The 268,265-nt window shown below is 43.3% G+C and overlaps 1 protein-coding gene across 1 annotated transcript; it reads right to left on the bottom strand.

Moving 5' to 3' along the window:
- Positions 1-48,301: 48,301 nt before the first annotated feature.
- NFASC (neurofascin) lies at positions 48,302-203,144 on the bottom strand. Its single transcript, XM_044288412.1, is given in 32 exon segments — positions 48,302-50,662; positions 60,324-60,393; positions 61,566-61,697; positions 68,412-68,567; positions 77,336-77,443; positions 86,746-86,760; positions 87,752-87,925; positions 90,187-90,309; positions 90,591-90,795; positions 91,096-91,211; positions 97,089-97,311; positions 104,930-105,000; positions 105,159-105,356; positions 106,747-106,795; positions 106,797-106,849; positions 110,580-110,624; positions 114,051-114,175; positions 115,994-116,141; positions 118,831-118,997; positions 119,082-119,193; positions 121,276-121,419; positions 123,267-123,398; positions 126,235-126,419; positions 126,889-127,000; positions 132,468-132,638; positions 132,770-132,892; positions 134,646-134,842; positions 135,464-135,569; positions 137,507-137,524; positions 139,596-139,732; positions 143,752-143,793; positions 202,816-203,144. Coding segments are annotated over 30 exon segments (3,792 nt in total). The 5' UTR covers positions 139,678-139,732; positions 143,752-143,793; positions 202,816-203,144; the 3' UTR covers positions 48,302-50,430.
- Positions 203,145-268,265: the final 65,121 nt, after the last annotated feature.

The following is a 268,265-nucleotide window of genomic DNA, read 5'->3' as shown; positions in this document are numbered from 1 at the left end:
TTAAGGATTTTATTAGTATTGAGCAGGTAATATAATTAGTGTCCATGCATCAGGACTTACCACAGGTACTCATTCTGTGGGATATTCTCAAATCCTGACCGGTAGGTGGGTCCCGAGGACCGGAGTTGAGAAACCCTGGTGTAGAGACAGTGTTGGACTGCGGTACCTAGGGCACACCAGTAAGATTAATTTCGGGGCCCACTGTAGGGCTACATGCATATACTACCTGCCCAGACTACTTAGTTTTTTATGTGGACATAGGCATTGTACTCTATAGCATCTGAGCCAGCCTATCTATATGTCAGTCATGTTCCATTTGAGCATAGGGTAAGGGACTAGGGGCCAACCTTGCTCAGGGGCCCACCGGGGAATTCACCTGTTCCCCTTTGGGCCAGTCCGAGCCTGTGTAGAGACATCTCAAAGATGATCAAAAGAAATTGAAGGCCCCCAGAGCTTAATTTCAAGTTTCATAGCAAAGGGTCTTAATACTTATATCCACGCAAACTTTTGGTTTTTCCTTTTTAATAAATTTGCCAAAATGTTAAAAATTTTCACTTTCTCATTATGGGATATTGAGTTTTGTTTATGTTAGCACAATATGAAAAAAGTAAAAGGGTCTGCAGACATTCTGAATGCATTGTATGCACATGGCAAAGACATGTGTATAGAGCCTGGGAACTGTAAAAGACCCTTTGCAGTTCCTTATTATGGAACTGCAAACCATCCCAGTGCCAAAGTATTGTGCCTCTGTGAGGCAAGGTGCTTATATCCAGAAGCAATACTTCTTTAGAAGATACCTCCTTGATAAGGCATGCATTGAAACACGCTACAGAAATAAAGCATGAGACTATAGCAATATATACTGTAGGTGCCGGATTGCAGATCCATACCACAAGGATCCATAATGGGCCCGTATGCATGGGTACTTAGTTTTACTGTGAGAAAATGAGGACACTGTTGGAAAAGCAGACTCCGAAAAAAAGCAGACACAAAAAAAGTTGTCAAGTAGATAGATTTATATCATTATATATGCATATATACAGTTCTAACATCACAATAAGGGCATGTTCACATTTGCTTTGAGGGCTTCGTTCAGGGTCTCCGTGGCAGAATCAGTCAAAAAGACACATGCAGGACTTTTTTGTCTGGTAAAAAAAAAAAAAAAAAGGATTTCAAACAGAAACTGAATTCACTCCATTTTAGTCAATGGAGTGTGTTTAGCTCAGTTTGGGTCAGTTATGTGCCCTATCCAGCACTTCCAGTATTTTCGTTGTTCTGCTTCTGTAATGGAGCAGAATAATGGAAATATAAAACGGTGGGGCCTCAAACTGTGTTTCTGAATATGCATTGTAAAGTAAGAAGATTCCTGATTATATGACTGAATATTCATGAAGTAATGTAGCAGTGTCTTGAATCTAGCTGTAGAATCGGCCCCTAGCTATGCAGCCTTACTTCACAATGCGATCTGTTACTTCCCTGCTTTAAATATATCCTCAGAACATGAGGTTAACCCTTCAGGGTGTAAGACTACCAGACCCAGACAGAAGGTGTCAACAGTCAGAAGTACAATGGAAACATGGTAGGGGGTCACATGGACGCACGCTGCATCCCATCTGCTCTGCTCCCACTACCATTAATAATGCAGGTGGATTAATGGAATATGCAGGGTGAGAGTGAGGGGTTTAATGGATAATCAGAAGACAAAGCTCGTTATTGAAAGATCTTCTCCAAGGACCCCTCAACCTCACATACATGATCCATATATATAACTAAAGAGGCTTCCTGTCCATTGATTGATACAGTTTATCTGGGAACCTATGTGACTGCAAGAAAAAGGAAGATATAAGCATCTAGGGTAGTGCAGGCAGTCCTTGAGGATATTGTTACTTTACATGACTAACATATAGTATAGTATATTATATTATTAATTGTATGGTTATTACACATCTGCTTGCTTGTTCTAATCTGTCGATAAATCTATTTCATCTTTTTTATTTGGTAATTTACTATAGAATTGTCTTTCTACAGTGAAAAGTGAAGTAGCTGGCTGACAAATCATGCCCCCATAACACTTTGAAAAGCAAAATCATATCCCTCATGACCGCTGAAGTTTACGTATTTGTAACCTCAATGTAGAATGCGTACAGTATTTAAATAGTACACTGAGAACCAGTACTTCAAAATAATTGTGATTTAGGAGGCCTACAGCGCACCACTAGCAAAGCTGAATCTCAGGCCCCATAACATTACATTGTGGGTTCTTGTCTTGGATAGTCAGTCTCCTTCTGTAGTTATGCAGAATGTGTCTGTGTCATAATTTTGAACCTGTAACATACAGTATAAAACAATATCATAATTTGCTGAGCAAAACGTAGCAAAAGCACGTAGTATCTGTATTTCTCTGTATTACAGCACACAGTAGAGGATTTACATGAGTCACATCGATGGCTGACTGCCCTAATATTGTCATCATTGAGCTTCCTCTATGTATTGCATTGACCGGAAATGAGCTCATCTCACTCACTGACTGAATACTTTATAGTGTTAGAGGAGCAATATGAGAACTTATCTATAGATAGATATTAATTAATAAAATTACTATATAACAGAATATATTATTAAACTATCTTCCATAATACCTATTCAGGCATCAATCCCTACTAGCAGGCGACATTAAGGGGGGTGTAGAGGTAGCAGCTGAACCTCAACCATCCCCTCTGCCACATGACAAGGCACGATTTTATATAATGGCACATGATAGGTGAGGGTCCTGGTACGGATTATGCATTGGGTCTTAGGAGTGCTAGTGGTAAATAAATAAAAAATAGATATAATCAGAGATGACCTAGTAAATGTGATGTCAGTATAGGCTAGGAGACCACAAACCACTGCAGAACCTGTTCTCCAACTGTGGTGGTCATACAATTCATGGCAACATTATGGGACCACCGTGATCAGGCAACTCAGTACTGAGTCAAAAATCCTGGGCGTACCAAAAGTTTTTTTTTTTACAGAAATGTGCTCCACTCCTTTGGCCACATATCTCAAAACCTCCCTAATGCCCGAATAGTGCACATGACCCATTCATCAGATTCTGGTTCCCATTCTGTAAATTTTAGATGGTTTCACATTCTGTAGTGGCACATCACTGTTATGTCCAATGCCTCTTGGGGACATGTTACCACTGAGGTCAGTCATTAGCTGCAGCGGCACACACACCCATCCAGAAGTTTACCGGACAGGAACTAGAAGATGGCAGAAGACAGAAAGTCGGAACACAGCGGCTGTCAGCAGGTCAGTATGTTTTTTTGCACAATGCTGGAAAAGTCCATTATTCCATTTATCTAATGCTGAGGGTTTTTACTGTCAAATACTCAATGGCCCACTTGTTGTCAAATACTCAATGGCCCACATTTATTATGCAGTTTATACCTCATTTGGACAGAAGGATTGAAATGTCTTATATCTCCAAAAACAAAGCAAGTGTGGCATAGCCAAGCTGTAAATGTACTGTTATGCTAATTTATCAAAGGCAATTGTTCAAATGCACAAAATTAATGGTAGAAATGTAAAATAATTTTTAAAATGAAAAATAATTTCAAGTGTAACAGGTCTATTATTAGAACCTGTCACCACAACATGCAGTGCAATCTCCAGCATGTTATAGAGCAGGAGGAACTGATCAAATTAATATATAGTTTGAGGGCAAAGATTCAGTAAAACTTGTCATTTATACATTTAGACTCCCACATGTCAGGTGACCCAGTGACAAAACGGATGATGACATATGGAGAATGGACTGACCCCACGGTGGGGAGCAGGTGGGTCTGCTTGTACAGCCATGTGGGGGGGGGGGGGGGGGGGGTCTGGCAGAAAGGTAAACAACTCATTGAAGACAGACTCTGTGCACAACTAACCATAACTGACAGCTATCTATGTATACACAAACTTACTCGAGGAATGCTATACTCTGAAAAGACAACCCCCATGTACAACTGAAGTCAGAAAATGCAGAGAATTTAAAGGAATTAATTAATGTGGCCCAATTGATAATTTATGAATCTTCCATAGGCACTGCATTACATAAATTAGTGACTGAGAACGATGAACTACTCTCTTTAAGTTGCTTTGATCACATTAACTTCATCCAAGCTTGCTTGACCCATATTCGCATTCAGCCAATGTAGTGAATTTGTAGTTTTTGTGACATTGTCCTACGTATATGCTGGCAGAGATGACAGTGACAGCACTCAGCTCCATTTATTTGCTACTCAAACTACCCAACTGTCAAATGCATCAGTAAAATAGTATAGCCCAGTGGCAAGGGCGGTTTTCCTATTTCTCATAGTGAACAAATTCTTGTCTAGTCTAGCTTTAAATGGGTTCTTTGAAACGAGAGACTCTCTTTTCAAATGGGAAGGCAGGGTGCAGGGTTTTAACAAAAAGACTTACCTGTCATCAGCACTCTGGTTAACGCGTCAAGCTCCATTCTCTTCTGCTTTTGGTTCCCCGTGGACCGTTAGTGTGACCACTGCCACCACTGGGGCCATTGACTGGCTACCAGTGGTCACATGCAAGTAGACAGCATGCCACACTTATGTAACACAGCATTACTTTTTGTTACACATCATTGTAGTTTGTGTAATTAAATTTGCATAAATAATATGAACACACATAAAAGTTTTTGTCTGCCAAATCTGTCCATATTTTAAATATTTCCCTGATTCATATCGATGTTCTTTTCATCTTGTGTACTGGATGAAACAAGCACCATCTGTTCATGCTATCTTGGCTTTTACATGACTATATATGGGATGATAATATTAATATAACAAGATAATAACTATTAACCGAACGCACACTCTATAGGCCATGATGGTGGATTGGATATCACTCATTCTAAGACCATCCAAATCTTCAACTGTAATAAAGTGACCAATTATGAATGACAATTGCTACTCTACTTCTTCATAAACTATGTCCATCATCAGGTTTAGCAAGAAGGTGCTCTTCCCACACTTCTAAATTATTATTTGTTGACGCCAAGCTACAAGCTCCAGTGCCAGACCAAGCACTAAATGCATGATACAAACCCACTGGACCGCCACCCAAGTCAGAAAGGGGAAAGCAGAAATGGTGGCAATCCTGCTGTTTAAACAGCGTTTTTCAAATTTCCCCCATGCAAGCTCTAACTTGCTTTTAGAAGACAATAATCTACCTTCTTTCCTGCTCCAGAATAAATGTCTTCAACAGCTGATCTTGAATTTTTTGTGCATTTTTCATGCCAAGCATCGAGCCAAGTTTCTGACCAGCTAACATCTAGCAGAAGCTAATTATATACATCATTCAAAACTGTGAGTAGGAGGCAGAAGAGCCAAAGATGGAAGAGTAGGACACAGGCGAGGCATCATACTGCCCATGTGCAGCAGCATACCTTTCACAGGCAGGTTGTGAAATCCAGCCCAGGAGGAGCAGAAATGAAAGAAATGCAAGAGCTTTAGATCACCTCCTAGAGCCTAGACCAGATTCATTGACAACAGCAGGATGCACAGGGCTATACAGTTGTCACCTAGTACATCCTATATTGTTGTCATGTAATTGACATAAAGCAGATTACGTTTTTCTAATACTGATTAAACACTTAAAGTATCTATACACTTTTGTTTGGCGACTGCTATCTCTCTTAACTTCCTCCATACACATCTATGTGTATCTTTGGGAAGAGTGGAGAAAGCTTCAGATAGTTCTGCTTATCACCCAGGTGGACAAAAGGATCAGGTGAAAATATCCATCACCACAGATAATGTAGAGGCAGAGTTGAAAGCTTTTCACACACATTATAGTACAGGCCGAACCCGCCATTCTTGGTGTGTTCAGCTGACGAAATAATAATGTGCGCGGCCAGCTTTATACAGTCTAAAGGGGGTAAGGTAAGAAAGGCTTTGTGCTAGAAAAGTGGACAGTAGCTGTTTTGTCTGTAGAGTAGGAAGTGCAAGAATGTAATGTGTTTGGTACTTCCATCTACGGAGGTGTTTAAGGGCTCCTTTATTTTGCAGGGTCATTTGTAGTTTTTAGTGATACCATTTTGGAGTACTGTATGTTTGACTTTTTGATCACTTGTTCTTTCGGAGGTGAAGCAACAAAAAAACATAGATGAATAATTTTATATGTTAATTGTTTGAGTTGTGATACCAATGTTTTTGTTTATTGTAATATATAAGCCTGCTTTCACACCTGTTTTGTGCTGTCCAATTTTGAGATCCAGCCAGGCTCTCGAAAACGCAGCACACGGATTCAGTTTTGTCCCCATTAATTGGCAATAGGGACAAAACTTAACAAGGGAAACTGATAGAAGCCGGATCCAGCACCAAAAACCATGTAAGTCAATTGACCTACAATGGTCTGGCATCATTGACCTACAATGGTTTTAGTGCCGGCTCTGGTTTCTTAATTTTCGATATAATACAACTAGATCCATTCAGAACAGATGCAGCCGGTTGTATCATTATAACGGAAGTGTTTTGCTGTGGTTTTGAGATCCCCTGTTGGATCTCAAAACCGGACAGCAAAAACGCAAATGAGAAAGGAGGCTGATTTGAATTGTTAATTTGTTTTTGATTTTTATATTTAAAAAAACTAAGCTTGATCTCGTATGCATGAGTTTACAACTGTATCAGATTTTGTAGCCTCATTTAGTAAAACGAATATGGTGCAAATTGCGCCAAATTAATCAGCTGTCGGGAAACTGTACAAAATCAGCGCAGCGACAGCACAGGCACCTGTTTCCCTGAGCACCAAAATTAGGAACTGCCATGCAACATTTGTTATATTTTTCACAAAGAAATTACAAAATTACTTCACAAATTACCCTCATAATAAATTACCCCCTGCTGTTCCTTTAAGTTGTCTAGACAAAGGGGGGGAATTTACTTTGAGGACAAGCAGGTTTAAGTCAGTTTTTGATTGAATTTGTATTGTCATACTTTGCACCACATTTACCAAATGTTGCATGATGTTTGATAAATTGGCTGAATGGGGTGACTTTGGCCCAGATTTTATAATGTGTCTGCACCAAAAATCTGTCTAAAAGAGTGAAGCAAAATGGTACATATTGACATATCTAGGGTTTCTACACTTTTTCTGACAAGGGGGTGGGTAAAAATCTGTCTCAAAGTAAGCCAACCAATAGTTGGTATAGAGTCATCCAGCCTGAGCCACTTTGATTAACATAATGCAGGTCTTTTCAGCCTGTCTTAGCATAGACCATCTTTACGATTAGTAAATCTATGCTGTGAAAATCAATAACGTTCCTCATCATGACTGCTTTCCCACCCACTTTTCAAAAGTGTTAGGGTTGTGTAAAACTCCAAAAAATCATGGATTTTGGCTCAAAGCTGCACTTGTAGCAGAAAACAAGTGTAGAATTTTGATACAATACCCTCAAAGTTTATGACCTGTTAGTTGTCTTACTTTACAGCACAATTTAGTCACATTTATGCTGCTCATTGTCACATTGTAAGCCATGCCCATTACAGCAGGCCACATCCCTATCTCAATAAGACACATTTAAAAATGTCTAAAGCACTTTAGAAATATGTTGGAAAGCATGAATGCCAGTTTTTTGGGCAATTACTGTGCCAAATTTCTGGTGCATTTTGATTAGTAAATTTCACCTACTAGAGGTGGCATCAGACATAATCTTGGGTCAGAAGTCACATGGAAAATTATGTTTTTTTACTGGAGTTTAGGGGCAGAACCAGATGTAGTGGGCAGTGGAGACGTGGTCGCGGTGCACCTGGAATCTGTGAAACCATTCGAGCAGCAGCTGCTTTCTACAGTTTGTTTGCTAAAATGGTTGCATGTTTTTTCACCTGCAATATGGTCCCATCTCCACTGCCCACTGGCCACCTCGTCTGGTTCTCTCTTTAAGAAACACGATGTTCTTATTTGCAGTATGTGAATTTGTAAGATTTCAGTAGAAATGTTCTTTAATGTTTTAAAATGAGGTAAACCTGAAGGATAATGTGACATTTTATTTGCCCTTATCTTGTGTCACTGCAGGAATGCTGCGGGGACCTTGTATTATCTAAGGAATTGATAGTAAATACAGATATTGCTTATAATAAAACCCAAGGGACTCTAAATGCTCCAAAACTTATTGTCAACCAACACTAAATCTGAAGATCAATTACATTAGCCATTACCCAAATGGAAAGCTGGGTATTTAATGGCTCTAGTGGGGTTAATTGGACTGATCTGAAGACCGGTTTCATTAATGCAATTGATACAATGGATGAGGAGAGTGGTAATTAATCTTAGACCCCCACAGACAGATAATTCTCTGAGAACAGATGGAAACTTTTCATAAGATGCTATCTTATGAATGAAACTTTCGTTTGTCTTTTCGGGAACTGGCAGAGGCTAATAAACTGATGCTAGCATGACAAGGAGAGACTGATGGTTGCTATATCTAGAAATACATTTATTCTGTTGATTAAGATTTGAGCACTGAAAGAAGATGTTCACTAATTAATAGGACTGTAAGGATGCCCGCAAACATCTTGATTTATTTTATTCAGTTTTTTAAAACAGGGCCCCTTCACATATATCCGGTGATCTGGTTTCCCTATGGCATTGTACAGATACACCAGAGGGAAACATGCCAGAACTAATCCCATAGTTTTCTATGGAATTGTTCATATAATCTGGCTCATCAGTTTTGATGCCGCATGTGAGATAGCGCTGTACAGAAAAGCGCTACATGCTACAGTGCTTTTCATCTATCTCTGAGTGCCGGACTGCTGAACAAAGTGCACATTCATATATACACTCACCTAAAGAATTATTAGGAACACCTGTTCTATTTCTCATTAATGCGATTATCTAGTCAACCAATCACATGGCAGTTGCTTCAATGCATGTAGGGTTGTGGTCCTGGTCAAGACAATCTCCTGAACTCCAAACTGAATGTCAGAATGGGAAAGAAAGGTGATTTAAGCAATTTTGAGCGTGGCATGGTTGTTGGTGCCAGACGGGCCGGTCTGAGTATTTCACAATCTGCTCAGTTACTGGAATTTTCACGCACAACCATTTCTAGGGTTTACAAAGAATGGTGTGAAAAGGGAAAAACATCCAGTATGCGGCAGTCCTGTGGGCAAAAATGCCTTGTTGATGCTAAAGGTCAGAGGAGAATGGGCCGACTGATTCAAGCTGATAGAAGAGCAACGTTGACTGAAATAACCACTAGTTACAACCGAGGTATGCAGCAAAGCATTTGTGAAGCCACAACACGCACAACCTTGAGGCGGATGGGCTACAACAGCAGAAGACCCCACCGGGTACCACTCATCTCCACTACAAATAGGAAAAAGAGGCTACAATTTGCACGAGCTCACCAAAATTGGACTGTTGAAGACTGGAAAAATGTTGCCTGGTCTGATGAGTCTCGATTTCTGTTGAGACATTCAAATGGTAGAGTCCGAATTTGGCGTAAACAGAATGAGAACATGTATCCATCATGCCTTGTTATCACTGTGCAGGCTGGTGGTGGTGGTGGTGTAATGGTGTGGGGGATGTTTTCTGGGCACACTTTAGGCCTCTTAGTGCCAATTGGCCATCGTTTAAATGCCACAGGCTACCTGAGCAGTTCTGAAGGCAAAAGGGGGTCCAAAACCGTATTAGCATGGTGTTCCTAATAATTCTTTAGGTGAGTGTATATAGTGATATATATATATATATATATATCAGTTATGTCTGGCTCCAGGTGCTTTCACGCATAGGTTGTGTTCTTCTACACTTTTCCATTTTTTGCAGTGTTTTTTTTTGCACCAGTTTTTGCCTCCCTTTTTGCGGTAAAATCGTCAGCTCCAGATGTTAGCAGACATTTGGGAAATTTGAAAGGCAGGCCACAAAAGTGCTTTATTAGTTCTGGAATTTTTTATAATTAGGTGGCATTTTTTTCCTTCTGGCTTCTTATCAAAGACACATCATGTTGTAGCTCTTGGCATTTTTTCAAGGGTATTCACATTCTCTATAGGGAAAAGATGCTATGAAGAATATGCTGGTAGTAAGACTCACTGGGGGATATTTAGCAACCTCAGTGTTTTTTATGCTGATTTTGATCTCCTGTGAAACAAAGAAGGAAGTGCTTAATTAATGACAAGACACCCCCCATCATAAATTAAGCTCACCCCTCAGCAGTCTGTGCATCTAGCATGAAATCTACAACAGCTCATATCCCCCTCCCCGCCCCAGTTACCCAGCACACATGCATCACACACTCTCTGGCAAGAAGAAACGCTGAGTGCAACTCCCCAGATTTCTTACTAATATAATTTTTTAATTAATTGAAAAAAATAATTTATATTGCGTGAACTGGCAATTGGTACTAGGGGAGCTCAGTGCATAGAAATTCATACAGTTACTATTTATATCAATGGAAGCTGTAAATAGTCTATTTGCATTGAGCTATCCCTAGTGGTGACTGCTGGGAAATGCAGTGAGTTTATATTGGGAATCGGAGAAGAAATTCAGCGCCAGACCCAATAGCAGTTGTGTAGTCTGCCTCCGAGGTTTGTCTCCATGGTGGATACAACATTTGCTTAGTCATACTGTTAGGGTGAGTCAGACAACCCTGTCAAACACTAAATTAATCTGAGTATGGTCAGTTTCTGAGAAGTTGTCCAGATTTGTAAACAACATTCCATATAAATTTACACTGACGAGTAAAAGGGTAACAATATTTTGAACTTTTGACTTTCAGGCTCCATATCTCACCATCCACTACAGCTTCAAACATGAGACTACCATCATTTTATAGACCATCATCTTGGCTATCCCATAAATAAATCAGACTTACAACTATTTAGCATATGATTACTTATGCAGATTCTTATCATGTAACTGCATTGTTACTGTTTTGCTCCTAATATTCTAAATTTCTTTTTTTATTATTTTGTTAGTATTTTGTAAATCCACCTTTGTCTTTCAACACTGCCTGAAACCTTCTGGGCATGCTCTAGATGAGATTCAAGCATGTCTCGACCAAAATCTGTTCCCAAGTCTCTTCTACATGTTCCCAATGTTGGTGCATACTGGGTGAATCACTTGGGTGTGAATACAGCTTTTTCTTTAAAGGGGTTATCCGAGTTATGGGGGGGGGAAAAAAAAAAAACTTATAAAACTCATCAGGACATACATATACATTAGTTAAAGGGTTTCTACCACTTAGGTGTCACATATTTAGCTGTCAGACACTAGCGATCCGCTAGTGTCTGCTCTGCCCAACCATCCTAATATAATTGCTTTTGGGGCGGTGGTTTGGCTAAAAAAACTACTTTTATTAATATGCTAATGAGCCTCTAGGTGCTATGGGGGCGTCATTAGCACCTAGAGGCTCCGTCTACCTTCAGAAACTGCCGCCGCCGAGCGCGTCCCTCCAGCCCGCCCATCTCCTCCTGAATGCGATCCTCCTTGTGAGCGCCTGTATTCGGCGCATGCGCAGTAAATGTCTGACAGCTTCCCTGCTCAGACATCTCCACTGCGCCTGTTCCTCGGAGCACTATGGCGTCATCGCGCAGGCGCAGTGGAGATGTCTGAGCAAGGAAGTGGTCAGACATTCACTGCGCATGCGCAGAATACATACGCTCACAAGGAGGATCGCATTCAGGAGGAGATGGGCGGGCTGGAGGGACGCGCTCGGCGGCGGCAGTTTCTGAAGGTAGACGGAGCCTCTAGGTGCTAATGACGCCCCCATAGCACCTAGAGGCTCATTAGCATATTAATAAAAGTAGTTTTTTTTAGCCAAACCACCGCCCCAAAAGCAATTATATTAGGATGGTTGGGCAGAGCAGACACTAGCGGATCGCTAGTGTCTGACAGCTAAATATGTGACACCTAAGTGGTAGAAACCCTTTAAGCTTGATTTCTTAAGAGAAAAGCCCATACTTACACCTTTGCATGGTTCTATTATTATTGCTTTGTTAACATGCTGCAGCAAAGCTGTGGGGGCGTGTAACAACAATGACTGAGCTCTCCCTCATGAATATTTGTGGGTGTAAAAATTCTGACCTTCCCCTCCCCCTGCTCTGCACATCCTAACTTTGCATAAAAAAACTGTCACATGATCATTTCTTAGCTCACATAGGCAGAAGATCTTCCTGTCACATTCTACTCTCTCTCTCTCTCTATATATGTATATAGAGATATCGATCGGTAAATATATATCACCATATACATATATATAGATTGTGTGTATATATATATTTACTAAGCTATATCTCTATATACATATATTGATTAAGTATATAGATATATATATGTATTGTGGGGCTTTGCTCTGGTAGACAGGCTAGCGGACGCAGTATAATGGGTCCGCATCCGTTCCGCAATATCGGGAATGGGTGCGGACCCATTCATTCTCAATGGGACAGAACAGGATGCGAAGAGCACACTATGTGATCTCCGTATCCGCATTTCCGGAGCGCGGCCCCGAAGTTCCGTGCTTCGGCCCCGAACTTCAGGCCGTGGCTCCGCAAAAAAATAGAACATTGCGGACAAGATGAGGCAGTTCTATAGGGGGTGCCGACCAGGTGTATTGTGGATCTGCAATACACCACGGACGTGTGAATGGACCCTAAACAGTTCAGTGTTTATTCACACATAAGGAAACACAAAATGACCATTCACAGTCTTGGTGTTTGTTCACACCATGCAATGTCCATAGAACAAAATCTTCACCTGGTTAGCAGTCTTTCCCCCAGCCGTCCACAGCAGGCTTTAGGTGCCTGTTTTCCAGCATGCAGCTTCCAAGCCTTCAGCACACCAATTCACAGATCCCAAAACAGAGTCTCCACAGCTTCCCTGTCAGATGGAGTATCAACCACACCCAGCTGAGACTGCTGGCTGGGGTTTATATAGGCCAATAAAGACCCGGCCTGGAGCGTGGGGAGAAGCCACCCACCCAGCACTTTGGCTACTCCCAGTAAGCGCCGGCCTGAATTGGCTTTATAGCCATACTAACAAATAATAGTGTCAATCAGCACTAGCTGCCGCTGACATGTAAAACTACCGTCTCTTACCTCACCGAGGCCAGGAACCTTGGTGACACATACCTTCCGTCAATGACGGCCCCTTGCACCTTCCTACATACCTCCCCCTTTGTTAAACCCTGAGGGGGTGAACACCTGCCAGTGTGCAGTGTACCCGGGACAGGGTATCTGCGTTTCCCTGTAACCTGCCTGCCCTATGTTCCATGGAAATTTTAAAGTAATGTAATGACAAGAACCACCTGGTGACCCGAGCATTCCTCTCTTTGGCCTGGCTCATCCACTTGAGAAGGGGAGTGGTCGGTCACCAGACGGAACTTTCTCCCCAACAGATAATAGCGGAGGGACTCGAGTGCGCATTTGATGGCCAGGCACTCTCTCTCCACTATACTGTACCAAGTCTCAGCTGGGGTAAGTTTTTGGCTCAGGAAAGCAACAGGATGTTCCTCCCCATTGATGTCCTGAGAGAGTACAGCTCCGAGGCCTACTTCAGGGGCATCAGTTTGTACCACAAACTCCCTCTTGAAGTCGGGAGTCACCCGGGGACCCACACAGGGCAGACTTCAAAATGGAGAAAACCTTTTCCGCCTGCTCATTCCACTGAACCGTCACTGACTTGCGTCCCTTCAAAAGGCCTGTCAATGGTGCGGCGACTGTATCAAAATTGGGGACAAACCTCACATAGTACCCCACCATACCCAGGAACGACTTTACTTGCCGAGTATTGACAAGTTGGGGCCAATTCCTAATTGCCACAATTTTTTTTCACCTGAGGTTTGATAATTCTGTGCTCAATTACATACCCCAGGTACTTGGTCTCTTCTAACCCTATCACGCACTTTTTTGGATTAGTGGTTAAGCCAGCCTTCCTAAGGGAGTCCACTACAGCTTGTAGGTGACTTTCCCAGTCGGTGCTGGATAACGACATCGTCCAGGTACGCCGAAGCGTACTGACGATGTGGACGGAGTGCAATGTCCATTAGTAGAGTTGAGCGGACACCTGGATGTTCGGGTTCGACGGGTTCGGCCGAACTTCACAAAAAAGTTTGAGTTTGGGACCTGAATTTAACTCCAAACCCCATTGAAGTCAATGGGGACCCGAACTTTGGAGCACTAAAATGGCTGTAAAAAAGTCATGGAAAGGGCTAGAGGGCTGCAAATGGCAGCGAAATGTGGTTAAGAGCATGGCAAGTGGCATTTGCAAACAAATGTGGATAGGGAAATGACTTAAAATAACATAAAATACATAAAAATAAAAAATAATCTTGATCTTGGAGGATGGGGTCCATATTGAGTAGGAGGTTGAGGAGGCAGTGGATGTGGCGGTGTAGGTGGAAGCGGCAGTGGAGGATAAGGAGATAGCCTACACTGCTTTTTGGTTTTATTTATTTTTGTTTAAATTAGGGTACACCCCAAAACATTGGGAACTATAACCTGTTATAACCCCCTCCAGCTGTGCTAAACAAACGTTCAGACAATACACTGGCTGCAGAGCAGGGCAGCACCTCCAAGGCGTAAAGGGAAAGCTCAGGCCATATGCCAATTTGTAGACCCAGAAGTTGAAGGGGGCAGACCCATCAGTCAGTACGTGTAGGTGTGTGCACACATACTGCTCCACCATGTCGCATGTCCCCGTGATGTCCACGATCCAATTGGATCAACTTTCGATGTTCTTTTCTGCGCCTACCATGGTGATCACGGGTAGCGGGGAATCAGGGTTCCAGGCCGGAGAGGGAGCCTGAGAAAGGGATACCACATCCAAGGGAGGTCAATGGATGAAATTAAATGTAATCGAGCGGAAATGTGGGACAAAGTATTGAAGCAGAAGCTTCCAAGTAAAGGAGGGGGCGCGCAGCAATTACCCACTCCCGACTCAGGGAGGTAGTGACGATAAATAATGATACAGGACTCTTAAGATGCCCTGCTATTGGAATGATTAATAAAAAATTATAGGGAATGTCACTGGGGTATTTTGGATTTGGAAACGTTAGCCAGGAGACGCCCTGCTGCCGCTTTGTTATCTCTAGATAACTTCTGCCTGATCGCACGTCCCTGTGACGTCCACGATCCAATTGGATATCTTCTCTATCAACTTTCAATGTTATTTTCTGCGCCTACCATGTTGATCACAGTTAGCAGCGAATCAGGGTTCCACGCCGGAGAGGGAGCATGAGAAAGGGATACCACCTCCAAGGGAGGTCAATGGCTGCAATGTGATCGAGTGGAAATGTGGGACAAGTTATTAAAGCAGAAGGATCGAATGAAAGGGCCAATTAAAGACAATTTTTTAGAAATTTAAGTCTCTGTCACCTATGCAGAGCAGAGGTTTTTCATCGCCAGAAATGGGTTAATGTCACCCACCAATGGAACAGATGATTTTTGAAAATTTCGGTCCCTGTCACATATGCAGAGCAGGGGTTTATTCTTGGCAAAAATGGTAAAATGTCACCCAAGAATGTAACAGAAAAATTTGTGAAATGTATTAACCTGTCTACTAGGTAGAGCAGGGGTATATAACAGCCAACAATTGGTGAATTTCACCTGAAAATGTAACGGACAAATAAGTGAAATTTGTTTACCTGTCTACTAGGTAGAGCAGGGGTATATCACAGCCAAAAATTGGTGAATGTCACCCAACTATGTAACAGAAAAATGTGTGAAATTTATTAACCTGTCTACTAGGTAGAGCAGGGGTATATCACAGCCAAAAATTGGTGAATTTCAACCGAAAATGTAACAGACAAATTAGTGAAATGACATAAAATACGTACAAATAAAAAAATATAATCTTGATGTATGAGGTGGAGGATTATATGAAGTAGGAGTTCGAGGAGGCGGTGTAGGTGGAAGCGGCAGTGGAGGAGGATGAGGTAGCCAACACTGGTTTTTGGTTTTAATTTTATTTATTTTTAAATTAGAGTACACCCCAAAAGAGTGGGAAATATCAAAAATACAACAATGAGCAATTGCGATGTAGTATAACAATGGCTGGGTAAGGCCGGTATACATGTCTATTCTGCACCATGCCTGGTTCATTTTAATGAACGTGAACTTGTCCACATTGGCTGTTGACAGGCGGCTGCACTAGTCTGTGATAACGCCCTCTGCCATGCTAAACACGCGTTCAGATAATACACTGGCTGCAGGGCAGGCCAACACCTCCAAGGTGTAAAGGGAAAGCTCAGGCCATGTGCCCAATTTGGAGACTCAGAAGTTGAAGGGGGCAGACCCGTCATTCAGTACGTGTAGGTGTGTGCACACATACTGCTCCACCATGTTGCTGAAATGCTGCCTCCTGCTAAGACATTTATATCAGCTGGTAGTGCTGGTTGTTGTGGCGTGCTGACAAAGCTTTTCCACATTTTGGCCATGCCTGCCTTCTGAGGTGCTGGTGGTGCCCCAGCTGCGTTGGCGACCTCTTCCTCTGCCTTCTCAATGTGCTTCCACTGTGCCCCCGCTGTCAGGTGGGAATGCCAACAGCAGCACGTCTACCAGCATGCGCTTGTACTCACGCATCTTACGATCACTCTCCAGTGATGGAATTAAGGACGGTACGTTATCCTTGTAACAGGGATCCAGCAGCGTGGCCACCCAGTAATCAGCACAAGTTAGAATGTGGGCAACTCAACGGTCGTTGCGGAGAAACTGCAGCATGTAATCGTTCATATGTGCCAGGCTGCCCAGAGGCAACGACAAGCTGTCCTCTGTGGGAGGTGTATCATCTGTGTCCTCTGTATCCCCCCCAGCCACGCACCAGTGATGGCCATGAGATGGTTTGGGTGCCACCCTGCTGTGAACACGGTTCCTCTTCCTCCATCTCCTCCTCCACCTCATCATCCTCTAGAACTGTTCCCTGGCTGGACAATTATGTACCTGGCGTTTGTGGGTGCAGGAACCCACCCTCGGAGCCACTTGTGAATGACTGGCCGGAAACCCTATGAAATGATCCCTCTTCCTCCTCCTCCTTTGCCACATCCTCTTCCATCATCTCCAGAAGGTTTTTTTCAAGGAGGCATTGAAATGGGATAGTAATGTTGGAGTACTCGAAACAGCGCAACAAGGAACATAGGTCTTGCATGGAGGCCCAGTCATTGGTGGTGAAGTGGTGCTGTTCTGCAGAGCGAATCACCAGTGCGTGCTGCAGCTGAAACTCCACTATCGCCTGCTTCTGCTCGCACAGTCTGGCCAGCATGTGCAAGGTGGAGTTCCACCTTGTGGGCATGTCGCATATGAGGCGGTGAGCGGGAAGGCCAAAGTTACGCTGCAGCTCTGACAGGCGAGCAGCAGCAGGGCGAGAACGCCGAAAGCGTGCACAGACGGCCCGCACTTTCTGCAGCAGCTCTGACATATCGGGGGAATTTTTAAGAAAACTCTGCACCATCAAATTCAGCACATGCGCCAGGCAAGGGATGTGCATAAAACCGGTTAGTCCCAGAGCTGCTATGATATTTCGCTCATTATCGCACACCACCAGGCCGGGCTTGAGGCTCACTGGCACCAACCACTCATCGGTCTGTTGTTCCATGCCCGTCCACAGCTCCTGTGTGGGGTTTGTCCCCCAAACAGAAACGTTTTAAAACTGTCTGCTGTCGTTTACCCCTGGCTGTGCTGAAGTTGGTGGTGAAGGTGTTACGCTGACCGGATGAGGAAGCGGAGTAGGAGGAGGAAGCAACAGGAGGCAAACTGAAGCGCCCTGCAATCTTCGATGGTGGAAGGACATACGCCAAACTGCTATCCGCCTCAGGCCCAGCCGCCACTGCATTTACCCAGTGTGCTGGTATGGAGATATAACGGCCCTGACTGTGCTTACTGGTCCACGTATCCGTAGTTAGGTGGACCTTGCCACAGATGGCGTTGCGCAGTGCACACCTGATTTTGTCCCCCACTTGGTTGTGCAGGGAAGGGATGGCTCGCCTGGAAAAGTAGTGGCGGCTGGGCACGACATACTGTGGGACAGCCACCGCCATAAGGCTTTTAAAACTCTCCATCTCCACCAGACGGAATGACAGAATTTCAAAAGCCAGTAATTTTGAAATGCTGGCATTCAGGGCCAGGGATCGCGGGTGGATAGGGGAGTACTTCCTCTTCTACTCCAGTGTTTGGGAGATGGAGAGCTGAACGCTTCCGTGGGACATTGTTGAGATGCTTGGTGACCCAGGTGGTAGTGTTGCTGGCATATCCTCTGTTTGCGGGGTGGCAGGTGCCACTGTCACTCCAGAGGTGGATGAAGAGGCCGAGACTGCAGCAGAAGAGGAAGCATGAGGAGTCAGAGACCTTTCTTGGTTTTTGAGGTGTCTACTCTACTGCAACTCGTGCTTTGCACTTAAATGCCTGGTCATGCAGGTTGTGCTCAGGTTGAGAACGTTTATGCCCCACTTCAGGCTCTGATTGCACATCATGCAAACCACTCGTGTCTTGTCGTCAGCACATTGTCTGAAGAACTGCCACGCCAGGGAACTTCTTGGAGCTAGCTTTGGTGTACTCGGTCCCTTGCTGCGTTGGGCAGTAGCAGGCGTACTGTCTAGGGGACGGCCGCTCCACTTTTGCACCCTGCTCCCTCTTCTGCTGTGTTGGTGGCTCTGTGTGACCACTCGCATGACCTTGATTCCGTGTGGGGTCGAGGACCTCATCATCCTCCACATGCTCTTCCACCCAGTCTTCACCCCTGCCCTCCTTGTCCGTCTGCACATTTTTGAAAGCCACAGCAGTTGGCACCTATGTTTCGTCATCATCCGAGACGTGCTGCGGTGGTCTTCCCATGTACTCATCTTGAAACATAAGTGGTTGGGCATCGGTGCTCTTCCACTTCTGGTGCAGGGCTATGTGGATGGCCCTGGGAAACCCTGCTAGCAGAGTCATCAAAAAGCAGAAGAGACTGCTGCATGATTTGGGGTTCAGACTGCTTGGCTAATTTGCAAGGGGGTGAGGGGAAAGACTGATGGACATTGGCTACAGGTGCTAACTCTGATCTTTCAGCAGGAGACTGGGTGGGAGACAATGTGACGGAACTGGAGGCACTGTCAGAAACCCAATCTACTATCGGCCCGACCAAATAACTCTGAAGGTTCTGTCGCCTACTCATACCTGAGGAAGGTGTTTCACTTGTGCGTGTAGCTGGCACAGATCGACTACGTCCTCTCCCTGCAACAGGAGCTTCATCAGCAGCACCACGACCGGGGCCACGTTCCTTATTCAACGCTCTCCTCATTCTCTGCAAATTTAGTATTTTCCCAAAATGGGTGTTTTTTTTTTATAACAGAAGATAACAGCAGTATCTAACGCATATATTTTACACTGACAGATGCAGCAAAAGCTGCAAATTTAGTATTTTTCAAAAAATGGGTGTTTTTTTTAAATAACAGAATATGACAGCAGTATATATTGTGTGTATTTCACACTGACAGATGCAGCAACGGCTGCAAATTTAGTATTTTTCCCAAAATGGATGTTTTTTTAATAAAATATGAGAGCAGTATCTAACGCTTGTATTTCACACTGACAGATGCAGCCAAGGCTGCAAATTTAGTATTTTTCCCAAAATGGGTGTTGTTTTTAATAACAGAAGATAACAACAGTATCTAAGGCTACTTTCACACTTGCGCTTGATCGGATCCGTTCTGAACGGATCCGATCATATTAATGCAGACGGAGGCTCCGTTCAGTACGGATCCGTCTGCATTAATAACTTAGAAAAAATTCTAAGTGTGAAAGCAGCCTGAGCGGATCCGTTCAGACTTTCAATGTAAAGTCAATGGAGGACAGATCCGCTTGAAGATTGAGCCATAGGGTGACATCTTCAAGCGGATCCGTTCCCATTGACTTACATTGTAAGTCTAAACGGATCCGCTCGCCTCCGCATGGCCAGGCGGACAGCTGAACGCTGCAAGCAGCGTTCAGCTGTCCGCCTGTCCGTGCGGAGGCGAGCGGAGCGGAGGCTGAACGCCGCCAGACTGATGCAGTCTGAGCGGATCCGCTCCATTCAGACTGCATCAGGGCTGGACGGAGGCGTTTGGGTCCGCTCGTGAGCTCCTTCAAACGGAGCTCACGAACGGACCCATGAACGCTAGTGTGAAAGTAGCCTCACGTGTGTATTTCACATTGACAGATGCAGCAAAGGCTGCAAATTTTGTATTTTTGCCAAAAAGGGTTTTCTTTTAAATAACAGAATATGACAGCAGTATATAACGCGTGTATTTTAAACTGACAGATGCAGCAAAGGCTGCAAATTTTTTATTTTTCCCAAAATTTGTGTTTTTTTTTAAAAACAGAATATGACAGCAGTATCTAACGCGTGTATTTCACACTGACAGATGCAGCCAAGGCTGCAAATTTAGTATTTTTTCCCAAAATGGGTGTTGTTTTTAATAACAGAAGATAACAACCGTATCTAACGTGTGTATTTCACATTGACAGATGCAGCAAAGGCTGCAAATTTTGTATTTTTGCCAAAAAGGGTTTTCTTTTAAATAACAGAATATGACAGCAGTATCTAACGCGTGTATTTCACACTGACAGATGCAGCAAAGGCTGCAAATTTAGTATTTTTCCTAAAATGGGTGTTTTTTTATAACAGAATATGACAGCAGTATCTAACGCGTGTATTTCACACTGACAGATGCAGCAAAGGCTGCAAATTTAGTATTTTTCCCAAAATGGGTGTTTTTTTTATATAACAGAATATGACAGCAGTATATAACGCTTGTTTTTCACACTGACAGATGCAGCCAAGGCTGCAAAGTTAGTATTTTTTCCCAAAATGTTTTTTTTTTTTTTATAACAGAAGATAACAGCAGTATCTAACGGGTGTATTTCACACTGACAGATGCAGCAAAGGCTGCAAATTTAGTATTTTTCCCAAAATAGGTATTTTTTTTAAATAACAGAATATGACATCAGTATATAATGCTTGTGGTTCACACTGACAGATGCAGCAAAGGCTGCAAATTTAGTATTTTTCCCCAAATGGGTGTTTTTTTTATAAGAGAAGATAACAGCAGTATCTAACGCGTGTATTTCACACTGACAGATGCAGTAAGGACTGTAAAATTTTGTATTGTGCTCCAAAAGGGTGTTTTTTAAAACCCAGAAAATTATTGTAGTATTTCAAGCTTAAATTGCACACTGACAAATGCTGCATAGGCCCCAGATGGAGGGTATTGGCAAAAATGGGTGCTTTTTTAAACCCAGAAAATTATTGCTGTATTTCAAGCTTGTATTTAACAATGACAGATGCAGCAAACGCCGCAAAATTAGAATTTTGCCTAAAATGGGTGTTTTTTTAAATAACAACTGAATATGACAGCAGTATATAACGCTTGTATTTCACACTGACAGATGCAGCAAGGGCTGTAAAATTTTGTATTTTGCCCAAAACGGGTGTCCTCCCTGTTTTCAAAAAGCGCCATTAAATCGATAAACAACGAACCCGAACTTTTACTGAAAAGTTTGGGTTCAGGTCTGGGGTCTAAAAATCCTAAAATTTGGTACGAACCCGAACTTTACAGTTCGGTTCGCTCAACCCTATGCATTAGCCTTTGAAACGTGGCGGGAGCACAATGTAGACCAAAGGGTAATACCTTGTACTGATACAGCCCCTCTAGTGTGATGAAAGCCGTTTTTTCCTTGGCAGCCTCCATCAAGGGTACCTGCCAGTACCCTTTGGTGAGGTCCAACACAGAAAAATACTGGGCTTGGCCCAACCTCTCAATAAGCTCATCCACTCGGGGCATGGGATACACGTCAAACTTGGACACCTCATTCAGTTTGCGGAAGTCGTTACAGAACCACAATGTCCTGTCCGGCTTGGGTATTAAGACTATAGGACTGGCCTATTCACTTTTTGACTTCTCGATGACACCTAGCTGGAGCATTAGCTGTACTGTACCCATACCGGGTACCCGGGAGCCTTGGGTACCCGGTATGGTTTTAACCAGACTTTTGCCTGAGGCTGAGTGATAATGTCATGTCAGACTATTGAAGTGCGTCCAGGAAGGTCCAAGAACACATCCGTGTTCCGACTAATGAACTAGCTGAGCACCACCAACTGTTCAATGGATTCACCTTGCAGCTGGCTTACTCGATACAACATCTCTTGATGAACCACAAAACGGGGAAACCCAGACTCTGCCTCCGTTTGTTGTGGTTCCCTATCTATTATTAATACATTTTCCCAGGCTCGGGATAGGGTTGGGTCCCAATGTTGTGCAGTACCAAAATTATCTCCGGAGACATTGAGGTCGGCTAGCTTCGGACCTGGCAGCAAGTCCTCTCTGTCTCCCACCATTACACTAAGCGGGGTTGTCTCCCCCTCTTTCACCAAAGTGGCGGTCACCCCTACCGCTGGCCCTTCGGACTCAGGTTCCCAGGGTTCTGGTCAACCCCCTGGAGCCGGGCCACTCTGCTAGGGTTACATCTGTCTCATGGGTATCAGTAACTTTCGTATCCGGCAACACAGTGTCAGGAAACTGGGAAAGTCTCTCCCAAGTATTAGTTCATACGGTAACTTTGTGGCGACGGCCATCTCATGAGACCACGTGCCGGCCACCGTTGATAGAGAGAAAAGGGCGGTGGGATAGTCTTTTAAGTCCCCATGAATGCACACAACGCCGACCTCTTGGCCAGTATACTCGACGGGCCGCACCAGGTCAGCTCTTACCAGGGACACCAGGCTCCCTGAATCAAGCAGTGCCACCGCCAGAGTGTCCCCCACTTCCACCTGGCACAGGTGGCTGTTGTCTACAGTCTAGGAGGTACCTGTAGCACACAGCTTCCTTGCATACAATGAGTGGCAGTACCCATATTTAGGATCCATGGGTTTACCCTGATGGGGACAGTCGGCCTTTATGTGTCCAGGCTTGTGACACCGCCAGCAAACCACTAGGGCTGTGTCTGCAGGGGATATGTCCCGGGCGGATTTGGCTGGCAGATCTGGGGTGGAGATTTCCAGAGTTTGACTGGCCCCCTGCCACAAGAACCCCCCTGCAGATTTCTGGTAGCCTCGTAGCGCTCCACCAGGTCGACCATCTCTAAGGCATTACCAGGAGACACCTGGACGATCCAGTGCTGGAGAGGGAACGGTAAAGCCCTCCAAAACAGATCCGCCAACAGACATTGCCCTCCAAAACAGATCCGCCAACAGACAGTCCAGCATAGCAGTGGAAGTCAATATGTCAGACTGCAGCCATTTCTGCAACCGGTGTAGCAGGTCATAATATTGTGGTCCGGCGGGTTCAGCCGAGTTAAATTCCCACTGGTGCACCCGCTGAATTCGGACCAATACATTCACTCCCTGTCTCACCAGAATCTCACCTTTTACGGTCGGATAATCGGTCGCTTGATCATCGGGAAGATCAAAAAACACTTGCAGCCCACTGGTCTCAGGGTAACTTCTCCCTCATGGCCACCTTTTCGAACATCGCCAGATAGGTCTCGACGTCATCAGAGGGGGACATCTTAGGGATTGCCACATGGACAGCTTTCCGGGCATCGTGGACATTCTGGGACGTTCTGGTCGCTTGCAACGCCATAACATGTTGTAATAGCAGCTGGTTAGTTTCCTGCTGCTGCTAGTTAGCCTCCCGCTGCGGCAAATTAGCCTCCACGAGGGCTTTCATGACCGCCTCCATTTTGTCAGGGGACACAGGTCGTAACCTAGCCGGCTTAATATAGGACATGCACTTGTGCGCGGGAAAAAAAAAAAACGTTTCGGCCTTTAGGCCTACCTCACTGCGTTTGCCCGCATCCGACACCAATTGTGGGGTTTTGCTCTGGTAGACAGGCTAGTGGACACAGTATAGAGGCAATCAAAAAGTCTTTAACTTAAACAGTTTGGTGTTTATTCACACATAAGGAAACACAAAATGACCATTTACAGTCTTGGTGTTTGTTCACACCATGCAATGTCCATAGAACAAAATCTTCACCTGGTTAGCAGTCTTACCCCAGCCGTCCACAGCAGGCTTTAGGTGCCTGTTTTCCAGCATGCAGTTTCCAAGCCTTCAGCACACCAATTCACAGAGTCTCCACAGCTTCCCTGTCAGATGGGGTATCAACCACACCCAGCTGAGACTGCTGGCTGGGTTTTATATTGGTCAATAAAGACCCGGCCTGGAGCGTGGGGAGAAGCCACCCACCCAGCACTTTGGCTACTCCCAGTAAGAGCCAGCCCGGATTTGCTTTACAGCCATACTAACAAATAATAGTGTCATTCAGCACTATCTGCTGCTGACACTTAAAACTACCGGTTCTTACCTCACCGAGGCCAGGAACCTCGGTGACACATACCTTCCGTCAATGACGGCCCCTTACGCCTTCCTACAGTATATAGAGATGTAGCTCACTATATATATTCCCACATATATATATATATATATATATATATATATATACAGGTCCTTCTAAAAAAATTAGCATATTGTGATAAAGTTCATTATTTTCTGTAATGTACTGATAAACATTAGACTTTCATATATTTTAGTTTCATTACACACCAACTGAAGTAGTTCAAGCCTTTTATTGTTTTAATATTGATGATTTTGGCATACAGCTCATGAAAACCCCAAATTCCTATCTAAAAAAATTAGCATATCATGAAAAGGTTCTCTAAACGAGCTATTAACCTAATCATCTGAATCAACTAATTAACTCTAAACACCTGCAAAAGATTCCTGAGGCTTTTAAAAACTCCCAGCCTGGTTCATTACTCAAAACCGCAATCATGGGTAAGACTGCCGACCTGACTGCTGTCCAGAAGGCCATCATTGACACCCTCAAGCAAGAGGGTAAGACACAGAAAGACATGTCTGAACGAATAGGCTGTTCCCAGAGTGCTGTATCAAGGCACCTCAGTGGGAAGTCTGTGGGAAGGAAAAAGTGTGGCAGAAAACACTGCACAACGAGAAGAGGTGACCGGACCCTGAGGAAGATTGTGAAGAAGGACCGATTCCAGACCTTGGGGGACCTGCTGAAGCAGTGGACTGAGTCTGGAGTAGAAACATCCAGAGCCACCGTGTACAGGCGTGTGCAGGAAATGGGCTACAGGTGCGGCATTCCCCAGGTCAAGCCACTTTTGAACCAGAAACAGCGGCAGAAGCGCCTGACCTGGGCTACAGAGAAGCAGCACTGGACTGTTGTATGTCATTCGGAAATCAAGGTGCCAGAGTCTGGAGGAAGACTGGGGAGAGGGAAATGCCAAAATGCCTGAAGTCCAGTGTCAAGTACCCACAGTCAGTGATGGTCTGGGGTGCCATGTCAGCTGCTGGTGTTGGTCCACTGTGTTTTATCAAGGACAGGGTCAATGTAGCTAGCTATCAGGAGATTTTGGAGCACTTCATGCTTCCATCTGCTGAAAAGCTTTATGGAGATGAAGATTTCATTTTTCAGCACGACCTGGCACCTGCTCACAGTGCCAAAACCACTGGTAAATGGTTTACTGACCATGGTATTACTGTGCTCAATTGGCCTGCCAACTCTCCTGACCTGAACCCCATAGAGAATCTGTGTGATATTGGGAAGAGAAAGTTGAGAGACGCAAGACCCAACACTCTGGATGAGCTTAAGGCCGCTATCGAAGCATCCTGGGCCTCCATAACACCTCAGCAGTGCCACAGGCTGATTGCCTCCATGCCACGCCGCATTGAAGCAGTAATTTCTGCAAAAGGATTCCCGACCAAGGATTGAGTGCATAACTGAACATAATTATTTGAAGGTTGACTTTTTTTGTATTAAAAACACTTCTTTTATTGGTCGGATGAAATATGCAAATTTTTTGAGATAGGAAATTTGGGTTTTCATGAGCTGTATGCCAAAATCATCAATATTAAAACAATAAAAGGCTTGAACTACTTCAGTTGGGGTGTAATGAATCTAAAATATATGAAAGTCTAATGTTTATCAGTACATTACAGAAAATAATAAACTTTATCACAATATGCTAATTTTTTTAGAAGGACCTGTATATATATATATACAGTTGCAAGAAAAAGTATGTGACCCCTTTGGAATGATATCGATTTCTGCACAAATTGGTCATAAAATGTGATCTGATCTTCATCTAAGTCACAACAATGGACAATCACAGTCTGCTTAAACTGATAACACACAAAGAATTAAATGTTACCATGTTTTTATTGAATACACCATGTAAACATTCACAGTGCAGGTGGAAAAAGTATGTGAACCCTTGGATTTAATAACTGGTTGAACCTCTTTTGGCAGCAATAACTTCAACCAAACGTTTCCTCTAGTTGCAGATCAGACGTGCACAACGGTCAGGAGTAATTCTTGACCATTCCTCTTTACAGAACTGTTTCAGTTCAGCAATATTTTTTGGATGTCTGGTGTAAATCGCTTTCTTGAGGTCATGCTACAGCATCTCAATCGAGTTGAGGTCAGGACTCTGACTGGGCCACTCCAGAAGGGGTATTTTCTTCTGTTTTAAGCCATTCTATTGTTGATTTACTTCTATGCTTTGGGTCGTTGTCCTGTTGCAACACCCATCTTCTGTTGAGCTTCCCCTGCAAAATGTCTGGATAAGCCTGGGAATTCATTTTTACTTCGATGATAGCAATCCGTCCAGGCCCTGACGCAACAAAGCAGCCCCAAACCATGATGCCCCCACCACTATACTTCACAGTTGGGATGATGTTTTGATGTTGGTGTGCTGTGCCTCTTTTTCTCCACACATAGTGTTGTGTGTTTCTTCCAAACAACTCAACGTTGGTTTCATCTGTCCATAGAATATTTTGCAAGTACTGCTGTGGAACAGTGACCCAATCTGAGTGTGTACCATTAATAACCACCCTCTGTTTTCTATCACTCAGCCAGTTACTTACTCACATACAGATGTTTTCTCCCAGTCCGAGCAGTCTCATTTTATATACTAACTTTTTATGTGGTACAGTGTCAAATGCTTTGGAGAAGTCCAGATATACGACATCCATTGATCCATTACTTAGTTTGACATGACTGATCCCTCATGAAGCCATGCTGATATGATGTTATTTGCTTGTTTTCATTAAGATCCTCCAATATAGCATCTCTTAGAAAACCTTCAAACAGTTTACCCACAACAGATGTTAAACTTACCGGGGTCTGTTTTTGCACCCTTTTTGAATATTGGCACCACATTTGCGATGCGCCAATCCTGTAGAACACACCCTGTCAGTATAAAGTCTGTAAATATCAGAAATAAGGGTCTGGCTATGACATTACTTAATTCTCTTAGGATACGGGGGTGTATGCCATCTGGTCCTGGCGATTTGTCTATTTTAATCTTTTTAGGTCACTGTTGTAACTTCTTCCTGGGTCAGACAGGTCACTTTTAATAGGGAATTTACTTTTACATTCTGCATTTCATCTGACAGTTTATTTTCCTCAGTGAATACAGTGGAGAAAAAAATATTTAAAAGCTTTGCTTTCTCCTCGTCGCTCTCTGCAACTCCCCCCTCATTGCTCTGTAGGGGGCCGACACCTTCAGATTTATACTTTTTACCATTTATATAATTGAAAAACATTTTAGGGTTAGTTTTGCTCTCTTTGGCAATTAATCTCTTGGTCTCTAGTTTGGCGGCTTTTATTTGTTTTTTACATATTCATTTTTTTTCCTTATAGTTTTTCAGTGCTTCCTCGCTACCCTCCTGTTTTAGTGATTTAAATGCTTTCTTTTTGTCATTTATTGCTTTCTTTACAGTTCTATTTATCCACATTTGTTTCTTCTTGCTCCTTAACCCTTTATTCCTATAAGGTATATACCTCTCACAATTAGATTTCAGGATGCTTTTAAAAATATCCAATTTTGTGGTGGTATCTTTATTTTCGAGGACTTTGTCCCAGTTAATTAGGCCTATGGCCTCTCTTAGTTGGCAAAATTTAGCTTTTTTGAAGTTTGGTATTTTTCCTGTAGAAACGCTTGTTTGAAGGATAATTGGAAGGTTATTACTTTATGGTCACTATTTCCCAGGTGTCCCCTGCACATCTGTTGTTCTGTCAGGTCTATTGGTTAATACTAAATACAGTATGGCCGTCCCTGTAGTCGGGTCCTGAACCAGTTGGGTAAGGTAATTGTCTTTGGTTATTGCCAAGAACCTGTTTCCTTTATGAGATGTACAGCTTTCAGTTTCCCAGTCTATATCTGGTGGTCAGTGATGCATCCGTGAAGCTGTCCGTGAAGGATCCGTGTTGGGTCAGTGTGTCAGTTTTTTGCTGTCCGTGTTGCATCCGTGTTTCCCTGACACTGAACAGCTGAAAAATGATTTTCAAATCATTTCTTCTTAATGATCTGTGAAACACGGATGCATCCGTGGTTTTCACGGACCCATAGACTATAATGGACGTGATGGATTCTTGAACACGGACAAAATAGAGCATGCATCCGTGCTAAAAACACTGACCCACGGACCGTGCTAAAACACTGATGTCTGAATACACACATTAAAATGAATGGGGACGTGTGCTGTCCGTGGAGAAAATGTACAGCACACATCCGTGAAACACTGACGTCTGCATGAGGCTTAATACAGTACCAGCAAAAATTTATGAGCTAAGACAAATCTCATGTACACTTAGCTTTTTTATTCCGTCAGTTTATGCTGTGGATTTTCATTGCAGATTTTACCCTTTCTAATGCAGAGTGAAATCTGTGTCAAGTCAGCAGCATTTCTGCAATGAATCTCACAACAAGAACAGCACCATTTGGTGCAATTATTTCTACTGTGGAATTTCAGCAGGAACTGATTTTCAGTCTCACAGGTTTCTGCAACAATATATGCTGCATGTGGAGGCAGTTGTCCTGTAGAACTTCATTCCAACTGCGTTTAAATAAAAAAATTAAAAAAAGACCGGCACCTCTTACAATAGCCCTCTGTTCCACCACCATGGCTCCTGATGGTTTCCTGATTGGGAGTGATGAGGACCTATTCTTGGTCAAGAGACCAATAATTCCAATAACCAATAATTCTGTTTTACTACAAACTTTTATCATGTTATTTTTCAAGTGACAGAAAAACTGAAACAAGAAAATAATTGACTACTGACATTGAGAAGGTGTTGTTCACAGTAATGGTGCCATGAACCTCCCACTCAGCCAAGTGCGAGCTCCTCCAGGGAATATTAGCCATATGTAGCAGCTGCCGCTGTATTGACTGAACTGGACAGGATGAGTTACAGTATACTTGGATCCAACATTTATTCCACCTCCAGCTATACCAGAAGGATTCTGAAAACTCATGTATAGATCACATAAAATGGGATATCACGGGGGAAGCAGCTTGTCAGATTTCAACACGAAAAGGAGTTTCTCACTGTCATTTACATTTGACAGATCGCAAACTTTGCTTTATCAACAATAATTATTTTAGCATTAAAGAAATTATAACATGAATTAATGTAAAAGTCTGTTATTCTGCAGATCACGTGGTGTCTTTTCTAATATTACTGAGGCAATGGTGCACAGCAGTGCCATGTGCAGGGAGCCTGTACAGCAGTGTGCAGAGGCGTCCACATGCCATCATCCAGGCTGCTCTATGTATGGAGGTAATGGGAAACATTTATAGAGGTGGGTAGCGTATTTACAAGGTTAATATTTGAAGTTACTTTTTACATGTTTATCAAATTTTGCACACAATTTGTTAAATTTGCCACATTAATTACCAACATTTTTTTTTTTACTATTGTTTATTAATATTTATTATAGTATTTTTTATTTATTGTATTTAATTTTCTGTTAAAGCCTTACAGTATATTATTTGTTATAGAGGTGCCATCAGTTTGTACGCCACCAGGGAAATAGAGTACACTTGTCACTTTTTTTTGCATCTTTTTTAAGTCACAAGTGATAAATCTGGCTAAAAGCTCCGCCTGCAAAACATCTGTTCTCTCCTATTTTTCTGGTGCAAAGTCATATGTTACCCCCTTGAAGCCACATTTATTAAGCGTATGGTGCATCTTGAACTCTCTTTAAAGGGAACCTGTCATCAACTTTATGCTAACCTCACTGAACGCAGCATAAAATAGTGACAGAAATGCCGATGTCAGCGGTGTGCCACTGATGAGCTAAAAGTAAGTGGTTGCTGAGAACCAGCATCATAATCATTGCCGCCCAGGCCTTGAGAAGAGTCCAATCTACCTGAGAAGAGTCCTGGTTATTCATCATCTCCTGCTCTCCCCATCTGCTAATGATTGGCAGTTCTCTCCTAGATAGAAAGGGAGAAAACTCGGTAGGAGACTGTCAGTCATCAGCAGGTGGGCAGGAGAGCAGGAAGTCATGAATAACCAGGACTCTTCTCAGGTGGCCGGGACTCTTTGCCTGGCCCAGTCTGCAATGTTTGTGATGTTGGTTCTCAGCAACCATTTACTCTTAACTTATAAAGTTTTTTTCCTTTTTACTTGTTGGTCCTGCCCAGTATTGGTAAGTCCCACCCCATTTTCTCACCACAAAAAAAAGGCATAATGGAAAAAGTTACAATGGAAAAAGAAATATGGTGTGCAAAAATATGTAACTTTTTCCAGCAGAAAACTATTGCAATGCCAATAATAACTTTCCCCCCACTATCTGCTAGAAGCAATCCTTCTAGGGTACAATGCCTTGGTACATATAGAATCCAATGAAACATGCCATAATTTTCCAGATTATGACAGATTTGTGGCATGGTTGCTCAGTGGTTAGCACTGTTCCGTGGCAGCACAGGGATCCTGGGATGAAATCTGACAAAGTACTACATCCGCATGGGGTTTGTATGTTCTCCCCATGTTTGTATGGTACTCTGGATCTAGGGTGGACTATCTTGGCACATATGGAACATGTCACAATTTTCTTTATGCCAGATGTGTGGTATGGAGGTTTGGTGGTTAGCACTGTTGCCTTTCAATGTTGGAATTCTGGGTTTAAATCTCACCAAGGGCAACATCTGCCTGGAGTTTGTTTGCTCTCCCCATATTTGCATGGGTTTCCTCCAGGTAGTCACGTTTCTTTTGGACACTCCAAAAACATACTTTAGAATGTGAGCCCCTATGGGTAGAAGTAAAAATGTGAATTTAATCTCTGTACACTGCAGTACAATATGCTGGGGCTCTATAAAAAAAATGAAATAATCATTTTTATGGAATGTGGCAGAAAAAAACCCTCCATATGAAATCACAGCTATACAGTTACCACAGAGGCCCCTCACATGAATTGGGTCCTAGTATAAAACCTATAGTGCCACTCATAGAGCTCCTTATCACCTATTGCTGGTCCTGTGGCTCCCTTGGCAAAGGGGCCCAAGATAGTTCTATAAAAATACACAACTCATACCGTGTGCATCTAGTTGGCTTATGTAGTCTTCCAGGATTAACCCCTCACTCTTCAAGCGTGATACATGTCAAACAGTTTATAATTCTTGTATGGCTCTATCTCTGATGCGCTTAGTGTCTCAGTGTGGTGGCTGCAGGAAAGCACTAATGGAAATTGTAGGAAGGCTGAAAGCTAAGTGGAAAGGAGGTGCTTTACTTCCATCAAAAGATAATTCCACCTTATGCTTATGAAATTGTATAAAGAAAAAGTGCAGTTGTGCAGCTCACCTGCTGTAAGCACTATAGGATGCATAGAAGCGTAGGGGTACTATGTAATACTGGAACACAATTAGCTTGTGTTCCAGTAATTGTAATTGTAGGTTTTAAAAATATTACGTGATAAAATACTACTTTCACATTTTCTAGCATTGTTCTTAGTCCAGCATGTAGACAACAGATTCGTCATGGGTATCTATATCTGTCCTCAGCTGTGTAATATAAACGTTATGCTAGTAAAGGAGTTAACTCTTCCAGTTGATGCGATAGGAGTTACACACCATTCTTCACTGACAGTAGATTCGATTTCAACATGCCCAATCCTTTGTTCCCAAGGAAGATAAGCCACTGCCAGCAGGTTACTCCCCTCTCCCTACTGAGAACATACACACATACAGTATGTATAGAGAGAGGAGAATGGGAGGAATAGCTGTGGGCCAAAAAGGCACTTGGTTACAGCTATCTAATGTGTAAGGCCATCTTAACACCTTCACAATATCCACTGTACATGTACAGATAAAATTCTATAGTTGCGGCCTGTCTCTACACATCATACGTAGAGGGGAAGGCCTGTCCTGGCTGCACTACCTGCTTCACATCATACAATAGACAACAGGGCTACAGCCAGGAAGCTCTTCCGCTCTCCTCCATCCCCAGATTCTGCTCAAGGCCTGTAGTTCCCCCCACCATCTGCCACCTGCCCTTTTCTGCCACCCCCAATACTATACTGCAGAAACAGTCCCCCTGGAAATACTACTACCACACAGATAGTGTCCCCTTCAACAATTATTGGCACACAGTGCTCTAAAGAATAACTGCGCCCAGACACTAATAGTATAAAGATAATGTCCCCCAAAAATAATTGTGCTAAACTGATACTGTGCCAGGGTGCCCCCCAAAAGTAACAGTCCTCCCCAAAATCCTACCAATAGAAATAATTCTCTGCCAGAGCACACTTAGTAGTAATAATGCCCCTATAGTAATCTAGTAATCATGTTCCTCATAGCCCCCCAGTAGTAGTAAAGCTCTGCATAATAACCCCTAGTAGTAATAATTCTCGCTATAATATGACAGTACATGAAATACCCCCGCTTAGTGCCCGCAGTTGATCTAATGTTCCCATAATGTATGCCAGTATAAAATACCCCTATATGGTGCCCAGTAAATGCCCTCATAGTGCTCCTCTCCCCCTTCCCCATAGTGTCCCCCATAATATGCCAGTAAAAAAATGCCCCTTCTTAGTGCCCGCAGCAGATGCCCCTATAGTGCTCCTCTTCCCCATAATGTGCCAGTAAAAAATGCCCCCTTAGTTCCACCAGATGCCATAATGCCCCCTATAATGTGCCAATAAAAAATGGCCCCCACTTCCCCATAGTGCCCCCCAAATAATGCCCCTATAGCTCTCCCCTATAGTGCCCCCCATAGTGTGCCAATAAAAAAAAAGCCCCTTTAGAGCCCCCATAGCGCTCCTCTTACCTTGGTGCCCCCTATAATGTGCCAGTAACAAATGCCCCCATAGTGCCTCCCCCAAAATGGGCAAGAAATAAATGCCCCCAGAGTGCCACCCTAAAAAAATGGGTCTGTAAGAAATGCCAGCTTCCCCCGCAAAGATAAAAAAAAAAAAAAACACTAATACTTACCTCCATCAGCAGTGATGCGATGCAGGCCTCTTCCGGCCTGTGTCCCTGCTGTGTGCTGCCCGGCTCAGGCAGCGCGATGATAATGACGTCATCGCACCGGCTGAGCCGACCTCTGATAGGCCGCAGGCATTAGTGCCTGCAGCCTATCAGAAGAATAGGGAAGGGAGACGCCTCTCCCTCCCCTGCCGCAGCACAGGCATCTATATTGCTGTCCTGAGGACTTTTTCATTTTAAAAAGGGGTAACAGAAGAAAAAGCACCCCAAATTTTATTTTCTCCTGAACATGGAGACACCTCATGTGTAGTCGTAAACTCATGTTTGGGCACATGGCAGGGATCAGAAGGGAAGCCGCGCCATATGGTTTTTGAATGGCAGATCTTGGTGGAATGGCTTTCGAGTGCCATGTCACATTCGAAGAGACCCTGGGTACCCATAGAGTGGAAAAAGTGACTCCATTTTGGAAACTACACCCCTCAAGAAATTTATTAAAGGGTGTAGTAAATGCTTTGACGACACAGGCATTTAATAGAATTTAGAAACACTTGGCTGCTAAAATGCAAAATTTCATTTTTTCCAATAAATCCTTGCTTTAACCCCAGATTTTTTCATTTTCACAATGGGTAACATGAGAAAAAGGACCAATTTGCTACGCGATCTCTAATGAATACGGCAACACTCCATATGTGCTTGTAAACTGCTGTATGGGCACACTGCTTTTGGAGGGCAGATTTTGCTGGAATGGTTTTTGGGTGCCATGTCACATTTGAAGAGACCCTGAGGTACTCCTACAGTAGAAACCCCCAAAAAGTTACCCCATTTTGGAAATGCCAACCCCCAATTAATTTTTCAAGGGGTGTAGGGAGAACTTTGACTCCACATACCTTTCATAGAATTTAGGAACACTTGTAATGTAACGTTTCTTTTTTACAAGACAATGTAAATTTAGGCTGAGATTTTCAATTTTTAAGGGGGTTACAGAAGAAAAAGGACCAAAATGTATTACTCATTTCCTCCTGAATACAGCAACACCCCATATGTAGAGGCTCTAAGGTGAAATATAAAAAAGACACCCCCAAGAAGTGACCCCCATTTTAAAAACTAAATCCCACCTACAGGTGATTTGCAAAAATGAATTCACAGCAGAATGAAAATTGCTATTTCCATGCTCAATATAGTGTGCCCATTGTATGCCATTATGAAAAGTGAGCCCTCTTAATATTATGCCTTGCTTCCTGGCTTCTTGAACACCCTACATGTGGCCCTAATCTTTTGCTTGGACATACCACAGGCCTCAGGAGTAAAACAGCACCATACACATTTGAGGTGCGTTGTGGAGATCTTGTGCATCTTGTGCTGACCGCTGTAAAGGCTTTGGGGTGAAATAATGAATGGAAATCCCATTTTTTAAACTGCACCCCTCCAGGTATTTATTGAGGAGTGGAGTGAGCATTTTGATGTTTCACAGAAATTAATGCACTGCGGACCGTGTAAATTGAAAATTGCAATTTCTCCACAGATATGGCATTTCAGTGCCCAATATGCTGTGCCCAGCTTATGCCTTATCTAATTCTCACAACACACCCTTTAATTATTAGATAGGTACTGCTAGGTATTGAAAAGCCATAAATGTGGACGTAAACCACTGTTTGGTAACGCTCTGGGTTCTAAAGGGAAAGGCCAACTTTTGCAGCACAGATTTTAATGGATTGGTTTACGGTCACATCATTGCTTTTGAACAGCCTCTGGGGTACCAGTGCAGCCATTCTCAGACAACCATACGTTTTCTTAATTGATGGAGCTATGTGAGGACCTATATATTTAACTTGTTGAGAAGCAGGATAAAGAAAAAGCTTCAAGTTTGCCATTGCTTTTTGGGTTTTGTTACTGTGGAGTAGATAGGGTGGCCAGATGTCCGGTTTTAGGCCGGACAGTCTGGTTTTCTGGCTCCCTGTCCTTCGTTCGGCACAGTGCCTGGACGGAGCAAGGGTTGTCTGCCCTTTCAGCAGCTCAGGCTTACACAGCAACATATTAACTAACTGAGGTTTCTCTAACCACCCAGCCAGTCCCTAGAGCTGGCAGACATGGCTGTCTTTGGCTGACTGAGGGGGAGAGAAGCACTCCCGGCCCCAGTGCAGCTCACCTCACCATCTTTCAGGTCTATTTTTTTTCCTTCCCAACTGGGGGCATGGATTGTGGTCTCAGGGGCGTAGCTAGAGTTCAGGTTTTGAGAGTGAAGCAAATGGCCACCCTAGATGTACACTGTATGGTAAAAATGACACGTTTGGGGTCATTTATGAAAATGGTGCAAAGTAGAACTGGCTTAGGTGCCCATAGCAACCAATCAGATTCTACCTTTAATTTTCCAAAGGAGCTGTCAAAAATGAAAGTTGGAATCTCATTGGTTGCTAAGGGCAACTAAGCCAGTTATACTTTACAACAGTTTCATAAATGACGCCCATAGTACTTTTTGATCATTTGCTATTACGCTTTTTGTAAGGCAAGGTGACAAAAAATGGCTGTTTTGACACTTAAAAAAAAACAAAACTTTTTTTTACAGTGTTCACCTAACGGGGTCGATCATATGATGTTTTTATAGAATATGTTGTTACAGACGCGGTGATACCTAATATGTCGATTTTTTTGCAATATTACACATTAAAATCCTGTTTTTATGTTGCCGTTTTCTGAGAGCCAAATTTTTTTGCAGGATGAGTTGACGTTTTCACTGGTACATTTTGGGATACATACTGTAGTACTTTTGATCTCTCGTTATTGCGCTTTTTGTAAGGCAATGTGACCAAAAAATGGTTTACTGCATTCAGCTGGTGCGGTAGATTATGTGATAACTTATAGAGCCATGTATCATCCAAATTGGTAGGCACTGTGTATAAGGAATCAGGGTGCTCGGTCAAGGGATCGGATTCCCCAGTAAACGAAGAAAGTAGAGGACCGGCACTCCCAAGTTGCTGGTAGATTGAACTTTATTAGTCACTTTTTGGCACCTATAGTGCCTGTCTCAAACTGTGAAAAGTGACCAATAAAGTTCAATCCACCAGCAACTTGGGAGTGCCGTTCCTCTACTTTCTTAACTTATAGAGCCAGTCATTACAGACACGGAGATAACTAATATGTCTGTTTTATATACAGTACAGACCAAAAGTTTGGACACACCTTCTCTTTCAAAGGGCCAGATTTATCATTAGCTCAGAATGGAGTGAAAAAGTCCCAAAAAAAGTCCCAAACGCTAAAACTGCGCACTATGCTCGCCAGTTTTCTGAAAGTGGGTGTGTTTTCTTATGTAAATGAATCTCTAGACAGATTTACCATTGGGACTATATAAAAAGTCGCAATTTCACTCCAGTGAGGACCATGCTTATCCTTTGAGACTTTTTAATAGAACATGCGACTTTTTCATAAAAACGTGCGACTTTTTTGCAAAGATGTGCGACTTTTGTAAAGCTTCTTACTGACGGATTAACTGCTACAGTCAAACCACATTTATTACAGTCTTAAAGGGCCGATCATAAATCTGACTTGGCTAAAACTGACTTTAGCCATATGTGAAAGTGGAGTGAGCTGTCAGAGTCATGATAAATCTGGCCCAAAGAGTTTTCTTTATTTTCATGACTATGAAAATTGTAGATTCACACTGAAGGCATCAAAACTATGAATTAACACATGTGGAATTATATACATAACAAAAAGTGTGAAACAACTGAAAATATGTCATATTCTAGGTTCTTCAAAGTAGCCACTTTTTGCTTTGATTACTGCTTTGCACACTCTTGGCATTCTCTTGATGAGCTTCAAGAGGTAGTCACCTGAAATGGTCTTCCAACAGTCTTGAAGGAGTTCCCAGAGATGCTTAGCACTTGTTGGCCCTCTTGCCTTCACTCTTCGGTCCAGCTCACCCCAAACCATCTCAATTGGGTTCAGGTCCGGTGACTGTGGAGGCCAGGTCCCCTGGCGCAGCACCCCATCACTCTCCTTCATGGTCAAATAGCCCTTACACAGCCTGGAGGTGTGTTTGGGGTCATTGTCCTGTTGAAAAATAAATGATGGTCCAACTAAACGCAAACCGGATGGAATAGCATGCCGCTGCAAGATGCTGTGGTAGCCATGCTGGTTCAGTATGCCTTCAATTTTGAATAAATCCCCAACAGTGTCACCAACAAAGCACCCCCACACCATCACACCTCCTCCTCCATGCTTCACGGTGGGAACCAGGCATGTAGAGTCCATCCGTTCACCTTTTCTGCGTCGCACAAAGACACGGTGGTTGGAACTAAAGATCTCAAGTTTGGACTCATCAGACCAAAGCACAGATTTCCACTGTCTAATGTCCATTCCTTGTGTTCTTTAGCCCAAACAAGTCTCTTCTGCTTGTTGCCTGTCCTTAGCAGTGGTTTCCTAGCAGATATTCTACCATGAAGCCCTGATTCACACAGTCTCCTCTTAACAGTTGTTCTAGAGATGTGTCTGCTGCTAGAACTCTGTGTGGCATTGACCTGGTCTCTAATCTGAGCTGCTGTTAACCTGCGATTTCTGAGGCTGGTGACTCGGATGAACTTATCCTCCGCAGCAGAGGTGACTCTTGGTCTTCCTTTCATGGGGCGGTCTGCATGTGAAAAGCAGTAATCAAAGCAAAAGGTGGCTACTTTGAAGAACCTAGAATATGACATATTTTCAGTTGTTTCACACTTTTTTGTTATGTATATAATTCCACATGTGTTAATTCATAGTTTTGATGCCTTCAGTGTGAATCTACAATTTTCATAGTCATGAAAATAAAGAAATGAGAAGGTGTGTCCAAATTTTAATGAGAAGGTGTGTCCAAACTTTTGGTCTGTACTGTATATATATATTTTTTATTGTATATGGCTCGAAGAGGAGAAAGGGCGCTTTTTTTATTGAAAGTTTTCATTTTTGATTAAAAAAAAATATTTTTTTTTTTTCACTGTGGGACTTCAACTTGTGTGGTTCTGATCCCCTCTACAATGGATTACAATACATGGTCTTGTGACTTTTAAAAAAAGGAAATTTTTCTTTGCATCGCCATTTTCTGTACAGAGCTATAGGAGAGCTTGTTTTTTGCAGGACGAACTGTAGTTTTTACTAGTACAATTTTTGGGGTACGTACAACTTTTTGATCACTTTTATTCAATTTTTTGGGTGGACAAGGTGACTAAAAATAATCATGTGTTTTTTTCTGTTAGCATTCACCACGCAGGAAAAATATTTTAATAGTTCAAACATTTTCGGACATGACAATATCTGTTATGTTTAATTTTTTTTTATTGTTTATATATTTTTATATGTAAAATTGGGAAAGGGGGGTTATTTGAATTTGTAATATTTTACTTTTTACTCAGGAACTTAAAACCTGCAATCTTCTGACTACTTGTCCCATAGACCATAACAAAGAACCATAATAGAGAGAGCTGTACATGTATGCCATTATACGTTAAGGAGTTAACCAGCTTGGCTACCACGGCATCAGGGGCGGACTGGGATCTTAAAGTGGCCATGGAAAAAATACTAAAAGTGGCCTCATTTTGTAGCTGGGTCCAAACTGATGGAAGGCAGGGCTGACAATATCATATTGTGGCACATTATACCACCCCAACAGAGCCAAATACCACAGTCCATCACAAAATACATCCCCAAAAACTTCCACTGGGCATCGGCCCACCGTGAAATTTCTCTGTAAGGTCTATGGCCAATCCGGCCCTGCACGGCATTCTGCAGTGACATGCTATTCCATCTGGTCTGCGCTTAGTGAGACCATCATTTGTTTTTCAACAGGACAATGACCCCAGGCTATGTAACCAGGCTTATTTAACCAAGAGCGAGAGTGATGTGTCTAAAGACGTGTCCTCCACAGTAACTCAACTTTTACCAGTGAAAAAAAAGCAGCCAACAAATGCTCAGCACCTCTGGTAACTCATTCTAGGCTCTTGGAAAACCATTCTAGGAGACTACCACATGAAACTGACTGAGAGAATACCAAGAGTGTGCAAAGTTGTCATCAAAGCAAAGGGGTTGCATTAAAGGGTTTCTACCACCAGAAATACTGTTATGTAGCTGACATTAGCGATTTGCTAATGTCAGCACTACATAACAGTATGTTTCTAACAGTAGTTCCTGCAGCCGTTTTTGTTAAAAACGTACTTTTATAGATATGCTAATGTGCCTCTAGGTGCTATGTGGGCGTCATTAGCACCTAGAGGGCTCCGTTCACTAACCATTTCAGCCGCCCATCGCGTCCCTCCAGCCCGCCCCGCTCCTGTTGATTGACGTGAAACTTCTCAGTATCGAGTACCAATTCCCACGCCTCCGCCGTGCGCTTCTGTATTCGGCGCAGGCTAAAATGGTTAGTGGACGGAGCCCTCTAGGTGCTAATGACGCCCACATAGCACCTAGAGGCTTATTAGCATATCTATAAAAGTACGTTTTTAACAAAAACGGCTGCAGGAACTACTGTTAGAAACATACTGTTATGTAGTGCTGACATTAGCAAATCGCTAATGTCAGTCAGCTACATAACAGTATTTCTGGTGGTAGAAACCCTTTAAAGGGTTTCTACCACTTGCAGATCACATATTTGGTGATCAGACACTAGCGATCCGCTAGTGTCTGATGTAGCTTACAAGCTAATTATTACCTTAATCCGTTCGGCCCATACCTCAAAAAAAGCACTTATATCTTTATGCAAATGAGCCTCTAGGTGCTATGCAGGCGTTTTTCCAGCACCTAGAGGCTCCGTCTACCTTGCAGTTTGCCGCCCAGCGCCTCGCTCCAGCACGCCCATCTCTTACCGTATTCGATCCTCCCCCTGCTTCAGCCTTCAGAAATCCCGCGCCTGCGCCGTTCGTCGCGGCATTCGGAGGCATTCGGCGCAGGCGCAGTCAATGTCTGACCGCTCCGTGCTCAGACATTTCCACTGCGCCTGCGCCGATGTCATCGGCGCAGGCGCAGTGGAAATGTCTGAGCACGGAGCGGTCAGACATTGACTGCGCCTGCGCCGAATGCCGCGACGAACGGCGCAGGCGCGAGATTTCGGAAGGCAGAAGCAGGGGGAGGATCGAATAGAGTTGAAGATGGGCGTGCTGGAGCGAGGCGCTGGGCGGCAAACTGCAAGGTAGACGGAGCCTCTAGGTGCTGGAAAAACGCCTGCATAGCACCTAGAGGCTCATTTGCATAAAGATATAAGTGCTTTTTTTGAGGTATGGGCCGAACGGATTAAGGTAATAATTAGCTTGTAAGCTACATCAGACACTAGCGGATCGCTAGTGTCTGATCACCAAATATGTGATCTGCAAGTGGTAGAAACCCTTTAAAGAAACTTAAAGGGGCTATCCAAAGCTATAACCCCCTCCCCAGAATTCCTAGACCACTCATACAGAAAATACTTACCTGGTCCCCGATACCTGTGTCCTCCTGGATCCCTCCACGGCCGCCGCTGCATCTACCCGTCGTTTAAATCACAACATCTGGGGGTGCAGCCAATAGCAGGCCGCAATAGTGACCTGCCTCCTTGCGCCACATGTGACATCACTTGTGACACAAGGGGAGTGGGTCTCTGTTGTGGCCTGCTATTGGCTGCACCCACATGTTGTGTTTTGCGGGGGACAGCTTTGGATAACCCCTTTAAATATAAAGCATATTGTGTCTTGTGTAACAATTTTTTGTTTACTACTTAATTCCATATGTGTTCCTTTATCGTTTTCATGTCTTCAATATAAATCCACAATGGAGAAAAAAAATTAGAAAACATAGAATGAAAAGGTGCTCCAAACTTTTGACTGGCATTATATGTATCACAATGTATGTTCGATATAAGACAAAACTATATACAGTATATGTGATCATGCAATTTATAGTGGTTTAGATTGCAAGATATTACTGTGTGAACTGGTGTTTTGAGATCACAAGTGTGTAGCGCTATCACTTTATGAGCTTCTGTATGGACAGAGAAGTATGATTCATCTTGACTAACCTCAACTACTGTATATTTTATAACCTTGGTCGTGTCATCTTAAATGAAAGGCTTTTTTCCTATATTTAGCCTATGAAGTTTGACAAACGTTCTTGCTTACAAAGCTGGTTCACAAGATAACCTGAGAGTCTCCATCTTCTCTGGTAGGTCTGTCTTTGGTTGAAGGATGTCTCTAGAAGTATCTCTTCACCAAACTATCTATGGAATGCATAAGATGTTCAGCTGTACCACTTCTAGGAGGAGAATGAAAGTATGTTCACATGGCTAAATCCACAGAAGACATATCAGTAGCAGAATTAGTAGCTGAAAACAGTCTGCTTTTGGCAGATTTGTCATTTGGTGGCATTTTTAGAGGATATTTTACAAGCGTTTTAGAATAGTTTTTGGTTACATTTTTCTGCTTCCCCATTGAATATTATGGAACACACAGTCAAATGTGCTTCTAAAAAGTTACATGTCACTTCTCAAGCATTTTTCAAATCAGCTGCTGAACAAGTTGTGAACATGTTCAAGGTTTTTACACTAAAGTCCATGAGAAACTGTCAGAGTTCTGAATGTGGATTAGCTGTGTGAACACACCCTAAGGCCTCATGCACACGACCGTTGTGTGCATCCGTGGCCGTTGTGCCGTTTTCCGTTTTTTTTCACGGACCCATTGACTTTCAATGGGTCCGTGGAAAAATCGGAAAATGCACCGTTTGGCAGCCGCATCCGTGAGCCGTGTTTCCTGGCCGTGAAAAAAATATGACCTGTCCTATTTTTTTCACGGCCAACGGTTCACGGGCCCATTCAAGTCAATGGGTCCGTGAAAGAACACGGATGCACACAAGATTGGCATCCGTGTCCGTGATCCGTGGCCGTAGGTTGCTTTCATACAGACGGATCCGAAGATCCGTCTGCATAAAAGCTTTTTCTGATCTAAGTTTTCACTTCGTGAAAACTCATTTCCGACAGTATATTCTAACACAGAAGCGTTCCCATGGTGATGGGGACGCTTCTAGTTAGAATACACTGCAAACTTTGTACAAGACTGCCCCCTGCTGCCTGGCAGCACCCGATCTCTTACAGGGGGATATGATAGTACAATTAACCCCATCATATCCCCCTGTAAGAGATCAGGGCTGCCAGGCAGCAGGGGGCAGACACCCCCCCCCCTCCCCAGTTTGAATATCATTGTGCGGCCCCCCCCCCCCCCTGTTGTTAACTCGTTGGTGGCCAGTGTGCGCACCCCCCTCCCTCCCTCCCTCTATTGTTTTAATACATTGGGGCCAGTGTGCGCGCGCCCACCCAACCCCCCCTCCCTCCCTCTATTGTTTTAATACATTGGGGCCAGTGTGCGCACCCCCCCCAACCCCCCCCCCCCTCCCTCCCTCTATTGTAATCATCATCGGTGGCAGCGGAGTAGAAGATTTTCATACTTACCTGGCTGCTGGCTGCTGCGATGTCTGCGTCCGGCCGGGAGCTCCTCCTACTGGTAAGTGACAGCAATGCGCCGCACAGACCTGTCACTTACCAGTAGGAGGAGCTCCCGGCCGGACACAGAGATCGCAGCAGCCAGCAGCCAGGTAAGTATGAAAATCTTCTACTCCGCTGCCACCGATGATGATTACAATAGAGGGAGGGAGGGGGGGGGGGGGGTTGGGGTTGGGGGGGTGCGCACACTGGCCCCAATGTATTAAAACAATAGAGGGAGGGAGGGGGGGTTGGGGGGGCCCGCGCACACTGGCCCCAATGTATTAAAACAATAGAGGGAGGGAGGGGGGGTTGGGGGGGGCGCGCGCACACTGGCCCCAATGTATTAAAACAATAGAGGGAGGGAGGGAGGGGGGTGCGCACACTGGCCACCAACGAGTTAACAACAGGGGAGGGGGGGCCCACTGGCCACCAATGAGTTAAAAACAGGGGGGGGGGGGGGTCTGCCCCCTGCTGCCTGGCAGCACCTGCCAGGCAGCAGGGGACAGTCATGTACACAGTTTTTTTGTATATTCTAACCTGAAGCGTCTCCATCACCATGGGAACGCCTCTGTGTTAGAATATACTGTCGGAAATGAGTTTCACGATGTAGCTCATATCCGACAGTATATTCTAACATAGACGCGTTCCCATGGTGATGGGGACGCTACAAGTTAAAATATACCATCGGATTGGAGAAAACTCCAATCCGATGGTATAACAGAACTCCAGACTTTACATTGAAAGTCAATGGGGACGGATCCGTTTGAAATGGCACCATATTGTGTCAACATCAAACGGATCCGTCCCCATTGACTTGCATTGTAATTCAGGACGGATCCGTTTGGCTCCGCACGGCCAGGCGGACACCAAAATGACTTTTTTTTCATGTCCGTGGATCCTCCAAAAATCAAGGAAGACCCACGGACGGAAAAACGGTCACGGATCACGGACCAACGGAACCCCGTTTTGCGGACCGTGAAAAAAAACGTCCGTGTGCATGAGGCCTAAGTGTATCACCACATGTTTAGGCTTTCTGGAGTGCATCATAAAAGGAGAGAAAGTATAAAGGACAGATACAAATTCTCTTTTTTGAAGTCACTCCCAGTTTTGGCTTCCATAGCTGCATCAGACACCTGAATGTGTGGCTGTACCCTAAGGGCTCATTCAGAGGAACGTAAGGGCTCTGTGCACGGGCACTGGTCGTGTGCACTCTGTGGTGCGGATGCAGACCCAATGACTTGAATGGGTCAGCGATCCGCAAGATATGGCAAAAGATAGGACATGTCCTATCTTTTGCGGAAAGTAGGCACGGACTCAAAAGCACCATGCCCTATTTTTGGCCATATCTTGCGGATTATGGACCCAGGGATTGCACATGGCCAGTGCCTGTACCTGCTGTTTGCAGTCCACAATACGGGCACGGGGCCCTTACAGTCGTGTGAATGGGGCCTTAGATATAGTACATGCCACCAGAGTATAATACATAATAGTGATCAGGAAGTTTTGGTTGAATCAAGTGGAAGGGAGGTGTAAAAGTCAATGCACAGCTATTAAACTTGATTAGTCTACTAGAAGTATGATATTTTCATACAGATTATCCTGTACTAGTATATACACAAACTGCTACTATATATCCTTTAGTCTGAGAGTCACCACATATAACACAAGTGATCCTCGATAATCCAATCACCTTTCTATTACACAGTTTTAGGAAGCTGAACTGGAGGTTCTGCCAATCCTATGGGGCACTTGTGTACCCAGACACATCATTTTAGGTGGACTTGGATGACGTTTTTACGAACAAAGAGTTGTCCCACCAGTTAAAGACTGTCCTATTTATAGCCTGAAATGGGTTTTCAAGATTTTACAAGTGATGGTCTATCATCAGGATAGGCCATCACTACCTGATCAGCACCTGTCTGACACCCTGCACCTTTGCCTATCAGCTGGCTAGGAGCTGGTCACTGCAGGGCTGATCTTATTCATTTCAATGGGAGCAGCACTGCAGTTACCAGCTCCATCACCTACATAGTGGACAGAGCTGTCTAGTTCTGGTGCTGACTTCTGGAGCTACTGCACAGCAGCTAAACGGTGGAGGTTGCGGGACCCCCTGCCAGATAGTGATGGCTATCCTGAGGTAGTCCACCAGTTGTAAAATCCTAGACAAGTGACTGTTATATATATATATATATATATATATATATATATATATAAAAATATATAAAGGGAACACTTAAACAACACAATGTAACTCCAAGTCAATCACACTTCTGTGAAATCAAACTGTCCACTTAGGAAGCAACACTGAGTGACAATCAATTTCACATGCTGTTGGTTGTGCAAACGGGATAGACAACAGGTGGAAATTATAGGCAATTAGCAAGACACCCCCAATAAAGTAGTGGTTCTGCAGGTGGTGACCACAGACCACTTCTCAGTTCCTATGCTTCCTGGCTGATGTTTTGGTCACTTTTGAATGCTGGCGGTGCTTTCACTCTAGTGGTAGCATGAGACGGAGTCTAGAACCCACACAAGTGGCTCAGGTAGTGCAGCTTATCCAGGATGGCACATCAATGCGAGTTGTGGCAAGGTTTGCTGTGTCTGTCATCCGTAGTGTCCAGAGCATGGAGGCGCTACCAAGAGAAAGGCCAGTACATCAGGAGACGTGGAGGAGGCCGTAGGAGGGCAACAACCCAGCATCAGGACCGCTACCTCCGCCTTTGTGCAAGGAGGAACAGGAAGAGCACTGCCAGAGCCCTGCAAAATGACCTCCAGCAGGCCACAAATGTGCATGTGTCTGCTCAAACAGTCAGAAACAGACTCCATGAGGGTGATATGAGGGCCCGACATCCACAGGTGGGGGTTGTGCTCACAGCCCAACACCGTGCAGGACGTTTGGCATTTGAGCCCACTAGCGCCCTGTGCTCTTCACAGATGAAAGCAAGTTCACACTGAGCACATGACAGACGTGACAGAGTCTGGAGATGCCGTGGAGAACGTTCTGCTGCCTGCAACATCCTCCAGCATGACCGGTTTGGCATTGGGTCAGTAATGGTGTGGGGTGTCATTTCTTTGGAGGACCGCACAGCCCTCCATGTGTTCGCCAGAGGTAGCCTGACTGCCATTAGGTACCGAGATGAGATCCTGCGACCCCTTGTGAGACCATATGCTGGTGCGGTTGGCCCTGGGTTCCTCCTAATGCAAGACCTCACGTGACTGGAGTGTGTCAGCAGTTCCTGCAAATCGAAGGCATTGATGCTATGGACTGGCCCGCCCGTTCCCCAAACCTGAATCCAATTAAGCACATCTGGGACATCATGTCTCGCTCTATCCACCAACGTCACATTGCACCACAGACTGTCCAGGAGTTGGCAGATGCTTCAGTCCAGGTCTAGGAGGAGATCCCTCAGGAGACCGTCCGCCACCTCATCAGGAGCATGCACAGGTGTTGTAGGGAGGTCATACAGGCACGTGGAGGCCACACACACTACTGAGCATCATTTTGACTTGTTTTAAGGACATTACATCAAAGTTGGATCAGCCTGTAGTGTGTTTTTCCACTTTAATTTTGAGTGTGACTCCAAATCCAGACCTCCATGAATGAAAAATTTAATTTCCATTTTTTTTTTGTGTGATTTTGTTGTCAGCACATTTAACTATGTAAAGAACAAAGTATTTCAGAAGAATATTTAATTAATTCAGATCTAGGATGTGTTGTTTTTGTGTTCCCTTAATTTTTTTGAGCAGTGTGTATATATATATATATATGTATATATACACATAAATATATGTTTTTTTTAATTATTTAGCTGTGTGACAGCTTGTTTTTGGGGTTATATATAATTATTACTTATTTTGTTATACATTTTCTTTGGAGGGAATGGCAAGAACAGCAAATCCTTCATTTTTTTTAAATGTCAGAGGCTGTGTGGTACAAATAATAAGTTAGCTTTAATCTAAGTATTTCACAATTAGGCCTGTACCAAATACATATTTATATGTTGGCTTTTTTATTTATTCTTTATTTGTTTACTACCGTAAATTTTTTTCACGTTTTTTTCAATGTTGGCTTATTTGAGAAGACAAAATTGTATTGAAAAGTGGTTATCTAGGCAGGTGATCTCAATAGTGACTAATGTGAGTAGTATATGATGGAAATGAAAATCTGTCACAGGAAATATGGTCTGGATAATAGGTAGTCTTTTGCAGTTTTCAACATATGTATTTTTTGGGGGGAGACCTCATTTTTTTTTTTAAACCTTATAAAACATTATTTTACTCTTTTTGGTCTTACTAGGGGACCTGAAGCATCAACTGCTTGTACAGTGCTTTGGAATACTTAATATGCCAAAGCATTGTTGCTTGTCAGGGTTTTACTGACAGCAATCTATTAGGCTATGTCGAATGTCATGGCTTAATAGACAGATGCCTCTAGCAGTCCGGGAGCACTTTGTTAGGCCCTTAGATACCATGATAACCCATCAGCACCCTCTTTTATCATTGCAAAAGTGAGCACCCTGCTTTCAATCACCCCCAGACTTCCGTTGTTGCCCATGTAATCACTATAACAGACATGTATATGTATGCCATGGTTTGCCTTAATACAAGTCATTCCATAATGTGCATATATTTCATCATGGTGCATTAAGAGGTCTGCGAGATATTCATGCTGTTATAGCGCCCCTTACTGCTCTTTTGATTCCCTCTCAGAATGCCATCTAATCTCTCAAGTGCAGGAGGCCACACAAGTTCAGTAGATCAGCCCGACTGCCTGAATCCTCCTGTACAGAGCAGCAGAAGGATCCCTGCTATTGTACAGGACAATCAATAAGAATCAATGAAAAAAAGACACATTAGGTGGACGTTCTGAGACGGAGTCAAAATAACACCAGGGGGAGCCAAAACAAGCATGTAACTGCAAAGAATGACTCTTGTTTATCGGGGTCTACGACATGTCCGACATTTATTCCAGCAGCCTCTTGTCGTGCCTCGCCAGAACTCCTCCTCCGCCCCCATTATAGTCAATGGGGATGGAGCGGCAGTCCGGAGCCACAAGTCACTAGCGGCAGGACGAATCAGACAGGCTGTTCACCCGACGGAACAGCCTGCTGGAGGTCCGTGCCACTAGTGTGAAAGTAGCCTTAGACTGGCGTTTTAGACGCAGGTTTTAATAACCCTGTGCTGGTGCTTGATGCGCCTAAGTTATGTAGAGGAGGCGTCCTCTACACAACTTAGACGCATCCACCGCCAGCCTAAATCTACGCCAGTTCTATTGCTGGCGTAGATTTTCATCATTTTCTACACCTAAAACAGGCATAGGAAATGATAAATGTTTTTTTTAGAACTGGCGTACATGGGGAAGAAGTCACAGATTCGGACGCAAATTCCCTTTGCGAATGAATCTGTAACAGATATACGCCAAAAATTGGACTATATCTATTCATAAATTACCCCCAATGTTTTCCATGATCTAACAGAGAAGATGTAGAATTCAATGGTCGGACATTCCTTTTAGGGAATCCCTCAAGTCCACTTTAAAAAAGTTCTAAAGTGGTGACAAGAGTACATTTAGCTGGAACTGAACAGATCATTACAGGGAGAAAAAAAGAAAAGAGAAAAAAAGAAAAAAAAGGAATTTATTTCTTTGTTTTACAGTGATTAAAAAAGACAAAACAAGGAACAGACGACAGACGGATATAAACGTATTAGTGGCGCTCATGCAGTTCTCTGCTCGCTCCAAACAAAAAACTATAGAAATGAAGATTCAACAGGAGAAAACACTGACATCTCAATTTTTAAGAGGGGCAGGACTCTCCAGCATGAAGGAGTTAACCAATTCTCCTATGAGAGTGTTCATTTCTCAAAAAATACGACTGGCAAAGAATAGCACAAAAGAAAAAGTCAAGTCTCCATATGACGCACTGTGGGTTTCCTCTTGGCATACAATTAACCCTTTCAGTGCCACAGACCAATATGGGCTACCCAATCCTTATAATAGTCCAGTATTATGCTTGCGGTTAATGTACAGTGATATAAATATATTAGTGTTTCTTTGAGTGGTAATTAAATATGGATATAAGTTAATATTTACAAGTCAAACAAAAGATATGAGGGAATCTTTAGTGCAAAAGGAGAGACAAGGCAGAGTGTGTGTTATAGAAATGGAGAGGTCGGGGCACCTATGTGTGATATCATTTCTTTCCGGTGATTTTTAAGGCCAGATTTGGCAAAGCTTCAGGATATAGCTTGAGATATACTAAGGCGGTGCCAGCTCTCCTTAATAGGTACACACTCTGCCAAACCCGATATGTAATCACAGGTACAGCAGTGGAAGTTCCAGCCTCCTCCTTGCACATCAAAGGCATTGTTAGCTCAGGTTCAGCAGGGATAGCACATCTGTAAGTCCTATTTTACTTGCACCTCTGCAGTGACATTGACACACATACAACAGATGCACAGCAAGGGTGCCATACTCTCCTGGAAAACACACACTCATGCAGCAATGTCAACATCACACACATTGACTTGGTGTACTTACTGTCACAATCAGCACCAGTGCCACCTCCAATGTCTCAAACATTCGTTATATTCACAATCATTTAGACATGTTCTAGGTGCTGCAAGGAGCAGGTACCCATTATCAGTGATGGCTCCCTCCCACCCATTCTGGTGCCAACAACTATTATTTCCCAAAACAAGAATAGGCAAAAACAGGGTGATCTGGAAAAAGCAGAGGACATGGATGGACATCATTTCTGCATAGATTGTTAGTGGCACAAAGAATTAAGGATGGATGTATATAATGGGGACAATTATGTTGTTAGTACCAGTGCCTGTGTTGCTTAGTATCCTCTGTGGCTCCACTCATATCCTTCTGGCAGCAAATGGCAGGAGCTGGCCTTGGAAAATCAGACAATGGGATATGTAAAAGTAGCAGCTACAATCAATGGACAACAGCTCCATGATGCTGGGGCATGTCCAATGGCATTGCCAGGCTCCCACAAGCAGTTATAGCGTTGAATGCTGTCCTGAGGGGAATGATAATGAAGCACATATCCAGAGTGCCTTATTGCCCTATATGGTCTATATTACAGAAAACCCTGGAGCACAACAAACATTCACATTAAAACAGGAGGTGGGGAAATTAATAGTTACATGACCTCTTTGCTAGATGGGAACAGTTAAAAGGAGTTTTAGATCACTTATCCCATTGCCTTCCCACATTGCAAGGTGAAAAAATAATACGTTCCTTTTATTCCAATCAGAAGTTGTCTCCTACTGGGGTAAAACTCTCTGATCTTTAAGTGAAACATGGTAATTGTTCCCAGAGTGAAAATGAGTGGACTTCAATCTGAATGGATTTCAATCTTCCTAGATTGAAATTTAGTGGACATCAGACAGCAGTGAATATTAGGTCATTGTCTTCCTCCTGTGGAACTGAATGGAACTATAGTCAACAGACTGCAAGGCATGGCTGAGATAATGTCCCAGCAAGTAATACTGTGCATGTGGTTTGGGCAGACACTGTAGCAGCTGTAGAAGAAGAAAGCTGTCCATGATTCCACGTCTTGTGGCGTTTTTCTGAACTGCAGATGAGGTTCTTCTAATAGTAGGAATCTCCATAGGTACATGTTTCCTATTGTTAACTAGCCGGGTGAAAAGGGTATCTGGTGTTCCTAGGAGAGCTCAGAGAGGCAAAGACATGGATGTGGTAGAATTTGAGATAAGATGGGATGTGGGAATTGTCCTATGCCAGGGAATATATGGCATTGACTGGTGAGGTGGCTTCTGAACTTTCATTACCCTCTGTCTCATCCTTGTCCTTTTTAACTGTATACTGCCCTATAAAGGAGCCGTCTTCATTAAACTGTCCTTCTCCTCCTTCACCATAATCCACAAGGCTGTCATCGCTCTCTTGTTGCTTTATAGTTCCATCTATTGAAGTCTGACTGCCCTGAAGTGGCTTGTTGTCTTCATCACTAAAGAAGAACAAGAAACAAGTATATTTATAGTGGACCACATATTAGTTGAAGGGTGCTAGTCTCCATGAGATTGGGGAATGTGACGCTAAGGACACTTGTTTAGTTGGAAAATGTTAAAAAAGCATTAATCAGCAAGAAAATCACATTGTGTGGTATAAAATACAGGACATTACAAAATCATATGGGGTAACAGAAGAACAACCTTTGCTTTGGTGATAGAACCAGGAGCAGAATATAGTGATGGAGGTCATCTAAGCTTCACAGTCTACTGTAGAACCCTAACCATAAAGTAATATGGTCCGTTCCGGTGGTTGCCTTTGAAGCACCGATCATTTAAGCAATAGGATGCAGAGGAAAACTTCTGCTGAGTTTCTTACCAGGTAGAAAGTACAATGCCCAACACTTGTGCATGGCATTAATTGCAGATGGCCTACAGTGCTGACAAGGCAAATGGAATATAAATGCACATAATTTGCTGAGGTCTGCTGTTTATGTGTTGGCATGTAGATAAATTAGACAATGCAGTGGTTTGCAGACACCGTAATTAGGAATTGAACTGCTGGACATTTGCTGAAACCTGGCGAGCCTGGTACAATGTGTGACTTTTTACTGTGTATGAGAGTGTATGCCAATGTAAGATATTTTTCTCCAACGTTAATATACTACAACCGCATCTCTTGGTCTTCATAATCTTCTTGTTAATTTAGTAACATACTGTACTTACCTAAAGGGGTATTCCAGTTTTATGTAAATAAAGATCAATCACTGTATATTAAAATCAACTTTCTAACGTAGTCTGTATTTTAACTGCTTGGCATCTTGCTGTCAGAAGTCTACAGACCTTATTTCTGAAAGGTAAGAGTTTGCTACAACTGTTTCTCTAATTAAATGGGTTTCCAGGAGTAAATCAGCGATTAACTATCCACAGTATAGGTGATCAATATCAGACTGGTGGAGGTAGGACAACTAATGCCGATCAGCTGTTTGAAGAGGCCACGGTGCTCCGGTGAACGCTGTGATCTCTTCCTAGGCCAGTGGCATCGCGGTCATTGGTCACATGACCTATGTACCCATCAGTCCTATTTAAGTGAACGGGCTTGTGCTACAATGCCATACAGTGTACAGTGCTGTTATTGAAAAGCTGTGCGGAGGCCTCTTCAAACAGCTGAGTGCCAGGAGTTGGATCCCCATCGAACAGATATTGATGACCTATCCTGAGAATAGGTCATAAATATTGCACTCCCGGAAAACCCCATTAAATATATGAAACTGGAGTCTAAACTATATAGCTATTAGGAACTAGCCCTGGACTGCAGGTTGTGCAACCTGTCTACAGATTTTAGTGAGCAGATGAGACTTTTGGCAACGATACTTCAGAATCCTGCAGACCCAGCTGTGCTGAAAAGCGGAGTCCACTGCACTTTCAATACTGAATAGAAAAAGTATACCACACTGTACATTTCAGTTTTATGCCAAACTATAGCAGACGTATTTAACTGTATAGGCACACAGCATACGTCTACCTATATATTCTGTGGGACTGTTTGGAACGTACTGACCATACAGGGTGTGATTTGAGCTTTTAGGTAGGTGCTCTTACATGTGCAGGCTTTGTGATGCAGTTTGTAAAGTCAAATCGAGGAGTGGATCAGTATACGAGAGAAAGTATTAAAGGGGTTCGTTGAAATCAAATCACTGTGTCCCAGATTTACTAATGTGTCTGCCCCAAAAATATGTTAAAAAAGTGATGCAAATTGCAAAGGGCTTCTACACTTTTTTTCTGCCAAAAGGGGCAGCTGCCCCGGGCCCAGTTGCTCCTCGGGGGCCTAAGGCAGCTGCCTCTTGAGCCCTGCTGGCCACTGCCCCGGGTGTCAGGCTGTCAGCTACACAGGGGGGTGCTGCCATGCCATTGGCACTCCAGGCAGCGAACTATGAGAGCTGTGATTCTCTTAAGGACCTTAGATGACATCATCACCATGTGACCAGTAACCTAGCAATATTACTGGTCACATGGTTATGAGGTGATCAAAGGTCCTGTCTACCAGGAGTGTTGCTGCAGGAGAAGTTTGCCAGACTTGTGGAGCTTGTTTTGTGAAGATTACATCAGGAAAAGGTGTCAGGGGCTGTTATACTAATACACTGTAAGCTACTGTATACTGTGGTGTGCTATACTGCTCTACTGTATACTGTGGGGGGCTCTACTGCTCTACTGTATACTGTGGGGGGCTCTACTGTATACTGTGGGGGGCTATACTGCTCTACTGTATACTGTGGGGGGCTGTATACTGTGGTGTGCTATACTGCTCTACTGTATACTGTGGTGTGCTATACTGCTCTACTGTATACTGTGGGGGGCTGTATACTGTCGTGTGCTATACTGCTCTACTGTATACTGTGGGGGGCTATACTGCTCTACTGTATACTGTGGTGTGCTATACTGTTCTACTGTATACTGTGGGGGGCTATACAGCTCTACTGTATACTGGGAGGGGCTGTATACCATTGGGTTGCTGTATACTGTGGGGTTCTGTATACCGTTAGGTTGCTGTATACTGTGGGGTGCTATACTGCTTTACTGTATACTGTGGGGAGCTGTATATTGTGAAGTGATATACTGCTCTACTGCCTACTGTGGGGTGCTGTATACTATACGGTGCTATACTGCATACTTCGGGGTGCTGTATACTATAGGGTGCTATACTGCATACTGTGGGGTGCTGTATACTATAGGGTGCTATACTGCATACTGTGGGGTGCTGGGGTGCACTGTAACGCTAGGGTAAGCCGAGCCCCGGTATCCTTCCTGCAGAGCAGTTCCCACTTCCAGCTCTGAGCCCAGCTGCCCAGAGCACTGATCCTGAGCTACTGGAGTCTTCAGAACTGGAAGTATTTACAGTCATTCACTGTACTCTACCAGGTGTGTGGATTTTTTTTTGTGTGTGTTGTGGTGGAGGGCGTGATTGCATGCTAGGGTGTGAGAAGGCGGGATCCAGGGGGCCCAAGTAAATTTTTGCCAAGGGTCCAATCAATATTAAAGACGGCCCTGGGGGTATCACGGGAAAGGGGCACGTCTAAGATGTGCTATTTTGCGCCAAAATTTTCTAGCGTAAAATCTGTTTCACAGTAAGCCAACCAATAGTTGGTAAAGAGTCAGAGAAAAGTGTCTATCCTTGCACCACATTTATCCTCCTCCCTGAGCCCCTGTGATAAATCTGGTGCAGGGATAGACAGCCTGTCTAAGCTTACACCATCTTTTTTTCGATTGGTAAATCTGGGCCTCTATTCTTCACTAATACTCGCCTACAGTAACACACACCAAACTAGTTTGTAACATTACTGGTGCTCACCCAACTTTTCTGTTAACACCTGTTATGCTCAGGGGTTGTTTCCCTGACATCTTCTGCAGACTGTTCTGCTGAATCAGCAACCACACTTAGGCCCCTTGCAGGTCACATAGCATTATATTGATTGATGATGCTTTGTAATCCTTAGGCCCCTTTCACACGGGTGAGTATTCCGCACGGATGCGATGCGTGATCCTTAGGCCCCTTTCACTTGGGTGAGTATTCCGCGCGGATGCGTGAGTTGAACGCATTGCACCTGCACTGAATACCGACCCATTCATTTCTATGGGGCTGTTCACATGAGCGGTGATTTTCGCACATCACTTGTGCGTTGCGTGAAAATCGCAGCATGCTCCTCTTTTCACGCAACGCAGGCCCCATAGAAGTGAATGGGGTTGCGTGAAAATCGCAAGCATCCGCAAGCAAGTGCGGATGCGGTGCGATTTTCACGCACGGTTTGTAGGAGACGATCGGGATGGAGACCCGATCATTATTATTTTCCCTTATAACATGGTTATAAGGGAAAATAATAGCATTCTGAATATAGAATGCATAGTAAAATAGCGCTGGAGGGGTTAAAAAAATAATAATAAGAATTTAACTCACCTTAGTCCACTTGATCGCGCTGCCCGGCATCTCTTCCGTCTCCTTTGCTGAACAGGACCTGTGGTGACGTCACTCCGGTCATCCGATGTTCCATCACATGATCTTTTACCATGGTGATGGATCATGTGATGGATCATGTGATGACCGGAGTGACGTCACCACAGGTCCTGTTCCTGCAATGAATGCTCACCACAGGTCCTGTTCAGCAGAGGAGACAGAAGGAGATTCCGGGCTGCACGATCAAGTGGACTAAGGTGAGTTACATTTTTGTAAAAAAAAAATTAACCCCTCCAGCGCTATTTTACTATGCATTCTGTATTCAGAATGTTATTATTTTCCCCTATAACCATGTTATAAGGGAAAATAATACAATCTACAGAACACCGATCCCAGACCCGATCTTCTGTGAAGAAGTTCGGGTTTGGGTACCAAACACGGGCGATTTTTCTCACGTGAGTGCAAAACGCATTACAATGTTTTGCACTTACGCGGAAAAATCGCAACGCCCGTGTGAAAGAGGCCTTAAGCCTCATTAAGGGCTTAAGGGTTACAAAGCATCATAAATCAATATAATGCTATGTGACCCGGTCAGTGCTGGGAGGTCAGGCCAGGAGCTGCGCTCGTCTGCAAGGGGCCTTAGACTGAAGCCAGAACTGATATATTGCTCAATCGACTACCCGAAAGAAAAGACTGGGGAGCTTGAATGGATCGTCTACCACCCAGGTGCATAATATCAGAGCTACTGTCCCCTGCTGCTACTGCTGATCTGGGGCCAGCTCCTCAAAGATAAGTCACAACTGATGTGTTGTTAAAGCACTGGCCAGAAGAAAGGCCGCCGAAATCAAACAGAACATCACAGAAAAATCCTGTGCAAAGGGGTCGTGACATTCTTTTGGAATTCGGATAAAGCTTATCACTGGTAAATAGTGTACTTTAGAAATGTACTCCTTAAGAGGGTTTTCCAAGATTTTTTTTTACTGATGATCTATCCTTTGGATAGGTCATCAGTATCTGATCAGTGGGGGTCTGACAGCTGGGATCCTCGCCTATCAGCTGTTTTGAGAAGGCAGCGGTGCTCCTCCTGTGCACAGTGCTATACATTGTATAGGGGCTGTTCTTGGTATCGCGCTCAGCCCTATTAACGTGAATGGAGCTGAGCTACACCTAGGCTGCGTGACACATGAACATGTCATCACTTGGCCTAGGAAAAGCAGAGAGGCTGCGGCTTTCAAAAGCTGATCAGTGAGGGTCACCCCTTTAAGGGCAGATTAAAAGCAATAGGGAACTACATCTGAGCCTGGAGAATCCCTTGAGGGACTCATGTCTCTCTTTTTTTAATCCACTCCTGGTTTTGGCATCAAAAACTTGATTAAAAAATCGGAACAAAACGTGAATGTGTGAAGGCACCTTAAGGCTGCTTTCACACAGTCAGTATTTAGTTAGTCACATCCATCAGTGATTATTAGCCAAAAACCAGGAGCGGAGGGTACACAGAGATAAAGCATAATGGAAAGATTTGCATCTGATTTGAGTTTGACCTCCACCTTATTTTGACTCACAATCACTGAAGGGAAATCACTGATCAAACACCGACTGTGTTAAAGTGACCTAACTATTAGGGCTCATGCACACGACTGTAGTCTGTTTTGCGGTCCGCAAATTGCAGATCCGCAAAACACAAATACCGGTCGTGTGTGCTCCACATTTTGTGGAACGAAATGTCCTGTCTATATTAGAACAGTTCTATCCTTGTCCGTAATGCGGACAATAATAGGACAAGTTCTATATTTTTGTGAATGGCACGGAAAAAATACGTTCGTGTGCATGAGCCCTTAAGATAACACATCTCTTTGCAATGACTCAACCTCTTTCTTGCCAAAATTGCCAGCGGAGCATACAAGGATCCCATCAGTTCTTTACCTTTCCATATGAAGTCATTCAATCCTTTTGCTGAGTTTTTTTTATACAGATAACCAGAAAACACACTCATTCCTCTGTACGGTGGGTGTCGTCTACAACTAGTAAGTACAATACGACTAAATACTTAACTATTCACTCTTGTAACTATGACACAACTAAATTATTACTGCTTTAAGCAAACGACCATATTATGGACACCGATGTATTGATCCCTAATATGTCTCCCATAGAATGCTATGGGCTTATACTGTACCTTTATGCGCCTCCAATTTTATACAGATTCCGTATGAATCTGTGCCGGAATAATGGCATGGCATGCTCCATCGCATGCCATACTCTGGTGGTATTCTCCTGTAGAAGCATTGCAGTAATGGCTGTGGTATAAATACATCTGTAACTGAAAGCTTCGCTTTCTGATGAACAACACAGAGAAAATAAAAGACGACTCCAAACAAATCTGACAAGGTTACTGGAAAGTGCTGCTCGGGGGATGGATAAATGAAAAGGTTATCGAGTTTCCTTCACAGTATAGTTAGGCTATGCTCACATGTTCAGGATCTGATAAGGATTTAGGTGCGGACTTAGATCCTCATCAAATCCATGGACACTGCATCCAAATAGATAGGATATCTCATCCCCATTCACATGTAGTGGAAGAAATCATCATGGAATAGGCAGCATGCTCTATATGCAAAGAATATGCTCTGTATTCCACATGGAAAATATGTAAATCAGCAATAGCGCTAATCCTTGTGTGGATACGCGACAGCAATTCGGGTATCTTTCTTGGCCTTCTGTCATGAATTATTTGTCAAAGGCAAATACAGACAATGTGAACATAGCCTTAGTTAAAGTAGTTGTCTCATTTTGGCATTTGATGGCCCAAATGGGAATAACCTCCATTAAGCGTCAGCCTGGGGTGGCCAGAGTTACCTAAATGGTGAGCGTCTGGCACTCCGCTGTTTCTGAAACTCCCACAGCAGTGAATGGGAACTGCACAGCTAAATATCCTGGGCAGCTTACGGAGACAGCATAGCTTACTGTTTGCGTAGCTCCCATTTTCCATAACTCTACCTCCCTGGGCCGGCACTTACTGTGCGTTTTTTTCCATCTTGGCAATAAAAGGCCTCGATGGGACAACCCCTTTAAGGGAATGATTAAAAATGGAAAAAGTCCAGTACAGCTGTAAATCTGCCAATGACAGACTGGTAAAATGAGAGACTGCTGGTTGGCCCCAGTGTCAAGGTTGGGGAATGTCCCTCTGTTGTAAGCTCTAGAAAAGCTGGTAAAAGTATACATTTCATTGCATGTTGTAAATGACATGGAAATATGGGAACATCCCACTGCTTTCCGTCAACGAAACCCCAAACACAAAGTAAAAATGTATAAAAAAGCAGCCTCTACGGATTTGGAGGGGGTTAATGGTTAAGTATGTAGTTTATATATAACCCTCAGGAAACACATGAAATGTATTCAGCCGTCTGTTGCAGTCAGTACCTGTGACAAGGTATGACACAAGAGACTTTTAACTGTGCTACCGATCCATGCAACCTGTCAATTCTATAAGAGTCCATAGGTTGCTTCTTGCATCCTCTAGAGCAGTTCTTCTCAAACTGTGAGGTGGGCCTCACCGGTGAGAGGCAGCTAGGGAAGACGTTCTGAGAGAACCTTCTGTATGCTTCACAAGTCTTTCTCTGGTTGCAACAATCTCTGGTTTAGGCTACTTTAACACTACCGTTTTACTTTTCCAGGTATTGAGATCCGTCATAGGGGCTCAATACCGGGAAACAAACGCTTCAGTTTTTTCCCCATTTATTGTCAATGGGGACAAAACTGAACGGAATGCTCCAAAATGCATTCCGTTCCGTTTAGTTGTGTTCCCAGACCGGAGAGAAAACCGCAACATGTTGTATTTTGCTTTCCGTACTCGGATGTGGAGCAATAGAAAACGGATCGTCCTTTTAATGGATTTCATGAGGGATCCGTCTTGGCAATGTTAAATATAATACAACCGGATCCGTTCATAAAGGATGCAGATGGTTGTATTATCAGTAATGGAAGCGTTTTTGCTGAACCCTGCCGGATCCAGCAAAAACACTAGTGTGAAAAGTAGCCTTAACACCATAACTTCTTTGTGCATATTGTAATGTTCTATTGTGTCCAGAAGACACATTTCCAGATAAATGGAGGCAATCTTTAAAATGATTGGCAAGGGCTAGGACTGTTGGTGAGGCCCCAGTAAAAAAGAATCTGAAAAGGCATGCTCTTCTAGGGTCTAGATGCTACTGTCATCTATAGCCCTTTTCAGTTAACACCAGTTCAGCAGGCAGCGGAAGAAGAAAATAAAAGATTGTGCTCCACTATGTTTGGTATTCTAAAAACGGTAGCTACCGTATGTTAAGATAACAAACTGTATTCTGCCGGCTACATTAGTAAATTTTAAATTAAAGAGATTAATGTGGATTACCATGTTATGATGTAATCGGTTGAGTTTATGGGATTAATGATGATTACATTAGATTAATAACAGTAGTTTAAGGCCTAGAAGGCCAAAAAGGATTTATCCTACCTTCCGAAAAACCTTCATGGAACAAATGGACACATGAGCATGTTTTATGAAGAGAAGAGACAGGCCCATATGTGATAGAATAGAAAGAGATGGGAGACATGTGAAGGAGGGAGAGAGAAGCAGACACTATAATAACGGTAAGAGACACCATGTCGCTATCACATGGACATAGATACAGACACTCATCAATTCAGAGAATCTGATGCAGGGTTGCACATAACACCGTGGCTTATGAAAAATGTATGTCCTGTGACATCATGTTACAGTGAACACAGTTTAGGTGGTTAGGTCTGGCGTTTTATCCAGCTTTGCTCTTTAGCTCTTTGCATCCTTGGACCAAGGATTTGGATGAGGAGGCACTTATGTGTCTCAGCTGTTCTCAGAGCTTGTCCATACATTTAATTGATTATTTGAGGATTTTATTGTAGGATTTCAGGGAGATGTCTGTCACACACAAAGCACAGAGGGTGACACATAGGCAGTGACGTCCCTCACCTGTGCTCCTTCCTGGGTAGCGAGTAGGAGACAAAGGCACAGATGTTACATGCACAGGCCGGTCTGGGACAGCGGTGGAGGACTGTCCTGTGTGTGACGCTGTGAACCGTTGTGTTCGGCACTGAACAAGTGTGACATTGAAATACTAAGGAATGGTGGCATATTAATTAAACATTTTGTTTATGTGGTCTATAATCAGAAATATTTAATGTGTATGCATAACTTAAAGGTCACTGTAAATAACGATGTACTACAAATGCAACACTGTCCATGTATGTATTTATGTATCTATACATATGTTCAGGGGCGGACTGGGAATAAATAAATAAATGTGGCCCCAAGTTGTAGGTCGGTCCAAATTAACAGAAGGCAGGGCCAGCATAAAATACTGCCGCCACAGCTGCAGTATTCAACAGTATCACATTCCTGAGGATCGCAATACAGTTGAATGCAGGAGGGCACTTCCCGACGCTGACTAGGTGCATAATTACCTGATGTACCTAGCACTAAACAATCCTGAGAGCATCAGATTGCTACATACCCGGCCAGCAGAAGTGAGGTGGGCGGCCCACTGGGCATCAGCCCACTAGAAGATTTCCCTGTGGGGTCTATGGCCAGTCCGTCCCTGTATATGTTTTTTTTCCCTTTAATTATCTGTTTCACTTTTTTAAAAATTTGGATGTATTAGTGTATTGACATAGCACCCTACATATTCTTCTTTTACCTGTAGTCAAATGAACCATCTTCATCTTTCTGATCTTCAGGACCTAGTGCCACTTCTTTCTTTTCTCTCACTGAAGGGTATAAACAAAAAGTTATGTTTGTGGCACTCATTACTCATTATTACCCAATCCTTTCAAATATTGTGGAACAACTCTGCTCCTACAGACTTAGCTTGCTTACTATCTGTATACATATAACGAGCTAACTTTAATGACTTTTGAAACTTCATTACTCTAAAAAACTACCATATGACACAACTTACTTAAAGGGGGTTTCTGGTGATATAAAGTTATCCCCTATCCGGTAGGACCCCACCGATCTAATGGTTCTATAACTGGAATACCCCTTTGCATTTTTTTTTTTTTTTTACTTTTAAAAGTCTTCTGACCATGATCATAGGGTATCCTGATGATAATAGAGTATCCTGATACTGGGACCCCAACAGACCCTGGAAAAAAAAGAGTTCCATTCTGCTGCAGCATCTCCACAGGGGAAATAAAGCATTACACAGTTCCCACTGAAATCAATTGGTTGTCTTTGTAATATGCATAGACTAGATGGGTCCTACTGCATAAGAGAGAATACTCTTAGTCACTCTCTGCTTTTAACACCGAACTATGAAATCCTATTATGGAATTTAAAAATGAGTTTTCTAAACCAGATGTAATACATGGGGCCAATACTGGTAACATAGTAACATAGTACATAAGGCCGAAAAAAGACATTTGTCCATCCAGTTCGGCCTGGTCCGAAGAGTATGACAAATTGTACAGCATATTGAAGGAAAAGTCTACACTTGGCTCCAATTCTGCCAGCTAAGAAGTGGAAACTGAAGCTAAACGGTAAACAGGTTCACAAAAAAATAAAAATAATTTCCTTTAGCATGGAGATCTGATAAGATCAGCTTTATGAATCTACTGATCCATCTTGCCAAGTGTTGATTGAGTCTGGTGGTATGGTGTGGGAATCTTTTTCTGGTACACAATAGGCTCCTACATACAAATTGAGCATTGTTTAAATGCTGCAGTTAAAAATATTGTTGTTTTTTAATTGCAGTATGCTCGGTGTGTGGCACTTTACTGAAGCTTTCCTCTAGACTAAAAACACTTCATGGGGTTTTTAATTTCAAGTTTTTTTTTTACAAGCAAAAAAGAGTCCAAGAAAAAGACGGTGGGAATGTTTTAGACGTATTATTTTGTAGAAACCATCAAATCAATTTTGTTTTGAGGTATGTGTCCCTCACCTGGGTATTTTCCTCCTCGACTCCTCTTGATGAAGCAAACTATCAATAAGATGAGCACCAGGAGAGCGACTGCACACATGAGTCCAATGAACCAGCCCTGGGTAGCAATGTCCACCTGGTTCTTTGTGTAAGCTGTCAGTGATAAGCAGAAGACTGGTTATAATAGAGCTCTGTATATCACACGAATAGAAGTAACACTGATGACATGTACAACAAAGAAGACAGAATCAACACATAGAGAAAGAAAATAATTTAGGTAGTAGCATAAAAAAATGATGAAACATCTGTAAATCACAGATCTTGTAATACTGATCCCCAACCTTGTCTTTCAAGCAACCCAGACAGTGCAGTCTGTTTAGGATCTCTTTACAGCAGAGAAGTTGGCTACGTATGAGTCAATCAGGCAGATTCTCTGGAGCTCATGTGAAGAGACCATGAAATTCAGTATTTTGGGGGGGCTGTTGAGGACCAGAGATGGGAAATCCTCTAATTAAATATTCAAGAGCAAGAGGAAATCAGAAGAGAACAATTCTTACAGTTCTTAACCAATGACTGAAGAATGGAATATAGTAACGTCTATGACCACATACTGTACAGTTTATAACATCATTACTATTACATCATACATACAACAAGGAGAATGGTGGTGATTTGTGGGCAAACCCATGAAGGCACAAATAATCTTATCACACAGAGAAACAAAGGAATATTTACACCAATTTCTTCTAATGACTTCAGTCACTTAATTCATATTGATTAGAGGTAGATTCCAAGTAAAGGCACATTTATACGTGCCGAGGAGAAGCCAGCTGTCGGGACGGAGCATTCCTTCCCGACAGTCGGCTGCTTGGTCAGTGGGGGTGAAGTAATGCATTTACATGTAGCGATCATCTCCACAGTATGAGGACGAGGGATCATTATTGCGATCGCTCGTCCTCATACAGCTGCATTGTTTCTGGGCATCAAATCGCTGTTTACAAAGCACAATCTGCTGCCCAGAGATTCTAATTTAGGTGCCTGAACAAACGACAGGATCACCCGATAAACGAGTGTTTCGCTCGTTCATTAAATGATTGGCTGCACCTTTACACGGGCAGATTATCGGGAATGAGTGTTCACAGGAACAGTAGTTCCTGATAATCTGCCTGTCTAAATCCACTTTAAGACTGGCCATGCGCAGTAGAAATTTTACATAAGATTGTTAGAAGATTCAACAAAGACTCAACATTGTTTGCATGTATCTCCTGACCCCATGATAAACATGAAGAATCAGGCATAACATGGTTCTTCTTTCCCCCAACATATCCTCTTGGGGACAGCTAAAAAACCACATTACTGTTTATTTAGTATTCAATATATGTGAATATTCAGAATTTTCTGCTACCTTTTATGAAAATTCTCTGGGTATGGCCCCTGCTTTTATAGGCACAGTTCATAAAGTTTGGATTTACAGTGGCTCGCCCGTCCCGGAGCTACAGATTAGGTGCACTCTCCACGGCACACCCACTGCCGATAATTAGCAATAATGAATTAGAAATAGTTTGGAGGGCACTCAAATATCTGATGTTGCAAGGAACCGTCTTACAGACTAAATGCATATACTCTATTTACAAACCGGATTCCCAAAAAGTTGGGACACTAAACAAATTGTGAATAAATACTGAATGCAATGTTGTGGAGATGGCAAATGTCAATATTTTATTTGTAATAGAACGTAGATGACAGATCAAACGTTTAATCCGAGTAAATGTATCATTTTAAAGGAAAAATACGTTGATAAAAATTTTCACGGTGTCAACAAATCCCCAAAAAGTTGGGACAAGTAGCAATAAAGGGGCTGGAAAAAGTAAATTTGAGCATAACGAAGAGCTGGAAGACCAATTAACACTAATTAGGTCAATTGGCAACATGATTGGGTATAAAAAGAGCTTCTCAGAGTGGCAGTGTCTCTCAGAAGCCAAGATGCGCAGAAAGATAGTGGAGCAATATCAGAAAGGTGTTACCCAGCGAAAAATTGCAAAGACTTTGCATCTATCATTATCAACTGTGCATAACATCATCCGAAGATTCAGAGAATCTGGAACAATCTCTGTGCGTAAGGGTCAAGGCCGTAAAACCATACTAGATGCCCGTGATCTCTGGGCCCTTAAACGACACTGCACCACAAACAGGAATGCTACTGTAAAGGAAATCACAGAATGGGCTCAGGAATACTTCCAGAAACCATTGTCAGTGAACACAATCCACCGTGCCATCCGCCGTTGCCAGCTGAAACTCTACAGTGCAAAGAAGAAGCCATTTCTTAGCAAGATCCACAAGCGCAAGCGTTTTCACTGGCCAGGGATCATTTAAAATGGAGTGTGGCAAAATGGAAGACTGTTCTGTGGTCAGACGAGTCACGATTCAAAGTTATTTTTGGAAATCTGGGACGCCATGTCATCCGGACCAAAGAGGACAAGGACAACCCAAGTTGTTATCAACGCTCAGTTCAGAAGCCTGCATCTCTGACGGTATGGGGTTGCATGAGTGAGTGTGGCATGGGCAGCTTGCATATCTGGAAAGGCACCATCAATGCAGAAAAATATATTCAGGTACTAGAACAACATATGCTCGCATCCAGACGTCATCTCTTTCAGGGAAGACCCTGCATTTTTCAACAAGATAATGCCAGACCACATTCTGCATCAATCTCAACATCATGGTTGCGTAGGAGAAGGATCCGGGTACTGAAATGGCCAGTCTGCAGTCCAGATCTTTCACCTATAGAGAACATATGGCGCATCATAAAGAGGAAGGTGCAACAAAGAAGGCCCAAGACGATTGAACAGTTAGAGGCCTGTATTAGACAAGAATGGGAGAGAGCATTCCTATTTCTAAACCTGAGAAACTGGTCTCCTCGGTCCCCAGACGTCTGTTGAGTGTTGTAAGAAGAAGGGAAGATGCCACACAGTGGTGAAAATGGCCTTGTCCCAACTTTTTGGGGATTTGTTGACACCATGAAATTCTGATTCAACATATTTTTTCTTTAAAATGGTACATTTTCTCAGTTTGAACTTTTGTTCCGTGATTTATGTTCTATTCAGAATAAAATATTAGAAGTTGGCACCTCCACATCATTGCATTCAGTTTTTATTCACGATTTGTATAGTGTCCCAACTTTTTGGGAATCCGGTTTGTATTAATTGTAATATATACATAATATACACAGATCAAAAAAAGGTTAAACATATGGGATAAAAGTATACCAATAATCCTATAGATGAGAAAATAAAAATAAAAACTAGAATATATAATCACAAATGATGATGGTATCAATTAGGTAATAGATTTGATATATACTTGGATACAGAAGTTCGTATATTAGTTCGTATATATATATATTTAAAATGTTATATTTATATATTATACCAATTTGATACCATCACATGATTGTACACACAAATATATCCATGATCAACTTCAATATGAATTAAAAATCAAATAGATATATACAATATCCCAAACATAAACCACTGATGGATGTTTTTAGGTTTAGTCAGTTAATATTGGCATATAATATATATCTTGAGACTCCAAATTATCTTACCACAATTACTTCAATGTAGTTCTCCATTCTACTGACATTAATACACTTATATTGAATTGGATGTCTTTAGTCTACTTTTTATGGAAACAGTTTTTTTTGTTCTTTTTTGTAATTTTTAGTAAGCTGTTAAATGTTTATCCTTTGAGGAAAACATGGATAAATGTTTGTGATTAATATGCCAAGCTTACTATTCTGTTATTAATATATTATTTGCTACAAGGATATTCAGTGTCCTGATTGTTGCTGTAATGTATTGAAATGTAACCCACTGAGGAAGGAGCATGAGGCTCCGAAACGCGTCTGTGACTAATTGTAAAGTTAGTGAACATCGGAGTGGCCACAATACATGGACAGCTTTGACATTAAGGAAGCAGAGCTTTTTTGCCTTTAAAAATTGGATCCATTCAAAAGTGAACCGTACGTGGTATGAGGTGCGATCCCTGTTATCCACTTATCTGCAGGTGATCAGTGGCCGGTCAACCCAAATAGAGTCCTAAACACGTGGGATGCCACGTGGTACACAGTAAGCAGCGAGCCGACATAGCTTAGCGCCCATATCACCACATCCACGTGGGACGCCGAAAGCAGTGAGCCGGCACAGCCCAGCGCCCGCACTACTATAGCCACGTGGGACTATGGATAACCATTTAACAGCTTACAAAAACTTAAAAACAAAAAACTGTTTCCATAAAAAGGAGACTAAAAACATCCAATTCAATATAAATGTATTAATGTCAGTAGAATTGAGAACTTCATTGAAGTAATTGAGATAAGATAATTTGGAGTCTGAACATATACTGTATATTATATATATATATATATATGTTTGTATGTACTAATGCTACAACCATGTTTATGTATCCAAGTATATATCAAATCAAATCTATTAGCTAACCAATACCATCATCATCAGTTTTTATTTTGATTTTATTTTATATCATTTTATTTGCTCATCTATAGGATTGCTAGTATACTTTTATCCCATATTTTAAACCCTTTTTTGATCTGTTTGTGTATATTATGTATATATTACAATTAATAAATAGAGTATATGCATTTATCTGTAAGACGGTTCCTTGCAACATCAGATATTTGAGTGCCCTCCAAACTATTTCTAGTTCATAAAGTTGCTAATGACAGACCTAATGAATGCATACTGTATATCATAGGGTTTAATCAGCCAACACATGTCTGATGTCACCCAAGAAAAAAAACAATATTCTTCTGTTTTATATTTAAACTAAAAAACAATCTTAAAAAACACATTACTGTTTCTTTAGTATTCAATATATATGAATATTCAGAATTTTCTGCTCCTATTAAAATTCCCTGCTTTTATAGGCACAGTTCATAAATGATCTTTATGAAGACAATAACATCTAATCTTTTATTGAAAGACGTATACATATTTAGAAGAAGATGCTCTAACTATAAGGGCTGTTTCACACGAGCGAGTCCATTGCGGGAATCACGCTCCGTGTGTGAGTGTGATCCTCCGCTCTGGACTTGCAGGAGCACACGGCATTAGCATGATTTATAATGCTATGTGTCTCTGCTTGAGCTTATTTCTACAGAATCATACTGACAGCTTTATGTCACTATGATTCTGTGGAAAAAAGGCCATGCAGAGGCACATAGCATTATAAATCATGATAATGCTGTGCGCTCCTGCATGTCCAGAGCGGAGGATCACACTCACACACGGAGCGCGATTCCCGCAATGGACTCGCTCGTGTGAAAAAGCCCTAACAGTTTTTTAATATAAAAAAAATTACAGCACTCTAAACAGCTCGCCAAAAAAGTGTACATACATTAGGGCTCTTTCACACCTGCGTTATAGTCTTCCGGCATAGAGTTCCGTCGTCGGGGCTCTATGCCGGAAGAATACTGATCAGGATTTTCCTAATGCATTCTGAATGGACAGTCCGTCCTTCAGGATGCATCAGGATGTCTTCCGTTCCGGAACGGAACGTTTTTTGGCCGCAGCAAATAGCGCAGCATGCTGCGCTTTTTGCTCCGGCCAAAAATCCGGAATACTTGCCGCAAGGCCGGATCCGGAATGAATGCCCATTGAAAGGCATTGATCCGGATCCGGCCTTAAGCTAAACGTCGTTTCGGCGCATTGCCGGATGCGACGTTTAGCTTTTTCTCAATGGTTACCATGGCTGCCGGGACGCTAAAGTCCAGGCAGCCATGGTAAAGTGTAGCGGGGAGCGGGGAGCAGCATACTTACCATCCGTGCGGCTCCCGGGGCGCTCCAGAGTGACGTCAGGGCGCCCCAAGCGCATGGATCACGTGATCGCATGGACACGTCATCCATGCGCATGGGGCGCTCTGACGTCATTCTGGAGCGCCCCGGGAGCCGCACGGATGGTAAGTATGCTGCTCCCCCGCTCCCCACTACTACTATGGCAACCAGGACTTTAATAGCGTCCTGGGTGCCATAGTAACACTGAAAGCATTTTGAAGACGGATCCGTCTTCAAATGCTTTCAGTACACTTGCGTTTTTCCGGATCCGGCGTGTAATTCCGGCAAGTGGAGTACACGCCGGATCCGGACAACGCAAGTGTGAAAGAGGCCTTAGAACGAAACCTTTCCAGAAAACAATATAGATCGTTATTACTAATAGGAGAAACATAAAAAAGAAGGAAAAAAACTAAAGGATCATGAGAATTAAAAAGCAAAAGCAACAAACAATAATGGGTTAGGCCTCATGCACACGCACGTGGACTCATTCATTTCTATGGGTCCTCAAAAAATGCGGACAGCATATGGATTTCATCCATGTGCTGTCCACATCCGTGTGGTCATTCTCCAAATTACAGAGAACGTCCTATTTTTATCCATTTTGTAGACTAGAACAGCCAGTTCCACCACAAAAATGAATGCAGAATGCACATGGCTGGTATCCATATTTTGTGGATCAGCAGTTTGAAGACAACAACATGGATATGGTTGTGTGCATGAGGCCTAAAGCTCAAGAAGGATAAACCATGCTGCAACATTGAGCTTTTATGGAAGAATCCATTTTCTTCCTTATTACTTTCCATTCCATGTGAATCGGCACCAGGGGCCTTATTAGGTAACCTCTTTTTGTAAATTCATAGCATAAGAACAACCTTTCTTTCACATTTCAATATTAAATGAACTATATCAATGTAATGGCATTGCTGGCAGGAGGCATCTTCCACACAAACTGGATGACAAAGGTTAAAAAAACCATGTGTCTGTGCTGTCACCGAAAAGATAGATCCCTCACCTGAGTTGGTCTCGAAAGTCACAAATGGGCTTGTGACCGCGTGGTGCTCCTGGGAATAAACCCGTACTCTGTAGGTCATCCCAGGGACCAGATCAGACAGCTGAATTGATGCAGGGGGATGACCCCTAACGGGAACAGTTCTGCTCATGTTATTACCTGATAGGAAAGAGCTGAGGATGAATGTCGTCTGACTTGACAGTAAGGGAAAGGGAGGCCAAGGCAAAATGTTTCATGCAAATGAATCGAGCACCAGCATTCATATACATGGTGATCCTAATAATCACAGAACATTCTGCATAAATAAAGTTCTTTCTCTATAGCAATATAGCACACGCTGTATAAAATATAATGCAATGGGTACAAAATCCACCACAACATATAAGCACATCAATGCTCTTGTTCCTTTCCAAATACTCTACTTTTGCAATAAATGGTAACGTTAAAGGGAATGTGTCACCTACATTTTTTTTTTACTAAGTAGAATGGGCTACTGATGCATAATCTGTTTTCTGATCTGTTTTTATTTTTCTGAGATTTTTTTTTCTATTTTCTATAGATGAGTAAGGAGTCGGCATATTGCCTGAGCTGCTACTTTAAAGGGGTAAAACCACCTTAGAGATATCCACCATATCCTCCCCTGGAAGCTGAACCTATGAGGAGATAGGGAGTCTACCAAGCACTTTGATTGAGTGGCTGCCACATCCAGGTGGACTTATGTATAGAAAGAGGACCTCTCAATCCCCTGCTATAGGAGTTGCAGAAACAGCTAAGCAAGCGAATGTGCACAGACACCTTCTCATTCATTCTCTGCCTGAAGGTAGCAGCCAGCTTATAGGTGGGTTAGGGGACCCCCGTACTGCACATACAGATGTCTCCATACTGTTCCTTTTGGTTTAAGATATCCTGAGATGAGTAACATGAGATGGTCAGCTTTTTTTTTTTTTACGTATTCCCACCAGAGTAACGCAAAAAATATTTTTTTCTAAGCTGGGCATCTTGTGCCACTCATTTGGGCATACCTTAAACTAGGAGGAAAATGTTTGAATGTGCAGACCCCAGAGATAGGACATGCATCTATCAGACATTAATAGCATAACCTGTAGATATGCCATAAATGTTTAAGCTGGGAATACTTAAGAGTTTTGCTTTACAGCAGCCACATGGTTCATAAGAACCTGTAGTATGGAGATGGCTCATTGACTTCTAGGCATGCTCTGTGACCTGCGCACAGGAAGTTTTCAGTGTTAAAAAACTGATGGATAGCGAATATGGATAGCGAAAAACACAAAAACGTCAAAAATTCTTGCAAAAAAATGTTTAACATAAAAATCTGATTTGAACAATGCATCATCTGACTGATGATATTTTTGTTGCACCCTACTCCATTTTAACGTTACAATACCGCAAAATCAGCGCTGTTTTTAATGAACACTGCACCTGTTTTATATAAACTGGTAAACCAACATGCCTCAAACACTTTTTTGAGAGAACTATGCATGGTTAACCAGATTAAATTGTTACCTTTCAGTATCATTAAAGATAACCTTGCAGGTTCCAAAGAGCCTCAATAATTCCTACTTTAGCTGGTCAAACAGCTGAAAATCTCTACTATTATTACAGGACTATACACTCAATGTAAATGTATATAATCCAGTGGCGTACCGGCAATAGAAGCAGACCACGTGACTGCTATGGGCCCGGGGGGAGGAGGGGGCCTGGGAGTGCCCGACACTGAACTTGTTTTTTACCACTAGGAGGAGCTCAGTGCAAAGAGATCATTACAGCTTCCATAGTAGTTGTATTAAAGGGGTTTTCCAATATTTTCATACTGATGATGCGTTGAGCGATTTGAAGTGAGACGAACTGACTTTGATCTGAATTTCAGGAAAAATTTGATTTGCCACAAAGCTGAATTTCCTTGTGTTTTTTTCCCCTAAAATGGCCAGCTACACGTGTTACAAAGTGAGAGTAAGAAGCCTAGGAACGTAATATGACCCATAATGCAATGCAGCCAGCCAATAAGCAGACATTCCCTGTGATGTCATAGCCCTATAAAAGCCTCATCCCGAGCGGTCGACACCATTTCACTGTGAACTGAGTATAGGGGAAGGTCGTGGCAAGCGCTAGGAACAGTGTTTTAGAAAACTTTTACTTGTAGAATACTGGAAAGTAAGAGTGCAGGGAGATTGTAGGGAGAGTTTTCAGACACTGTAGGGAGAGATAAGGGAGACTGCAGGGACAATGCAGTCTTGGTGTAATCGCCCTGTGCATCTTGTTCAACTGCTGCCATTCATTCTTAATCTGCTCTGTTATAAATAGACTTACTGTGCATCAGACTCAGCGTCAACAGGTGGTCAAGTATGTAGGCATGTTTATCTAGTTCACCTGCTGAGTCATCCATACTTAGTTATATTACTGATTCAGTTACTGTGCACTATGGCCAACAGACAGTTGCCCGGCCCTCAAAAAGGAACAGGTAGTGGCAAAAATGTAGCTGTAGCCGACATAACTAGCAGCAGAAGAGGGGGAAGTGGTAGCAGCAGCTGCAGTAACAGGCTGCTAGCGGCCGTGATTTGACCAACAATCCAGGTGTACTGGAATAGTTGACTCGCTCTTCAACATCTTCTCAGGTGACAACAGATAAACACAGCCAGGAATAGGTGGGTTCCTCAGCACATTTAGGCTACTTTCACACTAGCGTTCATAGGTCCGTTCGTGAGCTCCGTTTGAAGGAGCTCACGAGCGGACCCGAACGCCTCCGTCCAGCCCTGATGCAGTCTGAATGGAGCGGATCCGCTCAGACTGCATCAGTCTGGTGGCGTTCAGCCTCCGCTCCGCTCGCCTCCGCACGGACAGGCGGACAGCTGAACGCTGCTTGCAGCGTTCAGCTGTCCGCATGGCCGTGCGGAGGCGAGCGGATCCGTTCAGACTTACAATGTAAGTCAATGGGAACGGATCCGCTTGAAGATGTCACCATATGGCTCAATCTTCAAGCGGATCCGTCCCCCATTGACTTTACATTGAAAGTCTGAACGGATCCGCTCAGGCTACTTTCACACTTAGAATTTTTTCTAAGTTATTAATGCAGACGGATCCGTACTGAACGGAGCCTCCGTCTGCATTAATATGATCGGATCCGTTCAGAACGGATCTGATCGAACGCTAGTGTGAAAGTAGCCTTAGTTGGCATGGCCCATAAACAACCTGCGGACTCCTCTAGGCATGCAACTAGCGATGATGACAATAGGGTGGGAGCACATGTTGAGAACAGTCAGGGACATGGCCATGAAACTGGTGAGGGTGACATAAGTGACGAACAGGCAGTGGATGATGATGTAGCAGATCGCACGCGTGAGCTGGGTGAAGAGGAGGCATCATCATCATCAGGGGGTGAGGGTGGCAGCAGGCCTGTGAGACAGCAGCAGGGTGGCAGCATGCCGATGAGCCAGCAGGGTGGAAGCAGTGGGAGATCTGGAGCCAAATGCAGCCGGGGTACACAGTCTGCTACTCAGGAGCCTACCTGTCAGGAAACAACTAGGGGTGCACGGGCTCATAAAGGCAGTGACATGCAGTCTGCACAGAGTGGTGGGGGTAAAATGCCATACTCGGCTATGTGTGAATGCAGGATATGTGGGCAGAAGGTGAAGCATGGTCAGGGTGCTAATGTTGGCACCACGGCCCCTAGTCAACACTCATCCAACAACACAGAAGCTGAACGTGCAGCTGGCCAAGTTGCTGGTACTACAGTTCCCCCCTTTTCATATCGCTGACTCAGAACATTTCAGAGAACTGATAGCTTGTGACCACCCAAGGTGGAGAGTCCCAAGCCTTCACAACTTCTCTAAAAAGCTGTACCAGCCCTGCACATGTTTGTTGATCAGAAGGTGGGCCAGCACTTGAGCCTGTCGGCGTCTAATACAGTTCATGTCAGTGATGACCTGTTGAGCTGTAACTATAGTCAAGGACAATATATGTCCTTTACAGTCCACTGGGTAAATGTGATTCCCAGCAGCGGACCCCAGCTCTTAGATCTGGGGAATGAGGGATTGATATAGCAGTAGCGCTCAAGTCATTTTGTATCTATTTAGCTATAAATGTGATTCCAGCCCAGGCAAACCAGCAACTTGCCCAGGTGATGACAACGCCGTGTTGTAATCATGGGATTTCTATGCCAATGTCCTCCTCTGCTTCCTCATCCTCAGACTCAACTGTAGGCACAGTTCAGAATGGTCCTCCAGGATACTACCTATGCAAAGCACAGTGTTGTTACGCGGTTCTACACCTGGTTAGCTTGGGCGTACGGAGTCACACCGGGGAGGAACTGCTCTGCATCATCAACCAAGAAATCAAATCCTGGCTGTCTCCTCACCCACTGGAGGTCATGGAAAATGGGAAGAACATTCTGTCTGCGATGCATCAGGGAGGGCTGACCCATGCGCCTTGCATGGCACACATATTTAATCTGGTTCTCACCCGGCTCCTGAAGTCTTCCACCCAACTGCAAGACATCTTGAAAATATCAAACTGTGAATGCACTTTAGGCACTCCTTGACCTGTAAAGCCAAAATGGTGTTCCCCTAGATTGCCTTATATGCAACGTTTTCACACGTTCGAACTTCACGCTCCACATGTTGGACTGAATGTATGAGTAGAGGAAACCCGTGACCGATTTCTTGATGATGCAGATGGACAGGCACGATGTTAGACATTGGCAGATCATGCGTGACACCTTCTGTTTGCTCAGGCCCTTTGAGGAGGCCACTTTATTTGTGAGTCACCAGGACGATGGGATCAATGATGTCATTCCACTCCTTCACGTCCTGGAAGGGACGCTGATAAATCTGACTGGTGAGGAAATAGAAGACGTGGAGCCTACATCTCACACCCACCTGAGCCCTGTGAAGGCTGAACTGGCACAGGAGGAAGACGAGGAGGAGGACATATTCTATACAGAACTAGGTGGATTATCTTTCCAAGCGATAGCAGAGGAGCAGGAGGACTAGGAGGAGCTAGAGGGCGACAACAAAGACGACGCAGATGACCCCGACACACCGTAGCAGTATGCAGTAGAGAAGGAGGCAGGGAGTCTTTCCGAGTCCCTTTCACAAATGGCCAGATGCATGCTGAGTAGTGATAGCCGCATCATCACCATTCGGCTGAGGGATGATTACTGGCTTTCCACAATGTTAGACCCTCACTACCAGTCCAAAATGGGGTCCTTTTTACACCTGAGAGGGATGAACTCAACACTCAACTACTATTGAGGCATCCTTTGTAGTTGGTTGGTCGCTGCCTACATGCGCCATCGCCTATCCTCACGAAGGTCCAACTGGGGGGACCCTCTGAGTGCACGGTCCACTGCCATGACTGCTGGGGGGGGGGGGGGGGGCAGGAGCTCCATCAGCAGCAACTTAAGTCTTGAGTCTCTGATGAGAAGTTTTGTTCAGCCGCTTACTGAAGAAACCACCCAGCAGCAGGATATGGAGCAGAACCTAAACCAGCAGGTGGTGACATATATTGACTACACCCTGTCACCCCAGATCCGAGATCCCCTGGACTACTGGCCAGTCAAACTTGAATTGTGGCTGCAACTGTCCAAGTTTTCCCTAGGCAAGCTTTGCTGCCCGACCTGTAGTGTGACATCAGAGTGGATGTTTAGTGTGGCAGGTGGCATAGTTACCCCAAACAGAACTCTCCTTTCAACACAAAATGTTGAGAGACTAACCCTTATAAAGATGAATCAGGCGTGAATCAAACAGGATTTCCAGACACCGGCACCTGATGCAAGAAACTAGATCATTCTGGTATGATATGACTGTAGTGTGCTGCTACACCAGAACATTGAGACAATTGGCCCGTTACTTGTGCCCACGTGCTGCTGCCACTATTCTGATACTGCTACCCACCTGATGCCTGCTGCCTTTACTGCCATTTGCTCCTACTATGACCTGCCTCCATCTTGTGCTGTTACTGCCACTGCTCTTGCCCCCCTTCCCCCCGATTCTGTTCTGGGGCCAGTTTTGTGACTCTTCATGCTGTTGCCACCCTCCTCACTCTGTTACTGGGCCACTATTGTGACTCTTCATGCTGTTTCCACCCTCACCACTCTGTTCCGCTGCAACTATTGTGACTGTTCATGCTGTTGCCACCCTTACCACTCTATTACAGGACCACTATTGTGTCTCTACATTTTGTTGCCACCCTCACTAGTCTTTTACATGGCCATGTTGACATTTATTTTTCCGTTCTACTGATCTTTTAAAAAAAATGGGTCCTGTCGTTTGAGCGTCCATAAGGCCTATATCACACAGTATTTTTGCATCAGGATTTGATAATGATTTGGAAGCCAAAAGCAGAAGTGGGTCCAAAACACAGAAGACATGCAAACATTTCCATCATATGTTATCTCTGTTTAGACCCACTCCTGTTTTTGCCTTACCAATACTATTCAAATACTGAAGCAAAAAAACAAATACTGACCGTGTGATAGAAGCCATTAAAGTCCTGCATGCAGGACTTATTTCCATCTGAATACAACTGATTTCAGATGCAAATGACCAAAACTCATGCAAATTGAGCATGAGGCGTCTATCACACACATCTATTTTACATCCGGATTTGATCATGATTTGGAAGCCAAAAGCAGGAGTGGGTCCAAAACACAGAACAGATGCAAATACTTCCATTACATTTTATCTCTGTTTTGGACCCACTCCTGTTTTTGCCTTACAAATACTGATCAAATGCTGACCAAATACTGACGGTGTGAAGGTGGATGCTCAAAATACAGGATCCGCAGTTTTGAGCTGTTCTTCTGACTAATAAGAAGAACAGAAAAATAAACAGTGATGTGAATCCAGCCTTACAGCTGACATCCTCCCCATTGTCATGGGGCCACTACTTGAATCTTGGGCCACTGCACGGTAAGTCAACGCTGATAAATTAGACCTGATGCTAATATTGACCTGTAAGGCTGAGTTCACACTTAAGTTATTTGGTCAGTCATTTCCAACTCTCATTGTAAGCCAAATTCAGGAGCTAAGCCTACTCTCAGATTAGGTATATAGATCTGCACCTGTTCTGTGGCTTTGACCCGCACCTGTTTTGGGCTGGCAATAACTGATGAGAATAACTAACCAAATAATTGAAGTGTGAACTAAGCCTAATAGATACACACAGTCATTCTACAGCTAAGAGAAGGGATTCTAAAGTATCTGTTTGCACTGCCATAACATGGATTAAAATAACTTTTTTTTTCTTCACTACTTTATTGGCGCTGCCTCCATGTCCTTATTTTGTTCCACTAAAGAGTAATTGGGACACTGCTCCTGCAGGGGCGCACATTTTTTTTTTCTTTACTGAAGGCTACTGTATTCTTTTCCTTTGGTTTAGCTAAGGGTTAGCTAGGACTGTTAGTGGCCTGCACAATGATGCGCACGTCCATATATGTGACCTGACGGTCATTCTGACGCACAGTAACTGTGAATGGAGCTGAGCGCGATACCAAGCACAGCTGCCATACAATGTACTGCACTGTGCTTGGTAAGCTTCATGAAGGCTGTGGCGCTCGCATGAGCCCCGCTGCCTTCTCAAACAGCTGATCGGCAGAGGTCCCGGGTGTCGGACCCCAATCAATCAGATACTATGACCTATTTAGAGGATACATCATCAGTATGAAAATCTTGGAAAACTACTTTAATTCCTATTCACTGAGCTCCCTCTAGTGGTGGCTGCAGGCAGCCTGCTAGCTTTGTAATAGAAGAGAAGCAGGCGATTTATCAATATATTTTTGCCATACATTCGAAGCACCTCTTCTACTTTTTCTGACATAAAAGTTGGATAAACTGGTTAAGGCCAAAGGCAACCTTTTTAATTATAATTTTGTATGCAATAAAAAATTATGTAAATCTGTCAAAAATCTGGAGAGTTGTGCATGTCCTGCAATGCCTGGGAGTGATTGACACACATACACTGGAAAATTAGGTCCAGGGGGGCCATACTAAGTTTTGCTATGGGGTCCTATTAAATCTGTGTACGCACCTGATATAATCCAGTAACAATCCACATTTTATTAAATCTATGACCCAAGCGTACAACATATAGTACTTTCTATCACAACATAATACAAAGTGCAGCTTGTAGAGGATACATTGTCCACTAATTCTACTCATAGGTCTAAAACACAAATCCAGTCGTATTCTCAAACACTTAATTTGTACTTTTTGAAACATGCCTCCTGTTCTTATACACATTCCAACAGCAGTCAGTCAGGATGGCAGGTAGCACACAACGTGATAAGCTGACCCAGTCAAATGACTATAGAACAAGCAGACAAAGCATGTGTAATGCACGGCATGCCAATCATATGTGTAATATGAGGTGACAAGATCTTCCATTCAAAAAAGAAACAATAGAAATGCAGTGCTTCTGAGCATGGGCAATTTCTGTCCGCACCTAGCCACATGCTCATGTAATGTCTGTATACATAGTCATATATGGGACTTTCAGAATGTAGATATTATCTGTATACCATATTTCTACTACGCCTGTATAAACAGAGGAAAGCCATTTTGGAAGTCATGTTAAAGTTTTGTTGGGGATTACCACAAATTTTTCAAAAAGTTCCCAGAAATGTCTATGTAAAATACATGACTGCGCGGTTCTTGATCTTTTTACTTTACAAGCTGAATAAATGCAATGCTGACACTCCAGGAGTGGTGGTATATCACTGTAAAATGGGCCAATTGTCAGTCTATATTCGTAACTATACCAACAGAAAAGTATGTAAGTTCTGCTTATGTGCTCATTGACAACCACCTCCTGAAGTGCCATCCTATGCACACACTGCAGCCGAGGTCTGTCGTGGGTGGTGGCTAGTCGCTCCATTCCAGCTACACACACTCCACATGCAAAATGATGCTTACTGTCAATATACTCAACCATAACCTCAGTGCCCATCTGTACATTATATACCCAGGTGATGTTTGCCCAGTGGCTGTTGGGGGAAATTTTGATGTCCCAGTGTTCAGGCGCTGTTGGAGAGGCGATTTACAAAAAGTTAGATAAAACAGCATTCTATACAAAAAAACATCCTCTTATTTGTGTGCTTATTTCCATCACATATACATATATCACATGAAATCAATAACCTGAAACCAACTGTTCTTTCTAATAATATCCATTTATGTATATTTATGTATTCCTTTTTATTGCACATTGTTCCTCCCTGTACATTGTGAGAGTTCTAGTGACAGACTCCTACCAATGTGCAATATAGTAATATGCAAATGATTCAATGCACAATAGAAAAGTGTACAACTCTCAGATATACTTTGTTTTAGGTCTACCCTGTCAGGATCTCTGCGTACTGTCAGTAAATACACTTCACATTTAAAGGCTGATACGTATTTTTCTCTTGTCCTGGCCTCCAACCTAATGGTACTTTTACACGGACCGATGCTACAGTTAATTATTGGGAGCAAATAATTTGTTCAAGATAATTGCCTGATCATCAAAGGAGGTAAGAGCTACATTTACATGCAGCAATCATCTCGTCAGTATGGGGACTACTGATCGCTACTGTGAATGTTCATCTCCATACCGAATCATTGTTTCCTTGAGGCATATCCCTGTTTACACAGAGAAATGTGTTGCACAGAAACAACGTTTTTTCGTGCCGTCTGAAAGACGCGATCACCTGATGAACAAACGTTTGCTCATTCATCTGAAGATTGCTGGCGTCTTTACATGGGCCAATTATTGTGGACAAGAATTTGTACAAAGACTCATCCCATATAATTGGCCAGATTACTGGTCCATGTAAAAAGACCTTGAAGGCTATGTACACCTTTGGGGGCAATTTTTTATTATTATTGCATTGTAATTATCTTGAGCTAAAAATAATTTTTTCAATTGTCTTTATTAAAAATATGGAGTCCTTTTTTGTGTATAGATCTGAGATGCTGTGGTAGCAGCCTGTGGATTTTCTATCTTTTCCATCATCTAGGGAACAGACAGACTTCTTATCTTTGCTCATAAACATTATAGCTCAGTTCTTATATTACTGATAAGAATGTGGCTTAAATAAGTGTTTATGACCTCTCAGTAGAGAGAGGGTTTATTAGATGACACAAAGTGAAAGTACCAGTCACACAGTTAGAAAAACAGATAACCCTTGGTGACAGAATGGGTCAATATTTTTAATAGGCCAATTGAAAATAAGATTTTTTGCCAGAAATGAGTAAAATGCAATAATAAACAAAAATTGCCTCCAAAGGTGTACATAGCATTAAAATACATTTTACCTAGCTGTGGACTAGCATGGGTTTTCAGGCAATACATATGAACAAGGAATGTTTCCAGCCACTGACTATAAGCAAAGATTTTATAAACAGTTAAAGGGGTTGTCTCATCATAGACAATGGGGGCATATCGCTAGGATAATATGCCCCCATTGTCTTATAGATGCGGGTCCCACCACTGGGACCCATACCTATATAGGGAACGGAGCCCCGAACGTGAAGGAGGGCACACTGTGCATGTGCAGCCACCCTCCATTCATTTTCTATGGGGCCGGTGAAAATAGTCGAGCGATGGGTCTGATATTTCCGTTGTGCCCATAGAAGTGAATAGGAGCGGTGGCCGGTCATGCGCGGTGCGCTCCCATTCACATGTATGGGGAGCTGGCTTGGTGGTGGTCGGATCGGAGTCCTCCAGCCACCACCTTGCAGGGCTCTGTTCCAGATATAGGTGCGGGTCCCAGCAGTGGGACCCACACCTATAAGACAATGGGGGCATATCCTACCAATATGCCCTCATTGTCTATGATGAGACAACCCCTTAATGGAAACATAAAGTGGAAATTTTACTAGCATATTTTGACGTTTCCTCTAATAGACTCTAAGGCTACTTTCACACTAGCGTTAATATTTTCCGGTATTGAGATCCATCATAGGATCTAAATACCCGAAAAAAAAAAAACTGCTTCCATTTTGTCCCCATTCATTGTCAATAGGGACAAAACCTAACTAAACAGAACATAATGCTCCAAAATGCATTCAGTTCTCATACCGGAGAGCAAACCGCAGCATGCTGCGTTTTGCTTTCCGTCCTGGGATGCGGAGCAAGACAGATCCGTCATGATCCACAATGCAAATCAGTGGGGACGAATCAGTTTTCTCTGATACAATAGAAAACGGATCCGTCCCTCATTGACTTTCAATGGAGTTCATGACGGATCCGTCTTGGCTATGTTAAAGATAATACAACTGGATCCGTTCATAACGGACTCAGATGGTTGTATTATCAGTAACGGAGGCGTTTTTGCTGAGCCCTCCTGGATCCAGCAAAAAACGCTAGTGTGAAAGTAGCCTAAGTCATCACTATTTAATAAATGAGAGCAACTATCATCTCTTTTTTTGATGTGTGGAAAAGTCATAGAAGAGGTTATAGCCATAAAGCTGATCTATCCTTTAATAAAACCTCAATATCAAGTACGGGGCACACTTAGTATGCTGGTTTCAGCTTATATCCCTTGAATGCGCTGCATAGAAGGCAATACAACATTTTTCTACTGTTCCTTAAAGGAACACTTCCATCAGAAAGAGGAATCTTTTTAAACTCAATATCCACGGGAAACATTTTTTTTTTAGAATGTCTGATGTTTTTTATTTACTGTGACATAAAAAATGAGATACAAAATACTGTCTTTCAGTAGTAGTCGGCACCGAGAGATAAACATTCTAAACGTAATCTTAGTTTACAACACTGCTGCACAAAAAAGGATTTATCTGCAAAGTAATCCTAATTAGAATTGTAGTTGGAGGACCAGAACGACAGCTCTGTTGTTCAATGGAAAGGCCTAGTAAACATACAAACAGGGGAGCAGAGCATTGATAGGTATAATGTGAGAAGCACTGACCAGCCACACTACTGGGATAACATATGGGAGGTGTGGTGGTCTAATTGAGTCCCTCACTCCATTCTGTCCGCTTGATTGTCTGACAAAGCGTGTGAAGTGAGCCTGTCTGCTGCGATAAAAGTCCAGACAGAGAGGGAGTTACAGACTCCGGAGAGGAATTAGCGTAGGTTAGTATGTGATATTTCCGATGGAAGTGTCTCTTTAACATTGATATGGGTAACACATATACAGCTTAAAGCCCTATTACACAGGCAGGTTATTGTTAAGATGATCGCTAACGAGCGTTCGTATGAATGCTTGTTAGCAATCATCTGGCAGCGTAATAATGCCGCTGATTACCCGATTAACGAGCAAACGCTTGTTCATCAGGTAATCGAGATCTTTAGCATGTTAAACAATCCTGATTTGCCGGTGGCAGATTGTGCCATGTAAAAGGCGCTCTGCTGCTGGCAAACAATAAGACAGTATAGGGAAGACCGATTAGCATTAGCGATCGCTCGTCCATATACTGAGGAGAAGATCGTTGCATGTAATAGCAGCAGTCTTCTCCTCTAGCGAGCAGGCGATTGGTGGGAGGGAACGCTTCCCTCCCGACAATCGCCTGCTTTATCTGCCCCTGTAATAGGGCCCTAAAAATCACTAAAAATAAACAGTAATAAGGTACTTTTCATTTTCAATGCTTTACACCAAATATTTTATCCGGTTTCTTCTGAAGTGCAGTACCTATTCCATGGACGCTAGCCACAGTTGTTGGAGGGCCCTCAGTAGCAGTGGTGATAAGGACAGTTGTAGTAGTAGGTCTAGCAGTAGTAATAGTTGTGGTGAGGACAGGAGTGGTAGCACTGGGAGTGGTGGGGGAAACAGTTGGGATTTCTGTGGGAGCATCTGTAACAGGTGCTGGAGACGTGGGAGGAACTGAGAACAGGGTGAAAAACAGACTGAAAAAAGAGCAGAGAAATGCATGTCTTCCAGAATTTAATGGAATGGCACATGAGAAAGCACCCTTATGCTGGAATTAAACTTCAAGATTTTTGAGCCAAAGTTAGAAGTGGATTCGGCACGAAGGAGAAGTATAATTATTTCCTTTACATTTCCTTCTTTTTGAATCCACTCCTGGCATCCACAACTGCATGTGTGATTCCTGCCTAATAGAAACCAATCAGATAACATATTTAGTTTTTTAACCTGTTTTACACAAATTGATCTTGCTGTGAACTGTTTGGCTGCATAGGTAAATGCCCTACTTTTTCTTTGAAACAGTCTTATGTGTGTGCACCTAGACCCTGTTGTAAATGGCGGTGGAAAGTGAGTGTGGGCCAAGACATGATGTTTAAAATTGTGTCACAAGGTAAAGCAACCAGTAGTTGGTATATTAGTAATCAAAAGTGTCTACCCATGCACCAGCCTGAGCCACTGCGATAAACCTGGTGCATATTTGTGGTCTACACTGTCTATTGTATTAGTAAATTTGCCCCGATGTCTTCCATTTATCTAAATGTTTCTATCCATCCAAACAATTGTAAGTTTCATTGGATACTGTTTCTAATTCCATCAGGACAATTAATATATAAGGACTCTGCTGAAAAAATGTAACATCCTGTATGTTAATATATAAAACTGTAATGAAAGCTGAAAAACAGAAAATGTCATACTCCGGTCATTTCGAAATACAATACAACAAAGTTGACACATGACATCAAGATGCACTGTAAATGCAGCGCTGAAAACATGGCTGACAATACTCCACTGGTAAGCAAGCTGAATGAATAGCAAGTATTTACAAGTATAATACTTTATCACAGCCAAGCCGCCTGATCATGGGAGAGATGCTGTCCTACTGCTCTATGTACAACAGACAAGATGGAAGATGATGTAACGCATGGAGCCGGCATGCATAAATGCAATTAGCTGACAAAGCACTCATAATGCATTGGTTTCTATATTAACCCATATCCATTTGTATTATATCAAATGTACTCTTATCCAGGGTAAACATATTATAGTTTAAAGGGTTTTGTTGGGATAAAAAAATAAATTAAAAGAAAATAACACTCATTCCATCCTTTTTAAATTCAACCTCAGTGCTGCCGATCTAGTGGTCCTCCGCCAGTGTGTGTTTACTATGTTGAAGAGACGAAGCTCCACACTGAAATGGGGTGACTAGCTGGGACAATCACATATCGGTACAGTACATCATCGCCTTACCATGACTGGAGGGGGACCACTGGATTAGCGCCACTGGAGCAGCAAGGAATATAAAAGCTGAATATGTGCTTTTTTACTTATATTAAAGTCCAGAAAACCACCATCAAGGGGTTTTCTGGGATTTTAATGTTGAGAAGATAGGTCATCAATATGTCATCAATATCAGATCAGAGGGGTCCGACATCTTGCACCCCTGCCAATCAGGTGGTTGAAGAGAAGGCTGCGCTCCCCTGCGATCGCTGCCTTCTCGTCATTGTTTACCTGATTACTGTCGACATCGCTTCTATAGGACAGCTTCTTCCTATCGGCTTGTAAATACACCTGCTCACCGTCAACATCACAGCCGTGAGCAGGTGTAATTACAAGCCATCCCATTAAACAACAAAGAGAAGGCTGCGCTTGCACGGAGCACGGACTACACGTCAACCAGCTGGGCCTCGGACCCCCGTCGATCTGAAATTGATGACCTATCCTGAGGATAGGTCATCAATATTAAAATCCTGGAAACCCTGTTTAATGCAAAGCAACAAACATTCTCTCTTATTCATATACGGACATGCACTATGCATTTTAACCGGATTGCAAGCAGCTCTTATACAGCCATTCACACAATCCGCAGTATACATTGCATCTGCCACTGATAACTGGCATTACCAATGTTGGCAGCCACACATGCATGCAGTAGAGGTCTATTTCTGCAGATGTGTACAGTATATATGTGAAAGAGTAACTAGATATCACCTGATCTTTAAAGCAGGGGCGTAACTACCATAGCAGCAGACCATGCGACTGCTATGGGGCCCCGAGCAAGAGGGCCACAGTCTTAGTTGGGATTATCTCCTCTTCTACTGAAGGTGAAAACTTGGTCAGGACTCTCTAAAGGAACAACTTTTAGGAAGTGAGGCAGTGGAAAAATGGCCCACGGGTCATTGAAAAGGGTTTAGGCAGAAACCCTTCTGTCCTGTGTGGGGGGCTTAGTTTGATCCTTGCTATGGGGCCCTTATTTCTCTATGTACGCCACTGTTTTAAAGCATACCTAAACGGTCAACAAACATTACATTAATCAATAGTACAGCGTGTGTATATGAGGAATAACACCATCTCTGGCCACTATCACTTGTATCTGCAAATTTTAGCAGTTTTACCCTATGCAGAATGTCTAATTTGCTGTTCTCCGAGTTATGGTGGATACAGACTAGCTGTCATTCACTGCACACTGAAGGTAGAGGAGAATCTGTTTCCTAAACTTCTCTTACTCACTCCAAGGTAGGCCCAGGGTAATGGAGGAAATTACAGATAAGTACTGCCCTGCATCGTTGTGAATAAAGCACTTTTGCTGAGAGAAAACTTCCTGTTAGCAGCGCAGTCCCTTTAGCTGTACGTGTCTCACTAAAATCATTATCATTTCTCTTCTACCCCTCTCCATAGACTTGTATTGACATGTGTAATATGATACTTCAGCAGATCTGATTCAGCAGATCTGGTTTAAGACATTTCAGGGTGAAAAGCAATAAATGGGGGAAGGGGTAAAGAGCTGATAACATGAGAGACTTTTCTCTCTAATAAGGTATATTACAAAGTTTCTTATTGTAGTTTGTACTATTGATATATGCATAGTTATGTGAAAGTTTAATGATCATTTAAGTTTTAACTTCTATTTTCCATGTTTATTAAGTACATAAATCAGTGGACTCCATTACAGAGAAAGGCCCAGGACTCCTGTAGGAAAGTTTTACATTTCCTTCCTGCAGAGATCTGTTTTACTTTATTTTTAAGGAGAGGCAAACAAAACAGGAAAATGCCATACAAATGATGCCTAAGGGTACTTTCACACTTGCGTTAAACTTTTCCGCTATTGAGTTCCGTCCTAAGATTCAATACCGGAAAAAAATGAACAGGTTTATCCTAATGCATTCTGAATGGAGAGCATTCCGTTCAGTATGCATCAGGATGTCTTCAGTTTAGTCATTATTCGGTTTTTGGACGAAGAGAATACTGCAGCATGCTGCGGTATTTTCTCCGGCCAAAATTCCAGAACACTTGCCTGAATGCTGGATCTGGCATTAATTTCCATTGAAATGTATTAATGCCGGACCCGGTATCGAGTGTTCCGGTAAAACGGATCTGGTTTCCAGGTCAGACCTTTAAAAATGTGAAAAATAATAAATACTGGATCCGTTTTTCTGGATGACACCAGAAAAACGGATCCGGTATTGCAATGCATTTGTCTGACATGCGTTTGCATACAGTTTTCCTGATCAGGCAGGCAGTTCAGGCAACTGAACTGCCTGCCGGAATCAAACAACGCAAGTGTTAAGTACCCTAATATACGGTTAGGCATATTTTATCCATTCAATCTAATTAGGAACCATGTGACGTCTCATGTACTTATAACTTCAACAACAACTTTGGTAACTTATGAGGGATTTATTAATGCAGGTTACAAGCAGTGTTAACTGCCCAGACCAGGTTAAAGGGCAAACACACATTCAAGATGAAGAAAATGTGCCCTAAGGTACTATCAAGTTATCTAGTATATGAACTTGATATTAAATAAATAATAATACTACATTTGGGAATCAAAAAATATTGGGGGATGCCAGTATAAGACTGGTTTTACACACAGCCCTTTTTTGCTGTTTTTTTAAGGCCAGATATAACTTTAAAGTCTACAGTTAAATACAAAATATTCCACGTAAGGCCTCATGCACATGATCGTTCCATTTTTTTAGGTCCGCAAAAAACAGAACCCGCCTGTGTGCCTTCCGCAATTTGTGGAACGGAACAGGCAGCCCATTCCGCAAAACGGACAAGAATAGGACACGTTATATATTTTTTTTGCGGGGCTACGGAACGGAAGTGAATGGGTCCGCATCCAAGCCGCAAGACCAAAGCAACGGTCGTGTGCATGAAGCCCAAGAAACACTGTGTACATGCCTTTTAACCCACAAGTTTCTCTATTCGACCAGAAAAACATGTTTAAAATGTTACTATACAAAAAAAAGTTATGATTTCACTGTTGATCTCTTGAAGTGTATTCTGAATCCAGCAAGTAAAGCTCATTCATTGCGTCATGAAAAGTTTTGCAATTCTCTAACTGTGTAATGATTTGTGATCACACAGCGAACTAAGTTACGTTTAGCGTGTAGGTCTGAAATGCTCTGAAGGAACCAGTTAAGCATGTACTGTACATAGGATGGGAATCTGCAACCTCCAGCTCTACAACTCCTAGTAATTCTTTGGAATTTCTAAGAACAGCCCAAGCACGTGCGTATGCTGGGTTTTGCTCATCCTGCCATAGGGTTATATTAGGCCTTTTGGCATCCTTCTGGCTGGTATATGTCAGTATACCCTAAAAAATGATGCAAAAGCAGTAGATTACTCTACTCCATTCAGCAGTAATTAGTTTTAAAAAAATGTATACGTTAAATGTACACTTTTTTTTTTTTTTAAATGGGACACTATGGGTGATGGACACGACTGTACGTCATCCCTTTATCCTATACGTTCAAACATATAAGTTAAATGGAGGAAATACATGTGATGTGAACAGAGCCTAACCCTGCACCTGTGTGATCAGAACAGATGTTCATCCTCTGGAATTAAACAGTTTTGGTTTCTATTCAAGGACTACAAGCAGAGATTTCGAAAACCACAAATAATTGATATAGACACTACGTAGTGTATAAAATATCCAATGAAAGAGCTTTCATTGCTTAAACCGGAAAACCATTGAGAGAGAGAGGCCTAGAAATTGCTGTAAGGTGATACTTTATATGAGGGATCTTTGCTTTCTAGCTTTATGCACATACAGCGCGAATACCAATCTACACTATGTCTGGTAATGAGCATACAATGAATGGTCCTTTGTGGAAGGATATGCTAACTAATATGCAATAACCTTGTATCTTTTCTGCATTTTTAAACACAGAATTTCCCTGTCTCTCCCTAGCTTGGGAAGCATGGATCCCTCTGCTCATCAGCAAAAGGCACAGAAAAATAGCTGATGGTCATCAATTTATCAATGACGATCATCCCAGTCGAGAATAAATGCTTTTAGCGTAATACAGCTGAGGAAGAAGGCCATTACCACAAGCAATCTACTGTATTTTGCAGGCACGTTGGGTGCTTTGAAAGACAGAATACCATGCCACAAGCTTAGCATGCTTGAAGCCCCATGCATGTTACCTTGATATCTTATTACTTTACCTGAAGTAGGGGGAACTGCAGACCTCACAGAAGGCCAAGAGTAAGGAAAGGCAAAGGGAAAAGAAAGAGAAAAAAAGAGTGGAACACATAAACACAAAGAAAACACAATGAGACTGGTCCCTGCAGAGTCACTTGAGATAGCTTTACTGTGTCAGTTATAGAATAATGTCACTCAGACGGATGCCACCATAGCAGAGCCAAATAAATTGAGGATAAGTGGAAAATCTTGCTTTAGTAGAAAATACTTCATTATTTTTTAATTTGCTGATCTCCATTTGCCGATAAATGATTTATATAAAAATGTAGACCTTTAAAGGGTTTTTCCCACTAAAATAAGTGATGTTATATCACTAGGATATGTTATCAATTGATCATCGGTGGGGGAAGACAACCAGAAGCTCACGATTGGAAAAAATCTGATAAACAGTGATGTTCATGGCCACCCACAGTGCAGACAACCAAACACAATACACTTCACTTGAATGGAACTATGTTGAAGTTCCTTGTACAGCGGATGTCCAGGAGCGCCGTTGTGAAAGAGAACCGCCACAATAAGCCTAAAGATGGATTTAGACTTCCTGATTTTTGGGCAGATTATCGGGAAGAACCGTTCATGCCCATCTTAATGTGTCTCTGACCACCTGTGTCACTCGTTGATTGGGTGATCCTGTCGTTCGGGCACTTCAATCATTGTTTCTGGACAGGAGATCGTGCGGTTTAACAGAGATCTGCTGCCCAGAAACAACGATTCTGTATGGGAACAAACAATCGCTGTATTTAAATGCAGCAGTGTCCTTCACTGAACGAGCAGCCAAATGTCGGGAAGAAATGCTTCCTTCCCAAGAATCAGCTGTAACGTTGTGCGGTGTAAACCCGCCTTAAGATTCTTAGTCAGACTCTCACTGAGCAGAATGCTATGACATTCTAAAACCATAAATACCCCTTTAAAACTGTTATTTCAATGTATGTAAGTTTGGAAGAATCGTATCAGATTGCGTTTTTTTACCTTCATCCTGCCTGAGAGGCGTATCAACCGTGACTGCTTCCCCAGCTCCAACCTGGGTCCTTGCACTTAAGGTGAGGCGATAACGAGATATCGGATCCGTCCTTGTTATAGTGTATTTTGTTTGGTTTGGTGACAATACATCAACCATGGGTCTTGCAAATCTGGAACCATTGACTGTTTGGAGAATGTGAAGATTGTTATTAAGATGTTTGAGTATTAAAAGTGTAAAAACTGCAACAAAGTTCACAATTGACAATTCAAAATTTTATTGTTTTACTTCATTCAAGAAAGTAGTACATTTGCTGGTATCCATCTCCTTGTGAGGCGGTGATGCATTGGAAAGTAAAGCAGATCTATGTAGTGAGGGCTGTTTTGCTTCTATGGTGCAGAGGTAGAAGCTGGTGTTCCAGGGCCCTCTGACATATACCGTTAGGTCCATATATATTTGGACTGAAACATTTTTCTCATTTTTGTTCTGTACATAACCTGTCACCACCAGATCTTTGAGAAGTTCTGATAGACTTTCTTCAGTACTTCCTGCAGGATCTTCTTTTGCTTTGCTTTCGTTTTGACATCTCTCCTTCCTCTCCCAGCTGTCATCTATTAGCAGTGATTGCCTCCCTATATATCTCCTCCCCATACTGCCTCACCTTGTGGTTTATACAACTTCCTGGACTGTGCTGATGCTAGAAGCTGCTACTGCTGCATCCACAAGATAAGTCTGTTCCTTTATTTCTGTTTTCCTGTGGTCTTGATCCTAGGTGACCCTGACTCCCTCCGTATTTAGTGTAGGGAGCCGGTGGTCGTGTCCCCTCACTATTATAGGGTGTTCAGGTGTCATACAGTTGAGGAACGAGGGTATGCAATTATCTACCATAGAGATTTTTGCATAGGCTGGGCATTAAGGGAGAGTGCTAGGGCTGTTACAGGGCCTACCCTCGAGGCAGGTCAGTGATGAAATCCATGGACAGATGTGTCCAAGGACGTGAAGGAATGGGTAACGGAAGGAGAGGACCCGATGGCCGTGAATGAGGGACTTTGGCACGAGCGCAGATCTCGCAGGCTGCCACAAAACCCTCAACCGACTTACGAAGAGCCGGCCACCAGAATCTCCGAGCGATGAGATCCACTGTGGCTCTACCCCCCGGGTGCCCAGCAAGGACAGTATCGTGGTGCTCCTTAAAAACCTTGTGTCGCAAAGCGAGAGGCACAAACAACCTCCCAGGAGGACAAAGATCAGAAGCCTCTGCCTGGGCAGCCAGAACCTCTGCCTCCAATTCAGGATAAAGAGCAGACACAACCACCCCTTCAGCCAAAATGGGACCCGGGTCGTCAAAGTTCCCCCCTCCCAGAAAACAACGTGACAAGGCATCCGCCTTCACATTCTTAACCCCAGGGTGGAACGTGACAACAAAATTAAACCTTGAAAAGAACAAAGACCATCTGGCCTGTCTGGGGTTCAGACGCTTGGCTGACTCCAAGTAGGCCAGATTCTTATGGTCGGTAAACACGGTAATAGGGTGTCTGGCTCCCTCTAGCCAATGGCGCCATTCCTCAAAAGCTAACTTGATGGCCAACAACTCCCTATCTCCCACATCGTAATTTCTCTCTGCGGAGGAGAGTTTCTTCGAGAAAAAGGCACACGGTCGCCATTTGGCAGGAGAGGGACCCTGAGACAAGACCACACCCACACCCACCTCAGAAGCGTCAACCTCAACTATGAAGGGTAGAGAGGCATCAAGTTGTACCAAGATGGGAGCGGAAGCAAAACTCTCCTTGATCCCAGAGGATAGGTCATCAGTATTAAAATCTCAGAAAACAGTTCTAAGGTGGCCATACACCATAGACAGCTGTTGGCAGAACAGCAATCTATCTCAACTCCTCCTCCTGTACACATGACTGCTCAATGGAAAGAGAGGAACAAGCTACTGCCACACACCTCTAGCAGTGGTTTGTCTCTGGTGAGAAGACGATCGGGCATATTGAAACCTAATATGCCTGATCCCCCCTCCCCAACAACTGTTGAGGGAATCAGGACACCACCATATATATTACATGTGGATATTCATGTAAGACTGGGTTCACATCACGTTTTCCCCATCTGTTTAACGTATATCAAAAATGTAAACGTTAAACAGATGGCTCAGACTGATGCCATATATTGACATCCGTTCACCATAGAGTTCCACAAAAAAAATAGACTGTAAAAAAAGTATATGTTTTTTTTTTACAGGACTGTGCAGGATACAAGAATGTGGTCTGTGGTGTTTTTGTATCCTTCATTTTTTCCTAACGTATACGTCAAACGGAGGCATAAAACGTGATGTGAACCCACCCTCATGTGTATCGCCACCTTTCCAGTTAAGAGTTGATATACCGGTCACATAAAAACTGCAAATAATATGGGAAAATTATTTTGAATGGTGATCACTCACATGCTTGGTAGCGAATGCTGTATCCTGTCAAATTTCCATTGGGGTGTTCTGGAGGATTCCATTCTAAGATAATCAATTCATTGTTCGGTTCATGGAATCTAAAATTTTTGGGCTGACTGGGCACTGGAATAATAAGAAGGAAATATATGAAAATCAAACAAAAGCAACACACGCCGGCAAGTAAAAGCTGAATGTGTGCACGTGTAAGGCTAAATGGTACTGTGATGCCAGAGTTTACAGTATATATATAGTTATAATGTATATATATATATATATATGCAGTACACCAGGTTAGACATTCCCACTGCAGTTAGCTACTGACTAGCATAGAGGCTTGTCACATATGCTGTTGTCTTCAACGATATATTAGAGTCCTGTTATTTGCTCTGCTCCTGAGCACCTACCTCCTTCTGGTGTAGTGAAATCTTTAATGTCACTCTTCGGGCCATCCCCTCTGCCGTTCACTGCTACCATGTATAATTTGTAGTTGCTGTAAGGTATCAGGAAGGACACGATCCCGCGTACACGGTCCCCAATAAAACTCTGCTGCAGCTTCTTTCGGGAGACCCAAAGTCCCTTGAGCAAACTACTTTCCCTCCAGTAATATGCCTTTTGAAATACACAGCCCAATCATTTATCAGAGCGCCTTGATATATTAGTGGTGGGGGGGGGGGGGGGGGTGAATTTTGGCAGCCTGTCAGTCTGTGTTATTATTTATTTTAACAACTTAACCAGCAGTTCAATAATTAGTTTCCCTGGGTTGTAAGTATTCACATGCTTGGGGGTTCACACTGGTTAATAGATCCACAGAGATAAGTCAAAGGAAAGTTACATTATTCCTCCTCCCCAGTTTAAATATTATTGAATTAGACATAAGTGGGCCGTTAACCAGGAGCTGGATTTGCTCACTCTGTATTCCACGAGACTTCCTTGGACAGAAGCAGGGGCCACACGTGTCCACTGGAGGGCGATAGCAGTGCTGTTCATGACCCTCAGTTTAATGTCAGTTGGTGCTGCTTTAGGATCTGAGGGTAAAGACAGCTTTAAGCAGACCAACACAATAGATTTCTATGCAGCACGATTTAATAGAATCATACGGTAATGTAGTCCTGCTCAGATCCTGCAGGATTTTCCTGTGGTTTCTTCCTAAACTATTCCAAATGCTAAAAATGGAAAATTGAGTAACTTTTTTTAAAATACAGGGCTCCAAATAACTTAAACTTGTATGGACTATGGGATACTGGGGTGCACTTCCAGATAAGGGGGTTATCCAAGATCTATAATGCCATCCCCCCCATTACCCCAGCCCCTCACAGAGGTTGTACTTACCTTGCTCCCCGACATCCGCGTCAATTCTTATACCGGCACAACCACCGCTGCATCTACCCGTTGTGCGGATGAAAACATCCGGTATCAAGGATGGCGGTAGGGGCAGCCAAAAGCAGGCCAGGACAGGGACGAGCCACGCTAGTGAGGCTCGTCCCCATCACGGCTTGCTATTGGCTCCCCTCCTTCACACCACATGTTTTCATCTACACAATGGGGAGAAGCAGTGGCGGCTGTACCGATATGAGAAGCGACACGGGTGTCGGGGAGCGAGGTAAGTGTGAGGGGAGGGGCTGGGAGCATAATAAATCTTGCATAACCCCTTTAAGTAAAGAGACAAATAAAAATTGCCTTCTTTTATGCAAAAGTAAGAATGTTTCATTTTTAAAGTGCAATTACCGATCATGAGTCAATGATGGGTTATAACATACTAGAACTGCGCCATCTTGTGGTCATCAAAAGGTTGGCATAGCACCACAAGAGCAGTTCTAAAATCTTATAAAAATAGGCAGTCTGAAATGCGCAAAATGTATAGTAAACATGACAGTCAACAGTATTTGAAGAGAACATGCACGTTTAACATGGTGTTTGAGCTGCAGGCAGCCTGTTATAGAGCAGGAGGAGCTGAGCAGACTGATATGTAGGTCTAGGGGACAAGATTCAGTAAAACTTGTAATGTATTCATTTAAAGTCCTGCTCCTTCTGGGCTTTGAAGTCAGGGAGCCGGTCCTATCAGTGTCTGACAGCCTTATCTCTGACTGTGTATACAGAGATAGATGTATAGGCCCGTTCTCCGAATGCTTGAATGAATAATTCTTATTACTTGTGGTTGTGCACTGCCATTATATTGATGGCCTATCCTCAGGACACCAAAATTGCTAAATTACATTTCATTTTTACACAATGATATCTTTTGAAGTATGAAGTATGATAGCCTTCCATTCTAAAGGCATTTTAAGAGATCTTTGTAATGATGACCTATCCTCTGGATATGTCAGCAGTATCTGATCGTTGTGAGTCCAACACCCGGGACCCCTGCCAATCAGCTGTTTGAGAAGGCACCGATGCTCCTGTTAGCGCAGCAGCCTTCTCCCGCTTTTCCTATCAACGACATGTTCATCGGTCATGTGGCCTAGGAGCCACTTAGCGCGATAACAAGCACAGCCGCTATACAATGTACGGCGCTGGGCTTGGTAAGCACATATAGGGCAGCAGTGCTCACAGATGTGCCGATTCCTTCTCAAACAGCTGATCGGCGGGGGTCCCGGGGTCAGACCTCCACTGATCAGATGCTGATGACCTATCCAGAGAATAGATCATCAGTTATAAAATCTCAGAACACCCTTTTAAAGCTGAATAAACCCATCTACTTCTATCAGAATACCCCATTATGTGGCTCTGACTATCCACGGTGCACAGCAGCACAGGAAATTGTGCACGATCATCTTTAACCCTTAAAATAACACAATGTTCTCCAATACTGAAAAATGCCACTACTAAACTTTTAGGCTTCTCTAACATATGTAACTCAACCAGCATTGATTATTTAACTGCTGTAACCCTGCACCCGTACCCAAAAACAGCTAAAGGGGGGCATAGTAGTGAAGAAGAGCAGCACAATCCCCTTAATTAGCAAAAAATTCACACAGTGCAGTTTTAATGTATTTTGTGCAATCCAATTATGCAACTGATATGCGGCTCTGAGCAAGGACGGCCCAGTGCCAGAGCAAATCTCCAGGCAGCTAGCACTAGGGAGTAGTGATGGCCTTGCGGTTCGCCCGGTGGTCGGTTCGCTGCGAACTTTGCTCGTTCGCTATTCGCCGAACATGCAAACATATGGGGATATATTCGCGCCCGCAATATTCTTTCACATTGTGAAGAATTTTGACCCATGAAACATCCATCAGGTGGGACAGGACAGCCAATTGAGACATTTCAGCACATGGACATACCCCAACCTTATAAATAGACCCGATCTGGCCGCCATTTTACATTCAGTCTTTTGCCAGCGTAGGGAGAGGTTGCTGTGTGGAGCAGGGACAGGTTGTTAGGGACACCAATCGCTAGCTAATAGGTCCACAAAAGTCCGTTTAAGGACTGGTATAGGTGTACTATCGATAGGTGTGACTTACTGAGGGGTGTGATATACTTATAATATACTTTCTAACATAGAAAGCATATTATAGTGGATTTGTATTGTGCAGCAGTGGTGAGCGCTTCTGCAACTATACAGAGGGACAAACGCAATTAGAAAAAATAATTATAACTGGTGTGATATACTAGTCTCCCCCCCAAAAAACTGATAGAAGCGGGGTGTTATATACCAATAATATACATTTGGGTACTGCAGCATTTGTTTGCGGTTTTGCTGCGTTCCCTTTGCTACACACAGTGACAAATGGTATTGGAAAAAGTAAGGAAAAAGTAATTATAACTGGTGTGCGCATGCGCGTACGTGAAAATGATATTATAAATGATAAAATTATGAATGGAGATCGCAAATTCGAATAATATATCTGGTATGTCACTGTCCATGTTGTGGGACTATTTGTGCACGTCTAGTAATTATTTATTGGCTGCAAATATGAGCTGAAGGTTTTTCAGGTTCACCTGCCATTAAAATAAATGGGACCCGCCACGAACTTACTGTTCGTGAACATTTGATCGCGTTCGCGAACCGTCCCGGCAGATGTTCGTCCATCACTACTAGAGAGTGCTCAGTGCAAACAGATTTGATGACTTCCATTAAGTTGAATTCCTATACACTGAGCTCACCCTAAAGGTCAGCCAGCTTTATCATGTACAGGAAGAAGGAGATTTAATGAGTGACATATACTGTATCAATGCATTTATGTCAGCAGCCTGGTGTAAATACATTGGAAAATATGAATGAGCTCTATATTTAACAAGTACCTGTTAATTTTTTTCAGACATAAAAGTTGGAGAAACTAGGTGAAAGGGTGACATTTTTATTAAAAGATTCTTACACTTAAAAAAAAAAATACTCAATTTGTTCAAAATCACAGTGGGAGGCCAGTACTACATTTTTCTGTGGGTCTCTATAATATCACCCCAACAAGGTTCCTTTTGGCAGCAGCCTAATTTTGCAAATCTGACATGTGTCACTTTATGTGGTAATAACTTTAAAACGCTTTTACTTATCCAGGCCATTCTGATATTGTTTTCTCGTCACATATTGTACTGAATGACAGTGGCAAAATATTTCATTTTTATGTATAAAAAATGCCAAATTAGCAAATTTCAATTTCTAAATTTCAAAATAGTTATTACTTTATATTGCCCATAAATCAGCTTCATGTTTGGTTCATTTTGAAAATGACATTTAATTTTTTGGGGACGTTAGAAGGCTTAGAAGTTTAAGTTCATATGTAAAAATTTTAAGAACATTTCCAAAACCCAATTTTTTCAGGACCAGTTTAGTTATGAAGTCACTTTCTGGGGCTTACATATTAGAAACCACCCATAAATCACCCCATTTTAGAAACTACACCCCCTCAAGGTATTCAAAACTGATTTTACAAACTTTGTTAACCCTTTAGGTGTTCCGCAAGAATTAAAGGAAAATGTAGATGAAATTTCACTTTTTGGGCAGATTTTCCATTTTAATAAAATATTTCCAGTAGCAAAGCAAGGGTTAACAGCCAAACAAAACTCAATATTTACGGACGGGCTAATTTTTTTCAGTATGAGATGGTGGTTTGATTGGTACTATTTTAGGGTGCATATGACTTTTTGATTGCTTGGTATTACACTTTTTGTGATGTGATATTTTTATAGAGCTGGTCGATACAGACATGGCGATACCTAATATGTCTACTTTTCTTATTTTCCCTATTTTTTTTAACTTTATTTTGGGAAAAGGAGGCTTTTTTTTTTGGTCGAAACTTAATTTTTTTTATTATAAAAAAACACTTTTTTTTTTACTTTTTATATTTGTTCCACTGTGGGACTTCACGTATTCAGGGTTTGATCCCTGTTTTAATTCAGTACAATACACTCTGTATTGAATTGAATTGTCAGCATCTTACTGTCGGCTAGATCTCCTGGGCTTCTGTAGCTGGCAGGCTCTGATGCCTGTGTAAGGCATCGGGGCTGCCATGGCAACCATCGGCCCCCTGCCCAGCGCAGGGGGGGCAATCGAATCAGAGGGAGACCCCTCCTTCTGTAAACCCCACAAACGCAGTGGTCAGTGCTGAACGCGGCATGTGAAAGGGTTAATCTGCCAGCATCACTGCATACAGCGATGCCGGCAGGATGCAGCGGGGGCCCGGCTATCAGTAACAGCCGGGTCTGTGCTGCGGATCGGGCGGGTGCAGCTACTCATCGGGTATTTGGAGGCATCTTTAGACTGGCAGATTATCGCTAACGAGCGGGGGTACGGATAGATCATCAGCATCTGATCGGCGGGGACAGACACCCGGGACCCCGCCTATCAGCTGTTTGAGAAAGCAGCAGCGCCGCGGCCTTGTCACTGTTTACCGCAGGCCCAGTGACGTCACGACTAGTATCACTAGCCTGGGCGCGGCTAAGCTTCGTTCTCTTGAATGGAGCTTAGCCCAGGCCAGTTGATACAAGTCGTGACGTCACTTGGCCAGCGGTAAACAGTGAGAAGGAGCACCGCTGCCTTCTCAAACAGCTGATCGGCAGGGGTCCCGTGTGTCCAGAGGATAGATCATCAGTTTAAACAAACTGCAGAACCCCTTTAAGTCAGTATCTAAAGTGGATGCTCACCTGCTATTTACTTATTTACTTTTTCACAGATCTTGCCGTTTGGACACTTTTTTAGTTCAGTTTTATTAGAACACAGCTGTGATCTGTGACTACTACAGTGCCTACAGCGAATCTGAAAAGTGTCTAATAAACGCAGGCCTTATGTCTAGGACCAGTCACACTTGCTCAGCAGTTTCCATAATTTTGCACATCGTTGTAGCAACCTCTCCAATCCTTCTCCACCTGGATGTGGCAGCCAATGGTCGCCTGACCAGGTTTGTTGAAAGTCAGGAGGTTAAGGTTCTTATCATGGATGTGTCCAGGAGAATTTTACATTCCTGTGAATATGCCTTAAATGTTGGACATCGAAAAATACACCATCTGTGGCAGAAATCCGTCCTGTCAACTCATACTAATGCCGCAGAATTAATGACCCAATCTCACAGTGTCATTGGGATCTATGATGCTGTGAGTTTTGATCATTAAACTTATGGTCGGGCCATGACGCACCTCTAGAATTTGGAGCCTGGAATCCATATGTAAGAGTCCAGCGTAAAGCACATAATTGCTGAATTTATTATAGAAAATTGGTTGAATTCACATGTAGATAAGCACTTTACATATACAACATTAATTTAGTGTTACTATGAGTTTTCTGTCCACATTTTCTGGCATTTGATGGACATTTTAATGTATTTTTGTGGTTACTGTGGCCATTAATTCTTTGTGTATGTCAATAAGATTGAAGTACAGCACATAAAATACACAAAACTATAAAAACTGTCATGAAAAAATTGTATCATTAAAGGAAGAAAAATGAATAAGATGCTGTTTCTACTACTCACAATCTTCTCCTGAGTATCCAATCACAGTGCTTGGTTCTGGTGACCTGCCAAACTCGTTTTCTGCCTGCACCCTTATTTCATAAGGGGTGTATACAGGAGTGTTCCACACTACGTGCTTATTTGTCCAGACTGTGATATTGCTCCATGGCTCTCCTGTGTGACGCTGCCGCCACTTTACAATGTAGCGTAGATTGGGACCATATGCCTGTGTGGAGTTCAGTGGCTGTGGGTAGTAAAGACAAAGAGTATAAAATGGCATGCCAATGTATACATACTTACAATGTAATGTACATATAATGCTTTGAATAATTTAAAGGATAACTGTCCTATTTTCATGAAAAAATTCATTTTAGCATACAATAATTAATTAATAGTCACAAAGAAGCGCAAGGCAGCTCTCACCTTCCCCTCCACTAGCTGAGCTCGAATGAAGCACCTGGATGCGGTAATTTGTATAGTAGGAAAAGTGGAAATATCCAGCTCCAGAATAGTGGAAAATCGTAGCTTTATTTGCGGTATTAAAATCTTCAACATACAGGACAAGTTCAGTTACGTGTTTCAGACCATGAACAATGTGCGGTCCTTCCTCATGACACACTGAACTTCTAAAAGAATGCACCATATATGCCATTCACACACCTGGCCATGCAATCAAGCGATCACATGGTCAAAAAACAGCACACATGGTGCAATCAATACATTTAACCATCTTTGAACCAAAAATCATTTAACTATAACAAAAATTTAATAAATACCATACACAAATGTGCAACACATACAAATGCGCTAAAAACAATAGCAAAAAATATGCACACTTTCAAAAAAGTCTATACATACACATACAATAACTCTCCCAATAATGTAAGGTCATGTCTTAAGACCTGTTGGCTGTCTCAAATTGAGCTGAAAAATCCAATAAGCTTCCCTGTTTAAAAGTTTTCTTCTGTGATCACCCCCTCTGACCGGAAAACTCACTCTTTCAATTCCTTGTGCAATCAGTCCAGCGGTGTCGCCCCCATGCATGACCGCAAAATGTGCAGACACATTGCGGTTTTTAAAGTGTGGAACATCAGAAAAATGTTTCCGTATTCTTGTTTTTATTTCATTAATAGTACAGCCCATTGTAATCTACTGTACACAGTTCAAATGTTATCAGGTATACTGCAAACTTGGTATTGCAATTCATATATGATTGTATAACATACTCTTTATTATTTGCAGTAGACCTGAAGTGTCTGTCTATTCTTGTATGGTCACAACAAATGCACTTCCCATGGCCACATTTATAGCTTTCTTTGTTTACAAGCCAGGGCGGATTCCTTTCTATATGTGGTGGTAGTCCCCTGAGAAGTGGTGGGGTCCCCCTCCAAACACAAATCCACAAAACAAATCTGTGAACTGTGATGTTGGAGACTAAGGGTACTTTCACACTAGCGGCAGGACGGATCCGATCCGTCCTGCCGCTAGTGTGAAAGTACCCTTAAAGAAATAGACTCCACACAAGAATTTAAGTAGTCAGAGAACAGTGATATGGCCGCCACATCACCAGACCATCCTAACAGCAGGTCATCGATGTAGTGACCATACCACTGCACCAGACCACCAAAAGGATGGGTGTCGATGAGGAGAAAACAACCTTCCTACCATGCCATAAAAATATTGGCTATGGAGGGAGAGAATTTGGACCCCATCGACACCCCTGCAACCTGCAAATAAAAAGTTGACTCAAACATAAAAAAATTGTGTTGGAGAAGGAACTCCACCACTAAACCCATATATTCCTGTAATTCCTCCGAGTAGTCACTATATTTTTTAAGGAACCAATGAAGTGATATCAAAGCTAAATTGTGTGGAATGCTGGTGTATAAAGCAGTGACATCTGCCGTCATCCAGGTATAGTCCGCCTTCTATTCAAAGGTCGAAAATGCCTGTAATACATACCTAGTGTCCTTAAAAAAACCTGGAATCTGTGAAATAAGGGGCTGAAGTAATGTCAATCCATTCAGATAGCCTTTCTGAGAATGAATCGATCCTGGCCACAATTGGTCGTAAGACTCGTTCTCTACCTAGCTTACGCCAGCAAACCCGACTAAAGATGGTAAAAATAGGAAACCCCAAACCAGGGGACACCACCCGCCACCAAAAGAACCCGACTGGTGAAGGAGAAATTGATAAATTCATCAGGAAAGCCGCAGCAGTATGCGCTGCCAAAGACTCCAAGATGGCGCCCGCACCACAAATCGGGGCTTCCATGAGCGAACATGAGGACTCGGAAGGTGAGAGTGATACGGAGGAGACAAGGGGATCACAGAGCCTCCCGATCTCAAGGAAATTCCTTAAAAAGGCTTTATCCAAAGCACTAGAGCCTGTGGCTCACAAATTAGCCTCCCTCTGCCAAGATGTGAGACATATTGGGGGCAGAGTGGAGACGCTGGAAAACACACAAGCCGCCATGCAAGACTGGCAAGCAGTGGCATCCCTCAGCCTGCAGAAATGCCAAGATCACCTAAACGCGGTCCATAAAGCTTTGGAGGACCAGGAGAATCGCGAAAGGAGAAACAACCTCAGAATCCGTGGAGTTCCACAATCCATATGTGCAGACCTATTAGGTCCAGAATACCCTCAGCCAAATCCATCAGACCCCCCCTAGGGACATAATATGTTGCTTCCTCAATTTCAAAGATAAAGAAGCTGTTCTTTCCAAGTCCCGCAACTCCTCTGCAGTTATGTACCAATGTGCAACTATCAACATCTATCAAGATCTAGCACCCATGACTCTAAAGAAGCACAAGGTCCTCATTCCTCTGAGGGACTGGCTCAGAAACAAAAAAATACCTTACCACTGGACCTTTTCATTCTGTCTCACCTTTGCCTTTAACGGTCACAGACACAATGTCCATTCCCATGCCGACCTAGCCTAGCTGTTCGACCACCGAAAGATACAGCCTATCAAGATCGAGAACTGGGACTTGATACAAGATCTAACTTTTCTCCCTGAGATCCCGAAAACAGTCCCGTTTGAGATGAGATGAACTCCTAAAGCTCAACGCCAGAAGAGGAAGAACTCACCTCTAACACCAAGAAGAATCAACTCGGATTACTTCTGACTCTTGCCCTCCGAATTCCTCTGGCTTTATGTGTTTGTTCATTTCCCCCAGCTCCAGAACACAGGAAATTCTGCAATGCCCTCAGTTCATTGTATGTTAAATTCCTGTCCCTGAGGAGTTGTGTACCATGTCCCATACCCCTAATGGAATCATGCAATGAACAGAGATCCTTCTCCACCAACTCCTGATAGCGGTCTAAGGCAAGAGATCTTGAATGTATAGGATAAAAGTCTCTATTTGAGACTTTGAATGAAGACATTCTAATAATATTACAGTCATCTTGCCTTACCCGTAAATCCTGTAAAAAGTTGATATGGATAAGTTCCTGGAAAGTCATACTACTTTGTGGTAGAGCAGAATCAGAGAAACAAGCATTCACACAAGGAACATCACATGTATCAACATTAACCCTATCAGCTGGATCAGGTACAGGAGTCACAGAAATGTCTTTTAAAGAGGACCTTTCACCGATTATGACACTGTGAAGTAAGAATACAGACATGGAGAGCGGCGCCCGGGGATCTCACTGCACTTACTATTATCCTTGGGCGCCGCTCCGTTCTCCTGCTATGCCCTCTGGTATCTCCGGCCACTAAGTTATAGTAGGCGGAGTCTGCCCTTGTTCTGCTGTAGCGCTGGCCAATCGCATTGCAGAGCTCACAGCCTGGGAGAAAATAAACTCCCAGGCTGTGAGCTCTGCGCTGCGATTGGCCAGCGCTAGAGCAGAACAAGGGCAGACTCCGCCTACCATAACTTAGTGACTGAAATCTCCGCCTACTATAACTTAGTGGCCGGAGATTCCGGAGGGCATAGCGGGAGAACGGAGCAGCGCCCAGGGATAATAGTAAGTGCAGTGAGATCCCCGGGCGCCGCTCTCTATGTCTGTATACTTAGTTCACAGTGTCATAATCGGTGAAAGGTCCTCTTTAAGTGTAAGACTTCAGGCAAATCTGTTGACATCGAGAATAGTTTGGTACAAATCTAAGTGGTGTGTTGGGGAAAAAGATAACCCCTTTTGAAAGCACACCAACCTGATCCTCCGTAATAATCGATGCCGACAGATTTATAACTTGGATATCAGTTATTCCTTCTTGCTGCGGGACGGGTGTCGACGGGCTCCAGCAAAAAATGGAGGGCAGGCAGGCGGCACAGACCTGCAGCTAATTAACGTGACCGGCAATAATACCGATCGTGGTAATTAAAGGCTTTAGATATCATGATCAATTGAGATCACAACATCTAAATGCGCAAAAACCCAGAAGCTTGCGCTTTCAGGCTTCCTACCGACACTCCCTGCAGCCAATGGGGGCATCAGTAGTAGGGCTGAACACTATCAGCCTCACTGACGAGGCTGGTAGTGTTCATGCTGCAATTATTATTTTGGCCACCAATATGGCAGGCAAGGATAAGAAATGAGCAATTTTCAGTACCGAAACCCATTTTAAAAATACCTGATAGTAAAAATTAAAAAAAGTAGACATATTAGTTATCGCCGCTTCCGTAACAACTAAATACCTCATGACCTAAGCCCTCAGGTGAACACCGTAAAAAGTTACCTTACATCACAAAAAGTGTAATAACAAGAGATAAAAAAGTCATAGGCACCCCAAAATCATACAAATTAAACATCTCATCTCATCCTTCAAAAAATGAGACCCTACCTGTGGCTCTCAGAATATGGAGACACAAAAACATTTTTTTTTTTAGACAAAATTTATAGGCTTATATAGAGCTTCAAAATCATCACAAAAAAATAAAAAAAACTTTAAAAATATATAAAAGTTTAAATCACCCCCCTTTTTGTAAAATTAAAAAAGAAATACTTAAATAACAATAAATATAAACATCATGGGTATCACCGACCGAAAACGTCCATACTATTAAAATATTTTTTAAAAATTCCAATATGGTGAATGGCGTAAAAATAGGATAGGACTGTTCTATTATGGGCCAGACGCTCCATAAAATGCAGAATGCACACGGCTTTTTTAGTGTTTTTTTTTTTTTTCGCAGGGTATCGAATGGTATCAAGTATCGCAATACTTTTTCATGGTAACGAAATCAATAAAAAATGTGGGTATCGTGACAACCCTACATTGAGACCATATGCATGTTCTCAGCTTGCTTGTGTATAAGGTAGCTGAGAGAATGTTATCCACTGAACAAGCTGTCTATTGTGTAATGCCAGCCTAAATTAAATGGATAGTAGCACATACTCAGTTGGCTCGCATGCATACGGCAGGTGGTGTAAAATTCAGGATATATTGATCTGTGATCTGTTGATTCAGTATTCATAGAATAGATCTACTCTGAAAACACAGGAACTAGACATTTACTCCTGCCTTAACCCTTAGGATACCTGAGGTGTTTTAGTTTTTGTGTTCTCATTTTTCATTTTACTTCCCTATCTTCACATAACGTTTTTATATTTCCGTTCACATAGCTGTATGAGGGCTTATTCTTTGCGGGACAAGTTGTACTTTTTAATGCCACCATTAATTATGGCATAAAATGTAGTGGGAAGCAGTAAAAACATTCCAAATGGAGTGGAACTGAAAAAAAAAACGCAATTCCACCATCATTTTACGGGTTTTATTCCCACGGCGTTTCGTTTGCGGCAAAATTGACGCATGCCCTTCATTCTCTGGGTTGGTACAACAATACCGTATAGGTTTTTATGTCTAATTAGTGTAAATATAAATTTAAACTTTGATTAAAAATTTTTTTTTTTACATTACCATATTCTGACCCCCATAACTTTTTTATACTTATGTCTACTAAGGCTACTTTCACACCAGCGTTTCAGTGTCCGCCTGCGAGATCCGTTTCAAGGCTCTCACAAGCGGCCCCAAACGGATCAGTTCAGCCCCAATGCATTCTGAAAGAATGCAGATCCGTTCAGAATGCATCAGTTTGGCTCCGTTCCGCCTCCATTCCGCTCTGGAGGCGGACATCAAAACGCTGCTTGCAGCGTCTTGGTGTCCTCCTGGCGGCACGGAGCCAAACGGATCAGTCCTAACTTACAATGTAGGTCAATGGGGACGGATCCGTTTGACGTTGACACAATATGGTGCAATTGCAAACGGATCTGTCCCCTATTGACTTTCAATGTAAAGTCAGGACGGATCCGTCTGACTAACAATTAGACTTAGACTTTTTTTTTACATAGAATGCAGACGGATCCGTTCTGAACGGATACTATCGTTTGCATTTATAGGTGCGGATCCGTCTGTGCAGGTGTGAAAGTAGCCTAAGATGTTTAGAGCCTCATTTTTTGCAGGACAATCTGTAGTTTTTATTGATACCATTTTGGAGTGTGCTTGACTTTTTGATCACATTTTATTACATTTTTTGGGGTAAGAGAAGCAATGAAAACATAGCAAATTGGCTATTTCGAGACTTTTTTCAAGGTGACCAAAAAAATGGTGAATCGCGTGTTTTTTTATTTTTTATGTTATGGTGTTCACCGCATAGGAGATACTTTTTTATATTTTAATAGTTCGGACTTTTCGGACATGGCGATATGTAATATGTTAATTTATTTATTGTTTATATATTTTATATGTAAAATTGGGAAAGGGGGTGATTTAAACTTAATATTTTGGTGTTTGTTATTTTTTACACTTTTTATTTAATAATTATTAGCCCCTTTAGAGGCTAGAACCTGGGATCTTTTAATCCCTTGTCCTATTCACCCTTATAGAGCTCTATTAGGGTGAATAGGATTTTACACTCTCCCTGCTGCTGCACTGCGCCACCAATGTTTATAATATCGGGGATTGGGGGGGCGCACTGCGCCACCAATTAAGCTAACTAAGCTTTTAATACAAATAAAAGCGGCGGGTGCCAGTGGCTGAATCACATACCCGACACCCAACCTCTGTGACACCCGAGGAGTTAATTGCAGCGCCCTGTCATAGAGATCGGGTGCTGGGTATGTGATTCTGCCGCCGGTACCCGCTGCCTCTTTTTGAATTAATTAGTTAGTTATCTTTATTGATGGTGCAGTGGCCACAGCCCCTCCTCCTCCCCTTTCTCCTCTCATTGGTGCCAGCGGCAGCAGCGCACAGTTATGAGGGAGAGACTCTCTCCTTCTCCACCTTAATGCTTAACAGAACACGGCGCATGCTGAGAGCAGCACTCGCCATGTACTCTGATACTAGGCTGCGCAGTAGTGTGCAGCCTAGTATTGGTAAATGGCAAATCCTGGTATCGAATCGATCCGGGTACAAAAGTATTAATTTAGTATCGATAATTCGATACCCGGTGCAACCCTATCTCAATGTGGAGGGTGGTGTAGGCTGACTTGCTGGAGAACAAAAGGATCGGGAATGTTGAAATCCAACATCCTGATCCTTCTCTCCTCCAACATAGGCCATTCTAATTACATTACCACATAATATCTTCAATCAGAATAACTGTCATTTAGATTTATATTATGCGTTAGGTAGGTCCTATTATTCCTCTGTTAGTTTGACTCTTAGGTAGCCCTGAAGTCTGATTCCCTTAAAGTGATATTAGTGTTTTTTAAATGGTTTGATGTGTTTTTAAAATGGTTTGATCTTCCATCGTCTCCTGACCCATCATATAAAATGACTTCCACGCTGTGACTTCTGAAGTCACTGTAGGAGCTATAAGCAGCATTGTTGCAAAGACAGATGGAACACAACCATGCATTCAACAGAGGGCTAATTAAAAACCCTCGGAACCCATATCTTTTACAGTATTACTTACTGTCCATGTGATCTCCATATTGTCTTTACGAGTTCCCGCTCCACGAACATCACTTGGATTAACTTCTGGGGCTAAAAAATGCAAACAAAATGTGAGCACGCTACAATACAACAGCATAATAAAGAGAGGCAGCTCATTGGTGGGAAAACAAAAGATCAATTTTAGGATAGGATTAAGACCAAAAACTTGACTAGATGTTATATTATAAAACCAAGAAGTCATCACTCACGTGACCCATTAGTTTGGTATCTCTCCGATGATGGGCTGGGCATACTGCTTCCCAGATCATTTATTGCCAAAACGCGAAACTGATAGTTGACATATGGAGAAAGACGAAGCAAAGCAGTGTTCACATTACCAGGAACTGAGGCAAGGTTGTGCCAGGTACCTGGTTGGTAACGGTTCTCCTCAAACTGTATAATAAAACCTGATGAGTGAGAAAAACAGTTGAGCATGTCTGACAGTTAATAATTTACTAAGAATGCACAGAGAAATACAGGCTCCTGCTCAATGGAATATTATGCATACGCAAACTTATGATATATATGAAGGAAACTGCAGGACAGACTGTAGTGCAGAGTGGAAGTCCTTAAAAGGTACCACATGTAGTAAAAATCACAGAAATAAAATAACTTTGCCACTCTCTATGGTGGCTAACATTTTTAAATATGACTTATGTTAACCCTAGAACTAAGCTGAAAAAATCCCTCAGTTCCTGCCACATTAAACGGACACACTGTCAGCTTTTAATGGCCATTTTTCAACAATTTTGCTGCCATTTTCTGGCTGTTTTTAATGGCCATTTTGCATTTATATTTAACTGCCATTAAAAACAAATGAATCCCAACCCCTGTTGCCCTCTGTATACATAATGTCCCCCATGATGTCCCCTGGACATCTAATCCCCCCCATTGTGCTACCAATATGATTAATACCCAATTAGTTACATAGTTAATATGGTTGAAACAAAAAAAGACATAAGTCCATCAAGTTCAACCAAAAGATAGGAGGTGGCGACGCAAATCCCAAAAGGAAGCGAGACTGAGATTTCTACACATTTTCATAAGCATTAATGTAATTTACCTTTAAGAATTCATCTAAACCCTTTTTAAAACTGTCCACTGTTCCTGCTGTGACCACGTCCTGGGGAAGTCTATTCCACAGATTCACAGTTCTTACAGTAAGGGTCCATTCACACGTCCGCATCTGTTCCGCAATTTTGCAGAATGGGTGCGGACCTATTAATTTTCAATGGGGCCGCAAAAGATGCGGACAACACACAGTCTCCTGTCCGCATCCACACTTCCGTTCCGGAACATGTCCTTTTCTTGTCTGCAGACACGGACAAGAAAGACATTTCTATTATGGTGACGGCCATGTGCGGTCCGCAAAATGCAGAACGCACATGGCCGGTGTCCGTTTTTTGCGGATCTGAAATTTGCGGACTGCAAAACACTTGCGGACGTGTGAATGGACCCTAAAGAAGTTTTGATGCTTCTGGAGACTGAACTTTTTATTCTCCAGTCTGAGCCATTGATTTCAATGGGGTCCATCTGGCCGTGAAAACAGATAAAAATAGGACATGTCCTATTTTTTGACGGTCACTATGCACTCTCATGTGAATGTGGCATTAGTACACAAATACACATTCTTCTGCTCTATAAATGCGCATAGAGTACATCATTTTAATAGGTGTCTCAAAAATCACTAAAGTACACAAATGATGCTTTGTAGGTCTAAAGTCTTGAAACGTGCTTCTAGGGTTGTACACACCATGTGTCCCAACCATCTATAAGAATATGCATTCTCAAGCTCACCTGTTATAGGGCTGTTGTTATCACTGCCTACTGTCCACGTGAGCTGGGCAGCTTCTTTCTGCAAGTTCGGTTAACTCCAAGTCCATGGGGGGATCTGGTTTATCTACAGAGGATACATACATTATGATAGACACAGCCTTCAGGTGGGATCCAGACTGTATAATCCCATAAGAAATAGCTTTAGGTTAGATCCAGGTGTAAGATCCTTAAAGAGCATCTGTCACCAGTTTTCACAATACAAACTGCATGCATTATTAAAGGGGTTTTGCAAGACCTTTTTACTGACTACCTGTCCTCTGGATAGGTCATCGATATTTGATCAGTAGAGGTCCAACACCTGGAACCCCGCCGATCTGCTCTTTGAGAAGGCATCGGCGCTCACAGAAGCACCACGGCCTTCTCTCAGCTCACTAAGCAAGCACTGTACACTGTATAGCGGCTGTGCTTGGTATCGCAACTCAGCTTCATTCACGTCAATGGGGCTGGGCTGCGCTTAGGCCACGTGACTGATGATCGTGGTGTCACATGACCTAGGCAAACCTGCAAGAATGCTGCGGTGCTACTGTGAGTGGCAGTGCCTTCTCAAACAGCTGATCGGCAGGGGTCCCAGTTGTCGGACCCCCACCGATCAGATACTGATAGCCTATCCAGAGGATAGGTCATCAGTTAAAAAAACCTCAGAATATCCCTTCAACCCCTCAATTGTCACACTAAAATTTGAAACAACTCTCCCGAAAATGTACATTTTGAATTTATGTCTAAAGTATATCTAGTTGGCGCACAACTCAGGGGGCACAAGTACGTTCTTTTTTAACTAATTAGTGACAAGACGAATTTTAGCCTTAATATTTTTCCCCTCTGTGTTCCAGTGGTCATAACTTTTATTTTTTCTTCAATTTAGCTGTATGAAACCTTGAGTTGTGTTTTTTTTTTTTTAGGAACCATTTTCTTATTTAATTTTTAGGGGAAAGGTAAAAAAAAGCCATTTTAACATGTTGGTTTTATTTTTATGATGTTCACGCAGTAGTGGAAATAACATGATGGGAGAGTTTTATCAAAAGTGGTGTAAAGGAAAACTAGTTGCTTATAGCAACCAATCAGATTTTTTAGAGTTCCTTTCGAAAATGAAAGGTGGTTGATTGGTTGCTATGGACAAGTAAGCCAGTTTTCATTTACACCACTTTTGATAAATCTCCCCCGATAACTTTATTGTGCGGGTTGAGAACGATTATGATGTTTCCAAATTTATATATTTTTTCTTTCCTCCTTGCAACCTGCCAGCTATCCCACTGTTCTCTCTCCTTCTCCAAGCTGAAGTGGGAGGACTGATTTCACTTTTCATATCTCAGGCTTGGTAACCTATCTTCCTTGAGCCATAACTTTTTTATATTTCCGTTCACATAGCTGTATAAGGGCTTATTTTTGGCGGGACAAGTTGTACTTCCTAATGCCACCATAAATTATAGCATACAATGTAGCGGGAAACGGTAAAAAAAAATCAAAATAGGGTGGAATTGGAAAAAAACACAATTCCTCCACTGTTTTACGGGTTTTGTTCCCACGACATTCCGTTTGCGGCAAAACTGACCTTTGCCCTTCATTCTCTGATTCAGTATGATTATAAAGATACCCCATATGTATAGGTTTTATATGTCTAAATAGTGTTAAAAAAATGTACTTTTTTTTTTTTACATCACAATATTCTGACCTCATAACTTGTTTATAGTTATATCTACTGTTTGAGGCTCATTTTTTACGGGACAATCTGTAGTTTTTATTGATACCATTTTGGAGTGTGTGTGACTTTTTGAACACATTTTATTACATTTTTTGGGGGAAGAAAAGCAATAAAAAATTGCAAATGGACTATTTTGACCCTTTTTTCTGTTACGCCATTCACATATTGGATTTTTTTTCAAATATTTTAATAGTATGGACGTTTTTCGATCGCAGTGATACCCATCATGTTTATATTTTTTGTTATTTAGGCATACATTTTTTTATTATACGGAAAGGGGGGTGATTTAAAGAGTAACTAAACTTTTATACTAACTTTTAATATGTTGTCCCCCTCCTCCATGGAAGTCACCTCCAGCATGGTCCTGAGGCACCTTCCACTTTTAATATGTTGTCCCTAACCCCCTAAAAAATATTTTTTGAATATACTTTATTTATACATTTTCTATTCTTACTATAAATTTTCATCCCTGGAGCGCTAAAACTCAGTTCTCCCTACACAACTTTTTTTTATTTTTTTATTTATGTATGTTTTAACTGTTTTTTTTGTAATGATTTTGAAGCCTATTACGAACCTACAAAATCTATTTTAATTTTGAATAATCATGTATTGAATTGAACAATTGCAGTTTGAATGTTCTCAGCCTCTTCAGCCAGGCTGAGCCCATTTAAACCAATTACCGGCATCCCTATTGTCTGCTGGGGATGTCGGTAGGATGCCCGGAAGCCTCTGGGTTTTTAAGAATTTAGATGCCACTTGATCACGGCATCTAAAGCCTTTAATTGCCGCGATCAGCATTATTGCCGGTCGCAGTAATTAGCCGCAGGTCTCTGCTGTTTGAAACCGGCCATGAAGCCTGCAGCACGTGCGAGCAGACGCCTTGTTTGCCTATAGCTTCAGCGCCGTACATGTACGGCACTTGTAGCGGAAAGGTTAAAGACCAGAATGGCAATATTATTTACTGTACATCGGGTCAGAATTGAAAGCAGCTGAAACGTGCTTTCACTTTCAAATGTTATTACTCCCAACCGAATACTAACACATCTTCTAATGTAGAGGAGATCATGCTGCCATTCTCCTAGACTGTCAGCTTTCAAACAAGATCAGTCCCATATCTCTAAGTGTTACCAGGCGCGTGATATGAGAGGTTATAGCAGGTATCCCCTGTTCCCCTGCTGCCTGAGCTCTACCTGGGCTGAACTGTTAGAGGGAGATTTATCAAAACTGGTGTAAAGGAAAACTGGCTTAGTTGCCCATGGCAGATTCCAACCTTCAGTTTCTATAGGATCTGTGAAAAATGAAAGGTAGAATCAGATTTTTTTGATAAATCTCCCCCTTAGTGTCTTTTCTCAAAGTTCGAGCAGAGCTTGTGCAAAACTGTTGAGGTTAAGCATATGTCTAAGGCCTAGTTCACACAAACGTTTATTTTGCGAGTGTATGGGCCGTTTTTTTGTGTTCCGTATACGGTTCGTGTACGGAACCATTCATTTCAATGGTTCCGCAAAAAAAACTGAATGTGTTCCGTATGCATTCCGTTTCCGCATTTCCGTTTTTCCTTTCCGTTGAAAGATAGAACATGTCCTATATTTGGCCACAAATCATGTTCCGTGGCTCCATTAAAGTCAATGGGTCCGCAAAAAAACGGAACACATACGGAAATGCATCCGTATGTCTTCCGTATCTGTTCCGTTTTTGCTGAACCATCTATTGAAAATGTTATGCCCAGCCCAATTTATGTAATTACTGTATACTGTATATGCCATACAGAAAAACGGAACAGAAACGGAAACACAACGGAACTCAAAAACGGAACAACGGATCTGTGTCAACTAGGCCTAATCCTTTTTAAATGTTTTCCCACCTGCTATTAAAATGAAGAAGTATGCAGAATGTATTGTGAAGTCTGGCGGTAGATCTTCTTTAACTAAAATGCACTGGATGTTAAGTATATATTATAAAGTAATAAAAAGAAAATAAGACAAAGAAAGCACTGCTTATCTCTGAGAAGTATATCCTGATATAGCAACAACCTTTATTATTTCTGACAACATTCGGAGTGGCCTGCAGGGTGAGGAGATTAGTAGGGAGAGGTTACCTCTTTGTAGTGTTGTCAGTCGGCTAGTAGGTGAGGTGGAGGTTTCTGCAAACGAACAAGGAAATGTTACTGATAAGAATGTTAATGTTATATTAGGGACCAAAAACCAAACGCCAGCAACTGCACAGTGGCCTCGGATATTGTAACATAGAAACATATGTTTAAAGGGGTTGTCCAAGTTATTTTTATTGATGAAATCCTCAGGATAGGTCATCAATATCAGATCAGTGGGGGTCCGACACCCGCCCCCCCATCAGCTGTTGAAGAGAAGGCCAGCGCTGCCTCCTCTTCATTGTTTACCTGCTCGCCTTCGCATCCGCAGAGGTAAGCAGGTGTAATTACACCCTAGCCGTCCAATTCATTTCAATGGGACGACTCGTTCCTATACACTTCTATAGGAGCGATTCATCCTATTGAAATGAATGGGACGGCTTGGGTGTAATTACACCTGCTCACCTCTGCGGATGCGAAGGCGAGCAGGTAAACAATGAAGAGGAGGCAGCGCTTGCATGGCGCGCGCCTTCTCTTCAAACAGCTGATTAGTGGGGGTGCCGGGTGTCGGACCCCTCCGATCTCATATTGATGACCTCTCTTGAGGATTGGTCATTAATATGAACAGCTCGGAGAACCCCTTTAAGGAGAAATTAAGCTCCTGCTAACTGGTAATCTTTCTCTTTAAATAAATAAACAAACCTAAACACATTCAAGGAGATTTATCAACCTTTATGTAAAGGAGAACTGGCTTAGTTACCCATAGCAACCAGATTCCACCTTTCCTTTCCAAAGGAGCTCTAAAAATGAAAGGTGGAATCTGATTCGTTGCTGTGGGCAACTAAACCAGCTTTCCTATACACCAGTTTTGATAAATGTACTCCATTGATTGACTTAACGCCCTCATACTCACTATTGTATTGCTGACTGAGCCTGCTACATTTAGGAGGTTCAGCCAACTTTCTAATGTGTATGTGGAGCTCCTAACTCTCCCCTTGGGGTAAAGAAGCAGTGGCCAAAGTTAATTTTTTCACCGATCTTTTTGTTCTCCCTGGAGAGTTACTGGAGGTACTCTACGGTATGGAGACGCGCTTTCTACACTCATGCAACAAAATCGTGCAGGTGCCACACAAAAACGTGCACTAGGTCGCATTCTATCGCAGGCCCTCTCCATAAGAGAAAGGCCCTCCCATAAACCAGTCCCAGTCCCTCTGGACAAGAAGGCTTCTGTAAGAGACCAGGACTAGCAGCTATACCTCAGCCAAAGCTGGAGAAGGGCCAATTGATACTCTTTCTTCCACCTGGCTGAGACCCCAGGTGTTGGCCAAGAGCCAAAATCGAGGTCTGGCCTCTCACCCCCTTGGACCTCAGGGGGTAGCCCGTTAGGGTGCTGCACCCCTGAAAACTACTAGTGACAAACAAACATGTAAAGGGAACACACAGTGAACATAAAAAGAAATAAGTGAATGTGAGCCAGCTACGGCCTGTAAATTTAGTCAGAATCATAAAAATTCCTCATATTATGCCAGGCTCGAAGCCGACCAAAGAGAGGTTAGTGCGATCAAAATATTAGAAAGGCAAGTGCGTGCAAATGTGCCACCACCAGTTAGTTCAGGCACCCCAGGGTCATCATTCCTAAGACATTTCTGCACCTTGGGCTTTCAAACACCTCAGCCCATGGCTTCGATCCGGAGGCCCTTGGTCACTTACCATGTGGCTATAATGGTCAAAGGCGAACACCCTAGGCTTCTCTGCTCAATATCCCAATGTTCCGGTTCACCAGGACTGATAAGAACAGATACTACACTTGATCTTAGCCAAAAGGCCGACTTATTGGCGATGCTTCATGGGAAAACAATATGCAAAGATGCTGAGTGCAATGCCTTGGATTCAGTTTAGGTAGGGCACTGGCTCTCTTTAAAGAGACCAGACCTGTCAGTATCCTATCTAAGATTCATCCAAGGCATCGCATTCACCCAGCCAGCGTCATACTCCATACTAATGCGGGGCAAGCACACTGAAACAGCTGTCTATGGATGGATATTTGGTTAGGCTATTTTCTCTTGTCATGTCCCAAGGCATGTTGAAAAGTCTGATTTTGACTCATTGGGAGCCACTTCCACAAAATGGTGCTAGCAAGATGGTTCTCTTTCCTTGGGAGATACCTTGTTGCATAATGTTCTCCCAGGAGACAAAGCTCTCTCCCCATCAACAGTACATACACACTTGACCAGACAACCATGTATATGTAATGCTCGTTCATTGGGTAATAGATCATTTGTGCATAAACAAAAATCATTGTTTGCCGTTGGCAGATCATGCTGACAATCGCCTGTTGTATTGTCCCAGCTAATTAAGAGACCATGTACAGCACTTTCCAATCTTTATGAAGAAGAACGACTTTCTATGTGGGCATTCTAGTGAGTAAAGCTAAACTTTTATGTAGTGATATACTGTATTTGTGCAGTGATATATGTGAGCATCTTGCATATAAAAGTGACAATATATAAAAGTTGCATATAAGCACGTTAGGTAAACATGGTAAGTGTTCAAAAAAGTTCTCAGATCGTCGAATAAAGAAGAAGAATAAACTTTTCAATCCAATTATGTTCTTTCAATTGTTCTTTATTTTACGACCACAACTCTCCCTCTGCTGATTTACTATTTGCTAAAGGGAATGCATTGTCAATTATAAACTTGGTGGCTTGGAATGCAGGATTTTAGGATTTAAAAAAAATAATAAATAGCGACATAGAAAATAAAAAAAAATCACAAAAAACTTTTACTGCCACAAACCAATAGATAGCATAAACTTAGGCATTGTAAAATGTGCCAGATTTATCATACAACCTCAGTCACTGTGATAAATCTAGCACATTTTTGGTCTGCTTGGCCCCAATTTACCCTGTCTAACGAATAGTAAATCTAGGTCTATGTGTTTAACATAAAAACTGGATTTAATTCAGTAGGTGATTTTCTGGTGCCAAATTCCTTATTACTAAGTTGTGTAATGACTGCTAATTGCCAATCTTTGCGGTGATGATCCACAGTAACATCACCATGCCAAGCAGCCACTGCCTGATGTGCGCATGTAAACACAGACTATGCCACAGGGGTCCATACAAGAATATGCTGGTGTGGAAACAAAGAAAAATTGTAAAGGTAAATAATGTGAAAAATTTATTGGGATAAAGGAAAACTGGCTTTTGTTACCTATTGCAACCAATCATATTCCACCTTTCATTTTTCAGAGATCCATTGGAAAAATGAAAGGTGGAATCTGATTGGTTGCTATAGACAAGTAAGCCAGTTTTCCTTTACACCAGTTTGATAAATCTCCCTCATTGTTTCTCTAATTTAGTTAATTTTATAGCTCTTATAAACATGCCTTTACTCAAGACGCCAGTATCTTCTGTTTGGTATCAATCCTATTAATGTACGAATGCAATAACCAAAACCAGTTGTAAGAAATGTAAGTACCTTGAATGGTGAGATAGGCTTTAGCAAAGTCCTGATCCAACTCAGTTTTGGCCACACAGGTGTATGCGCCTTGGTCCCTCTCTGCTACCCCAAAAATAACGAGAGCATCATCCTCTTTCTTCATTCTAGAATTAAAAAGAGCCATAAACAGAGCTGTGTGTGAGGGTGGTATACAAGACGCACAGCAGTGCTGTTCACTTACAGGGGTCAGTCAGAGTGTAGACATCAATAAAGCTGGCCATACACATTAGACAGATGTTGGTTGATGGTTGAACAGCAGTTGAACAAACAAACATACTGTACATCTGGTGAATGTTCCTTTCACTGACACGGCCATGCACACGTTCAATTTAACTGGGCGATGGACAAAAGATCTTTCGGGGAACATTCTTTCAAAGAATAATCTTTCATCCAACTTATGGATGAAAATATTAAACGAGGCCGACTTCTTTTCAGACGATAATGACCTATCATTGGTCAGCTAAAATAATCGTTTGTTGTTAGATTTCAGCCGACGAACGTCAGTTTCAGTTGAAATTGTCTGTTTTGATCAACTTTAGACTTCAAAACTAAATACTCATTTACATAAGTGCTGGGAAAAGGCGACATCAACCGGAGTAAACACAATGGGAATAGTTTGTATCCATCCACAAAATGATATTTACAAAATAAAGTGCGAGTGCTACATATAACAAAATAGTGTATGACCAGGGCAAGAATCAATTACCCATAATGTCTCGCCTCCGGGATGGCACCAGCAACACATTATGGGTAATTGATTCTTGTCCTGGTCATACACTATTTTGTTATATGTAGCACTCGCACTTTATTTTGTAAATATCATTTTCTGGATGGATATGAACTATTCCCATTGTGTTTCCTTCTGTTGATGTTGCTTTTTCCCTGCACGTATACCTGTTTTAAATCATGTAATTATTTATTTGTATTGAATTAATAAACAATGATACTGTTTTCAAGCTGTCTGGCAATTTCAATGTAGGTTTTACATTTATGTGACTGCCATAGGCTTGTATGCATTTGTGCAAATGGGTGATAAAGTAATATGAAATTTATACATTAAGCTGAGCCTCTTAACTTTTTTTTTTGTTTTGTATATGAACCTGTGTAAATGGGCCCTAACTCAAACTGGCTTTCAGTAGTTAAAAGAATGGACACTGTGAGATAAGATGGTTACTAGAAGCAGACATAGCTGGTGTTAGATTTTCATAAAGTTCTTGGTAGTATATGGCTTAAGTAAAGCAGACAATTGTATAAATGATAATTGTCTAAAAAAATAAAATATTTATTACATTTACTCTCTGTTCTATTTACACACTCCTCTAACATGGCTGCAAGATTAGAGACGTGGCAATCTGTTGTAGTCTGTGCAAGTTTCTTTATAACTGGAGAACCTTCCTAAGACCACATTCACATTTGTGTATTTTGGTCAGTTTTGTGCATCAGCCAATACTCAACCAAAATACTGACCAGGATACTGAAGCATGGAAGTGGCCCTAAGAGGACCCTTGACCATTCGTAACAAGTCTGTTTTAGTGAATAATTGTATTCCACTTAACATAATAATTCTGGAGCATTTTTCCTTATAAACATGGCTTGCATCATTCCTGTTACGATTGATAACTGGGATTTATCAGCTGGGAGTGTTTCCCTACACAAACTGACATAGCCCAGCCAGTGGTAACAGTGATTATCAGACTGTGTACGGTCCAATAACCCCTTAACAGGGAACCCGACACCACGATCTTTGACCGTTATCTGCAGTAATACATGAGTAGTGTTGCATACAAGGAGTCCAGATCCCTTTTTTTTTCTCCTACTGCCTCTTATGTGCAGTACTACTAATACATTACTCCAGATAATAGTCCAAGATCATGGTGACAGATTCCCTTTAAGGCAATTCAGTGTTTTATAATCCTACTCACCTGCTGCTGATGTACAGCTGTGTATCATCCTTCATCCATATTACTGTTAATCTCAGGGATAAATCACTCCTTACTCTACAGTCCAAGCGCACTGTGGTGCCTCGTCTAGCTATCTGATCTTCTGGCCCCTTAATTATACGGGTAGCCTCTGCAGATGGAAACGTGGAAACATGAGAACTTTTGAAATTACTTTTAACTTCATTAACATATTTTTGGTCTGCATCTGATTCACATTTTTTGCGGGTCGGATGCAGACCCATTCATTTCAATGGGGCTGCAAAAGATGCGGAAAGCACACCGGTATGTCCCTTCCGTGCCCCCTCCCAAAAAATGCGGAACAAACACGGCTGCTATTCGCGTTTTGGTGGTCACACAGCTTCTCAAGAACAAATATACGAAGAAATAGATTTAAAAAACTTGACAGGAGACAGCAAACTGTATCTACTGATGAATTTAATTTGAGAGGGAAAAGTGTTAAGCTGAATATTTTTGTGGATTTGGTCATACTTTTTATCATTCTTATAGTATTATGATACGTGTATTTATAACAGTCTAAGGCTACTTTCACACTTGCGTTCGGTGCGGATCCGTCTGGTATCTGAACAGACGGATCCGCACCTATAATGCAAACGCTTGCATCCGTTCAGAATGGATCCGTCTGCATTAGACAGCTTTTTCAGATCTGAGTTTTCACATCGTGAAAACTCAGATCCGACAGTATATTCTAACACAGAGGCGTTCCCATGGTGATGGGGACTCTTCAAGTTAGAATATACTAAGAACTGTGTACATAACTGCCCCCTGCTGCCTGGCAGCACCCGATCTCTTACAGGGGGCTGTGATCCGCACAATTAACCCTCAGGTGCCGCACCTGAGGGGTTAATTGTGCGTATCATAACCCCCTGTAAGAGATCAGGTGCTGCCAGGCAGCAGGGGGCAGACCCCCTTCCCTCCCCAGTTTTAAATTCATTGGTGGCCAGTGCGGCCCCCCTCCCTCCCTCCCCAGTATTAAATTCATTGGTGGCCAGTGCGCCCCGCCCTCCCTCCTCAGTATTAAATTCATTGGTGGCCAGTGCGGCCCCCCCTCTCGCCCCCCATCATTGGTGGCAGCGGAGAGTTCTGATCGGAGTCCCAGTTTAATCGCTGGGGCTCCGATCGGTTACCATGGCAGCCAGAATGCTACTGCAGTTCTTGCTGCCATGGTTACTTAGCAATTTTAGAAGCATTATACTTACCTGCGCTGTCTGTGGCCGGCCGGTCGCTCCTCTTACTGGTAAGTGAAAGGTCTGTGCGGCGCATTGCTTATAGCACAGACCTGTCACGGAGCGGAACGGAGGCAAAACGGTGCCATACTGATGCATTCTGAGCGGATCCACAGCCACTCAGAATGCATTGGGGCTGTACGGATCCGTTCGGGGCCGCTTGTGAGAGCCTTCAAACGGAACTCACAAGCGGAACCCCGAACGCAAGTGTGAAAGTAGCCTAAAGTGATTTTAGATGTTTCCGTGTCCTGATGTACTCATATGTATGTGTACACATCAGCTCCAAGAAAGCCATCATGGAGGACAGACCATCATGAAATAAAAAATTTTAAGGTCCAAAAAAATCACCCTACGTTTACATAGATATACATCAAGGGTTAAAAAAAATTTAAGGGGGTTATCCAAAGCTGTAACCCCCTCCCCGCCACAATGCCCAGGCCCCTCATACAGATAATACTTACCTGGCCTCCATGGCCGTTGTTGCATCTCTCAGTTGTGTAGATCACAACATCCGGCAATGTGGGGTGCAGCCAATAGCGGGCTGTGACGGTGACTCGCTCCATTTGCGTCACACGTGACACAAGGGGGCAGGTCACTGTGCAGCCTGCTATTGGTTGCACCCCCTAAGTTTACAGCTTTGGATAACCCCTTTAACACAGGACTAGGTAGACAAAGAGGGCCACCAGGTGGAAGAAAAGCCGCAGACATAATAGAAGCCAGCAGAATATTTTTTTTATCAAACTGAGTTATAAAAACCCAGTAAAAATCCTAAGGACATATATAGAAACACATATTAAACAGCCAGCAGCCGTAATCATGAAGCATAGCCACAGTGGACAAACAGATCAAGTTCAAACCACATGATAAATATAAGAACAGCAATGAGCCTTATATGCTGACCACCAGGGGATCCACTGTGCCCGATGTACATCGCTTGGAAGCTTCCTCTGGAGAATTTGAACGTCATTCGTTTTGTCTATGGTGGCTGCTGGCTGTTTAATATATGTTTCTATATTCACCCTGGGAAACATGATCCGTGTGTCGGTTGCATCTCCCGGGCCAACTTTGGCATCCCTGACCAGAACTGACTGTATCATAGTGATTTGTGATACAGTCAGTTTGTATCTTATCACGAGGCTACTGCAGGGTACTCACACGATGATGCCCTGTATTCTACTGGTTCTGCATACCTCAGTTTGATTCCATTAAGGCTGCTGGCAGTTTGCCGTTACACTTTTTTCCACCAGATGCCCCCCTTGCTGTGGACTCTTAGGCCCGAATTTATTAAGGCCCAGCATGTGCTACACAGATCTTGATATCCCATGCACCACCGGAGGCTGCATTTACTTTATGAGAAGGCGCAGGTCAAATGGCATTAAAAAAAATAATAATCACAAAACCAGGCTCTACAAATTTTTTATGCCAAAAACAAAGCATAGGGGAATGATAAACCTCCCTCTCTAGGGTTTATCTATGTATACTGGTAAGAATACAGTATAAAAAAAGACAGGGTACACAAGTACAGAAACGATTTTGAGTTCAATAGCATTTCATTTTATTTTTGCATTTATCTACCTTTGACCTCCAGCCGCACAGTATTTTCAGCATTTCCAAGGATGTTGGTGGCAACGCAGGTGTATTTGCCCTGATCTTCTTTCCTTACAACACTAATCTCTAGGGTACCATTTTCATGTACCCGGTAATTTCCTCCATCCAGGTTACTGCCCTGTCCATTCTTAAACCTACACACATAAGGGCACAGAAATGTAATGTTAATTCACCCTGTAACCGCAATGCTATACAAATCTAACAGAAGCCGTTCTTACCACCGAAGTGTGGGAATAGGAGAGCCAAAGAACGGACAGTCTAGTTGAGTCCTGTTGTACTCAATTACTCTTATAAGTTGATTCCGAGGGCCCAGAACTCGTGAGGGAACATCTTAAGTGGGAATATAGAAGGCAAACATCAGAATCATCAATGCAGAAACAAAGCTTGGGTCAGGCAGCACTTTCTCAATTTCTTGTCGCACTTCTCGGGTGCCAAAACCTAAGTGGTGTACCTCCGATACACCATAGACTATTCACATACGAGGAGAGAATGGGTCAGCACACCAAATTATAGTGTTCCCAACCAAAAGTTTACTGTAATACTGCCTGACAAAGGGTTTATAAAAGAAATGTTACTATATCACATGGCTGTTACACAGTGGTGCTGATGGTAACATGGATTCATACAATGGTGATATTAATTTAATACATGAAACACAGCTCATAATAATACACTGACATTTACGGTAAACCAGAAGGTAGACAAGTGAAGAATAAATATGTTAAAGGGGTTCATCTTGCTGAACGCTGCTTGCGTCCGCCTGGCCGTGCGGAGGCGAGCGGATCCGTTCAGACTTACAATGTAAGTCAATGGGAACGGATCCGCTTGAAGAGGTCACCATATGGCTCAATCTTCAAGCGGATCCGTCCCCCATTGACTTTACATTGAAAGTCTGAACGGATCCGCTCAGGCATCTTGCGCACTTAGAAATTTTTCTAAGTTATTAATGCAGACGGATCCGTACTGAACGGAGCCTCCGTCTGCATTAATATGATCGGATCCGTTCAGAACGGATCCGATCAAGCGCTAGTGTGAAAGTAGCCTTAGGTAACATTCACTGGCCCCAACACAGTCCAGGCTTCATGAGCTGTGAGATGCAATACAGTAATATATATATATATATATATATATATATATATAAAGAAAGACGTATGTATGTATGTATGTATATATGTATGTGTGTATTGATGTATAAATGTGTGTATGTATGTATGTTCCGCGATCACTCAAAAACGCAACCATCGATTTCAACGAAACTTGGTATACACATTCCTTGCTACCTGGAAAGAAATCTTGTGGGGGTCTCAGCTCTCTAGGACGTACTGTTTCTGAGATATTCCACAAAAATTACCTGCATTAGCCAATACAAGCCTGCAAATATTTCTATTCATATCCGAACTGCCATACACACGGTCACATGTCTCTTATCAGCCAATAGAAGCTCGCAGGCCCTTAGCCTCTACATACACACAGTTTTACTCCAGGTTTCCATAACAACCCAGCCATTTTTCTTCACTGCTGTAGGTCAGCTTTAGGTTAGGACCAGTGATGGCTAGTTCACATTGTTCGCCCGCGAACACATGCAGGCTGCCATCTTTTCTCACAAGTTCGGCAATGCACAGGTAAGTCCTTACTTGTTCCTGTGCGCAAGCCGGTCTGAAATCAAATGCGGTCACCAGGAGCAGGCAGTTCCACCGGGGGCCTTCATCGGGCTGTTCTCGGAACTGCCTGCTCCCGGTGACCGCATTTGATTTTAGACCGGCTCGCGCACAGGCACAGGTAAGGACTTATCTGCGCCTCGCCGGACTTGTGAGAAAAGATGGCAGCCCCCATGTGTTCGCGGGCGAACAATGCGAACTGGCCATCACTGGTTAGGGCTACACAATGACACTAAGTCGCACGACACATAGAGCACAGCTACACTGCTACATGTGTCCAATGTAGAGCGACAATTTTTATGATGATAGTCTATGGTGTTGCACTGCGACATGTGACATGCTGCAACTGCGACGCGACTGTCCAAATTGATTTTTTTGCAACTTTCGTGTCAAAGTCGCAGCATGTCAAATGTCGCAGTGCGACACTATACGCCCCTTGAAAAAGCGGAGCGAAACGTGTGTCGGGGTGCGCTCTTTGCCGGTCCAGGGTCCGATCCTTTTTGTGGTCCTACTAACTTTAGGTAATATGTTTTAGTTATTTCTACTTTACTCATTACTATTACTGTTGTCTAACATTATTTTTTCTTTATGTTTTTTTTGTAATGTCAATTACTCAATAAAATTTGTGATTATTTTATATGTGTCCCTTCAGTTCATTTGGTGTAGAGTGTAGAGACACCATAGCCCGTTTAAGACAGATTTGTCAACCACAAGCCATAACACAAATGAAAATATTGTATCCAAGTCATTTTACCCAGGATGTTGATAAAGGAATTAGCCAACAGATAGCCATGGGCATTGGATGCGTTGCACTGAAACACTGCGCTGTTTCCGCTCTGCACTTCACGGAAGATGATGGTGTCACCAGCAACTTCAAAATTAGGGTTTGGATCTGTTACTACAGGATAGATGAAGGAAATTAAATGAACAATGTGTTGCCAAATTACAAATAAAAATAATATATATATTAAGCCTACTAATACAATGTAATATGTGGATGGCCGGATCAGGTATTAGGAACTTATTCCACAGCTCAACATTGAAGAATACAACATTTTTGAAACTGTTCACGGGTGTTTGTGAAAAAAAATTACTTTGAGTGATTACATTTTGCTATTTGCTTTAAAGGTATTCTGTCACCTCTTTTTACCCTATAGAGATGCGGACATGCACAGCTAGATCGCCGCTAGCATGTCCGCAAAATACCTGTCCTATATCTCTGAGTGGTTTTATTTCTATTTAAAAAAAATGATTTTATATATATATATATATATATATATATATACAAATGTAAATCAGCCCAGGGGCTATACTAACTGTTCTGGAGCCCAGCCAGCGCCAGGCTGATTTACATATATATAAAATCTTTTTTTTTACAGAAATAAAATCACTTAGAGATATGGGACAGGTATATTGCGGACATGCTAGCGGCGATCTAGCTGTGCATGTCTGCATCTCTATAGGGTAAAAAGAGGTGACAGAATCCCTTTAAGTACCCTGGACAGCGCAAAAAAAGTCTCCTTCCCATTACAGTTTCATCACTGGACCACAAGAGGGCACTAACAGTACAAATGACATTAGTACAGCTTTTGTTATGTGACTCCTAGCCTGACTGAAACAGTGGGATGAGAAGGTCAGCAGTCCTATTGGGTCAGTTATAATGCACTTCAGGATGAGGTTCAAGGAGGGATCAAACCCTATACAATGAGTTACTACTGATCAATATTACTGTGGTATTAGTATGCTATGCTTCACTAATAGGACATAGGAACTATCTCACCAGCTATAAACCCCCTCGATGGCAATTTTTTAATTCCATTTTAATCACTTTGGGCTAAAAATCTGTAATCTTAGTTTTATACTCATGTGACAGCTATATGTATAGCCATTATCTCTGAACTTATGATGGTGCATAAACACTCATTTAAGCAATATTCTATATTATTATTATTATTATTATTATTGAAGCGCCATTCAGTCCATAGCGCTGTACATATAAGAAGAGGTATACTTACATAATACAAACAATTGCACTAATCATAAACAAGACGGGTTACAAACTGGTACAGAAGGAGAGAGGGCCCTGCCCGTGGGGGCTTACAATCTACATATATATATATATATATATATATATATCAATAGAATAGGAATTTAGCTATAAGAGTGTTTATGAGCTGTCAGGAAATCAGAGATAAGGCTTCACAGTGTAAAACTGTCGGGCAGATTATCTGGGATGATCTTTTGTACAAACACTCGTTCCTGATATTCTGTCCATGTAAAGGTGCCACTGATACCCCAATGATCAAGTGAAAAGCTCCTTCATCAGGTGAACAATCATTCATATGGACACCTAAATGACTGCTTGTGGGCAGAAGATTGTGCAGTCTTAACAGCACACTGCTACCCAGAAATAATGAATCTGTATGGGAATGAGCGATGGCAGTAGAGTAGCCATCGTTCATCCCCATACATTTGAGGGATCGCTGCATGTAAATGCAGCTTTCGCCTCTACTGATGAGCAGTTGTTGGGAAGGAACGATTCCTTCCCGACAATAGCCTGCTCCATTTGCCTGTGTAAGCTGGCCTTAAGATACTGTGCAGATAGGATGAAGTTTAACCCTGCATTACATATCATGTAGCACTGGCATCAGTATTGTGGACATGGCCAGCCTACCTGTATCTGTCACATAATAAACTGACCAAATTGTAAAGGTCACCAACACATACCACTCCCACCCCTCCTACCTGATAACGGCTCTCCATTCATCATCCATTGAACAGTAGGTTTAGGATTGCCATTGGCACGACACACCAATTGACCATTTTCTCCAGGAGCTAAGATCAGGTCCTTAGGTTTATCCAACCAAAAAGGTGCCGCTGCCAGTAAAAACAGATGTGAGAAACTGCAGACTATGCAAATACATTATGTCTGTACCAGTCTAAGGACATTCTATTTCTGTGCTCACTTCTAAATGTCTATTATGCCTGTATTTTCTGCATGTACTATAGTGTGCCTAAACTCGCTGCACAGCTGTGAATTTTAGGTCTCATGCACATGACCGTGCCGTTTTTTGCGGTCCGCAAACCGCGGATCCGCAAAAAAAGGAAGCTGCAAAGCACGGACAAGAATAGGACATGTTATATTTTTTTTGCAGGGCCGCAGAACGGAGCAATGGATGCGGACAGAACACGGAGTGCTGTCTGCATCTTTTGCGGGCCCATTGAAGTGCGGCTCGGATGCGGACCCAAACAACGGTCGTGTGCATGAGGCCTTACATGTCTGTTCTCACTGAATGCAGTTCTTTAAGGGGCACATTTATTAAGACTGGTGTTTTAGACGCCGGTCTAAAAGAGGTTGTTATTGTGTTATTTTTTTGTTCTTGCACTTATGTATCTGTAGTTGCTCCTTTCTCAGATATCACTGAGGGTCACATGACCTGTGATGTCAGCTTCTCTCCGTGATCTGATAATGATTGGTGCACAAGCCTGAGAGAGCAGATATAAGTCTGTACACTGGCCACGCCCCCTGCACTGTCCTCTGCTGCTGTCTGCTCTCTCCCTGGATTCTTAACCCCTTCAGCTGCACAGACTTAGGGTTTAAAGCTTTACTGAGTAGCTGCAGGCAGTGAGGAGACAAATGCTGGGCACAGGAGCTGACAGAGGAGTTCTGCAGAGCATTGCACAACAGGTAGGGGGAAGATCCTGTGTGTATCAGTAGTGTCATTGTACAGCTGGGACCTGTAGTCCTACACATACAACATGCTGCTGAGTCTCCCAGCAGGCAGACATGTCACTCAGGACAGACTTATTCAATTCCCTTTGCAGTGCAGGGGGAGGGGCAGAGATTGTTGTTATTGCAGGTAAACAAAGGGCCAGAAGAGAACCAGGGAACTTGCTTAGCTCAGTTATATATTGCTGCCCATCAGATTTACAGTGCTACATATTTTTTTTTCATAACTCGGACAACCCCTTTAATAAACCCCTACGTTGGTCTCTTCATAACTTCAGCGGCTCCACCGCTGATTCAAAATATAAGACAGCTACCTAGCTGTCTTACATTTAGACCTTTTCCTACGCCTAAAAGAGCCATAGAAAATGGTAAATGAGACGGGCCTGCCGATCCGTCCTCTTCCCCGCCCACTTTTTTTAGACTTGGTGTGGGAAAGGAGAAGTCGCACCGCCGCAATCTGCACCTGAAATACAACTAATATAGGCATATTTCAGCTTTATAAATTACCTTACTAAATGTCAAGAAACTTAAAGAGGTTGTCTCATCTCAGTGTAGGTCCTAAATTTGGGAAACACTGCTATCTCCAATGCAGGGCAACCAAAGCGAAGAAGAGCACACCTTGCATGCTCTACGTTCACTTTTATGTTAGTTCCAAAAACAGCCAAGTGTGTGCACTTGGCTATTTTCGGAAGACCAATGGAAGTGGGTGGAGAGACCCCAGCGCATGCACAACCACCTCTCCATTCATCTCTATATGACTGATGGAAATAGCCGAGTCAGTGCTTGGCTATATTTGGGAACTTCCATTGCAATCAATGGAGAGTGGCCATGCTTGTACAGTGCGCCCTACTTTGGCAGGCCGCTTCCACACCTGGCATTGGAGGCATATCTTAGTGGATTCTTATCTATTCAGAATGCATTAAGGGCAAAACTGATCCGTTTTGGACCTCTGGTGCCGGAACTACACAGCTCTCTCTGTGTTGCGTCATTAAAAGAGCTGCTGACTGCAATGCTGCTCTCACTGACGTAAATGGGAGCAGTGCTGTGGTTACCAGCTGTGTCCACTACACAATGGTGAGAGCTGTGTAGTTCCATTGCTGATGCTATTCTGAAACAGCTGATCAGTTGGGGTGCAGCTATTGCTCCTTATCCTTAGGTTAGCTTTATCCCGAGGAAAGGCTATCAATATTCAAATCCTGGAAAACCCCCTTAAGGGTCCATTCACACGTCCGCAAAATGGGTCCGCATCCGTTCCGCAATTTTGCGGAACTGGTGCGGACCCATTCATTTTCAATGCGGCCGGAATGTGCTGTCCGCATCTGCATTTGCAGATCCACACTTCTGGATCCGCAAAAAAATAGAACATGTCCTATTCTTGTCTGCAATTGCGGACAAAAAAATGAATTTTTTATGTTAGTGCCGGCGATGAGCGGTCCGCAAAATGCAGAACGTACATTGCCGGTGTCCGTGTTTTGCGGATACGGACGTGTGAATAGACCCTAAGCTTGCAGATTTATATAACGCTATATGTACTATGTACTTAACCACTTCACACACACATTTCACTGAACTGGATATTCATATTCATGTGTATCTTGTAAAGCTAGGCAACCCTGAAACACATTAACAAACAGTAACTTTCTACTCTGTGTTTTCTACTTCTCACCATAACAAATGCTTTGTGAAATGCACCATAAAGGGGGTTTTATGGGACTTAGAAATTGATAAACTAATCTCAGGATAAGCTATCAATAACAGATCTTGACACCTCTGCCGATCAGCTGTATTCAACCATTGACACTGGAGACTATATAGTGGACATGGCCGGAAGAAGGAGGTTCTGTCCACGGTATAGTGGCTGTGCCAGCTTATCGCAGCTCCCATACACGTGAGGATAGGTCATCAATGTCTAAGTCCCTAAAAACCCCTTTAATATGTGGGATTATCTTGCTTAAAAAGTGAATCCATGACTGTGGTTCCTACCCTTCACTCGAACAGTGATAGTGTGCCTTATACTGCCCATCCTGTTAGACGCTTGACAAAAATACTCTCCACTGTCTTCCTCCGACACTCGTGAAATACGAAGAGTTTTGTTGAAGTTCTCAAACTTGAGTTTTTGGCTTGGCAACTCCCCTCCCTTCTTGTACCACATGATTTCTGGAGTTGGTCTTACGAAATAAAATAAAAAATAGATAATATTAATAAGTAAAAATAATTAAAAAAATAAAACCATTCACTCTCCATCTGTAAAGCTGTTCTTACTATAGTATTGATACATGTGTATTGATGCAGTGTTCTGGGAAGGTGGCATATTTTAAAAATGTAATGTGTGTCACATCAATGATGACTGGTACTAATTTTTATATGTATGACATATATGACAGATTTAAAAATATGCAGTGGTAAATTGTAAAGCCACATTTTTTGGCACAAAATACCCCTGTGCATAACTGCACAGGCATACAGTAATTGCGGTTAATTAATTACTTAGTTGCATTAAGTCTTCCAGATGCAATGTGTGTATTACAAAGAATTATGCACAATAATCTCTAGATTCTAGAAATTCTAGATGAGGAAGAAGTGGACAGGGACACCAAATATACAGGATATGATAATCATCACCATTACAGTACTTACACTCCAGAGGCAATGCATTCAAGCAGGAGATCTTCATCCCGTAACACCAGCTTAGTGCTAGAAGTGCCCGTAGGCAGCAAGAACGTTGGAGTTCTCTCTGATACTCCACGGGCTAATCGGAAGAAATGACCATGGTCAAGTAAGTTGTAGCATATGCATATAACGTGACCATTATACAAAAGTAAGGCTAATCTCTACTAACACTACTTTATCTAAAGTAGCACTTTCAAGATGTCCCAAAACGTAAACTTCCTATCCACTGCTGCATATTTCTGTTTTAACTCATTACCAAGAAATAATCCCTATCAATTTCTAGGCAGATAAAGAACCAGGACTACAAAGGTATCCGTGTTATGTGATCCATATGTCCAAAGCAAATGTTTATCCCTCTATTTTACTTGAATAAACTGCTGCTTTAGTTCATGTCCCACTGGAAATCAACCGTTTTAGTCTCTGGAGATGTTCATTCTGCTACTGGAGGCACCTGCTGTCCGTTTAAGGATCTATTTACAGGCCTCAAGGGACTTCCTGTGGGTCTGGAGAATAGAGTTAGTCAATTACTTGTTAATTAGAGAGAAACCATAAGCAGTTTTATTATATGAACATCTCATGCCTGCGCCTCAGTGTTCATCACTTCATCCACTTGTCTTCCGAGGCCACTAATATGTATTAGATCCAGTGATAGCTTTATAATTAAATGGAAAGAAGACAGAAACTAAAAGACTACAAATGGGGCAATAAAATCTATAAAACACATACACAAACTTCTTGTTATAAAAAAAATATACTGTAAATTACAACCAAAATAATGTGTTTGCACATACAACATTTTCAGTATTAGATATATTTGGGGTTTCTTTATCATATGTTTTCCTACCAATGCAGTGAATTTCTTTTTTTCCATTTTACAAGACTGTACAAATTAAACTTGAGCTTGAACTCACATTTTTTTGCAGTGTAAGGAAGCACAGTAGTGCTTATAGTTATCATATGACAAACTAGACTAAATGTATTAGAAAAAGCATTATAATAGCAATGCTTGGCATTGCTTGCTTGACAAGACTGGATTTGGTTTAATGCCATACCCAAGTACAACAATCTGAGACAGACTAGTTGGCAACAACATGACATCATTTAAAGGAAAGTCAGAAAATTACCTAATATTTAATCCAAGCGGGTCACCTACGACCAAATAAACGCCACTTTTGTGACATATATCTGGCGCAGATTCTGTCGCACACCATGGTGCGGCAGAATCTGCAACTTCTTACCTACTCATGCCAGGTCTAAAAAATTGGTAGTGGTGTGGGCAGGGAAGGGCACAGGCTGGTTTATGCGTAGAAAATGGTCTAAATGTAAGACAGCAAGAAAGCTGTCCTAAATTTAGAATCGGTGCTGGATGTGCCGAAGTTATGTAGAGGCGCAGGCCTCTACATTACTTTGGCGCATCCACATGCACCTGTACATAACTTCGGCGATCCACCGCCAGCTATAGGGATTATTAAGACCGGTGTCTAAAACGCAGATCTTAATAAATATGCCCCCAAGTTTTTGCATTAAACATATGTTTTTAAAAATGTTGGTGTTATATATATTTTAACTTTCCATATACCTATATCTTGCAGTTTCACTCTGGCCACTAAGCCTCATAGTAGGCTGACACTTCCTGTTCTGTAGAGATCACATCACTATTAGAAGCCTGAAGGCAAATAGCAAAGTTGACCACTGACAATAGGTAATGATTAGAGCTCACATCATCTCCCAACCTGCACAATGATTTCTGCACAGGTCACTAAGCATGCCTCGAGCACTCTCCCATAGAAGTCAATGATCCCCCCCAGTCTGTGAGTACCTACGGACCATGTGGCTGCTGTGAAGCAAACAGCTATGGTTTACTACTTTTGTCTCAGAGAAAACATACGATAGTTTAAAAAACAAGTGGAGAACAGAAGAAGAGTCACAGGGGTAGCTTTCCTATTTATGCACAGGAAAACACGTCAGTCAAGTCAAGCCCGATGGGGAGAAGTGAGCAAGGAACCGGTCCATGACTCTGCTCCCCGTTCCTAGTTCAAGGAGCATGCAGCTCCTGATAGGTTCCCTTTAAAGGGGTAATACAGCACAATAAAATAGCTTGAGCATAGCCTGCAAATGGTTAAAAAAAATTGGGAAATCATACCTTGCCGATTGCTGACATTGCTGTTCTGTGCGGCACTTCCTGCTCCAATTTTCAAAACGGCAGGACATAGCTGGGCTTGGCGCTCAGCCAGTCAGTGGCTAAGGCAGGTCATTGCTGCAGCCGGTGATTGGTTAGGCAGCATTCACAGCCATTTCCTGCCATGTAGAAAAAAGAAGCCAGAAATGGAACGCAAGAGGGGTACTGTTGGACCTGCAGAGTCAGGGATCAGCTAGGTGAGTATAAACATATTTTTTTTTACCCATTTGCAAGCCATGCTCAAGTTTTTTTATTTTGCAGGAATACCCCATTAAACAGGTAGATGTCCACTCCAAGGTTAAGGCAACACCTGAAGCTACACCCGAACTGCTGATCCACAAGAGTGCTGAGTGTCGGTGTCCTGGGACTAGGCCATCACTATCCAAAGTCCAGACAACCCCTTTGATACCATGCTTTTGTTAGGAATATCATTATCTGTGCAAGCACTGGTTAGCATCACAATGTGCACACATCATGATTTTGGTACATATTTCAAAGCAAGCCAAATTCTAGATTTACTGCATGTAGGTCTATGTTGGCTAAAACTATGTTGACTGTATAAAGAACCAAAAGAACCTGCTGCCTAAAATTGCAATGGTCAATATGCAAAGGCCAAAAGGCAAAAGTGCAAAGCTAGCTTTGGTTACAAACACACAAAAAGCAACAGCAAGACAGGGAAGAAACAAGGAAAAGACACCGGATAAGTCAAGTGCATGCTGCCAATAGTAAAACAATGGGATATATCTAAAGGTAAAAATAAAAAATTCCCGGTAATCTATAATACATATAGTGATTGAGGTCTATACAATCCAGAAATATTCTGTTGACTAGTTACAGAATTGTAATTACTACTCTTAAAAAAGTTCACATTTTGCTATTATTATTTAGTTTTTCTATTAAATCCACTTCTTAGAGGCAAGCATACTTTTCTGTTTCAGTCTCTTTACAAAGATTACTTGTGGTAATATGGTGCGATTCAGCCGGTGCTGGGGAATCTGAACATGCTTTTATAAATTGATAAAAAAAGATGCACGTGTGCTTCAAATGGCTTCCAGGTCATATTACTGGGCATGAAAAGGGTCAAGTTCTTCATCTTTAGGACTTGTTATAAATATAGTGAGAGTGGTTAGCTAGTAGGTGAGGTAGGAGGGAGGTCTGGAGACCCCAAGGACTCACCATGGTACATAATAGTGAGGTTCACTGTGGAATGTACTGCAGAGTCATTACGGGAATTCTCTGTAATAAACAAGATAGGGTGAGAGCCCCAGGGCAATATACATTGGAGCAGTCAATAAGACAAGAGAATCCGTTGTGGAGGGTGAAGATGAAGAAGACCACTCAAAATGCAAATGTTGGGAATGAGGTGGGACACAAAAGTGCTGGAAGCATGCAGCTCAGGAAGACGTACTCAACACTGATGGGATGCAAAATGGAGAAAGTACATAAAGAAATGTAAAGATGAAACATTCACGTAAGGGCTCAGGCACACGACTGTATGTATGTTGCGGTCTGCAAAAAACAGATCCACAAAAAATACGGATGACGTCCGTGTGCATTCCGTATTTTGTGGAACGGAACAGCTGGTCCCTAATAGAACAGTCCTATCCTTGTCTGTAATGTGGACAATAATAGGACATGTTCTATTTTTTTTGCGGAATGGAAATACGGACATACCAAAACGGAATGCACATGGAGTACCTTCCGTTTTTTTTGCGGACCCATTGAAATGAATGGCTCCGCATACCGTCCGCAGAAAAAATGGAACGGACACAGAAAGAAAATACGTTTGTGTGCATGAGCCCTAATGCAGCAGATTGTCAACTGCGAAAGAATAAATTTGCTGGATTCTGAACATATTATGCTTCCGCTTAATGTAACAAGCGAGCATCACTAGGCAAAGATGTGTCACCAGGCTGGATATAGCGAGGGTAGGAAGAGAGAACTTTTTTCCTTAGTGTTAGCCTCCTAGTGCCAACAGCCTATACTAATGATTTTCTGAGTCTGCCAGTGAAAATCACCAGAAAGAGGTTTCTACACCAACAATGAAGGGGGCTGTAAGATCAGCGAGTCTATGGAAATCTTTGCCATGGGAGGTGGTGACGGTGAACTCAGTAAAAGAGTTCAAAAGAGGCCTGGATGTCTCTCTATAGTGTAAACATATCACAGGTTATAGTTTTTGGATGACTGGAGAAGGGTGTCATTTGTTCCAGAGATTGCTAGATATGGAGTCAGGATGGATATGTTCCCTAAGATGAAGAAAGCTGGTTCTACCTCATGGGGCCTTCCTCTGGATGAAAACTGAAGGACAATGGACTGATGGGCTTATGTATTTTTCAGCCTTAGAAACTGTTATGGTTCTGATCTACAACTTCATAGAAAGCCGATAGGTGCCTAATTTAGCACTGATAGCCTGGAAGTGGTGTTTGTATGGTGTGATAATTCCCTCCAATACAAAGCTCAAGGGTATCATAACTCGTCAATCAATAAATGATGTTGTTATGGGCCAGAAGTCAAGACCTCAAGACTCGCAGGGGGCTTCTATCTGAGAAATCTAAGAAGTGCACGCAGGCACAAGCCATGTTCATCCATATACTGTGCAGAGAAACATAATGACCTAATCACAAATGAGTAATGGTTTGTGTTGCTCTAAAGTTAAGAAAGAGAAACAGACAATGAATGAAGGGTAACTGTAAGAGGGGTTATTGTGGTGGGTACAGTAAAATGACATCACAATAATAGCAAAGCATACAGTGATAGCAACATCAAGCAAATGCAAGACAAGTCCAAACAAATTGCATCAGGAGGCATAAAGGAACTGCGGGCGCCATAGCCATGTGTTACAGCAATTCAAGCAAACGTCAGGCTGGGCAGAAGAAGCAGCAGGCAATTATTCTGCAGATTCGCTCCTCCTGTAGTGTTACTATCACAAACCTATGTAAAGCCAATTACGGTACAGTCTGATTTTCCTTCAATCACTAGTGGATTAGAGATCCTACACTGAATAAAGAATTATTTTAGTAATTTTCTTACAGACCACTTCATATGGTGCTCAGGAAGTTACAGTTTTGTTCTGTATTCGCTTTGTATTTGTACCATATGTAAAGAGAAAACTGAACATTTTTTTGTGTTGTTTCTCTAAAAGTTCTATCTATATGGTACACGTATGGAGGTTTCTCACAGATTGATTTGCTGGTCCTTTTTATTTTAATCTTCTCAGTACATATTACAACTGTACAGAGACAACTCATAGGGCTGCAATAAGTGCACTTTAACTATGTAAAACCCTATGATGGTGTTATCGCAAGCTATATGGACAGTGAAAGCGGAAACATAGGACATTTCCTACAATGAATGTGGGCCCACTTACTGGTCACGACTTTGAGAGTGTAGGCGTTCTTCTGCTGGATAGTGTGTGTGAAATGGGAGCGAGCGTTGCAGCTGTAATCTGTCTGTGCGTCTTCACGCAGGACATTAGAGAAGTATAGATCCCCATTCAAACCCTGAGACACTCGTCTATTCTGTGCAATCGGCTCCATTGCTGCAAGAACAAATAAGGGGAAAGGGACAATCTCTTATGTGAAAGAATAGTTATTCAAATGTATAAACTATATATAGTGAGATAATATATTCTATGCAGATCACACTAGCACGGCATTATCTCTCACTTACAGCTGCTCATCCAGAATATGACTGGAGGGGGAAGACTGGGTGGGGGGTTGCACTGAAGAATGAGGGAAGCGCCCTCATTTATGACAACTGGGTCCAGGTTTTCCTTTGGCCACAGTGGGGATCCTGTACAATTAAAACAGAAATTGAGAAAAACTGCATAGCTTTTCCAGGATCTCTGACATACAATGCAATATTACAGAATTAAAATAAATTAAGATTAGGATTTCTTAGCACTTCCTGACAACACATCACTTATTGATAACTATCTAACAAGGAAAATTCTTTGGAATGAGGGTGCACCTAAAATCTACACTAAATTACAGTACAATACAACTGGATGGGGTTTGGAAAATGCTGTGGATTTCAAAAACCGCTACCTCTTAATTATATTGTGGATTTTTGGGGTGAAATCTGTGGTAAAGTTACTGTACAATTTGCGTTTGTGGAATCTCAGCGAGACCCTCTCTGATCCAGGAGCAGCAGGAGGTATAAAGTAATATTACTGTCCTCACATCCTTAGATAAGGACTTGTCTATACAGATTAAAACTCAGGGGACTATTGTTTCTCCTCGAAGAGACACAGTGGTGCATGAAGACTTATCATTCAGGCAATGGTCTGTGGTAAAAGTATGCAAGTCAACTCCTAACCCAACCAAAGCAGAGACTGGTAGGGAAAGAACCTGGTTTCTCTGGTTTTAATGGTAGGGGCTAATTTTTTATCATTTTTCCCATGGAGCAATGCCTGAAAAATAATTCTCCATACACCACAGTCTCTTCAAGGATATACCGTACCCCACTCCCCCAGGCTGCATCTAAGGCATCTCATCCAGCCAACTTGTACCCTGCTCTGTACTAATGAAAGACAAGAACCCCAAAACACTGTGCACACATGTCTCTGATTTTGCTGGTATGAGCTAATTTGAACATATTATAATAGACAAGATAAGCCACAAAGATGACATTAGATGCTTCAATGCCTTCAGTGCCCATTACATTGATGTCGACAGATCAAACTATTTTAATTAACATCTTAACAAAAAGATAAGTGCATCAATAGGCTGAGCAGTCCCATAGATTTTAATGGGTAAGCACAACGCCAGCTTCACTAATATAGGGAAATACTGTATCTGAATGACTCTTGTCCTAGTAGAACCTCCTTTCTAGGAACTGATGGGAACCATAGAACCCTGCCAATATCTTCTCTCCGTGACCAGACCTGCAAAGGGAAGCATACTTAGGCTATATTCACAGGAGCAGTATTTGTCCAGCTGATTCTCTGCATATTTGCCAGATTGTGGACGGATCTCTGCCAGTCTCCATTATAGTTAATGGGGCCACATGGCAATCATGTAGATTCCGGCAATGCCGGATGCAGAGAGATCCAGCAGGCTGTTCCCGAACACCAGTGTGAAAGTAGCCTAACCTGCTACCCCCCACTAGGTTCTGGCTTGCTTCCTCCCACGCTACTGCTGCAGCAGTCGGCTACCCGCATTTCAACATTCAGTTTGACGGCGGCTGCAGCCAATCATTGGCCGCAGCAGTGAAGCAACCTCCCCATTGTGTCACGTGATCCATTGACATGAAGCATAGGGCCTGCCCAAAAAGCTCTTAACATGAACAGACTTTCCCGCACCGACGTCCACTGTTAAAAATACACATTTTATTCCAAACTTAGTACAGAAACCGGAGCCACTGTGAGGTTTATATGTTTCAACAGCTGGTCTTAATCATAATGTTACCATTAAGACCAGGTGTCAAAACGCGTAAACCTCACAGTGGCTCCGGTTTCTGTACTTTTAATAAAATATGGATTTTTAACAGTGGACATTGGTGCGGGAAAGTCTGTTCATATTATAAGTCCAACCTGGGCACTTACTTGATACTTGCAGTAAAATCTTGTTTGAAAGGGCTGTTCCATGCCGATTGCGAGCAAAGCACTGATATTCTCCTTCGTAGTCCTCAGGCCGACCACCCCCATATATGTCTATGACAAGGGTCCCAGAACGCCTGCGGAATGAGACTTTTGGGTCTTTGGCTACGTTATAAAATTTCCCGTTTCGTGTCCAGCTAAATCTACAATAAAACCACAATAATAAAATAGCAAAATATTTGATATAACACACAGACAGGTAAGGCTACTTTCACACTTGCGTTCGGAGCGGATCCGTCTGGTATTTGTACAGACGGATCCGCTCCTATAATGCAAACGATGGAATCCGTCTGCATTATATTTTACTAAAAAAGTCTAAGTACAATTTGCATTCAGACGGATCCGTTTTGACTTTACATTGAAAGTCAATGGGGAGCAGATCCGTTTAAAAAATGCACCATATTGTGTCACCTTCGAACGGATCCGCCCCCATTGACTTCCATTGTAACTCTGGACGGATCCATTTGCCTCTGCACGGCCAGGCGGACACACGAACGCTGCAAGCAGCGTTCGGCTGTCCGCCTGCTGAGCGGAGCGGAGGACAGACGCTGCCAGTCTGATGCATTCTGAGAGGATCCGCATCCACTCAGAATGCATTAGGGCAGTACGGATGCGCTCAGGGCCGCTTGTGAGAGTCTTCTAACGGAACTCACAAGCGGAGCCCCGAACGCAAGTGTGAAAGTAGCCTAAGTAACAGCATAGGAATGTCAGATTTTAGCAGACAGTATGTCGTTCTGGTTTTAAACATAAAGTAGTTTACTTACGTTGGATATGGGTTTCCTGTAGCCTCACATTCTATCATGATATTATCACGTGGGTCAACAATATAATTCTTTTCCGATTCCTTGATGATGGTTGGGGGCTGATACACTACAGAAAGGAGAAAAGAGAAAGCATTAGTCTTCTGCGCCATAGTTTAGAGAGGAATGACAGCACTTATTGAGAAGGTAGTTACCTAAAGGACAAATACAACCAGTGAAAAATAACTTTCTTCTAGACATATCCCAGCAGCCAGTTAGCATATTCATCTAGAAATCTGCAGATGGCATTAGGTTTTTTGGGACATTTTCTACTAAGTTCTATTAACTTCTAGAGGATTCTAGACTGTCTTAACTGATCCGAACCTGTCCAGTAATTTGTGCTCCTCTGCTCTACGGATGCATTAAAAACTCTTATTTAAAGGGGTTGGCCAACCCTTTACAAGTGATTGCCTCTCCTAAAGATAGGCCATGACTAGCTGATCGTCAGGGGTCTGACGCCCAATTCCCCTGCCAATGTGCAGTTCTGCAGTAGCTCTATCCATTGTATAGTGGGCATAACTTTACTGCAGCACTGCTCCCATTGAAGTGAATTGCAGAAAGTACAGCTGTGTAGTACCAGTGTCAGAGCTACTGTACAACAGCTGTCAATATTAGGTTTTAAAATTGAATGTTGTTAGTGTGAAGCGCTCACTGCCTTCTCAGTGTGGAATAGGTGCTCTAGTCTACACTGATCACCCTTTCAGAAGGAACAAATTGACAAAATGAGTAAAATAAGACTGGCACTCAAATATATGTGTACCATATGGAACAATAACAGTTTATTGAATATGTAATCCATAAGAATAGTCTCAATAAAAGATATAAAATACAAATAAAATAGTATAAAACACTACAAGACTCTAAATGGATCCAAAAGATAAGTCACACAGAGGCTTCAGTGATTCATGCCTATGGCGATAGATACAAACATAATACTGGATAACAGTAATAGTATGCCTAAAAAGGGGGGCTATGAGGGAGAGTATAGATCACGATAAATCTCTCTTAAACCGCATATAAAGTCCCTTGATTGGCTGTAGAGAAAGGGAAATCCAAATAGTGTGATGGAAAGATCCCCCTCTAGATTCTGGGGGTGCCGTTTTCACAAAGATGAAAGGTCTTGAGAAAACATCACCGGTAAGACGCCAAGTTCCTTATAATATAACATCAGCATTGGAATTTACAACTATCTCTACCTAACCAAAAGTCTAGAGTTGGTCTATATCGCATCTGACTAACCAAGTCTAATTTCTGCATTACTGGATCAACATAGTCCTAACTGTGCATTTTTGGACTAACCATCTTTCAAGTTGAATACTTGGACTTACTCTTAGGAACATATCACTATTTCATCTTTGTGAAAACGGCACCCCCAGAATCTAGAGGGGGATCTTTCCATCACACTATTTGGATTTCCCTTTCTCTACAGCCAATCAAGGGACTTTATATGCGGTTTAAGAGAGATTTATCGTGATCTATACTCTCCCTCATAGCCCCCTTTTTAGGCATACTATTACTGTTATCCAGTATTATGTTTGTAACTATCGCCATAGGCATGAATCACTGAAGCCTTGTAGTGTTTTATACTATTTTATTTGTATTTTATATCTTTTATTGAGACTATTCTTACGGATTACATATCCAATAAACTGTTATTGTTCCATATGGTACACGTATATTTGAGTGCCAGTCCTATTTTACTCATTTTGTCAATATTAGGTTTTAACTGGCAGAAAAAATTACACGGCTAGCACATTCCCTTTAAAGGGGTTTCATGGAATTTTACACTGATGACCTAATCTTATCACACTCAATGCCTGTGGTACTATAATGTCTTTGACCAGCTTTAGTTCCATCACTGTACTTATAGTTACCGAGATCTCGCTGGATTACATTATCCTCTTTCCTCTCATATTTATCTCTATGACACGGTTTGCTGGCAGCACATTTATTAGCCAACTGTAACAAGCCCAATGTAAGCACATCACACAGATGAATAACACTTACGGTCTCGTTCAATGGTTGCTGTTAGTTTCCATGAGAGCAAATGGGAGGTTAAAGAAGAGACAAGGTTAGCAGACAATTACATCAAACTAAAACTAAAGAAAAAACTGCAGTGAACTATCACAAAGAGTCTAAACACAAAGGTGTGTGGGGGGGGGGGGGAAATGTATCATTCTCTGGTGAAAAGCGAGCCACAAATTTTGACTCATGCCATTTTTCTCATGCAAAAAATCTGTCTTTTTGTGATTTTTACCCCACTCTCACCTATTTCAAAAACAGAGCGGGAAAGTGAAGATGGTCTACTATTTTAATTGTGTGTATGCAAGATTAATCAACTATGACTTTTTTAAAAATTCCAAAAAGCACATAATCCTACTTTAGGGCAAAATACAAAGAGTAACATCCCTAGATAAAAGTGCTATGTTTAAAGATGCGACAAATTTATCAAACAATGTGCGAAGTTTAATAAATCAGGAGCAAATTATGGTAATTAAGCCCCAAAAAAAGCGACTTCAAAAATTTCCATCATGATAATTCCCCCTATATTCTCTTCTAGTGGATTAGGGCATCCTTTGAAAGGAAGATATGGGTGACAGGTCTGATGTACACAAGAAAATACATTGAGTTACAGTAGAGCGCATTATACTGTAATTTAGGTTCATGTGGCTCATAGCTTGTATAAAGGTATTAGTGTTTTATTTAGCAATGATAACAAAACAGAAATGTATACACTTAAAGGGGTTGTCTCATCATAGATAAGCACTTTCAAAAAGCGGCTACTGGGAACATCAGCTGATTACCCATGTCCTGCTCCAGACACCCCCAGCAAACATCCAACAATTATTTTCTGCAGCGGCCACTACAGAAATTTGGTATTACATTGTACCCATTCAGAAGACTGGTCACTAGGGATAAGCGAATTTGCTGTTTGCCCGTTGGGGATTGGCGTTTGGGTTCTGGGTGAATTCCGTTATGGATTCTGCAGGACTCCTGCATAACGGAAACCGTCCGGATCCATTATGCTACCCATTGACTTTTATCATGACGGAATGCAAAACGGAATGCCTCTTAAAGGCTTCAATGGTGCATGCAGTCATAGAATTCCGTTATATTCTGTGATAATGGAATCCATAACGGAATTCACCCAGAACCCAAACGCCAAACCCGAACTTGCAAACAGCAAATTCGCTCACCTTTATAATACAAGGACGGCTCGAGACTTCCACAACAGAAGCCCCTCTAGGATGTACTTCCTCAGCTATATTATTACATTATTCAGTACTAGCAAAGGTACTATCTATATCTGGACACAGAATGGAGTGGACCATGATGTCGCTCTATGCAGATCTAGAGGAGGAAGACTAGGATAGCCTCAAATATCACAAAATCTCCAGACCTCTTTGTGTATGGAAGTAGATATTTGGGGTGCAGGTATCAGCCCCTGCTTTACTCTCTAGTGTTGTCAATCTTAGGCTTAATTCTCTAGTATTACCATTTTTAGACCATTCTCTTTGATCCTGTAATCGGTAACAGGAGCAAAATCTATTGTAAGATGCCGCTGACTTGGGCTGAGTATTTTTTTACACTCCCCTTCTCAAGTTCACGTCTGTGTGTACCGTCTAGCCTGACACTCAAGATGTCCAGAGATCCTGCCTCCTTGTCTCTTGAAGGGGAAGATGACAAGCATTAAGTTTAGTTTATGTTACAAAGTATCCTCAGAAAGAGGCAGCTGCTTGGTTCATTCTAAGCTACCACCTGCAATGCTGGACGGAACGAGTCCTCATTGTGTATGTTCACGAGTCCCCTGTCACAAAAGGAGCCTAAAAATGACAGGGTCGTTGAGCTATTGTACGGGGGCAGTGGTGGATGTTAAGAGACACAGCTGCTTCTTAAAGCCCTTCACAGTACCATCTGCACACTGTGGACTGCTTCACGTCTCCTTTAAGACAAGGCAGGTAAAAGGATCGTTCATGCATTCATAATCAAGAATGGCTATGATTATAGATAGCTGATTATAACTATTACATTCTTACATATGAATCACATAAACAATGAAGATGGAGGCATCAAAATCCTCTTCCCTTTAACTTACGGTCCAGAGGAACTTTAATAGCCAAGACCAACTGGAGAAAGGACAGGATAAAAGATATCCGTAAACCAGGGTGAGACTTCATTCTGTTCCCGGGGGTGTAGGGTGAGTGAGCCTGCTTCAACCTGCGCAGAGCAGATCTGCAACAAAAAGAAAGAAGGAATTATTATGGCATGTCATTGTCTACCATCTTCTGAGATTGTGCCAGCAAACCCGCCACTTATGGCACGATGGTCTGCATCTAGTGTCTCTTGTGAAACTACAATACCCAGCATGACCGCTGACCAGTGATTGTTATAAAGCTTGATTTAAAAAAAGGAGCTGCTGAGTTCCAACATTGAGTTACAGTAGAGCGTATTATTCTGTAATTCAGGTTCATGTGGCTGATAGCTTGTATAATGGTATTAGTTTTGTATTTATGAGTCACATTTAGATTGGATGATTGTATATTCCAGCCCGTCAGTCGGTTGATTTTAGCAAATTTTTCCATTCATGGAAAAAAAGGACTCGCTCAGAACTGTTCAGAGATTGCTGGGACCTGCTACATTTTAGGAGAGTGATAAAAGATCTGAGAAACGCACCCATGGATTTTCAATAACAGTGTGGATATCTTAAAATCTGTATGCCGACCGTCCAAGTAAGAACATATGTCGGTGCTGCATGGTGCTGAATGAATAATAAGCCATCCAATGATATCACAACTTGGTCCTGGACTTTTTTAGGCAAACACGGATTTACATGTCAGGAAGGGGAGTGAAATTGTGCGTTAAAAGTCCATTACAATGCCATTGATTCCCATCCTATTCCTCCACGCTCTCTGCCCCCCTCTCTCATTTGCACAAGTTTAACATACAGCCTCAGGCCGTGATCTGAGCCCATCTGCCTGAAAAGCCAGCTGCTACCTACGTCACAGCACTCCCCCCACCGCTACCGTATAACCCCAGAAAGTCCATCTGACCCTCACGTATAGTGAAAGGCAGGTATTGTGTGACACTAACCTGACAACATCTCTGGCTGAGAAGTCACAGTCCTTTATGTATGCTCAGATGTCACTTAGGCAAATGCAGACACAAGGTCTTATCGTTCATCACAAGGTAGTTCAGATGTGCAGATGCCATATACAGAATTAGTAAAATGACAAAACGACACCTTTCAGGCGTGATGTGTGGTAAGCCAACTGGCAAGAGATCAAAAGGTTTTGCACCTGCCCATCACCTCAATACAACATCTTGCTATCTGCAGCCAAAATCTCAGGAAACATCAGACGTGACCATTTAATATAAGTTTAGGATTGTAGGAAGAGGGGGTTTCTGAGTTTTCATATCTGCTAATGACACTGAGAGGCACAGACTTACCCCATCCTACACTGTATACCAGTGATAGTAAACCTTTTATAGACCGAGTGCCTAACGTGCAACCCAAAACCCACTTATTTATCACAAAGTGCCAACACGTCATTGCCCTGAATACTACAGTCCAGTATAGTATATCTTCCATGTACTTTATTCTTTAGCTATAATAGCCGGCCTACATTCAGTGCGCTGCCTGTGCTGTCCATAGTTCTCCCTGCGCTGATGAATGGCAGGAAAAGTCTAAGGCATAATGGTACACCATAGACTTTTTCCAGGGTGGGGCTCTGAGTGCTGTCTCTAGCTCCAGTCCTCAGCTCCAGTCCTTCTTAGCTCCAGTCCTGCATGCACCTCTGAATCTTACTAATAATGCATTTAAAGAGGTTTTCCGGGTTTTTTTAACTGATGACCTCTAAATAGGTCACCAGTTTTCGTTTTGCTATCCCTGCCTTCCCAGAGCCATAACTTTTTTATTTTTCCGTTCACATGAGGGCTTTTTTTTTTGCAGGACAAGTTTTACTTTCCAACGCCACCATTTCATATTGCATATGATGTAGTGGGAAAAGGGGGAAAAATTCCAACTGGGGTGAAATTTAAAAAAAAAAAAAAAAAAGCAATTTCGCCACAGTTTTCCTTTTTTTATTATTTACAACGTTCAATGTGTGATAAAACTGAGCAGTTACTTTCATTCTACAGGTCAGTACGAATCCGGCGATAGTTTTTCTTGCGTTTTGATAAAATAATAGCGTTTTGATAAAATAATAAAAAAAATTGGAAAAAATCTGTTGTTTTTTTGTCGCCATATTTTGACCCCTATGAATTTTTTGTAATTTTGTGTACGGAGCTGTATTGGGGCTTATTTTTTGCGGGGCAATCTGTACTTTTCATTGATACCACTCTGGGGTGTGTATGACTTTCTGACCACTTTTTATTACTTTTTTTGTAGAAAAGATAGCAACCAAAAACAGCGTATCGGCCATTTTGATGCTTTTTTCCAATTCGCTGTTTGCTGTGTGGGGAAGATATTTTTATACTATGGGGGTTTTCGCACATGGCGATACCCATGATTTTTTTATTGTTTTAGTTCTTTTATTTTTATTTTGGGGAAAGGGTGGTGATTAGAATTTTTATGTTATTTATGTTTTTTTTTATAATAAAATAAACTTTATTTATCTTTTTACACTTTTTTATAGTTCCCATAGGGAACTATAACAAACAATCATTAGATAGCTATTCTGATAGACCCCAATGCATTAGCATTGGAGTCTATGAGAAAATTACTAATTTACTATGTAGCCCTATTACAGGAAAGGGCTCCATGGGAAATATTATGCAGCAGCCTACTGTCTTTCACAACGACAAGGGCTGCCGCACACAAGATCCGTCTCCCCTGCGCGCTGAGATTCCGTGGTCAGGATTGACCACAGCATATGAAGTGTAAAATGTCCCGGTTGCTGGTGTCTGCTATAAGAAACAGCAGGCACCACACGGCTATGGCGTCCACTCCGTTCAAGAGCGGACGCCATCTTTAAAGACTCATCCAGCGCCGTACTAGTATGGCGCTGGTTGGGAAGGGGTTAACAGGACTTGTTGTATTACTATAATGTATTTTTGTAGTGTGTTAAGCCAGTCAAAATAACGGTGGCTACATATGCAAATGGTCAGGGTCCCACCTCTGGAATCTCACTGATCCTCACTATTTTTCTCTGCAGATCAGCTCTCCTGGTCACCTGGCTGAGTAGTCGAAGCACTGTGAAGGGGACACAGCACTGAATTCAGCTCTACTGTCCCTTCATTCTCAGGATCAGATGAAGTCCCAGGGGTCGGACCTCACAATCATAAAGTGATGGCATATTCTAGCAACATTGTCACTCTCTAATGTGGGAGGGAAACCCCACACCGAACATAGGAGGGAAAGAGGAAAGGAAATAAGGCCTGAAAACTATGGAAGGAAGATGGACACCTCCTAGTGAAAACCCTAATCAAAGCCCTGAATGACTACCAGTATGAACAGACCCCAAAGGTAGGTGAGTTCATACACAGGAATACCTAAAGTCCTATCTAACCCTAAAGGACCCTGGTACTAATGACAGAATGAGACAACCTGCTCCTCCAAAAGGGAGGATGAACGGGAGTCTCCCTGAGGCCTAATACAAAACAACAAGGAAATGCAACACACAGAAAAGTCAAAATAAAATACAAAAGGGAAAGGGTGTGGCCAGTACCAGAAACAACACAGGCGCCTATTGATCCACAAGGTAAACATGTCAAACCAAACCACGTGTTGCCAGTCTCAAAGATCTCCTGCCACTCACTGTCGCGGGGACGTCCGTATGTCTCGGTACATCTGTGACAGATATGCTAATCACTTTACAAGATGCAAATACGCCTTTAAGGTACAAAAACACATGGCAGAAACACTGCAGATTTTCCACAGCAGATTCGTAGAAAAAAATCCCAGTTATTTTAGAGTAGCAGCAATGTGAATGAGATTTAAACACACGCTGCAGAACATGTTCACAATGAAACGTCACATAACTTGACATGCGGTACATATTGGAAATTCACAGCATGTCAATTTATGTTGCAGATTTAAACACATCCAGAGTCAAATCTGTGAGAAAATCTGCATGTAACTCAGTCTCTGAAGGCTTTCCGGAACAAAATATGTCTCATCTACCCTCATTATAGGTCATCAATATCATGGTACCTCCGCCGATCAGTAATTTGAAGAGGCCAACTCATACATCGTTCTGTATCAATATGCCATAAGAAAGTGTGGGAATAATCTTTTCACAATACCGACTTACCTCCAAAAGTGTCCCTCGGCCCTCTCTAGATGTTGTTTCAATCTGCAAGAGAGAACATATTGTTGTTAAGTAAGCTTCTCTTAATTATTTCTTAAAGTGGTTGACTTTTTGGGGCATGTGGATATCATAGAGGGGAGTTAACCTCCTAGGACCCCAATTGACAGGACAAAGGACACAGAGATGTTCTGGTGGACCTGGCTTATCCATTTGTTACATAGATGATTTCAACAGCCACCATATAATGTACATGAGTGGCTAGAGGATGGCCACCCCTGGCAATAACCAGCAACCTGGGTTACAGAAGCTGTACCCGTGCTTTATTTTCAAAAAATGGATTGCTTTGGTGAGACAACCTCTTCAAGATTCAGTGTATTGTTATTCTGGGCGTGCATGCTACAATGTCTGGTAGAACATAAACCTTTATAAAACTAGTTTTCTATATAGTACAGTAAATCCCTGATATTTCGGGGATTTGAAAAATACATGTATATTCTAGGACTCTAGGACTCTTTCCTTCATAATACAGCTATACGATGTGTATCAAAACATATCTGTCACTAAATTCCTAGTACAGTAATACAATCATAACTCGTGATGAAAACCACCCTACTTTTACTGGCTAAAAGAGGAAACAAATAAAAGCTAACTATTGGGTCACTTGTTGATTGATTTTGATCAGATATAAATGAAAAAAAGAAACCTGTAACTTATTATACCTAGTATGGGAATGTAAAATGGCCCATGGCTAAACGAGAACCATAGGGAATTGTCTACAGCAAAAGTTACAAATAGGCAAGCCAAAGTTTAAAAGAGACAGATCTGCCTCTTATTAAGCTAAAAGTCACGATAAGGCCTCATGCACACAAACGTTTTTTAGGTCCACACCCAAACCAGAAAAAATGTGGACAGTACTCAGTGTGCTCCGTGTATCACGGACAAGGATAGGATTGGTCTGTTGAGGACCAGACTTTCCATTCCGCAAAATGCGGAACGCACACTGCTGGTATCTGTGTTTTGCGGAACTGCAAAACATGGTATAGCCGGGTGAATGAGGCCTAAAGCAAACTTATGGGTAAATAAATACAATTGCCATTTCTTTTCAGTTATATACAAAGTGCTGAACACTGGAAACCAAGTTCCATCTTTCAACTGCCACCAACAATTGGATAAATGAATAGTGATATCTCTGGATCCATGTGCGGTACAGGGCTGGTTTTAGCTTTGCTAGAAAGAGGTTGCCATGTACTATATGATGTGTGATTATATTTTTTTACATTAGTTATGGGAAAACCCCTTTAAATAAAGCCTGGATTTTTGGCAGATAAACCAATCACATCTACCTGTATAGACATAGGAATGGGAACTCCTGTTTGCACTTAACCCCTTAGTGACCAAGCCTGTTTGGGCCTTAATGACCAAGCCAAATTTTGGAAATCTGACATGTGTCATTTTAGCTTAGAATAACTTTGTAACGGTTTTGCACATCAAAGTAATTCTGACATTGTTTTCTCGTCACATATTGTACTTTACTTAGGTGGTAAAATTCTACCGATAAAATATGCGTATCCTTATTAAAAAAATGAAATTTTATGAAAATTTGTAAAAAACTGCACATTTTCCTATTTTCAACTGCAATATTTCATATACATACATAAATACTATTCAATATTTTTTTATCAGAAATTTATTTCCACATCTTTACTTTATTTTGGCTGCACTCACAAAAATTTTTACTTTTTATTTTTTTTTATTTAGGAGACTTTACATTTTAACATAAATGTTAAAATTTTTTAAGTACATATTTTTTCCTGAAACAAGCCAAGTTTGCAGAGGTTTATAAGTGTCAGAATAATAGAAACCCCCCAAAAGTGAACCCATTTTAAAAACTAGGCCCCTTAACGTATTTATCTATGGGTGTAATGAGTTTTTTGACCCACTAGTTTTTTGTAGAAATTAATGCTAAGAAGGTGAAAAAAAATGTAATTTTCATTTTTTACACAAAAGTGTCAATTTAAAGACAGATTTTTTTCTACAGAGCACATGAAAATGAAGATGTACACTCCAAAATGTATCACCCTGTTTCTCCTGTCTTCAGAAATACCCCCATTGTGGCCCTAATCTTATGTCTTGACAAACGGCAGGGCCCAAACATAAAGGAGCACCCAGTTGTTTTCAGAACACAAAATTTGCTTGAAAATGGTTTAGGCCCCATTGCACACTTGTAATGGCGTTGAGCTGCCAAAACAATAGAAAACCCCCACAATGGACCCCATTTTGAAAACTAGACCCCCTAAGGTATTCATCTAGGGGTGTAGTAAGCATTTAGACCCCCTAGTTTTTTGTAGAAATTAATGCTAAGAAGGTGAAAAAAAATAAAAATAGCTCCACGAACCATCCCAAAGGGGTCCCTCCCTCCCTGGAAAGCCCACAAACTAAACAGAAAATGAGAATAAATTGAATTCCTGACCCCCCCCCCTGTTCTTTTTGGTATTAAATAAAATTAATAATTTGCAACCGTATGGTACGTTTCAAAGCAGGGGTAATTACAGAGCCCTGGTTGTGATGGGCAGCTGGGGCAGTAAATCCGGGTGTCCCTCCTCCTTCCATGTTTGCTACACACCCGGCATCTTTTCTGTGGATACGTTTTGCTGGTAGTGGCAGGGACGGGGTGAGGGAAATGGCGTTCTAAAAGCCTTCGAACGTCCTCCGATTCGAAGGCTTGCCTAGGTGCGGGGGACTCAAACAGGAGACTCTCAATCACCTTCTCCTGGTACTCGAGGAAGTTAAGGTTTCCCTGGGACTTTTTGAATAAAATAAAACTATTATAGGTAGCAATCTGGATGAGGTAGATTGCTACCTTTTTATACCAGGCCCTGTTTTTTCGCTTCACCAGGTAGGGGTGAAGCGCTTGGTCCGAGAGGTCTACACCTCCCATAAATTTATTGTAGTCTGTCACACAGACCGGTTTGTGCTTGTCCGCCGTAGCCCCCCTCTCCCTAACTGCCACTGTGGTGTCTGCATGCAAGGTGGTCAGCATGTAGACATCCTTCCTGTCCTTCCACTTCACGGCAAGCAGCTGGTCACTTGCGAGGGCGAAGGATGTTCCTTTCTCCAAACGTTTGGAGACCAGCGGTTGTGGGTATCCAACTCTATTTTTGCGGACTGTCCCACAAGCCCCTGTGTTTGCAGCATAGAGGGATTTATAAAGGGGTATACTAGTGTAAAAATTATCGGTGTACACGTGGTACCCTTTGTGCAGGAATGGTGCCAATAAATCCCACACAATTTTCCCCGATGTGCCAATATTTTCGGGGCAGCCTGGGGGGTTAAGTTGGGAGTCTCTGCCCTCATAAATAGACAGGCCACAGGTGTAGCCGGTTGTGCTCTCGCACACCTTATACAACTTTACCCCATATCTGGCACGCTTGGAAGGAATATATTGACGGAAGGAAAGGCGGCCTTTAAAACTAAAAAGGGACTCGTCAACTGATAATTTTTTCTCAGGGGTATATAATTTCAAAAATAAATCTGTAAGGAGGGAAATAAGGGGTCTCAATTTATTTAGGCGGTCGAAGGCTGGGTCAGTTCTGGGGGGGACTTGGGAATTGTCTGAAAAATGCATGAACCGCATTAGGACTTCATAGCGGTTACGGGACATAACTGCTGCAAACACAGGGGTTGAGTGGACAGTACTCGCAGCCCAATAGGATCGGACAGAGGGTTTTTTTTACAATGCCCATGTCCAGGGTAAACCCCAATTTTTTTTTTATTTCAGGGACACTTGTGGGGGTCCACCGTCTTACATAAATAGACGTGGGCTTTTGTACAGCAAACTGTGTGGCGTACAAATTAGTTTGCTGCACAATTAACTCCAGGACTTTATCATCTACAAATAAATGAAAAAAATCATAAGGGGTAAAATTGCCGACATCCACATTAATTTGGGGAGTGGGTAAAAATTGGGGTACTTGGGGGGAAAATGAAGTGGCAGGAACCCACGTAGCAGAAGGGACGGGACCGCTGGGTGGAGAATGAGGGGAGGTGGTGACTTCTACCACCATAGGGCTATGGGGTCTGGGGATGGAATCAGAGTCCCCGCTATCTGAAAATATTTCCGCCTCTGAAGCGGTGCCAGATTCAGAGTGGTCAGAGCAGAGAAATTCGTATGCCTGCTCTGCACTTAACAATCTCCGAGCCATTTTTTTTTTTCTGTACAGCTCAGAAAAATTCAAATAACTGACCGTCCCTAAAAATGACTGACACCCACCGACTGACGGAGTGACACCCACCGACTGACGGAGTGACACCCACCGACTGACGGAGTGACACCCAACAACTCACTGACTGACACCCACTGACCGCCAGTAACAGACGAACAGGGTCCCTAATAAAGATAAATGACTGTAACTAATAGACGTCTAATGACGGACGCCTAATCACGGACATCCACTGACCGCCAGTTACTGACGGACAGTTTATAATTTGATTTTTTTTCTTTTTTTTTTCACAGTATGTAATCACAGAGCCAGGACAGAAGTCTGATCTCTCTCTCCTCACAGAACAACTGCGCTGAGGGGAGAGAGAAGCACAGCCCCTGTCCTGGCCATGTTTTGTAAATATAATGGATGTGATCTCCATGATAGGTTTATCATGGAGACCACATGATCAGGGACCATTATTATTGGTCCCTGATGGTTACTGTGCTGAAGGCAGATCTTCAGCACAGTAACCAGTGCGCATGTCTGTGCCATTTTTTTTTTTTTTTATTAGATGGGGGGGGGGGGGGGGCCCTAATAACTTTATTAAAATATATCTAAGGGCCCTATTGCCCCGATCGGGGTGCTGGGGGACCCGATCGGGGTGCTGGGGACCCGATCGGGGCATAACTTGAACTTCTCTCTCCTCTCCTGAGGAGAGAGACCTTACAGTAAGCGGCGACGGCCGGCTTTCAGTCTGCGCATGCGCCGGCCGCCGCCGCCATCTTCCTTGAGGGTAAGGGGGGTGGGGGGGGGGGTGAGGATCGGGACCCAGCTTAGGGATAGAAGTGCTGGGGGACCCGATCCTAGCACCGGAGACTTTCTCCCTCCTCTCTCACATGAGAGGAGGGAGAAAGTTTTAGTTCAGGCTTCATTTTCGGTGATCGCCGTGATAAAGTGTATCACGGCGATCACGTGATCAGAGACCGCTTGTCACGGTCTCTGATCACTGCCCCGAGCCCTCAGCTACCTCCGGTAGCTGCGGGCACGGAGCTACTACGCTTGATTTTAGCGCTAACTCGGGCTGAAGTGCCGCCGTAAAAAGGCGGCGCTCCAGCCCAAGGCCCCTTAGTGACCGCCGTAAAAACACGTATGGGTGGTCACTAAGGGGTTAAGGAGACCTACCTGAAGTACTATACAAAAGGTTCTTGCACACAACCGGAATTTTTTGCAGATTGAATGCAGTCCCATTAATTTCAATGGGGACGCAAATCCGTGTATCCGTTATCTAATATAGAAAGCTCAGTGTATGTATGTATGTACGTCCGCTAAAGGAATCCGCACCTTTGCATTTGCAATCACGAAATTTGGCACACAGGTACATCAGGTGTCCGGGAAGGTTTGGAACCAGGTCTCAGCTCTCTGGGACATACAGTTCCTGAGATATTCCCAATAATTATTTATCCAATAGGAGCTTGGTCCAGGGCCGGCGCAACCAAATAGGCGAACCATATAGTTCGCCTAGGGCACCGGACTGCTGGGGGCGCCCTGGTGGGCTCCCCCTGACAGGAGGGCCAGGAAGTGGAGGTCCTTCTTAAATATGGCAGAGCAGGCATCTGCTTACCCTAATGGCAGGTGCCTGCTCTGCCAGTAAATTACCGGAGTAGAGGAGGCGGGCGGCAAGGGAGGCTGTTCTAGCAGCTCCCCACTTCTCCCTCATGCGCCCTCTGTGATGCCGGAATATGACGTCATTCCGACCCCGGCATACTAAAAAGCGCGCTGGAGGACTGAGGAGCTGCACCACACTGGACCCCAGGGAGGCAAGTGTTTGACTGAGTGAGTGTCTGCCTGTGAATTTATGTCAGTGAATGAGTGAGTGTATGTATGTGTGACAGGGTTAAATTCAGACTTCCCAACAGCACAAAAACATAAGGCTGTCACTAGAGGGAGCTCTAACATGATTACACTGGTTGAGGAGAGTTAGGGCCTGGTGCTCATATTAAAGTTGGACATCAACTGAGCCACATGTCGTGTCTCTCCTCTGTTAAAACAGGTTAGTGTTATAACTATAGATGGAATATAATTGTTGTTATGTTAACCTATAGGGTTGCCTATTTTCTCTTCTGTATATTATTACAAGATACTGATATATTAAAGTTGGACATCAACTGAGCCACATGTCGTGTCTCTCCTCTGTTAAAACAGACGCTGTCGGCTGCATCGTGGCACTAGTCTGCACTACCACTACAAACGCGGGTAACATTTGGGGGCTCGTCTGTGATATGTAATTATCGTGCAAGACAGTCACAGAGTGAGAAGGCTGCCATTACAGTAAAGGGAGAGAGGAGGCTTCAAGCAAGCTATACAGGATCTAAGATGGTGGACGCAGCATCAGTGAAGAAGCTGCAGTGGCAGATCCAGAAGCTGCTGCACACATTGTCTGAGGATCAGTTGCACTCACTTGCTGTACAGATTCAGGGAGATGCTGGAAAAGAAGTTCCCCAAGCTACAGGTTCAAGTGAGCAGGAGATCTGTGAGTACATCCTGGGACATTTACAGGGAGAAGCGGTGTACAGCATGGAGGACAGTGGCAAGGCATACCTGCTTCAGATAAAAGAACTGGCTGAGTCCTTGCTAGGAGAAAGACACTCTGCCACTCCACATGGAAGTGTGAACAGAGAGCACAGCACAATTCACACAATGGACAGGACAGGGCAAATGGCAGAAAGTGGGTTTACATTAAAGGACTTAGCAGCTTACCTGCCAAGAAAGGAGTTTAAAATTCATGGTGGGCAAATTTCAGACTGGGACTCTGAATTGACATATAGCAGTGTATGTAGACAGATTGATGAAGGTATACAAGAAAGATACTCAGAGTCAGAAATCATCAGAACTGTGCTGAAAACTGTGAAACCAGGAACTTTTAAGGAGATGCTGGTAAACAAGGAGGATCTTTCTGTAGCAGAGCTGAAGAGGTTCCTGCGCTCACATCTTCAGGACAGGAGCAGCACTGACTTGTTTCAGGAACTGATGAACGCTAAACAGCATGATAAAGAGACTCCGCAGCAGTTTGTGTATAGAATTATGGGGCTAAAACAGAAAGTTTTGTGGTCTTCCCAACAAGTTGGTGCTGCAATTACTTATGACAAGAATTTGGTACAAGGAGTGTTTCTTCACACGTTATATCAGGGGTTAAGTGAGAAATATAGTGAGATTAGAAGAGAGATTAAGCTATATATTTCTGACTTATCTACAAGTGATGATGTGCTGCTAGAAATAGTTACCAAGCTAGCCAGAATAGAAGCAGAGAGGCAAGCCAGATTGAGTGGCAGATCCAGGCTGACTACTGCCAATGTCATCCAGACACAGGATGGAGGAGAATCCAGACACCAGGCTGGTGACAACCAACCCTCTCTGGGAGAGCTGACAACACAAGTTGCTGCTCTCACAAAGAATGTACAATTGCTGCTACAGGCAGGGGCAATACAGAAGAATGAACATGGGCCGGTGAAGGTAGTGAAGGACAGTGTTAAACCCAAGACTGTGCCTAAATGTAAGCAATGTGTGCATGAGGGGAGAGAAAAATGTTGGCATTGTTTTAAATGTGGTCAGGAAGGTCACAGTGCACGTGGCTGCATGAAACAGAAAAGGTTCTCGGGAAACGAGGAATGGTCACAGGTGAGGGACAACCAGTGATCAGTTCTCAAGACAAGTCCCAGACAGTCACAAAACTTAGTGAAATGCCCCTCCAACCAAAGAGTGGGGACAGGAGGAAAGTAGCCAGGCTGATAGGGGATAAATGCTTGCTTACTTGCAGTTTGGGAGGTGTGTCCACAAAAGCACTTGTTGACACAGGGTCCCAAATCAGTATTGTGGCTGCAAGCTGGATAAAACAATACCAGCAGCACGCTACAGTGCAGCCTATTGGGAAATTGTTAGGAGAAAACGAATGCTTAACAATTAAAGCGGCAAATGGGTCTGTTATTCCTTATGATGGATGGGTTGAGCTTGAACTAAAAATTGAGAATAATAGAGAAAAGGTAACTATGGTTGTACCCATGTTAGTTAGCCAACATTGCCCCTTTACCCCAATTATAGGGTTCAATGCAATTGAAGAATTGATTAAAGAAAATGCTGACAGTGGTAACTCTGATCAAAGTAGTGTCACCATACTATTAAGTGAGGCATTACATGTAAGAAAATGTAAAGCAAATGCTTTGGTGGGTCTTGTATTGTCACCCATGAGTAAAGATAACGAGTTGGTACGTAGCATATATACAGGTAGTCAAAGCATTAGGGTCCTGAAAGGGAAATCATGTGAGATTCGGTGCAATGTTGGTCCCTGGCCTGGCGAGGAAACAGTGCTGTTTGAGCCACTATTGCCCAGTCAATGTCTTGAGGGTCTGGAAGCATTCCCTACACTTGTGAAGATACACAGGGGACGAACAAAACAGATAAAGATTCCCGTTCAGAACACCACTAAACATACTGTATACATTCAACCAAGGACTGTGTTAGGCATGATCTACCCAATTATGGAAGAGATCCCTGTGGATGAGATTAAACCTGCAAAACAAACGACACAAAAAAAAAATAGGAATACAATATCCATGATGCAAGCAAATGCCCAAAGCTTACAAGGCGAGAAATGGAATCCGCCAGTAGATCTACAGCATCTCACTGAAGAGGAGCAGACACTTGCTAGGCAGATGTTGTGGGAGGAGGCTGACATTTTTGCAAAAGAGGAGGAAGACATTGGGTGTATTCCTAATCTGAATCTGCAGATCAATTTAACAGACAAGATACCAGTGCAGAAGTCCTACAATTCCATACCAAAACCCTTATATCAGGAAGTAAAAGATTATATACAGAAGCTAATGAAGAGGGGGTGGATATGCAAGTCAAAATCATCTTACTCCTCACCTGTGGTATGTGTACGGAAAAAAGATGGCAGCTTGAGACTGTGCATTGACTTCAGAGAATTAAATAAGAAGACTGTACCTGATAGGCATCCCCTACCACGATCTCAAGATCTTTTAGATAATCTGAGTGGATTCTCATGGTTCTCTATTTTGGATCAGGGAAGTGCTTACCATCAAGGGTTTATCTCCAAAGAATCAAGGCACATGACAGCATTCAGTACACCATGGGGGCTACATGAATGGGTGAGGATCCCTTTTGGCTTGATGAATGCCCCAGCAGCATTCCAAAGGTGTATGGAAGAGACCCTGGAAGGTCTGAGAGATGAATGTTGCTCACCTTATCTTGATGACGTTCTGTGTTATTCTAAGACTTTTCCAGAACATATTGAAAGTTTAAGAAAGATTTTTCAGAGAATGCGTACATATGGGATTAAGTTGAGACCAAATAAGTGTGAACTTTTCAAAAAAGAAGTGAGGTTCCTAGGAAGACTTGTGTCGGGCAATGGGATTCGACTGGACCCAAAAGATACAGAAGCAATTCAAGCAGTCAGAGAGAAAACACCAAGGACAGTGGGAGATGTGAGAAAACTACTGGGGTTCTTGAGTTATTACCGCTGCTTTATACAAAACTTCTCCCGAATTGCGAAACCTCTATATGACTTGCTGCAGACAAAGAAAGAATCCAAGAAGACAAGTAGAAATAATTTAGCGAAGGAGAGGCTGCATGTAAAGGCAGGAAGAACACAACAGTTACCCTCAGGAACCTCAGTGCAATGGACAACAAAGCATCAGGAAACCGTTGACAAGATAATTGCGTTGCTAACCAAACCCCCAATTCTTGCTTATCCGGACTTTAACCTGCCATTTATTTTGCATACTGACGCATCACAGGATGGGTTGGGTGCAGTGCTGTACCAACATCAGGAGAATAAACTACGTATTATTGGGTTTGGTTCACGGACACTGACACCCACCGAGAAAAATTATCACCTGCACTCAGGTAAACTGGAATTCTTAGCCTTGAAGTGGGCCATTTGTGATAAGTTCCGGGACTATCTGTACTATGCTTCGACTTTCACTGTTTTTACCGACAATAACCCCCTGACCTATGTCCTCAGCTCAGCAAGACTAAATAGCGTGGGACACCGATGGGTAGGGGAGTTAGCTGATTTCTGTTTTGATATTAAATATCGACCAGGGAAGAAAAATGCAGATGCTGATACTCTGTCAAGGATGCCATTGAATACGGCCGAAGATGAAGATGAATTTACAAAGGTGATTCCATCACAGACTATCTCTGCTATATGGAAAGGAAGCAATGCAAGGGTTGATGAAGCAGATCTTTGGGCCATGTCACTAGCCCTAGAACCAGAAGTTGAAGAAAAATTTCGAGCTATTGATCCTCAGGAAATTATTACAAAGGATAAGCTCAAAACTGCTCTGGCAGAAGACAAAGATATTCGAGTGGTGATGGATCTGAAACTGAAGAAGGACGTACCCTCAAGGGAAGACAAAACGGACCTGGGAAGGAGAGGGAAACAACTCATACATGATTGGGGCAAACTGAGTGTGAAAGATGACATTTTACTACGGCAGAACAAAATAGTGGTTCCAGAGAAACTAACCCCAATAGTGTTGAAATACTTACACAATGACATGGGCCACTGTGGAGCAGATAAAGTGATGCAGCTTGCAAGAGAAAGATTTTACTGGCCTTTCATGCAGAAAGAGATAACAGATTATGTCACTAAAAGATGTAGCTGTCTCAAACAGAAGCATCCAACAGTACCAGACCGGGCACCTATGGGTGCTATTAAAACAAGTGCTCCCTTTGAACTTGTCTCAGTAGATTTCCTTCACCTGGAGAAGAGCAGAGGTGGCTATGAATACATACTGGTAGTCATGGACCATTTCACCCGTTTTGCCCAGGCATATGCTACTCGCAACAAAGCGGGAAAAACAGCTGCAGAGAAGATTTTTGACAATTTCATCCCTGTATTTGGATATCCTGAAAAATTACATCACGATCAAGGCAAGGAATTTGAGAACCACCTTTTTAGAAGGTTGAGACAGTTGTCAGGAATAGCCCATTCTAGGACTACACCGTACCACCCACAAGGCAACCCAGTTGAGAGACTGAACAGAACACTTTTGCAAATGCTTCGGACGTTAGAAGAAGAAAAGAAAACTCAGTGGAAAGAGTATCTTCCGCACATAGTCCATGCATATAACTGTACCAGGCATGAGGCAACTGGCTACGCCCCTCACTACCTGCTATATGGTAGGACACCTCGTCTACCAATAGATCTGATATTTGACCTGGATAATGGAAGCGGAGCAGCTTCACCTCAAGACTATGCTGAGAAATGGGCTTTGAAAATGAAGGAAGCGTATAGAATTGCATCTGAGACCAGCCAAAAGTCATCTCAAAAGGGGAAAAAGTACTATGACAGGCATGTCAAAGGAGTCGCTCTTCAGTCTGGTGACCGTGTTCTTGTAAGGAATTTGTCAGAGCGGGGAGGGCCAGGGAAACTCCGCACTTACTGGGAAAAAGATGTATACAGGGTGGTTGAACAGATAGGGCCAGAACATATTTATAAAGTTGAATCAGAAAAAGGCAATAAACCAACAAGAGTGATTCATCGCAATTTGTTGCTTCCTGTCAGAGATTTACCTCTGGAAAACACACCAAGAAAAACAGGGAAGAGGATTCACACCAGACCAGTAGCTAGACCTGAAGTTAACAGCAATGCAGAAAGCACAGACTCAGATTCTTCAGATGAAGGGTATTACTACTGTCCTGAACTGTTTCAATACAGTGAGCAAGGTATCACTCCTCAACTACGAGCTGAGGCTGAAGAATTTCATCCTAGGGATCTCAATGCCTCAAAACAACAGCGGGAAAATCACAGTATGCGTGAGGAAAATGTTCAAGACCTGCCTGTAGAACTTGCAGAAGAACAACTGAAAAGCCATCGCTCATTAGATGAGGAAGTCCAAGACTTGCCCATAGACTTTACAGAAGGGTCTGTAGCACCATCCTCACAACAAGTAGATTCATGGTGTGACAAGGATGCAGTTATACCAAATGATCCTGAAGAACAGAGACATGACAGTCCTCCACGACAATCAGACTATTCTCAGAGAACAAGAATACCGAAGAAGATATTCACATATGAGACCCTGGGAAAACCATCTTTCCAAAAATGGAATGTTCATGCAGATGTGATCGAACAGCACTGTGATTTCCCAGAGGTAGAGGGGCCCATCTATATACCCTCATGTTCATACTTTTTGCCAGCAACATATGCCGATTGCGATGATCTGAACTATGGTTGCTTCCATGCATAAATGTCAGGAGACACTTATTAAAAAAACAGGGGGAGTGTGTGACAGGGTTAAATTCAGACTTCCCAACAGCACAAAAACATAAGGCTGTCACTAGAGGGAGCTCTAACATGATTACACTGGTTGAGGAGAGTTAGGGCCTGGTGCTCATATTAAAGTTGGACATCAACTGAGCCACATGTCGTGTCTCTCCTCTGTTAAAACAGGTTAGTGTTATAACTATAGATGGAATATAATTGTTGTTATGTTAACCTATAGGGTTGCCTATTTTCTCTTCTGTATATTATTACAAGATACTGATATATTAAAGTTGGACATCAACTGAGCCACATGTCGTGTCTCTCCTCTGTTAAAACAGACGCTGTCGGCTGCATCGTGGCACTAGTCTGCACTACCACTACAAACGCGGGTAACATATGTATATCTGTATTTCTGTCAGTAAATGTATGTGTGTCTGTCATTGAGTGTCTGTGTGTGTATGTCAGTGAGTGAGTGTATGTCAGTGAGTGTGGCTGTCTGTCGGTCAGTAAGTGTCTGTGTGTTTGTCAGTGAGTATGTGTATGTTTGTCAGTGAATATATGTGTGTTTGTCTGCCAGTGAGTGAGTGTCTGTCGGTGAGTTTCAGTGGGTAGGTGTATATCTGTCTGTCAGTGAGTGAGTGTATGTGTGTCTGTCGGTGAGTGTATGTGTGTCTGTCAGTGAGTATGTCTGTCAGTGAGTTTCTGTGTACGTCATTCATTAAGTGTCTGAGTGTGTGTCTGTCTGTCAGTGAGTGTGTGTCTGTCAGTGAGTGTGTGTCTGTCTGTCAGTGAGTGTGTGTCTGTCTGTCTGTCAGTGAGTGTGTGTCTGTCTGTCTGTCAGTGAGTGTATGTGTGTCTGTCAGTGAGTGTATGTGTACGTCATTCAGTGAGTGTCTGAGTGCGTGTCTGTCTGTCAGTGTGTGTGTGTGTTTGTCAGTGAGTGAGTGACATGAGGGGGCGGCAAAATGGATCTTTGCCTAGGGCAGCAAAAATCCTTGCAGCGGCCCTGGCTTGGTCACATGACCCTTATCAGCCAATAGAAGCTCGCAGGCCGTTAGCCTCCACATACACAGTTTTACTCCAGGTTTCCATAACAACCCAGCCATTTTTTCTTCACTGCTGTAGGTGAGCTTTAAAAGGATATATGTCACCAGTATAATCGCTATTAAAGTAAAGCCATGGCCTAATAGCACTTAGTACCTTAGTTCAAGATGTGCCTTTGTTCCAGCAATAGATGTTTTTATCCTCTGAAAATCCAGTTTATTTGGTATGCAAATGAGAGAGTAAGGGGCCCAGAGGGGCGTTACTCTTGCAGGAAGGAGCCCAGACACGCCCCCTGCCACAATGTGTCCACCCTCAAAAGATGAACTTAAAACCCTGCCCCCAGGTCCCGCTAAGTCCGGTTAGGCCACACCCCCTCCCACTCGGTCCCACTGACGGGGATTGAAAAAAATGAAGGTAAAACTCAACTTCTGTCAGCTGCAGGGGTGGGAGGGAGGGAGACTTTCTCCCTGCAACTCACACTCAGAGAGCTTAGTGCTGCTGTCTTAGAGTGAGCTGTTCAAAAGGACACACCCCGCTCCAGTTAGGCCACGCCCCCTCCTCAGCCGACAGAGATTGAAAAAAATGTTAAAAATCAATTTCTATGTCCTGCTGAGCCACGCCCCCGGTTCGGTTAGGCCATGCCCCCTCCCACTCCTCAGCCGACAGGGATTGAAAAAAAAATTAAGTTAAAAATCAACTTCTAGGTCCTGCTAAGCCACGCCCTGATCTGGTTAGGCCACGCCCCCTCCCACTCCTTCGCTGACAGGGATTGAAAAAATGTAGTTAAAAATCAACTTCTGTTAGCTGCAGGGGTGGGAGGGGCAGTGACTTTCTCATTTTGCGCCAGACGGAGGACAGGGAGTCTGAAAGCCGGACTGTCCGGCCTAAAACTGGACCTCTGGCCACCCTAGGGGCAGGCTGCTGTGGAGGTCACAGTTAAGGGGATGGTCTGCTATCGAGGTCAGTGTTAAGGGGCAGATTGCTGTAAAAGCCACTGTTAAGGGGATGAGCCCCTGTGGAGGTCACTGTCAAGGGGGTGGTGTGCTGTGAAACTCACTGTTAAAGGGGAAGGCTGCTGTAAAGGTCAAAGTTAAGGGGGTGGGCTGCTGCGGAGGTCCAATTTTAAGGGACGGGGCACTGTGGGTGGGGTCAGTGTTAAGGGGTGGGGGGCTGTGGAGGTCATTGTTATGGGGGCGTGGTGCTGTAGATGTCACTGTTATAGTGGATAGTGTTAATATCTTTTAACGACACACACAAACATTAAATGAAATAGATTACATATACCCAAGCGAAGTCGGGTCCTTCAGCTAGTGCAAAATAAGATAGAACATGTCCTATTCTTGTCCGTTTTGCAGACAAGAATAGGCAGTTCCCACGGAAAGTGCAGGATACAAAATGGATACGAGTGTAGGAGGCCTTACTCTGAAATTTTTGTGCTGGAAGTTATAGATCTGATGCCTAGGCTGCTGTGATCACATGACCACACTCTTCCCTCGGACAATACTGAACTCAAACTGTAAACTCATAAACATATAACAGCACATTTTAAGCCAGTTAAGATGTGGGCATAGATGGAGTAATGATTTTGATCCTTCACTGTGATAGGACTAAAAAGGGAAATAATGCATTTAGGAGATTTTATAACAAAATACAGTGCTGCATCCCAAGGCTTCAGCATGCTAACAAGCAATACTTCAGCATAAAAAAAGTGTTTTTTTCAAGTTTTAATGCGCACTTTAGAACAAAGATTTCCAACTGGAGGCCACAGCGTGTTGGTTGATAAATGGATAGGAAGCAATGCCTGAGCCAGGTTAAAGGGGTTCTGCAGTTTGTTTAAACTGATGATCTATCCTCTCCTCTGGATAGATCATCAGCATCTGATCGGCGGGGGTTCGACACCCGGGACCCCCGCTGATCAGCTGTTTGAGAAGGCAGCGGTGCTCCAGGAGTGCCGCGGCCTTCTCACTGTTTACCGCAGGCCCAGTGACGTCTAGTATCAACTAGCCTGGGTGGGGCTAAGCTCCGTTCAAGTGCACAGAGCTTAGTCACGCCCAAGGCCAGTTGATACTAGTTGTGACGTCACTGGGCCTTCTCAAACAGCTGATCGGCGGGGATCATATGCTGATGGTCTATCCAGAGGATAGATAATCAGTTTAAACAAACTGCAGAACCCCTTTAAATTAGAATTCCAGGATTTAAATAGTGATCACCTGTTCTCAGGATAGGTCACAAATATCAGACTGGTGGGGATCCAACTCCTGGCACCCTTGCTGACCTGTTCTTTGAAGGATCTCAGGCAAATGCTGAGGCCTCTTCTTTGGCCTGTGACGTTACATGCATCTTTTGCATGGCCTTCCTTCAGCTAAATCCCATTCAAGTAAATGGGACTGAGCTGCAATACCATGCACAGCCGATATACAATGTACAGGACTGTAATTGATATACTATGAAGAGGCAGCAATGCCAACTCTCCAGCCCATTTCAAACAGCTGATCGGCGGGGGTGCCTAAAGTCGGACTCCGACTGATCAGATAATGACAGCCTACCCTGAGGACAGCTCATCAATATTTAAGTTCCAAAACACCACTTTATGGGGGTTCATGCTGCCTAAACCAGAGTCCTTCATGACATAGAGCTATTTTTTACTGAAATGCTGTGGTTTCAGAGAAAACAGTATTAATGAGCTGAGCACAGGGAGAAGAGTTTGGGCACAGGGAAAGGAGTCCACTGCGTGGCTTCTCCCCGCCCTGCTTGTATTAAAGGGCATCTGTCATCAGATTTGTAGCTAAGAAACTGGCTGACCTGTTACATGTGCACTTGGCAGCTGAAGGCACCTGTGTTGGTCCAATGTTCATATGTGCCCACATTGCTGAGAAAAATAAAGTTTTATTGTATGCAAATGAGCCTCTAGGAGCAACGGGGGCGTTGATGTTACACCTAGAGGCTCTGCTCTCTCTGCAACTGCTGCGCCCTCTGCACTTTGATTGACATGATGATATTGTCACTGGTCAAAAAGTTGCAATGATAAATCTGGCAAAAAATAAAAAATATATAGATCTAACAATGAACGAGCAAAACAATGGAAATAAATAGCGCTGCTGTGAAAGAGGCCTAAACCTGCCCCAGTGTTAGCTGCATGCAAATAGTATCAATTGCCCTGAGCTACCTGTGCTTGGAATTCAGCTGCTATTTAATGTGTATATACAAAACTTTTACATGTAAATGTCTTTTTGACCAATTAATCCTATTCTGACGCCAGACTAGTTTGCATGTACACAAATATAGAATACGTAAGTAAAATTAGGCAAATACAGATTCATGAGAAAGGTTCCATTCATACAAAGAAGACAGATACCAGTAACAAACGTGCTGATGTAAATGACAGGGAAATAAATTAGCGAGCACAGTGATCTGCGGCTTTACAGCATGGTGAGCGGCAGACGTGTCAGGGATGTTCATGGCTCATGGGGCACCTTGTCCTCGCACTAGGTTTTTACATTCTCATCCCTCAGGTTCTGTCAAAAAAGGCCTCTCCTTATCAGTTGCTTGTATAACTTAGGCTTTCACACTAGCCTTTTTACTGGATCCGGCAGGGTTCAGCAAAAACGCTTCCGTTACTGATAATACAACCATCTGCATCCGTTATGAACGGATCTGGTTGTATTATCTTTAACAGTGCCAAGATAGGACTGTTTTCTATTGTGGCAGAGAAAACGGATCCGTCCCCATTGACTTGCATTGGGGGTCAAGCCGGATCCTTCTTGCTTCGCATCCCAGGATGGAAAGCAAACTACAACATGTTGCGGTTTGCTCTCTGGTATGGAAGGCAACTAAACGGAACAGAATTCATTTTGGAGCATTGCATTCTGCTCAGTTACGTTTTGTCCCCATTGACAATGAATAGGGACAAAACTGAAGCGTTTTTTTCCGGTATTGAGCCACTATGACTGATCTCAATACCGGAAAACTAAAACGCTAGTGTGATAGTAGCCTTAATGTTAAAACATCCTGGCATCCATCACCATGTATTATCATCACTGCGAACAGGTTCCCCTCCAGGAAAACATCTTAAAAGCATATCATGACCTCTCTGTAGACAACTGCGATTCTGCAAAGGAAGCCGCCACAGGTTACAATAGATTGTTTCTGGATCAACGAAAGGTTACTCTAGCACATACTGCACTGACTTAAATGGTAGACTTGTTCTTGGACAGTTCACCTTATATATACACACTGATCTCCCAAACTATAAAACCTGATACTGTGCTGGACCCCCTTGTGCCATGAAAACAGCTCTGATGGGGTGTACTTGGTCTACAACAATGTTTAGGTATGTGGCAAGTGTGAAAGTAACCCAAGATATCCCAGCAGAACATTGCACTGAACATCACATTGGCTCTGGCTTACCTTCTTCAAATAGTGCATCCTGGTGCCACCCCCTCCCCAGGTAAATAAGGCACACGCACCTAACTTTTCACAAGACGGAAAAGAAAACATGATTCATCAGACCAGTCTACTTTTGTCCTTTGCTAGATGGTCCAATTCTGATGCTCACATGCCCACTGTAGGCACTTTTGGCAGTAGACAGGGGTCAGAATAGTCATTGTGACCAAACTACGGCTACAGCTTTTTACACATAAGGTCCTCAAATATGTCCAATTTTCCAGCTTCTATCACATCAACTTCCAGAATGGATTGCTCACTTGTTCCCAAAAGTATCCTAACACTTGATAGGGGCAAACTTTAAAGGGGTTGTTTCACTTCAGCAAATTCCATTTATCATGTAGAGAAAGTTAATACAAGCCACTTAATAATGTATTGTGATTTTCCATATTGCCTCCTTTGTTGTCTTGATTCATTTTTCCAACACATTATACCCTGCTCAATTCCAGGGATAACGGCCACCCTGCAATCTATTAGTGGTGGCCATGCTTACACTCTATAGAAAAAAAGCCCGGCCTATGATCAAAGGCTGGCGCCTTTTTCTATAGCGTGCACGCATGACCACTGCTGCTGGATTGCAGGGTGGATCGTAACCCCTAGAAAAGAGAAAAATAATCAAAACAAGGGACGCAATATGGACAATCACAATACATTAGTGAGTGCCTTGTATTAACTTTCTCTACATGATAAATGCCATTTGCTGAAGTGAGACAACCACTCTAAGTTAAACGGGGTCGGCCACAGGGGCTCCTACCGCTTACCAGAACGGCAGCCCATGTTCTCCCATTTGAATGAAGTGGCCACTCCATTCAACTCTTTGGGACTGCCATAGATAGCAGAGTTTTTGAGAATAAATGAACGGCAGGCTGTCCACCGACGCACTACCAATCAAACACATCCTCCATCCAGTGGATAGGGGATAAGTTGTCATGGGACAGTGAGGTGAGTATACCTTCTTGTTTTTTTATGGATTTACACCAAGCTGAGCTGTTTTACGCACATATTTTACTTTATGTTTCAATTCCTCAACTTTTTTAAGATCATTGATAGATGTCAGAGAAGGCAGAGTGAATGAAAATATTCTAATTTACATATAGAACAAAATCAGTACAAACCTGCATTTTCCTACAATTGTGTCAGATTATTGTGCTTGAAATTTCTATTCTTCCAGAAAACATGAAGAAAGATCACTGGAACAAACTGTACAGTCACATACGTACTCTATCTGTGCTGAAAACAAACTGGACCCTGGCTGTCCATGTTTACCCTGAGCTCGAGCTCCACCCCGTCCACCCCACTGCTTTGGCATTCCACACAAAGGACAAGTTTAACTTCATTCAGCAGTCTGTATTCCAGTAGGTTGGGAAATGTTCTCAGCAGCCCACGATGTGGCCATCAATGGAATGGAATGTTACCCACACTTCATCCTTGGACGTCACTTTGTTTCTCTGCTTTATAATTTTTCCTATCCTGACCCTGACTTTTCCATTACTGGGTTCACATCAACCTTAAGCCCCTCGGAACCAGGCCAATCATTTTTGCTTTTTTCCTCCATGCCACTCAAGAGTCATAACTTTTTTACATTTAAAATTTTAAAAATTCTTTGTGGAGTTAACTGGTAAAACAAATAAAAAAACAAAATGCTACGTAGTTTTTGGGGTTTTATTTTTACAGCGTAGTCTGTTTGCTAAAGAGGACATGACGGCCTTATTCTGCAGGTCAGTATGATTACAGTGACACCAAATTTATACAGTTTTTATTATGTTCTTCTACTAAAATTAAAAACAACCTTTGAAAAAATATAACTCTGTAGTATCCCCTCAGAAGGAGCACCAGCATGGAAGACACTATAAAGCAATAATGAGTAGGGTAGCTGTGAATACTGCACTGGGGTGAGGTACAAGTGGAAAAACAGGCATTTTATATAACAAATTTTATAGTTTAGATATATTATGTTTCCTACCTATTGATTTATGCAAAGGCGATTGTCTACAAAAATGGGGCCTATATGGTGGCGTAGGATCCACAAGCGGCCCTAATGTGCCTGATGCGCTGCCCCCAGAGGGAAACACACTCATATATTGCAGTTGCTAGGCCGAGAATAATAATTAGGCATGAGTGTATGCTGAGTGCTCTGCCCAACTACAGTATAAAGCAGAAAATAACTTAGGCCGTGTTCACATATGAACTGTGAATTCTGGCAGTCTGTTCTGGCGGAAAAAGACTGCTAGAATTGACTTGATCCGGCATATATGCCAACTTTTAGGCCTCTTTCACACGGGTGTCATGTTTTTTGCCCGGATAAGAGGCGGGTGCGTTGCGGGAAAATGCGCGTTTTTTCGGCGCGAGTGCAAAACATTGTCATGCGTTTTGCACTCGCGTGAGAAAAATCGCGCATGTTTGGTACCCAAATCCGAACTTCTTCACAGAAGTTCGGGCTGTGGATTGATGTTCTGAAGATTGTATTATTTTCCCTTATAACATGGTTATAAGGGAAAATAATAGCATTCTGACTACAGAATGCATAGTATAATAGTGCTGGAAGGGTTAAAAAAATAAAAAAGTTAACTCACCTTCTCCTCTTGATCGCGTAGTTCCCGGTCTGTTCTTTGCAAGCTGTGTGCTGAATGCCCTGTGGTGACGTCAGATCACATGCTCCAATCACATGGTCCATCACCAGCATGTGATCTGACATCACCACAGGTCCTTTAGCCCAAGCCCACAGCTAGCAAAGAACAGACCGGGAACTACGCGAACAAGAGGATAAGGTGAGTTAACTTTTTTATTTTTTTAACCCTTCCAGCACTATTATACTATGCATTCTGTAGTCAGAATGGGTCACGCTTGGGTTATAGGTGACAGTCTATTCAATGTATTATTTTCCCTTATAACATGGTTATAAGGGAAAATAATACAGTGAATAGACTGTCACCTAGAACCCATGCGTGAAAATCGCACCGCATCCGCACTTGCTTGCGGATGCTTGCGATTTTCAAGCAACCCCATTCACTTCTATGGATTATCGCACCGCAACGCACAAAGAGGAGCATGCTGCGATTTTCACGCAACGCATAAGTGATGCGTGAAAATCACCGCTCATGTGAACAGCCCCATAGAAATGAATGGGTCAAGATTCAGTGCGGGTGCAATGCGTTCAACTCACGCATCGCACCCGTGCGGAATACTCGCTCGTGTGAAAGGGGCCTTAGCTGGACAAAAATACTACATAAATGCCGGAAAGCAGCCGGATCCCCATTGCAATGAATGGGAGTCCAGCGGTGCATGGTGGTATCTGGCTATGCCAGATACAGTGAACTCAAGCAGTCTGTTCCTCCGCCAGAACAGACTACCGGAGTTTACAGCGTATATACAAACCCAGCATTACTTTTCTCTTGTGGGGACATTGAAGCATACGTCTCATCTCCAACAGTTTTGCAAGTTTATCCATCCATGTATAGAGGATTTTTTTCTTGTTTCTAAAAATATTTGGGTTGCATCAAAAGGGGCATAGATGCCCGTGATGAGAACATAGTCCTTCAGTGTAGTCCTTCCACTTTACAAATCACTAGTCAGACCACACATGGAGTACTGTACACTGACTACTTTACATTGCATCAAAGTGTCACAGTACAGTGTTGTCCCATGAAAAAATATAATAAAACATTTACAAAAATGTGAGGGGTGAACTAAATACTCCCTTCCAGAGGTCACAAGTACAGTTTATTTTGAATTTAATTTATTGCAATTCATAATGCCATTCGTTGCAACAAGTGAGGACATTTGCATTTCTTCTGTGCAAGATTAAGTGCCAACATTTAATACTTGTTAACATTTCATACTTTGCCTGAAAAGTTCTCGTCATTCTATATATTGCCTAGGCATTGTATAGCAAGGTAAAGTAAAGTATATAAAAGACTGAAATAACACAGACATTTCATACATTCCCTGTAACATATATACAGTATATACCCCTGTGTGTGTATATATATATATATATATATATATATATATATATATACAGTCCCTGACAAAAGTCTTGTCGCTTCTCTATTTTGTAGAAACTCCTGCTATTAACCTGACTTTTAATTAATCAATTGGTGTTAGAAATAGCTCATATGAAAAGCTAAAGCCCTCCCAAATTATGTTTAATGCACTGAAATAAATTAGTTTCACTGAAAAAAGATTTATCATTTAATCAAGACAGAAAGGTCAAATTTTGGCAAGACAAAAGTTTTGTCGCCTATACAGAAATTGAACTACTTTACTGCAAATTCAAAAATATGTCAGCAAATTAAGTAGTGGTGATGTGAGATCCAAATTTAATATCTTGTATGACTTCCATGAGCTTGAAGGACAGCATCCATGCGGTTTGGCAAGGATTCATACAATTTATTGATGAAGTCATCAGGAACAGCAAATCTTGCATGCCTCCAAGAGTTCATCAATATTCTTTGGTTTCGTCTTCCATGCTTCCTCTTTCATCCTTCACCACATATGCTCAACGATGTTCATGTCTGGTGACTGGGCTGACCAATCCTGGAGCATCTTGATCTTCTTCGCCTTAAGGAACTTTGATGTGGAGATGGAAGTATGCGATGGCGCACCATCCTGCTGCAGAATTTGGCCTTTTTTATACACACCTGAGACCTAATTGATCCATTATTAGTCACAGGTGAAGCTCATATGACAAGGTGACAAGACTTATGTCTTGGCAAAAATTGACTCAATGGGCTTTACCAAGCTGTCTTTTTTATGGTTGGGAACATAAGAGGTAGCTAAGATTTCTTGGCTTCTATTCTATTTATGTTGCCTTCCACCCTGCAGATCCCTCGCACAACTCCATACTGGATGTAACTCCAGACCATGATTTTGCCTCCACCAAACTTCACTGTTTTCTGGGTAAATCTCGGCTCCATGCGGGTTCCAGTAGGTCTCCTGCAATATTTGCGGCGACTGTGGTGTAATTCAACAGAAGATTCATCAGAAAAATCCACCTTCTGCCACTTTTCCAGCATCCATCCTTTTAGCAGGCTGTGGGCCTTGGCAAATGCCACACGGTTTTTCAATTGTCTTTTGTTTAGTGCTGGCTTATGGGCACTGATTCGACCATGGAGGCTATTTCGAGACAGAATCTGACAAACTGTTCTGGTTGACACAGGGACTTCAGGTGACCAGGTCTCATAGAGCTCTGCTGCAGTGGAGAATAGGCTGGCATTGGATTTTCGAGCCAACAAATGGTCCTCTCGAGCAGTTGTCTTGCGGGGTCGGCCTGACCTGGCCTTGTCCAAAACGTCTCCAGTCTCTTCAAATCTTTTTTTTATCCTCTGAACTTGACGCTGAGACACATTGAAGGTGTCTGCCACATCAGCAGTGGATCTGGTCTTCAGCCTCTTGATAATCAACACTTTAGTCTCCGGGTGAATCTTAGGCATGTTTGCAGAGGTCTAGTTGCAGTTGATGTGAAGGTCTAGTGTACTGGGGTTCTTTTTATACACACCTGAGACCTAATTGATCCATTATTAGTCACAGGTGAAGCTCATATGACAAGGTGACAAGACTTATGTCTTGGCAAAAATTGACTCAATGGGCTTTACCAAGCTGTTAATATTAGAATACTTTTTGTCAGTTTCGTTTTGCACTGAAACATTACTACAAAAGCTGTTGGGAATAAAATTACCCATTTCTTGTAACAAAATCTTGATTAGAAATATATTTTAGCGGCACTTCAGGTCAATTTGTACACAAGCGACAAGACTTTTGTCAGGGACTGTATATATGTACTGTATATACATACAGTATATATATATATATATATATATATATACAGTACAGACCAAAAGTTTGGACACACCTTCTCATTCAAAGCGTTTTCTTTATTTTCATGACTATGAAAATTGTAGATTCACACTGAAGGCATCAAAACTATGAATTAACACATGTGGAATTCTATACATAACAAAAAAGTGTGAAACAACAAAAAATATGTCATAGTCTAGGTTCTTCAAAGTAGCCACCTTTTGCTTTGATTACTGCTTTGCACACTCTTGGCATTCTCTTGATGAGCTTCAAGAGGTAGTCACCTGAAATGGTTTTCACTTCACAGTTGTGCCCTGTCAGGTTTAATAAGTGGGATTTCTTGCCTTATAAATGGGGTTGGGACCATCAGTTGCGTTGTGGAGAAGTCTGGTGGATACACCGCTGATAGTCCTTCTGAATAGACTGTTAGAATTTGTATTATGGCAAGAAAAAAGCAGCTAAGCAAAGAAAAACGAGTGGCCATCATTACTTTAAGAAATTAAGGTCAGTCAGTCCGAAAAATTGGAAAAACTTTGAAAGTGTCCCCAAGTGCAGTCACAAAAACCATCAAGCGCTACAAAGAAACTGGCTCACATAAGGACCGCCCCAGGAAAGGAAGACCAAGAGTCACCTCTGCTGCAGAGGATAAGTTCACCCGAGTCACCAACCTCAGAAATTGCAGGTTAACAGCAGCTCATATTAGAGACCAGGTCAATGCCACACAGAGTTCTAGCAGCAGACACATCTCTAGGACAGTGTTTCCCAACCAGTGTGCCTCCAGCTGTTGCAAAACTACAACTCCCAGCATGCCTTGACAGCCTTTGGCTGTGCAGGCATGCTGGGAGTTGTAGTTAGGCAACAGCTGGAGGCACACTGGTTGGGAAACACTGCTCTAGAACAACTGTTAAGAGGAGACTATGTGAATCAGGCCTTCATGGTAGAATATCTGCTAGGAAACCACTGCTAAGGACAGGCAACAAGCAGAAGAGACTTGTTTGGGCTAAAGAACACAAGGAATGGACATTAGACCAGTGGAAATCTGTGCTTTGGTCTGATGAGTCCAAATTTGAGAACTTTGGTTCCAACCACCGTGTCTTTATGCGACGCAGAAAAGGTGAACGGATGGATTCTACATGCTTGGTTCCCACCGTGAAGCATGGAGGAGGAGGTGTGATGGTGTGGGGGTGCTTTGCTGGTGACACTGTTGGGGATTTATTCAAAATTGAAGGCATACTGAACCAGCATGGCTACCACAGCATCTTGCAGCGGCATGCTATTCCATCCGGTTTGCGTTTAGTTGGACCATCATTTATTTTTCAACAGGACGATGACCCCAAACACACCTCCAGGCTGTGTAAGGGCTATTTGACCATGAAGGAGAGTGATGGGGTGCTGCGCCAGATGACCTGGCCTCCACAGTTACCGGACTTGAACCCAATGGAGATGGTTTGGGGTGAGCTGGACCGCAGAGTGAAGGCAAAAGGGCCAACAAGTGCTAAGCATCTCTGGGAACTCCTTCAAGACTGTTGGAAAACCATTTCAGGTGACTACCTCTTGAAGCTCATCAAGAGAATGCCAAGAGTGTGCAAAGCAGTAATCAAAGCAAAAGGTGGCTACTTTGAAGAACCTAGAATATGACATATTTTCAGTTGTTTCACACTTTTTCTTGTTATGTATATAATTCCACATGTGTTAATTTATAGTTTTCAAGCCTGTGAATCTACAATTTTCATAGTCATGAAAATAAAGAAAACTCTTTGAATGAGAAGGTGTGTCCAAACTTTTGGTCTGTACTGTATATACACTGTATATACCCACTGCTCAAAAAATAAAGGGAACACTTAAACAACACAATGTAATTCCAAGTCAATCACACTTCTGTGAAATCAACCTGTCCAGTTATGAACACTGATTGTGAATCAATTTCTCCTGCTGTTGTGCAAATTGAACAGACAACATGTAGAAATGATAGACAATTAACAAGACAACCACTATAAGGCTCCATTCACACGTCCGCAATTTCATTCCGCATCTTGCGGGTCCACACTTCCGTTCCGCAAAAAAATGGAACATGTCCTATTCTTGTCCGCAATTGCGGACAAGAACAGGCATATTCTATTAGTGCCGGCAATGTGTGGTCTGCAAAATGCGGAAAGCACATTGCAGCTTTCCGTGTTTTGCGGATCCGCGGTTCTGTGGATTCACAAAACACGTTGCGGACGTGTCAATGGAGCCTAAAGGAGTGGTTCTGCAGGTGGTGACTAGAGATGAGATTTTTAAAAAATTCAATTCGCTGTTTTTAAAAAAAAATTTGGTTCGATCCAAATTTATTAGTGGCGAATTTCGTTATAAAATTGCTATTTCCTGGCTGCAGAGAGCCTTTATAGTGGTGTAGAACACTGTGCCTTGCAGTAACATGCATAGGGAGTCTCTGGTAATGAAATAATACTGTGAGTCTGTATGACAGGAGTCGCTCTTAGAATCACTGCACACTTCGCTTATTTGGGCAGTCACGGGGCCAAAACTGACCAAATAACTCAAGTATGAACTCAGCTTTACAGGTCGATCTTAGCACCAAGAAGAAGCACACTCCTTTTACACCTTCGTCAGCTGATTCCACATAGATGTCTACAGAACCTGTTCTATTAAGCACTTATACAAGTAGAGGCCCCCGACAGAGTGGAGAGGGTGTCAGCAGTAAGTTTGTGTTGACGTCACAGATTATTTTGCCCTTCCTCTAAACCGTCAGAACAGTAACCCACAAAAAACGGATTCTGTCTCTGGAGCATCCGCCTTCACTTGGTCACCATTTGGTCAGTAATACATCAGTAATGCTAATGCCCCAAAAAAACAGGAGTGGATCTAAACCAGAGATAAGACGTGAACGGACTATTTGCAAGTCTTCTGTGTTTTGTACCCACTCCTGCTTTTGGCTACCAAACAATAAGCCTGATGGGACCATACAGGCCTTACATCTGCTACACAGAAAGGATCCGTTGTGCGTCTCATTTTTCCTTCCCTCTGACAGGTAAGAAGAAGGGTCAAATAAATGATGATGTCAGCCAAGACAAAAAGGCTAAATAGTGGCCCAGTCATGAAGTGGGGAGGGTAGGAACAATATGAAAAGTCCACAGAGGGGCCCTATGACATAGTGGTGATGTGGAAGCAGCATGAGGAGGCCACAGAGTGGCACAATGACAGAGTGTGGAGGTGACGGCAGCATTAGGAGGCCACAGAGTGACACAATGACAGAGTGTGGAGGTGGCGGCAGGATTAGGAGGCCACAGAGTGACACAATGACAGAGTGTGGAGGTGGCAGTAGCATCAGGAGGCCACAGTGGCAAGGTAAAATAGTGTGGAGGTGGCAGCAGCATGAGGAGACCACAGAGTGGCAAGTGTCTTTTTCCGCTAATACACGCCACAAAAGGCTTTACAACAGATAATTGCACCGCTGAGCGGCAAATATATATTTTCTTTTTCCACTAATACATGCCACAAAAGGCTTTAGAACAAATAACTGCACCACTGAACGGCAAATATATTTTACTTTCGCCACTAATACACGATAAAAAAAGTCTGTAATTTTGGCACTTCACCACACAACAGCTAATAAGCCCTTTTTCCCACTAATACAAGCCAAAAAATGCTTTAGAACATATAACTACACCGCACAAGGGCAAATAAGACATAGAAATGTTTCCTTGTAATAAACCCTGTTAATTCCTGTATCAATCAGCACCTGCACCCTAATAAGAACGGTTTGATAGAATTACAGAGCTGTATAATGGCAATTTGGATCCCCAGTCAGTGGCAATGGCAAATGGCAGAATCTAAGATGGCTGCCGCTATTTATAGGGGTGTGACATCACAGGGATGGCTGGCTGCTGATTGGCTGCATGCATGGCATTATGGGTGATCCCACCTTCCCAGAGTTCTTTTCTCCATATCTTCACACGTGCAGCAGCCATTTTAGAAAAAAATGTGATTCGTTGCTACTAAGTGTGAGGAAATTCAGCTTTGGTGCAAATTGAATTTTTTCTAAAGTTCGGAACGAATTCCACTTCGTCAGCTTCGATTCGCTTATCTCTAGTGGTGACCACAGATCATTTCTCTGTTCTCATCCTTGTTCGCTGTTGTTTTGGTCACTTTTGCATTTTGTCATTGCTCTCACCCCTAGAGGTAGCATGAGGCGGTGTCTACAACCCACAGAACTCGATCAGGTAGTGCAGCTCATCCAGGATGGAACATCAAGGCAAGCTGTGGCAAGAAGGTTAGCTGTGTCTGTCAGCACAATGTCCAGAGCATGGAGCAAATCCCAGGAGACAGGACAGTACACCAGGAGAGTTGAGGGGGCCGTAGGAGGGCAACAACCCAGCAGCAGGACCGCTACCTCCACCTTTGTGCAAGGAGGAACAGGAGGAGCAGTGTCAGAGCCCTGCAAAATGACCTCCAGCAGGCCACTAATATCCATGTGCCTGCTCAAACTGTCAGAAACAGACTCCATGAGGGTGGTATGATAGCCTGAGGTCCACAAGTTGGTGTTGTGCTTATAGCCCAACACTGTGCAAGGAGATTGGCATTTGCCAGAGAACACCAAGATTAGCAGATTCGACATTGGCGCCCTGTGCGCTTCATGGATGAGAGCAGGTTCGCACTGAGCACATGTGACGGACGTGACAGAGTCTGGAGACACCGCGGAGAACGTTCTGTTACCTACAACATCCTGCAGCATGACCGGTTTAGCAGTGGGTCAGTAATGGTGTGGGGAGGCATTTGTTTGGAGGGCTGCACAGCCCTCCACGTGCTAGCTAGAGGTACCCTGACTGCCATTGGGTACCGGGATGAGATCTTCAGACCCTTTGTGAGACCATATGCAGGTGCAGGGGGCCCTGGGTTCCTTCTGATGCATGACAATGCTAGGCCTCTTGTGGCTTAAGTGTGTCATCAGTTCATGCATGATGAAGGCATTGATGCTATGGACTGACCTGCCCGTTTCCCAGACCTGAATCCAATCAAGCACATCTGGGACATCATGTCTCGTTCTATCCACCAGCACCTCAGACTGTCCAGGAGTGGACTGATGCTTTAATCCAGGTCTGGCAGGAGATCTCTCAGGAGAACATCCGCCACCTCATCAGGAGCATGCCCAGGCATTGTAGGGAGGTCATACAGGCACGTGGAGGCCAAACACACTTCTGACCCTCATTTCCTTGCCTTGGGGCATCAGCCTGAAATTTGATTTTCCACTTTGATTTTGAGTATCATTGCAAATCCAAACCTCGATGGAATATAAATTTTGATTTACATTGATCATTTTTATGTTTAATTGTTCTCAACGCATTCCACTATATAATGAATAAAGATTTTCAACCGGAATATTGCATCTATTGAGATCTAGGATGTGGTATTTTAGTGTTCCCTTTATTTTTTTGAGCAGTGTGTATATATATATATATTTTTTTTTTTTGGGGGTTCGCTCTGATAGGCAGGTTAGCGGACACAGTATGGAGGCAACAACAAAGTATTTAAATTAAACAGTTCAGTGTTTATTTACACCTTAAGTAAGTGACAAAACAAAAAGTCAGTTTCAAGGAAAACAGTCACCTTATAATTCTGGTGTTCGTTCACACCATGCAGCAAAGAAGAAGTCCTTGGACAAAGCAAAATCCACCTGCTTTCCTACCAACAAGGTAGCAGGCCTTAATCCAGGCCCAAACTCCCAGGTCTCAACAAAGAGACTGACAGAGCTCCACTGTCAGAGAGGAGTAATCCACACCACCTGACAGTGCTGCCTGTGTTCTATAGCCCAAAATCAAGACCTGGCCGTGGGGAATAGTCACCCACCCAGCACTTTGACTACTCTCAGTAAGAGCCGTCCCGGATCAGCTATTATAGCCATACTAAATAGCAATGTGTCAAAAAGCAACTGCTGCTAACACATGAAACCCCAGGAACCTCGGTGACACATATCTATCATCCACGATCATCCCTTGAACCCTCCTACATACCCCCCCCCCCCTTTGTTCAACCCTGAGGGGGTGAACACACGTCAGTGTACCAGGGACAGGGCATCCACGTTTCCTTGCAACCGGCCTGCCCTGTGTCCTTATGTGCCAGAAAGCTAGTGGCAATTCTAAGGAACTGGTTTAGGCATAAAGGGTTAAGATCCATCATTTCTTTTGTACGCCATAAGACTGCCTACTGCTCCTGTATCCCCCCACCTCTATAAACATGGATGGCGCTGATAAAAATAAGATTGGACACGCCTGTGAACCTCCCGAAAGCACTTTAAGCACAAATAATGTTAATCAGTTATATAATATATAGAGCTATACACAGAGACACCAACTGCACGTTCCACATGAATGTCACAAGCAGCGCCCTCTGTCTTGTCAGGGTGACATTCCCTGCACCTCTCAGCTTTTTGGCAGCAATCTGTGCAGCACTTCTAAACATTTATAATGTATGATGCATTCACACGTTCATTAAACTACTATTTACATAGCAGCCGGCCCGTGCATAAATGGTTTCTTTATTGCGCCCCCATTTATCCAGCAGAAAATGAGTCCATTTAGCCTCTAACCTTTACAGTCGGCAATCTAGTTACAAATATTCAACCCTGGTGCTTCTAAGAAAAAGAAAAGGCACCAAGCAGGAGTCTTGTGTGTAGCTGGAGCGCGGCCAGAGGGCCTGGTAGCGGCAGATCAGCAGGCAGACCAGTTAATATGCAGATGAGTACAGAACATTGCCCTCTCCCCGCAGGCAGCTCAGCCTCATCCATATGGATTTGCGGCTGCGGAGTGGGAGTAGGCAGCCTAGGCACTTATAGATCTATTAGTCAATTCATGGTGGGTTCTAAAAAAATGTTCTTGTGTCTGTGGCAATGACATTTCCACGCTGTCTGTCCATGTAAAGCTAGGGGAGACCTGATGGGTCCCTATGGGCAAAGATTAATCTGCAGTTTTCTGGATGTATGCACCTGTCACTGATAAATCAATAGACTCTGTCCCTCCGTGAATCTCCTGAATTTCCTCAAGGGACCGGATCAAATTTGGTCTCTGTGGCAACAAACACCCCATTTCCCAGAGGACTGTGCAAAATGTGAGAACAAAAAGGTAAATGACCACAGATTAAATCAAGTCACACATGAAGTGCGGTACAGAAGAATATACACAGCGTATTCCTCTCATCGCAGGCACGTCAGCCATTCTCCAGATTCCGTATCCTTTGCTTTTTCTAGGAAGGGTGCTCGACTGCATCACTTGTGCAAACCACCCAGCGCCCAGGAGCCTCTGCAGCCAGTCAATGGGACTAGGACGTTAAAATATTTATAGAGCGGAGCCATACTTCTACCATACAAAGGAGCTTTTCTATTATTTCCCTCTCCTTCGGTGCAAAGCACAAAGCTTCCATCTCATATTCTATTTTTACAATAGAGCTTTTCTTCTGTGACATACAATTAACCCCTCTGTCGCTTTAAAGAAAAAAAAAAAAACAATTACTACTAAAAACTAGAGGATTGTGGGGATCCCCAGATTATAAAATGGTAGGATACCCTAGCGAGATGCTGTTCACAGCATGGTGGCACAGGCGCCTTCCAGTGCTGGGGTCCTAGGTTTGGATCCAACCAAGGACAACATCTGCATGGAGTTTGTATGTTCTCCCTACACTCCAAAGACTTGGTAAATTAGATTGTGAGCTCCACTGGAACAGTGAGTGACGACAATGTCTGTACAAGCATTTAAAGGGAGTCTGTCACCACATTTGAGCACATTAGACTGATCAAATAGCGTTATATGTGCCACCGAGAACTTAAAAACTGTACCTTTGTTGTATCTAATGGAGTTTTCTTTCAGCCAAAAATTAACTTTTAAGATTCTGTAAATGCGCCCTCTCAAGTGCCCAGGGCGGCGTCTCAATCGTCCGAGCCCCAGGCAGCACCTCCTCAACGGCTCATAACCCCGCCCTCAGTGTGCCTCTGCCTGCCCGTTTACTCTCCTCCTCTCTCCTTTTCCACTGCGGCTGCGCGGTCAAATTCGTAGCGGGTTCCTGTTCGGCTCAGTTATGTGCCTTCTCCGTCCTTTCCGTTCTCCTGCTCCTAAACGGCAGAAAGGCTGAACGCTGATGTAAACGAAGCCTTAGAGGGCCAGGCAGGAAGAGGGTGTCTAGCCCTGTCCATAAAGGCGAAGGAGGAAATGCCTGTTCCTTGATGCTCTGAACAACTAATTAGCATATTTAATAAAGTGCATATTTCTCAGTGTGATCAACCCTAACAGACAGTAGGTTTGGTTTAAAAGGGTTGCCGATGCTGACAGATGCTCTTTAAAAACATTAAAAAGCTCTGTGTGTGTATAAAACGACAGATCTCCCAGGCTTTTATACCAAACTGTACTGATGCGTCATTAGTAAATAGCCAGTAAGAAGGCCCACAGCTGACTCATAGTTACAGCCATCAATTATATTGGTGCGGGGGCATTGCTTCCTCATGATTACAGCGTACACACAGCTAGGAGCCGCTCTAACAGCTATTCACCAAACGTACAATCTTTTCTGTGCTCTTTAGCGTAATAGTACATAGGACCTGTCATAAGGATGTGCTTACAGGTGAAACTCGAAAAATTGGAATATCGTGCAAAAGTCTATTTATTTCAGTAATGCAAATTAAAAGGAATTGCATTAATGCAGCTTAAAGGGACACTGACAGGCCGAATAAGCATAATTAGCTGTATATATGTATGCACACCCCTGTCCACCTTATGAAGACTGTAAAATTATGTTTTATAACCTGATAGAATTGCTTGTTTTTCTGCCCAAGGGGCGGCGTTTCAGCTTTACTTCTGCCCAGGCAGCTGTCCCCCAACCGCCGCTTTGAAGCGCCGCCCAACTCATCAACATTCACTTCGCTGGGCAGCTTTTGCGCTGCTGAGAAAAGTGCCCGGCGCAGGCGCAGAGGCTGAAGCGGCCTCAAAGAAGCAGAGGGGATGTGATCCTGGCCAGTGAGGGTGCCGGGCGCATGCGCCGGATCTCGGAACGTCGGGGACAGCAGAAGCCGCCCAGCGAAGTGAATATTGATGAGCTGGGCGGCGCTTCAGAACGGCGGTTGGGGGGGAGGCTGCCTGGGCAAAAGTAAAGCTGAAATGCCGCCCCTTGTGCAGAAAGACGAGCAATTCTATCAGGTTATAAAACATCATTTTACAGCTAATTATGCTTATTCGGCCTGTCAGTGTCCCTTTAAAATTAGAATTTTATGAAAAGGTTCAATATTCTAGGCTCAAAATCCCACACTCTAGTCAGCTAATTAATCCATACCCCCTGAGCAAAGGGTACCTCAAAATTGTGATTTTGGGTTTTCATAAGCGGTAAACCATAATCATTCAAATTATAACAAATAAAGGCTTGATATCTCGCCTTGCATGTAATTAGTCTATCTCATATATTAGTTTCACCTTTTAAGTTGCATTACTGAAATAAATGAACTTTGCACAATATTCAAATTTTTAGAGTTTCACCTGTATTACTCCTGAACCTCTACAGAAACTATAACACACAAGAAAATAAACTTACTGTAGTGAGTCTTGTGTTGAGCAGATCCTTATGCTATAGGGGCAGATTTATCAAACTGGTGTAACGTAGAACTGGCTTAGTTTCCCATAGCAACCAATCAGATTCCGCCTTTCATTTTCCAAAGGAGTTGTGAAAAATTAAATGTGGAATCTGATTGGCTGATATGGGCAACTAAGCCAGGTCTACGTTACACCAGTTTGATAATTCTTTCCCATAGTTCCACGTGACCTCGGACCCTGTATTTAAGAGCCGATCTGGAACAGGCCGCCAGAACATCTGGTAGGTGTTAATCTGTGGACAGATAAGTTCTTCTGCTGACAGATGCTGGAATGCAATCCTGTCCACTTACCAATCTTAATAACTAATGTTACACAAGATCAGTAGGATGAGAGAGCTTAGGAATAATGACAACATTGTGCCAGCATTTGGCAATGTATTCCCGCTTTTCTTTTTCTGGCGCGGTTTACTCCAAATTACTCGTACTCCCCATAAAATAGGAACTGAATGCATCAATTCTTCTAACTCTGTGTTCTTCTGTTCCTCTGTTATTCCTCCTAGGAAACTATATATAAAGTGCTAACTGGGTGTAACCAGGTGTGGGGGGGCACTGCCAATGTCTGAATAAGGAACACACGGAAACTGGTAGCATCCAGTTGGCAATTTACATAAGTTTCTAAGAGTAATAATAGAACAGAGTTATATATAAGAAAAGCTGCTCCAGACTGGATATTTATGACCTATCATCAACATTAGGAGCCAGGAAAACCCCTTTAAGGCACATTAGCTAGCTGTTGGCTGTAGAAAATTTAGGCTAGTTTCACATCTGCACTAAAGGTTTTTAATCAGCTGAAACCCAGTGATCATGCTGGGAACTTGCTGAATCCCCACCAGATCCCATTACAGTTAACGGGGTCCGTCGATGCATGCAGCCCTATCCGACTATGCCAGATACAGTGAATCTCGTCAGTCTGTTCCTCTGCTGGAACAGCCTGCCGGATACCTTTAGCACATATGTGATAGCAGCCTACACTGGGAAATCGCTCTAACGTGCGTGTTCAGCTCGGATGGCAGATAAATGTTGGCCGCCACCAGTATCTCAGGAAGAAACAAAGAATCTGATTGGTAAAATTTCACCCTCTTGGATCTATGCTTACCCCGTATTCATTAGACCAGGGATGCTCAACCTGTGGCGCTCAAGCTGTTGCACAACTACAACTCCCAGCATGCCCTAATAGCTGTAGGCTATCCAGGCGTGTTGGGAGTTGCACTGTTGCAACAGCTGGAGGGCTGCAGGTTGGGCATCCCTGCATTAGACCATCAGCACATCCAGTTCAAAATGGCATCCGCCAGCTAACATCTAATGTAGATGGCCACTTTAACATCTCAAAAAGCTTTAGATTCTTCTTCAGGGCCTTCACCATAAACCAGAATGATGAACATTTCATTGTACGTGCCTGTGTAGGCATACAGCGCATAAACAGGCCTTTTCTCTTAAAACGACTCATCTTTCAGATGCTGCCATAATACTTATATTTAGCTGGTTCTAGTTGTATTTCTAAGAGTAATTAAGTGGATGACAGGCCCATATTTAGGACAACAATGCATCAGCGTTATCAGCCCATTACAGGAAAGACACTTCATGATTCAGCCGCAATGTACTGCAGACTATGTGGGCAGACCACTAAATGCTTTACATAGTGCTTACCTGCCCAAAAAATGACCAACTTTACTGCTTTCCCCAGCGCTAGACATCCAGGAGTGTACAGTTCACATGATGCCAAACACAGTAGGCAATGCTGAATTTCAGAGACCACCACTCATCTACTGGTCACTAATTGGTCTAATCATAGGTTGACTGGTGGACAGATACAGTAATCCTATATGATTTTGTTAGGAGAAATTAAAAGTCCTCTTTAAACGGGTTTTCCATGACAAACATTATAGAAACATAGAATGTGTCGGCAGATAAGAACCATTTGGCCCATCTAGTCTGCCAGTATACTAAATACTATGGGTAGCCCCTGGCCCTATCTTATATGAAGGATGGCCTTATGCCTATCCCATGCATGCTTAAACTCCTTCACTGTATTTGCAGCTACCACTTCTGCAGGAAGGCTTTCCAAGCATCCACTACTCTCTCAGTAATGTAATACTTCCTGATATTACTTTTAAACCTTTGCCCCGCTAATTTAAAACTATGTCCTCTTGTAGCAGTTTTTCTTCTTTTAAATATTCTCTCCTCTTTTACCTTGTTGATTCCCTTTATGTATTTAAAAGTTTCTATCATATCCCCTCTGTCTCGTCTTTCTTCCAAGCTATACATGTTAAGGTCCTTTAATCTTTCCTGGTAAGTTTTATCCTGCAATCCATGTACTAGTTTAGTAGCTCTTCTCTGAACTCTCTCCAAAGTATCAATATCCTTCTGGAGATATGGTCTCTATTACTGCGCACAATACTCCACATGAGGTCTCACTAGTGCTCTGTAGAGCGGCATGAGCACCTCCCTCTTTCTACTGTTAATGCCTCTCCCTATACACCCAAGCATTCTGCTAGCATTTCCTGCTGCTCTATGACACTGTCTGCCTACCTTTAAGTCTTCTGAAATAATGACCCCTAAATCCCTTTCCTCAGATACTGAGGTTAGGACTGTATCACAGATTTTATATTCTGCTCTTGGGTTTTTACGCCCCAGGTGCATTATCTTGCACTTATCCACATTAAATTTTAGTTGCCAGATTTTTGACCATTCCTCTAGTTTTCCTAAATCCTTTTCCATTTGGTGTATCCCTCCAGGAACATCAACCCTGTTACAAATCTTTATGTCATGACAGTCCAACCTTTCTACAACAATGGGAGTTAGACTTACAAATCAAGTTTTCACCAGTTGAGAAGAGACTTGCTTTGCTCTCCCCGACTAGGGTGTCCAGGTGTGTCAAGGTACAAGAAAATAGTTATAAAGTCCTAACTAGGTGGTATTTTACACCCCAAAGACTCCACCGTATGTTCCCCGCTACTACCAACCCCTTGTGTTGGAGGTGTAATATAGAAGATTTACTCTAGATTGATTACTTTGGATAAGATAATACTAAGTATACTTGAACAACGGCCCTTACATGAAGTTGAGCAAATCTGAGTTCATATGGTTGAGACTTACAGAAAGTAAGATTATAGCATCTGACTGTCCTTCACATGGTGAAGTTCCAAGGTTAATGAGAATACCTTACGCACCAACTATTTGCTTTACCCCCCCCCCCCCTTGTTACTTTTTCCTTTATCTTACCACACCCCGCCTACCCGTGTATGTCTACTACTACTTGTTTTGTATGTGGTTATTTACTTATTATTCTAAATGTGCGCGGTGATCCGCTCCACGTACTTGGATATGTTACCAGTCTTTTGACGATGTCATAGAGATATCCCTGATACGCATTATGTCATCTTGTATCTGTGTCTCAGATATGTATCTTTTATATCAAAGTGTCAATATGTATGTTTTATTGGCTGATAAAACAATAAAAAGAGTTTTAAAACAAACAAATCTTTGTGTCATCAGCAAAAAGACACACCTTACCATCGAGGCCTTCTGCAATTTCGCTGATAAAGATATTAAACAATATGGGTCCCAGAACAGATCCCTGAGGTACCCCACTGGTAACAAGACCTTGGTCTGGATATACTCCATTGACTACAACCCTCTGTTGCCTGTCCCTCAGCCACTGCCTAATCCATTCAACAATATGGGAGTCTAAGCCCATTGATGACCTATAGGTTATCAATATCAAATTGGTGGGGTCTGACTCCAGGCACAGATCAGCTGTTTTCAGTAACGCTGATACCATACCTATAATACATTTGGAAGGTGTTCAGACTCTTTCATTTTTTTCAGATTGGACATGATTTGGAAATACACAGTTGATTGGACATGATTTGGAAATACACAGACTATATAAGGGCTCACAGCTCACAGCAAAAACCAAGCCATGAGAAGGAAAGAACTGCCTGTAGAGCTAAGAGACAGGAGTTTGTGGAGGCACAGATCTGGAGAAGAGTACAAATATGTCTAAGTTCCCAAGAGCACAGTGGCTGTGAGGCTGGAACAACAAGCCTCTTCTCAAACATATGAAAGCTCAGTTAGAGTTTGCAAAAGCCACCTAAAATGATCTTAAACTGTGAGAAACAAGATTCTTGGTATGATGGTATCCTGCTTCAGGGGGGACTGGTCAGATTCGAGGAAAAGCTGATGGCATTTATCATGTAGAGAAAGTTAATACAAGGCACTTACTAATTGTTATTGTCCATATTGTCTCCTTTGCTGGCATGATTAATTTTTCCATCACATTATACACTGCTTGCTTCCAGGGGTTATGACCACCCTGTAATCCAGCTGCAGCGGCCATGCTTGCACACTGTAAGAAAAGGTGCCCACCTCACTGTGTACACAGTCTGGAGCTTTTTCCTATAGTGTGTAAGCACAGCCACCGCTGCTGGATCAGATGTTGGAAAGAAGGAGTGCTGCCTTCTCTTTGCTGTTTACCTGCTCACCGTTGGCATTTGAATAGGAAGGAGCAGTTGTAGTTAACACTTCGTCCCGAGGAGCTGTAATTACAGTGCATGCTGCTGCCATATCACCAGCGTGCAGGTAAACAGTGAAGAGAAAGCGGCACTCCTGTTCAAACAGCTGATTGGCAGGGGTGAGGATAGGTCATCAATACTGGAAACCAGACAACCCCTTATTGACAAGATAGTCTTTTGGGGGGATTTTGTGCATACCATTGGGCTGAAACGATTACACGATTGAATCGAGTAATTTGACACCAAAAAGTCCTTGATGCAAATTTCTTACATCGAGAATTCGTTTGTATCATGTGACCACAGAGCGGGAGTGAAGCGCTTGCTCTTACTTACCGCTCCATGGTCACCTGCCGGTCCGTACTGTGCTGCACTTTCAGCCCTGACACATCGTCAGGAAATACGTATGCATGCACTATGACCTGACGCTGTGTGACGTCAGGACAGCAGAGCACCGCACGGAGAAGAAGACGAAGGAGCTGTTGAGCGGCGCCCTACAGGAAAGGTAAGTACTGGCACTGGGGGGCAAGCTGACGGCACTTAGGGGGCAAGCTGACGGCACTTAGTGTCACGGCTGAGGATGGGGGAAACCCTCAGCCGTGTTATGGCTGCTCGGCCAGGACAACAGGATAAGGGAGCAGGTCACCTCCTACAGCGTCCCTAACCTGACCCTAACTCCTACCTGCATGGGCCGACCTTAAAGGTAGGAGGACCCATGCGCAGGAACCTAGGAGCCCTGACTTACCCTCCGTCCAGTCCCTAGCTAGGAGTCAGGGTAAGACAACCTACTCCTCCTAGGCACGGAGGAGCAGGAGTCTCAATGGCCAAGCTGCTGGAAAAGGGGGAACATAAACAGCTCTATGGATATGGCAGGTGAACAAGGAGTTCCACCTACCTGCCACAGCCTTGCTGACTGGATCCCTGTGCTGGCAAGGAGAAGTTCAGAACGCAACCGCACACAGGGACCCAGATCCATAGCTGCACAAAATCACAAGGAAACATCAAGTAGACATCACACATAACTGGACATAAACTTAAATGTGACATAATGGTTATGACCACAGGGGTCTGTGTCTCTCACTGGCAGGCAGAAAATACAGGAGGCTGCTCCAGCAAAGCATGGCTGAAGCAACCTCCAGACCTGGGAAATAAGTGAGGCTTTATAGGCCAAGAAGCCACACCCCACAGTCGGACACACCCAGTGACACACACACACTGGGAAGGGAGTTAACCCTTCCAGCACCAGAGAAGGGAAACACACATTAAAGGGAAAGTGTCCAACTCACAAACACACACCGTGGCTGTTGCCGCAGGCAACGACATGGGTGGCACTCATGTCCTGGGAGTCAGCCCGAAGGCCGGGACACTGCCACCACATGTACAACAACGACCAAACGTTGCCACGGACAACCACAGTGAAGGGAAGGGTCAGTGCACACCACACATAAAACCATGTGTACACACACACACCTAACAGAAAGGTTGCTAGGTGCAACTGCATGCCATGCAGCAAGCTGCCCAGCACCGCTCAGGCTGCTCTGCAGAAACCAACTCATACAACAGGTTGCCCGCAGCAACCACAAGTGAGACCACACACCAACGGCCCTCACCTGTGATTGAACACCAAAAACAAACCGCAGGCAACCACATGCGGTTGAGGAGTCACGGTCATGGCCATGGCCGTGACACTTAGGGGGGCAAGCTGATGGCACTTAGAGGGGTAGCTGAAGGCACTTAGAAGGGTAGCTGAAGGCACTGGGGTAGGAGAGAGCTGATGGCACGGGGGGAACTGATGCACTGGGAGATAGTGGAGCTGATGGCACTGGGGGGAACTGATGCCACTGGGAGATAGTGGAGCTGATGGCACTGGGGGGAACTGATGCACTTGAGCTGATCGCACAGGGGGGGACGAAGGGTGTTGAGGACTTTTTTAAAGGAAAACAGTCTATTAATTCATTTTTAGATTACTCGATTAATCGTAAAAATACTCGATTACAAAAATAATCTTTTACTGCAGCCCTATACCATCATAACTTTTGCAACACTTTTTATCTAAAACAAAGGGCTCCTTATTAATATTTTTTAGTTTTATTTGCAGAATAAAAACATCTATAGCTATTCTTAAAAAATTTTAATTAACCCAAAATAAATTATTAAACTGGATTCCCTATTTTCGGCCATTTGGATATATAATACGCATTGTCTTGTGTGAAAGGGGCAGCTGGTGACAGATTCCTTTGGTGTGAGCTTTTTTCTTTTATGTTACTGTGTTTTGTTTTTTATTAATATACGTTTGATACTATTATGTCCCCCAAAAGGTCAAAAAAAGACCTATGGGGAACATTTAGAAATTCATAGCATGTCAATCATGTTTCCGGTTTAGCTGTGGATTTCACCCTTTTCAATAGAAGGGCGAGATCTACGGCAAAACCGCATCTAATGTGGACCAAAAAACGCAATTAGACATTGTGGATTTTGGTGCGGGTATGCTGCAGAAACGCACAAAAATCTGCGCGGAAATCAGAGCGGATCTTATGTCTGTTCACCCGCACTCGTGTGCAGGTGGCCTTAGGTTGCTTTCACACAGTCGGCATTTGATCAGTGATTTCCATCAGTGATTGTGAGTCAAAACCAGGAGTGGGCGAAAAACACAGAACAGGGGAAGATCTTTCCCTTATACCTGATCTCTGTAGGGGCTTCACTACTGGTTTTGGCTCACAAGCAGTGACGGAAATCACTGACTAAACACTGACTGTGTGAAAGTGGCCTTATTGTCTCCCGCTCAACACTCTTTCCGTGACCCTTGCACTAATTTCCCATTCCTGGTTTGCTAACAGTGCAGTAGACCACCACAGGATCTGACCACCAGTATCGGGGCTTGGCACCTTCTTCCAAGGGCCCAAAGAAGCCCCATAGGCTGCCTCTGTGGTATATACATCCCTTGGTAACAAAGAATCAGCAGGACAGGATGAGCAATCCCCGCCTGTCCTGTCTCTGCACACGTACTAGTCTCAGAATTGATTTTCAACCACATGCGATTCAGATTTTTCTCTATTCTCATGTTTTTGTCACCAAACCTTCCATGCACACAGCAAGCCCCATTATACAATCCCTTCCATATGGGTCCTGCCTTTCCCTCAGGTTTGATGATTTGCGATTCAGATAGGGCGAGTATTTCACAAGACAGCTGATGTCTTTGTCCCTTCACATATTAATGCAGCGATGACACAGAGCACGCTTATTATTGCCTAAGCAAGATCTTTCCTATCAGAAGGCGGACAGATATCACTTCAGAAACATCTTTAACAGGAAATCATTAAAAATGAAAAGTAGCTCCATTGCCTTCAAGGAGGGCAGATTAGCTGTGCTTTGATGTCTGAATGAAAATCGGTGCTGTTTCAGCTTCTATGCTTTGTCGCAGACAATACTGAATCTTGGCTGCCAATTCCACCTTTAGTATCTACTGCCACTAGAAGGGGATGTGAGTTTGGCACCAAAACATGAGCAAGCACGTAACCTGCATCTTCATATAGAGATGTACATCTGTAGAACGTATTTATGTGAACGCTTTCATGCGCCCATTCCCTGTGCTGAATGGTGGGTGCAGCAGAGATAAAAGGGGTTCTCCAGGACCTTAAAGGAGTATTACATATTCTGCAAATAAATGTCATTCTTTCTACCCTGAAAAGTTAAGGGCTCATTCACACGGACATGTGCTGCCCGTTGCTGTATTGCGGAAGGATGTGGACCCATTCACTTCAATGGGTCCGCAAATCCGGAGATGCGGAACGGAAGCATGGAACGGAACACTACAAAAGTACTACGGAGTGCTTTCTGGGGTTCCGTTCCGTGCCTCCGCACAGCACAAAGATAGAACTTGCTCTATCTTTTTGCGGAACGGAAGGATCGCAGACCCATCCCCATACGGCTGCCCCACGGACAGTGCCCGTGCATTGCGGAGCGCAATTTGCGGTCCACAGCACGGGCACAGGCTTCACATGGTCGTGTGAACAAGCCCTCAGATACATTTATACGCACCAATAATTGTCCAGATTATTGGGAACAACTGTTCCTGCAGACAGTAGTTCCCGATCATCTGGTCATCTAAATGTGCCGCCGAACACCCGATGAATGAGCGACACGCTTGTTCATTAAGTGATCCTGTCGCTCATGCAGGCACCACCGATCATGGCTTCTGAGCAGCTTTCTGAAGCTGATTGGGGGAAGATGGACAACTCCTTTAAGGTGTTTCCTGTTCATTTTGGATACAGCAACACATCCATACAGAATATCACCGACACCCACGGCCATTGTCTACTCTGTATGACAAATGTCTGGGTCGCTGTCTATACCAGGGATCAGCAACCTCCGGCATTCCAGCTGTTCAGAAACTACAACTCCCAGAATGCTTCATTTACTTCTGTGGGAGTTAGATAAACAGTTGAGCATGTGTGCACGCTGGGAGTTGTAGTTTTACAGCAGCTGGAGTGCCGAAGGTTGCTGATCTCTGGTCTATACCATGGACCCAAGTACACAGAGCAGGGTCTTGGAGTCTGAACAATCTGCAGCTACAGATGAACATGCACCCGATTGCCCTGTCTTCTTGAAAGCAACCAATAAATAAGAAGTTAGTGTATGAGGCAGCAAACAATATATCCGAGTCTCTTTATAGATTAACATCGGCAAATCATTGTAACTAATATTACTTAATAGGGACTGATAAACTTCATGGTGGTGACAACGTCAAGGTCTGGAAGCGACATAAAGAAGGGACTTTTTTAGAGAGCTTGTAATATGACATCAAAAATATGCACCACCCATGGGTGTGATCAGTTAAACTTTGAATTCGTGGCACAACATCCAACACTGTTGCAGTGGCAGAATGGTCACGAATGGCGGTTGGAGACCTCAACCATGTGGACTGAAAGTGGCTGCTCTTGGGGAGAGGGACACATCTATGCTGGTCTTGGTGGAAGCTACCCACTACAGAGGAACCCCAAAATGTAAGAGTTATACCCTTGGCTGCGCTGTGATCCCAATACCGTACATGACATGCCACTTTGCCTCAGCGGGTGACCAGTCACTAATAGGCACAGGGAGTAACATGCACACTGTAAGCTTTGCACAGAGTACAGTACAGGTCCTGCAGCACCACATGGCGGAGTATCAAGCTCTAAGACCAAAACCTCGGCACTCCATCTGTTGTTCAACTACAACTCCCAGCATGCACACTTGCCTGGCTGTTCTTGCTGAAAAATATAGTTTGACAAGAGCGGGTATTCTGGACCTGCTGGTCCCTCTCAGTATCACTTGTAGTGGGCCTCATGGCGGTACCACAGGTGGGGCTGAAACAGGTGTTAGTGCACAGCATTAGTTCCAAAATAAGAAATCCACATCATTTAACAATTTGTTAGTCTTGTGTGCCTAAATTTCTGCAACTTGGAAACCCCTGTCTAATCATCTGTGATGGTGAACTATGGTCCATGAATCCAGAGGACTCCAGACAGTTTTTAATATGGTAATCTTTATAAATTTGCGTTGTGTCATACTTGCGTAGGGACCAAACTAATCTTCTGTGTAATGTTCAAATTTTTTTCAGAATATGTGATGCTGAAGAGACCAAAACTTGCGAATGTTACACATAATACCAACAAAAGTCATTAACATCCGTGTGATAATGCACACAGATCCATACAAGCGCATACAGACCTCACTGAGCATTAAAAAGTAGACGTGTGTTGCAACCACAGCACAGACAGTTTTTAATAAAGCTTAGAAGTATGCACAGAACACATTATGTTTATTAAAAACGTACGTAAAACCCGAATTTAGCACCTATTCTAGGGGTTATACCACAATTAACATTTCTCACCTAAAGATAGGACAGGTGATTAATGTCTGATCACTGGGGGCCACACTACTCGGAAAATATCAAGATTAAGTCCTCATTCACACAACCAAATGAATAGATTCGCATTTGTTCCGCAATTTTGCGGAACAAGTGCGGGCCCATTCATTTCAATGGGGCTGCAAAAGATGCGGACAGCACACGATTGTTCCGTTCCGCGGCCCTGCAAAAAATATTGAGAATATCCTATTCCGATTGCGGACAAGAATAGGCTTTTTCTACATATCGCCGGCCCTGTGCGTTCCGCAAAATGCACACGGCTGGTATCCGTGTTTTGCGGATCCGCAATTTGCGGGCTGCAAAACACAGCACGGTCGACTGAATGTAGCCTAAAAGGGGAATTCATCATTCCTCTTAAGCTACTGGATTTATGACTTTTCAATGCATTTGCAACTTTTCTAGTCGTAATCTGCATTTTACAGTGCCTTTGGCAAATCTACGAAAAGAGAGCATGGTGAGGGAAGAGTGAGGGCGGGCTAACTCACTATTATTTATGACAGGAACTGGCATAATAACTCCAAGCTACTATAGATTTCATTCTGACGCACGGAGCAGGCAGATAATGTATGACGAGGTCTGCACGTAACACACGCCGGCCTTGATAAGTCAGGGCCTAAGTCCTTGCAAGCCGCTCCTAGTATTTTATGAAATGCTTTAGGCAATTTTCACACTTGCGGCAGTGTGATCCGGCAAGCAGTTCCGTCGTCGGAACTGCCCGCTGGATCCGCTGATCTGGATGTGACTGAAAGCATTTGTGAGACGCATCCGGATGCGAATCTGTCTCACAAATGCATTGCAAGAACGGATCCGTCTCTCCGCTTGTCATGCGGACAGATGGATCTGTCTTGCATCTTTTTTCACATTTTTAGGACGGTATTTTGAATGCCGGATCCAGCACTAAAAATTCCTATGGGGAAAAATGCCGGCAGTCTTCAGTTTTTTTGGCTGGAGATAAAATCGTAGCATGCTGTGGTTTTATCTTTTGCCTGATCAGTCAAAATGACTGAACTGAAGACATCCTGATGCATCCTGAACGGATTAGGGCTCTTTCACACCTGCGTTATTGTCTTCCGGCATAGAGTTCCGTCGTCGGGGCTCTATGCCGGAAGAATCCTGATCAGGATTATCCTAATGCATTCTGAATGGAGTGAAATCCGTTCAGGATGCATCAGGATGTCAGCATGCTGCGCTTTTTGCTCCAGCCAAAAAAACTGAAGACTTGTCGCAAGGCCAGATCCGGAATGAATGCCCATTGAAAGGCATTGATCCGGATCCGGCCTTAAGCTAAACGTCGTTTCGGCGCATTGCCGGATCCGACGTTTAGCTTTTTTAGAGTGGTTACCATGGCTGCCGGGACGCTAAAGTCCCGGCAGCCATGGTAAAGTGTAGCGGGGAGCGGGGGAGCAGCATACTTACCATCCGTGCGGCTCCCGGGGCGCTCCAGAGTGACGTCAGGGCGCCCCAGGCGCATGGATGACGTGATCGCATGGCACGTCATCCATGCGCATGGGGCGCTCTGACGTCACTCTGGAGCACCCCGGGAGCCGCACGGATGGTAAGTATACCACTCCCCCGCTCCCCGCTCCTACTATGGCAACCAGGACTTTAATAGCGTCCTGGCTGCCATAGTAACACTGAAAGCATTTTGAAGACGAATCCGTCTTCAAATGCTTTCAGTACACTTGCGTTTTCCCGGATCCGGCGTGTAATTCCGGCAAGTGGAGTACACGCCGGATTCGGACAACGCAAGTGTGAAAGAGGCCTTAGGCTGAGTTCACATGAGTGTGCCCGGATAAGGTCATGGGGATATACCTGATCAGTTATTTTCCGGCCCTTTTGACGGAACTCTATGCCGAAAAAGAAAAACGCTAGTGTGAAAGTATCCTAAGGCCTCTTTCACACGGGCGTCAGTTTTTTTGCCCGGATAAGAGCCGGGTGCGTTGCGGGAAAATGCGCGATTTTCCCGCGCGAGTGCAAAACATTGTCATGCGTTTTGCACTCACGTGAGAAAAATCGCGCATGTTTGGTACCCAAACCCGAACTTCTTCATAGAAGTTCGGGCTTGGGATTGATGTTCTGAAGATTGTATTATTTTCCCTTATAACATGGTTATAAGGGAAAATAATAGCATTCTGAATACAGAATGCATAGTAAACCAGCGCTAGAGGGGTTAAAAAAAAAAAAAATTTAACTCACCTTAGTCCACTTGATCGCGAAGCTGGCATCTCCTTGTGTCTCCTCTGCGCTGAGCGGCTGAACAGGACCTGGGGTGAGCTGCTCCATTAAATACAGGTTAAGGACCTTCGATGACGTCACTCCGGTCATCACATGGTACGTCACATGATCTTTTACCATGGTGATTCACCATGGTAAAAGACCATGTGATGACCGGAGTGACGTCATCGAAGGTCCTTAAGCGATATTTAATGGAGCAGCTCACCCCAGGTCCTGTTCAGCCGCTCAGCGCAGAGGAGACACAAGAAGATGCCAGCTTCACGATCAAGTGGACTAAGGTGAGTTAAATTTTTTATTTATTTTTTTTAACCCCTCTAGCGCTGGTTTGCTATGCATTCTGTATTCAGAATGCTATTATTTTCCCTTATAACCATGTTATAAGGGAAAATAATAATGATCAGGTCTCCATCCCGATTGTCTCCTAGCAACCGTGCGTGCAAATCGCATGGCATCCGTACTTGCTTGCGGATGCCATCCGATTTTCACACACCCCATTCATTTCTATGGGGCCTGCGTCACGTCGAAATCGGACAATATAGAGCATGCTGCGATTTCAACTGAACGCACAAGTGATGCGTTAAAAACAACGCTCATGTGCACAGCCCCATAGAAATGAATGGGTCAGGATTTAGTGCGGGTGCCATACGTTCGCCGCACGGATCGCACCCGCACGGAAAACTCGCCCGTGTGAAAGGGGCCTAATAGACAGTGAGATAGCTTCGTATAGAGTAGCATTATTACAGCATTGTGCCTCCACACAGCGCTGCCATTCTTCTATGGAAAGACTAGAGTCGTGACTACTACTTTTGTACACACAGCATTCATCTAGTCCTCTATTATATAACTTCATTCTGAAGGCATACTTACTGAATGGTGTGCCATGTATGTGCCACGTCCAGAAAGGCCTACAAACCGCATAATACACACAAACGAGGCTTTATGAGGACAAAGCAAATTATTTTACAAATGCTACTTATTCTTCAGAGGATGAGGGAGATGTTTATCAGGCCTGGCAGATGTGCCCAATGTCTGAAATATATCATGCAAATTATGTGTCACTTTGTATCAATCAATGTATCAGTTGTGTATCCAATCTATTATTAGCAGTGACTGGAGAGGGGACGGATCCGCACTTGTGTTATACATAATGGATGATGCACTAGCCTGGATGGCTACTGGACACAAGTCATTTTGGAATGCCATTTATTCTGACCTTCAACCAAGCTTTCTTATGGTTTTCCTAGGAACAGTCCAGTTCTTGTGCTAGCCTCTATATTGCCAGTAACATATCTGTTGTCAGGTTTGGAACAGCTGATAACAGCGGACATATCTATCACAGACGACGGCAGGACAGGATTCTGTGACATATTAGGATGTATTAATGCTACAGCGGGGGAAATATCATCAGACGTATCCATAGGCCCCCATTAATCTCACTTTGGCTGGTATAAATCAGTATACAATAGTACAGTATGCTACACTATTAAATAAAGAGACATCCAGTAAAAGTTTCGATTTTTTTTTTAACACATGCCAGCCTACGGGTGATTTATGCCACATTTATACTTACACAGATATTCTTTGAAGGTATTAATCAGGAAATCCTCCCAACATATACTTCTAATGTACAGTATAAAATGCAGGGTGAATACACCCTTACTTGTCTTTAAAGGGGTAATACTGTGACAAGTTATCCCCCTATCCACAGGATAGAGGATAACTAGAGAGGCGGGGGGTCCTACGACTGGGATTTCCAAAAATCACACCTCTCACGGACCCCCAAAATAAAGGGAGTGTTAGGTCAGGCATGTGCACTGCTACTCCATTCCTCTCTAAAGGAGTTCCAGCGCTGCAGACTGAGTCTCCCATCATGTAGGAAACTACAACCCATCCCATTCATTTGTTGTTCCCTATACAGTAGATGGTTAGATGTGCAGAGCAGGAAAAAAAATCTAAGGGACCTTCATCCCGTCTCCAGAGCTGCTTAATGCATAACATTTGATGATGAAAATACCCCTTACAATTAAAGTTACTGATCTTAAAGGGGTTGTCCATAGCCCTATCTGCCTTTGCTCCGAAATGCTCCGATGCTCATATCAGGGGGGCTAGAGGGGTGAAGATAGGGATATGTCCGGGTTCAGCTCGGAATCCAGACAACCCCTTTAAGTTGTTCCAAGCACCACTTCTGGAATCAAAACGTTCAATATGTGATATTTCCCCCAACTTGACATAACTTTCATGTAATTCTAAAAAATACAATGTGGTCATGGGCAGACCCTACAGGGAAACTTCCTGGTGGGCCGATGCCCAGGAGGCTGCCTGGTAAGTATTGATCTGATGCTCCCCTCCTGACTCCTAAATTCAACCGTATTGCCAGGCAACTTGGAGTAGGACAGAACGTGGCCATCATAGAGGGGCATTTTTTGAGGAGGTGTTTAGTGCTGCTGGGGCAGTATTGTGATGCACTGCGGTATTTGGCTCTGCTGGGGTGGTAGAATGTGCCCTACTATGTATTGCTGGCCCTGACACTGCCTTCCGGCAATTTGGGCCCCACTATAAAATTGGGCCACTTTTATTTTTTTATTTTTTTCCAGGGCACTTTTAGTTCCTAGTCCGCCACTGAATATGGTCTTGTCATTTATTTGAAATACACCCATAAAACTTGTCAATATGCCAATTTACCCTGAATTTTCAATCCATTGCTAGAAACACAATAACATGAATTTGTCCTATATTTTTAGGGCATTTTCACTTGGTCAGTATTCAGCATCACTATTCGTAAGCCGAAGACAGAAGCCAGTCTAAAACACAGACAAGTTGCAGATCTCTCCATTATACTTTTTCTCTCCATTACAACTAGTGTGAGACAGGGTTCACTATCCGTCTGCTTTATGGCGGCTCATGAAATGTTGCTTGGCATTAACCAATGGGTGGAGGAATTCTTTATGCGGGCAGTGTCAGAAAGTGCTGGGTACCAGGCTGGTGCTTGCTCCTTCAGCAGCTCCTCTCTCACCCCCGTCACAGCCTCGTTCTTTATAATCCTGCATCTGCCAGACACAGAAAACACTACCCCCTTCTACCACTGCATATGGATGGGACATCTGGGAAGTGGCAGTGCACACATGTATAGATGGGGTTAATTAACCATTTTCCATGGTGGATTACTGTTATGACATTTCCTGGCCTTCCTGTGTGGAATATCAGTACATTATTACTAAACCCACGCAGATCTCAAGTATCAGTCACTGACCCTGGCAGAGGATGAACGGTTCTTGATCTGTTCTCCTTTGTAATGAAGCAGATATATATATTTTTTGGGATAGTTCTTAAATTATCTTGCACAGGCTCCGTTCTGGTGACAACCACAGAGTGAAACGTTTGCAGTGCTCTTGGAGGTTGTCAACCAGCTTTCTCCAAATCAGTTTGCAGTTATCTTCCTAAACCCTATTTCCCGGCGCCAATGTCAGCCTTCATAGTAGTCAATGCCCTTCTGGTCATAAACTGAGAAGATCAGGATGCATCATGATAAAGGCTCCTTCCCACACTGAATATGAAAATGTGGAAAATGAAAAAAAACATATATTTATTTGGTAAAATGTCTAATAAAATGATAACACTTTTGTTTTATAAAACATGTGATTTCAGAAAGCAATGCTGCCACAATGCTACACATACAGATCTGCACAGCAGCCATATAAAAAGCTGAACGACTGTATTCACTCTTCATTAAAATGTCCCCAGTCTTTCTCTCAAGTCCCTCACACTTCCAGTCACAGCAGTTATGTATCCCCATTATCCACAGATGTCACCAGCGCAGGTTTATGCCTCTGCTCAAGGATGGTGAGCAGCTGCTGTCCAGTGGCCGGAGGCTCCTTTGTCTGCTCCCTGTCATGCAACTGGACAATGAGGCTCCAGCTGTCTCCCGCTGGACATCTGGCCTTCTACCATCAAAAGTTAGCTAGGAGCTCCTGCCTTCTGACCACTGGCCAATATTAGTAATAACCCAAGCAACACAAGTCCATCTAGATTGTGCTCCAGAGGCCAGCGACTGCAAATAATTCTAGACAAGACCTAATCTTTTCCAATTCTCCCAATCTGACATAGAAGTCTGCATGGGCAAATTTCCCAAAATTGCTTGATCTGTGATTCGGTGAACTGAAATGTAATTTATGGCTGTGTAATGAGGGGCCTGCTGTATTGTGTAGACATAAATGTTGTGGAGTAATTTCATTTCAAACCCACTAATGTGCAGGCCCCATATTTTGCATTGTAGATAATAACATTGTGGATGGGGGTAAAGGATATGGAAGGCCTTGTTAACATGGATGCATAAGTCAATTTAAATTACGTCCCCGAAGTAGAATTCACTGTATCTGCATGTATCTTTTGTGTGTCCAATACTAAAAAATGTGGAGTTCAATCACTTCTTAAAGTATGTAAGTTCATTTACACCATTTCAATGCCAGGAAAACCTGCACTAAAAAATAAAACTTGCCATTACACGCTTTACAATGGTGTTTGATGAGTGACTATGTTGTCCATGCATAACCAAATCTCAAGGACCCAAATCAAGACAATCGCGTTTCCTTAAAAGGGTCCCCTGACTATAAACTGTTCATAGGGTGCACCGACTCAGTGATCCCCAGCACAGCAGACAACTATAGTCTTAGTATAACTTCTCTGCAGCACCCCCAGAGGAGAATTGATGTGTTACAAGTATGCACTGAAATCAATGTGCCCAGTGTAAGGCCCCAGTCACATGACTGTATTTTTTGTCCGCATCCAATCTTCAATTTTTGCGGATTAGATGCAGACCCATTCATTTCAATGGGGGCACGAAAAATGTGGACAGCACACCACGTACTGTCTGCATCCATATGTATCCGTAGCCCCACAAAAAAGATAGAGTATGTCCTATTCTTGTCCGTTTTACTGTTACAATGAACCCGTGTTTTGCGGACGGTTGTGTGAATGCACTCTAATGCACAGACAAGCCAGGGGAGAGATGATGAGGACTGATTGATGATTCATTGTTAATCTAGAAATCACTAAATCAGATAACCCCTTTAAAAAAAATCTCTGGGCAGAAAAGTTTTTGCCAATGTTAGGGTTCATCCTGAGGTGTTCCTTGCCTGGTTCTAAGTGTTGTCATGAACCATATGGTCTTTTGTATAAAGTGAACTCTACTAATCCTGAGGACGAGTTACTTCTGTCATGCAGAAGATGAGCCAGGCTAGGCAAGCATGATATGGCGGTAAGAACACCAGGGATCTTCATATCACAGGACTAAATAAGATTTTGGGGCAGGAGATTGGCACATAGGTGTCCATAAAAGAAATGCAGATGGTTGCTACGGCAGTGACCTCTATCTTCACACCTCGATCCCCACAATGATTAAATGCCGTGCTGGAGGTACATGCCACCATATTGAAAGAAATGTCTGGCAGAAGGGCGTCAATGTGTGAGTCTGTAGAAAAAGCTGAGAGAGTGACAGAAGGGAAAACAGCCGGGGGTCCTTGGAAAGAACTGAAAAGGGTATGGAAGCTAATGGAAAGAAAGCTCAATATGCTTTGAGGGAAAGGATACAGCGAGATGTAGAAGAAAGGGACAGGACAGATGTAGAGGTGGAGCTGAATGTGTACAGGAATAAAAATATGGACACATGCTGGATGGGGAGTGATATACTATACATGTGGTTGGTACATCTTCATGTGCGTTACTCCATTGCTTGTAAAGAAATCTCCACAGATCTGACATGAGAGTCCTGTGAGGTACCACTCTGGTATGGTCCTCAGTAATAAGGTCTGCTCAGGAACCATGTACTGTATGGGACTCAAAAAACTGGGGGCATTGCCAATAGCAACAATCAGAATACAGCAAGATCATTTCAACAAAACGTGTTAGAAAATGATGGAAGTGGTCCACAGCAAGGATTTTGGAAATATACAGATCACCTGCAAGCAAACTAGAGCTACTGATGTCCTAGCTATAGTATGCAAAGTACAATACAAAGTATATAACATCTGCTGAAGACTGTAACACTATACCACCAGCCCGCCAACATAAATTCCCCTCTGACATTCTACTCTCATGAGTTACGTGTATTTAAAATTTAAATGATGCAGCCCTGGGGGCTGAGCTGCGGTAACTCGGCATAACCACTACAGTGTACTACGGTATGCTGTCCGCTTCTGGCTCCATCCACTGCATTGGTTCTGGAATCTGGCAGCCATGGCTCTTGCTAGCAGCTGATTGGTGGAGGTATTGGGTATCGAACCCCCAATGATCTTATATTGATGGACTATCCTAAGGATAGGTCATCAATAGTGAAGTCCTGTAAAACCCCCTTAGGGGATCATAAGACGCCTCATGACAGGTGCACTCTAGTTCTCATATGGATAGAGATGTATAAAATATAATTTATTCTCTTCCTCCTAGCATCCTGGTTAGTGATGCAGGGATTTGAGCCCTTGCTGCCAGGTTCCCATTCAGACTACAGCTGATAGCTGAAGAATCCAGCAGCAGGACACCCTGTGATCACCTTATTGTTGGGGGATCCATCTAGCAAAAAATGTATTGCTGACAGAAACAGGCCCTAAATTAAGAATGATCAAAATGCTACTGAACGAAATTATTCAAATAATACGTTTTATTTACAGCAGACAAATTAAAGCTTATTATTGTTCAGATTTAAATGGGAACAGCCCCATTACAATAAACTGACCACAAATTGTCCTCCAGCTGGGACATCCACTGCCTAGCTGTAACCCCGCAATAAAACCTCCACTTCTCCTGAAGTGTTCCCGCAGGGACAAGACAGGTCATCCATCCAGGGTATATGAAAAACTGGATAGTATATAAAATATATTTTAATTATAGATTACAACTAGAAGCAATGGTTTAAAAAATTGATAAAACCAGAAAATACAAATGTGACATTCTGCTCCTGTATCAATTCTGCACGCCCGATCAGCAGTACCATTGCTCTAAATTCAGGATTGAATAATCCCATTTAACCAACATATGATCTACATTAAGCAGAATATATCTATTTATATGGGCCGTTCAAACAAGAGCTGACATTATTCATATGCAGTAAAAAGAAAAGATAGTAAATACGGAGAAGAGAGTAAAAAAAGAACGTACTAGTTATGTAGCTACGCAAGTGAGAAGCTGATGGCGGACAGCTTTGGGCAAAGGCAATTCACGGGCCCCACGCTCTAAAGAAATCCCAGTATCAATGAGGATACTAGTGAGTAACTCGTTAGTCAGGAACCTGAAAATATAATTTCAGTTTATTGGTAATGAGTTCTTAAAATCTGAAATGGTAAATTGTAAAATACATGAAATGTTAAACTAAATTTTGAGAAACCCAAGTCACATAAAAAATTACCGCAAACAGATCGACGATAAGCAGGCATGTAGAGGACACTCCATTTCCATCTCTTTTGCAGGGAATTATTTTGTTTTGGGGTTTTTTATAGCAAAAACTGAGCACATTTGCAGATATTTGACATATCTATAAAAATAATTTAAAGATTAGCTAAGATTAAAATATGGATAATCTAGTATTAGGATGAAACAAACACTGCAAATGACTATCCTGCTTCTAAGTAATCTGCTGTTGGAATTAACATATCATTACTTTACAGTTGTATAATGCGTCCCAGCATTGGCCTGCTGATAGAAAAAGATGATGATATGCAATGTCCAAAAATGAATCTAATTCCCCTAATCTGCCGATTTAAATCCTCTTCATTCCCCCCGGTCGCTGCCAGTTCACTGAATATTTTATTATAATCGGTCCACAATGCACTATTTTCCTGGTTGCAGTCCCACTGGCCACATAATACAGCAGCATTTCTATTCATTTATATTGCAGATTTAGCTACTTTATTCATTTTATTTGCGGTATTTATTATGCCTGTTTATATAGCACTGCCTATTACTGAAATGAATGATAGATGTTAGTCGAGCAGTTAGGCCTCTTTTACATGTCTGTGTCAGTGATGGTCTGTGACAAGATGGTCAGTGTTTTATCTGTGATGGTGTCCGTTTTTTCCTCTCTGTACGGCCTCATGCACACGACCGTTGTGTGCACCCGTGGCCGTTGTGCCGTTTTCCGTTTTTTTCTGCGGCTCCATTGACTTTCAATGGGGCCGTAGAAAACTCGGCTTGTGCACCGTTTTTACACCGCGCCCGTGACCCGTGTTTCGAGGCCGTGAAAAAAATATAACCTGTCCTATTTTTTTCACGGCCAACGGTTCACGGGCCCATTCAAGTCAATGGGTCCGTGAAAATCACGGATGCACACAAGATTGTCATCCGTGTCCGTGATCCGTGTCCGTGATCCGTGTCCGTTTTTTCATATCATTTTAATGGCAAACTTGACTTAGATTTTTTTTTCATCTTTCATGTCCGTGGATCCTCCAAAAATCACGGCAGACCCACGGAAGAAAAAACGGGCACGGATCACGGTACAACGGAACCACGTTTTGCGGGACGTTAAAAAATACGTTCGTGTGCATGAGGCCTACATCATCCATATTCTACGTGCACTGCTAGGCTGAAAGAGGGATTTCCAGAGCATGTCCTATAAATGGTCTATGAAAACCATCCATGTTCTGTCAGTGGTTTTCACAGACCCGTAGACTTCAATGGGTGTTTGGTTTGCATCACGGGCCAAACTAGTGCACGTCTCCATTGTTTTTTCACTCTCCACAACAATGTGCAAGAAAACACAGTAAAATCAATGGATACACATCCGTGATTCACTAAAGTGTGAATGAGGCCTTACAGTCCAGTCAAATTCCATTAGTCCGCCACCTGATATTTCAGAAATGCTGATAATCTGACATCTTCTAGCAAATAACCAAGCAAACTCATCTGTATATTTACACTGATTTGCTACTACATAGAGTATATACTTTCATGATTCATCTCTCCACCATGTCAGCCCCCTCAGGCCTCTGCACCCCCTTGTGTTATATTCAGCTCATGTCAACCTATCTTCTAGGCCTCTCTCAATGCCACCAGACCAGTGATGGCTAACCTCTGGCACTCCAGCTTTGGTAAAACTACAACTCCCAAGATGCACACTTGCTTGGCTGTTCTCATAACTCCAAAGAAATGAATCGAGCATGCTGGGAGTCGTAGTTTCACCACAGATGGAGTGCCGGAGGTTAGACATCACTGCACTAGACAGTCCTTCTATTTTCATCAAACTCCTGACTGAACTATTGTATTTTCAGATTTTTATTTATCCTTTTTCTAAAAATTCTATAAAAACTATTGTGAGAAAAAGAACAAGTGTGCACGATCAAGACCACATACAGGAGGCCACGTTCCCGTACTGTTATAGACAGTGGTCTAGAGATTCTGATGTCTGGTTCTGGTCCAGTCATACAGAATTGTCTATCTTGCTGTACACCATAAATAGTACCTCTGGCAACTTCTGCTTCTGTTCCATACACTGTATAGTTTCTGGCGTCGCAGCTGCCCAAAGCTTCTAATTGATGGGGATACCCCCACGGATCTGGTACTGATGATCTATCCCAAAGGGGTAAGTCATCAATAACTGTACCCTGGACAACTCCTTTAGACTTTGGGGGGTCTTGCTGCATATGCCATCAGGTTTCACCAGTGTTGATAAGATTGCTACATGCATTAACTAATATTTGTCTGACAATAACCACTGTAACATCTGCTCCCTGGATATGTGATATCAATGGTGTTGATGGTTATTAGAAGGACTAGTGTTTTTTTACTGACTGTCCAAATCCACCAGGTATACTGCGAAAGAAACCGCCACACTTTCTCCACAGTCTTTTTAATGTCAGTGTCAGACCTGCTCACGGTTTAGACCCACTGAATAGAGCTAAACCGCGAGCAGATCCCTCTGCCAAAGAGGACATGTCCATTCTTCGCAAGGCCTGGAGAACCACACGTAAATAATCTGCAGACACATGAACGGCGACACAGAGTCCCATTGAAAATAATGGGAGCCAGTTTCATTGTGGAAGCTGAAATCCGTGGCAAGAATCCCCCGTGTGAACATGGCCAAACTGGTTCTTGATTGTCTAATGCCCTCACTGGGGGTATAAAAGCCAAGATCTAGGGCGAGAGTCATATACATGTTTCAGTGTTCAAACTTGTGACTATATTTTAAAATGTTTCATTGTATTTTAGCTCTTTAGTGATTAGTGGTTGACTTGAGCTACAAAAATACTGTGCACCTTCGGCATTTCTGAGATTGTGACCTGATTTCTCACTGCATGCTACAAGTCAATGTATCAGGCAAACTGATTCGCTCCTCTGGTTCTTATGCGTTCCACCGCACCACACATACCTATAGAAGCTGCTCCGGGCACCATATATGAATGACTCTTCACCTGGTAGCACTGTTTGGTTCATAATGCTACATACTAAGCTAGAAAGAAAATAATGCCAATCAGCTCTTAACCAGCTCTGCCTCTAATGCCACCAGATGTAAGGCAGCTATCCTATAAGTCCTATATGTTTGACCCTTTCAATAGGCCTTGGAATGTAACTCGGATATTAAATAAGCCAGCATCTCATCTGCAGACAGCTGTTTTGGGGTAATTTCCCCTCATCAGTGCAGAGCAGAGAGTACTGGCTTAACTGGGATACATGGTTCCATACTGTGCAGTATGTACTATGGTGCAAAACGCACGTAATCATGTATGGCAGACAGTGGGGTTCAGGCCATGCCAACCAGTGGGGAGATCAGTAATACTAAAAGCAGTACAGATTACATGAACATCCCCTCTACAGACTGTCGTCAATAATATATCTACCCATGTAAACGCTCACTCTGCACAAGACATAAAAAGAGGACACAGGGTTTTCAGCCATGTCATCGATTTCAGGACAAGGAAGAGTTTTATAACTAGGCTGGAAGATGTACTAATGGGTCATTAAAGTGCCATATATACCACTGGACAGAGCAGAATACATACCACCAGCACGTGTACAGATACCTTCATGATACAAGACTCATCCTGGGCTCTAGTCATATACTGCGCAGGTTCCATGATCTACACAGATTCACTGTGATGGCTAATGTGGTAGATTTACTATTGATTGAGGGGGCATTCACATGACCATGTGTATTTTGCTGCCAGCAAAACATGGATCCACAAATTACAGGTGACTTCCATGTGCTTTCCGCATCTGTATGTATGTTCTGCATCAGATAGAACATGTCCTATTCTTGGACCTATTGAAGTACGCCAAAAAAAACGGATGCAACATGGATGTCACACATGTTTAAGGGACTGCACGATACATACGGTTGTGTATGCGCCAGTGGCGCAGAGGCTATGTGACTTGTCTATTAAATCGTTAATACCCCCTGAGGGGAAGGGGTGTGGCTAAGAAGTGGAGGGTGTGGCCTAATAGGCACACCATAAATTGCACAAGGCGCATTATTTTGGCACACAGTAAGAAATAGGTCAGGGATGCCCAACCTGCAGCCCTCCAGCTGTTGTAAAACTACAACTCCCATCATGCCTTGCTGTAGGGTGTCCGGGCATGTTGGGGTTATAGTTTTGCAACAGCTGGAGGGCCGCAGGTTGGGCATCCCTATAATAGGTGGTAAAAACACAGACTAGATAAGCTAAAGGTGCGCCAGATGTATCCTCCGGCGCAATCTACTGTGATAAATCCAGCATCTCTAGAGTCTGCACTGATTACCAGTAAATCTTCCCCAGTATCTTCACGCACAGGCGTATTCTGATAGGTTGACTACACATCCGAAGGGAAGAAGGGAATGCCAGGGGTACCAAACTAGTATGGGATTGAGTTCTTGTAAAATGTAGCACACCTAACCGATACACTAATGTTCTTACAGAAATAAAAAAAATGACATATAAAAATATTCTGGCAACACACGGTCTATAAACAGAAAACAGTCAATGGTGCCCTTCTGCCATGGCCCATCTGCATCCTGACAAATGGGTTTGCCTTATGGCTTGCCAATATTCCCCAGTGCCATGCACCTTAGGACAGGCCCATATCTGAACCACAGGTTCTTCTCTGCATCCACAGGAACGTTACAGCAGAAATCAATGGCCTGTCACTGATTTCAGGCAGAAAATATGAAGGCTAGCCCCACCAAATGACAATGGAGCAAATCTTCACGTGGATCAAACCCACCAGAAACTGGATTTGAATCCGTCATGTGAACATAGCCTTAGGAACCCTCTTTGCAGATTCTGTAAAATTTGCAATAAAAAAAAGTGCACCATGATGGAAACCCATCAATGGGGGCTGCCCATTGCCCAAAAAAGAAATATAGAAATGGGGAGGTAGATGTGACCCCAGCCTTACAAACATTCAGGTTAGTATAACGTGACTAAAAAACCTAAAAATCTCATAAAATGAGTGAAACAATCATTATCCTAATGCTACAAGAGCAGCACCACTAGGCAGCTGCTGTGAGGCCTGTGCCACCATGCCGGCCTCTGGTTGGCATCATCTACTCCTCAAAACCCACAGCGGACTCCCCCTCTCCATAGGCACCTCAAAGATGGGAGTAGGTGGAAGGTTATTGGTGACTTCCCTCCTACAATGGAGTCAAAGACTTGGGGTGACCGGGCACCCAGGTTTATGGGGTGGTCCGGCACCAAGCCTAAGGTCCAGTTTGGGGTTCCCTCAAGGTGCACCCCTAATGATACATTCTCCTTTATGAAGGCCATGGGTGGGTGAAGTTGAGGGTCTCCTCAATAAGAGGCTGTGGCAACCATTGCAGCCATATGTAAGGGAACTCAGATTAACCTCTTAAATGCCAGCCCAGATATCCCCAGCCCTATAGAATGGACAATGGTCTTCACATGGACAGAACAGCCAAGAGTTTTCAGTGAGGAGCACACAAAGGCACAGTATGGCAGAGGTGGCCCTGGCACAAAGAGGGGACAATGAGGCAGGTACAGAGCCCCAAGCATACCCGGACTGACACAGGACGGGAGAGGCCCCCTCCCTGCACCCGCAGTGCTGACCTGTCATATCTGCCGGTCCCGATGTCCGCAATGGTCCTGTGACTGCGCAATTCCGCCGCCCGGCCGGGTGATGCTGCAGGAATGTGGAGCGCTGCGGTGGAGCACAAGCTGCTGCTCTGTAGGCGCACCGCTATATGCCCGTCCGGTGTAGAGGGAGAGGCATCTGCACGTAGATACAAGATGCTGGGATGATGCAGAGGCGTCCTACACTCTGGGTGGGTGCAGGGCTGGAGGTGACCAGGACGAGCTGCCGGACGGTCAGGACTGTGTGACAGGCTGTCAGGGAGCTGTCCCTCTCTTCGTGCACCGCATTAGGGCAGAAACCAGCGTGCGCGTCCCCCTAGCCGAGCGCGCCCCCGCCTCCCCTCACTCTACAGCTGGCGGGGCCGGGAGCGCGCCTCTGTGTGGAGACCAGTGTGAATGGCTGGCGGCAGAACAATGCATGGAATAACCTACACAAGGCCATATGGTGAACGGAGCCCTCACACACCCCTGCCGTTATAGAGAAGGCGGGCACGTCCCCCAGAGTGGGCAGCCCTGGGGGAGATTTATCAATGCGGCAGGTGTGCCAGTCTACAGGCTCCATTACCCGAAATCCAATGGACTTCTTACCCAAGACCACCCAGCTTACCAACTGTCTGTAAAGGAGCAATGCATTCCCAGTGACACATTTATTTCTGTCTACAATGTCAGTGCCACCATTCACAGTGCCAGGCCCCATTTAACAGTGCCAGCTAGGGTGTGTTGGGGCAAACCCCCCACCTCTATGAACACAGACACACTTGCTAAATCGAATTCTCTCTCTCCTTTATTCCATAAAGGTATCCATTTTTATCATACAGATAAGCACAGACAAAACTGGCACACCACCAAAGGGGCGGAAGGCAAAACTAAATGGTTGGTTATTCATGAAAGGCAATACTTCCGCACCATACTAACAGAATCTTTTAAATGGTTAAAAACTTCTAATAATTTAGAAGCTTCTGCAGACTCATCTCAAAGTTAGTATTCGTCAGCAGCACATCCCGAATTCAGAAAGAACATAACTCTCTCTCGTATGTCAGACTCTGGTAAGGAAGCGGGGGGCTTACCTTGGCCTTGCAGCTAGGAGCATTTGATTTATAGACACAGAGACACCCTACGTCCTGCCAGCTGGTTCATTCATTTTTCCATATATGTACAAGATGGAGGACATGTTTATACAAAATGGATTCTCATCCCTCACAGGTACCCCCATTAAGTGTCAACTAGAGTACCCCCATTAACAGTGTCAGCTACAGTGCCTCCATTAACAGTGTCAGCTAGAGTACCCACATTAACAGTGCCAGGTAAAGTGCCCCCATTAACAATGTTAGCTAGAGTGCCCCCATTAACAGTGCCATCTAGAGTGCCCCCATTAACAGTACCAGCTAGAGTGCCCCCATTAACATTGCTTGCCAGGGAGTACCCCCATTAAACGTGTCAGTTAGAGTGCCCCTTTAATAGTCCCAGCCAAAGAGTGACCCTAATTATAGTGCCAGTCAGAGATTGCCCCAAGTAACAGTTTCAAGTAATCTTGCCAGACAGAGAAGACCCCAGTAACAAAGTTCCTCCATGAACAGTGCTAGCCAGAGAGTGCCCCCATGAACAGTGCCAGCCAGAGAGTGCTCCCATGAACAGTGCCAGCCAGAGAGTGCCCCCATGAACAGTGCCAGCCAAAGAGTGCCCCGTGAACAGTGCGAGCCAGAGTACCCACAATAAATCCCTCCATTAGAGCATCTCAGCTCTGTACAGAAAAAGGGTTCCATATTTGTAATAAAGATCAATTTAAAAAATGATTTTTAGCTCAAAATGAGTACAATGCAATAATTAAAATAAACTGTCCCCTAAGGTGTACATAGCCTTTAAGTGTGTCATGTATGATATGCCATATGATGTGATGTATATGTTTTCAGTTGCTGTGAGACACCAGTAGGGAAATAGTGAAATGTAATCTCACTACTGTAGGTGAAACATCCTGTATGTACTGAGGTCAGGTACATAGCTGTATACTGTATTGATGATGTCAGAGATAGGCTGTGATTGGCAATCAGATACCCTCAAGCAGTATGTTGATAGTTGCAGTGACTATGTGTAATGTGAACTGCATTGTTTATTGAAAGAAACAAACCTTAGTTGTAGAAGAAATGCCTTGTGCTACTTAGGGGTTGATGCCAAATATGCAGCAATGCTATGCTGAGTCACAAGTCAACCTAAGGGCGGTCACACCACAGAGCTCATTTGTTTGCATAAATATAGGTGCCTGGTGGGAAATTGTGGTGAGAGTATGATGTGCGCAAGAGATAGTGCTGGGAGATGGAGAGCCAGCAAATTCCTGCATGATAGCTAGCAAGCAGCTGGAAGTGTGTGACACTCTCAAATCAACGCACCACCTTGGCGCCTACAGAGGGTCAAGCAGCTGAGATGGTAGCCTGAAGTAGGGTTAACTGCCTTGGGCTACCTACTTCCTGCACCTGTGTAAAAGTCAGGGCAGATGTAAACATCAACCACAGTAGATTGGTGTGCGGAGTGTATCACCAGGAGAGTTACCGCAGCCTATATATGCCGGAGAGTTGCCAAGCAATCTATATTGCCGCAGCTCGAAGGATACTTCAGATGCTGCCACATGTTCAGGGTTTTTTTGTTTTGTTTTTTAAATAATTTTTATTCATTGCACCAGTACATTGTAAAATATTACAAAAGTTTACAAGATAAGAGTAAGGATGGTACAAGTTTCCATTTTCATCTTCTTTAACAATGACATATCAATCAGATTACAAATTAATACGTTCACATATTTTTACTCCTTGTATGCAGCAATGCATTTAAGGACCATGGATGTGCTAATTGGGTTTCCAGAGCAAAATTGGAGTAATGATGTGTCATATGCATCCAATCCATGCAGTGTCTAAGAAGGCACCACAGATTATAAAGTCTAACGTTTGGTATATTCAAGCCTCCCCTATCTCTAGGTAGCATTAACTTTGAGATGGCTATGCACGGTTTCTTTCCTGACCACAGGAAACTGGTAAACACTGATTGAAGCTCCTTGACATCTGTATGTTTTAAAAGCATTGCAATTGTTTGGAGGGGATATAGCAGCTTGGGGAAACAGATCGTTTTTATCAAGTGACTTCTGCCCGTCAGTGACAGTGGGAGATTTTGCCATCTTTTAAGATCTTTTGTAATCGTTTTAAAGAGGGGAAGATAGTTTAGATTATAAAGTGAGGTAGTCGATTTCCCTATCTTGATGCCTATACACTCACCTAAAGAATTATTAGGAACACCATACTAATACGGTGTTGGACCCCCTTTTGCCTTCAGAACTGCCTTAATTCTACGTGGCATTGATTCAACAAGGTGCTGGGATGCACATCCAGGGCACGAAGCTCCCGTTCCACCACATCCCAAAGATGCTTTATTGGGTTGAGATCTGGTGACTGTGGGGGCCATTTTAGTACAGTGAACTCATTGTCATGTTCAAGAAACCAATTTGAAATGATTCGAGCTTTGTGACATGGTGCATTATCCTGCTGGAAGTAGCCATCAGAGGATGGGTACATGGTGGTCATGAAGGGATGGACATGGTCAGAAACAATGCTCAGGTAGCCCGTGGCATTTAAACGATGGCCAATTGGCACTAAGGGGCCTAAAGTGTGCCCAGAAAACATCCCCCACACCATTACACCACCACCACCAGCCTGCACAGTGGTAACAAGGCATGATGGATACATGTTCTCATTCTGTTTACGCCAAATTCGGACTCTACCATTTGAATGTCTCAACAGAAATCGAGACTCATCAGACCAGGCAACATTTTTCCAGTCTTCAACAGTCCAATTTTGGTGAGCTCGTGCAAATTGTAGCCTCTTTTTCCTATTTGTAGTAGAGATGGGTGGTACCCGGTGGGGTCTTCTGCTGTTTTAGCCCACCTTTCTTTCCCATTATGACATTCAGTTTGGAGTTCAGGAGATTGTCTTGACCAGGACCACAACCCTACATGCATTGAAGCAACTGCCATGTGATTGGTTGACTAGATAATCGCATTAATGAGAAATAGAACAGGTGTTCCTAATAATTCTTTAGGTGAGTGTATATGTAATATAGGAATTGCTTAACATAATTTTTTTGCAGTTTTCTGGGAGTTTGTCTTTCATTCACTTTTGAGGATGTCAGGGGCATCAACATACATTTATCAATGTTTATCTTAAAGCCCGAAACTGGCCCAAAAGAGTCCAGAAGTTGTAGGACCCCCTCAAGTTATTCCGTGGGGTCTGCCAAAAATAATAACAGATCATCTGCAAAAAGTGATGTGTGTACTTCCTGATTGCCTATTTTGATTCCCTTGAAGATGTCTCCTCCCTCTAGTATACAGATTAATGGTTCTAGAGCCAAGTTGAATAGGAGAGGGGATAGAGGACACCCTTGATGGGTTCCTCTACAAAGTGAAAAAGGTGATGATAGGAAACCTGGGATTGCAATTTAGACCTGGGGGGGGGGGGGGGGGGGGCGGTGTATAGGGCAGATATAAATGTTCTAAATGAACCGGAGAATTTCATCCTGTCCAGGACCTCATTCATTCAGTTCCACCTGACGTTATCAAACGCCTTCTCCGCATCTATTGCCAGCAACATCGGCAAATGGGAATTGCACAGCTTCCGTTGTACTGCATCCAATACCGTCAGAACTTTACGTATGTTGGACACTGCGGATCTGCCCTTGACAAAACCAGACTGGGACAGAGACACTAGATCCAGCATGATGTTAGAAAGCCTGTCAGCCATAATTTTGGCCGCTAGTTTAAGGTCAACATTTATCACAGATATTGGGCAATATGAAGAAGGTTGTAGTGTGTCTTTGCCTGGTTTGGGGATTAGTTTTATGTGTGCTAGATTATTTGATGCTGATAATGGGGTGCCTGTTAATAAACCATTAAACACCGCCGCCAGTGGACTTTTAAGTTCCTCACTTAACATTTTATAGAATTCGCCAGTGTATCCGTCAGGGCCCAGGGCCTTATGTAAATGTAATTTTTTTAATGGCCATGAGTATCTCATCTTCTGAGATTATGGAATTTAGGGATTCCAATTGGTTCTCAGTGGGTACTGGTAGGGATACACAATGCAATAAAAATGTCGACAAAGATGCCGGGGGCCCAGGGTTTTTATATAGTGTCTCATAATAATCACCTAGAATAGTTGCAATTTTATCTCGTTTGTTGTGTATTGTTCCATATTTTCAAAATGTGATGTTGTCATCTGGAGTTTTTTTATTAGATTGGCCAATAGTTTACTTGACTTTTTACCCCCTCTGAAGAGTTTAGCCTCTAAACTAGACATATCTAACCGCATTTTTCGTTCGTACCACAATTCATATTCCCGTTTCGCCTCTTCCCATATCTTTTTTGTCTGTTCAGTTAGTAAATTTAAATGCGTTGTGTACTCTTTCCTTAGAGAAAGGCTTAGTTCCTGTAGTTGCTGAGCTACTTTTCTTTTCAGTCCTCCCACATAGGCCATGATCCTGCCTCTAAATACCGCTTTGGCCGTATCCCAGTACAGGGATGGATTATCTATACTTGAGATATTAATGTCCCTGAAATTGTCGTCAGAGTATAGATGTGAAGGGAACCGCCAGACAATACTCTGACCTTTCGGTATTACATTTAGGAGCGAGATGGAAATGGGGCTGTGGTCAGATATTATAATATTGTGGATTTGAGAATCGACTACTCTAGACTTCAGAGTGTCCGCTATCAAGAATCATGTGACTGAGAGTAAAAAGTAAACTCTCTGTCATCAGGGTTCATAAGCCTCCAAATATCTGTCAGGGCAGTGTCCTGGAGAAAAGGCTCCAGAACTTTGTCATGAGCATGTGTTAGACCTGAGTGTGCGTCAGTTCTCTTTCTGTCTTCAGCAGTATTGACAACCGTGTTAAGGTCGCCACCTACTATCTTCGCTGGTACTAGGTCTTTATTAAGTCTGACTGTGAGGTCAGTATAGAACTTTTTGTTGCCCCCATTGGGTCCATATATATTGTAGAGGCTGATCTCACCATCGTCTGTATTCAAGTGTAAAGAGCACGACCGTCTGTTATCATCTATCTCTGATCCTAGAATATTATATGCTAGGTTTTTGTGTAAAAGTATGAGCTTTGTGTCTGACCGCTTGTGATCCCACTACCTTCCCCACCCATGATTTCTCCATCCTATGGAAGTCATCTAATAATAAATGGGTCTCCTGTAGCATAGCTATATCAGCTCGGAGGTGTTTTAGGTGCCTCAAAATCTTATTACGCTTTTGTGGGGAGCGCAACCCCTTAACATTCCACGAGACAATTTTCACAGTAGTGCCACGTTGAATAATGCATCACTGAAATGGTCAAAAGCAGACATTTAACATTGTCCCACCCTTCTTTGTAACCCTCCCTTTCAACCCCTAAACTGAAAGAACTCATAACCTTAAACTCTAACATAGTAAGAGCAAAGAACGCCTTATAGTATATCAGAGGCCTCCTCACAGCTCTTACTGACTTCACTTTTTTCCTCATGTGAGATCAAATACCACAATAGTTGTGTATTGGTTCCCGGCATTAGGAGAGAATTATAAGGCAAAACATCCTGATATATTCATATTACTTTACCTTACCCCTTATGACTTCTAATAACCAGAATGGACAAGTGACTATTGAAACCACAAAATTAAACTAGGTAGATTCCCTAATTAGATCCCATCCCCACAATTTTCCAAGGAAGCTATAAAACACGGTTATATATTCACCGCTAACAGCTCTTGATCATGTCCTCGTATACTGGAACATTTTTATGGACGCATAACGGGTTCTTTGCGGGCTTTAACCACTTCAGCCCCCCTAGCTTAAACACCCTTAATGATCAGGCCACTTTTTACACTTCTGCACTACACTACTTTCACCGTTTATTGCTCGGTCATACAACTTACCACCCAAATGAATTTTACCTCCTTTTCTTCTCACTAATAGAGCTTTCATTTGGTGGTATTTCATTGCTGCTGACATTTTTACTTTTTATGTTATTAATCGAAGTTTAACTAAATTTTTGCCAAAAAATGACATTTTTCACTTTCAGTTGAAAAAGTTTTCCAAAAAAACGACATCCATATATACATTTTTCGCTAAATTTATTGTTCTACATGTCTTTGATATAAAAAAAATATGTTTGGGTAAAAAAAAAAATGGTTTGGGTAAAAGTTATAGCATTTACAAACTATGGTACAAAAATTTTAATTTCTGCTTTTTGAAGCAGCTCTGACTTTCTGAGCACCTGTCATGTTTCCTGAGGTTCTACAATGCCCAGACAGTAGAAAAAAACCACAAATGACCCCATTTCGGAAAGTAGACACCCTAAGGTATTCGCTGATGAGCATAGTGAGTTCATAGAACTTTTTTTTTTGTCACAAGTTAGCGGAAAATGATGATTTTTTATTTTTATTTTTTTCCTTACAAAGTCTCATTCCACTAACTTGTGACAAAAAAATAAAAACTTCCATGAACTCACTATGCCCATCATGAAATACCTTGGGGTGTCTTCTTTCCAAAATGGGTTCACTTGTGTGGTAGTTATACTGCCCTGGCATTTTAGGGGCCCAAATGCGTGCAAAGTAGTTTGCAATCAAAATGTGTAAAAAATGGCCTGTGAAATCCAAAAGGTGCTCTTTGGAATGTGGGCCCCTTTGCCCACCTAGGCTGCAAAAAAGTGTCACACATCTGGTATCGCCGTACTCAGAAGAAGTAGGGCAATGTGTTTTGGGGTGTCTTTTTACATATACCCATGCTGGGTGAGAGAAATATCTTGGCAAAAGACAACTTTTCCCATATTTTTTTATACAAAGTTGGCATTGACCAAGATATTTATCTCACCCAGCATGGGTATATGTAAAAAGACACCCCAAAACACATTCCCCAACTTCTCCTGAGTACGGCGATACCACATGTGTGACACTTTTTTGCAGCCTAGGTGGGCAAAGAGGCCCACATTCCAAAGAGTACCTTTCGGATTTCACAGGCCATTTTTTACAGATTTTGATTGCAAACTACTTCGCACGCATTTGCGCCCCTAAAATGCCAGGGCAGTATAACTACCCCACAAGTGACCCCATTTTGAAAAGAAGACACCCCAAGGTATTTCATGATGGGCATAGTGAGTTCATGGAAGTTTTTATTTTTTGTCACAAGTTAGTGGAATATGAGACTTTGTAATAAAAAAATAAGTAAAAAAACATCATTTTCCGCTAACTTGTAACAAAAAATAAAAAATTCTAGGAACTTGCCATGCCCCTCACGGAATACCTTGGGGTGTCTTCTTTCCAAAATGGGGTCACTTGTGGGGTAGTTATACTGCCCTGGCATTTTAGGGGCCCAGATGCGTGAGAAGTAGTTTGAAATCAAAATCTGTAAAAAATGCCCTGTGAAATCCAAAAGGTGCTCTTTGGAATGTGGGCCCATTTGCCCACCTAGGCTGCAAAAAAGTGTCACACATCTGGTATCGCCGTACTCAGGAGAAGTTGGGGAATGTGTTTTGGGGTGTCATTTTACATATACCCATGCTGGGTGAGATAAATATCTTGGTCAAATGCCACCTTTGTATAAAAAAATGGGAAAAGTTGTCTTTTGCCGAGATATTTCATTTTACATATACCCATGCTGGGTGAGAGAAATATCTCGGCAAAAGACAACTTTTCCCATTTTTTTATACAAAGGTGGCATTTGACCAAGATATTTATCTCACCCAGCATGGGTATATGTAAAATGACACCCCAAAACACATTCCCCAACTTCTCCTGAGTACGGCTATACCACATGTGTGACACTTTTTTGCAGCCTAGATGCGCAAAGGTGCCCAAATTCCTTTTAGGAGGGCATTTTTAGACATTTTGATCCCAGACTTCTTCTCACGCTTTAGGGCCCCTAAAAGGCCAGGGCAGTATAAATACCCCACATGTGACCCCATTTTGGAAAGAAGACACCCCAAGGTATTCAATGAGGGGCATGGCGAGTTCATAGAATTTTTTTTTTTGGCATAAGTTAGCGGAAATTTTTTATTTTTTTTTTCTGACAAAGTCTCACTTTCCGCTAACTTGGGTCAAAAATGTCAATCTTTCATGGACTTAATATGCCCCTCAGCGAATACCTTGGGGTGTCTTCTTTCCAAAATGGTGTTATTTGTGGGGTGTTTGTACTGCCCTGGCATTTGAGGGTCTCCGCAATCATTACATGTATGGCCAGCATTAGGAGTTTCTGCTATTCTCCTTATAGTGAGCATACAGGTAATGAGATTTAGTTTTTCCGTTCAGCCTCTGGGCTGAAAGAAAAAATGAACGGCACAGATTTCTTCATTCACATCGATCAATGTGGATAAAAAAATCTCTGCCAAAAAAAAAAAAGAAGGAGGGGAAAGGCGTCTGCCAGGACATAGTAGCTCCTCCCAACATGCATACCCACTTAGCTCGTATGCCCTGGCAAACCTGATTTCTCCATTCACATCAATCGATGTGGATGAATAAATCATTGCCGGGATTTTTTTATTTTTTTATATACAAAGTGTTTGCCAAAGCATATGAACACTGCCGCCTCCTCAGCTCATATGCCTCGGCAAACGTATCTTTTACTGCAGAGGAGAAATCTTGTCTTGCAGCGCCGCATACACCGACTTTTGTGTAATCTGACAGCAGCGCAATGCTTCTGTCAGAATGCACATCAGTGCTGCAGCTAGTCGATCGGTTGGTACACCTGGAAGGTAAAAAAAACAAAACAAAAAAGAAAAAACCAGGCCGCAACGCAATAAATTTTATTAACTTTATAATAACCTTTGAACAGAACATATAAACTTTATTTAACTTTTGGAACTGAACGTTAACTTTTTTGCTTACTGGTGTTTTTTTTGTTTGTTTGTTTTTTTACCTTTATAGGACAAACCTCTCCTTCCCCATGGGACAATGTGCAAAGCGCAAATCGCCCAAAGATGTGGCGAAGTGCATTATGCACTTTGTCCCAGGTGAAATGAGAGGTTTGCAGCAGCTGTGTGTGAATGGGACCTAATAGCCCTGTGTACCTGTCCTGTGAGATGTGATCCCTATGCTAAGTGTACCTGTGTGTGGTACTTCCGGAAACACTCCCCTAAGCATAGGGCAGGGTGGTCAGGGCAGTCAGGACAGAAATAGCGGGTGTCACGCCTTATTCCACTCCTGCTACAGACACAACATCTTTTTCGGGGTGACGGTTGGGTTGAGGTACCAGCAACGACATTGGGGAAATGTCGCTTGTGTAGACGGCTAACTACACTGGTGGATGGGGCCACGGAACCTCCTGGATACAGGAGGTTCTCGATGATCTCTTCCTGAAATTTGAGGAAGGATCCTGTTCTCCCAGCCTTACTGTAGAGAACAAAACTATTATATGCAGCCAATTGAATCAAATATACAGACACCTTCTTATACCAGCGTCTGGTGCGTCGGGAAACTAAATACAGAGCCAACATCTGGTCATTAAAGTCCACCCCTCCCATGTGAAGGTTATAGTCGTGGACTGAGAGGGGCTTTTCAATGACACTGGTTGCTCGCTCAATTTGGATTGTCGTGTCTGCGTGAATGGAGGAGAGCATGTAAACGTCACGCTTGTCTCTTTATTTCACCGCGAGCAGTTCTTGGTTACACAAGGCAGCCCTCTCCCCCCTTGCAAGACGGTGGTAACGAGCCGTTGGGGGAAGCCGGTGCCACAGCAGCCAATCTGTTCTAGGAACAAATGCCTGAAGAGGGCCACACTTGTGTAGAAATTGTCCACATAAAGATGGTACCACTTGCCAAATAAGGGTGACACCAAGTCCCAGACTGTCTTCCAACTGCTCCCCAGGTAGTCAGGGCAACCGACTGGCTCCAGGGTCTGATCTTTTCCCGTCATAGATCCAAAATCTGTGGGTATAGCCTGTGGCCCTTTCACAGAGCTTATACAATTTGACCCCATACCGGGCGCGCTTGCTTGGGATGTATTGTTTGAAGCCAAGGCGCCCGGTAAAATGTATTAGGGACTCGTCTACGCAGATGTTTTGCTCAGGGGTATACAAATCTGCAAATTTCTGGTTGAAGTGGTCTATGAGGGACCGAATTTTGTGGAGCCAGTCAAAAGCTGGGTGGCCTCTGGGATGGGAGGTGGTGTTGTCGCTAAAGTGCAGGAAACGCAGGATGGTCTCAAATCGTGTCCTGGACATAGCAGCAGAGAACATGGGCATGTGATGAATTCATGCTTTTTGGTTAGACCCATGTTGAGGAGAAGGCCCAGAAAAATTTTAATTTCGGAAACTTGGACTGGTTTCCACCGGAAAGGCTGGGCATAAAAGCTTCCCGGGTTGGCGGATATAAATTGAGTGGCATACCAATTTGTTTCTGCCACAACTAAGTCCAAGAGCTCCGCAGTCAAGAACAGCTCAAAAAATCCCAGGGCCGAACCGATCTGAGCTGTCTCAACCCGAACTCCAGACTGGGCGGTGAAAGGGGGAACTACAGGTGCGGCTGAAGTTGGGGACTGCCAATCAGGGTTTGTCAGCACCTCAGGGATTCTAGGGGCTCTACGGGCCTGTCTGTGCGGTGGCTGCGACGGAGTAACTACTGCACGTGCCACCGTACCAGCTTCAATTGCCCTTCTGGTGCTCGCCACTTCACCATGTTGTACGGCAGTGCTGGTACTAGGTCCAGGATGGGCTACGCTGCTGGTGTATGCCTCACCACATAATCCGACAGCGCCAGCCCCACTCTGCTGCCCTTGAAGTGGATCCTGTGCAACCTGTGGTCTAGCGACACGGGGCCGGGTACGCCTGGTGCTATCAGGGACCTCAACCTCCTCGTCCGAACTTTGGGTCAGAGAGCCCCTGCTTTCTACAGGTTCGTATTCTGACCCGCTAGATTCGTCAGATGAGGGTTCCAATTCCTCATCCGACTGGGTCAGAAGCCTGTAGGCCTCTTCAGAAGAATACCCCCTGTTTGACATTTGGACTACTAAATTTAGGGGTATTTCCTGAGACTACCCAAGAAAAAAAGCAAGCCTGTCTTACAAATGGGATGCTTGCAAAGTACCGGAGGCCGCTGCGGTTGATAAAAAATATCAAAACAGATTTTTTTTTATCGCCGCAGCGCTTGTAAATTGATTGTGCAGTGATCAAAAAATATATATTTTTTTGTCACTGCGGAGGGGCGGGCGTGGGTGAACGCACGTGTGGGCGACCGATCAGGCCTGATCGGGCAAACACTGCGTTTTGGGTGGAGGGCGAGCTAAGGTGACACTAATACTATTATAGATCTGACTGTGATCAGTTTTGATCACTTACAGATACTATAAAAGTACAAAAGCTGATTAGCGATACGCTAATCAGCGAATAAGTGACTACGGTGCGGTGGGCTGGGCGCTAAACGATCGCTAAACTACCTAACCAAGGGGCCTAAACTATCCTAAAACCTAACAGTCAATACCAGTGGAAAAAAAAGGTGACAGTTTACACTGATCACTTTTTTCCCTTTCACTAGGTGATTGACAGGGGCAAGAAGGGGTGATCAAGGGGTTAATTGAGGTGCAGGGGGGTGATCTGGGGCTAAGGTGTAGTGTTTGGTGCTAATCACTGTGATGCCTGCTCCTCTGCTGAGACCAACCGACGAAAAGGACCAGCAGAGGAGCAGGGAAGCCATTTAACACCTTATATTTACAAATGGCAGGCTGGTGACAAAATAGTGCTTGAACTTTTGCTGGCCCGCGATGCGCATGCGCGGGCCGTCTCAGACAGAAATCTCGCGTCTCGCGAGATGATGCACAGATGCCTCCAGGAGGAATGAATCGACCGCCTCCAGGATGCATCTGTGCGTTAGGCGGTCCAGAGGAGGTTAAAGGCTTTAGGAACAGACTCTTTGTCCGTGTAGTCCAAATAACGCATATTTCATGTCTCGATTTATTTGACTGACGTTCTTTGGGAGATAGAGCGGTTCCCACTCTGTGCGCGCGTTCCACTTTACAGTGATGCAATAACCCCAGAATACGTGGTAGCTCTGATTCGCAAATGGATCGCAAGTCTCCTTGTGGTATGGATTCTTGTAGGCCCACCACTCTTAGCTTGTTTTCAGCTTGGGTTGTCTGGAGCTTATGCAGGATCGATTCAGTGGTGTCTTCAATCACTTGTATCCGCTTTCTGCCTCTGTCAGCCGTGTGTCATGGTGTTGCACTTCTTCTTGCAGCTGCTGCATTACATTCGTGACCAAAGCAGCTACAGTTTCCCGCAGGTCTGGGGCTAGATGCGAAGCCACTTCTACTGCCAGCTCTTTATAGTCAATCTTGTATGATCGTGTATCAGTACTTTTCTCCCCCGGCGAGTCAGTAGCATGCATAGGTATTATTGCAGTCTCCATCTCTTGTGATCTGGGCGCCATGATGACAGGGGTCGGCTCGTCACATTGCACTGGGGAGGTTGCTTTGCCTCTTGTTTTCTTGCCCATGCTGAAGATAAATCGGTCCATGCACTGAGGCTGAACTCACAGCGAGTCTCCGACAACCAGGTCTCGATGTGGCACAGGCAATATGGTCAGAATAGTGTTGTACTGCCGCAGAACTAGCACGCCACACTTCTTCACATGTCGGCGCCGGAACCAGAAGTCTCTGTTCGGGTTTTTTTATGCAGTTTTTGAAGCCAAAACCAGGAGTGGATTCAAAAAATAGGAGCGGTACTATCAGTCCTTAATACTCTCCCTGCTTTTAGGATCCACACTTGATTTTGGCTTCAAAAACTGCATCAAACAACCTGAACCTTTGGCAACACCCTTCCAGACTGTGACTCGTTGCCTAAATGCTAGGTGATACATCTGCAGAGACAGAGAATGTAAGCCTCTAGCCTGTTGCCGCTTACTAATGTGCCTTCATTGTAAGTATGGTATACTGTTGTTGCCCAATGTGAGCCTGTGACTGCTAAGCTAGTTGTGACTTGTAAGGGCACCGTAACCACGAAGCTTGTTGAGATCAGTATAGCTGTATACATTGTGTCCATCTGATTCCTTCAGATCCGTTCCAGACTTCAGGCTGTAATTGACTGCAAATGATTTGCAACCAAGTATTAAAAAGTGAAAGTTTGATTTATGATTATAATTCTGTCCTATTACTTTTGGTCCCTTAACAAGTGGGAGGCACATAAGCAAACTGTGGTAATTCCTACACCTGATTTGGATGTAAATACCCTCAAATTAAGCACATCTAGATCGTTTCATTTCAAATCCATTGTGGTGGTGTATAGAGCCAAAAATGTTAGAATTGTGCCGATGTCCCAATATTTATGGACCTGACTGTATGACAAGACCTGTGCCTTGTCATAAATTAAGCACATTCACTGGCAGCGCAGGGGATATCAAGGATAAATAAGCCCCAATACTTCTAATGCCAGCTTAAAGGGATTTACCAACTTTGGCAAAAAATTGCTCAAGGGGGAGGTGATGTGAAAAAATTATCTTGCTGTTCCAGCGCTGCTACTCTGGTCCTCCTTGCTGGTGATGTACCTGCTGCAGCCAGTGACTGGCCTCAGCCTTATATATCACAAGATTGATAAGGCCATTTAAACAGGGAGGATGAAAATGTATGCAAATAAACTATATACGGTACACTAAAACTGTAACAATTAAAAATACAACGCATCCTGAAAAAACAATCCCTTACGCCCATACGCCAGTGGAAAAATAGAAATGTATGGCTATTGGAATGTGTTGTGGTTTTTCAGAAAAAAATTCTTTATTGTGCAAAGGACCAAAACATTAAATAAACTACATGGTAGGTATCACCAAATTCATACCAACCAGTGGAATAAAGTTAACCTGATATTTTAAATTCCAAAATGTTTATTGACGTTTTAATAACAGGATAGATAATGACAGAAACATATCAAACATTAACATTGCATATTAAGTCCAAGATTACAATCATTCATATGGCCTAAGACAAATCAAAGTTTAAATCAAAAGTAAAGAAAGATCAAGAAAAGGTAAAGGGATACTGAAGTAAAATCATATGAAGTCTTAAGGCTGTATTACACTGGCCACTATTTCGGCCGATCAAACACTCGTTCATCGGCAATTCAGATTTTTAAGCATGGCTAAAAATCAGCACTTGCCAGTGGCAGATTGTGCTGTCTATTAGCGAATCTGCCGCTGGCAAACCACTAGGTATTATGGGGATGAGTGATGACATAGTGATCTGTCCTCCCATGCAACTTAGGGAATTGTTGCATGCAGGAGCGGATTGGCCATAGATAGTGTTGAGCAAACCTGAACTGTAAAGTTCGGGTCCGTACCGAACTTTCCGAGTTCGGGTACGCGAACCCGAACTTTGCCGGAAAAGTTCAAGTTCAGTGTTCAGGCATTTAATAAAGCTTGTTGAAAGGCTGCAGGGCAGCCAATCAACAAGCTTTTAAGCTGTAGGAACATAGAAGCCATCACAGCCATGCCTACTAATGGCATGGCTGTGATTGGCCGGTGCATCATGTGACCCAGCCTCTATACAAGCTGGATCACGTGTAGCACCGCCCATCAGCTATTGGGTATTGCAGAGACAGGAAGCAGGCAGCTGAAGTGAGGGAGAGAGTTAGGAATTTGGCTATTTGTTTTGTGGGTGACCTACAGTATAAAGATTTTTTGTGGGTGCAATACACCAGCTTTGCACCATTGACACAAAAATATAATGCTAAACCTGGCTGTTAATTCTGTGGGTGACCTATAGCGATTTTTTTGTGGGTGCAATCCACCATCTTTGTACCCCTGACACAAAAATATAATAGTTAATCCGTCTGTTAGTTCGGTGGGTGACATATTCCCATTTTTTGTGTGAGGTCCACCTGCATTGCATACGTGACAGGGAAATTAATACAAGTAATCCGTCTCTTAGTTCGGTGAGTGACATAGACTCATTTACACCTGCACTGCATGTATGACATTGAAATTGATATAGGTAATTAGTCTGTTAGTTCGGTGGGTGAAATATACAAAAATTTTGTGTGAGGTACACCTGCATTGCATATGTGACAGTGAAATTGATCTAGTTAATTTGTCTTTTAGTTGGGTGGATGAAATATACCCAAGTTTTGTGTGAAGTACACCTGCATTGCATACATGACAGTGAAATTGACATAGTTAATTAAGTTGTTAGTTCGGTGGGTGACATATACCCAATTTTTGTGTGATGTACACCTGCATTGCATACGTGACAGTTATAGTTAATTAGTCTGTTAGTTCGGTGGGTGAAATATACCAAATTTTTGTGTCAGGTACACCTGCATTTCATACATGACAGTGAAACTGACATAGTTAATTCGTCTGTTCGGTGGGTGAAATATACCCAATTTTTGTGTGAGGTACACCTGCATTGTATACATGACAGGGAAATTAATATAGTTAATCCTTCTGTTAGTTCGGTGGGTGACCTCAAAGAATAAGGAGAGCATCAAATAAGGGACGTGGCCCTGGTTGTGGTGCCCGCGGTGCAGCGTCCCACTCAGGAACCCGTGGGAACTGCAAAGTTACTTTAAAACAGCATTATCCTATTGCATGTTATTTTGTACTACAACACCTGTTGTATCCCTGTTCATAGGCTGATCTGGTGTAATTTATACATCCCACCACTAGATGGGGATAGCACTTAGGTCATATAAATACTTAGGTCAGGCCTAGTGGGAGGAGGAGAGAGACAGTTCAGTGATTAGTGTGGGATGGTTCTAGAGTCTGGAAGATTAGGTTAGAGAGTAGCAGAGTCAGTGGTTACTCTGGGGCTACATATCACACATTAGTGGGTGAAGCCAAATGCAGAAATGAGGTAGAGCCAAGGTATGAGGCGCAGGAGAGCGTTTTCCTCCTGTGACCTTCTTAGATCCCAGAACCTACAACCAGAGGATAGTGTTTTCGTCCCTGGAAGAAGTTAACCAAGCTAAAGAGAGACATCGGTGATAACAGCCATTACTAAAAGCTTAATGGGCACCTTTGCACATGGTGAAGGACAATCTAGTTACAGGCAACCTCACCATACTTTGAAGAATACAGATTAGCTACCTGTTTAAGGGCTTGGAAGATACAGAAACAGAAGGACTAAGCATACCAAATAAGTATTACAGGCAACCTCATCAAATAACTCTGATTTACTAGGGGCCTGAAGCAGAGTTACCTACCAGAACTACTGATACAGAACCTTCAAGCTAAGCTAAACCCGGCAAACCCTTTCAACAGTGGATCAGCAGGATTCCTTTAAATTACAAAGGACTGTATTCTGTTTGATGTACATGCTGCCACTGGAACCAACATCAGTAAAAGTTGTGAGTTGTATCCTACCACTGTCTACTTCCATTCTTCTCATTGGTTGTACCACCATTAACTGTACTGGCGTCACGACAAATACCATCAAGGGACTCAGCCGCAACAAGCACCCTAAGCACCCCTGACATCAAGGGCACCTCAACCTCCATCTTGGCTGATGCTTTCCTACCACAGAGCGTGCCCCGGAGGATTTCGTGCTGTCCACCTCAACACTGTGCTGCCAGCCCAGGGAGGCTTTCTGCTAACCGTGAGTAAACTGATGAACTGTGTTGTTATTTGGCCTCTCATCAGTCCACCGTGCACCTCACGTGTTTTCCCTGCGGTACTGGCTGGCTGCACTGGTGTTGGTGGAGCTCCTGTTGCAGGGAGAGGACGTGGTCGATCTGCGCCAGCTACAATCCCAAATGATACACCTTCCTCAGGGGCACGTAGATGACAAAAACGTCAGCGTTATTTTGTAGGACCGAATACCGGTGTATGAATGGTGAGGCCAGAGCAAGTAGAGGCGGTAGTAGATTGGGTGGCTGACAGTGCTTCCAGTTCCTTTACATTGTCTCCCACCCGGTCCCTGCTGAAAGCGCAGAGTTGGTGCCTGCAGCCCATGGGCATCTGTCTTTCACCTCACCCCCTTGCAAATCAGCCAAGCAGTCTAAGCCCCAAGCCATGCAGCAGTCTATTATGCTTTTTGATGATTCTGCTGGCGGGGTTTCCGTGGGCCATCCACCTAGCCATGCCCCAGAAGTGGAAGAGATTGAGCGCACCAATGCCCAATCACTTATGTTTCAGGATGTGGACATGGGAGGACCACCGCAGCACATCTCTAATGATGATAAAACATAGGTGCCAACTGCTGCGGCTTTCTGCAGTGTGTAGACCGGCAAGGAGGGCAGGGGTGAAGAGTGGGTGGAAGATTATGTGGAGGATGATGAGGTCCTAGACTCCACATGGAATCAAGGTCATGCGAGTAACGTGTTCGGAGGAATAGGTGGTGGTCACACAGCGCAAGCCGCACAACAAAAGAAGGAGCAGGGTGCAAAATCAGAGTGGCCGTCCCCTAGCCACTACGCCTTCTACTGCCCAGCACACCCAGGGACTAAGAACACCAAAGCCAGCTCCAAGGAGTTCCCTGGCGTGGCAGTTTTTCAGACAATGTGCTGATAAGACGCAAATGGTTTGCACGCTATGCAATCAGAGCCTGAAGCGAGGCATAAATGTTCTAAACCTGAGCACCACCTGCATGACCAGGCATCTAAATGCAAAGCACGAGCTGCAGTGGAGTAAACACCTCCAAAACCATGAAAGATCTCAGGCTCCTCCTGCTCCCACTTCTGCTGCAGTCTTGGCCTCTTCCTCCCCCTCTGGAGTGACAGTGGCACCTGCCACCCAGCAAACAGAGGATGTGGCAGCAACGTCACCATCACCAAGCATCTCCATACTGTCCCATGGAAGCGTTCAGCTGTCCATCTCCCAAACACTGGAGAGAAAGAGGAAGTACCCCTCTACCCACCCGCGATCCCTGCCCTGAATGCCAGCATTTCAAAATTCCTGGCCTTTAAAATGCTGTCATTCCGTCTGGTGGAGATGGAGACTTTTAAAAACCTTATGGCGGTGGCTGTCCCACAGTACGTGGTTCCCAGCCGCCACTACTTTTCCAGGTGAGCCATCCCTGCCCTGCACAACCAAGTGGCAGACAAAATTAGGTATGCACTATGCAACACCATCTGTGGCAAGGTCCACATAAGTGGTAGGCAATTAAGAGTGCCGTGTTTGTGTGAGGGGAGGCGGGGCTTTAACTATTTAAACCTGGCTCTCCTGACCCCACTTGTCGGTTCGAATGCTTTCGGATCGGCTCGTGGGTTGGCATCCCTTCCAGAGAAGTCGTGTGTCTCCTGGTAGTTCGCGTGGTCGGGTGCGTCGGGCTAATCGCTGCTTTAAATAGATAGGCCGGGTGGCTGCCCACCCGTCTCGTTATGTATGCTATACAATGCGGCCTCCTGTTGCTATCTCCGTATTTCCACTCAGTGCAGCATCCCCCAGGCAGTGCTACACCCTCCTCGGTCGCCCCTCACCTGTGGCCCTCTGCGGCGAGTTCATTCTCGCACTCATGCGCCGCTCACCGGCTTCACAGTGCGGCTCACTGGCTTCGGCGCTCCAGCAGGTTCCGGCATGTAGATAGGGCGACACCTACAGGCCATGTCCGGTACTGTAGTCAGGAGCAGGGCTCTGTTCTCACACCAGTTCTAGGCACACTGGGGCAGGCGTCAGGCCATTGAATGCAAAGGGAAATAAATAAATAAGAAGGGGATATGAATAAATAAAGTGATTGGAAACAAAAAAAAATAAAAAAGAAGGAAAGGGGGGTATTACATGTACAGATATAGTGCCACACAATTAGTAATAGCCCACCGGGTTCGCAGCCGCGTCGCCGTTAGGATTGCCGCTACACCTCGGGCGTGTAACCTGGTCGCCCACAGCCGATACGACACGTTGGACGTTAGGGGGTCGGTACGGGGCGCGGCCACGACATGCTGGTTCGTAGCTAGGGGGCAGTTGCGTGGGTGAGGGGTTACTCAGCCGGGGTTTGCTTACTCACATGTCCTGTCCTTGTCTATTCAGGTCCGCAGGTGGTTGGCTACTTTGCAATACTGCGGGGTTTGTGGCTGTCATGGCCGCCAGGTGAGTCAGGTGTGGTGCGCAGGTGTGGTCCGCCCCTTTACTCCTCCGTGGGCTGGGGGACTGGGTATGGTGGCCTATCTATGCTCAGGCCGCTGACGCATGTCTGCAGGGTGGCACCTACAGTCGTGGCCTTTGGTGGAAAAAATAAAATAAAATTTATATTTTGCCAGGTCTGTCACGACTACAGACTCCTTATAAAGCCCTGCCACGACTGCAGGCATTAGTCTGTCACGACTACAGACTCGTTTATAAAGCCCTGCCACGACTGTAGGCATTAGTCTGTCACGACTACAGACTCGTTTATAAAGCCCTGCCACGACTGCAGGCATTAGTCTGTCACGACTACAGACTCGTTATAAAGCCCTGCCACGACTGCAGGCATTAGTCTGTCACGACTACAGACTCGTGAGGTAATAATACCATGTCTACTGGCGATGGCCCGTTGCCGCTACTCTCGATGTAGGGTCCCCTCACAGCTACTGGGGCTAGTCGCTCACGTCCACAGACTCGGCTTGCACTCCCGTTTACGGGTATAGCTACGGGAAAGTGGCACCACGTTTACGCACTCGGGTCAGCCACGGCCTGGGAGCTCAGCCTTCACGGTCACAGTTAGGTCCGGTCAGCCCTCAGTCTCCCAGCGGGTTCCAGTCACAGTACACCCTTAGCCGTGCCGTTGTCAGTTTAGCCGCTTCACCCGGCCACGATCATAAAACTCTACGGGACGTGGACCTCCTCACTGACTGCTGACTTCAGAATGTCTACCCGGCCAGGCCGGCAGACCTGGCAGCGCTTCTGGTCACGACCGTGGGCGCCTTCGGACCTTAGCCACGGGTGCTAGGCTTTCCCCCTGGGGCAGATCTGGCCTTGTCTGGCCAGTAGGTAGTTGTGAGCTTTGGTGTGGTTACTTGAGTTGAATTTCTTTCAGTAGGGAGATGTCTCAGGAATTTCTACCGGAGGGGTCCTCGTCTTCTCGGGACAGCGGGGAGCAGCAGTCCGTGCGGTCGGCGGAGTTGCCGATAAGGTCGTGGACCATCCCTAAGCTGACGGCAGAATTGTCAAGAAGGGGGATTCCGTTCCCGGCCTCCGCGAGGAAGGCTGAACTTTACCACCTTCTGTCTGCACAATCGGCGGCTCCTAGTCGAGAGGAGGTTTCCCTTAGTACCATTCTGACTTCCCTCACGCAGCTGCATGCTGCTATCAACGTCATGGGTGCATCTGTGTCAGATATGCAGGCTAGACTGGAGACTGTCGAGGCCCAGCCTGCAGCGTTCGATACAGGAATGCAGACGGTGCCCGTCGCCAGTTCATCAGCCTCCGCAGTGCCGGGTGGGTCCAGCTTTTCTTCTACGATAGCACCATCCCACTTTGTACCTGCCAATATCCGGCAGGAAATTCTGGAAGGAAAGGACGTCAATCTGGCGTCTCTTCTCGTGCCAGCACACGAAGCCCCGGACAACAAGACCATATCCTGTGGAGAGGTCTCTGTTGTGCTCAAGTCTAGGGACACAAGGCTGAACAGGAAACTAAATGTGGCCGAATTTGTGTTGGCGTTCAGCCTTTACCGGGATGTGGTGTGCTCCGTTAGCCCCCTTAGGAGGGAGGAGTTTGACCTTTATTTGTTTAAAGTAGTTGATCTAGGCTACAAATATGGAGGCACTGCCTTCTTTGATTATCACCGCTCCTTCTCGGCCAAGGCAGCGGCCACACTTGCTCAGTGCAAGCAGGTCATAGATTGGTCACGGATGGATACCGAGTTGTTTTGCCGTCACTTTGCGGGTTTGAAGGCTGCAACTTGCACTGGTTGCGGTTCTTACGCCCACACGGCCGGCTGGTGTTCAGAGAGCGGTAGCGCAGCTGGGCCTTCCGTAACTAGCGTTTGCCCCGCCCAGCCGGCTAGTAGGCTTTCCACGTCCATGGACAAGTTGGGTCGCCCGGTGAAGTACCTTGGCAAGTCACCGTTATGCAACAACTTTAATTATGCGATATGTCACTACAATCAATGCAGATTGTTGCACCTATGTACCCTGTGTTTCAGGGCCCACCCCGCGTCGCTTGAACACAAAGAGGGGGGAGTCACGCATGACTAAGCGTGGTTAACGTGGATCTCCTAGCCTGTTTCCTTCCAGACTCAGCTTGGGTACAATTTGTGCTCAACGGTCTGCGGTACGGCTTCCACACAGGCTTTCTTGCCCTTCCTCAAGCCCCGCATGAATGCAGGAACTTGTTGTCAGCTACCAGAGATCCCGAGACGGTTACGCAGTTAATCCAACTCGAGCTAGACAAGGGTTATGTGATCGGCCCAGTGCAGAAGCCTCCGTTCGATTGCTGGAGAATTACCCGGTTGGTGTGGTGACTGGCAAGTTTTCCAATAAAAAGAGGTTGGTTTACGACTTGTCTGCCCCACATTCCTTACCAGTCCCCAGTCTGAATTCGTTGATCCTCTCGGACAAATTCTCCATGAGATACGCCTCTATCGATGAGGCTATTGAGGTCATACTCAAGTTCGGGAGAGGGGCCTGGTTATCCAAGGCAGATATCACAGATGCCTTTAAACTGCTTCCGATCCAGCCAGAGCTCTGGCAGTGGCATGGGATTAAGTGGCAAGGGCAGTACTACTTTGCCAGCAAACTGACCTTCGGGACCAAGTCTAGTCCGTGGCTCTTTGATCAGTTGGCTAGCGCTTTGCATTGGGTGTTGTCAGAGGTCTTTAGGGTCAGCCATGTCACCCATTACCTGGACGACTTCCTTGTTATCGAGCCCCCGGCACGGCAGCCTCAGGACCTACAGCGCTTGCAGACAGTGTTTTCAGATCTTAATGTGCCAATATCTTCCCATAAAGTAGAAGGCCCCGACACCACCATTATCTTTTTGGGAATACGTTTAGATACAGTGCGCTTGCAAGCGAGTCTCCCACCTGATAAGTTGGACAGGATTAGGCAGGTCGTGCATAGGTGGGCTCAAGTGAGAGTGGCTTCCAGAGCGGAACTGCAATCCCTGTTAGGCATGCTCAACTTCGCCATGCGCATTATTCCCCAAGGTAGGTCCTTCATATACAGGCTCTTGGCGCTGCTCCCGCAGGCCCGCGCGCAGGACGAAATGGTACGTTTAGGTCCAGAGGCCATGGCTGACCTAGTTATGTGGGATAGGTTTTTGACTCACTGGAACGGTGTGTCACTCTTCGTTCCGGTGGTCTCGAACCAGTCTCCAGTAGTCCACACTGATGCCTCGTCGTCAGTCGGCTTTGCCGCACTGCACGGCAACCATTGGTTCGCTGGTCCTTGGCCGCCGGAGGTCGCGTCCATCCCAGGTTTCTCTTCATGTTCCGCCTTGTTTGAGGTATATCCCTTTGAGCATTCTTCTACAAAGAAGTTGTGGCATGCACATGGCTAATATCCATATTTTGTAGACCCAAGGTTTGCGGACCACAAAGCAGATAAGGTCAAGTCCTGGGCCTAAGATACAAAATGTGGACCCAGGATTGCCAATGAGAAAGGAATCTAGAGTACAAGCATTGCTGAGAAGCAAGCATCTTCTTGTACAGGCATGTGGAATTCAGTAATGTAATCAACTCTTGAATTTGAGGGGTTACAGGCTTTTTCCATTGGCGAGTTATCACCAGTTTAGAGCCAAGGGAACCTGTCACCGGGATTTTGTGTATAGAGCTGAGGACATGGGTTGCTAGATGGCCGCTAGCACATCCACAATACCCAGTCCCCATAGCTCTGTGTGCTTTTATTGTGTAAAAAAACTGATTTGATACATATGCAAATTAACCTGAGATGAGTCCTCTCCCTGACTCATCTCACATACAGGACTCATCTCAGGTTCATTTGCATATGTATCAAATCGTTTTCTTTACACAATAAAAGCACACAGAGCTATAGGGACTGGATATTGCGGCTGTGCTAGCGGCCATCTAGCAACCCATGTCCTCAGCTCTATACCCAAAATCCCGGTGACAGGTTCCCTTTAAGTCACTCTGGATACCAATGCCCGCATTGTGGCCTTTTTCAGGACTATTTCAGGACAATATTTTCTTCCTCCCATTTGTGCCTATTTTTGTACATGTTTTCCCTTTAACCACCTTTTCAGGTTAATTTGGGATTTTTCTATGGGCATGTTGTATAATGTTTTAAGCCATATGCCCAGAAGGACATTTTCTGTGATCATTGCACTGAGCTATCTATTAAAAGTTTTATATGAAAAAAAAAATATATATATTTGCACTTTGATATAAGCCAATACTTATTGGGACTCTTTATTACTTGCCATGGACTTTATTGTCCTTACTTATGGTCATCGCCCATGTTTCCTCGTCAACCACCGAAAAGTGTCAACACCCATTATTCACCCAAACCAGTTATATATACAGTCAGGTCCATAAATATTGGGACGTCGACACAATTCTAAAAATTTGGGCTCTATACACTACCACAATGGATTTGAAATTAAACGACCAAGATGTGCTTTACCTGCAGACTGTCAACTTTAATTCGAGGGTATTTACATTCAAATCAGGTGAACAGTGTAGGAATTAAAACTGTTTGCATATGTGCCTCCCACTTGTTAAGGAACCAAAAGTAATGGGACAGAATAATAATCATAAATCAAACTTTCACTTTTTAATACTTGGTTGCAAATCCTTTGCAGTCAATTACAGCCTGAAGGCTGGAACGCATAGACATCACCAGACACTGGGTTTCATCCCTGGTGATGCTCTGCCAGGCCTCTACTGCAACTGTCTTCAGGTCCTGCTTGTTCTTGGGGCATTTTCCCTTCAGTTTTGTCTTCAGCCAGTGAAATGCATGCTCAATCGGATTCAGGTCAGGTGATTGACTTGGTCATTGCATAACATTCCACTTCTTTCCCTTAAAAATCTCTTTGGTTGCTTTTGCAGTATGCTTTGGGTCACTGTCCATCTGCACTGTGATGCGTTGTCCAATGAGTTCTGAAGCATTTGGCTGAATATGAGCAGATAATATTGCCCGAAACACTTCAGAATTCATCCTGCTGCTTTTGTCAGCAGTCACATCATCAATAAATACAAGAGAACCAGTTCCATTGGCAGCCATACATGCCCACGCCATGACACTACCACCACCATGCTTCACTGATGAGGTGGTATGCTTAGGATCACGAGCAGTTCCTTTCCTTCTCCATACTCTTCTCTTCCCATCACTCTGGTACAAGTTGATCTTGGTCTCACCTGTCCATAGGATGTTGTTCCAGAACTGTGAAGGCTTTTTTAGATGTCGTTTGGCAAACTCTAATCTGGCCTTCCTGTTTTTGAGGCTCACCAATGGTTTACATCTTTTGGTGAACTCTCTGTATTCACTCTGGTGAAGTCTTCTCTTGATTGTTGACTTTGACACACATACACCTACCTCCTGGAGAGTGTTCTTGATCTGGCCAACTGTTGTGAAGGGTGTTTTCTTCACCAGGGAAAGAATTCTTCAGTCATCCACCACAGTTGTTTTCCATGGTCTTCCCGGTCTTTTGGTGTTGCTGAGCTCACCGGTGCGTTCCTTCTTTTTAAGAATGTTCCAAACTGTTGTTTTGGCCACGCCTAATGTTTTTGCTATCTCTCTGATGGGTTTTGTTTTTACAGCCTAATGATGGCTTGCTTCACTGATAGTGACAGCTCTTTGGATCTCATCTTGAGAGTTGACAGCAACAGATTCCAAATGCAAATAGCACACTTGAAATGAACTCTGGACCTTTTATCTGCTCATTGTAAATGGGATAATTACTTTTGGTCCCTTAACAAGTGGGAGGCACATGTGCAAACTGTTGTAATTCCTCCACTGTTCATCTGATTTGGATGTAAATACCCTCAAATTAAAGCTGACAGTCTGCAGTTAAAGCCCATCTTGTTCGTTTCATTTTAAATCCATTGTGGTGGTGTATAGAGCCAAAAATGTTAGAATTGTGTCAATGTCACAATATTTATGGACCCGACTGTATGTGCAGCATCCCACATATGTGTGTAAATGGGACACTTTAAACATCTGAATAAATATGTGTTTAATTGCATTGTATGGTATTTCCTTTTTTTATCAGACTGGCAATGTTATTACACCCACTCGCCCCAAGGTGGTACTGGCACCACATAATACATATAGCTTGGGTGTGTCTAGACAGGGAGTTAGTCAGTAGTTGGTAAGAGGAGGAGAAGCAAGTTCACGGAGGAGAGAAACAGGCTAAAGTCATCATGCAGCTGTTTTCCTTTCCTCTCGGCCCTGATCAAGCCTGGAGAAGACTACCACAGCAACCAAGCACCAGACAGTAGAGATGGCCTTGCAGTTCGCCCGGCGGTCGTTTTGCAGCAAACTATTCTCGTTCGCGGTTCGCCAAATGGGCAAACACATGGCAATGTCGGCTGGGCTATATTCTTTTACATTATGAAGAACTTTCACCCGTGACAAATCCATCAGGTGGTACAGGACAGTCAATTAAGACGTTTCAGTACATGGACACACCCCCTACCTTATAAATAAACCTGTTCTGGACGCAATTTTACATTCAGTCTTTTGCCAGCGTAGGGAGAGGTTGCTGTGTGGAGCAGGGACAGACTGTTAGGGACAACAAATGCTATCTAATAGGGCCACAAATGTCCTTTTAAGGACTGGTATGGGTTTGCTATCGATAGGTCTGACTTACTAATGGGTGTGATATACTTATAATATACTTTCTAATATACAAAGTATATTATAGTGCATTTGTATTGTGCAGTAGTTGTTTGCGTTTCTGCTGCATTACCGCAGCTACACAGAGTGACAAATGTTATTGGAACAAATAATTTCAACTGGTGTGATATACCTGTTGCCCCCCCCCCCCCCCCAAAAAAAAAAAGTAGTTGAGGCAGGGGTGTGATATACCAATAATATACTTTCTATATAGTGCATTTGTGTGTGGTTCTGCTGCGTTACCGCATCTACAGTCGTGGCCAAAAGTTTTGAGAATGACACAAATATTAGTTTTCACAAAGTTTGCTGCTAAACTGCTTTTAGATCTTTGTTTCAGTTGTTTCTGTGATATAGTGAAACATAATTACATGCACTTCATACGTTTCAAAGGCTTTTATCGACAATTACATGACATTTATGCAAAGAGTCAGTATTTCCTGGTTGGCCCTTCTTTTTCAGGACCTCTGCAATTCGACTCGGCATGCTCTCAATCAACTTCTGGGCCAATTCCTGACTGATAGCAACCCATTCTTTCATAATCACTTCTTGGAGTTTGTCAGAATTAGTGGGTTTTTGTTTGTCCACCCGCCTCTTGAGGATTGACCACAAGTTCTCAATGGGATTAAGATCTGGGGAGTTTCCAGGCCATGGACCCAAAATGTCAACGTTTTGGTCCCCGAGCCACTTAGTTATCACTTTTGCCTTATGGCACGGTGCTCTATCGTGCTGGAAAATGCATTATTCTTCACCAAACTGTTGTTGGATTGTTGGAAGAAGTTGCTGTTGGAGGGTGCTTTGGTACCATTCTTTATTCATGGCTGTGTTTGGGGCAAAATTGTGAGTGAGCCCACTCCCTTGGATGAGAAGCAACCCCAAACATGAATGGTCTCAGGATGCTTTACTGTTGGCATGACACAGGACTGATGGTAGCGCTCACCTTTTCTTCTCCGGACAAGCCTGATGCCCAAACAATCGGAAAGAGGCTTAATCGGAGAATATGACTTTGCCCCAGTCCTCAGCAGTCCATTCACCATATTTTCTGCAGAAGATCAATATGTCCCTGATGTTTTTTTTTTGGAGAGAAGTGGCTTCTTTGCTGCCCTTCTTGACACTAGGCCATCTTCCAAAAGTCTTCGCCTCACTGTGCGTGCAGATGCGCTCACACCTGCCTGCTGCCATTCCTTAGCAAGCTTTGCACTGGTGGCACTCTGATACTGCAGCTGAATCCTCTTTAGGAGACGATCCTGGTGCTTGCTGGACTTTCTTGGATGCCCTGAAGCCTTCTTAACAAGAATTGAACTTCTTTCCTTGAAGTTCTTGATGATCCTATAAAGTGTTGATTAATGTGCATTCTTATTAGCCACAATATCCTTGCCTGTGAAGCCATTTTTATGCAATGCAATGATGGCTGAACGCGTTTCTTTGCAGGTCACCATTGTTAACAATGGAAGAACAATGATTTCAAGCATCACCCTCCTTTTAACAGGTCAAGTCTGCCATTGTAACCCAATCAGCTTGACATAATGATCTCCAGCCTTGTGCTCGTCAACATTCTCACCTGAGTTAACAAGACGATTACTGAAATGATCTCAGCAGGTCCTTTAATGACAGCAATGAAATGCAGTGGAAAGTTTTTTTGGGCATTAAGTTAATTTTCATGGCAAAGAAGGACTATGCAATTCATCTGATCACTCTTCATAACATTCTGGAGTATATGAAAATTGCTATTATAAAAACTTAAGCAACAACTTTTCCAATTTCCAATATTTATGTAATTCTCAAAACTTTTGGCAACGACTGTACACAGAGTGACAAACGCTATTGGAACAAATAATTTCAACTGGAGTGATACACCAGTTACCCCCCATAAAACCTGATCGAGGCAGGGGTGTGATATACCAATAATATATTTTCTATATAGTGCATTTGGGTAGTGCAGAATTTGTGTGCGGTTCTGCTGCGTTACCACAGCTACACAGAGTGACAAACACTATTGGAACAAATAATTTCAACTGATGTGATATATCAGTTGCCCCCCAAAAAAACTGATTGAGGCAGGGGAGTGATATACCTATAATATACTTTCTATATAGTGCATTCTATATAGTGCATTTAACATGTCCGCTGCTGACAATAGTGTTGCCATCTGCAGCCTGTGCTGTCAACGCATAAGTCGCAGTAAGCCCAACACTTACCTAGGGACGACCGCCTTAAGAAGGTACCTGGCCTCCCACCACCGAGCCCAGTGGGAGCAACACCGTCAGAACCCACAAAGCCACACTCCCGGCGCTCCACGTCCTGCCTCTTCTCCTTCTCCTCTCTCCTCCCATTTGTCCTCCACTCCACCTTCCACCGTACAGTTGTCACGTTCATCTGGCAAAAGGCAGGCTTCCGTGGGCCAAATGTTCGAGCGTAAAAAGATGATGACACCGGATAACCCTCTTGCCCAACGGCTGACTGCCGGCTTGTCGGAACTGCTAGCCCGTTAACTACTGCCATATAAATTGTCAGAGGCCTTTAAAAAATTTGTGGCCATTGGCACACTGCAATGGAAGGTCCCCAGAAGGAAATATTTCTTCCAGAAGGGCATCCCAGAGCTATATGACCACATTCAGCGGCAAGTGAATGTATCTCTGGCCCACAGTGTCGATGCCAAGATACATCTGACCACAGACAAGTGGTCTAGCACTGGCAGGGAAGGTACATAACTTTTACTGCCCACTGGGTGAATCTTCTGATGGCTGTCAAGCATGCAAACCGTGGCACCTGTGTGGATTTGGTGTTACCACAATGGATTACATGCAGGCCTCTTCTTCTCCTCCTCCTACTCCATCCTCTGTCTCCTCCTCAGCTGACTCCTTCTTTTTCCACTGCTACTGCCTCTTCCGCTGCGCCCTCCAAGCTCCCTAGAACCTATTCGACGTGCCAGGTGAGACATTGCCATGCTGTGCTACGGCTGTCGTGCCTGGAATCCAAGAGCCACACCAGTTCTGCACTCCTTTCAGCTTTGTGGTCACAGGCCGATCAGTGGCTAACCCCGCTCAATTTGACAGTTGGTAAAGTGGTGTGCAACAACGGTGCCAATCTTCTGAGCGTGCTGAAACAGGGCAAAATGACACACGTGCTGTGCATGGCACACGTCCTCAACTTAGTCGTGCAGCGATTCGCAGCAGACCAGGAAAGATCTTACACGGCCTTGGCTCGGAGCAAGAAGGAGAAGGAGCAAGAAGAGCATGCTTTAAACTTTTCTAGGATCCCTGGTGTTGTCTGTGGCTGGGGGGAGGACCCTTCCAGTTTAGTGTAAATGGGGGCATTCATGCTACAGTGTTTGAAGAGGGACCCCCTCGTATAAAAAAATAAATAAAGGGAATGCCTAGACCGACAGGTGTCCGACTACATTGGGTTAACGGCCGATGTGGACACTATGAGAAGTGAGGAACCTCTGGACTACTGGGTGTGCAAGCTTGACCTGTGGCCAGAGCTGGCAAAATTTGCCATGGAACTCTTGGCTTGCCCTTTGTCGGGTGTCCTGTCCGAAAGGAAGTTCAGCGCAGCAAGAGGTATCGTGACCGATAAGCGCACTCGCCTAGATCGCGACAGTGTGGACTACTTTACATTTCTAAAAATGAATGAGGCATGGATCTCGGAGGAATTCAACACCTGTGACAACCACGTTTAATTGAATTTCCTCATGCCAGCACACACATATCCGCCACCACCCAGAACAAAGAATGAGGCATAAAAGGCCTTTTCTGTCCGTTGAATGCCTAATGTTTTGGGCCACGGAGGAATTAAACACCTGTGACGACTACGTGTTTCAACTATTGTCATTCTTTTTTTTTTCAAGAGGGAGGATTTAATTAGCCATGTTTTTGATCCAATCTTATTTTTTTTGTTCTTTTAAACATATGTTTTTGACCTGTATTTGTACTGGTCTTCAGTAAAATTGATATCCATTGACCGTCTAATATACTTCCAGCCACATAATCATTTGATCTTTTCTGTACGGTGAATGCATAATTTTTGGGGCCTGTAATACACTGGCCTGCAGTAGAATTGATATCCAATGACCGTGTAATCTACCTCCAGTCACATACTTACTTGTTCTTTTCTGTATGGTGAATGCATAATTTTGGGGGCCTGTAGTCCACTGGCCTGCTGTAAAATTGATATCCAATGACCGTGTAATCTACCTCTAGCCACATACTTACTTGTTATTTTCTGTACGGTGAATTAATAATTATTGGGGCCTCGGAGGAATTCAACACCAGTGACGACCATTTGTTATCGAATTTCAACTATTATCATTGGAGTTTTTTTCAAGAGGCGGGATTTCATTAGCCATGTTTTTAATGCAATTTACTATATTTTTAGTTCTTTTAAACACATGTATTTGACCTGTATTTGTACTGGCCTGCAGTAAAATTGATATGTATTGACCGTGTAATATACACTCACCTAAAGAATTATTAGGAACACCATACTAATATGGTGTTGGACCCCCTTTTGCCTTCAGAACTGCCTTAATTCTAAGTGGCATTGATTCAACAAGGTGCTGATAACATTCTTTAGAAATGTTGGCCCATACTGATAGGATAGCATCTTGCAGTTGATGGAGATTTGAGGGATGCACATCCAGGGCACGAAGCTCCCGTTCCACCACATCCCAAAGATGCTCTATTGGGTTGAGATCTGGTGACTGTGAGGGCCATTTTAGTACAGTGAACTCATTGTCATGTTCAAGAAACCAATTTGAAATGATTTGAGCTTTGTGACATGGTGCATTATCCTGCTGGAAGTAGCCATCAGAGGATGGGTACATGGTGGTCATGAAGGGATGGACATGGTCAGAAACAATGCTCAGGTAGCCCGTGGCATTTAAACGATGGCCAATTGGCACTAAGGGGCCTAAAGTGTGCCCAGAAAACATCCCCCACACCATTACACCACCACCACCAGCCTGCACAGTGGTAACAAGGCATGATGGATGCATGTTCTCATTCTGTTTACGCCAAATTCGGACTCTACCATTTGAATGTCTCAACAGAAATCACGACTCATCAGACCAGGCAACATTTTTCCAGTCTTCAACAGTCCAATTTTGGTGAGCTCGTGCAAATTGTAGCCTCTTTTTCCTATTTGTAGTGGGGATGGGTGGCACCCGGTGGGGTCTTCTGCTGTTTTAGCCCACCTTTATTTCCGATTCTGACATTCAGTTTGGAGTTCAGGAGATTGTCTTGACCAGGACCACAACCCTACATGCATTGAAGCAACTGCCATGTGATTGGTTGACTAGATAATCGCATTAATGAGAAATAGAACAGGTGTTCCTAATAATTCTTTAGGTGATTGTACCTCCGGCCACATAATCACTTGATCTTTTCTGTCCGGTGAAAGCGTAATGTTTGGGGCCTGTAGTCTAGTGGCCTACAGTCAAATTTTTATCCATTGACTGCATAATGTACCTCGAGCCACATAATCAGAATTTATTTTATGTCAGGTGAATGCCTAATTTTTATTGCCCGTACTCCCGTTGCCTAAATTAACATTTTTCTAGGCTCCAACAGGGCACATTTCAGAGAATTTCCCTTTTAGACGCATAAAAATGTCCCCTGATTAAGATGCATATTTTTTTGTTGGAATTTTTGTAATTTGTCCCTCTCTAGTATGTCACTGTCCATGTTGTGGGACTATTTGTGCACTTCTACTAATTACTTGGTGGCTGCAAATATGAGCTGAAGATTTTTCAGGTTCGCCTGCCATTAAAGTGAATGGGGCCGGCCGCAAACTTGTCAGTACCATACAGTGAGTCTATGTACAAAGATGCTGAGAGCCTAGCGAGGGTAAAGCTAAACTTAGCTCATGGACCTCATTAGCACAAGTGCCTGAGAGCAACTTTTCGAGTGCCAGGACACAAATGGACAGTTAGTGCGCATAATTGCCCTTATCCACTATACAAGCCTTCCGGTTCATAGTGTAAAAATCTAAACCTATTTAGAAGAGTATCCAGCAAATAATCAAGCAGATGTGTTTGCCTGCCATAAGGGAGATCGCTCTTAAAGGATAGCTTATAGTAACTATTTATATCAGCATACTTAGTACCAGAGTGCTATAGAGTGGACTGATAATAGGATTACAATTGAACTTATTATTACTTATGCTATACAAAAAGCTTTCCAATGACGAACTGTACCAACTGCCCAGAGACTATTGATTCTTCAGTAAATGTTCAACTGGTTTGCAACAACCAACTCCTCATTCTTACTACTGCTACTCTCAACATTTTCACCTAACGGTGCCTGTGTCACGAACCAGGGGCCCAGCCGCAAAAGCACCTAACACCAATTACCATCAAGGGCACCTCAACTTCCATCTGGCTGGTGTTCCCTGCAACCAAGAGTGCCCCAGAGGATTTTGTGCTGTCTTCCCATTGACTGTATGCCAGCCCAGGGAGGCATCTGGTAACTGTGAGTACATCAACTATTGCACCCATCGGCCCACCGTTAGCCTCATGTGTTTCCCACTGTGGTTTGGTAGGTTACATATGTACAGTGGATATGTGAGTATATAGATATATGTTCAGTGTGTGTAAAGATATATGTACTTTGTGAGAGTATATAGATATTTGTAAAGTGGTTTAACCACTTCACATTCGGGCCATTTGCCCCCTTCCTGACCAGGCCTAATTTAGCAAATCTGACATTTGTCACTTTTTGTGGTAATAGCTTCGGAACACTTTTATTTATCCAAGCCATTCACATTTCTCATGACATATTGTACTTCATGATAGCCATAAATTTGAGTCAATATATTTCACCTTTATTTATGAAAAAATCCCAAATTTACCAAAAATGTTGAAAATTAAAATGTCTCTGCTTTTAAAACAGAAAGTGATACCTCATAAAATATTTATTACTTAACATTCCCCATATGTTTACTTTACGTTGTCATTATTTTGAAAATATCATTTTATTTTTTAGGACGTTAGAAGGCTTAGAATTTTAGAAGCAATTCTTAATTTTTTTTTTTTAAATTGCCAAAACCCACTTTTTAAGGATAAGTTCAGGTCTGAAGTCACTTTGTGGGGCTTTCATAGTGCATACCCCCATAAATGACCCCATTGCAGAAACTACACCCCTCAAGTTACCTAACTGATTTTACAAACTTTGTTAACCCTTTAGGTGTTCCACAAGAATTAAAGGAAAATGGAGATCACATTTTTACATTTCACTTTGTAAAGAGATCCAGCCCAGAGATCAGTAAATGGAGGTAACAGGTAAGAGGCTGTGCGAGGGGGACGCCCCAGACACCAGCCCTACTATCGATACCTGGCCTCCTAAGCGACTGATTTTATCTGCTTACATCTGGTTTTACTTCAAATTTGCAAGTAACTTTCTATATTGTCACACAAGCAACTTCCTATACCGTCACATAACATCAGTGACAATTACTATTGGAAAGAAATATAGCAATCACAATTTTTTTCACAGTTATATATTTGTACTATATGTTATAATAGGTCAAGGTATTTATTATTAATTGTGCACAAATTATTTTTTCATATAAAGTACTAAGGGTCACTGTTTTTTGATATTTTGATATATTGTTTCCACACTATTGCACAGCTTATATTTCTTGATTGCAAAGAGCTGAAATCTGAGATCTATTATTGGGTGCCCAAAATAATCTTAGAATTTTATAATCGCAGAATATTATAATCGAGGAACATTATAACTGCAGAATATTATAATCGCAGAATATTATAATCGCTGAATATTGTAGGGGTAATTGTTTACAATACTTTACAATCGCAGAATACTGTAGGGGTAAAAGTTATTTTATTCATTATCATATTTTATCTAAATAAATATACATTTTTTAACTGTCAGATGGTGAGTGCCTGTTTTTTTAATTTTAAAACTGTTCTTTTAATAGGATGATTAGGTGAATCATCAAAAAACAGAGCACCTTAACAATAATTTGGATTTGGGTGAGCCACGGTATATTTGCTTTATATTTATCTTCACTCACCTACATACCATTGAGCTCCCCAATATCCGAAACTATGGACATATGGCATTTTATAGATAGCCAAAATGCTAGAATTGAAACATTTTCTTTTGAGGATCAGAACCCACAAAATGAAAATGAAAAATCTGTAATGGAATCTTTTAGAGAGCTGGAATCCCTACTTATTAGACAACTGAAACAAAAGTGGGAAATTAAATCTCTCACCAGACATTTAGAATTGGGAATTATACCGAAAGGTCTCCAGCTCTCTAGGAATCCTGCACAAGATCTAATAAATGATTCTTTTATGGAAGAATGGGAGCATCTTTTAACTAAACAATCCATATTATTAGTACAACTAATCATTAAAAGAAGAAAACAAATTCTGGGAGAAACCATTGAGGGAATCTCTAAAATTAAGGAGATAATACAGAAATTCCCAGTCAATGAAGAGACTACAGAATGGCAGCAGAGAATATGCAAAAATCTAGGTACTTTAGAACAGGATATAATCACAAAAAAGAGTAAGAAATTCAAACATACTAGCAAGAATAAAGACTAAGTCGACTATATACGATAAGAGTCAACAACAAAAAAAACCCCACAAGTATCAAATTTAGAGGAAGTGAGAAATTCCCATAGAGATTCACATAGAGCTGAGAGCACACACACAAACCATGATATTCCAGTGAGGAACAGATATGAAATAATCTCCAATGACCATTTTTTAGATGGGACGCCGCCACCCACACAAATCACGTACCAGATATGCTAAGCAAACAACAACCGGACAGAGACATCATTATCCACCAATAAGACACCCATACAACTTGAGATACAGGGACAATTACTGGGAGAATTACCCGCAGAATGGGAAACCCACATACTACAATTCGAGGGAGGAGACTCATCAAAATCAGGAGAGGAGGGAAATATATACCCCAAACCGATACAAACATCAAAAGAACAAAGAGAACAAGAAGGGGAAAGGGGGGGAAGAGCAAGGAGAAAAAAATCACAGGGATTAACACAGACAAATACAGATGTGATCGCAAATCTGAGTCATGTTTGAAACCAAAAAGTAAAATGTATCCTAGACAACAAATAGGACACAAAATTTCAGCTTTCAAAAAAACTGTGAAAACGGATATAAGGAAGTTGAAAATGAATGCTAGGAAAGGTAATAATTTATCAACACAAGAAATCCAGGCCATTAAACAATTACAAAAAGAAGAAAATATTACCATCAGACCGGCAGATAAGAGAGGAGCGATTGTGATTCTGGAAACTGTAAAATACGAGTCAGAATGTTTGAAACAACTATTGGACATCACGACATACCTCAAACTTGCAAAAGATCCAACAAAAGAATATAACATCGAACTGTAGAACTATGCCAGAGATGGTTGGGATCGAGGAATCTTGAAAGAACAAGAATTTAAATTTATTACCAATACTCAACAAAGATTACCAATATTTTACTGTCTTCCTAAAATCCACAAATATTTACATAATCCTCCAGGGAGACCAATCATCTTTGGCATAGGTTCTCTTACATCGAATTTGTCACAATATATAGACAAACACCTGCAACCTAGTGTAAAGAAGAACTTCTCTTACATTAGAGATACAACGCAGGTAATAAAATTAGTGGAAGAACTTAAATATGAATCTAGTTGGATATTGGGGACATTAGAGGTCAACTCTCTGTATACAGTAATTAATCACAATCAATGGATCAAAGCATTGAAGACACAGCTTAGCCTACATAGTAATTATCCACAAGAACAAATAGATTTTTTGGCGGATGGTGTTAACTTCATCCTCACACATAATTACTTCTCTTACAGTATGGACTATTATCTCCAGATTAGGGGAGCAGCTATAGGTACCAGGTTCGCCCCCAGCTATGCAAATTTATTCATGGCACAGTGGGAATGTGAGAACAACGTGCCAAGGCTGGGGTCGAGCCTGGTACTCTGGCACCGATTCATAGATGATATTCTATTTGTCTGGAGAAATATACCCAAGAGGAATTGGATCTATTCCTGGAAGATATCAATAGGAATACATACAATTTGAAATTTTCTGCTAATATTAGTACTGTACAAGTAGAATCGTTATATCTACTAATCAAGGCACAAACGGATCGATTAATATGTAGTAGGTATCAAAAAGCAGTATCTAAAAACAGCTATATCCTTTTCTCCAGCTGCCATCTGCCAAGATGGCTGATGGAGGTTCCAGTAGGGCAATTTAGGAGAATCAAAAGAAACTGTATAGAGGAAAATGACTTCCCTATTAAATCACTCTGTATGAAAGAACAGTTTCTGGAGAAGAAATACCCTCAGGATATATTAGATAAGGCAATTACAAAAGTGGAGAATATGGAAAGAAAGACCTTTTTTGAGGATAAAATGGTACCAAATGCAAGTGAGAGTAAGGAAGATAAATTAAGAATGATACTACCATTCAATAAGGATTATAAAAAAGTGGAGAGAATTATAGCCAAACATTGGCATCATCTATTGAAGGACAGATTAGTGGGACCTTTGTTCAGTGATGGTCCAACCATCACGTATACAAGAGCACCAAGTTTGTCCTTAAAAATAGCTCCAACAATCAAGAATAAAAAGAAGAGCCCAAGTTTGCAGAATTGGTTGAGGCTGAACGGTTTCTTCAGATGCGGGAAATGTAATATTTGTAAAATCATTTAATTCCCCCCAAAAAACTATAGAATTCAATCATGTAGTAACAACTTTACATGGAAGATACAGGACTTTTTGACCTGCAGCTCAACAAATATTCTATATATTATAGAATGCCAATGTAAAAAACAATATATATAAGGACAAAACCTCTAAAAAAAAAGAATCGCAGAGTATGTAACCAACATTGTCCTTACATTATAAACAAGTCCACAATAAAGATCCTAGTGGTATGATTTTTGCAGCATTTGAAAAAATAGATGTACACTGGAGAGGCGGAGATCATACGGCTAGAATGTCACGCCAAGAATCCAGACGTATCTTTGATTTTGAAACGCTCATACCAAGAGGGCTAAACTCAGACTTTGAAATATTTGGTTTCTTATAAATGGGGATGGGTGCCATCATCTGATGAGACATCCTGAGTCTGGCTGTTTTATCAGCACCAGGATCTCTCCTCGGTTGGGGGCTCCCTCCCCCAATTCGACACATTTAACCCATACATAAAATTGAGAATTCAAGGTCATTAAAAATTCAGACAATTAATTGATGAGGACACTTTTTCCTCCTTGCTCTTCCTCCTCTATTTTGCTATCAATGATATGTCAAAATTATCTACCATATATTAAAACTACAAGTATAGGATGGCATGTTAGGATGATTAGCGACTGATAAACTCCCTAAAGGTGTCATGATAAATAATATGGAGTATCTCCCAAAGGAAAAAGAAAAAAACGCATCAAGAAGAAAAAACGCATCAAAAATGCAATGAAACCGCAGGTGCGTTTTTTTTGGGATAATGCTTTGTTTGATGCTCTCTTCTGTTATTTTATATATTTTTTATATTTTTAAAGAAAAATTCACTCAATATATATATATGAACATAGAAGTAGTATATTTTATATGGATTATTTTATGAATGTAATTTATGTATGTTATTCAATCAAACAACATATCCTATATTTTATATATATTTTTTAATGAAAAACAAAGTATAAACGCAAAGGAAATCACAATAGTCCTTTATTACTGTTGTTATTTTTAAAGATGCCCTTGGAGGACTGATATATACAGACGTGGACAAAATTGTTGGTACCCTTTGGTCAATGAAAGAAAAAGTCACAATGGTCACAGAAATAACTTTAATCTGACAAAAGTAATAATAAATTAAAATTCTATAAATGTTAACCAATGAAAGTCAGACATTGTTTTTCAACCATGTTTCAACAGAATTATGTAAAAAAATAAACTCATGAAACAGGCATGGACAAAAATGATGGTACCCCTAACTTAATATTTTGTTGCGCAACCTTTTGAGGCAATCACTGCAATCAAACGCTTCCTGTAACTGTCAATGAGACATCTGCACCTCTCAGCAGGTATTTTGGCCCACTCCTCATGAGCAAACTGCTCCAGTTGTGTCCGGTTTGAAGGGTGCCTTTTCCAGACTGCATGTTTCAGCTCCTTCCAAAGATGCTCAATAGGATTGAGGTCAGGGCTCATAGAAGGCCACTTTAGAATAGTCCAATTTTTTCCTCTTAGCCATTCTTGGGTGTTTTTAGCGGTGTGTTTTGGGTCATTGTCCTGTTGCAAGACCCATGACCTGCGACTGAGACCAAGCTTTCTGACACTGGCTAGTACATTTCTCTCTAGAATTCCTTGATAGTCTTGAGATTTCATTGTACCCTGCACAGATTCAAGACACCCTGTGCCAGACGCAGCAAAGCAGCCCCAGAACATAACAGAGCCTCCTCCATGTTTCACAGTAGGGACAGTGTTCTTTTCTTGATATGCTTCATTTTTTCGTCTGTGAACATACAGCTGATGTGCCTTGGCAAAAACTTCGATTTTTGTCTCATCTGTCCACAGGACATTCTCCCAGAAGCTTTGTGGCTTGTCAACATGTAGTTTGGCATATTCCAGTCTTGCTTTTTTATGATTCGTTTTCAACAATGGTGTCCTCCTTGGTCGTCTCCCATGTAGTCCACTTTGGCTCAAACAACGACGGATGGTGCGATCTGACACTGATGTTCCTTGAGCATGAAGTTCACCTTGAATCTCTTTAGAAGTCTTTCTAGGCTCTTTTGTTACCATTCGGATTATCCGTCTCTTAGATTTGTCATCAATTTTCCTCCTGCGGCCACGTCCAGGGAGGTTGGCTACAGTCCCATGGATCTTAAACTTATGAATAATATGTGCAACTGTACTCACAGGAACATCTAGTTGCTTGGAGATGGTCTTATAGCCTTTACCTTTAACATGCTTGTCTATAATTTTCTTTCTGATCTCTTGAGACAGCTCTTTCCTTTGCTTCCTCTGGTCCATGTCGAGTGTGGTACACACCATATCACCAAACAACACAGTGATTACCTGGAGCCATATATATAGGCCCAATGGCTGATTACAAGGTTGTAGACACCTGTGATGCTAATTAGTGGACACACCTTGAATTAACATGTCCCTTTGGTCACATTATGTTCTGTGTTTTCTAGGGGTACCATCATTTTTGTCCATGCCTGTTTCATGAGTTTATTTTTTTACATAATTCTGTTGAAGCATGGTTGAAAAACAATGTCTGACTTTCATTGGTTAACATTTATAGAATTTTAATTTATTATTACTTTTGTCAGATTAAAGTTATTTCTGTGACCATTGTGACTTTTTCTTTCATTGACCAAAGGGTACCAACAATTTTGTCCACGTCTGTATATAGAATATAGGATGCAGGATATATGGGCGTCTTGCAAATTGAACTATATGGACTTTGAACCTCTAAAAAACTGTCCTAAAAGAAAGGACTAAAACCCCTCCTTATGGAGTAAAAACAAGGTGAGAAACACATTTTCTGTGATTGGATGAAAATCCCTAAAATCCAGACCAGGTCTTAGGTGGGTTTTAAAGTCACTGACTATATAAGAAGGGGGTAGTTGCATTAGGAAATGAAGCCACTGGGGAAGAGGTTGTTACCTCGAAACGCGTCTGGCCATTCTTGGACTTACAGCTGCCCACCTAAGACCACCACAAAGTGACTATACTTTATATTCTAACTGAGATTCCATATAGGACATTGGGCCCTTTAAGCCAGAGCAAAATCACCACCTGATTCTGGCTGACGTCACGTTACAGCTGCTATCCTTTGTCGAAGCTTTCAAACATCTCCCACGTGAGACGCCAAGGTCTTTGCTTTACAGAGCCGGAAAATTCGAAAGCCGGTAACAAAAATCAACATACCGAAAGACCAGAAATATTGCAGGAGTACGTGACACTTGTAAAGAGATCCAGCCTAGAGATCAGTAAACGGAGGGAACAGGTAAGAGGCTGTGCGAGGGGGACGCCCCAGACGCCAGCCCTACTATCGATACCTGGCCTCCTAAGCGACTGATTTTATCTGCTTACATCTGGTTTTACTTCAAATTTGCAAGTAACTTTCTATATTGTCACACAAGCAACTTCCTATACCGTTACATAACATCAGTGACAATTACTATTGGGAAGAAATATAGCAATCACAATTTCCTTTTTTTCACAGTATTTGTACTATATGTTATAATAGGTCAAGGTATTTATTATTAATTGTGCACAAATAATTTTTTCATATATTATGTTCAAGAACTAAGGGTCACTGTTTTTTTATATTTTGATATATTGTTTCCACACTATTGCACAGCTTATATTTCTTGATTGCAAAGAGCTGAAATCTGATATCTATTATTGGGTGCCCAAAATAATCGTAGAATATTATAATCGCAGAACATTATAACTGCAGAATATTATAATCGCAGAATATTATAATCGCAGAATATTTTAGGGGTAATTGTTTACAATACTTTACAATTGCAGAATACTGTAGGGGTAAGAGTTATTTTATTCATTATCATATTTAATCTAAATAAATATCAATTTTTTAACTGTCAGATGGTGAGTGCCTGTTTTTAAATTTTAAAGATGACAGTTTGATTGGTACTATTTTGGGGGGCCTTTTGATCGCTAGGTGTTGCACTTTATATGATGTTTGGGGACAGTTTTTTTTTTTTTTCACGATGTTCATCCAAGGGGTTAAGTCATGTGATATTTTTATATAACTGGTTGTTACGGATGCGGCGATACCAAATATGTCTACTTTTTTTTATTTATTTCACTTTCACACAATAATAGCATTTTTTAAACAAAAAAAAATGTTTTAATGTGTCCATGTTCTGAGAGCTATAGTTTTTTTTATTTTTTGAGACATTTTCTTATGTAGTGGCTCATTTTTTGCAGGATGAGGTGACGGGCTTACTGGTACCATTTTGTTGGACATACGCCTTTTTGATCACTTGGTGTTGCACTTTTTGTGATGTAAGGTGACAAAAATGGCATTTTTTGACACATTATTATTATAATTTTTTTACGGTGTTCCCCTGAGGGGTTAGGTCATGTGATATTTTTATAGAGCTTGTTGCTACGGACGTGGAGAATATGTATACTTTTTTTTATTTCACTTTAACACAATAATAGCATTTTTGAAACAAAAAAGATGATGTTTTAATGTGTCCATGTTCTGAGAGCTATAGTTTTTATATTTTTTTAGCGATTTTCTTATGATGGGGCTTATTTTTTGCGGGATGAGGTGACGGTTTTATTGGTGCTATGTAGTGGGACATACGCCTTTTTGATCACTTGGTGTTGCACTTTTTGTAATGTAAGGTGAGAAAAATGGCTTTTTTTGAAAAAGAAATTTATGGTGTGGCTATCGGACTTGGTGGATAATGTGATATATTTATAGATCCGACCGTCATGGACACGTCAATACCAAATATGTCTATTTTATAATTTTTTTTCTATTTTTAAATTATTTTTTAATTCCTTATTTGGGGAATTGTTTTTACATGTGAAACCTTTTTTTTTTTTTTTACACATTGTGTCCCTCATAAGGTCATACAATACCTCTGGAGGACATTTACCTTCACTTTTTTTCTTTCACTATTGATTTCTCCTGTAACTGGAGCTGACATAGTAGCCCCAGTTACAGGGGAAATACACCCCCCAGAGATGCTGTACAGCGGTATACTGCGCTGTACAGCCTCAGTGCAGGGCGGATCGAGGTCTGTAGAAGATTCGACAGCTCCTGCACTCTCCCGACCCTGGCAATCACATGACCGCTGGGTCGGGACAGGAAGCGCATAGCACTTCCTGATCTGTGCACACAGCGCTTGTTGAGCGTTGTGTCTACAGCGATCTCTGAATGGATGTTCAGAAACGTCCATTCAGAGATAGAGACCCACCTCCCAGATGTTTATAATCAACGGGCGAACGGGAGGTGGTTAGTATTGATTATGTATCCTCAGGTGATCAATATCAGAACGGCAGGGGTCTGTCACCCCCGCTGATCAGCCTTCACTTGAACGGGACGAGAAGCTGCAATTACACTCTACCACTGCTACAAGCAGAGGGAGTACTAGTCATGATTTTTTTATCAGATTATGTGGGACACTGTAGATTGCCTTAAAGGGGTATTCTGGTTACATTGTTATCCCCTATTAACAGTATAGGGGATAACAATTAGAACGGAGGGGGGACTAGGTATGTCGGTGCCCTTGGCAGAGTAGGCATATTGTGCCTCCCCCTTCCCCCCCCGAATCAATTTAAAGTGACCCTACTTTGTAGGGTTACGGCCACACTATCAGGTTTCTGGATGTAGTTCTGGAAGAAGTGGATCATAAAAGGAGAGAAAGTATAAAGGGCAAATACGACTTCTCTTTTTTTTATTCACTCCTGGTTTTTGCTACCAAAACTACATCTGGAAACTTAACTGTGTGACTATACCCTAATAAAGAGATGAAAACACATTTCCAGTGACTTACAGGTGACGTCTCCACGGACTTCAGTTCTTTCCTTTTCTTCTCCATTTGCATTTGGTCCAGACCATCACAGGCAGATGTCTTTGGTCAGGGGTGTGACCCCCCCCGCCACATAAGAAGACACCAGCATTACTATATGGCACATGGTAGATAGGAAACTGTTACAGATTTTGCAACTCAGACACCAAATTTATAGACTCCAGATCAGCCCCCAAATGTATACAGGGCACTGTCATCCTGAAGCTACTCCTAATACTGTACCCGCTGTGCTCCCCCATGTCCACAAACACTATACTATACTATACACCCAGACTTCCCTCATTGGTATTAGTTCCCCCAATAGTGATAATACTTTCCAAGAGAGGCCCCATTAGTAGCAATGCCCTACAACTCCCAGCATTTCCCCGGCTCTTACATTGAATCCATTCTTTTTCACTTCTTCCCATGCCAGGGGTGTACATAGAATTCATTGGGTCCCATAGCAGGATTCTGAATTGGACCCCTATGGTCCTTTCCAAGCCCCTTTGACTACCCATCCCTGGTCCCACCAACCTTCTGCCCCTCCCCTCCCTCACCCATGAACTGTGCCTTAAGTAGGTACATTGGTGCTACATTACACATTATTACAGTTTTTTTTATAACCTGGGGGTGCTTACGAAACAATATGTACACAAGGGGTGACATTAGTAGGTATGATGTACTATATACCACTACTGTCCAAGCCCACGTTCACATTACTGTCAGTTTTCTGGTCTTCTGATTCATCAGAAGAAATAAAAAATAAACAAAAAAACAGATCCTGTATTTTAAGCATCCGTTATGCTCATTTATGCACATTTTGCATAATTTCCGACTGAGATCTCAGACAGAAATGGCTAAAGAGGATGCAAAATATGCATAACCGAGCATAATGGATGCTTAAAATACAGGATCAGAAGAATGGAAAACTAAACAGTAATGTGAACACGGCCTAAGACCTCTTTCACACGGGCGAGATTTCTGCGTGGGTGCAATGCGTGAGATGAACGCATTGCTCCTGCACTGAATCCGGACCTATTAATTTCTATGGGGCTGTGCACATGACCGGTGATTTTCACGCATCTCTTGTGCGTTGCGTGAAAATTGCAGCATGCTCTATTTTGTGCGTTTTTCACGCAACGCAGGCCCCATGGTGATGGATCATGTGACGGACCATGTGATGAGCGCAGTGACGTCACCACAGGTACTTTTCCTCAAAGAAGAAACAAAAAAAGAGAAGCCGGGCTGTGAGAACAAGTGGATTAAGGCGAGTTAAATAATTATTATTATTTTTTAACCCCTCCATCACTATTTTACTTAGCATTCTGTATTAAGAATGCTATTATTTTCCCTTATAACCATGTTATAAGGGTAAATAATAAAATCTACACAACACCTAACCCAAACCTGAACTTCTGTGAAAGTCCGGGTCTGGGTACAAAACATGCCGATTTTTCTCACACGTGTGCCAAACGCATTAAAATGTTTTGCACTCGCGGGGAAAAATCGTGCATTTTCCCGCAACGCACCCGCATCTTATCTGGCCCAAATCCATGATGCCCGTGTGAAAGAGGCCTAAGGCTTCATTTATATCTCCAGTCACTGTATCCAGCAGACTGTTCCGACAGAGAACATCCTGCCAGAGTTCACCAGATCCAACACTGCTAGATTCTAACTTTCACTGCCGGGACCCATAGACCAGGGATGCCCAACCTGCGCCCTCCAGCTGTTGCAAAACTACAACTGCCTGGACAGCCGACAGCTATTAGGGCATGCTGTGAGTTGTAGTTTTACAACATCTGGAGGGCTGCAGGTTGAACTTCCCTGCCATAAACTAGAATGGGATCCAGACGCTTTCCAGAAGGGTTTCGGCCTGACAAAAACTGCTCTACTGGTGAAGGACGGAATCCAGCAATGGATCATCTGGTGAACTCTGGCAGGAAGTTCTCTACCAGATACCGTGCACCAGAGATGTGAATAAAGACTTAGGGTGCATTCACACGACCGTAGTGTTTTGTGAATCTGCAAATTGCAGATTCATAAAACAAGTATACCGGCCGTGTGCATTCCTCATTTTGCAGACCCCCCCTATGATAGAAATGCCTATTCTTGTCATGCTTTATCTTTTTTGAGGGCCCACAGAACGGAACTTCAGATGCGGACAGCACACGGTGTGCTGTCCACATCTTTTGCGACCCCATTGAAATTAAATTGCAGAATGGATGCGGACCCAGAATTACAGTCGTGTGAATGCACCCTAATACGGCATCAAAGTGCAATGATTAGATTACTTTATTTTGTCGTGTGTAAGTAAAATGAAACATCCGAAATACAGAAGCCCTAAAGACAGTGATCACAGACTAACAGCTCGAGCCAGAATCTCAGACACAAACACATTATATATATATACTGTGTTGCCCTTATATATATAATGCTCTCCCTTGCCCTGCACTAAATCTGGAGAATTTTTCTGGAGATCCGGTGATATCCCCGGATCTGCAGAAAAAGCCCTTTTCCTGCGCAATTCAGCCTATATATATATATATATATATATATATATATACACACACACACACACATACATAGTGGCCCAAGTCACATAGTCATCAACCCAACCTTAATAAAATAAACACACAGACACAATCTATGTGGAAATAAATGGCTGCGATGTTTATTAAGGTAAACCTTATAATAAATAAATAGATTAGTTACCATAATAAATAATTAGCATAAATTAATCAATTAAAATTCATCCCATATAAAATCACCAATTAAACTTCCAGCAAACCATAACTACCAGTCCACCCAGCATTAGCTGGGCGACAAACTCCCACTAATAAACATTGCAACAAACAAAATTAAGGGAGGAAGGGTGGGGCGCTGATCCAGGTCTTCTTCTCTTCTTCACAGGCACGAACCCCAGCGGAACACTCCAATATAAAGGAGAATCTTCCCGCTGTTTACCTCCTGCACCAATCAGGAACACAGAATCTTCCCGTCTCAGAACTGGACAGGACCAGAATTAACCACTCATGCCAAGCACAGTTGACCTCCAGATGACCAGGCCGGTAAGTACCACTGAAACACAAGAGGGTGGGAACACACAAAAAGGGGGGAGACACCAAACCGGCCATATAGAATACATAGCCATAAGGACCAAACCATTATACCTTCAATTTAACATGACAGTGACTAGGCCACCATGTGTCCCCCAAGCTATTTGTGTTTTAAAATGAATGCTTTCCCCTTTTATAAACAAGTAAATAATGACGCAATGCTGTGGGGCTGGTAAGCAACTTTTTCCAGGGCTGGTTTTTATCCCCAGTCCGGCCCTGACAGCAGAGGAGTACTCTGCAGTGTGCCAGGACAGGGAAGAGGAGCAGAGTGGGGGATGGGAACACTGGGAAAGCTTCTTATGGCAGCAGCATATTTTGCTGCATCTGCTGAAAAACAGACCCCTCCTCAGCAGTGCAGCCCCTGAGGATTTATGCAGGCTGCTGTTAGAGGCATCTCCTCATAGACCCTTGTTGGGGGGAGGAGGGAAGCTGGAGCATAGCCCGCACAGGAGAAGCAGTGAGGAGAGCTGGAAGGTGCAGCCAGAGGCCCTGGCAAGGACTCTAGACAGAGCTGTTGCACTAATTGTAATAAGGGGGCGGGGACTTTCCTCCACAGTCGGGCCCCCTTCCCCTATGGGCCCCATAGCAGTTGCCTGGTCTTCCTCTATTAGAGGTGCGCTACTGTTCTGAGATGAGACAACCCCTTTAAGTACTATACCCTTTGTTCAATGGCATTTCCTGATTTTTTTTTGTATATGATGAATATATGATGACACAGTTCAAAGAAATAAATACATAATAACCATTTGCACAGAAAACACAGTTCCATAGAGAAAATAGGAGGTACACTCACCATGTAAATGCCAGTCTACCGCACACTTTGAATCAAAATCGTACTATTCTCCAAGGAAAGCAGTTTCAGTGAAGTTCTGTAAAATTTTTACGCATACAGTACAGACCAAAAGTTTGGACACACCTTCTCATTTGAAGAGTTTTCTTTATTTTCATGACTATGAAAATTGTAGATTCACACTGAAGGCATCAAAACTATGAATTAACACATGTGGAATTATATACATAACTACCTCTTGAAGCTCATCAAGAGAATGCCAAGAGTGTGCAAAGCAGTAATCAAAGCAAAAGATGGCTACTTTGAAGAACCTAGAATATGACATATTTTCAGTTGGTTCACACTTTTTTGTTATGTATATAATTCCACATGTGTTATTTCATAGTCTTGATGCCTTCAGTGTGAATCTACAATTTTCATAGTCATAAAAATAAAGAAAACTCTTTGAATGAGAAGGTGTGTCCAAACTTTTGTTCTGTACTGTAAGTTTTTGGAATATTTGAGAAAATGAGAATCGTTTTGGATCACCTAAGGAGGCGATCGTATGCAGTATGTAAAAACTAAAACATAACTTTTAATACATATTACTAATATATAGTATCCCTGAAAATATATGATATACAATAAATTACATAGAAATTGTAGTAGGAAAAGTTGGTGCACGGCGGCACCTATATCTAACCAATTGTCCTACCACAACCTGGAAGGTTCCAGAGCTCCATGATCCCGGGAAGGAAGCCAAAAATAGAAGATGAAAGCTATCCCGGGGTACAGTGACGTGGTGATGAAAAATGACAGGGGAAGGGAGATATCCCTAGTTGCGCTCTAGGTGGGGGGTACTGCTCTGGCCCTAATAGCTAGATATATATAGCAGCCTAACAGCAGAGCACCCACCCTGATAAGGACGACCCTGTCAGGAACCTTGCCCTGAAATAAATAGCCCTAGTACGCCCTGCTCCAATCTGTCCCTACATGCACGTTTTACCTTCAGAAGAAGGACTCATCAGGGGAAACATGGGGAGCTGAGCACAAATGTAGTTGGGATCCGTTGTATGAGCCGTGTTGAGCTGGCCCACAATCATCCGTTCCCAAATAATGTCAGAGCTGGATGTAGAATCAGCTCAAGAAAGAAAGAATGGGGCGGTATTGTGGCGTATGGTACTAGCCACAATCCAACCAGACTAGGGGCCTAATATGCGCAGGCGATGATACGTTTTTGGAGTATGGCAGCATCAACAGAAATACAGTGAACCATTCAGGTTTAGCCTGTACCTCCACCTAGTGGTTAGTTTTAGCATAACACTTTTTTCACGTGAGCATATGCAGTACAAAAATGAATGCCTGTCTTTGTTCTCCATGGACAGCACATGGATTCACTGAAATCTATATTTGTATTAAGACATCTGGGTTTTTTCACAGACTGATGGTTTGCTGGAAAAACCTGGGAGAATGCCCTAATTTGGTCCATTTTGGTCTGTTTCTGTTCAATAGGCCTGCAAAAACCAAGGAACACACGCGGACGCTATCTGTGCGTGGTTTGTTTTTCACTGATTCATTGCAGAGAAAATTTATTCCAAGTTTGTTAAAAATAAAGGTGAAAAAACTCTGACACACATCCTAAAATTGAACAATCACAGGTGCAAAAAATCAGTTTTCGTGTCTGAAAACAGTAAGCAGAAGTACGAATAAGCCGTAAGGCACAGCACCTATCTCCCCACTGATGGCTGCACATTGCATGAAAGGTTCTGTATCCTTTTTGCAGTAATAGGTCCGTTTCCATTTTAGTTTGTGGGAGTATATCATGTTCGCTAAAATAAGGGGTTACCTGACGATTGTGAGACCTCTACCAATGTAGATAGTGGACACGAGATTGTTAGAGATCTAAGGGTCTGAGCACACGGTGCAGTCGTGAGCCATTCAGGTTGCAGCCGGCTGCGGTTGAGAACCGCGTGTCCAGTTTGGCCGCAGCTGCCTTTAATTTAACTAGTGAAGACTACACTGTATAACTGGTTCTCATTGTTAATTGTCATGCGGTATTGGAGGTGCCAAGTCGCCATTAACAATAAAGACCAATGTGGTCTTCATTAGTTATATATAAGGCAGTCGCGGCCTAATTGGCCGTGCAGTTCTCAACCCCAGGTGGCAGCGGCCCTAACGGCTCATGACTTTGCCTTGTGGTCATACTCTAATGGTTAAACTCTCATTGATGAAATACTTACAGTGGATCATATCGATTTGTAATAAATGTATGTATGATATGAGAACCATTCCTACTCTTCCTCCTGTATTCATTTTGGAGAGCACCTGACCGCGTAGGGAGGGTGATTGGGGACTGCGGGTGGTCCTCTTCAGCCCTCTTTACATCATAGTTGAGGAGAAGCCTCCCTTCTCCTTCTCTCCTCCTCGTTTTAACCCCTTTCATCCCATCCCAGGCCAGTTTGAAGTTTTTTTTTTAGGAGTGGCCCCTCCACTTGACCTCCCCCCCTTTTTTTGCCCGTGGCTGGCTCCTTTAAGTGGGGAAGTGGTATAGTAGGAGTTAATGTAAGCTGCCTGTATCCCCGGATTCCTGAGCAGGTTTTAGCCCCGCCTGTAGGTTATTTAACCCCCTTCTCCTTCCGGCCGGTCTCTTGGGTGGGGAGAGACGTTGTCCCGCCCTCCCTCCCTTATTATATGTCCCTGGCAAAATTTGAGGTTTTTCTTTGGTTGCTCAAATATCTTTCTATTTCCAGTTTGGAGTTGGTTTACTGGCTCTGTAAAGTCACAGCTGTCAGTTTGGAGACAGAAGACATGGTGAAGTTTAAAGGGCGGACATGCCCGCTGGGAGTCCAGAGTTCGGCATACCGCGCCATGTGTCAATGGTTTGGAGCAGTTTTAAGGCTCTGGTTTATTATGTTATGAAAGAATGAATAAAAAAAGGTGTGGATGATCACCACCCAAAATGAAGGTGTTACACGTGTTTCTTGTGGGTACGTTGAGTTTAGATAAAGGGGGGAGGGGAGAGGGGTTGATGGTCGGCCTTAGAGACCAAGCATTTATTTTTTATTTATTTTTTTTGATTGCCACATTCCAAGAGCTACAATATTTTGCATTTTTCTGTCAGTGTAGCCGTATGAGGGCTTGTGTTTTTTTTGCAGAACAAGTTGTGGTTTTTAATGGCACCATGTTGGGGTAACACATGATCATTGATGAACTTTTATTAACTATTTCTGAGAAGAAATGGGGAAAAAACAATGCTGCCATTGCCTTTTTACATTTGTAATAAAGTGCATGGTAGAGGTATGGTGGGGGTGTTTATTTCACCCGGTGGTTCAGTTTAGCTGGGTGAGATAGCTTAAATCCATAAATAGTGCTGCTTCAGCAAGGTATAGCTTGCTGAAGATTTCTTTTGTTTAAAGTTGTATGGGCTGGATTTCTTTGGACTGGGAGACAGGTTGGTAGTGGGAGTCTCTCAGTCCACACCCCTAATCCACTATAGATATTACCCTTAGCTGAGGAGATCACAGGTGAGGTTAGCTGGGCTGTAATCGAAGAGGGATAAGACAACCCTCTGTGTATGACTAGGGAGAGGAAGTGACCCTACAGAGAGGCCCTGGAGCCAGGGCCGACGCAACCATATAGGCGAACTAGGCGTTCGCCGAGGGCGTCGGCCTGCTGAGGGCGCCCTGGTGGGCTCCCCCTGACTGGGGCTGCTGTAAGGGTCAGGCCCTAGAATACTGTTCTTTGCACAGATATCTACAATATGGTGCACATGACTGTAATGACTTATTTCAGACACTAGAGGCCACTGTTGCTCTTAGAAAGAGGAAGCTGAACTGTTTCTGAGATACACAAGAGGTAGGAGGAGTCAGAAGTTCCCGGGGTTTGAGTCCTGGCTAGAGGTGGGAGTGCCCTGAGAGCTGGGAGAGGATGGCTGCCATGTTAGGAGCCAAGTAAAGGCTAGTGATGGGACATGGAGCCTGACTGATGGAGTCCTGAGAAGCTGGCTGTGCTGGAGACAGGCCAAGATAGACTCTGAACTGAAGTGCTGCAGCTGTGACCCAGAGAAAGAGACTGCACAGTGTGTTACAGAGGAGTGGGACCGTGTATCAGAGACCACTACAAGCCGGATCCTTCCTGCCAGAGCTGAAGAAGATCTGCATCTGCTGTAACCAGAGAGAGAAAGACAGACAAGCAAGCGACCGGACCTGGAGCCAGACTGCGTCTTATGGGATCAAGGAGAATCTGCAGAACTGTGAGTGGCACCGGTGCTTATCTGTGATAGGTTATAGAGTCAGGGACTTGGTCAGTGCGCTGTAGAAGCGTCCCCTGGGTAGCAGGGCTAGATAAGAGTATATTAGCTGAATGTAGCCTGGACTCCGATGTGCATACTGTGGAACGCATTTATTGTAACTCGTATTCATGTAATCTGTGTAAACCTGTTTATACTGTTAATCCGATTTTCCGACAGTTATATCTGGTTCTTTAATAAAGCCGTTTTTTGCTTCAGTTTCCTTGTCCGCTGTACTGTACTTGAATCCTGCTGTGCGGTCTCTCCCTCCTCTGACCGCTACAAGTGGCGCTGCGGTGGAACCCCTGCAAGGACCCTCCCTATGGGCACGTTGTCTAACTTGCTACCCAAATTTGATGGCCAGAATATGTCACTGTCGGACTGGGTGATAAGGTTACGGAGCGCTGCTAGGATTTACAATGTCGGCCTAGAACTCCAGGTGGAAATAGCGTTGGCCGTCTTAGAGGGTGAGGCCCGGAAGACTGTTTTCCTACAACCAAAAGCCACCCGTAGGAAGTTGGAAGAGAGTGTGCAATTTCTAGAAGAAATATACGGTGAGACGACTAGTGCGAGGCACCTCCGGGCAACGTTCTTTTACCGGATTCAGCGAGAAGAGGAAGGGGGTCTCACAATATGCAATGGTGTTACAGGGAATATTGTCCGAGATACAGAAAAAAGAGACAGACGGAGTAACCGGCCTGGGGCCCGTGGACCGTATACTACGGGAACAATTAATTCTGGGACTCTACAGCACTCCCCTGAGACAGGCCCTGCGGGAACGAGTCAGGGTGGACCCTGCCCTAACCTTCCGACAAATATTGGCAGAGGCTGTGGCGCAGAGTAAAGAGGAAAGTTATGCGTCCGGAGTGATACGGACCCAGACCGTCACACCCCACGGGGTTACAAAGAGCGAAGAGGTCCTAGTCAGAGTGCTGTAAGTCTTGACGCACCTGGAAAAACGGATGGAGTTGTGCTATCTCCCTGAGGCGGCCTGTCTGGCCCGACAACAAGCCTATCAGGTGACCCTGCAGGTTCCTACACCAGAACGTCCTCACCTTAAGTTGCCTCCCCATCAAGTTCTAGGGGCACCTCCCGCAAGCAGGCTGAGAGGGGGCCGTTGAAGGGCACAGTGTTGGCGGTGTGGAAATATAGGACATTTCGCCAGAGAGTGTTGGAGTGAGCCGCCTGGACACACAGAACCGCTGGATTATTGGGAGCAAGCCACTTCACACAAACCTACCCAGACAGCATTTCAACAGCGGATCCGATTTTGTGGGACCCGGAAGAGAGTCCCAGCACACCAATCTGTGGTAACTCCGCAAGAGAATCGTCCCAGAGGCTATTTGAGCGAGTGTTGGGAGGTACGGCCATACAAAGTGAGCAAGTGAGTGTATCACGATGGTCTGGCTTACAAAGTGCAGGTTGAAAAGGAGGAGTTTGCCTCACGAACTCTACATAGGAATATGCCACGGCCATGCCGGTCGGAAGAACCCGCCACCACATCCAGATCTCCTGTCCAGGAAGAACCCAGGTTAACAGCTACCAGTGGAGAAAGTCAGGTCCTAGCAGATAGTCAAGACCTCCGGAGATCCAGTAGGTCTACTGCAGGGGTTCCACCAAACAGGTACGCTGCTGATGATTTATTGTGGACAATGTTGTACTGCCGTTTGAATGTTCCATTAACCCCTTTGTTTTCCATGGACTATATAGCGAGGCCGAGGACGGCCGCTTTTAAAGTCCCCGAGCCACTTAGTTATCACTTTTGCCTTTTGGCACGGTGCTCCATCGTGCCGGAAAATGCATTGCTCTTCACCAAACTGTTGTTGGATTGTTGGAAGAAGTAGCTGTTGGAGGGTGTTTTGGTACCATTCTTTATTCATGGCTGTGTTTTTGGGCAAAATTGTGAGTGAGCCCACTCCCTTGGATGAGAAGCAACCCCACACATGAATGGTCTCAGGATGCTTCACTGTTGGCATGACACAGGACTGATGGTAGCGCTCACCTTTTCTTCTCCGGACAAGCCTTTTTCCTGATTCCCCAAACAATCTGAAAGAGGCTTCATTGGAGAATATGACTTTGCCCCAGTCCTCAGCAGTCCATTCACCATATTTTCTGCAGAAGATCAACCTGTCCCTGATGTTTTTTTTGGAGAGAAGTGGCTTCTTTGCTGCCCTTCTTGACACCAGGCCATCTTCCAAAAGTCTTCGCCTCACTGTGCGTGCAGATGCGCTCACACCTGCCTGCTGCCATTCCTGAGCAAGGTCTGCACTAGGGGCACTCCGATTACGTAGCTGAATCCTCTTTAGGAGACGATCCTGGCGCTTGCTGGACTTTCTTGGACGCCCTGAAGCCTTCTTAACAAGAATTGAACCTCTTTCCTTGAAGTTCTTGATGATCCTATAAATTGTTGATTGAGGTGCAATCTTAGTAGCCACAATATCCTTGCCTGTGAAGCCATTTTTATGCTCAATGATGGCTGCACGCATTTCTTTGCAGGTCACCATGGTTAACAATGGAAGAACAATGATTTTAAGCATCACCCTCCTTTTAACAGGTCAAGTCTGCCATTTTAACCCAATCAGCTTGACATAATGATCTCCAGCATTGTGCTCGTCAACATTCTCACCTGAGTTAACAAGACAATTACTGAAATGATCTAAGCAGGTCCTTTAATGACAGCAATGAAATACAGTGGAAAGTTTTTTTTGCGATTAAGTTAATTTTCATGGCAAAGAAGGACTATGCAATTCATCTGATCACTCTTCATAACATTCTGGAGTATATGCAAATTGCTATTATAAAAACTTAAGCAGCAACTTTTCCAATTTCCAATATTTATGTAATTCTCAAAACTTTTGGCCACGACTGTAGAAGCGTCCCCTGGGTAGCAGGGCTAGATAGGAGTATATTAGCTGAGTGTAGCCTGGACTCTGATGTGTATAATGTGGAACGCATTTATTCTAACTCGTGTTCATGTAATCTGTGTAAACCTGTTTATACTGTTAATCCGATTTTCCGGCAGTTATATCTGGTTCTTTATTAAAGCCGGTTTTTGATTCAGTCTCCTTGTCCGCTGTACTGTACTTGAATCCTGCTTTGCGGTCTCCCCCCCCCCCTGACCGCTACACTGCAGCCCTGGGCGACAGGGCGAGCGGCTCTTGAGACGCCCCCAGCGCCGTTACAGGGGGGCCAGGAGGTGGAGGTCCTTCTTAAATATGGCAAAGGAGGCATCTGCTTACCCTGATGGCAGGTGCCTGCTCTGCCAGTAAATTACCAGAGGAGAGGAGGCGGGCGGCAAGGGAGGCTGTTCTAGCAGCTCCCCACTTCTCCCTCGTGCAGCCTCTGTGATGCCGGAATATGATGTCATTATGGCCCCGGCATACTAAACGGCACGCTGGAGGACTGAGGAGCTACACCACACTGGACCCCATGCAGCACAAACAAATATGTCTTCTCTAGTTGCATCACTCAATATTGAAGAAGTATTCATTGGTTTCAGGGCCAAGGGTCATCTGAAGTAGTCAATTGGACTTTAAAGACATTATTTGGAGGAATAAATCATGCTTTACCTGCAAGTAGCCTAACAAACAAATATAAGTATTAGTGTTGAGCGAATCGAAGCATCCAAAGCTGAAGGCAGTGGTTGAGAAGGACCTGCGATGATGTCACCATCATGTGACCAGTGCAGGAGAGGACTTCAGTGAAGAGGAGAAGTCCTGGGGGAAGAAGCTCTAGTGATGTCTGCTACATGCGGAGAGGTAAGTTAAGGGAAAGGCAGAGCAATGCTGGGTGTTGTGGTTATTTAACTGGGACTGTATGTTGGGGCTGAAGGGAGGGAAGTTATTTACATGGAACTGTATGTTGGAGGTGGCTGGGGAGGGGGTCATGTTATTTACATGACACTGTATGTTGATGGTGGCTGTAGGATGGAGTGATGTTATTTTCATGGGACAGTATGTTGGAGGGGGCTGGGGCAGGGTAATGTTATTTACATGAGAATGTATGTTGAAGGCAGCTGTGGGAGGGGATGATGTTATTTACATGGGACTGAATGTTACAGGGGTCTGAGGGAGGGAGTGATGTTATTTACATAGGACTGAATGTTGAGGGGGCAATGTTATTTACATGGGACTGTATGTTGAAGGTGGCTGGTGGGGGGGATTATGTTACTTACATGGGACTGAATGTTGAGGAGTGATGTTTACTTGGGACTGTATGTTGAAGGTTGCTGGGGAGGAGGTGATGTTATTTACATGGGACTGTATTTTGGAGGGGGCTGTAGATAGAGAGTGATGTTATTTACATGGGATTGTATATTGGAGGGGGCTGTAGAAATGGTGTGATGTTATTTACATGGGACTGTATGGTGGAGGGAGGAATATAACTGCAGGGGGCATTATAAATACTGGGGCCACTTCTGGGTGAGCATTATAACAGTAGGGGGCAGTATAAATACTGGGGACACTGTAGGGGTATTATAAATGCAGGAGACATTATAGGCATTCTTATACTACTGGGGGCTCTATTTCTACTGAGAGCACTATGGGGGGGGGGGGGGCTTATTACTACTTATGGGTCTGTAGAGAGCTCTATTACCACTGGGGGAACAATAGGGGGCCTTATTTTTACTTGGGGCTCTGTGAGGGTATTATTAATACTGGAGGGCTCTTCTACTAATGGGGGCCCTCTTGGGGAGTGTTATCACTGTTGGGGGCACTGTAGGGGTCAGTACTACTAATGGGGGAATTCTTGGGGAGCATTATCACGGTTAGGGGCACTGTAGGGGCAGTATTATTAATGAGGGCAGTCTAGAAGGGAATTACTGTTGGTGGGACTATGAGGAGCACTATTACTATAATATAATTCTTCTTCTGGTGAGCACAGTGAGCAGCAGGATAACACTGTGGGGACTCCAGTTTGGGGGATGATGATAGAAAAGTGAGGAATCTAAGATGTCTGTGTGTCACACACTGCAGAGACGAGGCATGGCTAAAAGAAGTGTCCGGACCGAATGTAGAAGGTGATGCTGTGAAATTGTAAAACAGCTCTCATTGTTTGAACACTGTTTGTGTGTCTATTAAGTTAAATGATCAGGACTGATATTCTGCTGTTTGGCCACAAGATGCCGCTGTTTCTTTAACACAGCTAATAGACTGCAGATATTTGAATATTCAAAGGAGGTGGAGTTTGAGAACTTGCTAGAAGAGGCTGCAGCCATCTTAGAACTGAGCTGAGAGATGAGGAACTGTGTGTGAGCAGAGAAACTGATTGATCCAGGAGTCAGAGGACCCCTCAGTGACCACAGCTGCAGCTGAGTGAAGCTGATCGTTGTCCAAGACCCAGATCCTTTCCAGGGAAAGAAGGATTGTTTCCAGGAAGGCTGACAAGAGCTAAGGAAAAAATCTGCATACCCTGCGGGACCTTATGTTTGCTGGAGAGACTGGTTGTTCGGTTCAAAGTTAACAGTGGATAAAGATCTTACCTGGGCGGTAAGATCGTGCATGCATCTCACTGCAGTGTTGGAGCCTAGAGACTAAGACCAGGCCTGTATTTAGCTAGTTAGGGTCTCTGCTTTGTGTCAGATCTAAAGTGTTGCTACTGGTACTATAAGGACTCCATTACTTAAAGGGACATTGCACATTTAAGAGCGGATAAACACCCCCATGAACTGTATCCAGTTCAGCGTTTTGCTCAGGAGTAATAATCACGCACGTGCTACCGGACTAGCTATGGGAGGGGGAATACTATAAAGCATGGTAAGATTGTAAACTGTTATGTTGCACCGCAGGCTAGCCCATACTAAGCACCCAAACAATTGTTCGTGTTTGCTTCAGGGTAATAATAGGTACGGCAAGGCAGTTTTAGTTGTGCCCGCCAGTAGGTAAATTACTGCAAAATTTCCTCCAGAATCCATCAGAGGGCGCTGTGCTGTGCAACACAGGGGTCTCAGCATTTGGGCTGGGTGTATGTAAATTTATTTTATGTGTTTACTACCACGTGTTAGTAAAGTTCTGTTTTGGCAAAAGCTGGAGTTGCTTTCCTTGTTCGTGACTTCGCTGTATCCTGGGGAGCCCACCTCGATACATGGCTTACGATGAGAAGATCTACATCGGAGGAGACGTCACCTGGGAGCCTCTGGATGTGACAGGTATGTGCTGCTGTATATAGCAAGTACAGCAAAATGGGGTTTGTGGGGGGAGGGGATGACGACTTAGAGAACTGGGCCATATTCATTGGGGCTTGGACCCCAGATCTTTTGAGACCCTAGCAACACCCCTGGAGCTGAGCATAGGGAGAGATGTAGCAAGCGCTCATGCTCTAGGGACATGGTTGCTGCAATAATCCATCACCATGTTTGATCCATCCACCATGTTCGCCCATCTGGTCTTAACCCTAATAATTTTAAAAGCAAAATCCCACTAGGTTCATAGTAGGCAGGGATCCTGGACCTTATGGAGGGATCCACATGGGATTATAGTCATCCCTCAATTTTATTGCTTTGAGGAAGGTTTACCCACTTAAATGCTGTGTAACATCTCTGGTACCATCACACAGGCCATGGCACCTGAAGGGTTCAAAGTCTGCGATCTGCATTACCGCTGGTCGCAGACAGTAGTGGTGGGTGTCTGCTCTTTAAAACAGTAAATTTACGTAAATTTGCTGTCAGCGGTCCAGAAAGGGATAACTTCCAAGCCTTCACACTGAGATTGGGCCACCAAGTGGGAAGACTATGAGTGGCCTGGGTATATCAGATTTAGGCCCCTTTCACACGAGCATTACGGATTCTCTCAGGATCTGTTCAGAAAAAAAACGGATGGTTTTGCATGCAAGTTCAATCACTTTTGTCTGTGATTGTGTTTAGTGTTCAGTTCAGTTTCACACGCATGAAAAGCAACTGAAGAGTAACAAACTATCTCCCAGCAACATTCACTGAAAAATGCATTGCATCCAGATGCAATGTCTTTTTCACTGAAGCCGCATTCACTTCTAGGGAACCAGAGCTGTGTGAAAAACGCATAATGTAGAACATACTGCGATTTTTCCTGAACACAGAAATGATGGTGAAAATAGCCAAGAGCTGGCACCGTACGACTCATATTCATTTCAATGGCACTTCCGAAAAATAGCCAAGCATGCCGCTCGGCTATTTACGGCGCGCCCATAGGAATTAATAAAGAGCGGCCACAGATTACGTTGCGCCCTCCGGGACTTTGCTGACTCCGTTGTAAGTATAGGTGCGGGTCCTAGCGATATGCCTCTAATGTCTGAGATAGTGCAACCCCCCAGTTTTTCTTGAAAAGTGCTCTGCAGCCGTGCCAATAAATCAACAGCCTCTTTAAGACTTCTTTATGCTCTTTATAACTGCTCCAGCAGTCTGTGAGTCTGGCTCAACAGAAATTTGAACCTGTACTGCTGCTATTAATTGGTCCCGACTTCCCGGGCTGACTACAGCCTCAAGCCTGGACCCTCTAGAAGTGTGACTAGCTACCAAACAACATATGCCCAATCACTATCCACTGATTGGAATTAAGGGGGTCATTTACGAACATATATACACACCACTTTTTGGTGTATATCTGTCGCAGATTGTGGCACAAATTTTAATTTCTTAGCATGAGGACCCAAGCTTGCCATTGACGCATTAATGAAAATCTCTCCAGATGCAGTGTCCTGAAATACATTGCAAAGCATTGAAAATGTTACTATCACTGTATTTCATGTATTATTTGCATGTACTACAAATCCCATAAGGTTGTATAGGGAGTGGGAGGTCCCATGATGTTAGTCAGGGATGACTTCACCCTTTCTCTCTAGGAGGAAAATTCTGGAGTTAATGGCTGATTGCTGAGGAGTAAACATCTCAGACCATTAAGGAGCAGCTCCTGTAGGGAGATTCTATTCCCCTTACAGTCTACAAGCAACTTGTGTACCAGCTGTCAAAGGGAAAAGATCTATAGAAGGTTTAGCCGACAGAAAGGGATTGCAGACTTGGGCAAAAAAGGTAATCGCTGCTAATCTGGCTACAGCCTCCTCTGCATGTGGTGGAAACACTGTAAGCTACACGCTGCCATCCATAACCAAAGGATAGGAGGACCACCTGTTCATAGACTGTATTTCTCTGAGGATACCATACAGTGGCGTACATAGAGAAGTAAGGGCCCCATAGCAAGGATCAAACCAGCCCCCCTACACAGTACAGAAGGGTTTCTGCCTAAACCCTTTTCAATGACCCTTGGGCCATTATTCCACTGCCTTATCTGCTAAAAGTGATTCCTTTAGATTTAGAGGGTAGAGTCCTGACCAAGGTTTCACCTCCAGTAGAAGAGGAGATAATCCCTAACTAAGAATGGGCCCCCTCTTGCCCTGGGCCCCATAGCAATCGCATGGTCAGCTGCTATGGTAGTTACGCCCCTGATACCATATACTTAATGTATATATCTGAAAAGGAGATTGGGAAAAAGAGAGATTGACCAGTCTGAGAGAGAGAAGCTAGCCTCCATATACAACCTTTGGGAACTACGTGAGTTGACTGTAAAATCTGTATTTCATGTGAATAGTGCTTATGTGGATCACCTGCTGACTGGGTTCAGTGAAGTACTGTGGATTTGCAAGGGTCAGCCCCTAGAATTATCAAGTGCATCTCTAGTGATAATATTTCACGCAGACTGTTATGCCTTCTTCCGGCCACAAGAGGCCACTGTGTCTTTAAGAAAGAAAGAAATGAAGTTGTTCCAGAGGATGTAGGAGGAGTTCAAGTTCCCCAGCTTAGAGAGCTGGAGGCTGCGTCCTTGCCGAGGTGTACTGAGAGAGTCTGCTGTTGTGGGACAGAGCTACAGGGACTATAAAGTGATTTTTCCTGGCTAATGTGGGACAGGTCAACAGAGACTGCAAAGTGTGTTCCAGAGGAGCAAAGTGTTCAATTTAGAGCAGTGGCGTTGCGAGGGGGGTGCGGGGGGTGCGGGCCTCCCCCTGTGCTGCTGCTGCCGCTGCCTCCGCCAATGAGAAGAGGGATGGGAGGAGGAGGGGAGGGGCTGTGGCCACTGCGCCACCAATGAAAAAAACTGACCTGTAATACAAATACAGGAGGCGGGTGCCGGAATCAAATAGCCGGCACCCGACCTCTATGACAGGGAGCGGAACCTGAGGGGTTAACTGCCACTGATCGCAGCCCCCTATCATAGAGGTCGGGTGCCGGCTATTTCATTCCGGCACCCGCCTCCTGTATTTGTATTAACATTGAGTGCGCCCCCCCCCCCAGTATAATAAACATTTTGTGCACCCCCCCCCCAGTATAATAAACATTTTGTGCACCCCCCAGTATAATTAACATTGGTGGCGCAGTGGGAAGTGCCAATGAGGGTTAAAAAAATAAAATAAAAATTAACTCACCTCCTCCAGTTGATCGCGTAGCTGCCGGTCTCCTGTTCTATCTTCAGGACCTGTGGTGACATCACTGAGCTAATCACATGGTCCATTACCATGGTGATGGATCATATGATGTACCATGTGATGACCACAGTGATGTCACCACAGGTCCTTTGACAGGTCCTGAAGATAGAACAGGAGACCGGCAGCTGCGCGATCAACTGGAGGAGGTGAGTTAATTTTTATTTATTTTTTTAACCCTCATTGGCACTTCCCACTGCGCCACCAATGTTTATTATACTGGGGAGGGCGCTCTCAATGTTTATTATACTGGGGGGGGCGCTCTCAATGTTTATTATACTGGGGGGGCGCTCTCAATGTATATTATACTGGGGGGGGCGCTCTCAATGTTTGATATACTGGGGGGGCGCTCTCAATGTTTATTATACTGGGGGGGGCGCTCTCAATGTTTGATATACTGGGGGGGCGCTCTCAATGTTTATTATACTGGGGGGGGCGCTCTCAATGTTTATTATACTGGGGGGCGCTCTCAATGTTTATTATACTGGGGGGCGCTCTCAATGTTTATTATACTGGGGGGGCGCACTCAATGTTTATTATACTGGGGGGGCGCTCTCAATGTTTATTATACTGGGGGGCGCACTCAATGTTTATTATACTGGGGGGGCGCACTCAATGTTTATTATACTGGGGGGGCGCACTCAATGTTTATTATACTGGGGGGGTGCTCTCAATGTTTATTATACTGGGGGGGTGCTCAGTGTTTATTATACTGGGGGGCGCTCTCAATGTATATTATACTGGGGGGGCGCTCTCAATGTTTGATATACTGGGGGGGGGCGCTCTCAATGTTTATTATACTGGGGGGGCGCTCTCAATGTTTGATATACTGGGGGGGCGCTCTCAATGTTTATTATACTGGGGGGGCGCTCTCAATGTTTATTATACTGGGGGGCGCTCTCAATGTTTATTATACTGGGGGGCGCTCTCAATGTTTATTATACTGGGGGGGGCGCACTCAATGTTTATTATTCTCGGGGGGGGGCGCTCTCAATGTTTATTATACTGGGGGGGCGCACTCAATGTTTATTATACTGGGGGGGCGCACTCAATGTTTATTATACTGGGGGGCGCACTCAATATTTATTATACTGGGGGGGCGCACTCAATGTTTATTATACTGGGGGGCGCTCTCAATGTTTATTATACTGGGGGGGGCGCACTCAATGTTTATTATTCTCGGGGGGGGGGCGCTCTCAATGTTTATTATACTGGGGGGGCGCACTCAATGTTTATTATACTGGGGGGGCGCACTCAATGTTTATTATACTGGGGGGCGCACTCAATGTTTATTATACTGGGGGGGCGCACTCAATGTTTATTATACTGGGGGGGCACTCAATGTTTATTATACTGGGGGGGGGCACTCAATGTTTATTATATTGACCTTCTACTAAGCATTCTGTATTCAGAATGCTATTATTTTCCCTTATAACCATGTTATAAGGGAAAATAACACAGTGAATAGACTTTCATCTTAGCAACCAAGCGTGAAAATCGCACCGCATCTGCACTTGCTTGCGGATACAATACGATTTTCACGCAGCCCCATTAACTTCTATGGGGCCTGCGTTGCATGAAAACGCACAACATAAAGTATGTTGCGATTTTCACGCAGCGCACAAGTGATGCGTGAAAATCACCGCTCATTTGCACAGCCCCATAGAAGTGAATGGGTCCAGATTCAGTGCGGGTGCAATGCGTTCACCTCACGCATTGCACCCGTGCAGAAATCTCACCCATGTGAAAGGGGCCTAAGGGTGAATAGGACAAGGGTTCCAGCCCCTAAGGGGGCTAATAGTAAGTGAAAATAAAACACAAACACTAAGGCTACTTTCACACTTGCGGTAGTGTGATGCGGCGGGCAGTTCCGTTGTCAGAACTGCGTGCCAGATCCGCCGATCTTGATGTGACTGAAAGCATTTATGAGATGCATCCGGATGCGGATCCGTCTCACAAATGCATTGCAAGAATGAATCCATCTCTCCGCTTGTCATGCAGACAGACGGATCCGTCTTGTATCTTTTTACACATTTTTACCGGCATGCGCAGACCGGAAGGACGGATCCTGCATTCCGGTATTTTGAATGCCGGATCTGGCACTAATACGCTCCTATGGGGAAAAATGCCGGATCCGGCATTCAGGCAAGTCTTCAGTTTTTTTCGCCGGAGATAAAACCGTAGCATGCTGCGGTTTTATCTTTTGCCTGATCAGTCAAAATGACTGAACTGAAGACATCCTGATGCATCCTGGACGGATTACTCCATTCAGAATGCATGGGGATATGACGGATCAGTTCTTTTCCGGTATAGAGCCCCTGTGACGGAACTCTATGCCGAAAAAGAAAAACGCTAGTGTGAAAGTGCCCTAAAATATTAAGTTTAAATCCCCCCTTTCCCAATTTTACATATAAAAATAAATATACAATAAACATATCACATAGCGCTGCGTCCGAAAAGTCCAAACTATTAAATTATTAAAAAATATCTCCTATGCGGTGAGCATTCGCCATTTTTTAGTCACCTTGTCACCCCAAAAAATAGGATAGGACTGTTCTATTATGGGCCGAACGTTTCATAAAATGCGAAATGCGCGTGGCTTTTTTGCGTGGTATTGAGTATCGCAATACTTTTTTATGGTGATGAAAGCGAATCAAAATTTTGGTATTGAAACAACCCTACGCCGATCTGATCGGCGTAGCGTTGTCACGATACCAAAATTTTCATTCGGTTTTGATTTGGCGACTAAAAATGTAATTTGGCTCCTAAATTTTTCAGTTCAGGAGCCAATGGCTACTAGGTATTTTTTTTAGTCTGGAGCCCTGCTATCACAGGCCGGCGCAGGCGGCGCGATGACGTCATCGCGCCGCCTGAGCCCTGAGCCGTACACAGCGCGGGACACAGGTCAGAAGAGGCCTGCATCGCATCGCTGCCAAGGAGGTAAGTGTTTTTTTCCTTTTTTTTTCTGTACAATACTGATGGCTAGTGGCACATGATAGGAGAGGCCCTATGGCTAGTGGCACATGATAGGGGGGGCCGCCTATGGCTACTGGCACATGATAGGGGGGCCCTATGGCTACTGGCACATGATAGGGGGCCCTATGGCTACTGGCACATGATAGAGGGGCCCTATGGCTACTGGCACATGATAGGGGGGGCGCCTATGGCTACTGGCACATGTTGATGGGGGGCTTAGGCTACTGGCACATGATTAAGGGGCATCTATGAGGGCACATTTCACTGGCACATTATTGGGGGACATCTAGGGGGGCACTTCTTACTGGCACATTATTGGTGGCACTATAGGGGCATCTACTGAGGCCACAAAGAACGGTTATTTTATATGGGGGCTCTGTATAGGGGCATTTTATACTGGGACACATTGTGTTGGGTACTATGGGGAAGGGGGGAGAGGACTACTACGGGGCACTGAGAAGGGGTATTTTATGCTTACAAATTATGGGGGACACTGAGGGCATCTACTGGCGCACTATATATCGGGCATTTTATACTGGTACATTATGGGGGCACTAGGGGGGAGAGGAGCACTATGGGGGCATTTACTGGGGTCACTATATAGGGGTATTTTATACTGGCACATTATGGAGGCACTATGGGGACATTAGCTCAACTGGGGACATTACAGGGGGGTATTTTTTGCACTGTCACATTATAAGGAGAATTATTTCTACTGAGGGAAGGCATTATGGTGGGCGTTATTACTCCCCCATGGTATGACCCCCTAGTAGCAGCACCAGCCTCTCCCTGCTCCGCTATCCCTCTGCCCCTTCTCCAAATCCTTATTATGAAATCTTTCTCATTAGGATAAAACACAACATCAGCTCCGCCGAGCCCCCGGCCAAAGTGTGGAAGTGGCGTCCGAGATCCCCAAGGGCCAAGCCAAGTAATTGTAAGTTTTCATATGAAATATGTTTGTTATACACATATAGCCTACACTGTCAGGTGTCACCCAGGGGGGGTGACACCATTTTCTACCGCACCGGGTGACACCAGCCCTAGCAACGCCACTGATTTAGAGACCTGTGACAGGACAGGTTACTCCTGTCAGAGCTGGACTATGTGGATTCCTGCACTCTAGAGAGAGAGAGAAGAAATGACCATGCTGGGACAAGCAAGCAAGTGACCAGATCAGGAGCCTTCACGTGCTAGACCAACACAACCAGCTACCTGCAGAACTGTGAGTGTGGACCGGTGCTAATCTGTGGTAGGACATAGAGCAGGAGACTTAGGCCTCATGCACACGACAGTTGTTTTTTACATCTGCAAATTGTGCGTCCGCCCCAAAAAACGGATGTGGCATCAGTTTTTTTTTGGAGGATCCGTTTTTTTCCACAGATCCCTTGTAATAAATGCCTATCCTTGTCCGCAAATGTGAAAAAGTAGGACATGCACTATTATTATTTTTTGGCTGAAGGGAAACTTGGACAACGGACGCAGAACACAAACGGATGAACTATCAGCATTTTTTTGCTGACCCATTGAAATGAATGGGTCCCCATCCTATCCGC

The sequence above is a fragment of the Bufo gargarizans genome, chromosome 3 (assembly GCF_014858855.1).
Source record: "Bufo gargarizans isolate SCDJY-AF-19 chromosome 3, ASM1485885v1, whole genome shotgun sequence".
Classification (NCBI taxonomy): domain Eukaryota; kingdom Metazoa; phylum Chordata; class Amphibia; order Anura; family Bufonidae; genus Bufo; species Bufo gargarizans.
The sequence above is the reverse complement of the archived record's forward strand: the minus strand, read 5'-3'. Positions and strand labels throughout refer to the sequence as shown.